Genomic DNA, 288,358 nt, shown 5'->3' on the forward strand with positions numbered 1-288,358 from the left:
TGAGAAGTGGAAAGGAAGGAGCTTAATGTGACAAATGTTGACTGTTGAAAGACAATTGGTTAGTGATTGGAAAATGATATATATAAAAAAATAAAAGCCGTGCTTGTTTGTTCCAAAGAAACTAATCAAAGATGTCAAGCAGAAAACCTCTCCACCCAGATGGCCGCCTTCAGGGTCCCTCTGCCCCCTTGCCAGTAGAAGAGGTCTCTCGCGGACCACTTGCTGCGGTGCTCCAAAACTGCTCTCTTCCTTTGGATTTTCCTGGCAACTTGTAGCTCATTTGGGACTCCCTTCACAACTCCTTCCCAGCTTAAAATGTCAGTCAGTAGATGGAGTTAATTGAGAATGCAAGGATGATGATGAAGAGGAGTTCTCTTTACCTAAAGCAGGCAGAAAGGCTGGTCCTGAATGGAGCATGTTCTGAGCTATTCTGCATGTTTAGGGCAACGAACCCTTTCATAACATGCACTCAAAGGAAACTCCAGTCAGAGACCTTGGAGTCAAGAATAAGCTGAGGCAATTTAGTTTTCAAAGCTTCAGTCTCACTTGGGGTTCCCAGTGCAGGGCCAGCGCGGTTTAGGACCAGTGGGATTCCTCCTCTTTGCTGCAATATGCCAGAGCACTCCTGCATCGTTATTTTCATCTGAATTGGCCTCCGGCCTGTAGAAAATGTTTGCCTTGCATATGAGGAAATTTTATCACTTTTTTGTACACTGGCTAAGTTAGCATTAGTTCCAAGAAAACTGCTGTACCTAAGTTTATTTTCTACTGGAATAACCAGCTTTATTGTTGTACTCGTCCCTATGTATGCTCTCTCGCATCAGTCTGGTGACGTCAGTACACAGGGCTAATGCTGTTCTATGTGTTTGTGGAGGGGCCTTTGCTCTGTAAACAAAACATGCTGGAAGTAGAAACACTGCGGTGGCACTGCCTTGAAATCAGGTGTGTCCGCAGAGGTCACTTAGATGCAGTGACAGTACAAGGGTTTGTGTCCTGACAGAACCTCGGTGACCTGCAAAGACAAATCCAGGAATCTCAGGAGCCAGAGCTTTGAAAATCAGAAATACCGTATTCAGAGTTCTTTCACAGGGACAACGAGAGCTTTTTGTCTGAAAAAAAAGTCAAACATAGTAACTGGGTAAAATCACTTTAATACTCTTCCTTTTGTTTTCAGCAGAAACTAATTCATTCCCCTCTTCAGAAGCAAGAACATTGCGTGGCCTTTTCTCCCCCCAGCAGTTCCCGTCCTTTCTCACTGCTTCTCGCTCCCATCCCCTTCCCTACTTTCCACTCTAACCCCACTTTGCTATACTTTTCAACTTTTGGTTTTCTCCCCTTTTCCCATTTTTCAGCCCTTCCCCCCCCCCCCCCATTTTTTCCTCTGCTCTTCCCACTGCTTTTCCCTGCTTTCGTCTGCTGCTTTTCCAGTCTTTCTGCTTTTTATTTTCACTGTATTTCTTTCCTTTTCCTGCTTGTTCTCTTCCTGTCTTTTCACAGCTTTTCCTGTCTTGTCCTTGCTTGTCTTCCCTGCTTTTGTTTTCCTGCCTGTTCTTCCTGCCAAGCTTTCCCTGTTTGCCGTGCTCCCCCCCACCTTTTCAATTCTTTTCAGGTCTTTCACCCCCCTCCCCTGCTTTTCCCTGCCTCTCCCTGCTTGTTGCTCTTTTGGCTTCCTCCCAAGTCTTTCAGGATCCCCCTTCTTTTTGGTGCTTTCCATTCTCCTATTTCCCCTGCTTTGACCTTTTTTTCCTTGACTGCTTTTCCATTCTTTATTCAAGGTTTTCAGGTTTTTTCTGCTCTCTCTTCCCCGCCCCCCCGCTCTTCACTATGTTGACTTCATTTCCTATCTTTCCTGCTTCTTTTTTTCCTGCCTGTCTTACCCACTTCCTTTTCCACCATTGCTTTGCATTGCTTTCCCCCTCTTTGCCTTCCCTTCACTGATTTTCACTACTTTTCTTCCTAATGTTTTTCAGGTCTTTCCTCCCTTCTTTTCAATGCTTTCTCTGTCTTCCCATTCTTTTCAATGCTTTTCAGGTGTTTTCTTTGCTTCCTTTCCTCACTTCAATGCCTTTCAGGTTTCTTCCCCTTTCCTTCTCCACTCTGTTTCAAATGCTTTTCAGCTGTATTTCTTCCTCCTGCTCATTTTCCCATCCCCTCCCTACTTTTCCTTGTTTTGATTTCTTTTCTTTCCCAGTCTTTTCCCATCTCTTCCATGCTTTTGGGTGATTTTATTTCCCCTCCACTTCTCTGTTCCCTGCTTTTGACTGCTTGGAGTTCTTTTCGCTATTTGTTTCTGCACACACGCATGTCCCCCTTATATTATTTTCATTGCTTTTCACGTCTCTTCTTTTTTCCCCATCTTCTGTTTTCCCTACTTAGTCCTGCTTTGACATCCTCTCCTATCTTTTCCCTCTTTTGACTTGTTTTTGCTGCTTTTGTAGTCTTCTTTCACCTTTTCCCTGCTTTTCAGGTCTCTCCCGTGCTTGGCACTGCTTTGTCTTTTACCTGTCTCTCCTCATCTTTTCCCCACTTCTCCCTCCATGTCTTTTCCCTGCTTTTCAGGGTTTTTCATCTTCCCCCTCCACCCCCCTTTTCCTTTCTCTTCACTGTTTTGATACTTTTTTTCACCATTTTCCCCAGCTTTTTTCCCCCCACTGCTTTGACCTCCTTTCCCCCGCTTTTCAGATGCGTTTTCTCTGCTTTTCATTAGCTTGACTTTTTGCCTCTGCTTTTCCCTCCTTGTCTTCTCCTTGCTTTTCTGTCCTCATTTTTCCCTTCCTTTTCATGCTTTTGTTCCCACCTCCTCTCTGCTTTTCAGTACTTACAGACTTATCTCTACTTTCCAGGTCTCTTCCTTGCTTTTCCCTTCTTCTCTTTTACATACTTTTCCCTTCCTTCCCCACTGCCCCTGCTTGCCACTGCTTTGACTTTGTTTTCACTGATTTTCAGGTCTTTTCTCTCTTTTTCCTCTCCTCCTTGGTTATTGCTTCTTGATCTTTCCCTGCTTTTCTTGCTTTTACTTCCTACCCCCTCCCATCTTTTTCCTTCTTTTCACTGCTTTGACTTTTTTCCTGCTTTTCAGGTCTCTTCTTTTTCTCTCTCCCTACCTGCCCCCCCCCCCCCTTCCCTGTTTTCCCCTCCTCTTCAGTTGTCTATTTTTTTACTGCTTTGATGATTTTTCAGTGCCTTTCAGATCTTTTAACTTCTTTTCCCTTCCTTTCCCTGCTAGTCACTGCTTTGACTTATGTTCCCTGTTCTTCTGGTCTTTTATCTCCTCTCTGCTTTTCTATTTTCTTTTCCCTGCCTTTCATTGCTTTAACTTTTCCCAGCTTTTTGCTGCTGTTCTTTTCCCTGTTTTGGCATCTTTTGCTGCTTTTCACTGGCTTGACTTCTTTGCCTGCTTTTTCATGTTTTGACTTCTTTTCCCAGCTTTTCCCTGTTTTACTTTTCCCCCTTCTCCCTGCTTTAAACTGCTTTGACTTCTCCTGCTTTTTAGGTCTTTTTCCTTCTTTTCCCTTCTCTCCTTTCCTTGCTTGTCACTGTTCTGCTTCTTTTTGCTGCTTGTCAGTGCTTCGACAGCTTTTTGCTGCTCTTCAGTGCTTTGACTTCTTGTCACTGGTTTTCAGGTCTTTTCCTGCTTCCCACCCCGCCACCCCCTGGCTTTTGCCTTCCCGTTTCCCGCTGTTCACTGCTTTGACTTTTTCCCCCTGCTAGTAACTTGTTTGATTTCTTTTCATTGCTGTTCAAGTCTCTCCCCCTCCCCTTCTTTTCCCTGTCTATCACTGCTTTGACTTCCTTTGGCTGCTTTTCTGGTCTGCTCCCTGCTTTTCTCCTTCTTTTCCCTGCTTTCCACTGCTTTTTAGTTTGGTGGCTTGGTGGGGTTTTGGGTTTTTTTTTGTTTGTTTGTTTTGTTCCCCCTGCCCCCTTCCCTCTGTTTTCCCTCCTCTTCTTTCCCCTGTTTTTCAGCCTCTTCACTGCTTTGACTTTTTTCAAGTGCTTGTCTGGTCTTTTCCTTTCTTTTCATTACTTGCTACTGCTTTGACTTCTTTCCACTGGCCGTTCCCCTCTTTCTTTACTTCCCTTCCCTGTTTTTCACTGCTTCTCCCTGCTTTTGCCTGCCTTTGGCTGCTTTTTCCTGCTTTCACTTTATGCATTCCTTTTTGCTCCTTTACAGATAGGTTTTGGTTTTTTCCCCTCTCCCTTCCCTGTTTTTCCCTTTCCTGCTTTTCACAGCTTTAACTTTAGGCTGCTCTTCTGGTCTCTGGTTTTCCCTGCTTGTCACTGCTTTGACTGCTTGTCCTTGCTTTTCATGTCTTGTGAGGTTTTTTCCTCCCCCATCTCCCTTTTTCTCTGTTTTCCCCCCTGCTTTGACTGCTTTTTCTTCTTACATGCTTTACACTATTTTGAATGCTTTCCCCCCTCCACTCCTCCTTTTCTCTTCCCTGTTTTTCTTTCCCTCTTCCCCTGTTCCCTATCCCCCTTTGTCTTAGTCTTTCTCCATCTCCCTCTTCCTCCTCCTTCCACTTCCCCTTTCCCTCCTTGCTTTTCCCTGCTTTGACTTCATGTTGCCAATTCTCGCATCTTGTCTTTTCCCCTCCGGTTTTCCCTTGCATGCTTCTTCCTATTCTCCCCTGCTTTTCAAGGCTTTGACTTCCTTTCACTGCTACTTGGCTTCTTTCACCCCTTCTTTTCCTTTCCTGCTTTTCCCTTCCCTTCTACTCCCCACTTCTCCCAGCCTTTTTGCTGCTTTCCTCCCCTTTTCCATACTTGTCCAAGATATGAACTGCTTTCATGTCTTTTCGCTGCCTCTCAGCTCTCCTCTCCTCTTTCCTGCTCATCACTGCTTTGGCTTCTCTGTTCCGTTCAATCTCTGTTTCTCTGTTTTCCCTTTTCAGTTCTATTTTTTTAATTTATTTCTTTTTTTTCTCTTTTCCTTTTGTAGTTCTGTCTTCTTTCACTCCTTATCACTTCTTTTTCTTTTCATGTCTTTTCTTTGTTTTCACTTTTCAAACGTTTGGGTCTTTCAGGGGTTTTTTCATTCTCTTCTTCCATGTCTCATTTTCTCACCTTGACTTCTGTATCTTCTTTAACTTCTTTTCTTCCACTTTTTTACCACTTTTCACTATTCACTGTAACTTCTTTTCACTTTTTCACTACTTTTTTTTTCCTTTTCATGTCTCTTCCTTTCTTTTTGCTTCTTTCCTCTCTTTCCCCTTATCACCTTTTCTCTCTCCTTCCTTTTTTCCTTTCTTCTTTCCTCCTTTTTCACATCTCTCCTGTCCTCATCAGCATTCCAGTCAACATTTCTTGTTGGCTTCAGTACGTGGAAAAGGACATAAAATGCATACATAAAATAGGCAAAAATAAAGTGCTGATAATTGTGAAAACTTCCAATCTTACTTTGTCACTTGATACCTCAAAGCTATTGCCGTATTTTTTTTTTCTTCAGTTAAATCCATTCCAATATCTTGACTGTAGTAAGGAGTTGGTTCTTGCAGAACTCGGAATGCATACTGTAGTTTGCTGATACAATATAATGGTAATGTTTATCCTTACAGACCTGCAGACAGGCACAGGGAGAGAAAAGGTCTGATGTAACAACTGAACTTTTCATCCTTCAATAAAGCATTTGGCTGAGATTTAAAGGATGTGGAATTCTAATCTTGCCTGTCCCTAGGGGTTCAAACACATATTCCCGTACCACCATAGAGGTATCACTTCTTTCATGTGATTTCAGCATAGAAGAGAAGGTGAAAGAAAAGGAAGAAGAGACACTGTGCACCCCACCTCTTAAAATTACCTTATTGGGTGCTAAGGGTTCAAGGTTCATTGGCAGGCAGAGAATCCAAAAGTAGTCGTGTGTAGCCTTGTGGCTTTGAAGCATTGCCTGGAAAAGGAGAGGGATTAGGAGTAAGACCATTTGTACAAAAGTGATGTGAAATGGGTGTCAAGTACGTTCAATTAAGCTGAAAACAACAGAAAGGTAGCACAAGGGCAGGGAAAGCAGAGAGATAAAACTCAAGTGGGGAGTTCATGCAGGGGTCTAGGTCATTGGGAAGGGAGGGAAAATGCCCAGGTATTCTCTACAGTAGCACTTCATGCTTTCAAACGTCTAGGTCACAGGCAAAATTGTGCAGATGGCTGGAGGCAGCTCTGCAGAGTTTATGTGCGTCTTGCAGATGCATCTCCATGGGGACTATGGACATATACCGGTTTTACATCAGTGAGAGTCATTTCATGAAGCTTTACCAGCAACTTTCATTTTCGCTGCTTTTTCTATAAATGCAGAAGGCATACAAGGTATGAGTTAAAGAATAAAATAATACAATGGTAATAAAAAAATCCTTTCAGACATGCTGAAAAATTAATCTCATGCTATTTGGCTATCATCACAATATCATCATGAACTATCTGATTGCTGGCTTTTTGTAGGGACTGTGTCGCTACGAAAACATCACGCTATTTAAATACACCTAGTGTCGTGTTCTCAGATTTATGGTTTCTCTGGGGGAAAGGAAGGAGAAAGACATTAACCCAAGGCTTCTAGGTATATTTTACAATAAATTGCAAAAACTAGCAGCAATGAAAGAGCCAGAAGACACATTGGCTTCTACTTTTTAAAAAATATATTTTATTAGGAATTAAAGGATCACTATAAACATGATCTAGGCCTTAAATGATATTAGTTACAGTTTGAAAGCAAACACTTGAACATACACCATATAGTTAAAGGAAGAAGAGAGAGCTAGAAAACCAAAGGTAGTACAAAGAATTAAAGAAGCAACATCAAATGAATAAAAATTATAGCATAACTTGCTTGATAGAAAACACTATTGCGGAAGGAAGAAGTCTCACACAGCACTACAACAAAATGAAAATTTGAGCCAGGATGCAGCACAAAAGAAGGCAAAGACTTTCAAAGAAGAGTAATTATGTACAAAGGAACATTAATGGTAAAGTACAAGGGAGAATGACTCTGAGAGGACCTGTTTCCACCTTAATTCCTGAGGCTCATTGATTTTTTTTTTTTTTACTTATTAATTTAGTCTTTAAAAAAGTGGCAAAGAAAAAAAGGGAAAGGGTAGAAGAGTTTTGACTTTATTCAATCGTCTACCATTTCTCTTATTATCTGTTTTATCACTTAAAGAAAGGCAAAAGGAGTGAGAGAGGCTTGTCAATAAGGCTGATGTGTTTAAAATAGAAGATTTTCAACCCGTGGATGCCTGGGAACGGAACTATTTGAAAGTCTGTAAAGTTAACCATAGGAAGCAAGTCTATTGTCAGTAGGTTGAAATTTGCTTTTTCTAGGCTGCAGAAAGTACCAGGAACTAGAGCAAAGCTTGATAGGAGACAGTAACAACAAAAACGTGAATTCAGGACCCCGTCACTGTGACTTTTGGAATATGAGATGGAAATATGAAATTAATTTGAGAACTTCAATGTTAATTCTTGAAATAAAATCATTTGTTGAGGACGTTTCATTGTATTGGGTTTAAGCAGAAGTTTGCACTACTAAGTGGTGGTTGAATAGCTTTCTGCCCTTAAATTCAGATTTATAATCTGAATTACTAGTAAATTATGCTGGAGGACCCTGTCATATTTCCTGTCAACATTTATCTATAATACAATACTATCCTGCATTTTTTTTCTTATAGCATATCTACCAATGAAGCATAATTGGAAAGAAATTCTTTACTGTTAGAGTGGTGAGGCACTGGAACAGGTTGCCCAGAGAAGCTGTGGAGGCCCCATCCCTGGAAGTGTTCAAGGCCAGGCTGGATGGGGCTTTGGGTGACCTGGTCTAGTGGAGGGTGTCCCTGCCCATGGCAGGGGGGTTGGAACTAGATGGTCTTTGAGGTCCCTTCCAACCCAAACCATTCTATGATTCTATTATAAAGACCCTTAGAAAAAACATTATTTCGGTAGATTTTAAGATTATTTTAAAGGTATTTTTCATGTGTATATTATGATTTGACAGTGCAAGACAGTATTTGTTCCAATTGTGGTTTATGGTATGCGTCTGATTAGTACTCTCTGCCTTCCAGCATCCTCCCTTGCTACCAGTCTTTCAATGATAAGTGCAGCTTCTAGTAAAACATACAGCACATATAAGGGAGATACAGAGATCGTGTAGAATTTTGTGGCCCATAACCAGTGTAGAGAAGTCATCGCAACTGACTTAACCTTGAAGACCCGTGGCAGCCTATGAATTAATGAGATTTAAAGCAGAGTCAGTCCTCCCCATGCCTTTCTTCTCTACCCCTGCGATGCAGCACAGAATTTCAGTCTTCGTCTCTACTTGAAGTGCTCGAAGACTTCGGTCCTGCCTCTGCAATGATATCTCATCCCTGAGGGTGAGGTATTTTCCGTGCACAAGTTGTGCAAATGGTTGAGCATATATCTATGAAACTTGCTTTCCAGGAGCACGTTTGGAATGAAGTTTGATTGCTTGGATGTTCAAGAGCAGCGGACATGAACTCATCTGAAACAAATTTTTTGCTGTGATCTAACAAGTCATTGTTGAAAAGGCTCTTTGGCATTTACATAGTTCTAATTATTCTGATATTTTGTATGCACTGTATCTCTCATCAAGGGCTTTTGGCATCTAAGGTAAATCCATTTTGTTTTATCTTTCTCTCATCTTTCTGAGCCCTCAGGTGAACATATCTAGTCTTTGCCTTTCTGAAAAGGAGTCTGCCTGTTCACTATTTCTTCCTGTTGATGTTTTTAATAATAAAAAGTTTTAGTAGTTTTTCTTCGTAATGGTGAAAGGCTTGTCATGCCAAGGTTCTTACTCTAGCGGCTTTATACCACCTGCAAATCAGCTGTAAAACCAAAGTATCCAGTAATGAAATCATCTAGTTTTAGAGATTAACCTCTGGAAGACATATTACTCTCATCCAAGTACCAGTTGCATGGGCCACGTCTGTAGCAAGTTTAACTTTGTCCCCTCCCTTTCTGGGCAGATTTTCCTTGGTTTTTTGGCCTGCAGAAGGTAAAGCCTTCTGTTTGCTCAAATCTCTGGCAGTTTGACATGAGTTTCCCTTGATAAAAGAAGTGATGTTGTGATTTTTATGCCTTCCTCTTCATTGCCTATTTCACAAAGTACAGCACGGGCAATTTAATTTCAGTAAGGGTTTTTCCTGGTTCAAATGTCAGAATGTTTCCTGTTCAAAAATTTTTTGGCTCTGGACTTTTTGGCTGTATGAGTGTTTTAAAATTTATGCAAAGCATATCCTTAAAGAAAATGTTTTTCTCATAGTGGAAAACATTGAGATTTTAGTAATTCTCAGTAGAAATTATGTAAGTAGTTTAGTTGCTAAATGTAGTAGTTATCAATAATTTGAATAAACGACTGAAAATAGGAACTCAGGATAGAGGTAATTTATGTAGCCTTATCTATAATTATCCATCTTGCCATAAAATGAAATAATACTTATGGCATCTTGTTTTCTGTTTTATTTAGTCACTTTTTCTCTGATCAAATATTATAATTAAATTCAGAAAGATACAAAAATGTTTCTGTAAACAGAAATCATTGACTTAGAACACGACCAAGAATGATGTGGGTTTTAGTGCAAACTGATAATACAATTGCAGCTCGTAACTGTGTGTTCACAATATACCTCTCAACACTTGAAGATATTTAAACAAGCTTGCTTTTTTCTGATAGCTACTGTAATATTCTCATATGTGCCATCTAGAGGTTGCTGTGGTGGAACAGTCTAAAATACCTTGCAGAGGTAATGTAACAATTTCCATGAGCAGAAGTAGTAATTTGATTCTTTCCTCCTTTGAGCTGTACAATGAAAAACATGGTTGAGAAACAAGAAAATACATACATTTTTTGCTTTAACTATGATGCAAAGTTTATGCCCTCATGTAGCTGCTTATAATCACTGATGCTTCTTATGGATTAAGAATGGTAACAAAGAGAAGAAACACAGAGAAGAAAATGTAATTAACTGTGTCATGATCACCATCAGAAGAACTGTCCTCTACTTGGATCATATCATAGAATCCTAGAATGGTTTGGGTTGAAAGGGACCTCAACGATCATCCAGTTCTAAGTACGCTGCCACGGGCAGGGACACCCTCCGCTAGACCAGATGTGATGATGCAGTCCCCAGGCCGCTCTGAGGTCTCAGGATAAGCCCCGTTGTGCTGCTCTGTTGGACACAAGTGCAGTGACTTGGATGTCAGGCACCCCCTGCCCACACCTGGGCCATCTGCTGCCTGAATTGTCTACCAGAATGACTCAGCACGAATTGCGGCCAGAATGGACAATACCGACCAAAGCCAACCATCTTGAGGTCCTATAAACAGCAATCCAAAAGTGAGACCTTCAGAGCTCTCCGTTACCGCAGCGGGCTGTGTGACCCAGGATCTTCCCTGTGCTGGGACGCCTCTCAGGGTAGACGTTGCAAGGATTGAAAGATGACCCGTTGATGATTTCACAAGGACTCAAAGGCCTGATTTTGCAAGGTTCAACAACTGTCAGTTGATGAATGCTGGCACATAAAAGTAATTCATGAAACTCACAAAAAGGGAAATTTTAATCATAGGTTAACCTCTGTGTGTGTGTGTGCAGTTTGGTTCAGAACTATTTGCCTCTCTGTGTGTGTATGTGTAATTTGATTCAGAATTGTTTGTCTGCTTGTCTGTACGTGCGATTTGATTTAACCTCCATCTGTGTGGGCAACCCTGCTGTAAGTTTCAGGCAACCCTTGCCATTCTTGAACCTTTAACTAAGTCACTATTTTGATTGTAACAAATTCCATTGAATCACTCTTTTAAATTGGCTGATGATTAACTGCTATTAATAATTATACAACCTAAACCTATCATCTATCTAAAAAATATTAATAAATCCTAAATTGCAGCTAAACAAAAGCCATGTAGCAAAATGTTATTTGTGACACCTGGTTGCCCGAAGCCCCATCCAACCTGGCCTTAAACACTTCCAGGGAGGGGGCATCCACAGCTTCTCTGGGCAACCTGTTCCAGTGCCTCACCACCCTCACAGTAAAGAATTTCTTCCTAATATCTAATCTAAATCAACCCTCCTTCAGCTTAAAGCCATTACCCCTTGTCCTATCACTCCATGCCCTTGTAAACAGTCCCTCTCCAGCTTTTCTGTAGGCCCCTTCAGGTACTGGAAGGCTGCTATAAGGTCTCCCCGGAGCCTTCTCTTCTCCAAGCTGAACAAGCCCAACTCTGTCAGCCTGTCCTCATAGGAGAGGTGCTCCAGCCCTCTGATCAACTTTGTGGCCCTCCTCTGGACTCGATCCAACAGCTCCACATCCTTCTAACATTGGGGGCCCTAGAGCTGGATGCAGTACTCCACGTGGGGTCTCACAAGAGCGGAGTAGAAGGGGAGAATCACCTCCCTTGATCTGCTGGTCGTGCTTCTTTTGATGCAGCCCAGGACACAGTTGGCTTTCTGGGCTGCAAGCGCACACTGCTGGCTCATGCTGAGCTTCTCATCAACCAACACCCCCAAGTCCTTCTCCTCAGGGCTGCTTTCAATCCATTGCCCACCCAGCCTGTAGTTGTGCTTGGGATTGTGCCAACCCATGTGCAGGACCTTGCACTTGGCCTTGTTGAACTTCATGAGGTTTGCACAGATCCACCTCTCAAGCCTGTTGTCCCTCTGGATGGCAGTCCTTCCCTCTGGTGTGTTGACTGCACCACACAGCTTGGTGTCGTCAGCAAACTTGCTGAGGGTGCACTCAATCCCACTGTCCACGTCACTGACAAAGATGTTAAACAGCGCCGCTCCCAGTACCGACCCCTGAGGAACGCCACTCCTCACTGATCTCCACTTGGACATCAAACCGTTGACCACAACTCTTTGAGTGTGACCATCCAGCCAGTTCCTTGTCTACTGAGTGGTCCATCCGTCAAATCCATGTCTCTCCAATTTAGACACAAGAATGTCGTGCGGGACAGCGTCAAATGCTTTGCACAAGTCCAGGTAGATGATTTCAGTTGCTCTTCCCTTATCCACCAACGCCGTAATCCTGCCATAGAAGGCCACCAAATTTGTCAGGCACAATTTGCCCTTAGTGAAGCCGTGTTGGCTGATCACAGAGGTGAGACTGACTGGCCTGTAGTTCCCTGTGTCTTCCTTTTTTTCCTTTTTTAAAAATGAGGGGGTTTATTTCCCCTTTTCCAGTCAGTGGAAACTTCGCCAGACCTCAGGATCTGTAGATGCATCCCATCGGGTACCATGGACTTGTGCACCTTCGGGTTCCTTAGATGGTCTTGAACCTGATCTTCTCCTACAGTGGGCAGTTCTTCATTCTCCCAGTCCCTGCCTTTGCCTTCTGCTACTTGCACGGTGTGGTTTGAGCACTTGCTGGTGAAGACTGAGGCAAAGAAGTCCTTGAGTACCTCAGCCTTCTCCATATCCTGGGTAACCAGGTTTCCTGTTTCCTTCCGGAGAGGGCCCACATTTTCCCTCATCTTCCTTTTATCACTGATGTACCTACAGAAGCTTTTCTTGTTGCCCTTGATGTCCCTGGGCAGATTTAATTCTATCAGGGCTTTAGTTTTCCTGACCTGATCCCTGGCTGCTCGGACAATTTCTCTGTATTCCTCCCAGGCTACCTGCCCTTACTTCCACCCTCTGTAGGCTTCCTTTTTGTGTTTGAGTTTGTCCAGGAGCTCCTTCTTCATCCATGCAGGCCTCCTGGCATTTTTGCCCAACTTCCTCTTTGTTGGGGTGCATCACTCCTGAGCTTGGAGGAGGTGACCCTTGAATATTAGCCAGCTGTCTTGGGCCCCTCTTCCCTCCAGGGCTTTATCCCATGGTATTCTACCAAGCAGGTCCCTGAAGAGGCCAAAGTCTTCTCTCCTGAAGTCCAGGGTAGCAAGCTTGCTGCGTGCCCTCCTCGCTGCCCTGAGGATCTTGAACTCCACCATTTCATGGTCACTGCGGCCAAGGCTGCCCTTGAGCTTCACACCCCCTACCAACTCCTTGTGGTGAGAACAAGGTCCGGCATGGCAACTCTCCTCCTTGGCTCCTCTGTCACCTGGAGAAGGAAGTTATCATGAATGCATTCCAGGCACCTCCTGGATTGCTTATGTCTTGCTGTGTTGTCCCTCCAACAGATATCAGGGTTGTTGAAGTCCCCAATGAAGACCAGGGCTTGTGAACGTGACGCTGCTCCAATCTGTCTATAGAGGGCCTCATCTGCTTGGTCTTCCTGGTCGGGTGGCCTGTAGCAGATCCCTGCTATAGTGTCACCTGTCCCTGCCCTCCCTTTAATCCTGACCCATAAGCTCTTGGTTAACTCCTCATCCATATTTCTGCATCCATATTTCCGCATTCACATCTTCTTCCTCATTACTATAACCTTAAAAGTCTTTCTGCACTGTCTGCCCACTGCTTTGTTCCCTTTCCACAAAGGATTCCTCTTCTCAGAATTTTCTAGTTCTGGCAGAAGACAAGAAATGGGGGGACACAATGAATCTACTTACTGGAGTGCTCCATTTTTGTTTTCAAGAAGGAATCATCACACAACCCAAGTTCTGAGGAGCTAAAGAGGAAAGCAGGAGCAGAGGAAAGGAGGAAGAAATCAAGCAGTTACTAATTAATTACATTGATGTTTATCTGTCTACCTGCCTGCCGTGGTACTGTGTTTGTGTCACATGATTTGTGTCCATGATTACGAAGTCATTGTGGTAGAAATTGTGAAGGCAGTGACTGATGCACCTGCAGACGATGATTACAGAAGGGGAAAAGGTAGGTCAGGTAGCCGACCACCCAATGTCTCAGAGAATCTCTGCAGTCCCCTGGACTGTAACTTTACCTGTTTTATTGCCAAGAGGTCAATAGAGCACTTGGAAACTTTTTACCTCGGTAAGGCTCTTTTGAGACTCCCCGTTGTGTTTCTTACAGCACTAAGCACTCATTTGGCAGACTAGCAAAGAGGTTTCTTCAGCATGTGGAATTAAATGTTATAGTGTGCGGATGAGCAGTGTGTGAAAACCTAGGAGCTCTGATGAAAGTCTGCTAATGAGTCTTGTAGCAGTTGTTATACCATCTTTAGATGGTACCTCCGCAGAATATGCCAGATGTTGGCTGCTCCTGGACCAGAACAGGGCAAAGGGGAGACTTCCAGAGCGAACCCTGGCCCTGTGCTCACACCACTAATGCAGTCATGTCTAAATGAAGGTGCTGGGCAGTAAACTGTGACGGAGGTGTAGGCACACACTGCCTTCTGCCATGCCTGCTTTGGCAGCGTTGTGACTGACAGCTGCAACAAAGGTGCTTAGCTGTTGGTGTGAAATTCTCCAGAGATTATCCATTGAAGCTAATAGATCTGTATGGGAGCAGCATGTCCAGAATAACTGTATTGTATAGTTAGCCTTTTTTTTTTTCCTCCTAATTTTTTAGTGAGCTATTTAGAAATATGTCAGGAATCACTGTAAATGGAGAAACAGCTTTCAAGCTAGTCTTTCTGGCTTTATAAATGTGAAGTCCAGAACAGCTCACTGTGTTGCTGTGACCATACTTAGATGGGAATCTCAAGTAAGAAGTGATAAAATAGTTTCTTTCATGCTGTAAGATACAGGTGACAGTTGGAGCCATTAAGTATCTTTGTAAAGCTATTTATTTTGAAGAGTAAAAGACCTCTTTACGTTTTAAAAACAATTAATTTACATTTCTTAGAGTGGTCTTTCTTGTGGATGACACCAACAATAACTTTGCTTTTTGACAAGATCATTGATAGCAACTATAATAAAATAAGAATTCTGGGATAAATGTTGAATCTTACAAACGGTACAAAATACTTCCAACCAATCAGTCTTTAGAAAAATTGGATTGTCAAGTAAAACAAATGCTTTCTTTTTAAACTTATTCATAGTTTCCAAGCATAAGTACAACCACTGAACTGTCTTTTAAGATTATTAAAAAGAGGGGGAGAGGACAGACTGAGAAATAGGAGAACAAAAGGCACAAGTATATAATTCGTCGGTGTTTAAATTTAGAAAACTAGACAAGAATGTAATCCAAAATATCATTTATTATCACTTCTGTTGAGGTAGGATTTTATTTTGGTAAGTAAAGAAAAAAATCATGGTGGCAATTGTCCTATAAGGTACATAATTTCTTTTTTTCTTGTGATAGTCACAAGCAGATGTGACAAGTACACCAGGGAGTCTGGCTGGGAAGCCTCCTTGCCTTGCTCAGTTTGTATTTTGCTGGTTGCTACTTTTCTGAATGTTTCTTCTGAATGTTTCTGAAAAAGAAATTCAAGCCTCCAGGCTGGAGTTTGGATGAAGGTGTGTATTAAAACTATATGCCTTGTGATTCGGCACAAAAAGCTGCCCAAGTAGCCTGTGAAGAGTCAGTGAGTCGGGTTACACCATGCGTCTTCAGCCTGTTGCACGCTGCTGTGCACGTCGGGTTTGCTGCGGTTGTACAGGTCGATTTGTTTTCGTATGTTGTGCTGTTACTTCTGCACGTGCAGGAAAGCTGGGGGCATCCAGAATGCCTCAGACTGGCAAAGAGTGACTTGAGCAAAGACTGATGATATTGCACGCGCTCTGTGTGTGTTATTGCAGTTGTGCACTGGCTTGCCTGCGCATACATATCTACTCATTGTATGCGTGTGCCGTTTCTGTAAGGCTTCTAGAAATTCTGTAGATTGCTATTAAAAGTGGTTGCTTGTCACTCAAAGCTGTAGACTTAGAAGATAAGCAAAAGCATAAGTAATTTCTGGAAGGTAATGTCTGGATTGATAACAATCACCCCATTTCGTCACAGTCAGAAATAAAAATAATTATTAACAGCTTACATACTGATCTTTTATGATGAAACTTTGAAGATTACTATACAAAAAATCTTGTTTCTGTGGAAATAGTAATGAGATCTATCCCAAACCCATTTCCTTAACTCTCACTTCTTCTGAGGAAGGAGGGAACATCCTCTTTTATGGGTGAGTGCTTATGCTGCCCTGAGCTCGTTCCTCTTTTTGGCCATGTCCGTCTGTTTTCTGCTCTGAAAATAAAAATTTTCAAAAATATGAACAAGTAGCTCATGACGTCTGTAGCTGGCTGTAATTTGAACAAGGACAACTAATAGAGTAAGTATTGGAAGACCCAAAGGACCTAGTTTCCTTCCCCTGAGGGAGGAATGGTTAAACAATCAGGCAGCATCCTCAGTTTAAGGCATTGGGCTTATGCTACAACAAACTTTCCACGCTTTTGTTTCCCCTGTGAAGTGGAGGTAGTTTCACTCTCCTGTCTGACAGGGTGTTATGTGAAAGCAGATCTAGAAAGATGTCTTAGCTATAGAAGAACGTAATTCTGCTGCTGGGTGATTGGGAGTAGTGAGACTCCAGCCCTCCACGTGTTATCGATTTTGCCAATGCAGGCACGTTTCAGGTCTGTTTCTGAGCACTGTAAATGCTTCGTTAATACTTTTTAGTTATCTTTCAAATATTTCCCTGTTTTCCATTCAGTTTTGGTTTTATAGCATTTTGGTTTACAGGTGTGAAAAAGGCTGAGAGAACTTTGTTCTCAGAGAACTGATATGGAACTTCCCTGAGCAAAAGGCCAGTGTTGCCCAGGGAAAACCAAGGGAGACACAATCCATTGAGGTCCAAAGTAGAGCTGTTTGTAGTTGTCTAACCTAGGACGTGCTGAAGTCCAGACTTTTCTCATTTTTCTGTGACTCTTCTTAATTTAAATATATTTATGCCCAAGGCAAAAAAAAAAAAAAAAGGTATATCCTCAGTGCTGATGGCTGGTCTTGTAATTACTGACTTGGATCCAACGAATTTCCATTGTGAGCTGACCAATTTTCATCTGTGGTGTAAGTAGGTTTTGAGCTTCTTGCTCAAAAAAGTTCTTGGTTCCTGCCTTTAGGTAATAAGTGGTACCTTCTCTGTGACACGATGCAAATGCTTGTTGAAGATTAATATAAGCCTGTTTAAACTCATTTAGTATGTGGCCCAATCAGTGTGTACCATGGAAAAGGAAAGGACGATTAAAGCTGTAAATCATTTTACCAGACAGTTGCTCTGTAAATTCAGACCAGAAAACCTAAGCCCTTGTTTGTTTGGGTCAGCTTGCTTCAAGAGCTATCAAAAGCTTGACTTGTCCTCTCGACTTCCTTAGTAAAGGTGCAGTTGGTTGGGGAAAGAAACCAGAGTGTGGTACAAGTTTAAAAAAACAACACCCAAACTGATGCTGAGGAGATAAATGGCAAGTCAAATGTCTGATAATAGAAAAAATAATAATAAAAGTGCTCTAAACTTCTCCAACTAATAGAAAGTTGAGCCGTAATCACCGTATTTTTTATTTGAATGAAAACCAAGCAAACATTATTCTTGACAGAGAAGTGTAGGTCTTTTACTCTGCTCCATCATCTGGAAAGCAAAGCAAACAGGATGATTTCTACCCTGTACGCATAGCTCTGGCTGTGTACAGAAGGCTCAAAGCGACCTGCATAAATGGTTTCTGCTCTTGAGAAGGTGCTCCATGGGAGCCTGGGGGCAGGGAGGCGCAGCAGGACTCTGTTTTAGAGGGTGGAAGATACCACAATGCAAATGAAAGCAACAACAATATTTGAAGTGACAAGCAAAAGGTCCTGGATTAGGACCTGTATCCTTACTAGACATTTGGAAAGAGGGTGAGGAACACAATGGCAAATCCCGTAAATGACATGGGGTGGTAAACTTGAGCAAAGTTCATGAAAGCTGTGAGAAACTTGAGAGGCACCTCAGCAAGCTGGGGAATTCACTAAACGGCACGCTGCCTGCACTTGGATATCTGCAGCTCAGTGAAAAGGTCCAGGGGGAAGGACTCGGCGAGGAGCAAGGAGAAGGGATGAAGGGAATGGAAAAGCTCTCATGGAGGGAGACTGAAAAGATTCAGGCTGTTTATATAATGAGAAGGGACAAAAAGCACGTAGAGGAACTTAAAAATATACCCTGGTATAGCATAGTGAAACCTTCTACTCACCTTTTTATACGTGAGGTGAAATATTGTGAAATTGTTTTGCTTGAAAAATTGAAATTGAATTGAAGTTGAAAGTGACAAAGTCAAAGCTTTTCTACGCTTTGCTCTGCTAAGCCAATGTAACACATTCCCATAACTCTCATTGGAACCAAGGACTGAAAAAAAAGCATTAGAGAGTGTATGGATAACGCTTAATCAAAATGAATAACAGATAGCAAGGAGAACAAGCACTCTCAATGTTAGGGGCATTAATCAGTTCTCATTATTGAAAGTTAGGAGAAAACTTCCTTGCTGCTTCTTGGTAGAAAAAGCTGCCCGTGCTGCTCTCTACTGTAGATACTCCCTTTGAAACCTGGGTGCTTGCTGTAGTTGAGGAGAAGATACTGAAGATCTTTTCTCTGACCATGTAAGGGCTTTGTCAAAGCCTGCCTGTCCTGCAGCCTTCTTCATCGCCGAATCCACGTTCAGCTTCAGCTGTATTACATAAAAAGTTCCTTGTCCCTGTTTTTGAACGTTGGCCAAACTCACACAGCTGTGAGTTCAAGAAGGCATGTTTTAAAATCCGAACGAGTGAGAGAAGGATTTAGGAGGGGTAATAGGAGAACCAGGAAAAAGTAGATCTAAGCATGCACATTTCTACCGACTTGTTTTTCCTCTAGTTTGGAAAGAAAACCATGACAAGGTAACTCTTCATCATTATCTGAAATAGATTTCAGTCCAACTCAGTAGAAAAGTATACTTGGAAAACCTTAAGAAATATTTGAATTAAAGTGGGTTCTCAACACATCTGACATGGTTTGTTCATGTCTAATTTTAGCTACCGCTCTGTGTGTGCGTTTGATTTTTGCAGCGCGGCTGGAGTAGCTGTTTCGCTTGGCAGCGTGTGCGCTGGCCTGCCACCCCTCTCCTCGTTCACTGAATTCTGACACTATGTTTAGAAGCACCAGCCATCCAAATTATAATGGGCCTCATACTTTGCATTTAGACTGCAGAAGTTAAAGCCAATTAAAACAAGTGCCTCAGCATTTGATTCTTTTTTTTTTTTTTAAACTTCATTTCAAGATGTTCTCTTAAGGGAAATTTTTAATGAAATCTATTTTGGTATGGTGCGCTGAAGATGCATTTATTAGAGAGACCTATTTATTTTTTTTAATCCAGTACACTTTTTGTGCATTTGATGCGATTTCCCCTCAAGTATTAGTTTAGAAGAAGGAGAGATTATTTCTTAAATGTGGGTCTGAAGAGGAGGGAAGGAAATGTCTTCAGACATTTACCCTCTTCATCCTCACAGTGACAGTGGCTGGAGCAGTACCTGTCTCCAGGCATGAGAGGGGAGAATAAATTTGTGTGTGCAACCCCCTTTCCCTCTGCGCTGAGGCGGTGTTGACCCCTTGTTACTTGGTGTGTGTGTGGGATGAGGGTTAAGGCACTCAGCTGATTCTTGAAAACCAGGCTCTATACCCACTCTCCTCCAGATTTTCAGTGTAGCTTTAGACAAGCTACTTCACTACTTCTGTCTCTGACTTAAGAACCCTGCAAAAATCAGTAACAATGGAGCTTTTTATAAAAGATTGTTTCAGTCTTGCATCTTTTCTTGGTTATGATTTCTTTATGAAGTTTGAACAATTTCTTTTATGGGCACAAACTGACATAGCAAATACGGCAAAATGTTATACTTCTCCTGAATGGGTATCTCTGTTCGTTCACTCTGGAAACGGAGGAAAAGCACTGCATAGTTTGCGACTGGTCTCAAGTAAAGACACAAGGCAAAGGCTTACAATACTCTGCTGAAGAAATAAGAAAACCAGTGAAAGTACGCTTGAGCCCAGCAGTTCCAGACTTTGCCTAGGTATATCATGAGCAAAAAACCCTCACGAGGCTGAATTCCTCAACTTGGGAAAACTAAGAGGATATTTTAACATTCATTAAGGAGTTTAGAAAGCCATTTGCTACGAAGTAATGAAGGCGGAATTTGTGCTGTATTTCTGGGGGCAGAAAGACAAAAGTGCTAACTCAGTCTTCAGTGCTTCAGGGGAACATAATTCAAGAAAGGGAAGACATACGCGGTAGATTAGATAAAGTGCAGAGGCTGCAACTGTCAACACAGAAATAACTGAAAGTGAATTTGAGGTAAGAGATATGAAGGATGAACAGCTATTAATAATAATGAGACATTGAAAAAATCCCACAGCCGTCGATGGAAGAAATCTGAGAACGTAATTCTATTAGAAGGATTTGTAAAAATAGTAAGATATGTTTGCAGGGGATGTTTCTCAGTCATGTTGGTGGAGTAATGGAATATAAAATGCAAGTTTCTAGAGCTGGTGCATCGCAGGTCCATAAGCAAGTTAGATTTTTGGAGCTAACCAAAATCCATGCCAGAGGAAAAAACCTTACAGAAATAGCTGAACTGCTGTATCAGATGACCGCAGCGAGACTACATTTGATATAGCATGGAAAGCAGAAACACTTGTACACATCAGTCAAGATTGGAACGTGACGGGAAGAAAGTGGAGTGGATAAAGCTCAAAGAAAGTAAAGAATTTAAGCTAGCCAAAAAAAAAAAAAAAGTAAAAAAGAAAAAGAAGAAGGAAGAAATAAAACCTCTATGAAATCCATCTACTCTTCTGATGCAATTATAAATTTCAATGGGCAGGAACCATTTTTTTCCAGTCATTGAGTCTGGAAAAGAATATGGAGGAAAAAGAAAAACAGTGCAGGCTCAGCAGGAAAGGTACTGTGCCGGCTGGCTTGAGTGATAACAGGGTTCTTTTTCCATGAAGTACAACTGAAGGAAGAGCTGTCTGGCTGATAGCTCCCTCTTTTCTTCATAGTGAAAGTTAAATAAATCTGTTTGCATGCATTTAAGGAGCTCTGACCTGATTTTTAGTTTATAGGAGAAACATTTACCAAAAAAAAAAAAAAATCATTCCTCTCCTTTTCAGTATTAATATGAAAATGCAGAATGTTATTATGGTACATTGTTAACCAGCAATAGCATGACCATTTGGCATAGACTACCAAGTGGCATAGAGGCCTTCCTGCATGTCCTTTGGACCTACAGCTTCTAAGTAACCTGAGTCTTAAGATATTTAAAGAAAAGCATCAATTTTTATGGATCATGACAAGACTAAGGCAAAATAAAAATCCCCCCTATGAAATGGATTAATTCACATAAATACTCCTTGTATTTGCTTCTGTTCACTGAGAACCAGGAGAGCCTTACCAAACCAGCAAGATTTTTTTTTCCCTTGGTTTTCCAAATGAAGTAAATTTGCCTAGAAAGATTTCAGCCAGCTCTGCTGATGCCTACTGGTTATTGCATAAGAGCATCCCTCGATGCTCTTATGGGATGGGAGATGTGCCTCCCCTCGCTGAGCTCTTGAACAGCAAACAGCCACACGCAGGGAGCAGGTTGAGCACGTCTCTGGAATTAGACTGGTAACTTGCACGCCCTGGTTATTATTGTTCTATGAGGAGTAAATATAACAGCTTTGCATCCCACCGTGTTAGATGGAATTCAATGATGTGTCATTTATAAAACCAAATGGTTTTAAGATGATCCTGCAATGTGCTGAGTAGCTCTTACAACGTTCGTAGACTCTAATTTGGGAAAGGTATTTGTGCACACCCATGACCTTAAATGCACAGCTCCGTTCCTGTGCTTAAAGATAAGATTTCCTAAAATGGTGTCACAATATCACTAATTCTCATTGAAAAATCGACAGAATTAAAATGAAAATGTTGATGAAAATGCCACTGTCTCGGTCTTTTCCCAGCACATTTTAGCAAAACACAAACAGTGCTATTGCTGCATGTTACACTAATAAAAATGCATGTTGTTTGGGGGCTGCAGGCTCGTGGCTAGTTTGTATAACGACAACTCTTTTCTTGGGTTTGTACGACATAATTTGCTCTGAAGAGTTAGCTATTTTTTTGCTATCCTCGGTCCTTTTACAGAAGTTATCCAACATGATGTAAAATTTGGCATGAAGGGACTAATGATCTATCAACATCTTATAGAACTATATCTGAGTATACTCAGTTTTTAAATACCAGCAGGGAACTGAATTATGATTAATGCTCTTTGTCCTCTTCTTTATTTCCATAACAAAATAAAATCATAGAAACAGATTTTCAGTTATTTACCAACTTAAGAAAAAAATGTATATTAGAAGTTAGGTGTGGGAGTTGGTATGCATTTTAATGATTCCTTTTCCCAGTATTATTGTTGTTTTTTCTTTTTTCTTTTTTTTTCCCTTCTCCTCCATTCATTTTGGTACATTGAATTTGCTTAAATTCTTGCCTACTTTTCATGATTTTTATAAAAAAATAGTTTGAATCCAGTCATTCAATCTGAATATTCAGTTTAGAGGGGATATGATGCTATCAAGTCATTTGAAGTCCACTCTCCTGTCATATGGAAAGGAAAAAGTGAACCAAATATTTGCAAAAAGTGAAAATCAGCTAGAACTTTGGGGAATAGAAGAAACAGCTTATAGAAAGGTAGAAAGACCTTTGCTTTTCTTCTCTTCCTTCCCTTGTTCATGAAAGGGCTCATGTGTCTGATCTCTCAGATATGTTTTTATTCCATCTTCCCGTTTTTCTTCCTAACTTTTTTTTCTTGTTAGATTTTATCACAGCACGAGTGCTCTTGCTCATCTTCCTCTTTCTGTTTATCTCCAGACTCACTGAGTGCGCTGTTTGTAGTCACTGGTGTCTTTTCTTTCCATGCTGTCCCTCGTCCCACTCTTGCCCTTGTGTAGAAGCACCCTCACAGGGACGTGGGGAGGTTGCTCTGCAAGCAAATCTCAGAAGGGTGCTCCATCTGCCTCCAGCCTTCGCATCGGAGGCACGTTGTGGCCTTTGAAACCCCAAACCACCATCGCCTTGAATTCTTCCTTCTGTTAACTTTCTTCTGTGCGGTCTCCTAGAGATCAGCTCTCTAGAGTTGCTTCATCAGCATTTCTACAGAGGTGTACCTCAATTCCTCCAGAACTTGCTGTGGGAGTTTAGTGGGTCTCAGTCCTTGGACCTCTTCTCTTCTCCCTGTCTGTCCCCATGTCTGTCCCATCCCATCCTTTGACAAAAAAATCAGCAGCCATCTGCATGGAAAACTCTGTAATCTACCTCTCTGTTCCAGTCCTGCCTTGACTGTCCTTAGGGTTGACTTCACTAAAACTCAGATTTATTGCCCAACAATTTAAACTTATATTTAAATGCAAATTTCCATGTTATAAATGTAAGGGTAAATTATCAAGAGTCTTGTCATCTTCCTTGTGCTTCTCTTTTGCATTTGAGAATAGGTGTCCATAAATAGTAACACAATAGTTTTATGTATACCTTTAATTCTCCTCCTTGTAGCTTCTATTTTTTTGTGACAGTTACAAAAAACCTTAATACTGGGTAGTCCACATGTTCGCTGATACTGAAGTCTTACCCAACTTAACAATGATGCTGCATCACTTCCTTTTCTCTTCGTATTTATCTGTCATCTCTAGTTTTATAACTGAGACTTGTATGCCCAGGAAGTTAATCTAAATTAGTTAATGGTATAATTCGAAGTGGATTAGTTTGATTGCACTGAATCAGTTTATGGCACTTACTCAAAATTTAAATGGCTTTAATTTAATTCAGTTTATTCCACTCTCCAAATAATGATCAAATAAAGTTGAGTAAGAGTTACTTCTTATCGGCTCTTCAGAAAAAGCAAATAATAAAGAACTTGAGCAACGAGAAGCAGAGATTTACCTTGGAATGTGATGCAATGGGAGGCCAGAATTTGGTATAGCAAAATTGATTGATGAGGCAAGGGACAGGGTAGGGAATAGAAAGCTCAGTTGTCACTGAGAAAACTGAATTCTGGTGAATTAAAATTTGCTTAACTATAAAGCACATTTAAAGAAATATCTGTTGATTTGAAATCCAATTATACTATGTTATGTGATAATCTAGTGTTGTAATATTTATAGAAAGTATAAAGGAAAAAATACTTTGCTAGAATGTGAGAAAGTGCCACATGAAACTGAAACTGTTGAAAACTGTGTAGAAAAGCAGTTTCAAAATATCTCGGAGACCCAGACCATTACCCACAAACCCCTTAATTTAAAATTCTATATTTGCAGTGTATTAGCTGTTTTCCCCACATAAATCAAAGCAGAACTCTGCAAAGGTATGGGCTGTAGAAAGTATCTTCATTTTATTGTCCTATAACCCAATGAAACATTGTTAAATTTCAAATATCCTAGTAGCAGTAATAACTTTTTACCTTTTTAAACACTGGAGTTTGTAATGCTGGATAATTGAAAAAGTACATTTTAGAGGTTGTATTTCATCTACTAGAAGGTTACTTAAGTGTTAGAGGGAGAGTGGTGGGGGTTTTTTTCTCCCTTTCTTTCTCCCTTGCTTCTTTTCTTTCAACAAATTATCAATGTTTATGTGAAACGATATGACCCCCCAATGGCTAACAATGAAGAAGTGCATTTATAGAAGAGATGTGATCTGGAACCACAACACACAAACCTTATCAGTTTTGACCACACGTAGATTCCTGACAGATAATTTCTGTGACTGAGTATCCTCCATTTCCAGGCTAATGTTGGTACCTGCTCCTGTAGTGGCACAAAAGCAGTGACTGATGTAAGCCTCCGTGTGTTGCACCAGCTTTGAACGCTCTAGTTCAAGTCCCCCCACCAGAACAGACCCTCGGAGACCTCCGGAGCCGTGCAGCCTGCGTTTAAGCCATGTGCACTGCTAGCATTTGTGGGCCAAATGACAGTAAGTTTGCAGGCAAACCGGACGCATTTACTCAGATAGCATTTTGCTAATCTTCCGATGAAATGGTTGCCAAATCAACCAAGAGCGAAACGCAATGTACTGACAAGGAACGTAGCTTGCCTTTGGCTGAGGTGGGTGGAACGTGAGTCAATGAAAGCATCCGGACGTGGTTCACCTCCAGACCTGAAGCCACAACGAGGTCTTTGTTTACCCACACCTGCAGCGACGTCCATGTTTTCTCAAGATGTGGAGCCTTGTAGGTACACCATATGCAGGTGAACCGAAGATGCAAAAAAGGAGCCTGAACTCGAGGCTATGGACTAAGCAAAGCAAATCATAGAATAGAATCATAGAATCATAGAATGGTTTGGGTTGGAAGGGACCTTAAAGATTGTCTAGTTCCAACCCCCCTGCTGCGGGCAGGGACACCCTCCACTAGACCACGTTGCCCAAAGCCCCATCCAACCTGGCCTTGAACACTTCCAGGGATGGGGCCTCCACAACCTCTCTGGGCAACCTGTTCCAGCGCCTCACCACCCTCACAGTAAAGAATTTCTTTCTAACATCTAATCTAAATTGACCCTCCTTCAGCTTAAACCCATTACCCCTCATCCTGTCACTACACTCCCTGACAAACAGTCCCTCCCCAGCTTTCCTGTAGGCCCCTTCAGGTACTGGTAAGCCACGAAACAGATCTTCACTCTCAGCTCTTGCCGATAGCTGTCCCTTCTGTTAACAGCACACTGGTATTTCAGTGAATTGCATGCAAGCAAATTAAATCAAGACAGTGTCCGAAGCTGTTTATTGTTCCAGAGGAAAGAATTTATTAACTTATTTATTTATTACTATCCCTTTTTTTAAAATGGGTAAACAATTTTCCTAGAACAGCAGTTTCTTATATGTTTTATTAAAAAAATTAATTAGTTGTCTAAATACATTATTTTCTTGTGCTTTCTTAATAAATATGCTTTCATCATTACCCATTCACAGGTGTATCGGAGTTGTTTCTAGGGAAAGACAAAAGCATGCAAAGGCAGGTTAATAGCCAAACTATTACTTTTGCATACCTATCTCATATCTTCTCTTAGCTGATAGAACAATGATACAGACACTGCTAAGACAGCAAGGAGGTAACTGCACCTTCCACAGAAGGTTTTTTTTCTGATTCCTCCTTACTTACTGACTAAGATGATGTGTGCATATGCATGTGCAGTTTTACTAATTTATTCATAAACTTCTGTGTAAGTATTTTAGGGTAGATACAATTTCCTAATTTCCTAACCAGTTGTGTTAACGTTCAACTTCTGAGATTTATGCAGAAACGAAGGCAAAATGTATTTGATATATGAATAAAAAGAGAAGGGACTGTACCTTGAAGTGGTTTAGAAAAAAGGTCTTTGCCTGCGTGTTTTGCTTATCAGTGAAAAGCTTCTGAAGGTTACAAACATGTCTCAGAATGAAGAGGTGTGGGAAAGGTTTCACTTTTGACTGAATAAAGTTTCCACCAACACCATAAAACTGAAGTTCTGATTAGATTAGTATTTCTTACTCTACTGGGAATGATATAGCAGACTTTGGGCTTTGAAAAATTTTGAATTTGTGACTATCGATTAAGTAGTTTCTAAACTAAATAGAAATCTGCAATCATGTTTATCTAAAGTAGTCACTTTAATTTCTGTTTGTCCATTTGCTGGATTAAATGGAAGAAAAGATGGCAGTAATTGCCTTTCAGGCTCTGACTCTAGCCTTTGGTGATACTAAAATGCAACATTACTTACAGGAAACTTTAAAATACTGTCGCAGACTTGTAAAATACTGTGATTTGGTGGTTTGATCAGCAGTTAAGTTACCATTTGGATATTCAAAATTAACTTTCATAGTTAATTTTTGTGAAATGACCATACTAAACAACAGAAAATGATTTTAGGTGGTTTTTGTGTGTCAAGTGGAGGTTGTTGATCCATACCATGAAGATTTTTGGGCACATCATTTTGAAGATGTTTGCCTTTATCCTTCCTGTACCCACGTGAGGTTCAGTCTGTGCCACGCAGAAAATGTTGAGAGGAAGGCAACATCGAGGGCTTGTTACCGGCTGGCTGCCTGCGGCACAGGTTACCGAAGGGCCAGCAAGCCGAGAGGAAAATGTTCCCCGTTATGAGGGCTCTACCCAGGGCTTCCAGGAAAAGCACCAATTATTTGCTACTACTTAGTTGAATCATCAAGAAAAAACCTTGATAACACGTTTTTACTGATTATTGCTGAAGGTACTCGAAGGTCACAACGTTCACCGTCGGACAGGTGCTTGATCCTTAGGAAAAGCGAGCCTCTCTTCTCGCTGCGTTTATCGAGAGCAACAAGTACACTGCTATCAGGCTGAGGTGGTAAAAAAACCCCACCCACCCAACCAAAAAAACCCCACAACAAATAAAATCCAAAACGTACAAGTTGGTGAGATTCTCATTTGAAGAAGTGGGACCAAGCCTTTTTTCCCCCTTTTTTTCCCGTTTGCCCCTTTTTTTCCTTTTCCCCCCTTTTTCCTTTTTTTTTTCCCCCCTTTTTCTTTTTCCCCTTTTTCCTTTTTTCTTTCCCCCCTTTTTCCTTTTGCCCCTTCTTCTTTTTAAACTTTTTTCCTTTTCCCCATTTCCCCTCTTTTTTGCTCCCCCCCCTTTTGTTCCTTTTTTCCCTTTTCCTCCTTTCCCTCCTTTTCCTCCTTTTTCTCCTTTTGTTTCTTTTATCCTTTTTTATTCCCCCCCTTTTACCCCCTTCCCCCCCCCTTTTTTTTCCTCCTTTTTTCTCTTTCTTTCCCTTTTTTTGTCCCAAAATGGAAATTTTCCATCATGGGACAACCACAACGCAGAAAAAAAGGAGTCAGTGCTTCCTCGGTGTTTCAGATGTGACTGGGAGGGGCCATTGCTGGAACACGCCGGCATTTCCATCCCTGTGCTCGTGTTACCCTCCCCTCTTTCTCCTGCTGCTCACAGGCTGCCAGCTACGATCATTTTTTAGTCATTCATTTCTTAGGTGGCTACCCACTTGTTCCAGGTAGACCAGGATCAAGTATTGCCTTTCAGCCTTTAGAGCTCCAGAGCTCCAGTTTCAGCCAGTGATTAGAGAAAGTCTTTGTCTCTCTCTCTACCTTTGTGAATTTTATGGTAGATCTGCTCAGAATTTTTCAACTTAGTCCAAATCTATCTTTCTTTCTTTCTTTCTTTCTTTCTTTCTTTCTTTCTTTCTTTCTTTCTTTCTTTCTTTCTTGATAGCTCTTCAGAGATTGCAACAGATTGACTGATAATTTGTAACCTGATGGGTAGAAACTGCCAGGGGAGGAAGGAGATCTGGCTTGAGCTTCTACAACTCTGTGTTTAACATAATCTAAGATTAAAAATTTCTGTCTGAGTCAGTTACAGCAGGAAGTTGAGCCCACACTTCCCAAATCCCAGGTGGGCCCTTGACATTTTGGCCCAAACTCTTCACAAGCCCATTTTTGTGAAAATGCACAGAATGTCATACTAGGAATAGTTTAATTTTAGCTGTAATCAGAGTCAGGGCAATGACTGACTCATATTCTAAGGGTGAACTTGGTGACAGATTTTTTCACTGCTAGATATCTCCAGCAGTGTATTTTATTAAAAAAAATTATTAATACCTATTCATTTCTACAGTAGGTAAACTGACATTAATTTGATGGTGTGAATTTGTTCCTCCTCTGCAAAGATGAGCAAAAATGGATTTTCCAACCTACTTCAAAAAGTCTCCAGCTGAACAAAAACATTTTGTTCTAGTATCAAAACATTTCATTACTTTATTTTGGAAATGTGAGGGGAAAAAACTGTGAATGGAATATTGCCTTCTGATTTGTAAAGTGATGTATTTTAATTTTTGTGAATGTCTTCTCTGAAGAAGTTCACTATATTGATCTTATTCTAAGTATCAGTACTAATCCACAGATTACTCAATAAATAATAAAGACACAAAATAAATTATTTCTTTACAAAACTAGAATTACTTTTCAAAGGTCCTATTTTTATGGCCATGGAAATTTTAGCAAATAAATCAGAGTGTTGACACAAAGAGAGAACAAACACTGTCATAGAAAAAGAAAATTGTTATTTAAATTTATGAAATAAAGCCACATTTTTTCAGGAAAATTTCTATGTAGTTTTCTTTTTCCATTTCTGTTCTGCTGTTTCTTCATTGGGAAATGAGGCTAAAGAGAAGTTTAATTCCTTTTGCAAGTATTAGTTATCATATTAGGTGAGCTTGCTGTGATTTTTCAAGTTCATTTTGAAATTGTGCCGTTCAAGGGATGAAGATTTTCTACAGTCAGTACTGTAGGTATTAACTAGCATACAGCTAATTTTTTCCTTGTCATGTAGATGGTGGCAAAAGACCCTAAAGATGGGGGGTTTGTGCACTGAACATTTTTCCTCTTTCATTTGAATTCAGTAAGTTTAAAAAACAATGACATCTCTTGTTGGTTTTACTTAAATGCGTTTCACAGCGGGTGAATGTGGGTTTAAGTGAAGTGCTGAATGGGGTTTAAGTGAAGAATTCTCTCCCTTCTCTTCTTGTTATATAGATTTCTTTTTGATGATTTGGCTAGCCAACTGTTTTAAGCAATAGTTTTGGTCATGCTTTACCACATTTATTAATAGTAATGTTGTGCATGTCAAAGAAAAGATACTTGTGTATAAAAAGTGAAAAAATGGCCAGTAGCATGGCTTAGCTTTGAACTCTTGAGTCCAGTGGCCCTGCCCTTTGGCCAAGACTTTTGTTGGGCTTCATCTGTAGACTTTAAAGTTATTTGTAATCCTTCCTTTCCCTTTCCATGGATCTTTTGTATTTGCTATGAATCATTTTACCTGTTGATTAGAAAGTGCATTATCTTGTTTTCCCATGCTTTAAGTATTGAGCTTATTTGAAATGAGGATTGCTGATTTCTCTGCCAAGTGATGGCTTCCATATTTTCCTTCAGAAGCTACAGCACAAGTGCAAGCTGTGCAGCTTCCTCTTCTTGCCCCACTGCTATACCTTAACACAATTTCAATAAAACGCCTTTAAGAGAGTCAAGTCATTCTTCGCTCTTGTTTGGTAGTGTCTTTAGCACATTTGACAGTGCCGTTAGTGATCCTTAGGGTGCCTAAAAATGTGTGCCTAAAGCCTACTGCAACATGTGTGGGTTCTTTAGGACTGTGGCATGGATTTGACGCGGATGGCATTTCAAGTGAGGTGGAGACCTCTCCTGACTCCATCATCTCCCAGGGAGCCTAAAAGCAGGAGCAAAAGGCTCACCAAGTTCTTACATTGTCATCTGAACAGATGGTCTCTCTCTTCACAGAAATGCCTCCTAGTTCCTACGGATCTTGGTAAGAGCTGGTGAACATTCAGCATTTCTGAAAATCACAAGCAGAGATTTAGGAGGTTAGCTCTATCATCCCATCCATCTAAACCGAAAATGTTGCTGTGAAAAGGAAATAACTTCTATCGCTGTCTGAACAGGATTCATTATAATGACTTCAAAGTGTAACAGTTTGGCTTCCCCACCCCCAGTCTTACTGATCTTTTCAGATTAGAGATTTCTCATTAAGATATCATAATCTTTTTTAGAAAAGGTCCTTTTTAGTTTGAGTTTAATTTGATTAGAATTACAGTCTTGGGAAGATATCTTAGGTGTTTAAAGAGCTCTGCTTAGCGTTGTTATGCTCCAGCTCCATTTCCTCAACTCAGCAGAAGGCTGAGTATGACGTGCTCTGCGCGTGAAGTGGATCGAACACTGTACATTGCATCGCCATCCTTTCTGAAATGGAACGGTGCCATCTCAAGCACCACATCACACATCCTCTAGTATGGATATTTCAGCGAGGAATTTGGGTCCTCCTGGTCATGATGATGGGGAAGCAGCCAGGGAGGGTGGCTGTGAGGATTTGTGCTTGTGTGCCAAGCATTCTCCTTTCCTGAGCTGGAAATAGTCCAGAGGGCTCCAGTCCAACAGATTGTGAAAAGCATGGGGAGGAAAGTGTGATGGGGCAACAGTTCTCCACCAGTTCTTCCAGTTTAAACCTTCCAGAAAAGTTAATGCAAGTGACTGCATGTAATCATTTGAGGGGAAACAGCTCTGTGGCTTGGAAGAGTGGCTGATACAGACTTCAAAGCAAGCTGGTAGCAGGATGGTGCCCATAGCTTCCGGAGGACTGCCCATGAGCTGCAGCTGTGAGTTTGGAGCTGCCATCTTTGATTTAAAACAAGAAAAAAAAAAAAAAAAGTGGGGAGAGCTCTCCCCAGTCCTGCCCTCCGAGAAAAAACCTCAAAGCAGCTGGTATTTGAAACTCTTAAGTTTTTATTCTGCATGGATGACACACAAGTTAGGGAGGATGAGGGAAGAACTGTGGTTTATGCTTGTGAATTTGCTTAGAATAGAAAACAGATTTCACACTTGAGATGAAATAGCGAGATATTCCGGTCTCTTTAGAACACTATCTTTGGATATGATGTCTGTGTGCTATCTGTGTGAAACTATTAGAGCATCAGTATACAGACAATCAATGGAAGAATGGCAAGTGGTAAAATAAGTACGCCGTTACACTGAAGTTGCCAGTAGATTATAATTTCTGGAAATCCAGAGGATCTGAAAAAATGGAAACCAGTAGAAGTAAGCTTGAACTAAATGCACAAAATGAAGCATGCCCTGGAATGTCTAACACCACCCATCCTCTCCAAAAAGCCAACTCCTAGAAGTTTAAAATTCACTCAGGAAGCATAAAAGAGCATCATTTAATATGAATAATAAGTAACAGCTTTCAGGTCTTGTATTTAAGAATTATTTACAGCACAAAGCCCAAATTTATGCCTGCTTTCCAAGCCTGTTTCCAAACAGCATATTTACGAGCTGAAGAAAGAGTAGAAGAGAAGCCAACTTTTGTTCTTGTTTTATTGGGTCTGATTTATAGTTTAAAAAGTGTCTGAGCGAGGTAATGTGTCTGTTAAGGAGGCTGATATTCTGAAAAGAAAGATATTTTGATGGACAGAGAGTACCACAACAGTAAAAAGATTATGTTTGACAGTCAGAAGCTCTGGTGGTAGCTGCTAAGAAATGTCCTACCCAAGGTACCCAACCCTGCCATTGTCATATAGACAAATCACATTTTCAGTGTTAGGCCTCTAATTCACATCCACATTAAATAACTGGAGGAAGTGGTATAAATTCACCGCTTGTTTAAATTGAGATCTGCAGAAGACAGGAGTCCCAGAATTCAAGAGCCAGTCAGCGCTTGGCATGGGGGCTGGGGCTCTGCCGTTGCTGTTACGGCAGGGTTAATTTCTTGGGAGAAGTGAGAAGCAGCTTTGAACATCCTGGGTGGAAGGGAGCTGACTCTAGGTTCCCCCCCTCAAGCAGCCCAATATTGTGCAGCTGAGTGAAATGGGAACTTCTGCCGTGTGGCTGAAAAGAGAAGAGGGATTTCTTCCCTGGTTTTGAAAGGCCTGAGTTTCCTCTTTAATGCCAGCAGAGGAACATGGGCAACCCCAGACCTGGACACCTCCATGCACCACAGTTAAATCCAAAGCCTGTCTTGAAGTTTACTTCAAACCATCCGTCAAAGCGTTTTCCTCTTGCATTTGCCAGCACCTTGTCCCACCTGGTTTGGCAGCTGCCAGCTGGGGACCCTCCTCTGGCACACCACCCCCTTCCTCCACCTTGCGAGGGATGCGCTGAGCTCTGACTCGGGGCTGTGCAATCCTCTCTACGGGCACGCGGGCAGCAAGGCCGTTTGTAGAAGCAGGCGTTAAACTCTGATCGCAGAAGTTACGTTTGTTGGGATGGCTCACATCGATGCCAATGACTATGGTTTTCTAGGGCAAAAATCTAGATCATAACAGCTACATATTGCTAAGAGAATGGTTTTTTTTGATGACTATTTTGAAATAATTTCTGAAATTTATTTTAATGCTGGTAAGATGGTGTATCTTGCTAAATAACAAGCCAGAGCTTCAAGTATTTGCTGAAGGTCACATTCTCGCCCAGTATAAATTTGTGTTGCTCCATTAAAAGCAGTATGTCTGTGTCTATTATCAACACCTGAAAGATCTGGTTTGGAAACTTGGGCATGGGAGAAACAATTAGTGTGTGATTAAAAAAAAAAAAAAGAAAACAAAAAGTGAGAAGGAGCCAGAGATGACTGTGCAATACTGTGCATGAAGTCTGTGCAAAGCACCTCTGCAGCATCTCTGTTCATTGCAAGAGGGAATTGAGAGCTGCAGTAGATTACTGAGAGCTCACATTTATCTCTGTAAATCCTTTTGCTCCTGGAAATCACAAGATATTCTGAGAAAAAGACATCAACATGTATTAGTGAAGTATATAGAGATGTAATAGGTCTTGATTAATTATCTAGTCAATTATATTAAAATGTTGCATTATTCAGGTTCCTTAAATGTGATTTGCCAAAAACATTCCCATAGGGCACTTAGACTTCATAGTATATTGTTTAGGATTAGGAGATGAACTGTCCAGGTTAAGTTATTTACTGTTAATGAAAACACCACTCAGTATATACGGCTTGAAAATCCATTGTTAATTAACAGCATTCAATTCTTAATTGTCTTTTTACCAGTTCAGTTGAAATCATTGACACAAAATACATTGTTAAACTGCTTAATCAATCATTGTAGAAAAATAGAGGTGTTTGATAGGGACATTCTAGTACAAAGTTTACGTGAAGCTTCCCCATTGAAAGCTTTGGAGGCTTCTGGTTTTTTTTTTTTTAAGCTTATGTTACAAAAAAGAGATTTCATAAACTTTACAGTCCATACTACATTAATACCAAAGACGATAGAATACGGGGGAGAGAGAGAGAAAGAGACGCACACACACACCTTAAGCTTTAAGTGCCCTATTCACAAAAATATAGCTTACACATGCGCATGCCCCAGTGGCGGAAAGTCTATTTTTTTGTGCTAAAGGACACAAAAAAGGCTAAATTAGGGCCCTGAGCTGCTGTTCTAATTAACGCAAATTTTGTTAAACTGCAGCGATGAATTATAGAGTGGCCCAGTAAATTACAAGAGCAAAAAGCAGGTTTATCCTCAGAGGAATGGTTTGCTTTCAGCTCGTGCATCTTTCGCTAGGACCGACGCACACGGACGGCTCATCGCTACCGACGCCGTGCTCCCCCCGGCTCCTCTGCTACAAGGCTTCTGTCTTTCAGTGGAGCTGTGGAGCCACCCTTCCTTCAAAACGCTCAGTACCTCTCACGGGTACCCATCCTTACGGGTGGGCTGCGATGGATGAACCGGAGCACTCGGCAGCTGCCGATGCTGGGGCAGAAGAACGAGTTTTGAAAGGTCTGTAGCAAAACGAGTGTTATTTCACAAAAGGTAAGTGTAAGTAACCTTTACCGAGTTGGCAGAATCAGCCATCCCGGGTGGAGGGAACAAAAATCCATATTCTGCACCGTTCCTTACATCATGCTGTTTTGTGAAAGCCTTCTAGGGAAAACGTTCGGAGCTGAAACACAAACCTCTTTCCATCCAGCCTGACCCGCCAGTCCCTGGCGTGCAACTCTTTCCCCGCACCCTACGCTGCCCACCTCAGCACGAAGCTCAGCTAGAGGACCTGCAGAAACCCCACTGATTAGCCACACACTGTGAAAACTAGCAAGGGGCAGTTGTTTCAGAAAAAAAATTGAAAATAGGTGTGAAATTCATGTGAAAGCTATATCACAGTGCAAAATTTCCACCTGCCCACTAAGTTTCTCCTGAGGTTATTTTTTTTTTTTCTCTTCTATTTTAATGTAAATGCTTCTGTACAAAAATGCTTCAGATTCTCTTCAGTGTATTCTTCCTTTCCGGAGTAGGCAGGTACAAAAAAACCAAAATTAAGGCTGCAGCTTCTCCTTCACTGACAGAAATGCCGTTCTTGATGGGCCTGAGCCAGAGCCCACCGAAAGCAATGCAATCTTTTTTTCAACAGGTAGTATTTTATGCACGCTGGGCCAGACTGAGAGGTCCTTAGCCCTGGGCAATGCCGCACCGTCTGAGCCGCCCCTTACGGAGCATGTCTGTGAAACTGCGACCGTACACATCAGGTCCCCCACTCGCCCGAGCGTTGCCGTGTGAGCTATGCAAATTGTCACTGCCCCGTTAATTTTAACGTTTTCAGGTCGGAACGTACAGGATTTACACTGATTTACAACAGCCAAGGAGCTAACCTAAGACGGAGAAAGTTGTTAGGGAACCACTCTCCTGAACCTGGGTGGCAGGAACCGTGCGTTTGGCTGAGAAACCCTGTCGAAGCTTTAACCCAGGGGCGTCGCACCATCCGTGAATCCGCAGGACCGGCCAAGCACCAGCACTGTCAACAAATGAATTTCATTGATAACGGCTTCAGATGAAATTCAGCTGTTTCTTTCCCAGCTGAACAGCTAAAATCTACTTGCTAAGGTGCAACGTTTGGTTTTCAATGGCTTCTGCTGTCTGTAGTAGCAAACTACTCCGCTGAAATCCCACGGATTGGGCGGGGAGAGGGAAGAAGTTTGCCTAGGTATTGCACGTAAAGGATAATGCCGCCGTATGAAACATGCTTGCTATATTAAGAGTCTACAGGAAATTCTGGTTTGCCATGAGTTTGCCACAGCCTAAATTTTAGGTTGAACTGCCAAAAAAAATTAAGCAGGAACGGTCTGCATTATTTGTAAACATTTTCACAGTATATCAGTAATTATGTTACAATTTCTCTACCCTGCCCTCTCCCAGACTTATGGCTTTTTAGAGTCAGTAAAACGATCTGTTTGGCAAACAGTGAGGTACTCTAAATAGCTGCCAGTCTGGTACACTGAAGAAAATGTCATGCACTAGAAGAGCCATAGATATAGGGGAAAAAAAATCAGTATTAAAATCCAAATATTAGAAGAGAAATGCCTACTCAATGGGTAGTTAATTTTTGCATCCCAATATTTCTAGAACTCTGTTTCTAAGCCTACATTAATTACACATCTATGTACATTATTTAGAAGTTCTTTACTACAGTACTTTTGTACATGCGGTGTTTATTACTAAATGTAAAGAGAAAGTAATTACATAAGGCATATGTACAGTATCGTGTGGGATTGCAGATCCCTCTGCTCACCTTCATCTTAAAGCTGCAAGGCCCATTTCATAGAGGCTTACTGCCCAGGGTGTGAAACTGTTCTGACATACGTAAAAACTGGAGCCAAGGCCCAGTACTTCGATGAGCATTGGTTAGTCTTTCCTTTTAAATCCCTTGTATATATTCCTTTTGCTTTTGGGTTTGGTTTTTTTTAAAAATTTTTTTTTGTTTTGTTTTGTTTTGTTTTTGTTGATATGAATAAACCTGGAGGTCTGAACTCAGAGAGGTGCCGAGGAAGCCGGCAGTCATTACCGGGGTGGGGATTGAGATTCCACCATTGATAATGGGTATTGCAGCTTTAACCCATGCCTTTGCTCAGTCTGTGAATCTCTTGAGTTTAAATTGGGCAGGTAGATATTTCGCTTCTTAAGTATTTATTTTCCCAGAATTAAGAATAACAAGGAAGAAAAAAAAAAAAAAGAAGTTGTGTCAGAGAAAGAAAAGGGGAGCAAAGAGGGAGAAGATAAAGGAGGTGGTGTGGCCCTTACGCCTCCAGTGGTTCTACACTTTGGACTCATTCTCCAAGTTGGCCACATCACCGTTTCTTTCATTTTGGTCTTCTTGATTCTTTTCTTCCTCTTCAGTTTCCAGCTCAGCATGCTGGTCCAGCTTGCTGGAAACAGACCACGTCAGGGGCAGTTCTGCTCGGCTGGCCATCTCTGCCAGCTCTTTGGCACTGTAAACTGGTGTGTTGGTCTCATACGTTTCATGAAAACTGTTGTAGTCAACCTCATAAAATCCATCCTCCAGAGTGAGGACAGGGGTAAAACGGTAACCCCACAGGATCTCACTTGTAATGTATGAACTTCGAGCTTGGCAGGTCATTCCTGTAACAGAGAAGGAAGAAGTACTATAATAAGGAACCACTGCTTTCCCGAATCCTTATTTATTCATATACGTGAGAAATGTTTGTAAAAAGGCATGTGCCAGAAAACAAATAGGTTTGACATCGTATGAGGTTGAGCTTAGAAAGCAATTTTACACTGTGTAACCTATTTGATGCCCTTTCCTTCGGTCCGTGTATATAGTAACAAGTGGCGAGTCTGTCAACAAAAATTAACATTTCTTTACTAAATGCAGTTCTTCCTCCTGTATTTCATCAACAAGTAACTCACCTGCTGACGATGGCTTATTGAGAGCGTACGTGACTTGCACCGTGCCATCCTTTGGTTCCCTGGCATGTAACGAACCCACGCTGCCGTGTCCGGCAGTTGCCCGGGCTAACTGAGGAACTTGAGCAAAACCTTTCCTCTGCTGGAGCTAATCCCTGAGCCTCTGATCCATGGGTTGACTTGGTTCCCCTAAAGGTTGGAGTCGCCTTTTAGTTACGCAGCTTTGAGGTTTGGGCTGGTGGTCAATGCACAAACATCAGCAAATGTCTGAAGGACATTGTGAGAGCGTGTGGGGTTGAATTCAGATAACTGGAACTAGCTTCTTTGTTACCTTCTCTTCACAGCTCTGCTGAACCTCACTCTGGGAGCTGCTATAGGGCAAAAAAATCTGTAAGATACTTTATATTGTTAAGAGGCATCGAGAGAAGTGGCTGTTCCAAGCTCAAGGTGTAGTCCAGAGCGTCCTCTGGGTGAATAAAAACCTGGCCATGGCAGAGACCTGTGACTTGGAGAACCTGCCCCATCTCAGGCAGACAACTCAGGGTAACACTACGATGAAATATTAATGCTCGGTACTGGAAAGGGAAACCCAGCTGATCAGGAAAAGGGTTAGGAGAAGTGAATTTAAGAGGCAAAACCATGCTGCCAACAAAATGGGAGTACATGGAGAGAATGTGATGGTTTTCCTTTAATCATTTGCAACTTATTAACTACATATTACTAAGCAAACGTCAGCTAAACAGTACATGCCAAATGCTTAGCAAATAATGATACATAACCCCTGGACAAACCTGCCACACATCAGTTATTTAGAAGGTTATCATAAGCATTTAAAATTGTTTAATTTGGGGGACACAAATGGCAGTCTATAGAAATGCATAACATTTCTCTGCGCTGCTGGCATCATATAAAGACACTTGGAAAGTCTCAGGAAGAGCAAACACCGGTAGTTTAATGTCTCTGATCTTTTTCAGGGCTGTGCTCTAGGTAATTCAGTCCTTATTCTCTCGAGCCTCCTCTCCAAGCTCGGATAATTTTCTTCCAATGGGTGAAAATTGCTGTTCCTTGGTACTGATAGCATTATGTTTAGAAGGACATTTATCAGCTGTTACCGCACTGTGGTACTTCAGTGCTTCTCCGTCGTTTCCCTCTACTTACTGGAGCGCCTCAGACCTTGCGAAGGGGTGACTGTCGGGGAAATCTTTAGCGTGAAAACTGCTGCATTGTACCTACCTGCTACAGCCAGGCAGGAGCGGGACTGTACTTCTACCGTGCTTACTGATTTAATTTCTCTTTCCTTTTGCCTGACAGAAGCCTTTGGTATTCTTTGTTTTGCAGGACAAGGGAGGTTTGCATTTCAATTCGCAAGTAATGCACAAATGGAAATAATGATCTTACCATTTTTTCTGCTCATTTCACAGATAGGAAGGGCTGAAGAACACAAAACCATACCACAAAATCATCCCTTGTGAGATTTCCTGTGCGATTTTTAGTCTAAAGGAGATCTTCTTTCCCACAAAATGACGGAGGGAGAGGAACTTGGCAGCTCACAGAGCATTATACATATGAGAAATGCACTACTTGTGCTGTAGCTTCCCCAAAGGGTCATTTGGTTTTTTTGCAGTGCTCTTCTGGACAGACCCAGAAGCGTGGGTGCAGTATTTGACAGGATCTCCCTGCCCCGGGAGGGAGGCATCAGCGGGCCGGGGGCAGAGGGGGCTGGCAGCACCTAGCGCTGTCGTGGTGTCTTCCCTCCTGTCTCAGGCACCCTCTGGGCTGGTCTCCTACCAGCCCCTTTGCTGCTCCTTGGTGGCACGCCGAGACCAGTGACCCCTGGATGGGTTTCCCCAAAGGACTGTGCCATTCCTAAGACTCATGTGTTTCTAATCCCTTTCTGAGCTGCTGAAGTTTAACTTTGAAGTGAGTGGGAAATTTGGAGTTTTCATTACAAGGGCAATGAGATTAAAAAAAATAAAAATTTAAAAAAAACAATTTAAGTCCCTTTGAGACAGTATTAACTTCCTGTGCTTGGACCAAGTACTCAGTGATCCTGCTGCTTTAGTTGGAAAAATTCATTTGACTGGTGGAAAAGAGGGGGGAAATTTTCTGCAGAAATCAAGAAGATTAATGGAATTACGTTAGAGTTACAGCTCATTAAAAATAAACCCTCATCTGAAATTTTGACCTGTCTCAGTTTTTAATTTAGTCTCCCAATCAACAATGATTTAATACCTGTTTCTTTTCCACAGCTAGACAAAATACTTTCTGAGCTAGAGTAAAAGAGCTAGGATTTTTCAAGCAAGCAAGTTGAAATCAAGAAAATGACCTTATCTAGTGAGGGATGTGTGTATGACAGAGACCTTATTATGCTCTCTAAAGGTTTGAGAAAGCTAATACAGGAAAAATTTCTAAGTGGATCACAAGGATTCCAGATTAAAAGGTGCCACAGTTGTGGAGACCCTTGAAGTGATTGCCAGTGTGCCTGCGTGGCTCTGGAAACAGAACAGAGAGATTTCTGCAGTTCTGCGTGGTGCGGCTTTACCAGCCTCTGCCTGTGCTGGCCTACAGGACCTTCAGCTCCACCATCAGCAGAGCTTCCGAACTGTCTTTTCTGCACTTAAGTCCTTATCATGTATTATGGTCTAACTTACACGTTTCATTATACTCCGTGGTTTTAATTGCCCTGTAAAAGGAAATGTGGCTTTTATTGTTTGCTGTAAGTTCCGAACATGCTCTTGGTTGACATGGGAGGCTGCATCTTGAGTGAGGGTGTTTTAGGCTTCAGGTTTCCAAATATTCATAGAATCATAGAATGGTTTGGGTTGGAAGGGAACTTAAAGATCATCTAGTTCCAACCCCCCTGCCATGGGCAGGGACACCCTCCACTAGACCAGGTTGCCCAAAGCCCCATCCAACCTGGTCTTGAACACTTCCAGGGATGGGGCATCCACAGCTTCTCTGGGCAACCTGTTCCAGTGCCTCACTGCCCTCATCATAAAAAATGTCTTCTTTTTGCATGATTTATTCCGTAATTGTGTGGTTTATATGTAGCCATAGGTCTGTTGCACAATGGCTTTAAAAATGATTGTGGTTTGACATTGTGACTAGTGTCTCATTTTAACTGGATCCCTTCGAGGTAGATGACAGCTGGAGAGCCTTTGGAGCTACTTAGTTCAGCATTAGTTGGACTTTTTCAAAATAAGCCGGGAAATTAAGAGACTCAAATAATTAATTCTAAATTAATTAAAACTATAACTGGAAGGAACGGTCTGTTTGAGAAGGAGCGACAGAGGCCAACAAAAACCTTGAGTCTGGACTCAGGCCACGCTGTGACGGGCATCAAGTGAAGCCGGGTCAGCGGGCGGTGACGGAGCAGCATTCCCGCTGGGCTGGGCAGCCGCTTGCCCCTGCACGTCCCGGCGCAGCGGCTCCGCAGCTCCCCGCACCATCTGTCCCTGCTGCCTGGCACGGGAGGAAGGCAGCGGCAGGATTAGTTTGCCCTGCAGTGGGCTTGCGCTTGCACCTGTTCACCTCGCTGCATACTGTATTTTAAATACGCCCTGAGCTGATGAGACCTCTGACGGTTGCCCTTAACTGCTGTCTCACTCCTTTAAACTTGAAGCATTTTCAATGAGCCGTAATGGACCTTTGTATATGTTGCAGCTTTCTGTTAGGTCTTAATTGACAGCGTTTTGGTCTGTTTGTCTTATGTTTGCACGGGCTAGGGAATCACGACCGAGTGTTGTGCAAATACTTGATTGCTAGGCAAGTTACCTAAGTAGTAAAATTAATTGCCATCTTCTTACTTCATTGTGGGGCTTTTTATTATCTTTAATGTTCAGTTGGAGCTTTGTGGGCTGTAATCAGCAACATATGAGTTGCCACTTCTCTGTGAAAGACACAAACCACGGTGGATACCCTGTCGCTCCCCTGTCCATGTTTCTGGGTCAGAACTATGCAAGGAGAGTTGCAAGCTGAATTTTTGTCCTTGTTATATCAGGGCAGGCAAACTAAATTATGGAGATTGGGTGAAAGACACTTTTTTTTTTTTTTGGCAACCAAGCTAACATGGCAACATTTTTATTGTTTTGCATTCAAACGGGAACAAAAAGGGTCCTGCTGACAGTGCTGGGGTTAGCTCCATGTATCTGAAACCAGCAACTAGATACGACTTTGTCTTGTTACCAGACAACCAGTGTCATTAAAACTTTAATTTATCCTCTAAATGCTTATTATTCCCATTCAACAGGTGAGGAGCTGAACCGCACAGACTTGAGCAACGCTGCAGAGCGAAGAGCGACTTGTGAGCAGGAGCCAGCCCGCTAAGCTGCTTTTTGTCCGCATTGAATTTGACAGACAGCTGGGCTCCGGCCGCAAGGTACCTGTGCTGGGATGCGGATGCCATAGAGGGCTTGGTGATATCTGTGACATTACATCCTGTTTGCTTCAACAAGCTGTTGGGACCATGCTCTGGCTCCTGACAACGTGTGGGCTGTTCCTCTCCAGAGCACAGGCAGCAGCGGCTCCCTCTGCCTCACTGGGAGCATGGACACTATTTCAGTGTACCTCATCAGCAATTTTCCTTGCAGCTAGAATGAAAGGTTTTATCAAGCTTAATGTTTGCACCATGCAGTCTAAGAAAATGACAGAATAATTCCCCTGAGCTGTTGCCGATATGCGGGTAAGGTTACAACCCCACCTTTGACTGATTAGAATGAATAACAAAGTCGATGCCACCTCCAGATTCATTACTCTTGAAAAGTTGCCCTGTGCAGTTATTTTGAGATTACAGCTTGTTCACGCTGTCTACAGCTATTTAGGCTTATGCTTTGCCCTGTCTTAAAGCGCTACAAGGGTTTGGTGTGGTGACCCAGAGTGACTTGATGCATTTCCTCACAGCACACTTAATTTAAGATTTCATGGTAGCTTACACAATAATATGTTGTGTCATGCACTCTTATCATATATTATTTCACTCTGTGATGGGAGTCATCAAAAATAAAATGTTATTAAAAAGTCAGTGGAGAAAGGGTACTTCAGAATCATGGAATCAAATACATGTTTGGGCCGAAATATAGTGCTTTTCAGCTCTAGATACTGCAGATAACACATAGTGACAGCCTGACTCAGCTTTTGTTTTACTTGAGGCGGTCTTTATTATAACAGGACTTTTTATTTTCAAATTCCACTCCTGTGATTAAAAAAGGACTCTAAACGAAATGAAAGGGCAAGAACTACGCCCCATTGCTGACTGCATCTTTTTGGCTGACAGCCACCATGTCAAGCCGATTTCGAGGTTCAGCCATTTCCTGCTGGCACGTAGCAGAACAAGGCAGACTTTCTGCTGCGCAAAATTGAATGGGATACCCCATAAGAACGACCTGTTTCCAATGATTGCACAGGAAGTTTGCTTCACAGTTCAGCCTGGAGTAAGACCTCAGCAGCAGAGGACTCAAGCGTGCACCAAAAACAAGGGTGTCCCTGTTTCCGGGGTGAGTGGAATTTCACTCATGTACAGGAGTATGGAATTTGGTCTGGGGTCTCCAGCTGGGAGCTGAGACTCCCATGGGCAATGCTCCTATTATATTGCGTTCACACTGTCTTTATTCATAACATCCTTTGCTGAGGTGTCACTGTAGAGGTTGTGACCTACTTTGTGAAAAGGTTCATTTGTATCATAAGAACCTTTTAAAAACAAAAACCAAACATGTAGGAAATTCTCTGCCCCTTGAGATTAATTCCTACAGTCTCTGTGTCAGTGCTCATGATGAAACTATTTTGCTGTAGGAATTAAGAAGAAGGGGAGGTGCTGACCCATAGCGTTAGAGCTGACTCTTGCACCTTGCCTGGAGCAAGAGTGAGAAGATGGGCGAATTTTACTTAAACACTGTGATAATGGCACTAATATTGAGGCAATTAGATCAACGTGCACCTAGTGTCTGAAACTCCAGTATGGTGCTCAGAAAAGCTACAGTAACTTTCTAGGTTGGTGCCTGAGCATTGCTCCTGTGTTTGTTAAGTATCACCAAGCAGCGCGCTACAAGGCAGAGAGATGGTCTCTGCCCGGATGACCTTTTGGTCTCAAGTATATTTGGTGCAAGATTTGTCAGTCTGCTATTTTTAGATGTTAAGGAAAAAGAGAAAGCAATGCGTGCTATTAAAAACAAGCAAAAGGCTAGGAGTCAAGAACTCCTGATTGATACCTTGGTTCTCCTGCAGACATTGTGTGGGCTTTGGCAAATTACCTAGCTTTGCTGGGCCTGTTTTATTGGTGTGCCGCAAGGGACATGCTGAGATTTAAGGGCAGTAGATGTACTTGCAGTATATTGTCTTCCTCATCTAGACTTTCACTGTCAATTTTGTTCTAAACAATTCTCCCTGGTGTGAAAATGATTGCCTCAAAACAGAACAGAAATTTAGAATAAAATTTCCATAGTGCCACCAAGTTATTGTCCAAAACATTCCGTATTAGTTAAATTGTTCTCTTAAGCTAAAAAAAGAAGGAAAAAAAAAAGTCACGTTGTACCCTGAATTCACCATTTTTTATAAAGCCTGAAGCATCGGCTGTCAGTGCTGGAAAATGTTGCAAATACCATGCTGTGTTAAGACATTTCCCCCCTCCTTTTTGTGTTTGTGTACATCTGGCAAGAAATCAGTGGGTTTTTCTCAGTTTTGAGGAAAAAAAAAAATATATATATATATAAGCTCTCATTCAGAGCTAGCAATGGGAAATTCCCAGGGGTTCTGATAACTTGAGTCAGAACACACCTGGAAACTGGATGCTTATCTCATCCTGAGCAATGTCTAAAGCTCTTGAAAGGAGTAAAAACTGTGAGCAGCGTGTCGGTGAGCATTTCAATGTATCCGTGTTTCAGCATGCCTGGGAATCTGTGCACAGCATCCTCGTGTCATGGGTTATGAACGGTGTGCGTGGCTACTCCGTGTCCCAGCTACATCGCAGCGTGGCCACTCCGCGCTCTGGTGCAGCGACTGGAGAGAGGAGTGTGTGTGCGAGCAGGAGAGGAAGGGAGAGGGGACATGGTTTTTCCTATAAGAATATAAGGAATTAACTTTCATTAGCTTGTTTGTTTGTTTGTTTTCTTTTTCCTTTTTTAACCTGGTGCTTCTTTTTCTGTAAATGATTTGAGTAATTTGGGATTTCTATTTTCATATTTCTTACTTAATCAGACCAAGAAGCTGATCACTATATTTGAAATTTTATGGCTTTGATCTAATGCCATCTGTTAATTCTGATCAGAGGTCTTTGTGGTAGCTGCTGTCTTCATCTCACAGCTGGTGACAGGACCAGGGACAAGCTCCCCATCAGAAAATGCAAGTTGCCATGGAGTGGGCTGGAGCGGCTGGCCTGACCACCCAGAAAGTGGAATTAAGTTAAATTCTAAACAAAGTCTAACTCAGATCAGTCAAAACATTCTGTTTTCATTCTGACTTCTCCAAATGTGATATATTGTATAATGCAGCATCTAATTTAGAAAAAGTTGGCCATGTTTTAGTCTTTTTAAAAATATAAAAAATATGCACATTTTTTCCCGCTAGTAGGAGATTTCAATGCCAGTGAAATGATGTTTTCCAATGGAAAAATGCAGAGTTAGGAATGTTGATCTCCTTGGTTAATATTTCTCCTATAAGGAATTAAATATACTTCACCGAATACTTTGTGTCTAATTTCTTCCTTTCTAACTGCATCTAGCTTAGACTGAGAAATGGTACATGCATAAGGCAGAAAAGCTTGTCTGATTCAACCTCAAATGCGCTGCCACTTTTAGCTAACAGAACCATATACGTTCTCAATAAACAGCTTCTCAAAGAGACAGTACAATCACTATTCAGCCAATATTTAACCTTCATTTAGCCTTATATTCAGGCCGTGCCCAGCAAATCAAGCTGCCTGATGTGTATGAATTTTAATAATTTTTTCAGCTGTGCTTTTTTAAATGGATGATGATTACATTTTTCTGTCGACTAAATCTGTGGAAATTTAATATATCAAATAACGCAGTGTCTGACCAGAGAGAGAAGCTTGTTCCAGAATTGGCACTCAGAGTCCTTGGAAACGGGAAGCTCAATTTGGTGGAGCTGGAACATGAAGTACCAGGATTTTGTACCCTACTCTGTGTTTGACTGTTGGGATACATTTATAGATTCGGTGGTTTCTCAGACATCGAATCAGCACCACGCAAGTGCTTTATTTCTCCTAGCAGATACCCGCAGAGGAGGATATAGGGGAATTTTGTTTCAAGGAAGCAGCAGTACACGGTTGTATCTTCAGTGGCTCTGCTTTCAAAACGCGAAGTGCTGAGCAAACGGAAGACCTGTCCTGACCTTTTAAAAATGCATTGCTATTAATCCACAGGCTTCCTCCCAAATTCTGGCCCGCAGATGGGATGCTCTCCTTCTGCGCGGTGCGCTGGCAGCCTGCTCCGCAATTCCCTGACAAAGAGCCGGGCGCAGGCAGCAAAGGCACCAGGCTCCAGCTGAGCCACCCGCTTGCTGCCTCGCCGGAGAAGGGTCTTGGCAGGATTTTCTGCTAAGCAGCGCAAGCTGACCCGCCATGGCGGAGGTACGGCATGGAGCAGAGAGGATCCTAGGTGGCAGGTGATGTGGAGAAGACCCCTAGCAGTACCTTAATGCTAATAGTTCTGTTTATGGTTTTGGACCTATCCAACTGTCTAGCTAGGTTGGTTCCATAACCGAGAGGATGACCAGTCAGCAAGAATCACAGCCTTTGCGTGAGTTCCTGTTGGCTTCCTATTTCTTTTCCACAGTCATAAGCAACATCTTTAATTCTTATTCCAGAGAACCTCAGGAAATATATAATTCACACAATTATTCCAGTTTGGTTACCTTGGCATTTGAAAGCACTTTGGGTTCAGTCTGTTTTATGGTCTCTCTCCAGTCACTGAATTCACTGATGCTGGGGAAAAACATCTCATAAAAGCGCCAGGAGAGGAGAGGATGGGGGACACCCAGCTGCACACGAGTGTGCAGTGATGCTGTGCCACAGCTGGCTTCCTGCAGCATGGTCTCAGGCTGAGGAATGCTAAAGGGAGTCCCTTTTCCTCCATGGGCTCAGTCCCATGCCCTTTCTGTCACCTTTTATGAAGCGGTGGAAGGCCACAGGTGTTGGATAAAAGACGGGTGAAGAAGGAGCTGTCTGAGCTGCTGCATTACTCTTCTTGGGGAAGAAAGCAGTAGAACAGCTCCTGTTCTTCTCTGTTCTGCATAAACCCAAGGGCTAAATGAGATCAGCACCTCAAAAGCAGGTTCCTCTCTCTCCGCTCCTTGCCGAGGCGGCAGAAGATGGGAATGGGGTAGATATAAATGCCAGGTAGGAAGTGAAGAAAAGAAAAATGCATCCTCTAACACTTCTCAACTTCATGAGTTTGATAAAACCCTGTGTCTTTTTGAAACTCCATCTTTGATGGGAACTGCTTCTTCTCTAAAATGTTCAGGCTAACACTGCAAGATGCGATCGCTCAGAGACATCTGCAGCAAGCCTGCCTGGGCAATGCCCATGGACAGCACTAGCAGAGCTGGATGCTCCGCAAGTTTCCTGCTTAACTGCTGAGAATATAGACCCTAAAAGCATTTGGCCTTGGACAGGGGTAGAAGTGTTGCTTATGTGAGAGCTCTTCCAAGGTGGCCAATCCTTTGTGGAAAAATATCACTGACTGCTATACTGGCTCTATGCTACATAGCAATATACATTGCACATGCTACGTAGCAATATTCATTGCACATGCAACCCTCTTGAGGAACCTGTATTTAGCACACAGTAGTAACTGGGACTGAGACGAGAACAAGGCATGTCTGGGCATTGCTGAAATCCCACATGAGCATTAATGCCAGGGGATGGCTGGGAGAAAAACCCCTTTAGCTGGAGTGGTGCTTGCTGTGAAAGAAGGATTTTCTGTAACGTCTTGTAGCTGCTGCACGCTTGCACTGTCATGATTGTGAGATAAATGTTTAATTAAAATATACGTGTGATCTTTTTCACCTCTTGCTGTGCAGACTTCTTAAACACATAATTTGAGTCTGCATGTTTGGATGGCTTTTGTTTCTCTTCTTAAAATGCTACTTACAAAGAGAACAGAACATCCAAGGTTTGCTCTATCCTGAACTTTACCGACTTAGAGCTTTTTATAAAAATGTCACATTTTACTGTGGAAATGTTTGTGAACCCAGGATTAAAGACAAAACAGTGTGAACACACAGCTTGGCATACTGTAAAATTCAGGAAATAAGGAAGATCACTAGCTTTTTGACAACAAAATCTGTGAATCACCCACAAAGTATTCTGGTGGTTGTTTCTAGGTTTGTGGCTAATGGCATTGCTGAAGCCTGGTTTAGCTGTTGTGAAATCAGAGGAGGAGATGAAAGAGAGTTCAGGATAAAGCACTCTTTTCTGCCAGACAGAAGTGATGTTTGGAACTGCAGCATAAATAGAGAGAAATTATGTTCTATCCAAAATCATTTGGATTTTTGGTAAGCAACAAAACATTTCAGTGGGGTTGCCTGGGCAGTTTCATAACAGTGCATCCTTTTAGGTGGGCTGGAAAACAAGCTAAACGTGGGTAGGTGGTACTTGCTTTTACAACAGCCAACTTGAAGAAATCAGTTTTTCTGAAGATATCTTAGTTTCAGAGATGATATTTTTGATTTATATTTCACCTGAAAGAGTCTCGAAAGGGCTGGTGTAGAGGTGCTCTGTGGTTTTCAGAAGCAAGTTGTAAATACTGACAGCATTGCTGAAACCATCACAGCTCCCATGGTGAGAAGGCCAGCTATTGTCACACGTCAGCCTACAAAAAGCAGCTGGCCAGGGGGATGTGTGACATCGGTCCGGCTCTGTAGCACTGGCTAATAACAACAGCACAGCTGCTTTCCGGTTCTTTCACCAAGCAAACAAGCAACCTGGGCATTTTCTGCATTTAGAATCATAGAATCATAGAATGGTTTGGGTTGGAAGGGACCTCAAAAGACCATCTAGTTCCAACCCCCCTGCCATGGGCAGGGACACCCTCCACTAGACCATGTTGCCCAAAGCCTCATCCAACCTGGCCTTGAACACTTCCAGGGATGGGGCATCCACAGCTTCTCTGGGCAACCTGTTCCAGTGCCTCACCACTCTATTTCAAGCATTCTCTGGGCATTTTGGACGAAGCTCATCTCCTTGAAGGTGTTGCCCTTTGGTGACGGTGGTTAGACCTATGCTTAATTCATCTGGCAGCTCCTCCTCTCTTCTCTCTGGTGGCTTAAGCACGGACCTTCCTCCTGCCCCGTTCCTGTTCCTACGCCCTGTTGGCAGTATAGCCCTTGGCAGGTGGAGAAACTCTGCTCAGATACTTTGAAGCATGTCCCTGGTTTTACAGGTCTTCAGTGTAAGAGCTGAAAGGGCTCGGTGCTGCGGGTCTCTCTGAAGGACCCCCGTACTGTACATGGCCCAGAGCTGACTTACCTGCTCTGGGAGGAGGAATATCTGGGCTAGTTTTGTTAGTATTTCAAATGATGGGTTTTGATAGTAGACCTTATACCCTTTCATTTTCTTAATGGGAGAGAGTTTAAGCAACCAAACATTTATTCATGTTGTTATTTAGTGTGATTGGTCAAGCCCTTTATGAAAATATTCTTAAGGGAAACTGCATAATAACTAAGCTAAATAATAACGTAATTAAAATATTTTAAACACACAAAGATTATAAAGTCATCTGTCATAACAATAACCTTTAATTAAAATTTAAATTAGGTTTATTGATTCAGCTATTGTTATCTTTATCATAACAAAAGAATCAGCCAGTCCCAGACTTCATGCAGCTCTGATTTTTGATGAACTTTTGCAGGCCTTCTAGCAGTTATGCAAAGAAAATCATCTGTGCTGTTAAAATCCTCCCACTGAATAGCAAGTGGGTTTTGATTTGTTTTTCTTTTTTTTTCAGTTCATAGGATGAGACTTATTAAGTTGATGCTTTCAGCTTAATAATATTGGCTATCATCTGACAACTTTAGCAGAGTATTTTTGAAATGCAGGACTGAGCAAAAACTGGCTGCCTCAGGGAATGAGATGCTAAATCTTTCACTTCTGAAACACTATTTAATATTCAAATTATGTAAAAATTTGTATCCATACTTTAGCTGCTTAGCATCCTGTCTGATAATAGGTGCTATTAATATACCTGCTAGTAGATCAATGGCCATTTTAGAAAAATTAGTATTTCACTCGGTTTTAATTGACTTTGGATTTATTTGAGGTAACAGAAGCAGCTGATTCCGATCTTTAATTACTGCCTAGCATTTAGTGATGAGTCCAATAAAGGAGAACAGCAGCAGCAGAGATGAGATTTTTAGGAAAGCTTCAGTACTACTCTCCTGATATTTTTATTCTGGGAAAACATAGGAACAACACATTTCAAGCTCTAGGCTTTTCAATCTAGCACTTTCCTCAATGCCTGAATTCATTTAAAAGCAAAAAACAAAACAAAACAAAACAAAACGAAGCAAACCGGCAACAAGTTATTCTGCTCTATTCCTATTCCTTGTTTGTGTGTTGCAAATATTTAAACTAACTGGTTCTGGGAGGCACATAGACAAATCAATCCATGAGAAAACGCTGTGTCTGATTTTGCTGTGAACATTTCCAACAGGTGATGGAGCAGAAAAATCCTGAGTTTTTTTGAAATGTGCATCTCATTTATGGAAGAAACAAAGAGTCATTAGGGCTTTTTAGGATGCAAAAATTCTCCTTAGTTTAACAATATTTATTTCAGTGGATGAGAAAAATGAGTTGTTTCAGTAAGGAAAAAATCATGAACTTGAGAAGAGGTGGCTAGGTATGTGGAAAGCTGTCAGAGGAAGCAAGGAAAAGAGGGTGCTCACACTCAGAATTGTGCAGTTCCCAGAGGAGAGGTACCTAAGGTACTGCAGAGGAGTCTGAAACAAAATGACTGGGCTTTTGAAGTAAGAAGCACCTTGTATAAAGACCTGCATCATGTTGTCTCTTTCTCCCGAGTAATTCATTTCAGTTCAACACCGAGAAAGGGCTCTGGTTCAGGAAAGATGCTAAGGTTTTTTTTTTTTTTTTCCCCGGAACAATGACCACAAAGCACTTGTTTGGCAAAGGAGTGTTCGTCTCGGGGTGTTGTGGTGCTGGGTGGGTACACAGGGCACGGGCTGTTCCCGTCCTCCCTGGCCGTGGGCACTTGAGCGCTTTCAGCTTTTTACGGCTGTGAGTGGTTTCATTCCTCTACATCAGTCATGAGGTGGCACTCTTCTACCAGAAGAGATAGCTTACAAAGATTTCGAAGCGTGCATCTATATAAACTAAGAAAAACGAAGGAATGCCAAGAAAATATTGTTAAGAGATTATTGCAAAAGTTGCTTTTGAAATGTCTGGGCAGGCAGGCAGATGAGACATCACCAGGGTGCTGTACGTTTGTGGCAGGAAGGCAGTACTTGAAGGAGACACCTTGCTGAACTGCCTTTGAGCTAGAGGTCAGTAGCTTACTTGATTTTCTTCTGACTCCCATACAGATTTGAGGCATTTCTGTACACCAGCTGCGGACTATATTCTTCTTCGTGACAAGCACAATTACACAGTCTCTTTCTTGCAGCTTTTATTACTGCTGCCAGACCACTGCTAATTTGGAGCACTTCATTGATACATGCTTTGTACAATGAGCACTTGGCTGAAACTGGACATCCCTCACTGTGACAATATCCTGCCTCTCAGAGAATAAACTAGACCAGGCTCCCAGTTTCAGAGGTAAACAGGGTGGGGGAAAAAAACCAACACAGGCATTGCTGGCTGAAGATATCTTTCTCTAACATTGCGTACGAGTGTTTAACATGAGGTTTTAAAAAATGTATGCCATAGCAAATGGAAAGCACAGCGCCAGATTCTGGTCTCAGTCAGCAGCAGTTCAAACCAGGAGCATCTTCCATCAGGATATAGCTGTTCCAGTCTGCGGACCTGACTCACATCTCCACAGCTTTACACCTCCATGGGATCCTTGCTAAGTCTCCAGCAATCTAGCAGATGTCTGCTTGTGAGGCAGCATCCTCTGGCTCCTGCTGTGTTCCTAAGGCATGCTTAACCTCCAGGATGGGAAAGAGAAATAAAATTTGGCATGCTGTCTGTGAAAGCATGCTGATCCCTTCTCTCTTTCATGCTTGCAGTGAACCAGGCCTGGGTAGTAGGGGAGCTCAGGAATGGCTTTAAGGCTAGCTGTGTTTCCTTCAAACAGTGTCAATCATAAAGCCTGGGAGGAATAAGAGTTTGGAGACAAGGCAGGCTAAAGAAGAGGATGTGAGTTTGGGACGAGTTCAAGAAGGCATCAGAAGAATCCTGAATCCAACCAGCTCTGTGCCACGCAGTGAGCCCTTCTCTCTCCTCCCACCGTGACATAAGTTTTCGCTGGCTGCCACATGAAATACACCGCCACTGCCTTCACTTTGTACTTTTTGTATTTTTTTAACCAGAGAGATAAAAGAAACAAAAACTGTGCACAAGACACTTTATTATCTAACTAAACCTGGGAGGTGCTCCTAAGACAGATGACAGATCGATAGGGCCACCTTGGCTTCTTCTCCTTGCTTCTCCTCGAAGTACAGCTGAGGATCTGGGCCCTGATGTGAGCAAGTGTTCATCACCCCCCGCTCCCCCCCACTGCCAAGGCTGAACGCCTGCCTGGCTAATCTGAGATCAGCACGGGCAGAGCTGTCTCAAAGAATGAAGACTTTTTTCTTTTTAATCACATGTTTCTAAAGAGAAAAGGGAGAAAAAACTGCGATCGCTTATTCCTAGCATGGATGTGAGTACTGGAAATGAATTGAAAAATGTAGCTGCACCCCAAAAAGCCCAAACCCTGACATTACGCATTGCTTTAAGAAGCAACTACAGAACTGGCACATGCTGGCCTTATGTGCATAGAACATTAGCTGCTACTCATTTGGTACAACCCGGATTATTTGCTTCTTGTGTTTCCTATCAATTTCTAAATTACATTTATTCTGATTTTGCTGGATATGAAGGTCAACGCAAATACAAGAACACAAGCACAGAATGTATTATGCCAATAAGTTTACATCAGATTCCAGAAGCACAGCGGGGAACAAATTACTGAGGCTCAGAAAGGATAGTACTAGTAATATTTGGCTTTCATTTCCCATCACCTTTTGTCTGAAAGTCTCAAAGGAGGGGAAATATTATTTTTGTTTTACCTATGGGGAAATTGAGGCAGAGAACAGTGACTTGCCCTGAGGCATCATAGAAGGTGTGTCACAAAGAAATGCTCCTGTGGTAAGGATACATACATTTTGATGGTCATTTGAGGGCATGCTGGCTATCTGCTGTCCTTTTGATGTGAGCCAGAAGGATTTTTTGGCCTAAAGCACTGCTGCAGTTTTCATGGAGAGCTAGTGTTTTGGAAAAGCATTTTTTTCAGATCCTGTTATTTCAATACAAGGCAAGCTTCTGCTTGTTACCAGGGTCTCAGCAGAGCTCAAAATCTTTCCTAAGACCATTTCTCTCCTTTGCTTTAAGCAGAGCTGAGTATGGATGACAAAACTGTTTTGGGAACAGAAGGCAGATGAGATGGATCACGTCATGGAAAGTGAATGTGTTTTCCTGGGGTTGCAATTGTGCTTCCTCAGCCTTTTCCTGTTCTCTGCGCAGTGGAGCTCTCCCCTTCTTTTAATCACAAATGAAAAATTTCTGCTGTCAGAATAATGGAGATTTTGCCTGCGGGTGCTGTGATAACATGAGGCTGTGGCACGTGCATACGCACGTACACACATACAGATATACATAGATGTACAGTGATGCCGAGGTCAGTGATTTTCCAGTTGTCCTATACCCCAAATAGCAAATCCTTGATGTGTGAGCCTTGGAAATCCTCAGTTCCTTCCAATGCTTAATGAGATGATAGGTTGATTATCATCAAATGAACATTACTTCTGTCGTATGAGGGGAGGAGAAGAGAATTTAAGTGTCAGCAGTGAGAAGACAATTAACAGACTTCAGAGAGGCACTGGGACAGTTAAGATGTTGTTACAAGAAAATAACTGGGAAATGATGGATAGATCAGGCTATTATAAGCATATGATGAAACTGAACAACAAATCACCACAAAATACTGTGGTGTGATGGGATTAAATCAACCAACACAATGAATGAAGCTCTGTTGCACCAGTGTAGAAATGGTTGGGGTTTACATTTTTGGAAAAGTTTTATGGCATTTCCTCCCTCTCCCCACACACAAAAATATTTGTAGTGCAGAAAGCTTCTCTTGATTTCTAATTTGGGAAAATATTGTACCAAAACTCATAATTCTTTTTCTGCACAGTTTACCAGGGTAGTATTACATATTTTGGCTCCGAAAAAGCCCTATAATAAATGATAGCTCTTTCAGCCTGTTGGCAGTATATGGTCCAGCCATCAATCTTGTAAATGTTCCCATAACCATTGAAAAGTTGAAATAATTTGGAACTGTGACTTAACACATTATTAATCACAAAGAAAAGGGTTTGCTCTGATTTCACCGAGCATATTAATGTAAAAAAACCTATGATCCTCTCAGACGCCAGCACAGGGATAAAAGCACAGCTAATCATACGCCGCTCCCATGATTGAATACAGGCTTCAAGCCCAGAATTTCAGGGAACATTCCTCAAAGTTTGGTCAAGTATGAAGGCTTTCATTTAACAAATCCCTTTGTGGACTTGGCCAGATTATTTGTGTGTTGATGTGTATGTGTGTCTGTGAGGGAAGGAGAAGCTGATTAATATTTCATTTACCTTCCTGATTGATAATGAGAAAGAGAAATATGATAAGGTCCCCTCGTGAACTGACTGCTCTAGCTGTGATGTCTGTCTTTTGGGCTAAGCAGTGATCCCGTTTCTATAGGCTGTCAACCAGCCAGCCGATGTGTCCAAAACCCGTGACAAGGTAATGGCCCAATCCAAGCTTCAAAAAAAGTCAAAAGCATCTTCTGGCTGTATTTCTTGGCTTTTGGAAGGGAGTGGTTTAAGTCTGGATGGGAGTGGATTGCAAAAGTCTCTACAGGAATGGGGCTGCTTTTCAGGATCCCTTACCTTTGGGGAATTTCTCCAGTTTTTCATGTGACTGCTGATTTATGTTAATGTTTGTGAATCCAAGTGTGGGAATACATACGGAGTTTCAACAAAAGAACTCATCCAAAGGAAATCAGCCCAAGGTAATGAGGATGTCATGACTTGGGTTATTCATATCTAAAATGTATAATTCAGCTTCACAAACTCTGCAATACCGAGCAACAGTACCACAACAGCTTTCCACCACAGACAGTGCCATGTTCAAGCCAGATCAGGCTGGCCTGCTGCACTTTGGGTTATTGTTGTACCTTGAACTAAATTGCTGTGAACAAATATCTCAAAAGAAGGAGCACAATCAGAGCCCTGACACTGCAAAACTCCTGAATAATGCTGTAGCTTGCAGCTCTGTTGCTAACAGGAGAAAGATGGAGATGAAGATGGCAGCTGCAGAAGAAAATTCACTTTGCAGCCTTTTTACACTGTCATATTTAAGAGATAAAGCTATAAGTATAACTGATGAGATATGATGTTTTAGAGGAGGACAGCTTGGATTTGCAAGAAGCTTTGAATGTCTTGTTTTCCCACAAGAACTTCCATCTCCCTTGGTAAGCTAATTTTAGAAGTTAATGGACTAGATCATTCGATGTGTTAATGCTGCATTGTGCTGCTTCAGTGGTGTGAAAGAGCACTAAAGCAGTCTCCTTCTCTTGCTGGAGATTTCCCTCCGTCCCAGGGAACTGCCCGACAATATGGGTCAGACAGAAGGGATCTTCCATGAGCCCTGATACCTCTGGAGCAAACGCTTCTGTGGAAGAACTGGGACAAAAGAAGTAACCGTACACCTCGATTTTGAGTGACGACTGCCTTGGGCTGTAGACAGACAGAAAAATAATTTCACAAGCTGCTGATAGAGCAAACAGACCCAAGACTAGAAGAGCATGGAAAGACTGAGTGGTGTTTTGCCTTGCCACTGCTCCTCCACCCAATCACTAGATGTGGGTCCATGCCACTTTTGACTGCATACTTGGAAGAAGGATTGAAACACAGTGAGGGATAAATGATTCCCTGCAACTCATTTCTTCAGGTGTGCTGACAAAACAACCAGTTCCCTTTTTTTGTGTGAGCTATGCCTACTGGCACGTGGCTGTGGTCAGTGCACGCTCTGCTGAGTTAGACACCAGCTGCTGTGGGACCTGAGAAGGGCTGCTGACCCAGCGGGGCACCGACACGTCCGCTGTGCAGTCACAGGGGAGTCTAGACTAAAGCCTAGTGCTGTGGGCTGCACCATCTCCCCAAATCCTGCAATGCACCCACTTACTAACTCCATGTTTACGCGATCCAAACCAGGGGTTTTTGGAAGGTTTTTCTAGATACCCTGGAAAATGACAGGGTGCAGCAGCAATGGTGTCCATTAAAACAGCACCAGCTGTGATAACATTTGTCAGAAAGAAGAGGAGGCTAGCAGGGAGCAGTGACAACTTTAGCTGGCCAGTTTTAATCTGCTGTCTCAAGTCAGTCTGACTTCAAGCCAGGGAGAGACACTGAAAGAGGGACTGACTGCACAGAGAGAGCCCCGAGCCCCACTCTCTTGTTTCCCTCACCCTTCTGATGAGAATACCAGCCCACGGTAAACCAGCATGAGCAGGGCATCTAAAAAAGGAAACAGAAGTGAATAGACAATCAGACTGGTCACTGTTACAACTTGGTGCCATCACATAGCAGTAGTTTAAACTTCCTGCTGCTTAATTCTGTCATCATCCAAGAGACTACACAAACTCCCAGCTCTTCCAATCCTGACCGGTTGTTTTCCACACAAGAGCTTAAGGTTATTGTTGCTGTTTTTTCTTGAAAGAACGATCTCATTGGAATTAGTCTGAAGCCAGAGATGTGGACAGGTCTTAAGCACAGCTGATGGTTCTCCTCCATTTCAGGTAAATGGACTGACTTTGGGCCTTCTTCATCTCCTATCTGGGCAATGCAATGTAGTTTAGCAGGGCATAAAACCATGGGTACGATTTATGCTGAATGCTGAAGCACTTCCAGAGACACATCTTAACTGTCATTTCATCTCTACAGCAAAAATAAAAACCTATGCTTTTTCAAGGTGTTCATTACCTGAGACCAGAATAACTGTGGACTGTTTCCGTCTCAGTTAAGGGTGGTCAAAATGGAACTTTTCTGTTTTTACAGAGGCAAGAGACTGAGGAATAAACTCCAATGACAACTAAAACTTGTTAATTTTCATCTGAAGTGCCAGACAGACACTTTTGACCTTGTCTTTTTAATATAAACACAGAATAGCATGGATCAAAGATAAAAATGAAACAACCATCACGTCTGACACACACTTCTCCTGATGCAGGGAGGCTATGGACCACTTCTGATCCATTTCAGTTGTGCTGCATAAAGTCTTTAGACACTGCAGCAGCAGGAATCTGTCTGAGAATGGGACAAAAAGGAGCTCCCTGGGTAGACAGTAATGAGACCAACAGGGAACATTTCTTCCTGGGAAAAGTGTCATTTACAAAAGGAGTCTTCTTTCTTGCAAAGTCAGGAAGGGGCTGTGGGAAAGGACACAGCACTGAGAAATCTGAAGGACAGAATAGCAACCTGAGTGGTCAAGAGCAACTTTCCTTTTTCCCCAGGGTACATGAGCTGCTGGGGACAAGATGAAAGGGCAGGTCTGAATTTTCCTTTTCTGTTCCTATTGGGCCAAGTGTGAAGAAGCAGAGGGTCAATCAGCTGGTCCACCCATGAGAGGAGTGGATGGCTCAGTGGGACAAGCTCTCAGGGGTCATGACCATCTAAGCAGGTGGGGTTGAGGACTAAGTCTTTGTTTTGCATTAAGCTTTGATACTGTAGGGGGGACAAAATCTCTAGGCTAACCCAAAGACTGCTGCTAACCCACTCCCATGCTGCACTTCCCAGAAGGACTGCCATGCAGGAGCAGCACAGATAGCATCCAGGCTGAGCAAAAATGCTGTGTGATGGAAAACTGAGGCTGTAGAGAAACGGCTGGCATAGGGGCAGACACGCCCCTTCTGCCTTACAGGTTAGTACACCTTCACAACATGTCACGGAGAACTTGAGAAAGACATTTTGATTCCAGAACAAGTTAGTCCTAAATCTCAGTGTTTCATGGCAACATGGAGAGCTGTAACTCTCAGAGTGTACCTGTAGGTTGTCTGCACCAGAACACAGCCTAGAATGTGAATAACAATAGCTGGAGAAGTTTGAACTGTGCACATCAATGTGAGCTACAAGAGCAGAGCAAGTTTCACATATTCAGGAAGGATGTGCATGCATTTTCTGTGTTCTGAGCCATCCTGGTCCTAGGGTTGGTAACACTTCTGCTACCAGTTGTGCAATTCAGCATTCTGAGGTGATCAACTCAGGTAAATCTGAGTTGAATGTAAATCTGGCCTCTGTGTGGCAGATCTGCCTTAAGGGAGGGCAGTGGGAAAGATAAGAAAACTTTCTTTACATTTTCCCTTTGTCAATTCTTTTCTCTTTCTCTCCTTGTCAGAGAATGACAGATGCCTGTATGTCAAACTAACACACCGTCAGGTATAATCTTGAGCAGAATGAAGGCTGTAATTTGATTAAAGGGCTCTGACAGGTTTTGAAACAATGGCAGTGTTTTAAGACTGAACCTGGAGGATTTCATTCATTAATAGTCTAGGTGCTGCATAATACAGTTTTCATAAACTTTTCCTACTGTAGCAGCTGGAACATCCCTCCATCTACTCATCGTGCTGAATTCAGAGGGACTGAATAGAGCCGAAAGAGCTTGTGAAAGGGGCAGCTAATGAAGTGAAACTCCAGGGAGGTTGGATTCAGCAAATGAAGACCTGCAGTGATTTGACAGCCACTGAGAGATCTGTGTGGAAAATAAGATGAAACTCTCATAAAACACAGAATTGGTTTGAGATTAATTTCTCAGCTCTCAGTTCAGATCAGTGTCACAAAATTAATAAACTGGTATCACTTGACAAAGCCCATACTTACACATGGGAGCTGGTATAAAATTAGTTGAAACTCAGTAAAGTTGATTAAAATCCACGATGCTGTTAGCACAGATACAGAGCTTGAGGTGAAAAGCCGTAGGTCAGAACTGAAGAGATTTTTTTCACTTGCGCTTTCTCAGAAAGTAGTCCAAAATTGTTCTCCCGTGTCCTGTATGAGGGCCTTAGCAGCGGAGTGGGAATCAGACATGTGGGTCAGACCTAATTGCTCTTAGCTTTAATGGATCAGGTTCACTTGGACTCTGGTTTGCAGATAGGTAGATGGGATGGCCTCATGGAGCCTCCAGGAGAAAGCTGGGTTTGTAAACTGCCCATCATCTTTAATGAAAGACTTTGGATGTAAGCAAGCTAGTTAAAATAACCGAGTATTTTTCTGTTCATCCAGCACCATGAAGGTCACTCAGAGGAAAGGTCTCCAGTTCTTTCTTATGGAGCCAGGGTTAGATCACTGTGCAGACAGTGGGTCATGGGCTTCTCTTCTTCGGAGAGAGCCAAAACATCATAATAACATCTGGCTCCAGAGAGAGAGAAGACCCAGTCCTCCGTTAGAAGGAAGGGAATCTCTTTATCATTCCTGAGAGTCTACTTCAGTAGCACCCACACACTGTTCCTTGTATTGGAAACTTAATAACTTCACTCGAAAATCATGCCTTTTTGATGGCAGTGGAAATAACTTGACTTTTAAACAAGTAGAGGAGACTGCCATTGAAGTTGAGCCAGTTACGTGGGAGTCAGATGATTAAGGTAGATATGATGTAGGAGGGAAGAAATACTATCATTTGGAAAAAATACTGTATTTTGAACAGGTTTAATGTTCTCTTCCAGGAAAGTGGGGTTGTTATTATTAAGTGCATTACCAACATTAGATGCAGTGCTTGATTCTCTGTTGATGTGCCTTCTCTGTAATTGTTCACATCCATGCAAATTGCCTATAAAATGAGTCTAAGTTGTTACAGAGTTGTACAGTTGAAGTCTAGGGGAACTGTGTGCTCACTTTTTCAGATGTAGAAACAAAGAGGCAGAGGGTGAGGTAGGAGGGAATTTGAGTCTCATCCGGGTCACGCCAGTGTCTGCCTGTCTGTCTGTAATGCAGCAGCCCGGGGATCTATTTTCTGATCCATTCATAAGGTCTGTTTCACTCTTGTTGGCCCGACCTGAGCCCTAGCTCAAGGCTGCGTGACGCTGTTCCCAGTTGTTCAGGGGGACAGTGCTGCTCCAGCACAGATAACTTGCCCCTTCCAGGGCTCTTGGGCTTTGGGTCACGTGGGGGTCTCAAACTGCCCTCTGAGGCTGCAGCCCAGCAAGCTTAGAGAGGCTGTTGTGTTGGTGTGTGCAATCAGCCCCTTAATTGGTGCCTTGGCTGAAGGCACGTGCTCAGCAGGTGCCCCAAGCTGGCATCAGCGCCGTCAGCCCGGTGCGGCCAGAGCGGCTGGAGGGCAGAGGCAGCACGGCTGGGCGAGCGGGGCGCTGCGCGTGAGCTGCAGCAGCTGGGCACCCGCCTGATGCTCAAAGGTTTATTCTTGCTCTGAAGCAGGTTTCACCTCTGAAGCTTCAGGCCCTATACTACTCTCTTCGCTGCCCACTGAAGATGTCTTGCTTTTGGAGCGTGGCTTCTTTACTGGGCCCGTTCCTGGTTTCTCTCTGTGGGATCAATCCAAAACCAAAAGACTTGGATCTGAGCAATTTTTTCCAATGTGGCAGCAAAGAACATTGTGCACATTTTGGGATTTCAAATTTAGAGCCTGAAGTATTCATATTTAGGCTTGATGTATTGCTCACAATGGTACTTTTTTTTTTCCTAATCAAATGGTCTTGCTTTCAATTACTCTAATCTGAGAAAGACGGGAGGAAGTAGAAAGCCTGCACCAAAAACCTCGTAATTTTAGCATCTGAGATAGATTTAGTGCAATATCTTATGGTCTGGATGCAATAAAATCTCAGTGTAGTGATCATGCAAATGTAATAAGCCCTGGTGACGATGTAGTTAGACCTAACTCAATGCAACAGGAATCTTTCTGTTGATTTCAGTGAACTCAGGGTGTTCTCACACACACTGGCAACTACCTCACGTTAGGGTCTCAGCTTTTTAATATAAACAAGTGCCCTCCGGGTAGCAGCCCATAGCAATACTGTTCAAAACGCTGTATTTTACTATCAAAATGGTTTTGTGCTGTAAACAAAACTTCTCCACAAGCAAATTTCCTTTTCTCCTCCTTGACAAACCTGTAGAACTTTCTAACTGGTAGAAGAATAAGATAAAACATAATCTGTGCTCAAAATACTTTATGCCAGGTTGTAGAAAGCAGCTATTTTCTTTCTTAGTACAATTACTGGTCTGTGAGTTTGCAGTAGAGGAGCTAATTGACCCTGAACTATAACCAGGATGACAACGACTGCTGCGTAACTCAGCCTCTGAGCCGACAAGATGTTCTGTGTTAGCAAGTATATTTTGATTTGTATCAGTTCCTCCACGTTTCTCTAGCCTTTCTTCCCACATGTGTAAGTACCATATCCACAAAATGAGTTAGAGGACCCCATTACTCATTTGTCACTTTGCCTGGGATTTGAGTGACCATGTATATTTGAGTGGCCTCTGCCCGAACACTTTCCCTAGTATTTATTGTGATCTTATAAACTCAGTGTTTTTTAACAATCTGTGGTTAAAAATTCATTGAGAAAATTATGTTTCTTCCTTGGCAGATGACAACTGTTTCCAGGGTCCCTTTAGCACCAAGCCTTCAGACTCACAATAATGCAAGTTCAAGATGTTACAGTCTGGAGAACAGAAGGGTATTGCCCCAATACAAATATTGCTTTTACAAGATTTTCTAGACTGAGCTTACTCTAATTACACAATGTATATGGAAAATACAGTTGCTGTATGTTATCACCACCTGCCTGGAATATCCTCTTTATATCAACACGACTTCATCATTCAGTCGTAGTGTGATGCTACAGGGTCTCATGATACAGACATTATAACACATATTATAAATGTCCGTAAGGATTTATGAGCCAGCCTTCATTGTTTTGCTTTCACAGCACCAATTGTACAGTGAGTGTTAGTCTTCTGCCAGTACACCTGTTCCTGCTTAGTTCTATTTTCTGCTTTTGTTTAAGCAACCTGCAGGTATACTATGTATTTTGTCCCTTTAAGTAAGTTATGTCCATGCTCAAATTAAATATTAAATTGCTTTAAAATTGATTTTTCCTTATCTTCTCAAGTCCTGCGTAGCTGGAATAGTGGAGATAAGGCATTCTGTACTGTATTGTGCTGTTTTTACCCGGAAGGTGTCTAGCCTAAGTGTACTTCTCTCCCAGTGGCCAGTGATAGCCCTGTGCTGGCTTTTTTGGGGAAATGAGGCCAAAGGATGCTGCTCAAGGGCAGACTCCAGCTGCCTCAGGACTGCCTAGACCTCCACCGCATCCCACAGGTGTGATATCTCCTGCATCCCTGCAGGACAGTGCACATATTTTTGGAGTCCTCACATCCTCCTGGGTGCCTGGGTGGAAACACAGTGTGCTGCCAAGGGTCCAGGCTGTGGGGAGGGACAGAAGTGCCTGGCTGCCTGACATAGAAAGTATCCATAAAAATTGGGTAGCGTCACTCTCAGTACTTGTTGAATAGACTGCTGAGGTGCAAACCAGACCTAGAAAGCTTGCCTTGGAGAGGACGACAATTTGAGCTTTTATTCTCCTGTTGGGACTGCTGCATTCTGCCTTGCTCAGCTCCCCAGGCTCCCTCCTCTCAGGTCTCAAGCCATCGGCTTTTGTGTGGCCACAGTGCAGCAAGGAAAGAGCTGTCCTGTGAGCTGGGTGTTGCGGTACCACTGCGCTGAACAACCTCTCACATTTCCATCGCACACTCAAAACAGTGGGTCATTTTTGGCACAAAGAGCATTGGATATTTATTAATTTGGGTTTTAGATGTTACTTTTTGCTCTGTCTTCATTTTTCCAAAGTTCAGGGGCTCTGAGGAAGGCTTACAATAAATAATTGCCGAGATGATAGCAAAAGAAATAACTCATACCAGAAGACAGTTTAGCTGAGCAGCTCTCTCACATCTTCAGGGATAGATGCCATGGCTTAACTTAAATATTTTGTATATATTTTCATCCAGCTGTTTTATACACACACGAACACAGATAGATATATATATATATATACACTTTACCCATGCCAATGTAGAAGATGTGGTATTGCCGTAGTAAGTTAAAGACATCACTCCTACCCTAAACCTAAATGCCTCTCAAGTGCCATAAGCCATCCCTCCACTTTGTTGCAATTCCTCATACCAGTCTTCCTCAGTCACACAAATCCCCTTTCAGCCTAGTGCAAATCAGCCTATAACTTTTCACTTCTAGCTTGGCTAGTGATATTACATCACTGGAGATTTACATGACTGTTTTGGCCCCTGAAAGATGAATGTTCCCTCCACATGGATTTCTATGTCACAGTGGGGCATCACATGAAGCTGGAAATCAAAACTGAAGAATGTGGGAATGGGAGACCCACAGCACTAATCTATCATGCCCTGGCTGTTCTGCAGTCCTCTGGTGGAAGATGCTGTATGAGTTGCTGGATGGAAATTACTATGATAATTTATTGCTTCCTGTGCATTTTATTTTGGTTGCTTTGTAGACATCAGTAAAACTTGGCTGCTGTCCTTTCAGCATCACAGGTTGGGCTGTTGGGCTCTTCAGAAGACTACTTTGAAATATTAAGATTGTCTGCCTATTGGGTCCTCCTAAAAAGAAGTGAGAATATGAAAAAATAAGGAGGAGGGGAGCATGGCAATGTGAGGCAACAGTGGTGTCCAGACTTCATATTATAAACAGGTTTTCATGTTCAAGAAACCTCCTTGCTTCTGAAGGGAGAAGGGTTTAATCTGGAAAAAAATTTGGGAACTCCTGGAGATATTTTCAGTTTTTTGCTCTCAGTGTTCTGGTCTGCTTGATGTGATACTTACATAGCATAATGAAAAGAGTTTCGAGCGAGATCTGATCTCCGTCTTGGCTGCCATAAAGGGGATCAGCCTCGAGATCTGTGTGTGTTTACAAGAGTCCCTAGCTCTCTGCTCTAGTTCTGTTATCTTTTAAATGAAATCATTAGCACATATTTGTAATGAACCTGCTATACCTGGTGAAATTTTGGCTCTTGGTACCTTTCTTTGTAACAGATTATGCACTAAACCACATATGACAGATGGAAAGCGTGGTAGGAGGCGGTGAATTGAATACATAAGAAAAGGAGATAGAGTAAGGTGTGTTTTCATGGACTGAGCATTTTCATATATAGCAGTGTTTGTATTTGCCGTGAACAGTTTGTATGATGAAATATTCAAGATTTGTTGGGGCTGTCTTTGCGGAACAGCTTGTTCCATCCGTACGCAGAAGGAACAGTGGCTGCAGAGAACAGAACAACTGCGGGACTGCTGCAATACGGTGTGCTCAAGGGAGAGACACTCTGCCTGGTACCACCCTTCCTCCCAGAGGTATGGAGTCTACTCAAATGTCATGAAGTCCCCTTTTAATACACAAAGTTTCCAGTATGGGTACTTTATCTAGATTATAAACATTTATCTGCTTCTAATCTTCCATTTGCCTTTTAATTAGAATCTTAATTGCTTCTTCTCTGAGGCCATTAGGGAGCTGACGGGCATTGCACAGCTCAATATATTCCTTTAGGGTCCTAATTCAAAAGCCACCAGAGACTGAGACCTACTCCACAGGTTTGGGAGAGCTTTGGATCAGGCTCAAAGTTGTACGTTAAACATTTGATACACATTTGTAGGGGGTGTTTCTGGACTGGATTTCTATCACTGATGGCTTTTGAATACTTGAACAGTATTTTATATCCCTTCGGAGGGTAAAGGAAGACAGATGTAGCAAGGTTAAGATTCATGTTTTGTGTCTTAAACCCTGGATCTTGACTAATGTAACAGGGTTTTAAAACCCTGTTGTAGTTGCGTTCAAGCCTGAGGGGAGAGTCTTCAAGAGGAGTTTGAACACAGTTACAGAATAAGCTGTTCTGGAGCACAGACAGGCAACTTTCATTCAACTGTGTCTAATTCATCTGTAAGTTAAAAAATGAGTACTGAATCTATTTTGAAAGATTTGTCTTTCAAAAGGAGTTAGATCTTTGCCTCATTATTCTTTGCTATAGAAAGAAAAAGAAAAAGCAATGTAATTGTAAAATCGGAAAGGGGAACATACCAGTTGCTCTTCAGGGGAATAGCTGGAGGAGGCCAGCTATGAAGAGTGGCCTTGTGTTCATTCTGCACTGGCTGCTGCGATGCCTCCCTTGAGCTGATGTCAACCCCTCTCTCTTGGAGTCAGCTCCGCTTCCTGCCCTGCCCCACACTGCAGATCGTGGTGGAAGTGCTGCAAGCGACGGCTTTGCTGTGGTCTTGACGCACAACTGTAACGGTACTTACAGACTGTATTTCTAAAAATGAATACTCTGCAAAAATGCTCTGGAAAGGGCTGAGCTGCTGTAACAAGAGCGCACAATACGAGGCCAGATCAATCACTCATAAAGCACCAAACTTGATTAGTCAGGTGCTGGCAAACTGTGGGGCAGTTGTGTTGTAAAAGCTGCTGCTGGCCTCTGTCTTCCCGAGAGAGCCTGCCCTTGGCTCGTGGTAGGAGAAGGACATTTTCTTCAGACTGCAAAGCTAAACCTCTTCCACTTCACAGACATGGCTACTGCCTTTGAAGCAGATTTTTGGCCAGAAAAGAATCCTTGACTGACTCGAAACCTTTGGCTTAGGACTCTTCTACACTTTTTCATGACATCTGTCATGGCCCTATTGGCAGTTAGAAACTCATTGCTGTACTTATTATCTGAAAAAGTAGCTCATTTGTTGTCTTCTCACTGTAAAAAGAGACTGATGGAAAAAGAATCTGAAAATTATGAAAAGAGAAGGGGGATTTTCCCATCTTGGAGATCTAAGTGTAATAAATTAATACTTCTTATGCAAGGGTGAAAAAAATTGAACCTAATGGCTGGTTAAAAAAAGTGTCAGCGCAATTTAATTGGACTGGCTGAGTCATAAATCTTTTTTGTTATGGCGATGCCTGGCAGCTCTGCCATAGTCAGATTGATTTTTCTCCTTTAGCGGTAACCCCCTGCCTCTTCAGTTCACATTAGTCTGCATCAGTCAGAAATGTGGAATAAAAGTCGTTAACCCCGACGTGCCTTAGGGCTCTCTCCAAAGACAAATCTTAAACTTCTTGACTCTGTTGCTAGATATAAGGCTACCAGTTGTGGCGATGATGATGACGACAACGATGATGATAATAACAATAATGATAATTGAGCAACTGCTTGTAGTTGGATTTTGTGTTGGCAGCTCGAATCACACAATGCCTGTGCAATGGAGAGGGAAGCAGGCAATCACAGCAATGTTGGATGCCCATCTCAACCTGATCTAGACTGTCTAGAGGGGCAGAAAAATGCAGGAGTGTGACCTTGGCCAGGGGAATGGGACAAAATCCAGGATGAGTAAGGAATGCTGTGAGTTAGTGCAATCTTTGGATCACTCTTCAAAGACAAATTGTCTGACAGAGCACAGCCTTACAAGTTTAAGATTTCCTCTTCCATCGGACATCCTGGAGCAAAGCTTGGTTGCACAGGCTGCCTGCCTGCCCACAGCAATGAACTCACGCTCCTTACCCAGTTCTGCCTCCCCTCTCTGAGGCACAACTGTCTCCAGTTCAATGGTGGCCACAGAACAGCTTTCAAGTATATAAAACACAATTTCTTAAATGGTGACATGGGAGAACAATGCAAGCTGTTAGCTGGGCTATTCATTTTTCAAAGCCATTCAGTTTTTAACAGCTATAAAATACTGGGAGGGACTGGTTTTGAGTTATAATCACAGATTAATTTAGGCTAGAAGGGATCTATGAAGTCATCTGGCCCTACCCACTGCACAAAGCACAGCCAAATAGCTTGTGTTGCTCAGGGCTTATGCAGTCAAGTTATGGATATCTCCAGGGATGGTAATTCCCCTATCCCCCTGGGCCCCTGTTTCAGGGTCTTCCTAGCTTTATGGTAAAAAAAACCTCAACAGTTTTCCCTATTGTCTAATCAGAATTACCTACATTGCAACTTGCACGTGTTGCCTCTTGACCTGTCACCCTGCCCCTCTGAGATGTGTCTGCCTCCATCTTCTCTGTAATCTCCCATTGGTGGCTTCAGACAGCGATAAGATCTCCCTGTACTGTCTCTTCAGGATGAACAGTCCCAGCTCCATCCGCCTCTCCTTGTGTGTGTCCTGTGCTCCAGCCCCTGACCATCTTGGTGGCCCTGCTGGACTTGGTCCAGTAAGTCCATGTGTGTCTTGAACTGGGAAGCCTTGAACTGGACACAGCACACAGGAGGTGGCCTCACAAGCGGTAAATAGAGAGGAACAGTCACTTTCCTCAAGCTTGATGGGTATACTTTTACTAACGCAGCCCAGCATGCTGTTGGCCTTACCAAAAGGACTTATTTTGGTGTGTATCATTCACTTGCTTAATAGCTTGTGCTAAGAGTTGTAGTTTAATGCCTGTACCTAAGGGCAGAGGTAGGCAGTGGTTCTTGCCAGCTTCCTTCTTCATCTTGTCTTTTTCCTCTTTTATTCTCACTGTCACTTTGGTGACATCAGGGACATGCTGGTCTCTTCGAACTCCGTTTAGTAACAGCTGTGAATTCAATGGCAAATCCCTGGGGCTTTGGCTCCCCTTTTAGCCTTGGCCAGTGCCATGAACTGGCCTGAAGCAGACGTCTTGACTGCCCTTTCCCCTTCTCTTGCTGCGATAGTGGCCTGCATTCACACTGACGTAACTATGACATGCCCTCCTCTAGTGCCCAGGGTGTGAGGTCAACTCCTGATCAGTTCTGTCTGGGGAAGCTATTTGTACAGTTCATGGGTCTGTAAAATTAAACTGCTGGGAGGGGCCTGGGAGCCTACAACCTGGCGTCCTTTGCAGGGCAGGGAATCCCCTAGAGTGTGTGTTACCTTTCCCACTATTTATCTCTGAGATGTCAGTGGAGCTGATGCAAATATTCCTTCTGAACTGGTCTTCTAAATAAAATTTTGTCATTCCTCAGAAATCTCAAACAGGTTTCTGATAACCATTGCAAATCTGTTTTTGTTGATTTCTTTCATTTTTGCTTTGTTTTCACGTTTTGAGTGTTTCTTTAAATTGAATTTCTTTGTTTGGATAAGTTGTAAGGATGGAATATCTCAAATTCAACAATCCTATATTTATTAAAATCCCATTTTTTAAACAAAAGGTTTATTCCATTCCACAGAAATCCCAACAAACGAAAATTGTCAAAACCAGGAAGAACAGAAATCTTGGAAAGCTTCGTGACTCAATTTTTTCTCTGACTCCCTTGGGAATGGCAGGAGCGAAGGTGAGAGAGTGAGCGAGCAAGAGCACAAGGCTGATCACACGAGCTCTTTGTGCCTTTCACATTTGTTGTCAGAGTGGCTGCCTCATCATTCCCAGAAGATCCTCTCTCTTTCCATCTCTTCTGCCAATACATCAGGTTTGGAGAAGTGGGGAGTGGAGTACAACCAGAAAAAGGAGATATGAGTTGCTTGGCAGTTATACAGGTTGTTTCAGGTGGAAATGTTTTTTTTTTTTTAATATCAAAATCAACTTTGTAACACTCAACTATAGAAGTTCAGGGTCACTTACGGGGGCATTAGCACCTAACATTAAATAACTTGTTAAAGTAATCTGACTTGCAAACTGAGAGCATGCTGCATTGGATATGGCTATTTGGTAGCGTATTCTCACGTCGAAGCTCTGGATTCTCCTCCTCACTCAGTGATAAAAGCAGGCCAGCCTCCTTCCAGCACAGATTGATGCTGCAAGCAATTGCAGGTGGGAGTCCCGAGAAATGTGTGGCTGCTGAGTATAAGCAGTCCATGTGTGTGTGTGTTATCGGTGCCTACGCTGCTGCTTGGGCTCGGGCTCAGCCTCACCAGCCTGGTGTTAGTTTGCTCCTCTTCAGTGACACAAATGAGCAGCTCTCTGAATCCCCTTTGCCTGCACGGATAAACTGGAGCTCAGCTGCTTTGTAGTGTCAGGGTGGTGAAAAACAGGCAGAGCACATCAGCGAATCCGAACCTGTGTTTGATTTTCCTTGAAATGACGTGGTTGAGACCACTGAGACCAATGCAATTCCGTGTGATTTGTTTTTGCTGGAACCCCTTGAGGACGTTTTTGTAGTGGCCTTAGGAAACCTAGAGGCTATGCCATAATGTGAGTTTTTAGTGCTGGCAGCAGCTTTCCAGGATAGCAAGCATATACTCCTAAGTCTTCTCTGTCTTTTTCATGTACTTTATGTAGCCAGCAGAGTTAGCTGCTGTCCATAGCCTTGTTCTTTTTAATCTGTCAAATGCTGATTTTGAATTTCTGGTTTACTTAACAGCTTCGCTTGCTCATTCTTTAATTTTTTAGGTCACTTTTAATTTTACTTTTATTGCTATATTCAATTTTGTGAAAACTGTCTGCTTACATTCATTAGAAACCGATGTAAGTATTTGTAACTTGAGAGAGGTCTTACTGTAATCAAGGAGTGTAGTGTAACATGTTTATCCTTCATTACAATTCAGTGAGACAAAACAGGAGGAAACAATATTATACATCCGGAAGCAAGTAAGCACTAAAGGGAGAAGTGAAAAGGTCTTTTAGAAATGTGGGCAAGAACATAGTTTGCCAAAAATATTTCCGAATGTTTTGAACTGCAGGCTAGTTAAGTATGCTTCATATCAGGAGATCAAACACGAATGAACATTCTTTCAACATGAAAGAGTTTGTTTCGGCAAAAGTTCCAGGGGTGAGACACTGCCCTGACTCAAACCAGTGTGTGCCTGGAATTTCATTGCAGGTGCTCAGCAGCTTTTGTCTCCAGGTTGGTAACAACCTCAGATGACCAAAAGCAAAAGTCTACAATTAGAAATGATAGCTGTATTTTTCCATTTCCAAAGCAGCTGTTTCAGTGCTGATCCTTCATTTACGCCTTTCCAAGACCAAGTGGACAAACTGAGCATGCTCAGGTTAATAGCAGTTGTCTTTAAAAGTGCTCAGAAATGTAAAAGGCACTTCATTGTCCTGAAGCACTTCTCAGTAGGGCTCAGAAATCATGTGTCTGCTCTGTAAGCAGGTGAAAAATGGTCAGCGAGCTAATTCTGCCTGGGGAACCCTTTGACCTGGATAATGCTGCTGTGCCCTTTGCAGAGGATCATCCCTTTGGTTTTGCAAAGTGGAGATCTTTGTGATGGAGACTGTGTGGGCACAGGGAACAAAATCACTGCTCAGTGCAGCTCAACCTCTACTTTCCTGGTCCATGCAGTAATACGCAGTCATTCCTTGGTGTCTGAGCTGGGTCTGGAGCCCCAAGGACTCCACAGTATCACCTTCACAGGTGCTTTGCTTTTGTGCTAAAACTGATGGAAAATAGAGTTGCTTGAAGCTGTGCTGGAGGCAGCGGTGTTTCTTAAACCTCTGGCACCGCAAGGTTTTAGGGGGAGTCTGCTGGTGGTGGCCGGTGAGGTCTGGGCTGGTTAAGGAGGAGGGTGCCAGCACAGCTTCCCGCTGTGCCCTTCTGCTAGGGAAACAGCAGCAGGGCCAGTGTTAAAGCACAGCTTTGTGATGCTGTCGTTCCTCTGGCCGTGGAGATCATGAATGCCGCAAGGGATAGATAATGTGTGTAGGCTCACGAGTGAGGAGTGGTGAGCAAAGACCATCTAACGTGTGTAGGCTTACGAGTGAGAAGGAGTGGTGAGCAAAGACCATCTCTCTCTACTTGCCACTGCGCTAGGAAAGGAGCAACGCTGACAACGGAGGTCTACGGGAGCGTGCAAAGAACTGGAAACTGCCCTTTCTTTCGGCCCAGAATGACCTAATACAGTTTGCAAGGACATGATGCGCAAAATGAAGATCTTCTTCTGCAAGTTTGTGTTCAGACTAGAATTATTTAGTAATATCTAATTAGCTATAAGGAAGAGTTTTCTAACACAGAGAGGTCTCAAACCTGGTTTTTAGGGATCTTACTTTTTAACATATGAGTTACTGCCTGAATCCGAGTATTATATCTGAACATTTACAGTTGAGGGAGCAGCTGTGGTTGTGAGGAGTTGAGCAACTAATTGGTGAGAAAGGCATGAAAGATAGACAATAGGCTGTTATCAAACACTCGGTAACATGTTTGTATAGTACAGCACTGTTCAGAGAATGAAGCTGTTAAACAAAATGTATAATCCCTTTTCCCTGTCTTCTCTGAAAGTGATACAGATTCTCTCACCAAAATTTTGGTTTAAATACTTATAATCAGCATATCTCTTTTCTTATGAACTTTGCTCCCTGACTTCTTGCCATTTTGCATAGTGTTTTGACTATTGTGAAGTTATAATTGCTTCATTTTAGCCTTATAATCTCCTTCGCCAAATAGACTAATCTTATCTACCTGTAGAGAAAGCTTTCTGAAAGAAACATCACAAGGAAATTGGAGTCCCTTTCTTTGCCGGTATTCAGAATTCCAGCTCATGACTGCAATCACTCGTGCTAACATCCCTAATTTTCTGTGTTAGAATTAATAACTATGAAACATTTTGTTAGAATTAACAGAATGAAAATGTGAGCAAGGAGCATAAGTGAAAGGGATAGCTGGCAAGCACTAGAGAAATGGGGATATATGAAGGTGAACCTGGATGTCTAAGTCTAGCACCTAGCATCAAGAGATGGTAAAACTCTTAAAACAGAAAGAAAAACCAAAGACTGAAGAGCCATTCTGACCATTCCTGAAATGGTGGTGATCCAGCTTACGGCAGAAGCCGTTTATTATTAACCCTGTTTAAAGTGCATTTCAGTCATTGTACGTTGGTCACATCCCAGAGCACAACAATCAGATCTACTTTCACCAGTTGCCTTGCAGAAACACCTGGGTGTGAGAAATCCTGGTTCCTTTCTTCTTTTCATCTACATTCCCTTAAGAAGAAATTTGAGAACATAAACATCTCTTCTTTGAAGAGCAGTAAAAAATTCTAGTGAAAAATTGTAACCTGAGCAATGCTTATTTGGAGAGAGAGCAAAGTCTGCTGAGATGTTTTGAAAGGTTGGAACTGCTAACATATGTATCAAAGGGAGATATTTGTTACGATTCAGCAAGGGTAGGGGTAAATATGGCAATTAATCAGGGAGAAATAAAAAAGACAATAAATCAGTCTGTCAAAGGGGCTGTAGTGAAGAGTGGGAACAGCTTTATACAATGTTTGTCTAGTCGATAGCATTATTTACTATATAAATAACCATCTACGTGAACTTTTTCTTGCTTTCCACACACATTTTCCACAGCTGGCAAGTGTGTTTGTTTACGTATCTATAAACCATTCTGCAAATACTGCTTTCAAGCAGCCCATGTGTCAGAATTATAAATGCACCCTATTACAAGTTTATTTGTAAAATTATCCATACGAACCTAAAGTTATCTGTCTAGCTTTGTTGCTTACTTTTTGACAGTTATAAATGTGTAGGTAATTTTTTTTTCTCAGTACTGTTTTGGTTTTCATGGGGGTTTTCTGGGGTTTTTTTTTGGTTGGTTGGTGGTTTGGTTGGTGGTTTTTTTTTTTTCTGGTGGCAGAGGGAATAGCCAGAGTGTCATCTAGTGCACCCTACTGGCCAGATACAGCTTCACCGAGTCTGAGGTGAGGGTCTTGCTGGCTTACCACTTCAATATTCTTTTCCTGTGTTAGAAAATGCTGTTTTCATGCAGGTTTAGAGGAAGGATTTGAACCACGCTGCTTATGATTCAGGAACCGCATTACCAACAAGGCGATGGGCTGTTCAGGATACTCCTCTTTCTCTCTGTCCTTTTTTTTTTAGTAAATCCCTCTCTCCGAGTTTCTCAGTTTTTCTCTCTCTGTTTCTCTAGCCATTGTAACATACCTCACTTTCCCACTTCACCTCCCCAAATTTAAAAGACTTTCCTGTTCTTGTTCTTGGTTTATTTCCCATATTAGAGTTATATATTTGGGAATCTTGTTTAATTTTTTTAAATGACTAGTTTGCTTATGATTATAAGACCTCCCTTAAAAATAGATTTCACGAAAAAGGCCTAAAAAATTCAAATCTATTGTTAGGAAGAGGCTATTAAATTATCATAAAAATTCTTAATTGTAGATTTATTTGAATTTAAAACAAAGAAATAAGTTCTTCAAATCCAAGTTTTTGTGGCTGCTGTTCAGGGGAGACAGGGTTCAGAATCTCTGAGCCTAAGTTTTTTTGTTGGTCCAAGGGGAAAAAAAAAAAAATTCTCAAATTCCATTGCTATAAATGTGCACACTCTAACAAATTTCTTAAGCGGTCTCCAGAAAATAATATGAAAGCAGTGATGGCACTTTAATATAAACCAACTATTTTGAATGGCAAATGTCAAATACTGCTAAACTGAGATCAGTGTGTTAGTCATGTTCTCTCCAGTTAGATCATTTGCATTTAGTGTTACAGCTCTCCCATAAAGAGCGGAGGGATGCCAGGATCGTGCTTTTTTTAGTGTGGGACCAGAGCCTTTGCTGGTATGGGGCTAGTCTGTCAGTGTTATAGCGGTAGCCTAACACTGAGAGAAGCGTAAGTGGCTCAGAAACAACTTCTCCATTAAAGGTGGATGTTACTTTAGGTTTTGCAGTTAGCATCAATCCTTGCATCGCACCGGCACTCCTACCTGCTGTTTGCATAGTGGGAAATGGAACAGGGGCTGCAGAAGGTGAAAATAACAGATGTGTCCTTTGGCTGTGGTGATGCTTGGTTGGACTTTTGCCCTCTGGTCTTGAAGGCTTGTCTGTTGCTTCATGGCAGCCTAACGTACTTCACAGCATGACTGGTTTTTTTGGACACTTGAGATATGTGCATCAGTATCAAGAAAACCACAGAAGTAAATCTTTGCAAGAGTGTTATCCTTTGAACCAAAAGGGATGTTTATGAATGTCATAAATAAATAAGGAAAATTGCATATTGGAAGGATCCATAACAAACATTTAAAAAAAAGTCTTATTTTGAGTTTTTGCTGATGCTGTATGAAGTAGTCAGACTGACTTTGTGTCTTGTGAAAGTGCCTTGTTGAAGATTCTGGCCTCAAAGTAATCTTCATGGTAGAATGAATGTAAACAGTCAAAGTGTAATGATAATTCCTAAGCTGATATTTTGGTATCTGCCTTGGTAAAGACATACCTACTTCTTTTTTACATCTCAGAAAGATACAGTGATGCTCCCAAGGTGGATTAGGGAGTCCTTGATTTGATCTTTCTGCTGAATTTTACTTTGGTTAATTATTTCAATTTCATTTAATAAGATGCATTACTCTTCATTTCCTGCCCTAACATGCAATGAAGAGTTCACATGACACTGCGTAAACAGTTGTCTTTCACACTACAGGTAGATGTGTTTTTCGAGCCCTTAAAGTGGAAAGTATTATATATGTATTAAATGATATCACCTGCTCAATAAAACTTAAACCAGAATAATATCAATAATTAATAAAACTAGTAGCAAATGTTTATACTTAGCATTTTCCACTGTGTTACTTCTCATTAAAGGGATAAATGTTAGAGTGAGGAAGCTCTGCAAATAGAGAAAGGATTGTTTCCACTGGTCAAACTTGGGAGTGGCTTTTCTGATGAATAACATAAGCTAATGATCTCAATCTGGTTTTAATCCATGAGCAACAATACTGAATGATGATGTTGCTATAGCTGAGGTCACAGTTTCTCAGCTTCAGGTTGAATGTTTTTATATCCCGTGACTTTGACCAATGTTGGCAGGTATGATGGGTAAGGTGTTGCTTGTTCTCCAGGGCTGGAGATGAACTTATAAGCAACTTCTTTTGCTGTTCTCACTCTACATTGGGAGTAAGAAGGAAAAGTGAATGTATGATGGCCTAAATTTGCTTTCAGTGTTTGCCAGGATGTAACTGAAAAATATTTGTAAATTAAAAAAGGGAAAATGTCTAGTTTTGGTGGAAAGTTAGCCTGATTGCACCTTCAACAAAAATAACCTAATACATGTGGGCAAAGCACAGAACATGTGGCTACTTCTGCACAAATATATTTTAGAAGTTGTGCTAGTAATTACAATGTCAATCTTTCTGATGCCATAGTTAAGCAACTTTATTCGATGCCCTCCCCTCATATCTCATGCAGCTGTGTGCTAGAGGGCCGACCCAAACAGAACAAAATGGCACAACTTAAAATGGTAAATGTAGCTACCTATCCAGTGCCAGGGTAACACCTTAATCCTGGATGGCTTCAGTGGGTTTTCAAATCACTGCATCCAGGTTTTTTTGTTAATATGGACTCTTCCAGCATTTTAACTTAGAATTTGCCAGCCCAAGCAGTCTGAGAGGTAGCCCCCTCCGGCGAAGGCTGATAATGGCTGGATGGAAGCTGTGGTCAGTATCAGAGCAGCAAAGGAGGGCCCAGAGAGCCGTGCGAGCGTGCAGAGGTGAAGATGAGGTAAGGGAGGGAGGGTTAAACAATGAAGAGTGACAAGGCTTAAGACAACAAAGCTACATTTGATGCACTGCAGAAGTATACCGTCTTTTGATCTTATAGGCATTTTCAGTGAGATTTTTTTTATATTTCTACTACTTGCCAATCATTTTTCTGGAAAACATGGTGTTCAGTAAACCTGAAAATATCCACTACTCTTTGGGATGTCAAGTTCATTTAGTTGCAATTCAGAAATTTCAAAATGGTTTCAGCTTACAAACAGCAATTTCCTCATCATCTCACATGAAGGTGATGCAGATGTTTGAAACCTCTGTGCCTACTGCACGTATCAGAAACACTAAACATTTCATCTTGATTTCTCTTCAGTACCACCTACTTCCTGGAAAATTTGGAAGCCTTGCATTTACCACTTCAAATTCTCTGCCAAGTTTCTTTCAATTTTTATTTTTTTTTTGCTCCATTTTTGTCTCACACGTTTATTATATGGTGACAAATGCAGTTTTCTTCTGACACCACATAATAGATGTGTGAAACACACACACATGTTCTAGTAAGAGACTGCTCTTTATTTCCTGGCTCCAGTTGCAAAACATGAGTCAGGGTTAGAAAGGTTTTACCTCTGTCAGAGATGTGTAATCCACATCCTCAAACTTTCCTGGCTTTTGCTACAGGAGTGGGGAAAAATGGCAAGTCTGGTTCTTCTATTTCTATACGCAGTGTTTCCTCCTCCCCAAGCACATCTTTTCTTCATTTTATAATCGCCATTCCCTTGTACTGATTATATTTACTCACTTCAGAGATCGGTGCTATCATTAACAGGAAAAAAAATCCCTTCAGCTCCTAAAACAAGTATACCAGCACTCTGACTGCAGGAGGTACAGCGGTTTTAGAGAAAGCGTCCTTCTACTATTCTGGCTTTAATGCAAAGAAGAAACATTACTAGTCCTTTTGCTGTGAATTCCAAGCACTATTTTCTCCACGTCAAGTGATATTTGATGTTCTGCTGTATAGTTGTAGGTAATGACCAAACAGCCTCTCAGCAAGACTCCAGTGACATAACACGCCTTATTTATGTGCACCAGCTTTAAGTGTTCTGTACACTTCTGCAGTGTGTAGGGGGCCTCAGTGAAATACAAAATCAGACAGATCTTTTGTGAACTAAAGTAGAACAAGCCCCACGTTACAAGTTAAAAGAAAAACAAGCAAACAAGCAAGCAAAAAGAGAAAACTGAACACATTATCACGTCCTATGGATCCAAACAGGCTAGGAATTTCACGTGTGAGGCAGTTATTCTGCAGTTACCCATGTATGACTGAAAGCAGCAGGAACTATGGTGTTTCCATGTTAATCATAAACAGAGTTTTGTATTGAATTTTTTTTCTAAATCATTTTATCCCACAAGGTCCTAGTGGTTGAGTTGCTCCTGCAATAGAATCACAAATAACTGGGTGACATGCTGTGAAAAATTTAGAAAATGAGAAATGCGATCCCATTTTCCAAACAGAGCAGAAACAACACTAATTCCATTAGGCAAGATGGAACAGACAATTAAACTGGGCATGCTTTTAATTTTGAAGCTAACCAGATAACTGACGCCTTTTTCGAATGTAATGACTATTGAAGTGATTCCTTTAATGTGAAGCAAACCCACTGATTTTCCTTTCTAAAATTAAAGCATTTACCTTATACAAAGTATAAGAAATGTTACCTGTTGCCTCCACCATTCCTTCTAGGATTACAACAATTTCTAGCTCCTCTTTGGGCAACTGGGCTTTGGAAATCTCCCAGAAAGGACTCTGCTGGTTAATTTCATGGCTGATGATCAGTGGTGAAACCAAAAAGAGACGATCATCCCCTGTGTAATAACCTACGTTGATATCTGTCTGGTTGAGTGGTATAAATTCCCCCTCCTTTGTCTGTTTGGATTTGATCAACTTGGCTCGTATTGATGCCTCTACAATGTGTGAATTCCTAAGGTCTCCTACTCGGAACATCAGACACAGCTTTCCATCCCGCATGGAAATAACTGCGTTTGTAGAAAAAACCAAGGTTTCTGCCCTCTTCTTGGGTTGGGATATTTTCACAAACATGCAGCCAACCATGAAAGCGTTGACGATAGAACCTAAAACAGACTGCACTAAAAGCAGAATAATTCCCTCGGGACACTTGTCCGTGATGACCCGGTAACCATACCCAATGGTGGTTTCTGTCTCGATTGAGAATAAAAAGGCTGAGACAAACCCATTGAGGTTGCTGACGCATGGGGTCCACGTGCTGTCCCCTATATGATCCATATCTCCTCGCATGTAGGCAATTAGCCACCAGATCATTCCAAAGAAGAGCCAGGTCACAGTGTAAACCATGACAAAAATCAACAGGTTGAACCTCCACTTGAGATCGACTAAGGTAGTGAAGATGTCAGTCAAGTAACGGTAAGTCTCTCTGACATTCCCATGGTGGACGTTGCATTTCCCATCTTTCCTAACATACCTCTGGATTTTTCTCTTGGCAAATTCTTTGTTTATATTTTTTGGCAGATCCTCTCTAGCTTGTTTGGGCAACTTTGGCTGATGAATAGTGACAGGGCTCTCTATGTCCTGCTCCATTGAGTCTTCTTCCAGTACGTTAGCTGCCATTAAAAACAAACAAACAAGAAAAAGGCAGGCATTATTTTTCTTATTATTTCTCTAAGTCAACACACAAATTCTTCCTGTATTACTGGCATGAAATCGCTGTCAATCAATAAAATTATCATCCTTGTTCTTTGCTCACCTATTAGACGCACAACACAAAAGTCAAACGATGCCAAGCATCCTCAATTTATTGCTAAATAGAAATACTTTGAAGGAAAATTGTCTTTCTCATTTCCTATCTATCAGGTCTTCCTATCTACAGCCATATTTAAATTCTGCAAGATGTGTTCAAGCAGATCTTTCTTCCCCCCACCCTCCTTTACAGTTTAACAAATTAGGTTTCTTATGCACCAAGAAAGATCTTCTGGGAGATAGCAGATACAAATGAGGAAACGGATTCGCTTGGGGGTTTCAGTCAACAAGATGAGCACAGAAAATGAGCAATTGTGAGCTACTTTTTCTATCAATTGCATTGCTGTGGGGAAAGTATTAAATAAATATAAGGAGTTTAAAAAAAACCCAATATTTTTTAGAAAGAACCAATCCTACTCTTGTTGAAGGAAAGCAGGGCTTTACTGTAATATATACCAAGAGCAATTCAAGCACACTTCCACAGAAAATCAATGTCTCGCTGATAGTGAGACGGGGAATTGTACGTCCTTCTCCCAGTAACATAAAACATACAGTACTTCAGAACATGATTTCATTTTAATTCAGTATGCCTGTGGCCTTTAATTCAAGTGTGCCTTTTTCTCTAACTGTATGGGCCTACACAAAGTTCCCCCGCAAGGGTCTTAGAAGAATTTAAAACCCAGAAATGACAGTAACTGCCTTTTTTTTTTTTTTGTCTTCCCAGCCTTCTGAGATAAATAGCTTCATTATGTTTATGTGCAAAAAAGAAGAGTTTACTGAGGAGGAGAGTGGTTTAATCAAGTGGGTTTTGCATGATGCTGAGGACCTGGGGTAACTTTTGTCTTTTTACTGGAAACCCTTCTGCGCTCTGGGGCTTGTGCCTGCAGGAATTTCAGCTCTTGAACTCCTAATTTTCTCCCTTCTGGCTAACTGCTATCGTTCTGCCGCCAAGCTGTGAAGGGAAAAGGCTTCTGCTGTCTCTGCCTAGATGCTTGGCTCTGAATATAGTAGCACTGATGTGATGTTGTACCATCACTTTACAGAGATGCTCTTCCTGAACAGTCAGGGCATTGACCTGCGTGTTGTTGGTGCACCCTGCAATGGCCACAGTTTACATTAATGTTCTGCAGTAACTTTTGTGCAGGCTCAGGTGTGGGCTGCCCAGTCCTGCTATGGATGGTGACATTCAAGCAGAGAGCTGGGAGCAAGCAGCTTGGGTTGGGAAGCACTTAATTTCCCTGAGCTCCAGTTGCTGCTGAGTACCTCTTGCGTGGCTGGGAAATGGGGGCATAAAGCCATCAAAGCTCCTGCTTGACACAGCAGTCCCGTCTCTGGCACCCCATGGGCAGGGGTGCCTCTGCCTGGCACTGCCCTGGGCAGCAGACCCAAACCCTTTCACATGGAGGAGTTACCAGGGAAGTCTGGGCTCTTGTCCAGAGAGAGGGTTGCACAAGGGGCTGCTCTTGGTGGGTCAGTAACGGCTCGAAGACCGTTTTAGTCACTCTCTCTTAGAAACATGTGCTACACAGCAGAATATCTGTGGAGTCTCACAGCACCTGTAGCTTTTTCAAGATGTGCAGACTCATACCTGTGGAGAAAGATCACAGACCCTTGTGAAGTTTTAGGGGTGACCAGGGGAAAAAAAAAAAGGGTTGGATACTGGTTGTCTCTCCTTCTGGCCAGGTCCACTGCTGGCCAAGCCTCTGTTCAGCCCCATAGCCTTTTCTGTGTTAAAAGAAAGGCTCAAAGGCTGGCAGTAGCATGGAAACCTGAGAGCGGGTCTGTGTTTAAAGACTGTGCGTTCCATCCTGTGTCACTTTTTCAGTTTGCTGCTGCGTGGAAAGAGAGCATTATTCAGGCTGATGGTAGCGGCACCACTGGAAGTCGTGTCACAAGGCAGTCAGTTCTGAATGAACTTACCCCAGTTGGTGACAGTTTGCCTACTTGCATTATCATTAGTGCTATGTAATGTATGACGAAATAAACACAATAAAAAGGCATTGCAGGACCTTTGTGAGGCAGACTTAAGCCAAAGCCAGAAAATTTGAAGTTGAGGCTTCACACTTTATGCTTAACTCTCTATTGTGCCTAAGGAAATTTCAGTCCACAGGAGCTATCACATCACTGCAGTAACAGACCCCTCAAATACTCACAAACAGCCTACGAAGGCTCTGGCTTTTGAGGCTTTAATGCAATGTATGTTAGACTAGTAATGCTGGTTTAGTATGGTTCATTATCTTTAAGGCATTATGAATATTTTGCTTTCCCCTCCCAGTTAGACCCTGGCATGAACACAGAGACAGGGTGCAGGTGCCCCCTGTTGCCTTTGAGAACATACCTTACTTTTGCCCTTGCTATTAAAGGCAACCATGTCCTAGACCTCCCTGCCTAAGCATCTGTTACCAGAAATGGCAAAGTGTGCTAAAAACCATAACAGGTCTGGGAGGGGGGGACAGGTGCTGATTTTATTAGCGACATCAGGAGAAATCTGAAGGGACGTCCCCATCCAGGGATGCCTACCAGTCGTACCCTGCGCCCAGCTAGCCTGCTTTGCATACCGTGTTTATTTCCTATAGAAGTACTTGCTAGCAACAAAGCACCTTTTATTCTTACAACAAATTGTAGTGATGCTTTCAAAATGCTTTGTGTTGATTAAGCCCTTGTGCATCATAACCAGACTTTCCTGTCTGTTATGGTACATGAGCTGACCCACGAAGAGAATTAAGTGCCACAATTTCTCAAGCGGCCACAGGTTTTGTAGCTGGAGCAAGGAGCTGCTGTGCTCCCCAGCGCATGGTGGTGGGCTGTCACTGTGAGTGGGCTTCAGACACCTGCCCCTTCCAACATGGAAGAATTTTTCTCAGCCGTGAGACGTCGCAGCAGAGCTGACTCCCATCTGGACATGTAAGAGGGCAGCTTTGGACAGCCAGGCGCAGTGACTGCATTTAACCCGTCTCTCTCAGTATAGCGTCTTGCTAACACTCTTGCGGACATTTTAATCTCCCTGGGGGCATCTGGCCATTTTGTAAACTCTTCGGGCTCTTTCCAGTGCTGTCATTTCTCAAATATCAGGCAGTCTCTGAGAGGAAAAATTAAGGTCAAGTTTTTAGCCTTTTTCTCTTTAAGCAAGATGCTCTTTTACTATTTCTCTTACCCAATTTGTATTGTGAGACCCAACAAATACCTGTATGGGGAGGTTTCTAGATGAGAGTCACAGCCCGTCACCCTCTCCTGGCCTGAGTTCTCACTCCAGAGTGAACCTTGGGAGCAGCAATTCCTGAAATAAGTGATCCAAGGATTGTGCATCTGTGTGTTTCCATGGAAATGCTTGATGAATAAGTTTCAAACACATGGCAGGATCCCTGTTCACCACTAAGGCTGAGGAACAGCCACATATTGTCAGTGCCTTTGCCACAAAACACTTTGACTAATTATATTTTTACTTGATATCAACCCAATTAGCTTATGCTGTTTATTTCATTTAATTTTCCTTTTGGTTATATAATGGCTGTCATGGTTCCAGGAACAGAGGAGCGAATAGCATCTATCTCGCTTGAGAGCTATTTTTACTCTCTCCGCTTTTCTTCAAGACAAAAATATATACATATTATTAATCTGCACTGAAAAAAAAAAAAAAAATGTATTTCTTTTGAATGCTTCCCCCTCTCCCAGTAAACATTATGTTTGTTTGAACACAACGGCCAGGTAGCAATACCGTGCCAATTTAGGGCAATTTAGAGCATTCTGTTCAAAGTATTTGTTTCAGTGAGTCCTTTAGGCAAACGCATACAACACATATGAGATTTCTGCGACTTGTTTCATTTTCCAGCAAATAACAAGGAGTTCTCCTAAATAAGTCCCTGAATAGTTCACTGATGTTTCATCATAGCAGTATGTACTATACCAGTAAATTAAATGTGCCCAGGCCTATTCTTTAGCATGGAGGCTAAATGGAGCGGTACAGCCTACACTTGAATTATTGAACTCCTGTTGTTTTCAAAACAGGGTAGTCTCATACAATCTGCTTATTAGGAATAGTCTGTGTCCCATGCTAACACCTGAAATGTCGCCAGGAATTGTGTGTACTCAGTTCTGCACTGGTCAAAACCATGCCAGGGGCTTTTCTAGGAATTTTACCATAAAAGGAATTGGGTACCAGTGCTTGGGAACATTTTATTTTCTAGCAAAGATGCAACCAGTGTTGGTGTCCTGGTCTTGTCTATTCCAGAACAGTATTTGCAAGGCATAATCCAGTGTTTCCAAGCACATATTTTTATTTAGAGTCTGTAGAATAACATGAATCCAGTGTCAACAACAAACTATGAGCTGTATAGGAGATGCTCTCCCGACCTTCGTGGCTGCGAATGTGACATATTACTATAATCACTAAGGAATCATTTTATCATTAGCAATGTGATTTTTTTTAGACTTTGGTAGTGCTTCAAAGATCTTGTCCTGGTACTGTACAAATACAAACCAAAAGGAAGCATGTGAAGGACATACTTGTCTAATTTAAATACTCATGGCCTATTCTGATCATATACTGTATCAGAGCTGTAGGATGACCTGCCAAGTAATAAGGATTTTCAACAGAGAGTATTACAAATTATATCTGATCTTTTTGTAACAGAAAATGATATAGAGAGGTTAGTGAATGTTTCACTGTAATTTAGTAGACTAATTTTCTCTTTTGTAACATAGTTGTGAATGGTTTGCATGCAAATTTTTTAAAATTATAAATGACTTTTTGAAAATAATGAATTTTCGTAGAAACTATGATTCTATGATTCTATGAAAATTCATTATTTTCAAAAAAGTCATTTATAATCTACAAATTGTTCTCATGGGCTTTATTGCACACATACAAAAGTCGAGCAGGCATCATTTTGACTGTGATTTCTCTCTGCACGCAGGTCATTCCCCACTTTCCTGATAGGATAAGGGCAACTTTTAAGTTAAGCAGGTGTTTGCATTTGTAAGGTCCAAGCTTGTCTTTTGTGAACATTTTTCAGTATTCAGCTCTCATTTTGCTGTGATCACAAGCCTCCCTGACACTGAACTCATCTCCGGAATATTTGGCAGTACCAGGTGGGTATTTCTGTTCCCCACTGCCTCTGCGAGGTTGTTAGGCTTTGACATCAGGAGAAGGCGGCGTAGCACTGCACAGCGGAAGACATTTTCTGCAATGTTCAATACTCTGCTTTAAGTTTGGGTTCTTTCTGTTTCTTTTCTTGCCTGCGATGCAAGAAGAAGTCGTCAAAGAGAGGAAGCAGACGGGGAGCTTTTGAAATGCTTTGCCTGATCTCTGGCTGGTTTCAGTCACTGTTTCAGAGCTTTGTAAAATCTCAGGTCTGATGAGCACCGAGGGCACAGGAACAGATCTTTTCAGAATAGAGGGGGATTTGCCTATCTGATGAACTCAGTCTGTATCGCTCTCAGTGAGACCAGGTAATCCGTACTGCGAGACACTGTACATTACCACCAGATATGAGGAGAAAGAGTCTTGTTTACAGAAAAAAAAAAAAAAAAAGGAGCTTTTTATGATCAGCTAACAATTGTAAGCAGTCATTATCACAAAATGCAGATTTTCTTCTGAAAAAAGAAAGGAATTAGGAACTGCTCCTGTGCTGTCGAAATCAACGCAAGATTGTCTATTCACTTGGCTGGGAACATTGTCTAGTCCTCGTTTTGAAATGTTGAAACACTGACTTGGCAAATTTCTTCAAGAACCAAATTACTTATTTGCACGCATAGAATCATAAATATAATTTCAGAGAGAGCATGCATGTGATTTAAATTTATTTCAGCAGCAGTTTTCACTAAAAGAAATGCAAATTGAAGTATATTTATTATTAGAAAGAGGTTGGAAGGATGATACCTTGTTTTTTTCACACTACCTGCTTCATCATTGACTTCTAATCCAACTTGATAAAAATAACATTTTACTATTATCATTTCTTTTAAGCCTGTACAGCTGCAAAAAATCAGCCTGAGTAACACTTTGCCTCTATGCAGTACAAACATTTCCATTCATTTCTGATTCTTGGCCTTTTTATTATGGAGGACAGAAAATGAAGCTGATATGTGAATTTAAAAAAACATGACTCCATTTTTGGTAGTCATTTAACCTTGTAGGTTTTATCTTGGATTCTAACCAATTTTGTTACAGAATTTACAACTAAAGGTTACAGAATGCTGTTTTTACATCTGCTTTGCTAAATGTAGCTTCACGTGAAGCACAGGGAAGCCAAACAGCCTCAGCTTTGTAACGTATCTGGAGCAGTGTAAAAAGGCTGCATATTCTGAACCTGCAAAGATGTGTGGAGAAGAGAGTTGATTATCAACATCTTCTGCCTTTCGTTAGGCTGGGGATCCCAAATTGGATTATGAAACTTGTTTACTACCTGAAGTCTGAGTGCTTGGAGCCAGTGTTAATTCAGAGCCTTCTCCAGTGCAAATGCTTGGCATTGAAAATAGATTTCTGGAATGGAATTTGCTGTTACATCTCTCTGCTCCTGTCTGATTAGTCTAGTTATACATGATTTTTACCAGACTTTTGGCTTCCAGAAAAGCTTGAGCTAGAGGTTCAGAGCAGGTAAGGGTTCTCCTGAAAGCCTGTGAATCTACACAAATTAACCTATTGTTTTTGATGTCAGCATACATGCTGGCCATTGACCCCCTTATGGATGTGGTGACTGGAACCAATGTCCAGAGTTTTTCTGGGGGGCCCAGTTCAGTGCAGTCTAGATGCTATTCTTCTGAGCAGACTCAACATATGTATGGGCTATTGCTGATATCGAACATATGCTCTGGCTTGTGCCATGCTCTTATTCATTGTTATTTCCCTCAATGGTACGAGCAATCTCTGTCACAAGCTATATGTTAAATTATCAACTACTTACCCTTTATGGCAGATGGTCTATCACCCTTGTCTAGTGCTCACTACCTCCTCATGCTCAACCTCCCAACTTTTGTTCTCTTGCTCTCATCAGAAAGGCAAAAGCAAATATGTTTTCACCTTAAGCAGGTAATGAATAAGAAAGTCTGAGAATGACAAACCTGTAGAGCTACAAAAGGGAGACAAATAGGTGTCCCATGCAATTTCAGAGAATATTGAACAATGGAGACTAAGCTCAAGATGATGGGGGGAGCAGTAGTTAGTCTGAAAATCATGGCCTACCAATGGAAGACTAGACAACGGAGGACTACCAGTAAGGCAGAATGAAGATTCCTGGCCATGATAAGTGTGCAAGACTGGCATTAAAATCAGAGTGTCTTGCATGCAGTTGCTCATAGCAATGCACAAGGAAGTCGGAGAGGTACTCCATCTCTTTTGAAAAAAATCAGACCTCACTCTCCTTTGCTATAGTGTTCTTGTCCTATCCACAACCAAAGCAGAAAACAGCCTCCTCAGAAGCAGTATTTCTTCTGAGGTGAGAAAGTTAGAAAGGATGCATTTTTTGCACATGGAAAATGCATACTGTTGTCACTGCTGCTGCAAGCAGTGGAGCAAGATCAGTGGCAGAGACAGCCCAGATGTCCCACCCTGAGTCGTGCCACCTGGCAACATCTGACCTTGGCTCATGTCTAGTGCTTCCATGTGGGAAAACTACTGACAACTGCTGTAGTAGGGATAATAGAGATCATTAATGATTCACAATTCTGACAGGCCTTAATAGCTGCAAATACTGGCCACATGTTTTCTTTCTGATGCCTCTGCATCAGATGTATATCTTCCCGAGTTGCTGTAACATGTCATTGTCTGATGTGCCCCCTGAGAGATTTCTTTTTGCAGTTGCTCAACTCCGGCTATTTCTGCCAGTTACTATCATGTGTACTAATGACAAAATTTTTACTTGTCAGTTGCACTATTTATTCAGAGATTTACTAAGAACTCAACTTTTCATCTCTGTGGGGTGTACCAGGAAAAGGAGAAAGCATGTAGGGAGTACACTGACCTGAGTGTTATCAGTTTTAGACTGTTTGTGTTTACAAGCTCTAACTGCTAGAAATAAAAATAAATAAATAAATTTAAAACCTGTTCAAAATCATAGAATATTTTGGGTCAGAAGTGACCTCTAAAGATCTCTTGACCAAGCCCCTGATCAACACAGGACCAACTTCAAAGTTAAATGACGTTTCTCAGGGCCAAGGATGGGAGTTTCCACAGCCTCTCTTGGCCCTGTCCCAGTGCTGCACCTCTTGCATTTGGGACTTTTTTCTTTTTTTTTTCTTCTTTATATCCTATTGGAATTTCCCTCACTGCAGCTTGTGCCTATTGTTCCTTGTTTTTCCCTGTGCACTTCTGAGAAGAATATGACTTTATCTTCTCTGCAGCTTCTCTTTTGCATCTCAGCTATTGATTTACAGCTCACCCTTCCAGGGAATTTGTGTGAGGACTGGTTAAATCCTGGTTTCTCCACATATTTTCCTTACCGATTACATAGAAAAAGAGTATTCTTAAATTTTGTGAGAAGAGATAGGGACAATCAGTTCCTTCTTCTCATTATTTTTTCCCATTAAAATTTTCCCAGCTGAAAACTCTGGAAACAATAATTAGCTATCAGCTGAACATTTCGTATAGATAATCCTGACTCATTTCATTCTGCACCTGTAATGTCAGTGGTATCTGGGGAGTGCTCCTGGTTGTTTCTGGAAGCTGAAGTGTAAATTGGAGCTTGGCTGCCCTGTCCAATGCTGATTATCTGTACTACTAACTGTTAGCAAGCTACCTCTCTTGGCTTTGGCCCATGCAATATATGGAAATGGTTTGGGAGACAGTATGTGCCAGGGACTGCTCCCATTAGACAGCATGGATGAGTTTGCATCAGGTTTGGCTCCTTTCACTCTCATCTACCAACACCGTCCCAGCAGGCTTTGCTCCCTCAGACATGTCCACAGGCCCTCATGCCACCTGTGCGTCAAGCAACGTATGACCTTGGTCTGCAACACAGACCTCATGTTATTTCAGACAATTTGATGTGGGAAAAAAAAAAAAGAAAATCACTGTCAATATACTAATTATGCCTTAAACCCAAGATGCGTAAAGTCCACACAAGACTCAGGACCAAGTGCTCTGCAGCATGGGATGGACATCCTGTACCACTTGCTCTCAAGGTGGTGCAACAATTCCTGGCCTGGTTTTATTTAGCATTGTAGATGTAGTCAGATTGGTGATGGGCCTGGTGCATATTCCAGTATGTGAAAAGCGTAGAAATGAAGGCAGGCAGCTGTTGCCCTTGTCAAAATCTATCTGTCCAATTAGGTCACTAGAGAGGTGAGAAATAGACCCTCACAGGAGTTGATACCAACCAGTTTTCCCACTTTCATGTTGGCAGGAGAAGCCATTCCTTCTCTCTCCTTGATGTTTTCTATCCCAACTCTATTCCTGTCCTTTTTACCTCCCCTTCCTGAAGTAAGGGTGGCTTTACATGAATCTTCGTCCTTGAGATAGCCAAATACAATTTTTGCCTGCGTTGCTGAATAACCTTGAGACAGCTTTGTGCCTGACTATTCATAGAGCTCCTTGGGCAGGTGTTGGAACCATCTTGACTGCTGCACAGACACACTCTGACAGCTTGCTTTACTTTGATCAATGAACTATCATAAATATAAGGCTTTGGAAGAATGGAGGAGAATATTTTTGTCAGAAAGGAGGGACTTGATTCGATCAATATGCTGTACCAGTCGACTGGAGCCAATAACTTATGTAATGAATTAAGCCTGCAGACCAAGCACAAGAACTTCTAGTACTTTCCTACAGAAATGGGCAGAAGACACTATATATTGATATGGATCTTGCACATGATCAGTTTAGGGTTAGGGGATCTGAGATGACTTTGAGAGTGTTTACTTTTTTCTTTCAAAATATCACCTACACTAAGTAAACTTTCCCTAGGTTGAGATGATCGTTCACTGGTGAAATCACCTGGCCTTGGTGCTGAGTAGCGTGTGTGTGTGCTACGATGCGAAGTAGCACACGGACATACACGCACACAACCGACTGCTACGTTGCAGCTGATTGTGCCCACCAGCAGCTTCTTAGTGAAGTAAGGCTTTGGGAGAACAGCTTGAATGCCATTGGTAAAGAAGAGGTGTTTGAGCTAGAAAGAACTGTCACTTGCTATGTCCACTTTTTCAAGAAATACGGGCTACAGAGAACAGAGCGACTTTGAAGTACAGATATCTGATTCCTCCTACCTCCCAATTCTTGAAAGAAGAATGAAAAAATGTCACAAACTTCCTTCCTTAAATTTTATTTCTCCCCCTCACCCAGTTTACATCCAGCTGCACCCCAAACAGGCTGTCCCCAGGTCACAGACATTGCCTAAGAATATTGGTTTTCCTTCTGCTATCATAGTTGCATAAAGTTACAGAAGGGGCCAGAAAGACTGGGAAAATTGATATAACCAAGAAGTTTCCTTTTTTTTTTTTTTTTTAATCTGGTAATGGGGATTTCTTTCTTGATAACTTCTTTGCAGTCAAAGGATTTTGGTGGCTTTTTCTTCTAGGCAATGCATTTCAGAAAAGCAAGATGCTCCTCCCTTACAAAAAACAGGTAGTATTTTAACTTTTTTGCACACTTGAGAAGAAAAATTACTCATTTTTTTTCTCATAGCTGCTGGTGAAATAACATTTCTGTACTTGCTGCTGTCTCTTGTGGTGGTGGCTTAGTGGACGTATATCTGTGAGTGACATTGTTCATTTGGCCTAACATACAAAACCGAACTCTTGCATCAAAACATTGCCTCACAAATAACATTGTCTCAGAGACCACGCAGTTACGCCTCTTACAATTACTTAGTTTATCTGAACAGCTGCCGCGTTCTTTCCATCCCCCTCCTCTTCCATTTCTTACTGCAGTTGATACCAGGATTCTGGAGGCTTTCTTTAAGCTAAATAATTAGGCTATCACTAGCTTCATCCCCTTTCCCCGCCAAAAGAAGTCACAGTGAAATAGAAAGACCTAGTTTCTTGCTACTGACTTCCCATTTCTACTTTGTGCAGTTTATAGACTACAGAGAAAAAAAAAATAAATGAGAAATAAGGCTGGAAATGACATTTAAAAAGACATTAAGAAAAAGAAATTTTTAAAAAAACTCCATGATTTCAGCTGGGTCAATGTCTTGTTTCAGGTTGTGGTATTTTGGTAACCTCGAAATGGAAAGTGCAGAATAGTACTATAGCCATGTTTCCTAAGGAAATGAGCCTTATCCATCACTCTGTCTGGCCTCCCCCCAATTACTTTTGAAACTTTGGCTGGTATTTAGGCTTAGATTTCTTTCAGATCTTCAGTTAGATTCTGAAAGGTAGGCGTAGCAGCATTTGACAGTGTGTGGAGGTCTCAGAAATACTAAATTCCTACCAGTGTCATGAAAACAGACTGAGTTAACCACACTATCAGATGCCAAGGAATCTACATAAGAGGGAGCTACAAGAAATGTTTCTTTTTCATGAGTGCTGCTGCTCCCAAAGCTACAGTCAAATATTTTTTCAAATAGGTATTCCACTCAATGTCTCTGTGAAGTATCTAAAAAAAAAAAAAATTGCTCCTGCTTTGTGTGGAGCCTGAAGGGTTGTGTGCTTTTATTTTCAGGCAGTGAGAGTGCAGCCACAGGCTGGATCTGCCTGATGCTCATATTCGATAGAAGGACTTCCACATTCAACAACAGGTTTTTTCAGGTCAGAGTTTCTGGCTTTGTCTACAAAGTGAATTAAGTACGAGAAAATAAAACTAACTTTTTTTTTTTTTTAATAAATTGTTTAGCTGAATCAGAACAAAAGATTGAATGAACATATGTTTGGTTTCAATCCAGATTTTTTTCTTACCTTTGTTTAATGTAAATGAAAATCATATACCCTTTCTGGAATAAGCATCAGCTATACAGGATTTTATGCCCATCTACATGTGAATTTCTTAAAAGATGTATTCAGGCAGGTACAATGTCAGACCCAACATGACTGAAAATATAAGTCAAAACTACAAAAAATGTTTCCATGTCAACAAATAGCAACTTTTTGTCTTGAAATAAACAATTAAATGGTGTCTAAACTACCATTTACTATGTTATTTGAGTTAAGCTACAGAATAAAGTAAATAGGTCTATAAACTTGTTTGAAAAAAAGAATCAAAGGAGTTGCTGTGAAATTGCTATAATTGCTTTAATTGCTATTATCCTTTCCTATAGGGAAATAGGTAGCAAAAAAGAATTGTAAGCACTAAAACATTTTGTAAATTGGATTCAATTTGACCAACAGGATTTTCCAAAATATTTTATGAAGGAGAGACATTTAATTTCAGACTTTCAAAAATGTGGTATTTTGTCCATGAAATACTGAAGTCTAGGAGCTTTTAGCACCAGTTTCAGAATTCAAATTTTCACTCCTTTTTCACAGTAAAATTTTACCCAGGTTTAGGAAACAGCATTGTTCAAAAGGATTAAATAACCTCAAAGTGGAGGGATTATATGAAAGACTTTGTAATGCCTATTTTGAGTGAGGTGAGGGTTTTCTGTTTCTTACTTTGTTAAAAAGTATCTAAACATCTTTTTTCTTTGCTCTTAATTTTTCCTATATTTTTTTCCTTCTCTGACTGAAAATAACCCATCATTCACCAGGATTGTCCCATGCATGAGTCACTAGACCACCAGTTTCTTCTCTAAAAATAAGGTACTTTGAGAGGTAACTGGAATCCTTCAGAAAGAGTAGAAAGACTTGATGGTGCTGGGCTCATGTTATCCCAACTGGCTAGATTGCAACATCCAGTTTCTGCAAATCTGTTAAGGAGTCTTGATGGCATTTGATACTGGGTGGCTGAATGTAGAGTTTAATACAAAAATAAAATACTAATATGGATTTTTTTTTTTTTCCCTACAGTATGTATGGAACTTACCACAACAGGCTGAACTGGTATCATGTATTTTGAATAATTGACTTTTTAGATGGTACATTAGTCTTCAGCTAGCAAAGCCCATCTATCTTTATTGGAGCTAGCAAAGCTCAGCATGAGCACAAATAATTCAAAGCTTTCATAGCCTTTAGATGTCTTGAGAGAAAAGAGTAGTTCTGCTTTTCACATATCTCCTGATTTGTATAGGGAGAAGATCTACCTCTGAAATGTATGAGCTGTCTTTCAGGGATTTGCTCATAGACATCAGAAACACAGATTGCTCTTGTTAGAGCTACTATGTGAAACAATAAATATGCTGGAACAAAATGTGAATTCTATGTCTTTTTCAGTCAGGTACATGTAGTTGGACTCACTTAAAGAAATAGTTGATAAAGGAGCTGACCTTTTAAAGAGAAAACAGCTCCTGTGCAGTAAACAAAAGTATTGAGCCCACAAGGAGAGCTTTTGATAAATGAATAGGCTGGTAACAAGAACACACTTCTTGTGCATCCAAAAGCAAAATTAAATGGAAAACTGAGACGGTAAAAATAGAGCTTGGCAGCTTCAAAGAGGCTTTCTGTGCATGAAGTAAGAGTGGAGCATTTGCAAACAAATTAGCTTGTGTATTGGGTAGGTTTCTGGTTTTCTTCTGTTTAAAACTAACTCAAAGCCCGTTTATGAGGCTGAGGCCAGTGACAGAAGGGTAACGCTTTGCCAGGAATGATGCAGAATTTCAGCTGCCCACCCTGGTGCCTGAGTCCCCCCAGCACCTCAAGCACTATGGGACCACCTGGCTGGTCTAAAGGACGTGACTAGTGGCTTTGTAGATGCCCAGGCTTTCTCAATAGGGACAGCAGTTGCAAGAGAGGGTTTCCAGATCAGAGCATGTCAAGTGGCAGAAATGCACACGGATTCATTTTTAATGAAATGACAAAAGCTTTAAAGGGCCTTCCCTAGAGGTCTGGTTGTGCTGTCCTGGTGCACGTGTCAAAGTGGGAGCATCAGAAGACATGGGTGTGTGGGAAAGAAACAAGGATCCTGGGATCCTGGATGCCTCAGGACTTGGAGGTACCAGCTATCGGGATAGAGTACCTGCACAGCTCCCCTGGCATCCCATGGATGGCCAAGATGAATCTTAATACTCCTTATTTCCCAGCAGAGACCTGAGGCCCAAGGGCTGCTTGGCTTCCAAAAAGAAAAAATAAAAAGAAAAAGATGGTAATCACAGCTCCATTTGTTTTCAGGGCCAGGAGCCACCTTCTAAAACCAGGTAACGTTGTATTGTACTGTGTGCATGCATGGTCCTTCAGGAGGCCATGGAAGAACTGGAGAAGGTAATGGAGATTGGGAGCCAAAGGGGTGGAGGGGTCCCAGCACCTGCCACTCAAAGAGATTGGTAAGAAATGCCTGGACTCTTCAGTCTGAAGAGGGTGAAGGCCGAGAGGGATGTCATGGAGATGGAGAATTCTGCAGTACCCTGGATCTCACACAACTAGTAGGAGATTAGTTTTAAAACAGTTACAAGAAAGTATTCCTTTAACAGCAGGTAGTAGCTTCAGAAGCTTGCCATCCCTTGGAGGCTGTGGAGCGGGACAATATCAGGAAGTTTGAAAGGCGTTTGGCAAGCCCATAGGCAAGACGTCTTTGAATAGACAGTGAAAGGATGGGGCAGGGATGTTCCCTCTAAGAGGGCTAATGCAGGAGGTAGGGTTGCAGAACATGGAAATGGACTTATGGGCTCCCTCTTTCATGATATGGTAGAGCACTTTTCTTCTTATATTCTTCCAGCTGTATAATATACGTTTCTCTTTTTGAAATCATCGACACGTCCTCTGAGATAAATGGGGGGTTCATAAGAAGTGGACAGATGCTAAGAAAGATATTCTATATCTATTCTTATAGGATAACTTTGTTGTTCATGCAAATACTGTGATCAGTTGACATCAGAGGTGATTGGGCCTTACTTCACTGCTATAAAATGATTTCTGAGTTCAAATATAGAGTCTTAGACTTATTATTTTTCCTAGCCTTGCTAGTTTCCAAGGAGATCTAACCATGTAGATTATCTGCAAAGGTGGTAATTAGCCAGCAATGAACAAGATGGACACAAAGAACTTCTTGGCAAAAATCAAAATTTCAGAGCAGTTCTCTCTTTTAATGGCTAGTAGGCAGAAGCAATCCGATCAGTTCTTTTCAGATTTTGAAAAAGCATCCTCATTTGCCTTCACAGTATGGTTTTGTAAACAACTGCCTTTCAAATTGGTGGCTGAACAGAAAAATGAAAAAAGTCCTCAGATTGATTTGGATGGGATTCTTTTCAGAATATCTGGCAATTAAAAATAGGATTCAACAAATTGTTCTGACTGCTTAAAAATAGTAATAATTTGGATTTATAATGCACTGTGCAGAAAAATGATAGAGTCATAAGGCAGGGAGGAGCAAAGGCATGTGCCATTCATAAAATGTGTTCCTCTTTTTATGCTACACAGACTTGGCTGTTACATGGGGTGAGGAGTCTTGGATTTACCTTTGAGTAAGGCAAAGACAGGATTTGAACTTGGGCTGTCCTTTATGCCTCATACCTACCATGGGTGTTGGGAGTGAGGAAGGGTGTAAGAGAGGTAAGAAGGGTATTAACTCTTATTAACTCTCTTGGGAATGCCACCTGTATTTCTTCATTAATCTAACCCACAAATATAATACTGTTTCTGTACATGACAGCTATATTTTGCCCCTTAGCAAAAAGTTAAAAAACATTATTTGAAAAACATTGACCTAGTTTGACCCAAAAGTACAGATTTAAAGCTAGGATATTTAAAGCTTGATTTGTTCAGTAAATAAGTTATTTGTCATTAAAATGCCTCATAGCTTATGTCGCAATGTAACTTTCAGGCACATCTAGGATGATGCTAAAATAGAAGCTTTAGAAAAGAAGTACTTTGCAGTATTAATTGTGGAAGGGTCAGTGTGGCTGAGAGTGACCCAGACACAACCTGTGGGTAGAAAAGTGGAAAATCTGCCAGTTTACTCTGGCCTTGTCACTTTGGGAAGCTTTATCATCATTATTTCAATTTTTATAAGGACAGGATTAAGATTTTGAGTTTGCCTCTGACTTTCACACTTCCTATATATCCAAATATGGACCTTATTTGTGTTAACAAATGCATATTTTTTCCCATCTACACAGAATATGTGGGAGTCGTGTGAAATGAATAATGAGGACCTGAGATACATGTAATACAAAACAAAGAGTATGTGTTCAGGAAGAGTGGGGGAGACACACAGGAACCTCTTTCTTATCTGTATACAAACACTTTTTTTTTTTTCCTTCCCATTGGATACTGAGCTCTGAAATGTTGACTAAACCCTTTATTTTGGGGCTGTTACTCCTCCAGCTTGTGCGACTGGTATTTCATTCTGGAAGGCCAGTACATGAAGCTGCATCAGACATTTTTATCTGACGCTTCCTCAAGCAGGCAACAGGGAGCAGTAGCAGAGCAAGCATTTCCTTCTGCCTGACGTGTTTGGCTGCTGGAGATAGTCCCGGACCTACTGTTTTCCTCTGAAACCCAAGAGAGCAGTGAGTTTGTAAATCAGCTTTCCTGGAGGAATCTGAAATGCTCAGCAGCGCTAAAACGAAGTGGAAAAAGCCCTGCTTTCTCTAGTCACAGACTGCCTCTCTCAGCGGAGGGCGAGTAGGATTTACCTGCTCACGTACACAACACTGGGAAGGTGGCCTGGAGAAGGGTGTTATAGTAATGCAACAAGACATTCACTCTCTTCTTGACACTTCTCTTAATGCTGGAATAAAAAAGGTAATGGCATAAGTACTTTCTGTGGACTGCTGTGTAATAGGAGGTAGTGGTCTCCCCACATTTCTCATTTTTTTGTGTGTATCTATAGGGACCCTACAGAGAGCTTTATCTGAGGGTCCCAGACAAGCTTCTTTGAGGCTTGGCAAATGGGGGATTGGGAACAAAAAGACTTGCTGTTGTACTGTCATCTAAGGCTTTCAGAGACTCAGTCATCACCTCTAAAATAGAGAGAATCTCATTTATACACCTTAATAAAGAGCAAGGAGACACATAATGACCCACACTAGATATTACTTGTGCAGGTACCAGAGAAGCTGCAACCTCATTTCTTAGTTAATCTTCAGTTTGAGCTCAGATCTGTACAAGAAGCTAATGGCCTGGACTGCCTCCCATGCACAACGTGACAGGCACCACACCTTCGTTGTGTCAATGTATTTGTTATCATTGTCTTCTTACACAGATTAAGGTCTGCTGGCAACATCTGGCAAGCCATTAATGACAGCTGACCGTGATAAATGTTTGTTAGTTACAACTGATTTCAGCATTTCGTGGCTGACCTGAGCACAGGCAATAAGACCGTAATGCTATTCACATGTAAATTAAGTACAAGTTCCTATCGCAAGGATGCTGTGGCTAAATGGGCAAACTCTCGCTTTTCACCTGTGATCAATTTTAACAAATAGCCTGACTTGCTTGCTTTCACCTTCACTCTTTTGCAATTACCTTGATTATTTGTTCTTATATTTAGCATTAGTATGCCTTGTCTGTGGTAGAGCCTCTCTGTCAAATCAATAAGGAGCAGTGCTTCCTTGCTCATCCTGCCCATTCTCTCAGTACTATTTAAGCATGCTGATGTTATTGGGTCCAGACAAAATTAATAATAGGAGCTAAAAAATGCAGCTGGGCACACGGGTAAGTATGTTTGTAGGAGGCAGCAGCGTATTATGTTATCTCCACATTGGCAGGGGAAAAGCAGTGCTCAGTGCTGTTCACAAAATGCTCCCTTTCTTTGGCAGGCTGAACGCATTTAATCTTCTGTGGTGTTATCCTAGGAACATTAATGCAAATAAGGGTGGCTTGGAATCTCCTCTAAGAGAAGTCATAGCTTAGGAATTGCAGGGTGAAATTTCAGGGGCCGTACTATGCTAGGCATCAGATTTAGTGATTTTAAAGGACCTTTTTGACCTTTTGATTAAAAAGACTCCCAGCATTTGTTCTACTCCACCTCCTCATAAAGCTGTCACTTTTTTCAGTCCTTCTGTTCTGTTCTCTTCCTACTTAAAATAAAATGAAACTGTTGGCCTCTGGTCAAGTGACTCTGAGCTGGAGAACAAGCCCATATCCATAGGAGGGAACACCTACACTCTGTTTTCCTACCTAAAGCCAGGACCAGCAGATAAAGTAGGGGACTGGCAATTACGCAGCACGGGATCTCTGACCTGCCAAGGAACTTAAGACTGGACCCAGTACTGGCCTCGAATCCTGTTTTACTTGACTAAATGCTCAAATTCTTGTCAGATCCAAAAGCACAGGATGAACCTGCCCCAGACACTTTGTACTCCTGACACCTACATGCTTTTGTCCAAGTGGCTGTTGCTGAAATGGGCCTGTTGCTTTCACAGGGGGCTACAGAGAAGACACACTGCCGTAATGCGTGGGGTTTGGTGCTGACAGCTGGTAGCCAGCATTTGTCAGAAAGGGGTAGCCAGCTCTGAGCTGTAAGAGTCCTGGTTTGGGATATATTATTTTTTTTTTTTCTTCCCTTTTACAAGACGCAACTACAGAGGAGAAAGAATGTAAAAGTGGCATCTGTACTGCAGTAAACCCCGGGACAGATTGTTTCCTATGACCAAGGGTCTGCCAAGCTCCCTGCTGTGCTGGTGAGGACTGGTGGGCTCCCTGTGCCTTCCAGCTTCAAGCAGCGCATGCACAGGGCAGAGAGGGCTGCCAGGCAGGAGGTGTGGGAAGCTGCTTCGCCAGCTGCTTGCCCGCAGGAGTAATGCATACCGGGAGTTTACATGGAGGGGGGACTCAGGGACACTTAGTTTTCCATTAGTACCTGGATGCTGAAAAGGAAAATCTGCTCGTAATGCACAAGGGGAGAATGGTAAGTAGGAAAGAACGATCACCTTCATGAAAGGATCTTGGGTTTATCCGGTTACCCCTGTGAGTCTGTTCAGAGTCATATGTGCAGATGGGAGGACAGGGGAAAGGCAGCTCACACAGCTCTTCCCACTGACAGTGCAGCCCAGCCTGCTTACGGGGTGACTCGTCTTCATTTTTGTAGGCCTTTGCCTGCAAGTGTTTTATAGCTCCAAACCCAACCCACATTGGACAAGTAAAACAAAAGAAGGAAACCGTATGCAAATCTGTTGTTAAATAGTGAGAGTAACTTTTCTCTATCCAGTTAGCTTGTTTACAAATGAGGACAATCGAGAAGGACAGGGACCTGGGGTCCTCTACGACAGTCAGCACCTGAAACCTCTCTGCCCTTTGGCTTTAATATGAGAACCTACATGTGGGTGCCTGCTTTGGATTTACACTTGCTAATATACTTCCTGAGTTTACTGGCTAGTCTGCTTGGCTTCTCTGTGAAGGGCTTGCTGATTCCTGACAGCCTGGTGTACCTCAGCTCTCCTGGAGCTGGTGGGCTCTGAAGGAGGCGTCTGATGGGAGTTCAGAGGTGGGTATAGCCTTCCCTGTCCTTGATAGCATTAGACTAATAGGTAGCTGGGTCCTCCTATTAGAAGAAACTCCTGCACTGAGCTGGGGCTTGGCTGCAAATGTTCCCATGCCTGGGTATGAAAGGCTGTGCTCTCAGACATTTGTAGCACACGTATCACTCACAAAGCCCTTCAGAGCTGTTATATAGACTCAGAAGCATCCATGTCTCTGTTTTCTGCTCATTGTCTCTCTTCAGGAACTTCCAATCATTTTCATGGTGCAAAACCAAAGGGAAATGCAATCGAGGAAGGATAGCATTCTGATGATGTAAATATTCTAATATTCTAAGGACAATAAGAATTTACAACATCCTATTCCTACTATGGACACAAGTAGAAAGACCCTGTTACTGATTCCCCTAAGACCATCACTGTGTCCTGGTTCTCCAGGGTCTCAGTTTCCTATTGCAGTGGTGCTCCAGCAGGAACCGAATTGAGTAGTGTTTGCTCATGTGTGAAAGATTTTGCAGAGTTAGACTGTTGGAGGGTATCTTCCTGCTTGGCATTTCTAGAATCCTGAGCAATTTTTAAAAACTATATAAAAGTAACCGATTCGCTAATTTTAATGGACATGCTGATATTTAACTTTAATAGATCCACTTTGATGAGGACAATCAGACTTCCTGCTAGTTGCAAATTCTAAAGAAACTTCTTCTATGGAAAGGAATATTAGATGTATTGAAAGCATTTCATTTTTATCCTGACCCTTGAAAACATCAGTATGAGAGAAGTGTGCTGAGCACTCTGTTGACAAGGAATATTATTAGCGTTTGCTTACACTTCATAGTTTCTGCTCTGTATGAAGTGGTGGATGTACAGTAACTTTGGAATGGAAAAGTGAGATGCTCTGAAAATGGAGACAATATGTTGTTAGAAATGAAGGGATTCAAAGAGGGAAAAACCATAAGTAGAGTTTAATAGATGTGGGAGACAAGAATATGTTAGTTGCAATGGAATAAAGCAGCAAAGAAGGCTTAGGCAGGTTGTGTGCTGGGATTTGTTTATTTCTTTTCACAAGGCTTTTCATCTTCAGTAACTTTTCTGTCTAAAATAGAAGAGGAACACAATTGATTTCCAAGTTGCACCGGGATGTCTCTGAATGTAAAAGTCAATTTGGATGTTCTGCTTTTCTTTTCCCTTGTCATTTTGCTTTGCATTTTTGTAGCTCCTTCTGATTTTTAGAGCTTTGTAGCACAGATTCTGGTTGCAAAAATGGTGGAAATCAATACCATTTTAATATCTTGTGTTCTCATGTCTTTTTTGAATTGTGCTCTGTTCTCATATGTTTTCAAAGGACTTGTCAAGGTGCTAGTCTGGCTAACGTAATTTATCAGTGCAAGCACCCTGAACACTTCATGTTATCAGATGTTAAACTCTCCTCACCAAACAGGCTAAATAACCCAGCAACTGTCGGGCTTCATACTTGTGGGTAGAAGAGCAGAGCTTTGAAAGAGTCTTAAATCTCTGAGTTGTAGACAGTGTTAATCATGGAGGAAAAATGAGTAGCAGCCAATAAGAAGTCAGGGAAGCCACAGCTGAGATGTTGGTCTGCCTCTTCAAATACAGTTTACTTCCCAGACTCTGTCTAAACAATGTCCTTCAGCATTCAGTACCTAGCATTGAAGCAATTATTCGCACCAAGGTGGTTGTTAAGACAATCAGTATTACCTCTACTTTCTATTGTGGAATCTGTCAGCCTGCTATAGCATTTCAGATGAGGCAGTTGGCAGCTTTACGTTGAGCACTAGCCTAGTGTGCACACACACACACACTATAAATCCAGTCACCTCCTCCCAGGAGTACTCCTCTAATTCATTCTTTTTCAGTTAAAAAGAATTATCCTTTCCCTCATACAAGCTTTATTTTCTGTTTTTTTCACCCTAAATGATAGGTTTTAGACTGACCTCTCCCCACAAAAGCTCCAACAGTAAGGATGCCCTTTGGACTTTTAAACAGGACACTGTACTCAAGTGGACGTGCAATGGTACATTTCAGGCTGGGGTGGGTACCAAGGGAGAAGAAGAGGTCTGAAAGCAAAACTGCCAGGAATGAAAAACCTGAAAATTTCACTGAAGAAATGGAAAGCTGAAACACCCAGATTTTTGGTTTTGTTGAGATTGCATTCTGTAGTAAATGGTTCGATGCAATGGAGAACTTGCGACATATTTTGCAGTCCTGAAGCCTACTGTACAGAAAGAGGAGATTTAAGAAAACTCAAATAGCTGTCTCCAAAGAAGCTGCTAAGAAGGGAAACAAGTGACTTGTGCCATGCAAAGGGTATGAGTTCAGCTGCTTCATCTGTGGACAGAGAGCATTTTCAAAATTGCAGTTGGCTGTGTAGCTGCTGTTTGGACATTGTCTGGCAAGAGTGGCATTTGTGAAGAGCAATGTTTTGGGGGGCAAGGGAGGAAGTCTTGTGATCTGAAAAATTTCACCCTAAACTGAAGGTTCACTCAAGAGTTACTGATTTTTCCTTTAAATCTCTGATGTTTCCTCCTTCTCAGAATGGATTTTACATTTTTTGAGCTTTGTCTCCTACTGTGAAATTAAGGAGTTAAATGTTTTCACGTTGCTACAGTTTTATTAACTGTGACCATTTGTACTTCAATTTCGTATTACTACATTTTCCAGAATTTTCCTTAAAGTTTTGTGTTTTCAAGCACATCCAGTGCTCTTCTTCTGCTACAACTTCCAGCACGACCAGACCTAGTTAGTTGCGTATGTCTGTAAACACATTCACTGCAGAAGGCAGAATGTGAGCTGCAATTTTCATGGCAATGGTAAGATTATTCTTGGGAATAAATGTATGTTTTTGTTGTTAAACCAAAACATCATCCTATCACTTTGTATTCATTTCTTTTATTGCTTGAATTGGAGGGAAGTACTTGGGAGAAGGAGGCAGCTCAATTACAGTTTCTGTTGTCTTCTGAGGAAAATGCAGAGCTTCCTCCACCTAGAAAATTGAGTTTTAGTGTGAATTTAATTATCACACTCTGCTCCCAGGAGCATTCTGTCTGCAGAACAGCAAGGCAGGCCTTTTTCTTTCTTTTTTTCCTTTGAAAAAAAAAAACCAAAAACAAAACACACAAAAAACCGAACAAAAAAACCAAAACCAAGAGTCCTTATGCTTCCTTGGCTTGCACATTTGAAAGTTAAAACTGCATCACTGAGGACAGTCTGAAGGTTGTGTGCGGGTGCTTACTTTTCAAGTAGAGCATTTCTATATATGGTCTCTGTGTTTTCCCTTCTTCCCTTCTAAGAGCTCTTATATAAACAGTTTCATTAGAACGGGTTACATACATGCCGTACTGCTTCTGCCCGTTTATTCATGTATTGCTCTAGCTGAGGGTCTCCTGTCCCCTCTAGTGGCTGGACAGTGAAAAAACCCACCCTACCCGTGATCCATGTTCTCAATGCTTCTTTTCCAGCTTTTGGAGTGAACTTCTTATGTTGGATCTTTGCTTGGGCTCTTTACCCATTTGTGGACTTCTTACAACTGGGAAGGAAAGTCCCGAGCGAAAATGAATATGCGGCTGAACAAGAGATGATATGTCATATGGAGTGCTTTTTATTCAGCAAGGAGCTAGAGTTCCTCCAAAACTGCATCAGAGAGAGAGCAGACGATATTTTCTGGAGCAGAATTTGATCATTTTCCCTTCATTTTCTATTCACAAACATCACATGATTTCCTGGCACTCATGTTGGAAAGCGTTTGATGAATATTTCTGGGACTTTCTTCCCTTTCTGCTTTCCCTTGATGAACTGGTCCTAGAGAGTTTGCTGCAAATATTCAATATGTTGCTTTTGAAATCTGGGCTCAGTTCTCCAGCTGGGACTAGCCATGTAAATCCCATGACATTGTTGCCGTTCCCTAGTTGGACGGGTTGGAGAACACGTGGAAGCTCTGAATTTGTCACTGGCGCCGTCAGTGCGGCTGAGAGCCGTGAGCTCGTGCGTTTGTGCATTGTAAGGGCAGCACCCTGCTGCGTGGGGACACCAGCCCAGCTCCTGAGTGAGCTGCTGGCGTACTAGTGCAGTGCCGTGCCTGAACTCCTAACCCAGGGAGGCCACCTCCTGCTCGTGGAAACCTTGCCTTACACCTGCACGTCTCCAGCTGTGCAACGCTCTGTGCCTGGGCATCTCCTGAGGGCGCGTGGGAGCACAGGTCTCCATGGGGGCGAACCTGCCTCTGGCCTTGAAGCTGCCAGAAAGGTTGTCTGCTGGCACAAATGTGCCTATGAGAAATAGCACAGTCAGAAGGAGAAAGGCAAAGAGGGATTTTTGTTAAAAAGCTTTGTTTCTGAGCGTTGGCATTGTTCTGAGAGAGACTGGGTTATTGCAAGATGCTCATGCTACTGCAGGGTTAGGCTTACTCTCCTTGCGTGTGCCATTTTGTTAGGAAGGATGAGGTCTCACCCTCTATGAGCTCTCACCCTCTAGGAAGGGTTTTGAGAATACTCTCTCACAGCTGTGGTGAGCCAATACAGCTCACCCAATACAGCTTTCCTGGCAGGGATATTCAAGTCATTTGACGCTTATTGAAGCCCATTCTGACAAGGGTCTGCTGTGTATTTTTATTTCAAGAATTATTTCATTTGCTCTTAACATACTTTAGCCTGAGGATGCTGTTTAGAGAGAGAAAAAAAAATCTTACTAAAATGATACCAGAAGCTAATGCTTACAGGCTGTTAAAAGGAACAACAAACCAGACATTAAATGGTGGTAACCAGTGATTAAGAAAAGCTTGCAAGTGGATTATTCAGTGCTCAGTCATACCTTGCTGCATTTCTGTGCTTCCTAATCTTGGGAAGATACATTGTGTTAAATAAATTACATGAAAGGTTTTTTGTCTAGCTGTTGCAAATTTTATGAGATGAAAAGAAGGATGCTGTGCATTAGCTTTATAAATAATAGCACCTGACTATGTTCTGTAGACCTGCATTCACCTCTGCAGTGCTTGAGGACCATGTCGTCTACCTCCCCAGACTGTGGGTTGAATATTGCAGGTGAAATCTAACAAGTGAATTCAAAGATTAATTCAAACAATATTACCTTTTGGTTGCAGAACTTTATCAAAGCATAGTAACAATGGATTTTTTTCCTAGCATATAAAAATCTGGAAACATAAAGGGACATAAATTAGAAAGATAACGGAAATTAAGTTGATTTGCTCTGTTACTATAGATTTCTAAAAAGTTTTTAATTTTTTTTTCTGTTAATGATTTAGCAAATAATGAGGTTGGATCTTTTCGAACACTGGAGAAACATCAACATAATTTTCCACTTTGATTAAGTTTAAATGGAAAAAGGCATTATATTTAAGTTTTTCTCGTCTTTGCATTTTGGTTTTTGAACCTTTAGGTTGCCTCTGCAATCATGACAAAGAAACTCCCCTTTCGTATTGAAATTCTCACATAACACATGATTCCAGAAGGTGAAAGACACCCATAGTGTTCAAAGACCTGTAGGCAGTATGGTGAAAATAACTATTCAGGAGTATTTTGCTTGCTTTCACTGCCTGCTCAGGCTCCCAGTCTGGACTGAGTCATAGAAACTTGAATATATCCCTGCCTGATGTCGCCCTCTAGACTTTAATTTTCATTCATTCTGTAATATGCATTAGGTGGATGATTGCAAAAAATTAGTAGAGATGTTTCATAATGTTTTGTTTCTAAGCACAGTTGACTTGCATCTGAAATGAGTACTTAAGAGGTATCTAGTCACCACCAAAATGCATGTTTAAATTTTAGTGTGAGCTCAATATAAAACATGGTAGCAGGACTTTGAAATTGCTAATCTACAAAAGCGAGATTAAATGCTTTTAATCGCATCTTTGGTTTTTCTACCCAGTTGCCTACAAAATCCAGGAAACCTTCTTTGTAGTATGTTTATGCATTGGAACTTGGCAGGCAGGTATAATTCACTTATGACTGCTATCAACATACACATTTAAAATAAGTTGATTGCTTTCAAAGCAAACTTAATGTGCTTAACAAAGCTAGAAGCCACAGATTCCATGGAAACCCAAACCACCTGAGTCAACAGAGATGTAAAGTCAAATCCAGATTTCTTCTTTTTGATTGTCCCTTGCAAGTAATTGTACACTTGACAAGGTTTAAGAAACAAAGCAAAACACCCCAAACAACCTCCAAGAGAGTGAGACTTTAAAAAAAAAAAAAAAAGTTTTAACACTGAAAACAGTTGAAACTATCGTTTCAGCTCTGTGTCTGTCCTCCCAACATGGAAATGATTTCCTGATCATGACTATAGTATTTATTAGCAGGATTTGTAGCTGTTCATCTGCTACCTGCCAACATATGAATCACTAAATATGTTGCTTTTCCTTATCGCAGGGGTACATTCCTGCAATCCAGCACTGCACTACAGCTGCAGTGGGAGTTACATGCCTTGCTCTGATTTGTTATGGGTTAAGCACTCTTCCATGGTGGGTCAGAAAGACTCTGAAAACCACCTGGCTTTCCCAGAAAGTGCTTTAATTTCAGATTTCCCTAGAGAAGTAGTCTAGATCTAGATGTATTAGATGTATCATATGAAATCTCAATGTGCAAGACACTTGCTGACTTTTGTGCACCTTTGCAAACTTAAACTTCAACCCATGGCTGTTTAAAGACTTGCAGGTAAAGCTGGCCATGGAACAATTTGTGTTTCCTGACAGCTTATGTAGTTTTTGTGACAGTTTCTGAGGTTGTGAAGTTTTTCTTCTGCACTGAAGGAAAACCATATCCTTAAGAATGCTTTTTATGTAATGGTTATGTGGAAAACATCCCTTTTTGTCTTGGCAGGATCAGATTTTTCAACCTGGCTTCCTTTTTGCAGTCACTCCGACCTATAGCCCAGTTCAAAGCCTTAGAAATCCCCTCCTGATGATTTTCTTGAAATTGGAACCCACTTTGCTAAGCATTTTGGCTTTCAAAGAAAAACATTTTTCAAGAAAATTTTTTATCACAATCGTTCCAATAGGTTTGACTTCCTGGGATGCCTGGCTCCTGCTCCCTTATCAAGTTATGTGTGGAGACATCTGGGAGGTAAGGAGGAGCAAGACGCATGCTTGATTGAGAGAAGTGCAAAATGTTTCCACAGCTTTAGTGTTCCTATGCCTTTCCTATCACATATTTCATCAAGCTGTTACTAACATCAAGCTGTTTTGTCTTTTCACGTGAGCAGTAGCATATTATAGTGTAGTTTTGAGAAATAGCCAAGGTCTATATGAGACAGAGCAGTGCTTGGAACATTGTCTTCCATCCAGGAACTGCCAGCTGTTGTGCCCTACATCAAGACTAAACTAACCACTGGGGAGCAAGGGACTGAAGGAAGAAATTTTCTGGGACGAGCAGGCTAATCAGTCAGAGAGTTGAGGTTTTCTGGGTTATCTCTGATATGAGACGGCACTAGTGTGACTATTAAGCACTGAGCAGCCTTTGATCTGTGAGTCAGTCATTCAGTATTCTTGGCCCTTTGAGGGCACATCTGCTCCTCTTTGATCCTCAGGGCAGACTTTGGTCTGATGATCTGCTTTCCCCAGGGGTGCGTGACTGGTTGCAATCTGTTAAGTGGACACAAGATAGTTGCCTTAGCAAAGACTGGGAATTTCTTAAAATCCTGGAAGTTTATTGACAACAGATGTGTTTGTCAATCTAATTTGCTGTCGAGGCTACCCAGACAGCTATGGTGTGTGCAGCACATCAGGCATGATGTAAAGCAGAAAATTTTGCTGTTGGATGACACATGAAGTACAGATCAGTCTCTTTTCTGTTTTAGCTGGGGCACTACCACTTCCCCTTTGTCACATCATTTCTTTCAATCCATTCAGTCCAGGACCTGCTGGCATCTGTCACCTCATCCCTGATGACAACATTCAGATGGGTTGACCTGTTCTCTCCTGGCAGATACCCAAATGGGCATGATCCCACTGTGCTCTGCTGCCTCCTCCATCTCTCCTAGTCCTGTTCACCTTTCTTCTCCCCAAAATAGCCCCTTTTCTTTGCTCCTAGGGAAAATATAGCAGTTGTGCTAAATAAAGCCTATCCAAATTTGTTCTGTTTGGTCCTACCCTTCTGTGAAGAGGGGATGAATTAAGGGTTGTTTATACCCTGAAATAAAACAGAAGTATTTACTGATTTTTATTGCTTGTACTGCAATGACTCAATGTATTAGGACAAAATGCTATTTAGAGTAATGAAAGGAATGGATACTTCAGTGACAGCATTGATTTTGATCTAACGCAGACTAATATCTGATGCTGGCACAATGCAAATCACAGCCAAATGAGTTTTTCACTCGCTGCAACAGAAAATTATTAAAAACCAGTGCTCAATAAATGTATTAACATATGGTGATGACTGTGATTCTGTCTGCACTCCACAGGGCTCATGGAAAATGTGTTAAACTCTCCCCTCCCCCAGCTCCTTAAGCAGACATTTCCTATGTAGAGAAGAGCAAGTAAATAAAGACCAGAGCTCCTGTTTCCAATTTTTGTGTTAAATACCCATTCTGACTCTGAGTTCAGTTGCCCAAGGCCAAAAATGGATCTATCTTTCACATTTAGCCTGGAGAAGAGAAGGCTCCAGGGAGACCTTATTGCAGCCTTCTAATATATAAAGGTGACTTATAGGAAAGACAGAGAGAGACTTTTTACCAAGGTCTGTAGTGACAGGATAAGGCACAATGGTTTTAAACTGAAAGAGGGTAGATTTAGATTGGACATAAGGAAGAAATTTTTTACGGTGAGGGTGGTGAGACACTGGAACAGGTTTCCCAGAGAAGTTGTGGGTGCCCATCATTGGAAGCGTGCAATATTAGGGTGGCTTTGAGCAGCTAGATCTAGTGAGAGATGTCCCTGTCCATGGCAGGGGGGGTTGGACTAGATGATCTTTGAAGGTCTGTTCCAACCCAAACTATTCTATGATTTATTTTTCTTTCATTTGGATGCTGCTTAGCAACATTTTACTTAGCCAAACCTCACTAGCCATCCATGGTTAACACAGTGTGTTTGCAGAACTGAATAAAGATCCTCCACAGGTCCACAGGAAAGACTAACCTAAAGGTAATTTCAGTTCACTGCCACATTTGTATATGCAATTCATGTGCTGCTGAGATCCAAGGCAGTCAGAACTGTATTCTGTGATTCCCAGAAGGAATTAAAAAGGCATAACCGGGAGAGCAATAACCATATAACCAGTGTAGTCCTGACTCTTGACTTCCAGTCTCATATTCCAGGTATAAATCATAGAATCATAGAACAGTTTGGGTTGGAAGGGACCTTTAAAGGTCATCTAGTCCAAACTCCCTGCAATGAGCAGGAATGTCTTCAACTAGGTCAGGTTGCTCAGAGCCCCATCCAGCCTGACCTTCAGTGTTTCCAGGGATGGCGCATCTACCACCTCTCTGGCAACCTGCTCCAGTGTCTCACCCCTCTTGTTGTAAAAATTTCTTCCTTATATCTAGTCTAAATCTACCCTCTTTTAGTTTAAAACAATAACCCCTTGTCCTGTCGCAACAGGCCCTACTAAAAAGTTTGTCCCCATCTTTCTTAAAAGCCCCCTTTAAGTACTGAAAGGCAGCAATAAGGTCTCCCCAGAGTCTTTTCTTCCCCAGGTTGAACCACCCTAACTCTCTCAGCCTGTCCTCATAGGAGAGGTGCTCCAGCCCTCTGATCATTTTTGTGGCCCTCCTCTGGACTCGCTCCAACAGCTCCATGTCTCTCCTGTACTGAGGCCCCCAGAGCTGGACGCAGTACTCCAGGTGGAGTCTTATGAGAGCCGAGTAGAAGGGCAGGAACACCTCCCTCGACCTGCTGGTCACACTGCTTTTGATGCAGCCCAAGTTATGGTTAGCTTTCTGGACTGCGAGCGCACATTGCTGGCTCATGCCTAAGCTTTTCATCCACCAGTATCCCCAAGTTCTTCTCTGCAGGGCTGCTCTCAGTCCCTTCATCCCCCAGCCTGTACTGATCCTGGGGGTTGCCCCGACCCAGGTACAGGACCTTCCACTTGGCCTTGTTGAACCTTGTGAGGTTCACATGTCCCACTTCTTGAGCTTGTCCAGGTCCCTCTGGATGGCAAATAAGACTCCTAAATAAGACTCATAAATAAGATTCCTCTTCTGATTAAGACCATGCATAACAATAATGCAGTTGGTGAAAGAGATTTTCAATTTTTGGCTTCTGTAGCGAGAAGTAGGTATCATTCTGAACACTAGTACTATAATCATGTGTAACAGTAATTCAGGCTCTTAGTAACAGGCTCACAGAAACACACAAGAAAAAAAGCCCCAGAAGAAAGTAGGACAATAAAAGAAAACTATTCTGAGAGTCAGGAGAGTAGAGAAATTAAGTAGATGTTTTCTTTCTTCCTGAAGGTCCAATCTTAGGGCTTCCTAGAGGAAATACAAATAAAAGAACGTACCTCCTTCATTTGTAGCAAAACCAGCCTGCATCCTAATCTACTGGGGTTTCCAACAGACTCCTCAGCTTTTAAAAAAGCCTTTTTGAAAACACAAATTAACTTCTATCATGCTGTATCGCGAGACAGATATTTTAAAGTTTTAGGTCTCCCAGCCATTGCGTGCTTTTTAGGGGAAATTGCTCTTGTGCATACCGGTAGTTCATTGCACAGCTGGAGCGCTTTTGGCAAATGAAAGGGTTGTAATGACTCTGCTGGAGTTGTGCTTTTCCTATGTCTCTGTAAGCACTGGCACAAAGCAGCTCTTAGCAGTCTCCTGCTGCAGGACGATTTGCAAACTGCTGGAGAACGGGGAACCCCAGATAGACAGCTGAGAGTGAGGAAAACTGATGTGAGTGGAGGCACCCAGCTCCTGCAGCTGGCAGCTCCCTTAGGAGAAAAGTTGGTAAGGGTCTAATTGCAGGTCCTTTACTTCCACACATGGACACTGCTGAGAGCAAACTCATGGCTGTCCTTGTTGCTGAAGGTGCATATGGGGTACCACCATCTGAGGGAGTGTTAGAGGTGTCCTGCCCTGCTGCTGAGGCTCAGAGGACCACGACTGTGGTGCAAGACCTACGTGGCTGAGGGTGCGCTCCATAGCCTGGAGGGTACAAACTGTGTGAGCTGCCAGGTGTGGGTTATCCTCACACAGATCTGTTGTATGCACTGCATTAAAGGCCTCCTCTTCACCGTGCTTAGAGCATCGCGCAATGAATGCAAACCCCTATGTCATCATGAAAATGTGACAATAACACACCAAACTTTCAACCACTGGGCCTCAGTTAGTTATGGAGTAAGACGTAAGTAACTCCTTCTGGGTGAGAAAGTGTGCGTTAAGGTGAGGTAAGCATGCATCAAAGAATAACATCATGCATGTTATTCTTAAAAGACCTGAGAAAATGAAATAGCATAAGGAATGAATCTCTGGCTGGTAGATATTGTCTTCACTGGCGCCCTGTTGATTTATGTTAGCTAGAGATCTCATGCAAGGTGTGTTGCTAAGAGTCCTGTGGGAAGAAGAAAATCAGATTTCAAGTGAGGAGAGCGCTCTGTGTTTTTAATTTAAATAATCAACTGCACATGCTTTTACTAATCCTATTTTTTTCTGATTCTTAAAGTTGGCTAGATCAAAATTCCTTGTGGCTCATCAGCATAATAGCCTCAAATAAAGCTGGGAAAAAAGTCTACGGTCATAATAGAAAGTCAGAGAATAAGATGATTACAGAATCATTAAGGTCCGTGCCAGACAATCAGAAGCTATTTCCATTGAATATCAATTGACATTGGGACCAGAAACTTGCTGAAATGCCCTGCTCTTTCCCACTTAAGTGTGTGCAAGTTCACGCACTGTCAGATTTGCTGCCTTTGTTGAGCAGCAGGTTGCTGAGGTAAAAGTGTCTTCTTACTGCAATTGAAAAAAATAGACATCAGATTGAAAAACTGGCTCCTTTTAGGTACTCTCTGGCATGCACCTTTGTTTGCCTTTCCAAATCTATTAGCACCAGCTTTAAATATTGCCTGGATTAGAACATCTATCTATCTATCTATCTATCTATCTTTTTTTTTTCCTGTTTGATAAAGGAAGATAAAGCAATATTTCCCTGCAAAAGTGGTATTTTGGGTGTCCTAAGGCCAACATGATAAAGAAATCACCTTGTCTTCAAAGAAGCTGACAAAACAATTCAGTTCATGGCATGAGCAAGGTTTCTAGCAAAAACAAATGTGGTAGTCATTTGTAATTCTGCACCTGCCAGATGCTATCATGAAATAGGCACTTTGTTTAATTGAGAAAGGATGTTGCATTGTTTGAAAAAGTAGCTTGATTTTGTTGGAAGCTGGTCTGTGTTTTGGAAATGATCAAGAAGAACCTGCTTTTTATCACAAATGAGCAGATCCTTACGTATCTCACCTCAGCAAAAGATCTAATATCTGTATGTCAGAAGAAACTCCCCTGAAATCTTTTCATGGATTTTTTACCTCTCAGTGGTGCCAAGATTGAAAAGAAAATTAAAATAAAATTCGCATATTCTATGATGATAGCTTCCAGGTATTAGCCACTGCTATTATGATACTCAAGAGCACAACAGAACAAAAGCATCTTGAATGTGCTTTCTTTAATTTCAGCAAGAATGGTTACAAAGAACTTGTCTCCAGACGTAAAAGTCAACCATTGCAAGGTACTTCTTTGCGGTCTGCATGTTGCTTGCTTGGTGATATCAGGGGAGTTTTGAATTGTGGCAAAAAGTGACTCTCTTTCACCAGCTGTTCTGAGTCTCCCTCGCTGAGGTGCTGACTCAGCCTCTTGTTGCCGCCTGATATCCTGATTTCTGTAACGTGCCTCTGATCCCTCTCTGCCTTGGGCCTGGGCTGCACTGCAGTTTCCACAGAGAAAGTCACCCATCACAGACTGCATGCATTCGTGCACACATTTGATGTAAGATGGCCACACTTGGCTTGTTTGCCACTGAACGCTACCTCCTTCTCCAGCTGCACAAGCCTGCAGGTAGCAGATACCTACCAGCAAAATGCTTTCCAGCTGGGTAGCCAAGTCAGCAGCTGCAAACCAAAACATTGGCTCAATGGATCTAACTAGCGCAGATACGCCTCTCATGGTTTTCAGCTGCTTTATGCAAGTGGAGAGAGGGCTGAACAAGGTTTGGGTTCTGTGTTCTGCAGGGCCAGGGCAGCACCGGGTGGATGAGAGAGGGAGGGCTTCTCTGCCCCAGCAGGGTAGCATTATATGGGGCTGGGATGCTGTACCACACAGTGCGGCGGTGAGGAGTGGAATCCCCCTCCATAAGCCAGTGCCTGAATACCTTTCTGGGTTTTCTTGCTTTTGTTTTTCTCCTTGTGCTAACTGTCTGACCTGAGAAGCAGGCTTCCCTCTTAATGTGGAGAACTGCTTGCTGAATAACACAACTCCATCCTTTGCTTGCTGGCTGCCTGCTCACTTCCCCCACGTCTTTTCCTATGAAAGATATATTCTCTTCTTTTGTGCCCAGATCTGCATGCATACTCTTTGATTGCCAAAACTTTCCTGCATTCAATGGTTTGATCAGTTCCCAGATGTTTATTTGCATGTATGTGTACATCCCAGCACTCCTCCCCCCACTTTTGTAAAAACATATAAATATTTGAAACAGAAAACCATGAATGTAATTTCCCCACTTTTGTTATTTTTAAGAAGTACTTCAAATATTGCAGCGTGGGGGAAAAACAAAATCCAGCAGAACCCACACAAGCTGTAGCCTTATTACTTGTGCATTAATACAAAAGGATTGTACTACTTCTAACTTTAGTGTTATGTTCCTTCAGCATATGGAGGGTTTGTTTGATACTGACTTGATTAGGATTCTCTTGGGATCTATTCCACATCCTGCCCATTTGTTTCCTTAGACAGATATTGTACATGATCCCCCTCCCTCCCCACTGGAAATGGCTCATTGCCCTCTGCCTGAACTGCTTTACAAGGACGGTTGTAGGGAGTGTGTGGTAATGATGACAAAGCCTGCGGTGCGTGCCAAGCAGTGGATGGTTCCTATAGGGGAAAATGCAGTCTGCAGACACCCTGACTCCAAGTCTGACATCAGAGGCAGCTTTTCCCCTTATGTCCCGGCACTTACAAATATGCTGTTAGGCATATCTTTTGCGTGAAGTGCTGGGTTTGAAAGCTGAGACAGGTGCAAGGAAGGATGAGATGCATGGGCAATTTAGGAGCTATGGTACACGTGGGTACAAAAAGAAACAGTTCAGCAAAAGAGCTGGCTTTCTATTCTGGGGTTTTGTGGCTTTTTTGTGTCTCCTTCATTCTGAGATAGTACTCAGATGTATTTCTTCTTTGTTCGTAATACTGGCACCTTTCTTCTCGGCTTGCATAGAAATCTGAAACAGGAAGAAATTATGGGACTGGCAAGGCCGGGAGCCATAAAAGAGACCTAAACAAGAAAGGAGTGACTTATTTTTAACAGGGTAGGAAATTGTCCCTGAAGTTACTCTCACATGGGAGGTAAGGTGACTCCACATTGCCTGTGGAAGGTAATTATGTCTTCTAATAGGTCAACTCATATAATTGGGGACGAAAACAAACAAACATGCTTTTAGGCAGAAGGGTGTGGGTTTTTTTGGTCTGGAAATGGAGTGTAGGAGGAATGCATTACCAAAGTAATAACCCCTCTACGGGGGTAACTGGATGAAATATTCTTGCGTTATACAGAACTTTTTGTCTCTTCCGGCCTTAAAAGCAGTAGAGAAAGTAGGAAAAAAAATCCACTTTCCAGCACACAAGAGTTTGTATTCCTTGCTGATGTGAAGGTATGGATTTATTGAGACACAGAGCTGTAGCATGACCTGTGCAGCACATGTACTTTCAAGCTGGTCTCGTTGCACAAGAAGATCCCCCTCTCTTTACCCTTGACTCCACTGGGGCTGCCCACAGACCCTATTGAATGTGCTTGAATGATGCAGATCTGTAAAATTACACAATTCTCTTTGTTTTCTGTAGCCAGTTTTTCTTTGTTTTGCTTCTTCCAGGATTGTTGGGGATTTTCCTTTAATGGAAGGAGGTGGGTGTCTCTGAAATTGTTTTATTTTACTTATGTGGTGTGAGTCACATGAAGCCTTCTAACTCTGTTCTGTTCTTTGCTGTCCTTTTTACCAGTGCTCACTCATCTGCTTAAAGTGCTATAGCGCAAGTAAAACTTTGCATGGGTCTGTAAGATGCAAGAAACCAGTCTGTGAAAATTGTCTTATGGGGAAAGAGGAGAGGAACTGCGGTGACTTCTCCAGGCTCTTCATGTGTTATGACTCTTGTTTTCAGGAAAAGAGCTACAGTTGTTCAAGCCTTAGTTTAGGCTTATTCCTTCACCATATGCTTGATCAAGGAGGAGATGTCTACACTTTGGTGTGGTTTTACCATGTGATTTTTCTCATATGAATTGCTGGCCATCTGATGACACATGGCATCCTCCTGGTGCTTCATGTGACATATTTGATATGAAAATAATGCATGCTGGCTGAAGAACCAGGATGTGCAGAGCACAGTCATGGCCAAATGCACCCTGACTGGATTTGGAACATGATTTCAGACTGTCCATGTCTACAGTGCAGAAATACATGTCAGCATAAGTATATCTTTGCCTTTCCACTTGTCTTGACTACTGCTTGCTTGAATGTTGCCTAAGTATGGATAACACAGCTAATATTTCTAATCAGGCTGGATGGATGGGCTGAGGCCAACTGTATGAGGTTCAACAACGCCAAGTGCCAGGTCCTGCACTTGGGTCACAACAACCCCATGCAACACCACAGGCTTGGGGAAGAGTGGCTGGAAAGATGCCTAGCAGAAAAGGACCTGGGAGTGTTTGTCAAAAGTCAGCTGAACATGAGCCAGCAGTGTGCCCAGGTGGCCAAGAAGGCCAACGGCATCCTGGCTTGTGTCAGACATATAGTGTGGCCAGCAGGAGTAGGGAAGTGAGCGTGCCCCTGTACTCAACGCTGGTGAGGCCGCACCTCGAGTCCTGTGTTCACTTTTGGGCCCCCCACTGGAAGAAAGACATTGAGGTGTTGGAGCGTGTCCAAAGAAGGGCAGTGAAGCTGGTGAAGGGTCTGGAGCACAAGTCTTATGAGGCGCAGCTGAGGGATCTGGGGGTGTTTAGCCTGGAGAAAAGGTGGCTGAGGGGAGCCTCCTTATCGCTCTCTACAGATACCTGAACGGAGGTTGTAGCCAGGTGGGTGTTGGTCTCTTTTTCCAGGTGACAAGTGATAGGATGAGAGGAAATGGCCTCGGGTTGCACCAGGGGAGATTTTGTTTGGATATTAGAAAACATTTCTTCACTGAAAGGGTTATCAATCACTGGAACAAGCTGCCTGGGAAGTAGTTGAGTCACCATCCCTGGAGGTATTTAAAAGATGTGTAGACGTCATGCTTAGGGACATGGTTTAGTGGTGGACTTGGTAGTGTTAGGTTTATAGTTGGACTTGATGATCTTAAAGGTCTTTTCCAACCTAAATGATTCTATGAATCTATGACTAGACTTCAATGTCAACAAGTCATTTATATGGTCAAAGGAGAGAGTTCAGCACCATCTGGGGATGATTTAGCCCATATGTCTGGATAATTTTTCAATGTGCTGTCTCCTTTCTTTTGTGTACGAAAGATGGCCATGCTTCTAACACATCCCTCTCTGGTAGCTCCTTAAAGCTATGTATGATGAAAAGAGATCTAAGCTCTGGTTTTAAATCTACACTGCATAAATAGTGATCTCCCTTCCTTCCACTCTATCTTGCCTTTTTGAATTCAGCAGGGGTTGACGTGGATGCAGGGACCAACATGAACAGAAGAAGTTGCAAGGTCACCACCCAAATTATTTTTGATATAGGGAGGAAAAAGATATTATGAGGGAGGAGGCAAGATGATGCAAAAAATACATAGTTTCAGTGTAATGTAACCAATTATTTTATAATATAATTGAACCATTAATTGGACCTGAGTGTGAAATGAGAGAAGGATATTCTTTGGTAATATAAAGTAATTATCTACTGCCTTTTCTCTTTTTGCTGCCATGCTTTCAAGCCTAGCTCAATTATCTGTTATTCCACAAAGTCTATTACTAAGGTCAGACTCTGCAACACACTGCAAATTCCTGTTGGTTTTCTTTTGTCTTACTGTGGCTCTGTAGCAAAGCACATGAGGAAGTTAGTAATTCTGTCTGCTGAGCTGTGGGTAAATGGTCTGCAAGAAAGAGAGTGTAAAGCCACATCGAATAACAAGAATAACACAAAATACTGAATATCTTCCAGTCAAGTGAGCGCTATGCATAGTTATGCACTGAATGAGACAGGACCAATGGAAACAAGAGATAGTGGTGGTGTGTAATTAAATGCTCTTCCAAGCAGGTGGGAACGTGACGTTTGCCTGGATCTTCTGAATAAGCACGTTTCTTAATTTCTCTTTTCTTTCTGCAGTAAAATGCTTTGACTGAAGTTGAACCTCAGCACGGAAAATTTCAGCCCAATCAGTTATTCTGATGGAAGTTAAAACAAGCTGAAAATGTTGCCATAATGGGAATTATAAGGCACCTTTAACAATAGGTGATACAGATGGGAACTTCAATTAGGTTAATTTAGCCACATTTAAATCCACTGTGAAGCTGAATAGATGTCCGTAACTCCTTGTGTTTGCCTGGATGCTAGATTAGGGCTTAGAACGGGGAGCCGCAATATTTGCTTGCCCCTGGACAAGCAGCAACATCACATTTTCTCCCTCTTTTAGCCTGAAGGAATGTGTAAGAGCAGAGGGCAAAATATCAGGCTGTAAACAGAACTGCTGAATCTTTTGGCCAGTATGTTATCTGTGAGCTACAAGTTAGGAAATGCAGCATGAAAATTTTAGCTGTCACAGCATCCTGAGCTGCCCGTCAACCTGCTGGCCTGGAGTAGCCTCTGAGCAGAAAGAAAACTGCAAACAAGAGGTTACTGCAGATTAACAGAGGAGGTGCTGATGACTGAAAGTGGAGAATCCTGACGTAAGCACTGTTCAAAGGGGTGAGGCAGTTCAGGCTCAGTCCTCCTGCTCCACTGGAATTTCACCTAAATTATATGCTAGCATTAATTAAAGCCCAAATGCTAATAACTAGGATCCCTTCTAGTATCTTCATAGATTTTAAAACTCAACTATTTCAAAGTGTGAACAAATCACCAGGTTAGAGTGGAAAATCCAAGTACCATGTCTATGCTGTGCTCCAAGATCAACTGATCCCAAACTTTCCTCCATGATCCATGGAGCTGCCTTTGACAGGGAGTAGCTGAGAGTGGATTCTTGTAACCAGGCCTTCTGGAAATGTGGTGAGCTCTCCTTCAGTGAGGAAAGGCATTGTCGGCACAGCTGACTTTCTTAACAACACTTGCGGGGGTGTTTTATTATTCAGTTTATTCAGAGCAGGATTAACATTCTAAAAACTGTTGTTCTAAACAATAATGAGTTCAATCTAGACAATGTGCAAAAGCCAGAATTCAAATCTTCAAAGATATAACCCACAAAGAGTATTCGAATGAATAGTCACACTGCATTTATCCTCAAGATGCCTACTGAAAACAAAGCTAGCAGATTAATAGGCAAGTTTGCTGTTAGCTTTGCATTTCATTCTATTTATTTGTATATTAATTGCTTTTGTCTGATATGAATTAATTTGAAGGAAGAAAATAATTTTTTGATGTGCAAGGTGTGATTGATATGTAAATACAGCTAATATGCAGGAAGCACAGGGAGAAGGATGAAGTGAACTTCATGTGATGGGAGATTTAGTTAGAATACAAGTTGCCATGAGATGTGAGCTTTCTTTTCTCCTGTAGGAATGGGAGATGAAGATAATAAAGCTATTGTTATGCGTGCTGAATGCATTTAATATTTTTAATTAGCATGAATGGGCAGATGCTAGAAAATTCTTGATGGTGCTGCATATTGCTCCTTGTCATTTTCCTATCAAAATAACTCTGTTTAGTATGAGAGAATCACTGCGGATTTATTTGCCTTGCTGACTTCCTTTGCTCCTTTGGGCTTCCCTGAGCTCCTTTTTTTCCTGTCATTTTGAGACATTAAACAGTATTTAATCAATGCATGATAATACCCAAGGCTTCATTAGTGTCGCTTGGCTCTCTTAAAGGTTGTCCTTTAATAATGAAGCAGCTCAAATTATATCACCTCTTCAAAATGGGCAAAGGATCTAGGCCACTCCTGCGCTTCCAGGCTTCCCACAGTGCTGTCAGCCAGGGAGTATGGTCTCATGATTGCGTGCTGGTGAGATCTTTGCATTGTCCTTTTTTGCTTTTGGGGTTGCTGACAGGCCAAATGAAACGTAGGTGGGAGAAAATGAAAATGAAAGCATGCTAATCTAAACTGCCAAGATGCAGAGTGATTTGCTTTTCTTAGAAAAAGTGACTCTTCCCTATTTAACAAAGAAAAAAGGGAGAAAGGAGGCTGCATCTTCTTTTTTCAGGGAAGATGAACTCAGAGCATCCTTGTTCTAGGCCAGTTATTACTGAATATGGAGGGGGGTGTAGTTCTTGCTCTCCCTTTTAAATTCACCCTGCTCAAATGGAGTATAGCACAAGTATCAGTTAACGTGCATAGAGTAAAGAGTATCACATTGTGTCCTGCAGGTACCCTTCCCTTCTCAATCTACCCTGCAGTAAAGTATGAGAAGGGGCAAGGCAAGACCTTTTCCCCCTGCTTAGAAACTGCAGGTTGATGGAAATCTGTGGTAGTGCAAGAGGAAATGAAGCTGAGTCAAGCAATAATTTGCTTGCCTGCAGGTCTTTCTGGTACCTGGGTTGAAGACTGTCCAAAGAATTGGGAAGGATGAAGGAAGAAAAACTGGAAGGCGTTGGGAAGAAGGTGGTGGGCAGAAGATTCAGACTGAAAAATGTCCTGCTGTTAGGGAAATGGGATTTTGATGCACTCCACTTTTGATAAAACAGTATTTGGAAGTTTTATAGATGTGTGAATGTTCCTGGTCAGGCATTTAATATGAATCTGAATTTTCTATTTTTGAAGTACATTCATGGTTGTGGCAGAAGACACCTTGCCATTACCGGTTAATTTAACAGAGGATATGAGCACCATTCCAAGCATGAGAATGAATCTTGCATACTTTCAGGAGTATTTTAAAGGTTTTTGCTGAATTGTCCTTACAGGGCTTTATAGGGACCTAACTGCATGGAAAGGAATATGCTCAGCATGACTGTGCTGGGGAAGAGAGGAAGCATTGCTGTGGATTTCACACTTGCTGTATGTCAAGCATGATCTGATTTCCTCAGAAAGCTTCCTGGTGCCTCTTCTGCCACATCATGCCTGGCAGAAATGTCGCTCTGCTCACCTGATGATTCTACCACCCATGAGCAGTTGTCACTGATGGATCCTATTTCTTTAATAAGATTTTGTTTTGTGTTATTTTGACAGCTCATCATCATCTTGCTGGATTATATAGGAATTTGGATATTAGTTTTTCTTGTTTCTCAGGACAGAAATACTATTGCAAGAGTTTTGTTCTCAGGTTGGCTTGAGAAGTTTTTCTGTCAATGTGATTTACCAGTTTCTCATCTGCAGTGACAACTGTTGAAATATATTTTTGGTTAACAACCAAAATAACCACTTTTGTTAACAATAATAATGACAACAAAGCTTCTACGTGTAATGAAAACCCCTGCTGGTAGCACAAGCAACAGGCTCTGGTGTACCATGTTTTCCTGTGAAAATGTTTATTGTATATATGTAGCTAGGACACATTTGACTTACTTCCTTTGATGGTCAAGTGAAAGGAGCTGAGGATGTGATGTGCAGGTAGCTTGACGGGCTCTGAGTGGACTTATTGGATAGACTTACTGGATGGTCATAAGAGATGCTGTGAAGGGAGAAATTTGTGAGGCCTAGGGGACTTTAGCTCTACATTGGGAAAAAGTAATCTCTGGTCTTATGAAGACTTTCACAGCTACGACAGAGCGCTGTCAGAAATGTGCAGCGTTGCAGCACCCAACGCACCCATGTGGTCTATTTATCAGTCAGTCAAGTCTCTGGAGCAGCTTAGATCACATTGCAGCAGTCATTTTCATGCTGCTCAGATATACGAGATCATGACTGATATCTGCAGAACATAAAAAAATTTGCTTGATATTCCATGACATGAACAACAGCTTAGCGTTTGATCACTTGGAGGAAAATGAGGAGGGAGAAAGGAGGGAGCAAGGGGAGAATGTGAATAATTAAAGCCATTTGACTGATGTCTTCCTGTAGTTCCAAACTGCTAGGTCTGATATAGCTGTTTAATATCAAAGGCAACTGAACTAAGTTTCCTATTTGTAGAGCAGAGCTTGGAACCAACAAGACAACAGCATGCAAGAGCAAAATGACTGATTTTCTCCCAGGTCAGCACTTAGCACTCTCAGAGTTAAACATTTTCTGTAGATTATGCTTTTAAATCATTTACAGTCTCAATTCACTAGTAATCCTGAAACAGAAGAAATGGAAGCCCTTTCATTGCACTAAACATTTTAGACTCATGACCCTTGGGGGAAAAGAAGGGTTTCTTTCTGCAAGAAGGCAGAATCTGCATAAGAGAGCTGTGTGTAGGTCATGACAGAGCACATACCACTTTGGACTGATTTTTTATCCACACTCACAGTCTTGGGTCAGAATTTACTTCTTCTCCAGTCATGGGACTAGGGATGGCAAAGGAGGGAACAATACTTTAAAAGATCTTCTGTCCCTTCCCCGGAGCCCAGACCCTGGGTTTTAACTCCTGGTCTGTACTATTTCTTTCTGCTCTTCAGTGGTCCCATTACTTAGGACATAGAAATTTTACAGAATTCTAGAATCATAGAATTGTTTTGGTTGGAAAAGACCTTTAAGATCATCAAGTCCAACTATAAACCTAACACTACCAAGTCCACCACTAAACCATGTCCCTAAGCATGACGTCTACACATCTTTTAAATACCTCCAGGGATGGTGACTCAACTACTTCCCAGGCAGCTTGTTCCAGTGATTGATAACCCTTTCAGTGAAGAAATGTTTTCTAATATCCAAACAAAATCTCCCCTGGTGCAACCCGAGGCCATTTCCTCTCATCCTACCACTTGTCACCTGGAAAAAGAGACCGACACCCACCTGGCTACAACCTCCATTCAGGTATCTGTAGAGAGCGATAAGGAGGCTCCCCTCAGCCACCTTTTCTCCAGGCTAAACACCCCCAGATCCCTCAGCTGCGCCTCATAAGACTTGTGCTCCAGACCCTTCACCAGCTTCACTGCCCTTCTTTGGACACGCTCCAACACCTCAATGTCTTTCTTCCAGTGGGGGGCCCAAAAGTGAACACAGGACTCGAGGTGCGGCCTCACCAGCGCTGAGTACAGGGGCACGCTCACTTCCCTACTCCTGCTGGCCACACTATATGTCTGACACAAGCCAGGATGCCGTTGGCCTTCTTGGCCACCTGGGCACACTGCTGGCTCATGTTCAGCTGACTTTTGACAAACACTCCCAGGTCCTTTTCTGCTAGGCAGCTTTCCAGCCACTCTTCCCCAAGCCTGTGGTGTTGCATGGGGTTGTTGTGACCCAAGTGCAGGACCTGGCACTTGGCCTTGTTGAACCTCATACAGTTGGCCTCAGCCCATCCATCCAGCCTGTCCACATCCCTCTGTAGAGCCTTCCTACCCCCAAGCAGATACAACACTCCTGCCCAGTTTGGTGTCGTTTGTGAACTTACTGAGGGTGCACTTGATAAACTGAGGGATGTGCATGGATACATGTGACTGAGTGAAGGTAAAAAGAAAAACAAAAAAAAGCCTTGGGAACAGATGTCAGTCTTCTTCCCTCTGCAGCTCTTGCCAGGCTGTAACATGTAAATCAAAATTGGAAATATATATCAAAAAAACCTGCTTCAAGGTAGTCCAGCAGCTGGTTGGTTCCAGAGACTGTAAACGTCCCTGTTCCCACAGGTTCCCCTTGGACAGCAGAACAGTAACTTAAATGGGCAGAAGATTCTTTCACTGTGCTGATAAGACAAACAAATTTGTCTGGTGTAACTCAATGGACAATCCTGTCTACTTTTCAGTCAGCTTGCAAAATTGATTATATCCTCCTGGCTTTAGCTCTTGGGTTTGCTCGTGCTCCCTGAAGGATTCGTGAGACTCAGCAAGCTGCCGTGGTTTGTCACTGATACGACTAGTGCAAAGAATGGGCCAACCATCTTCTCCAAGTTTAAGAATCCTCTTCTAGATCCTCTTAAACTTGGAGAATCCAGAAAAGAGTGATTCTCTTCTGGTAGTAAATGTTGTAAGGATGTAGGGGATGGGCTTAACTTCCATCTTTTATTTGTGATTAGTGAATGGAGGAGGAGGCCTGTTAGACTCAAGGTAGCTCCAGCCTGAGAGCATGGCTGATGGCACAGGATTGGGACCATACCATTTCCCAATGGAAAGGTTTAACTTTCCTTAAACAAGAGCATCAGTTCCCAAACAGCTGACCAGCCCAGAAATCAGCACCTTTTTCTTTTGCCCAGCCCTTTGGTTTGCCTCATTGAACAAACCTTCCTTCAGGCTTGAACACTAAAGGAAATACTTTGCTGCAACTCATGTTCTGCCTACTTACCCAGCTACCACATGGACTTCAGGCTAAGCTCATGTGCACAGAAATTAGACATTTAACCTTTCACTCATTAAATGTGCCTCTTGCATGGAAGAAACAGCTTTAGCATAAAGTGGCTGGGTCACAAACATGAAGGAGGGGACTCTGTTCTGAAATCAAAGTAACAGCAATATGATGATAGCTGCAAAATACACTTATCTTCTTGTGTGTCAAAAGGGGAAGACGATTTGGGGAATCAATGTTGCCCCTCAGTTCTGTGTCTTCTCCCTTTACTCTGAGAACTCTGCATCAAGCTGTGATGCAACCTGTGTTATTAAAATTGAATCCCTAGCTATATGAGTCAGGACAGCTATGTCCTGATTCAATGTATGTCACCCGAAGAATGTCACATTGCATTCTCCTCCCTGAAACAGTTAGACTTATAAAGAAGTTCTGATGTGTTTTCACATGAAAGAAGCCAATCCTAATGACTGATGAAGGATTCAGCCATCAGGCTGCAAAACTCTTAAAAGCCTTTTTAAAAGGCTCTTCAGAAAAAGTCTGCTAGGAAAATGACACACAGGGGTCTTCCCTGGTTTATGGTTTTGGAGTCGCAGCAGCTGGTATATCCCCCTCTGTATTATTTAGGCAAGCTTTCACCACAAATCCTTCCTCATGAGTCTCTTCCTTTATGCAGAGGGGGATGCTGTATATTAATTGGAACAGAAATACTTCTTATCTCACTATGGATGAAGACACAGCATATAGTATGTGGTGCATTGCCTTTACAAAACATTATGTGTACTGGTTTTAGCTGGGATAAAGTTAGTTGTCTTCATAGGTGCTCATATGGTGTGTTTTGGATTTGTGATTAAAGCAGTGTTGATAACACAGGGACGTTTTAGCTATTGCTGAGCAGTGCTTGCACAGCGTCAAGGACTTTTCTGTTTCACATGCTACCCCGCCAGTGACTAGGCTGGGGGTGCCCATGAAGTTGGGAGGGGACACAGCTGGGACAGCTGACCCCACCCCAACTGACCAAAGGGATATCCCATACCGTATGATGTCATGCGCAGCAATAAAACCTGGTGGAAGACCAATGGAAAGGTCTAAACACATTTATCAAGAATTAAAAGCCTATATGGTGGGCTTCTAAGCCAATAGGGCAAGCCTATAAGAGTCATTTGGTAGAGCACACAGTTGTTATTATTCTATTAAAATAAACTGTATTTTCAATACTTACTAAGGCCATAGAAGTAAACTTAATACTTACGTTTTTTGGAGGTAATTTAGTAAAGGAACTTCATTGCCCTCAGCAATATATTGGATGTAACTACTTGTTTTCTTTCTTTCATCTTCCCACACGCAGCTTCTTTTTCTATCACAACAAATGGGTGACTGGACAATGAAAGCATGTAGACATGCCTCTAAATGTCCTACCTAGGAAGGTGTAAACTATAGGAGGTGGGGGTTTTTTGTTTGCCCACAGTTTTCAAAATTTGCTGGTTTTGATTTGGAAGGATAAGATGATTTTTAAAAGCTTTTATTTTTACCTGTAAGGGTGACAGAGGCAAAAGCAAACCAACACAAAGATCACTCTTTATTTTAGTAAATTAATTTTTTCCTTCACAAATAGTCATCTGAAGCATGTTCGTTTGTAAGAATTATGCATGCTGAGTTGAAGGTTATTGGCTTGGGTTTGTAATGTGAATATGGAAACTTAGTTGAAATGAATACATGTAGCCCTAGGCTCCATTAGCTTGGATGTTGATCTCCCCAGATTCTTTCTGTAGACAGTGGAGAGAGAGGATCTCCTCCAGAGCTCCCTAATTCAGAGTATCTAAAATAGGCACTTAAATTAACCTTTGCAGAAGCCTTGGAAGAGAAGCTTTCTGACACAGCACTGGAAGTTAGATGGTGTCACTGGTTATTCTGAAGTTTCATAAAATGCCTCCTGAATTATGTCAGGTAAAGCAAAACAGCTTGCAAGCTTCAAGAAAAGGATAAAACTAAATTGCTTGGTAAGAAAAATGGGTGGGGTGGATTTTCCAACCAGTCAGTGTTTGACGATGCTACAGTAAAGTTCCCTGTTTGGCCATATTTCACGGAGGCAGGAAAGTGGGGAGAATTGATTCTTGTAAAGGAATGATGGGCCTAAGGGACTACAGATTCAACTGTCATTTGCTGGCTCCTGTATCACGCTGGGTAAGAGTTAGCTAATTTCATGAAGCAATTCCTGATGACTGATGTCCAGTCTGAGCTCCAGTGTTCCTACTGCAGTAGTTGGTAAGAGAGTATGAGAAGCTTTCAGACCAAGCTATAGCCTACAAGACCATAAGGCATATAAGTGGAAGGAAGAAGGAATATATGTACAAGCATGCTTAATTCTAAAATGCAAATTAATAAAAGTGCCTTCTTGATGACACAATCCAAATGACATTTAATGAAAGATGGTGTATTTTGATGTGGCAGGCTTAAAAAGAATTTCAGTGATAGTAATGAAAACAAGACACCAAAAAACCCTGCAAATTACTGATCTGAATATGAGTATCATATGCCACTAAAATAGGTGAAGATAATCTACCTCCCAGAAGCAGCAATTGTATTTTGGAAGGTGAACAAAGGAAGAAAGAAATCTAGTGATTATATGACACAGTTGGGTTTGGTTTGGGGTTTTTTTGTTTTTTTAACCAGCAGACAAAGAGCTGAAAGTGTCACAAAAATGACACACCAAAAAACCCCCTCACAAAACGTGATGGTTGCATTTTGTTTCTAAGGACCTTTTCTGAGTGCCTGAATAATTCTTAGTGCCTCAGTACTAACCATCAGATAAGACTCCCAGGTGTCTGAGGTCCTTTTAATATCTCTTGTCGGAGAAATTTGGGAGTGCCAGGCTCTTTCTGGCTATTCTTTCATAGGGAGCAGGTTTCAGGCATTTGGTTTCTGTTTCTAGCTCTGTGCTAACTAGCTGGGGAGACTTCACACGTATCTGTCCATGTATATCTATACTTGTATCTATTTGTTCGTGTGCATATATGTATTAGTTTTTCCTAGTAAAAACAGGTACATGATGTTGTTAATTCAGCAGTTTGGAATACTGAAATAAAATAAAATGGCATGTATTAATATTACTACTACTGATACGCCCAAGCATATGCTATATTTAATGTCCACTTTATTGGAATCAGCAGATTCTTTGGTATATTTGGTCCTGCAGTTTAGACTTCAGTTTTATTTGCATTCGATGGCCACCAATTCCACTGCTGGAACTGGTCTGCCAAACATCATAAGGTGCTGTAGGGCAAAGTTTGATTTGGATCTCTTCTTGTCTATACCTTAGTGCTGGTGTGGTACTTCAAGAGACCGGTATCTCTGCTTGTATGAGTGACACATTTCACCCAGCTGCCAAGCACACAGTTCCATCTAGAATTAAAAAAACCCCTGTTTTCCTTCAGAAATATTTCTTGCTATGAGCTGGCAGTAACAGACAATCGTGGGCTCTTAAAATACTGCGTTGTTCTTCTAGCACTGCAGAGTAAGGGTGGTTAGGCTTTTTGTGTGCGCATGCCTGAGGGAGAGAGAGAGAAATTCTGTATCCTCCCGACATATCATCTACTTGTCAGAGTGACTGCCAGCTGACATGGAGCTGTATTGTCTGCATCCTGAGACTTTGTGCTATTTCTGAGTTGCCTTCAAAATAGTTACTCTCCGCAAAGGAATTCACAGCACACTAAAAAATCCTCCCTGTACCTAAGCAGTCTTTGGGAATTCAATGAAAGAATCACTCCGGGGCATTTCCGACTGAAGGCAGTAAGAGCAGCTACTCCGTATTTGCTGCTCACTGATTAGTTAATGGCAGTTTGGCACATCCCTGAGGGCCTTTTCTAGCACAAATACGGAGTTCTGCATCTCTGGCCCGAGGGGACCTGCCAGGGCTGTAAGGTGCCTTGACTCTTTCTCTCCGTGTTAGGAAGCCTGTTAAGGTATTTCGTGCTGGGGAACTGTGGTTCCTCTTTGCCTTTACCCTTCTGTTTGAGATCTGCCTCTGTTGCAAATATGCATAGAAATCTACCCGCTTGGAATATTTGTTTGAACTGAGCACGCACACAAACAAGGCAACAGTTGGTGTGCATGCAGTAATCATGAAAAGTAAAATTAAGCTTCTGAACTCTGTGTTTACTGGAGTTTTTCATTCCCAGCTTAGAGGTCAAATGGACACCAGGCTGCTTGCAATTCAACGGAGAGGTGATCACACCCAGAGTCCAAACGGTATGTGAACTACAGCACCTGGTGAAAGCGGACTTCGTAAAAGAAAAGCAGTTTTGCTTGTCAACCTGAAAAAATGTATTTGCCACCGGGTAATACAGACGGAGAAGGTACTATTTTCGTAGGCATAATTCAATTCTGCCAGCTCCCTATTCCTACTCCATCTTTCCAAATGAGACGAAACATAGCTGTTGATGAAGGTAAAACATGGCAGCGCCTTTCTTACTTGTGAGCTGAATAACAGGATTAGGTTCAAGTGATTAATGCTGTATTGGTTTCCTGTGCAGAGTGTGTATCTGAGGCTAGATTTCCTCTCAGGCTAACTGGCATATTTACATTATTTGGGGAGCTAGCAATGAGCATTCGAGGTGGCCTGAGGTATTTCTGTTAACAATCTTAGTTACATTTATGTTGTGATGTGTCCCAGAAGAAGACTGTACTTGTGCCCAAGGCACAGAACCCAGGAAATCTGTTCCCCGCATTTCCATAGACATCCTTTGGGATCTCTAGCAAGTCTTATCAACAGATTTTTTTTTTTTTCCTGGCACATGTTCATTGAAAGTGGGGACTTTGGATTTTGTTGCCCCCTTCAAACACACACATTTCTGCTGCAGTGCACCACAGCTCAGCTCAGACTTTTTGAAAATAACAGCCTATATTTGCACCTCAGGGAGCAATACTGCCTCACCCTGCAGTTCTATGGAAAGGTAAAACTAAAGTTTCTGAGGAGCTCAAATAATATGTCAGTGCCTTTAAATAACAACAAAATTAAATTCTCATTGCCAAACATTTTTAGTAAATTGGCTATTTTGTTTTTGCCTTCAAACAGCTAAAGATATATTATTAAACCTAAGCAAATACAAATGCTAAGTAATATGAAAAGCTTGACTCAGACCCAGAATTAAAGCTGGAAATAATTCTGTCCTTAATCCACTCTGTAGTGCCCTGTGGTAACATCGGTTGTCATGCCAGAAGTTTAATAGACTGCTTGCATCCTCCTTGGATAGCAGAACAAACTGGCCATGGTACATTTTCACTGCAACATGCATTGAGCTTCTCATTGGGCTCCTAGCTGGCATTTAAAAGAGCATTTACAAATGTAATTATTGTTACCTGATTATTGCAAGACATTTCATTGCTGTATAAATGATAAATGGAAATGCAAGTTCCGGTTGCTTATGGAATACACAAAATAATTATTTTACTCTTGCATAGTTAAGTAAAGCTTGAGGTGTTATCAGAAGGTTCAAACTGTAGTGTTTCTAGTCTTTTGTTTCTGTATTTGCATCTTTTTTTGGCCTTAACCACTGAATTCCTTGGCTTGGGGAACTTTCACATGTAGCAATACCTAGAAACTATGCACACAATACAATGATATAGAGTTGGATTGATTTTCAGATACATGGAAGGCATTTCGTCATTGAACTTCTCTTTAAATATTTGTAAATATTCTTCTTGAAAATGCATCTATAATATATAATGTGTGTAGTAAAGCTCTTTAAACACAATTAGTGTTGCTACCCTTCCTTATACCTGTGGAAATGGAGTCATTGGGAGAGATTGGGAGGCACTGGCAATGATATTACTTAAAAGTGGCAGATATCAAGTTCAGACTCCCCATGAGATCTTGTGATTTTTTTCAGCATTGATAACACAGATGAAAATAATCTGTATGCCCTGGGACTGCTGCAATGCTTAATTGATTGACCTCTCCATATTTGGATAGCAGCTGGTATATAAAATGTTGCTATTGCTAGTCAATACCTGGGAGATCTGTAGATAGTTGCTGCTGTCCATAGTTATACTGCCTATCCTTTCATTTTATGCTAGTAATTGGTGAAACTGGCTTGTGACCAGCTGGAGCATCAGTTAATGGAACAAGTAGGTTAGATGCCTCTGACTCATTCTCGAAGCAGATATGAATTTCTCCCAGGTTAGCTGACTCTTTTCTTACTGTAGTCCCGCTTACAATTTTTCAGTTGATAGGAATGAAATAGTTTCCCTGGATCTGTAACTTCAGTGTAAATTAGGCAGAAAATCTGGAATGTCTGCAAGAAGTGAATTAATAATCAATAAATAGTATAAGAAATAAAGCTCCAATACTTCACTGCTAAATTGTCTCTTGCTGAGTTGCATAAGTGGTTTTAGTTTCTCTGATCCTGTGCCCCAGGGCAGGGACTGTATTTTCAATTTTTGTAGAGTGTACAGAACATCATGCTTCTTATCAGACAGCTTTACAAACAAGTTATATTGCTGCTTGTGATTCTGTCAAAGCTGTGAGAATATGAACTTTTCAGAATGGTGAGTTTACTTCAGACATTGCACTTAAAAATTTGTATATGTTCCTTGAGCCACATTTGAGATGACTTTCCTAAGACTTCTGGTGCAACTGTGAGGGTATTTCTAACCCTGGTCTGGTACAGCATTAAGTCAGGCAGATAGTCCCTGGAAAGGGACCTGAAGGATCTGGAAGAGGTGCTCAGAGCCCCAGTGGGCAAGTGAAGAGAGCAATGTACCTGCACAGGAGGATCCACAAAACTCCACATGCTGAGCTGCCTTTACTGCCGCTGAAAGGGAAAGGAGCTGACACTGCTTAGCCCAGGTTAACCACCTGAGTAATTATTCAGTTCTTTAATTGATGACTGAGCTTGAAATGTCATGAAGACTGCTGATTATTTGCCTTAAAATGCCATGCTGTGAACTGCAGTGATTGGAGAGCTGCCTGCCGAGCAGCTCGGAGCTCTGGGCAGAGGCCCTTAGGCTGACCTCCATAGCAATGTCTGGGAGCACTCTTAGTTTCCCCAGGAAAAGCCTTTACCACCCTCTGCCAGATCTGTCACTTTAGCAGGCAGATTTTGTGCCTGGTGTGAACTTCCAGGCTGTCGCTTTTTTACTGCGAGCCAGGCCTAAAACAGCTGGTTTAAAACCAGCAGGGAATACTTGCATGAGTTACGGCCACAGCAGGGACCGCACTGTAGATATATCCTGAGGCTCCAGTTCAGTAACAATGGTCCACTGTATTGGGTTTGTGTGGCAAGGTTTTGGTAGTGGGAGGACTACAGGGGTGGCTTCTGTGAGAAGCTGCTAGAAGCTTCCGCTGTGTCTGACAGAGCCAATGCCAGCTGGCTCCAAGATGGACCCGCTGCTGGCCAAGGCCGAGCCCATCAGCGACGGTGGTGGCACCTCTGGGATAACAGAGTTAAGAAGGGAAAAATAAACACCAGGAGCTATTGCAGCCAGAGAGAGGAGTGAGAATATATGAGAGAAACAACTCTGCAGACACCAAGGTCAGAAGGAGGCAGAGGAGGTACTCCAGGCACTGGAGCAGAGATTCCCCTGCAGCCCATGGAGAAGACCCTGGTGAGGCAGGTTGTCCCCCTGCAGCCAGCGGGAAGCCCTCACTGGAGCAGGGTCCTGGCAGGACCTGTGGCCCCGTGGAGAGAGAAGCCCAGGCTGGAGCAGGTTTGCTGGCAGGACTTGTGACTCTGTGAGGGACCCACGCTGGAGCAGTTTGCTCCTGAAGGTCTGTACCCCACGGAAGGGACCCATGCTGGAGCAGTTGGTGAAGAACGGTAGCCCATGGGAATGACTCACATTAGAAAAGTTCATGGAGGACTGTGTCCCATGGAAGGGACCCCAGGCTGGAGCAGGGGAAGACTGTGATGAGTCCTCCCCCTGAGGATGAAGGAGTGGCAGAGACAACGTGTGATGAACTGACTGCAACTCCCATTCCTCATCCCCTTTGTGTTGCTGGGGGAGGAAGAGGTAAAGAAAATCAGAAGTAAAGTTAAGCCTGTAAGCCCAGTGTCCTGGTTTCAGCAGGGACAGAGTTAATTTTGTTTCTAGCAGCGGATGTAGTGCTGTGTTTTGGATTTAGGAGGAGAATAATGTCGATAACCCACTGGTGTTTTCAGTTGTCGCCAAGCAGTCAAGAACTTTTCAGCTTCTTGTACTGCCCTGCCAACGAGAAGGCAGGGGACACCCAGAAAGCTGGGAGGGGACAAAACCAGGACAGCTCACCCAAACTGGCCAAAGGGATATTCCATACCGTTTGATGTCATGCTCTGCATATAATGGGGGGGTGGGCTGGGAGGAAGGTCACCTAGGGTCTGACGGAGCATTGACTTCGGCTGCAGAGAGATTGTGTTGTTCATCACTTGTTTTGTATTATTATTATCATCATCATCATTGTCATTGTCATCATCATCATTCTTTCTTTGGTCCTAATAAATTGTCTTATCTCAACCCACGAAGTTTTTTTTTCTTTTCCATTTTCAATTCTCTCCCCCATCCCACTGTGAGGAGGGGGTGAGTGAACAGCTCTGTGGTTGTTTTAGCTGCCAGCTGGGTTAAACCACAATACCCAGGAAGACAGGAGGGTGGGGGAGAAGGTGTTTTTTAAGATTTAGTTTTATTTCTCATGACTCAACTCTGATTTGATTGGTGATAAATTAAATTAATTTTCCTGAGTTGAGTCTGTTTTGCCCATGACGGTGATTGGTGAGTGATCTCTCCCTGTCCTTATCTCGACCCATGAGCCTTTCGTTATATTTTCTCTCCCCTGTCCAGCTGAGGAGGTGAACTGATAGAGCAGTTTTGGTGGACACCTGGCATCCACACCATTTAAGCCTGTTGCATGATTACGACCTTAAAGTCTATCCTGGAATACTGGAAACAGTAAATGCCTATAATGGCTAATTAGACAAAAATTGTATTGATGCCTTCTTGGCTAATTTCTGATAAACAGAACTGTGATCTTGCATGACCTTAATTTCTCCAGACAGGAGTCTCTTCTATCCAGGAGGACTACATTTCAGATGAAAGAAATGTAATTATGTGAACAATTACAAATAGAGGAGGGGTATATAAGAGTATGGGTAAAGAGGGGCAAGGGTAAATAGCCTTAATAGGATGGTGTGTTCCTTCACATGGGCAACATTTGTCTCACTTCCTTCCATCCACTTCTGCAACAACTGATGATTTATTTTATTTCTAAGGGCACAGTCAGGTTTCAAATACTATTAATAGAATCATAGAATAACCCAGGTTGGAAGGGACCTCAAAGGTCATGTGGTCCAACCTTTTGTGGAGAAGGGAGCCTGATGAGATTATCTAGCACCCTGTACAATTGCATCTGGAAAAATCTACAGCAATGGGGACTCTGCCACATCCCTGGGGAGGTTGTTCCAGTGAATGATTCTTCTTACTGTAAAAAAAAGTCTTTCTTTCTGTTGAAATGATATTGAGATTTTCAATTCTACTTCTGTTTTCAACAATCCAATGCAACAAGAAACTCAAGAGTCTATTGCACCAGGAAAGTGAACATTTATCAGTTTGGCTAGAAGGGCTATTAGTTCTAAACCTCTGTATTAGACTGTTTCATTAGGAATTACGAAGATGATCAGAGGGCTGGAGCAGCTCTTCTATGAAGACAGGTTGAGAGAGTTGGGGTTGTTCAGCCTGGAAAAGAGAAGGCTCTGGGGAGATCTTATAGCAGCCTTCCAGTACCTACAGGGGCCTACAGGAAGGCTGGTGAGGGACTGGTTACAAGGGCATGGAGTGATAGGACAAGGGGTAATGGCTTTAAACTGAAAGAGGGTAGATTTAGATATCAGAAAGAAATTTTTTACTTTGAGGGTAGTGAGACACTGGAACAGGTTGCAGATGCCCCCTCCCTGGAAGTGTTCAAGGCCAGGTTGGATGGGGCTTTAGGCAACCTGGTCTAGTGGTGGGTGTCCCTGCCCATGGCAGGGGGGTTGGAACTAGGTGGTCTTTAAGGTCCTTTCCAACCCAAACTGTTCTAGGATTCTATGATTCTATGAATGTAGCAATTAGTTTAGGCAACTACTGACCAGTTTAAAGCAACAACAAAACTATGACTGATGAAATATCACTAAGCATCTCATAAACAGGTGAATTTATGCTATGGCCTTTTCCCAAGGGTTTATTAGAACTTAGACATGAAAGCTGGAATACCAAAATCCAGCCTGCAGTTGACTATTTTAGCCTAGGGGAAAATACAAATACATTTTCAAAGCAAAACATCAGGCTACCCAGAGCCATTACAATTGTAATGTGAAATAGTACTCAGTTCGTGCATGTTGTTTGTTTGCACAAACATCGTGATATGTTTCAATTTACTTTATTCTTGTTTATATAATGAATTGTTAGAAACATTCCTTTTTCTCTTTTCTTGCTGCTTTCTACTCACTATGTGTAGTATGTGCAAGTACTGTTTAACCATAAGACTTGCCTTGAACTTACTTGTTTTATAGGCTAGATTGAAGCGGTGTCTGGCCAGGGTCAATAGGCAAAGATGCCCATCTGCATCAACCTCTGTTGCACCCAGGAAGCATCACTGCTCCAAATAGTTGTCAGTGTTGCAGATGGCACAGTGTTGGAGGCACAGTGTTTTTTTCCTTGCAGGGGAAATTTTGGCTTTCTAGACCTAGGCATATGACGTGTAGCTCTACTGAGAGATACTGGATCCAGGGGAACCATTCAAATGATAATGTGCTCTGATTTTTTTTTTTTTTTTTTTACTTATACATAATTTTATTTTCTGTCTGTTAATTAATTCATAGATTATAGCTCTGACCTTGTAATATAAAGTATCAAAGATTCTGATGTGTTGTTGCACTGACTTCGGCATCAGTGACTGCCAATGCTGGCACCAGAAACCTGCTTATGCCTTCATAGGTGTGAGTTCTGAAACCAAGCTCCCTGTGGGAAGAGTGGGACCAAAGAGGTTTTTGATAGACCTGTAGCTCTTTATTTATAGACCTTGCAACAGCTACTGAAGAACCTTTGATTTAAGAAGCACCTTTTATCTGTGATGTAACTTTAGCTGAAGTGAACGCTTATTTTTTCAGTTTCGTCTGGGGTTTATTTTCAGGCAGGTTTTTTTGGAAGAACTCTAGGTTTTTGCTTACTACTGACGTCAATAGTGCTGTCACCAGAATCTTCTGTTTTCTTTGGAAAACCTGATATCCTTGCGGTGGGGGAATAGAGTATTCTCCTGGCCCTTTCATCTCCAATCTCGTCTGTGGTATGGTAGGGAGCTCTCAGCCAGTGAACCAAGGACAAGACACAGGAAAGCGGTGGTTCTCCGCAGAGGCTGAGACGTTCATGCCAAGTTCTGAGTGGTGGTGGGAAATGTGACCACCTCCTGTGTGGAAAGTACTGAAAGAGGAAAAAGGTGATGATTCAGTTTGCATGTTCCCAGCTGAGGGCAAAATGCATCATAAGCCAACTGTAATTTCTGCACTTGTCGTTAGAAAATAGTGTGGGCACGTAATATAACTCCGTGGGCTCCCTCGGTGCAGAAGCCAGTGAGGGAACACAGACAGATGGAAAACTATCAGGGAGGACTTGTTTTTCCTTAGGAATCTCAGTTGTTAAAGCATTGGTGCCATACTTCCCAGCTACCCTGTGATATGAGTAATGCTACCCTGGGAGCAGAACAAGGCAGGGAGACGTGGTGGGAAGGCAGGCACTTGTTCACCTTGTTTGTCTCCATAAAGTATCGTGATGGGCTTTTTAGGCTGAGCAATGAATATGCGCACAAAACTTTCTATGAATGCACACTGAGATAAGATGAAGCTCCTTGGTGGTTCTCTCATTTACAGCTGTTGGCTCTGAGAACCACAAACTCTGCTTGCCGCCACGCTGCTTATGTTCTGCTTGGTTGCACTACTGGGAAATAGTGACAGCCCGTAAATGCTGAAATTAATCTTGCAGGGGAGCTTGCGAGGGGACCTGCGTAGATGCGAAGCTGGAGTAGTCAACTGCTCTTTACCGCGTGTTTGAGAGAACCAGGACCTGCAGGACCAGGAGGGATACGGGAGCATGAGGATGAGGTGCACTGGCAAACTTGTCAGGGGAAGCTTGCAAGGCATCTTTCTCAACTGCTCCTGGCTTTATCCATTGCATTTGCATTCGCATAAGCACTAAATCAGAACAGAAGTTCAAAATCTCTCAGACAGCAGCTATTTGAAGTACTGCCTATACAATTTTACTGAAATATGCATGAAATGAATTTCACCTAATACATTATTAATTTTGGTAATGCCATGTCTTTAGTAACCTCAGATATATGGAGTAATGAATGTGAATATTTAGAAAGTTTGTCTTGTGTGTGTGTATGTGTATGCTCCTATGTGTGTGTCACATGAATGTGACTGGGTTTTTGTAGCACTGCTTAAGATTCAATCTTGATGCACATTGGAGATAAAAAGACGGTATCAATTTTTCCTTTTAACTGTTTAGTTCCTATTTAGTGACCTTTTGTTCCTGATGAATTAAGGGAATGGAAAGGAATGCTTTCATTAGCTGTTTATAGGAAAAGGCTTTAAAATAATATTTAAGAGGAGTTTTTATTTATATTATAAAGCTGGAATAAACAATCTCATGAGATACAGAGCAGTAATTCCTACTTGTCATGTTTTTACAGTCTTCATAATATTTATTGCTTTTAAAAACTGGAGTGATAACTTTTCTGTACTGCTTTCCATCAAAACTAGTTAGAATATATCTTTAAATGACAATTCATTAGGGTGTTGCCAATGTAGCTGCAGAGCTTTCTATCATTTTCTGAACTGTATTGCTTATATAATGAAGCTAGTAGCAAATAATAATCTTTGGTAACATACGTTTCTGCTCTTGGGATGCATTTAGTGAGGTGAATATAAAATTATGTAAAGTAATGATTACAGGAAGAAAGAACAAGGAGTTACCCCATCATTCTTCTACACTATTACAGATTAAATGACTGCTACAGCAAAATAATACTATGTTAGCTTTGTCACTTTATTCTCAAGATGGTGCTAAAGGACTGTAATACATGTAAATACTTTCAATTTTTTGGGGGGGAAACTACAAAAAAATAAAGATTTTGCTTTGTATGAATTGACACTATGGAAGAACTGATTGATTCCTTTTTATTTTAAAACCTGTATATGTATGTGTGCTTGGAGTGACCCCAGATCTATTGACACTTTCCTTACATTGAAATCCAACTTCCAAACAGATAGATTTCTTAGTCCATTGTGTGACCATATTTCAAGATCCTTTTAAGATGAAATTATTATTGCTCTCTTCATAATATATAGGGAAGTCTGCTCCATTAAGTCAAGTCCAAGATGAAATAAATCAATATGCTAGATTTTTAGATGGAAACACAGTACAAAGTCATAGTCTTTGAATAATTTCTGGATTTTACCATGAATGCTGTGGGAATTGGCGGTGCTGAGACCTTGTAATCTAAAGACAGGGTCTTCCTTCCACACCACCCTTGGGAGAACCCACATAGAGTTCTCAGCTCTTCTTGAAACTCATTTACTGGATTTGAGGGAATTTACGTCTGTTTCTCCCAATGAAATAGTAAACTGGTTTACTGCTGATAGGTTTTTTGGAAGTGAATATTAAATACTTGATAAATCGTGTCCCTTTTCTGCAGGTAATTATCTCAGGTGTTGTGCTAATGCTTGTTGTCACACATGGCTGTAACTGGTGTTGCTCACCTTGATGTGAGAGGACTGGGTGATGTATTATCTGTCTTGTAGGCAGTGAGAGATGAAAAATTAAAGTGCTTCTCCGCTGTATCTGTGAGAACGTATTCCCAGTGATTCTCTCAGATGACTTTTCATATGATGTGCGAAGGCAAACACATTGTCAGTTCACCTTTCTCTGTTGTTAAATCTCCAACAGGCATTTTAACAACAACCACTTGCCACATGGATTTATTTCAGTTTATGAAGAGTAGTTTCTGTATTCTTATAGGACTAATGGGCAGAAGTAGCCCAGAAATTTTACCAAAAAATGAAAGAGAAGACCCTGGATCTTCTCTAAATATGACTGTAGTGCAGTGAACATCCGTCACCATAGAAGGTGCAGAGGGGTCCAACAGCCTTCTGCACCCCTACAGCAGGTGCATGTATCTGTCATGCTGAGGTAGCTTCATGTTCTCTATTGTTTCCTTTTAAATTCCCCCCCCCCCTTTTTTGGTGGAGGTATTTCTTTGATAAGTTATACTATCTGCAACTTTTTTTACAAAGACATTTATGTTTGACTGGAGGCCTGGAGTGCCTTGTTCTGGCTGATGTCAATCTCCCTAGCGTTGCCTCAGTAAAGGACTTCTGGATGCCACTTTCTGCCTATGGCTTATGCCACACAAAAAGGTAACATTCCTCCAAATCCATCAGTAGTTTATAGCAGTCAGTACATTGCTCCAGCACCTTACTTCTTTTAAAACAGTGGCTGAACAGTTTGATGAGAAACAGCTACGGTGGGGATGTCTGGTCATGACTACCATGTTTTCTTCTGTCAGAAAATATTTAGCCAAAAAGGAACTGCATTCTTCAGGAGTCTGGCATTAGAAGTTTTTTACCAGCAAGGGCTCTTTATTAATGAAAGCTGGGCCTTGTCTTTCCTGGGATAGGGCAGAGCTGGCAGCAGAATCAGATCACGGGTTCAGCAGCATTTCTGCCCATCAAACCCACTGGTACTGCATTTCAGAGCAAACTGTGCCTCTTTCCTCTGGAGTATCCTGACTGCGGAGCACAGCTACTGGTGCACCAGTAACAACACACCTACTGCTATTTCAGTGTACTTTAGTTCTCTAGTGCCTGGTTCAAGCAGGATGAGAGCTGCCTTCTGCCACTTAAGCAGTTATTTTTGTGCTGCGGGATGGGGGAGGGAGTCTGCTGCACTAGTGTGGGATCTGTATTTTAATCTGCTGCTGATGGAACATACACATGTATCCCATCTGTATCCCATCACTGTATGATGACAGGTAGCTTCCTCTTCCTTTTAAAAAGAAGAGCTGGTATGCTAAAATAACTGTATTAAAAAAAATCTTTTTAAAGCCACAACATTATCCAACTTAGGTTGTGAGTACTTATAATATGGTCTATAATTGTGTTTTGCTTTTTCTTTTGGAGATCTCCATCTGCAGAAGGAGTGAAGTCTAGTGTGTCAATCAGGCACATGCAGTAAAAAAGGTGGCTGGTTGTACATCTAATTTCTCCTTCACTCATAAAACTCACAGGCATATAAATAATGACCTTGTAATTAGATGACCATTTAGTTCTTGGTCCCTAACTCTCTTTTAGTTGTCCTTTTTGAAAGCTTACAGAAATATTTAATTAAAGTTGTGGTTGGCTGTCATTAGAACCACATGCTCTTAATTTCCTGGGTGCTCAGCACCTTTGGCAGAAGGCCAACGGGGATGCAAACGGACTGGGGCTTGCTTGGGACATCTTTACTTGTAGCCCTCATCTCTGGTTCTTCTAGAGGAACCTTTGGCAGGTAAGTCTGAGCTCCCATCGCTGTTTCTGTCTGCAAGGTGGACGCAGCGATAACTTCCTTTATTGTCTGCAAAGTACTTGGACACCACGTCAAAAGCCCCATGGGACAACCCAGGAGGAAACGTATGAGCAAGTGGCGTGACCTGGTCATGTTAGTACTGGCACTGCCAAGCTTGACGGTGCTCTGAAACCACAGCTGCTTCGAGCCTTTCACTGCAGGCTGATGGGCACAGAAAATGTATAGACAAAACTGCTTTTTCCCTGCTGCTCTCATACGTCACTGTCTTTTACAGATCAGCTGTACATAGTTTCTTTTCTATGTTACTGGCAGCGTAAGGTTTAAAGCCAAAACAAATTCTCACCCAAGAAGTCAGTCCATCACCACCTCCTCCAACCTAAACAATCTAATCAAAGGTCGTGTAAGATAAATATACATTCGTATATACACAAATCTGTGCATACATGTGTGTATATATATCCATTTAAGATATTTAAGAAATAGTTTGTGCACATGAAAATTAATTTACTTTAAATGAAAAAATTCAGATCTTTAATCCCTAGTACATCAAGTATTACCTCTAGTTAAGTGGGAAGAGAGCTGAGGAGGATATTAAAGCCTGAAATTACTGAGCTGTTTGCAGAAGCAGATAGTGAACGTGGGCAATAACCTGTTGTTTAAAAAGCAAAATCCCCAAAGATTTTGAGTCCATGTGTTCAGTGTGCATGCATGGCATGTCTATCCAATAGATCAATATTTCACAGACCAAGAACAATTTACATGACAGACTGTAAATTATAATGGCTCCAAAACCAGCCAGTATAAATGGATTCTAAGCAGCGTGAATCAATAACAGACGCTTCTCTAATAGCTTCGGCATTGCTGGTGGGAGACAAAAGCTAAAACACCACATCTGTTCTTCTGTTACCACCTTGGGAATGCCTGATACTACATATCCCATCCAGATCTTTGTTCTGGTCGATTTCTTTATGTTTTCCATTGAAAATCTTGGCAGGGTAACCTACAGCCCTGTGTGGAAACTTAAGATCCTCACTGCTTGTGCCTAAGGAAATCAGACTTCTCGTATATACAGTGTACGGCTGCCATTTATTTAAGCACAGTGTCCCATTGGCTTCATAGCCAGGTGTCAGGAATGGGAAAGTACGGTTTTGTAGGTCACATGGTTTTGTCCCCAGTGGTAAGTCTCAGCAACATAATGATGATTAGGTAGTTAATACTTCTGAAATGCTAAGTGTTGATCATGGAGAGACACACTGTGGCTGTGGAGTCCCAAAGGGACACCTCAGACAACCCTAATTCTCCATTTTCTTCTGTCACACCTATAAAGTGTTCACTTGAGGTACTCCTCTGAAACTACTCCTGCTCAGGTTGCTAATAGCCTCTTCTATTTGTTTGTTCTAGTAAAAGAGTTCATCAATCCCTTCTATACTTTTCTAGATCTGTAATGAATTTTCTGTACTCTTTCTGACTCTCTTAGGTCCCTTGCTCTTTCTCCTTGGATCTCTGCCATTTTTGAGTTCCTTTAATTTTCTTCCTTTTTTTTTCATTCCTGTTGATTCTACTATGCCTCCTTCCATGACATGCTGCATTTTTTTTTTAATTTATCGTGCAACGGTTATAGATAAAGAAAAAACCTTCCCCTCAGGGAAAAACAAAACAAAACAAAACAAACCCAACAAAAAACCCAAAGAGAACTCCTCCTTCCCCAGCAAACTCTGATTCAACAACTGTGTGGCTACATACATCTGCTGGTGATAGGGGTGAAAGCTTACCTCTGCCCCTGCCGTCATTGCTCACTTAGCCCCACTCCCATTAGCCTGATCCCTCTGTCCCAACAGTCCCTCCACTTCTGATCCCAGTTCATTGTCCCTCACTCCTCTGCGTGGTGGTTTTGAACTGTGAGTTATGTGAGGACGCGTCTTCTAGTACCTGTACTTTCAGAAAGGTGTGGTATTTATGAGATTATACAGGTGCAAATAGGATATTATGATTCTCTCCTTTCTCTTTTCCCCTCTCAACTTTTTTCTGTTTCTGTTGAATGTGACTATTATTCCGATTTCTAGTTTAATTTTTTAAGGTCTGTCTAACTGCTGAATCTTAATGTGTCTAAGAAAAGATTTCTTACTCTCTTTCTCCCTTCCAAAACACCTCTCTTGTCTTCATTCCAGTTCTAGTTATTGGTGTGAACAGAGGGCTCTGTTATTTCTGGCTCCATAGTATTTCATCATTTCAGTACCATCTTTAATTCCTCTGCTTTTCCCTCACTTCTTCACTACCTGGTTAAGTGTTTTTATAATGATCTTGTATGTCTTTTCTATCTAATCACATCACTAATACTGCTGTAATACACACTCTGTATAATATACATAGGATGAAACACAGTCTGTAAAGCTGCTGCTAAGACTTCTTCTTCCTCCCCTCTGCGCACACATACTCTCACATCCCCCTCCACTGTTCACTGTTGCAATTGTGTTCCCAGTTTCTTCTGTCTCTCTGCTAGCACTTTTTCTTTTTATTATTAAATTGAAGCTTTGCCTTTCAGAAAGCATAAGAAATCAGATCCTTATTATAAATCAGCTTTTCTCTCCTCTGTCTATTCACTCTGCATCTTTTAAAAGTGCACTTCCTCAGGATGTCCCATGGACATGAAATCACCAGTCACTTGTGGTTACTGAAGTACATATTCCTCATTGCACTCTTCTTTCTTGTAAGTGTGAACTCTCTGGTGCAAGGGCTATATTAATGATTTGCCACAGATTGTATTTTGTACAGGTCAATGCGCATGTCTGATACTTTAAAAATTAAAAAAATGTAATGGATGATTGGCATGAAAAGGAGGAAGAAAAAGTGGATAGGGGTATGGCAAGTGAATTAGCACTGACGACAGTTAGAGCTGCCTGGTCAGTCTTACTGGAATAGTGTCTTTCTAAGCCTCAGGGTAAGTATTATAGATTGCTCGGTGCATTTCTGCATATAAAAGGGATAGGAGTGGAAAAGAGGAAGAAACAAACCAGTCTTTTTTCCCCTCTGCAGTAATCCATAGATGCTTGGCTGAGATGGGCTAATATTAAAATGAAAGCACATTGTCACACTCTTCCCACACCTCCGAGCAACAGACTGAACTATACATAAGAGACAGTACTCCCTAACATCTGACTGAAGCACATTTGCTTTCACTGTGCCAAGAGGAGGATGGAAATGGTATCAACACCTTGCTTTAAAAATTCTGTGAGCGAAGATTTAAAAAAACCCAAAACAACACAGAACAGAAGAAGGCAGCTTATATTTGGAGCTCAAATTGTGATTTACACTGACAATTTCAGTGGTAAGCAATTCCTCCCCCCCCCCCCTCCCCTGGCCCCAGTTTAGAGGTTTTTACCTCTTAGCTCTCCCTGAAGCTATAAAGCACCTCAAGCATAGTAAACCGACAGCAGCTGTAGCTGTCTCTTAGGCAGCACTACCTGTTCTCCTTTGCTGGCCTCTCTGCCCCTAAAAACAAGATATACTATGAATGTATGATATAAGCATCTTTCCCTCCCTTCCTTCCTTCCTTCCTTCCTTCCTTCCCTCCTTCCCTCCTTCCCTCCTTCCCTCCTTCCCTCCTTCCCTCCTTCCCTCCTTCCCTCCTTCCTTCCCTCCTTCCCTCCTTCCCTCCTTCCCTCTCCATCCCTCCCCCTTTCTCTCTTTCCCTGTTTCAGCAGCCCCCCTCACTCCCCACAGATATGCGGTCTATTGTGATTCCTTAAGACTTATAAATGTCAGTCCTTTCCCCAGCCTCCCCTCACCAGATTCTGCTGTTTCAGTTCTCCAACATCTCTTGCTATATATAGCCAATTTGTCTAACTGAGTAGAAAAAAAAAAATCCTCTACTTTCTGTAGGGAATACCAGCAAAGCTGCAAATATTGTCATGGCAACAAGCCTCTCAATCCATCAGACTCCCGCAGTATCTAATACATAATCTGTAAGGTGGAGACTAGTGTTGAAAAATGAACATGACATATTGTCACTTCAGGATTTAATATTCCTTCCCCATGACCTTAATTAGCTCAGCTTATTCTGCGTAATTGTTCAATTTCTGATAGAAACTTCTATTTTATTTTGCTTTACTGAGGAAGCTAATGTGTGATCTGCCTTCATTAAAATGCAACTTTTGACTTTTTCCCCACAAACATGCCACAAAATGGGAGTTTCTATAGTAACACACAATGCAGGTTTAATTTGAAATTATAATCTCTTGATAAAGATGAAATTTCCCCAGCCCCCTTCTCAGTGTATTTTCTTTAAACAAAAAAAAAAAAAAAAAAGGTTTTGCCACAATGGTATACCTCTCTTCTGTTCCAAAGGAAGTTTGAAAAGAGTTTCTTAAAATTAAAACCCGTCATTTAACAGCACTGCTAAAGTTAAAAATACACATTCTCAGCAGTAATTTTCCTAGTACATTATAAATTTTGCATAATTTGGTTGCTTTTTGGCCTCCTCTTATTCTTAAATTATTAAATTCTTTTGCTATGACTGTTTGTTCAATGCCATGGAAAAACGATAACTGCATTTAAACCAACAACACCTGCAACGGTTACTGGAAAGGTCTTTATTGAGTTTAATGACAGGCCTTGGATTTTTGCCCTAATTTTCTAAGACATATACTATTATGGAGTCTGTTTATTGTTCATTTGATGTGACAACTTTAAAAAAAAAAATTCCAGTGACCAATTTCAACAGCATTTAAGAAGCATTTCCAGGCTTTCTGCTGTTGGGAGTGAAGATCTGCAAGATCTTTTGTCAAGGATTTGGAAGTGGACGAGGGAGGGCGGGAGAAGAGAAGGGTTTGATTACAATTGGGGTGTCCAAAATAGGAGCATGCAGGAGTGAAATGTTTCATGGAGAACTGAACTTTGCTAGTGAGGCAGAGGGAGTCAACCAGCTGCTCCTAAACACTGGGGTATTTGGGGATGGAACTGACACTTACTGGAAATGATCCACGTGTAAATGGTTTGACGTGCCAACTCTCATTAAATCACTTCCACAGAATGAAGCCTAAATCCCACTGTTAATCCCTCCCACCAACAATGTTTCTCCAGGGCTTCAAATCAGGCTCCTCACGGCCAGGAGTTTTACCATTTGGACTTATCCATTCAAGCTGTGAAAGTGGTGATAGAGATCACTGCCTCCTTCTCCTTGCAGCTCTGCATTTCAGAGAGAGGGGCTCTCGGTTATGGACCCCTGACTCTTCTTCACAGGCATTTGCATAAAGCTCTACAGATGTTTGTGAGCAGCGAACAGAGTTGTGCCAACAGCCTGACCCAAGCTTTGCTACCAATTCACCTATTTGCCAGCAGGTTTCTGCGTGGTTGTTTCCGATCTACCCCAAAAGAGAAGAAAGGGTAAACTGTACTGATTTGAAGAAAGGTACTTTAAAGCTAGACCATTTCAAGCTGCTTTGAAATGTGGTCATTTTAAATGTTGCCCTTACACCTGCAAAGCAGCAGCCTTTGGGAGTTCTGTAAACATCAGTCAACTGCGTGGCAAAACCCAGAGCAGAATCTCTTGCAGTAGGGGCACAGAATGAACTGAGACAACACTGGGTTTTAAAAAACTATCACATGCTCAAGACATGGCAACACAACAATATTTAAGATGTTGACACTGGCGGTCCTTCCATTGCGAGGACAGTTCTACCTGAGTAGCAGTCGGTGAGGTCATACCTTAATGCAGGGGTCTACCCATTCAAACTTACTGACATAAAGAAACCATTTAAATAAGTTCATGAGTCCCCCTCCTTCCTTCTCATGTTAACATCATGGGCACCTTATAAAATTAGGGAGGCAGAAAAACAGTAGGAGTTTTTCTGTTCACTTTAATGGGTTTTGTATCATGCTTTTCACAAATTCATTTTTAAACATTATAGCCCAGAACATATGATTGAATGGATACTAAAAATATGCAGCATTCACCCACAAATTAGTACAACAGCATGAGTTACTTGCGCCTTAAATAGTAATACTCCCCTAAATAATAATGTTATCACCAAAAAGACGCTCAACCACATGCAAGAGCAATATGCCATAGGAAACAAACTGACTTAGCAGGAGGTCTGTAGATAGTTGTTTTCTGCCTTATTAAAACAAACGAACAAAAAAAAGAAAAGATAAGAAAGCATGCACCAATACACCATCGTATGTTTCAGTAGGTTTCAGAGGAAATTATTCTTTGCCTATTACGAAAATAACTATTCAAACAATACTAGAAAACAGAGCAGAACAAGATATTTAAACTGCCTCCCAAATCTGTCAAGGGAAAGTATAGGTTTTCTAAGCGCAACAAAAATGTGCCACTTTTATGGACAAGTAATCATGCTATTTGTTGTCCTTTTGATTCGCAGCTAGGTTAGCAAACGCTTCATGACACGTGACATGACTCCATTGTGTAAGTTCCTAGGAGCAACAGAGGAAACCTGCGATGTAGAGATAGCAGACTCAGCTTGACAATGATAAATATGTCAGACGATGACAATCATTCTGTGAATTTAGTTCCTGTGAATGAATGAAAATGGTAATTTAAAGTGTCATGATTTGGAAGCATAATCATCTCTGTATCAGTCATTCACAATCAGTTGTAGTAGAATGGAGCCTGATATTGTGCCATGCATAAAGTGTGAGCTGTGTGAAGACATATGGATACAGATTTGGAGTCAGACAGGAGCATCAGATCTGACCTCCCAGATAAAACAACCAATTAAATTTCACCCAAGGACTGAGCCCAATCACTCACATACCACTAAAATTTGACTGAGCTGATGGAGATGAGGCAGAAAGTATGTGTTTATACAAGCCAAATATATTGCAGGTTTTGTCTCTGGTCTCTTTGGCCACGCCGTGCTCAGTCCTCATACTGGCTGGGTCAGGAAGGACTCAGCTGGGGAAGGATGGGGCTCAGTGCAAGCCCTTGTAACAGTGGCCAGTGACTCTTCTCAGCTTCTGAAATGTCATGGGATTTCTGTCTCTTTGTAAGCTGCTACCTTGCCTTTGGGAATTCAATAGGATCTCTGAAGTCTTGGGACCAAACTGGAATAGTTTTCTAGCCATGCTTAGAGGTCTTACTACTGCTCAGGTGGACACAGGTGGCCCATACTGACAATGCATTAAAGGGTCCCCAGCCTTAAAACTATATGAAGACAGGGAAAGTTATCTTATAACTGCTGAGTGATACTCCTAATGTGAGGCTGGTGGTGGTGAATGCTAATAGGTGCTGTTATTAGGTGATGAAGAGGGAGATAGAAACCTATCTCTCAAGCAAACTGATGTGAAGTTCTTCTGTGGAACCATCCGCAGAATAACTTTTTGCCTAGCCTTTACTGGTTTGTGGATCATTTCCTTCTAACTTTCCTCCTAGTGCATCATCTCCTTCTAACTCCTTGTATTTTAATGTCTGAGTTACTAAACCACATGTTTGTAGCCCACCAGCCCATCTCTACCAGGTTTCTTTAAACTCTTGGTCTGCTCTACAGTACTTTGTGGCAAAATGTTTCATAGGTTGCATGCTCTATTAAAAGTATTTCCTCAGATGTGGTGGCATTAAGGTTTTGTGATAACTGTCTTTTGCCATCTCCCCTCTCCACAAGTTGGTGCTGTGAGGAAGGGTAAAGAGAAATGCATTTATCTAAGGTACTCTTCCATCAGTTTGGCTGAAATTACCTGTGTCTTTCCTGAGGAAACACAGGCTTTTATTTTGGATGAATATTGATTTTGATGAGTTAACTAAACAATGTCAGTCATAGCAGCTTACTTCTTTTGTTTTCCCTTTCCCTTTCCCTTTCCCTTTCCCTTTCCCCTTCCCTTCCCCTTCCCCTTCCCCCCCCCCCTCCCCCCCCCTCCCCTTTCCCTTTCCCCTTCCCTTCCCCTTCCCCTTCCCCCTCCCCCTCTTCTTTCTCCCTTCTCGCTCTCCATCCTCCCTCTCCCTCTCCCTCTCTTTGCTTTTTTAAAGATGTAAGTCATTAAGCCAAAGTAAGAACAGAAAATGAAGTTTGAGCTCTGACTCCAATATCCAGTGGAAGACTTCCAGATGAAAGGGGATATGCCAATGCAAGAGCTGGGCTTCTCAAAGTAACTTTGCTGCTGCTCCTCCTGTGTTGAGAGTGAAAGGAACACCACATTTCTTAAGCATTCCTTTTAATTAGTAGAGTAAGAGCTGCATGCCTGCTTTTGCTGCTACCAGTATTCTTTTCTTTTGTGCAAGCCTTTCTGTTTTCCATTTTTTGCTTATAGGTATGTGGATTAAGAAATGTGCATATGAAGTATGATGATGACAAAGCGGAGGGAGTTCAGCAAAGAACAACCAGGACTGGAGGCCCTGAATCCTGAAGTAGACTATAAAATCTAACTCTGCAGTTTAATTAGGAAGTGATTAGAGAGGGGTTCTGCAAGCTGGCAAAGATTTGAAGAGAGGAGATAGGGCAATTATTTACAGGAGGGATGATAATAGGAAGAAGGAGCAATCTCTCATTTCATGCGGCGCACAGTGCTAACAGTGAGGGTCAGCAGATGCGCACAACTGTGTCCTCCCTTTCCTGCAGAGAGATATGCCTGTGCAACATGCTTGGGCTGAGACAGCAAAGGGAGCGATGCTGAAGTCTGCGATAAACTGATGTTGGGGCGCAGAAGAGCCCTATTACACAATCACTGCTATCTCTGCGTCTGAAAACAGTGTTGCACTGATTCAAAGGAGAACAGATCTTACAGGTCTCTTCCTTCTTGTTGGTTTATATTTTAACAGCTCTTTTACTGTTGGCAATGACTCTCACTGGAGTCTTTTTGGTTTTCTCCTCCATGTAGTTCAAGATATTTTATGGTAAAAGGAATAGTGGTACATAAAGTTAGAAGAGCCTGAGCTACAAGTGCAGCAATGGTTCAGAAATAATACACTTTGAGTTAATGTGTTCTGTGCACATGAGAGGGTTTGACTTGTAGGCATTATTTTGCCTGTAACGAGGTTAATATGGTCCCTGTTATCCCCTGTCAAATGTCTGAAGAGCAATGGAGGCAGGTGAAAAATACAGGGAGAATATAGTCTAGATTTAGGGATTAATGTAATACCCAGTTATAAGGCTTTTAAAAGTCATCTGTCAAAAATACCATGATAAGATCTTTCTCTCATTGTTTATATTAAATAATGCAACGAGGCCTTTTCATAATGAAGTGGGATACTTCTCTTTCACATGAAATAGTTTATCCTACCATGTTCTATGATATTTGCCATCATTCTGGATGTCTTTGCAACTCATTTTCAAAGTCTAAGGGTTTCAAAACCCCATACGTTTATGGTACTACCTGTTTAACAGCTGCTCTTGTACATCTCAGAAGCCATTTTTTTTCTGGATTGTTTTTCACTTAATTATTGACCAGCATTCTTTGCTATTCATCATGCTATGCTTATTTCCTAGAACTAAAATCCATTATGGTCTCTTATCTGCTTGATAGCTCAATAAGCCTGATCCAGGTCAGACAGTTTTCTACAGCTTTCAGAACCATTGATCCTGTTTTTCACCATTTAATTCAGCTCATCTGCTCTCTGTGAAGACAATTGATTAGACATTTTTGATGACTTCTTTATCCTGAGTGAATATGAACATCCTGCTCTTTATGTACACAGTGTGGGCTATTCTTTCAGCACTGCACACTGCTCACTACTCCGACTAAAGTTCATTGTTGGTTAGCACCATTGTTGATTATTGGATGATTTAAGTGCATGTTAAATAAATACGGAAAAAGCTTTGCATTAGAGGAGAATTAAAATTGTGAAGCCAAGTCCCAAATAGCTGGAAATAGTCAAGGGTGCAATGCCAACTGCCCAGATGTGAACATAGCCATAATATTCAAGGTATCATGAGAAAATGTTGTCTCAAAGGCTTTAGCCACCCAACTGACATTTTTGGCAACTCAGTCCCATACTGAGGTCCTCAAAAACTGGTACTTAAAATCTGAAGTGACTTCTGCTTTCAGTATTGAATTTCCGCACATGCTTAAACTAATTCTGATCATGCCCAGAAACACTGGGCATGTATTTCTCCTCTAAAGACCACCTTACACCTAAATGTGTCTCATACCAAATCTCGTATGGATTCACGATTTTACCCTACTGCTGATCAGAAGATGTTATTGCAATACGACTGCGGATTGGGTTCTGTAGAAAGCAGTGCTGTGGGAAGCTGTGAAGGTGTTTTATCTAACAGCTTTGTGTCTAGACCACTTAGATTTAGTACAGAGGATGAGCGTTTGCTCTGGGAAGCACGTGACTGAAAAACCCAGCTTTGCTGTGCCATGGACCATAGCAATGCAAAGGAAAGGCACCGGGAATTACTAAATAGTGTCAGACTGACTGTAGCCTCTGTTTCAGAAATGGGTGATCCTGAGCTAATAAAAGTAAGGGAATTATTGAAACACACATCTACCATGGAAAATGACCACCTCAATAGAATAAATGCTGTTAAAGGTGTAAGTACGAAGAAATACTGTGTTTCAATAAGAAGCAGTACAATGTAGCCTATATGTAATCACTGTTCCTAAGTAGAAAACCAGAAAATTTTAACTCATTCATAATTCAGCTCTTGGTTATCTCATCCCTGATATTTTGAGTTTAATTTTCACAAAGATTATAGCTTAGCAAAGTAATATTAGCAGCGCTATCAAAATTTAATATGGTTTTGAAAAATCTAAGCTTCTAGAATCATATGACTCTATGAGAGTCTTGGTTTTCATTTGGGAAAAAAATATTTCTGTCCTTCACACTTGCAGAGACAAGTTAAAGACAAGACCTTTAAAGGCTCAGAGAATGCAAAGCAAATACTCTTCACATTGTTGTATACCGAGGACTGGAACTACTGTCAATCAGCTTCCTGATTCAGATAGGTTTCTTTTGTTTCTTATTGCATATATAAGTTCACAGTTCTTCTAAACCCCTGCTAGTGCATCACTGAAACAATAGAACTTCTTGCTTTCTTGCATAATGAACCCCTGTTTTAGAATTTCATTCTCCTCTCAAACCTGACCTTTACCATGAAGAATAGACTATATTTTCATTTGATTATAATAGCATTGTTCTTTCTGTTCTTTTCATTATATGCATCAGCTGAATTCTGCTGAAATAACAACAACAATGATAATAACAATAATGATAATAATAATACACATTCTGGTTACTTTTAATTTAAATTTGACCAAAGATTTAGGGAGTTAATTTTGAAATAAATGTTATCAACCTATATATACAGTATCAAATCAATTGTAATTAGATGTTCCACTTAATAAAACATTTGTCTTTATGGCTTAATATTTGCTACAAAACTACTCCTCCAGAAATAACTATCACAACAGAACTCTTTTCTTACTGAAAAGTAAGAGATGATGAAAATACATGTTGTGGGAAAACCACCTTCCTATTCTACTCTTGGCATGCCCTCATAGAAATGCTCACCATAAAAGGATAATTGGGTCTCTTGAAAATAAATGAATCTAACTTCCTTGAGCATGTGCAAATGTCTTTCTTGAATGAGTTTTCTGAATGCTTTGCAGTTTTTGCACTTGAATTTTGCACTGTGAGAATCCGCTCTTTCTAACAAATTGATGGTACTCGATATCAGTGGAAAAAGTTGAACTGGGTATTTGTACTTAGAAATGCTTTCAAAGACTGAAGAATCAAAATTCTAGATTGGTGAGATGCAAACTCAGGCTTTAAGGTCAGTTCTTCTAAGTCTTGATTCTGTGTATGCACACCTGGTGGTGTGTTCGCGCAATATAGCATTTATGCATGCACCACCAACTCATAATGTGATAGTAAAAAGGTTAGGTTTCTGAAAAAAAGGCAAAGATAAAAGGTGTGTACTGAAAAAAAAAAAAAGTTGAAGTAGAAAGGTCACAATGTCCTACAGCAAGAGAGAGTGTATTGGGTATGTATTTACTGTAATATACCATATGTTTTTCTTCCATGTCATAAAAAATAATAAAAATAATTAGAACTGCTCAAAAAAAAATCCAGACTACCCTGGCAGATGTAAATCTGAAAATACTTTTAACTAACTCAAAGCACAGATTTTTTCCTCTTTATAAACCCTCTCTACAAGTATGAGAGAACAAAAGGGACACTAGATTCAGACACTGGAGACAAGAAAAAGAAAGCTTTTGGGAAGAGCACTCCATCACAAACCAGATCTCTCCTAGGGTTTGTCTGCTCCTGAAATTCTTTCAGGTTAGATTGATTTCTTTTTAAATTTTTTTTTACCCCCCTGGGTAAAATTCATGACAGCCATAATTCAGAAGGTTTTATCTGGAGTCATCTGAGGTCTCAGTATTCATTATTTCACTGTCTTTGGAAGTAAATTTACAGACATTTGGAGTACACATTTTTCTAACAAATGAAGGAACATCCTTATTTTAAACCAACTCTTCTGCCTCTGGCTGTCCTTATGCAGGTGTATCCTGTGGCTTAACTGGGTAACAGAACAAACATGACTGTTTACTGATGTGCCCCTACTGCCAGAGAACATCTTAATTGGATGTCACTTCTCTGTTTAAATGCTTTAAGGCAGCCAACCATGCCCATTTTCGATTCTAGCCTGTAGCAAGTTCACACTGCTCATGTCACACATTGATTATGGTGCAGCCATCATATGGCACACTAGATCCATGCTTCTGCGTAATTCGGAGCCGAGACCTTGGACTTCCTCATTACCTTAGGGAGAAGAGTTTGTACAAACTCATCTGTACGACAGTGACCTGGAGGCCTCAGAGCTCGGTCTGGATGAGAGAGAAGGGGCACATTCATATTCTCACTTGGTCTTCAGCAAAGAGTACATCTCTGGCAGGGCTTTTAGAAATATCAGAACCCTGAGGAGAGCTTTGCAGGTGCTATCCAAGCCGGCAAGCCATCATGTTGCAAAAGAAGCAACCAGCTAGCCCCTGACTTAAGGCAGACATCCCACAGATGCCAGTTAGGGGTTGTGATGTAGACAGCTTGCTTTCATCCAAGGCAACTCAGGAACATGCTGCACACCTTGACTAGCTGGATAGCAGGAGGAGAAACTGATGGAACTAGAGAGGAAATTACTTTCAATATCATAACACTGGACTGTAAAAGGACTTTTCTAAGGTACTATCAAGGCATCACCATATTTGTCTACTCACTAAATATCTTGTAATAATTCTCATTCCCCAAAGAATTCAAAATTGTGATCATTCCTGAGGACTGACTAGTTCTGTACAGGATGTTTCTCTATCTGATTTTTCATATTGGCCAAATACATCAGGCTGAACATCTGATACCTTCCAGTAGTGCTTAATATTTGCTCTCCTGCATTGCTTGCTGTGCTTTAGCTATTCACAGACAAGATGATGGCATCTTTTGGGTTGAAAAAGACCACCAGTGCATGGGAAGCATGAGAACAAGAGGAACAGAGGAAAACAAAAACTGTAGGGAAAATAATTTGGTTCCTGGCTTCATTTATATGCTCAGCTTTTAAGTATTCTGAGATTATATGAGGTAAATTGCCCAACTCAGACTATAAAGAAATTTCAAAATGCATACAGATTTTAAGGCATTATAAAGGAATTCTTGGACAGCTCCCTGGGGCTCAATGTAATTATGGTGGCGTTCTATTAATTCTGTGCAAGTGTTGTAAAATAATAACTTGGGGCAAAGAGTGGTCTTATTTGGCATGCGTCTCTGCTTCTATATCAGCTCTAAGGGACTATCCCCCAAAAATTAGCACTGCATTTCTTTCTGGTTTGCACTTCAACTGTTGTATTAAAATTATTTTCCCTCTCATTTTTTTTTTTAAAAAAACTTTCAAGGCAGACAGTTCTCTCAACACACACAAGTACAGGGCTCTAGCATGATACCTCATATATTTCCATGATCATAAAATTGCTATAGAAATAGGACAGAAAGTATTAAACCATTTTTTTCCCCCCTTACCAATATTCCCTACAAAGTGACAGATCCTCTGAGAATGGAAATATAAAATGTGACAAAAATACAGACTGTTTTCCCTGCTGGTGAAGATAACAGACTTGAAACAACTACTGCATCAGTGTTCTCTCAGTCTTCCTCTTAGCATGCAATGTGACGTGAATCTCAGGTACGGGGCTTTTCTTACTGCAGAAACATCCAGAGAATCTTTATGGAGAAGAAGGGGCAGAGAGCAGTGCTTGGTAACTTCAACAGAACGTTTTGATAGAAAGAAAAAAGATAGAGCAGTGGAGGGAAGGTGATTGATTTTTTCTGGAACTGTGCAAAGATGTGAACAGAGGAAAGAGACAAGAAGCACAGCTCTTGGGTGAAACTGAAAGGCAAATAATAATTTTGTTATATTGGTACCTTGATCAAGCCATTTCTTGAGGTCTTTGAAACCCTCTGAGGCCTCAGAGGCCTTTCTTTATTTTCTCAGTTCCAAGAAGAATGCCCTGCATTGCAAACCGGAGGCCCACCCTATGCCAGCTTGTTGCTTCCCCATTCCATTTATTTCCTTTTAATCTGCATTAGCTTTAAAATGAGCACTGTGGTATGTTCACTAAGAATTTTCTGTCCAGCTTGTAATGCAGTTTATGATTTATTAAAAATATTTTAAAATGTCATGAAATCATATGAAAATTTCATAAAAGGCTTGCATGAAGTATGAACAAATCCTTATACAAAGCAGTAGTAAATCCTTTTAAGAAGCATGCTGTCTTAAAGAAGCCAAATAAAAGTAATTTGCAAGACAAACGTGAATCCTAAAGGAACTGCACAGTGCATTTTTGAGATCGTGTTCCCCATCAGTTATAAAGATTTGTGGAGGTCGCTTCTCTGACTCTTCAGACCATTAAGAAAGTGTGCTTACTTTCCGCTAGCACTTTTTGGTAAGATTCCTTCACCTTCTTTCAGAAAGGTTGTGCAAAGCCCAGCATCGGGCGGATACTGCTTATCTGCTTCCCCCTTTGATAACAGGTTCCTCCACTGTTCCATTCATCTCCCACCCATCCATCAAGACATAATTATACAGCTATCCAGCATCCAGTAATACCAGAGAAGTGATGGGGTCGCAGATGTTTCTGAGAATGACTCTGTGCATCCACAGAGATTAATGGAGCAAGAGTGCCATTCCTCATATCAGCGAGTTTCTCTAGGGTCTGGTGTTATTGTCCTTTTGGGCCTTGCTAAACTGTAATGTTGACCTTTCCGCTATTACCACCTCGACTTTGCTGCACCATGGAGAAATATTTCTTTCTACTTATGAATACTGCAGAAAGTATAGGAATGTGGATCCTGTTGATAGCTCAAAAAATTGAAAATCTCATCTATGATTCTCCATTAGAAACTTTTGCCAGATCTCTTCAGATGCAGACAGTGGGGGAGAGGAAGAAGCGGACAGAGCAGCGTTCAGATAACAACGCGCACCTCCACGGCAAGAACTCCATCAAGTGCTTTGATGAGAGTTTAACTACCGGTCAGTAGGTTGCCATAGATCTTATGCCATTACCTGTAGTCTGCTACCGGTTAGCAACGTCTCCCCATGGGGAGAGGAGCTCTCAGGCTGACCTCTGCATCCTCTATTTGTGTTTTAGGAACAGGGCCTTTGCTACATGGATGTTCTGCTGCGTCTATTGCATCTCCCAGGTCTGCAACACCTTTTTGTGGGATAGGTTGTTTCTGATACTGAAATAATTTTTTATAGCTAGTAGTGGTGACTCTGCCCTGCAATGACATATGTAAGGAGATACAGAGAGGGAAGCAAAGTGAACTGCGAGAGCAAAAAGGCAGGGAAGTGCTGCCCTAGGAACAGACCTTCTGTACACAAACAGAAAAAATTAACCGGAAATAACTTTCTAATGTAAATGAGTCTTATGGATGTCTGCGTTTCTGTCTTTCTATAGTCTCTGGTTAAGCTGAGTAAAATATTTCTGCCTTTTAAAGTCAATTTATTTAAGTTTGCATAGGCTGTGGAGCTAGAGAAATTTTGGGAAAGAGGCAGTGGTTTGCTAGGATTTCATCCTAAATTGTCTCCAAATTTTGTCCAGAAATAGATTATCCAGTGTGAGTCTCTCAGCTACAAGTGTTTATAGGCACTACTCCATTATCTAGATCCCATATTGTGAGAGAAGTACAAACTGCCTCTTGTCTGTTACATATTTAAGACAATGCACACCTCTTGGAAACCAATGAAATCAATGGAAACCTTTCCACATATATGTCTGGGCGTAATTCCTGTTGGATGAATCTGGCACAGGTGACAATCCTGAATAATTACACTGGATTTAGTGCGACCTTTTATAAGCTTGTGAAGGAAAGTATGCACTAACCTGGATCAAGTAAATTAGGCACTCATTAAATCCACAAGAATCCAAATTCTATTTAAGTAAAACTCAGGCTCATAAAGTCAAACACGTAGTAGCTACTTTGCTGGATTTAGGTCCAAATACAGGTGATTTAAACAGCTCATGAAGAAAATAGCAGTACTTATTTTGGGGGTTCCCTTTTTTTTTTAAAAAAAAAAAAAAGGAGTGGAATGATTTATGATGAAGTTAGGAGTGGAGATATAGTGTTTGAATGAGATCCCTGAATGCAAGCACTGTTTTCCGGTTTTGTGGCATTATGTAAGGGAGAGGGATAGATGGAAAAAGAAAGTGGTTGAACTTCCTATTTGTACTCACTCATCGACTCTGTCAATTTGGCCATCTCTGTTTCTCTTTTGGGCTTCTCCTGGGGGAACAGACAAAATAAAAAACAAATATATATATATAAAATATATATATAAATATAAATACACTTGAGTGCAAGTGGCAATGTGAGGGAAGAAGATTAATCCTTTATATATTTCTATAATATTTAGGGATTTAACTTTACTCCTAAATAGCCTGCACCTCTGTTTTTTGGGGGTTTTTTTGTTGTATTTTTTTTTTCTTGTAGTCTCTGGATTGTGTCAACTACAAAGTATGAAACTTGTATTTATTTATACACCTGTGTGTGTGTGTATCTAGTTGGAGTAATTGAAGTTATTCAATAAAAGTGATAATGGAAGAGGAAACCCTCCTCTGTTTTGTGCTCTGCACTAAAATTTGCAAGTGTGTTAGGACTTCCTGACAAAAGATATGGCAATGACCATCCCACAAAACAGATATACTGAAGGAAAGAAAACACTTATTTATAAATAAATAAATTTCAGACAGAAGCTGGAGTTCTATGGTATTTAGTCTGACACTGAAATGAGCTGACTGAAGTACTGCTTCATTTATTTCCTTGATCCATGAGGGACTCCCAATCAAACCTGCTTGTCTTTGTCAGTTGCTTTTTAAAATCTAATTTTGTTTTCCTGTTTCAGACACTTCTTGTAGCTGTTGTAACTAAGCCTGTTTCGACAGAAGGCTTGGCCAATCAAGAGCCCTTGGATTTGGTGGACTTCCCCTTAACAGGGACCGATGTCCCAAAGCTTGTCCCAGCCAAAGCAATGGAGGCTGGGTCCAGTCTCCTGATTTCACAGCCAGAGTTCGGGCTGAATTAAAACATTCAGCCTTTCCAAGCCCTGTAGACTCTAATTAGCTGGTTTTGAGAAGATTGCTCTAAAAGATGACTTTAATGAGCAGCAACCCCAAACGGATGCCCCCTGCCCCCTATCTCAGGCCTGGGACAAGGTGCAGGCTTCTGGGCGGGGTGGCCTGCAGTAGCTGCTGAAATGGCTGGGGACAGGACTCAGCGCAGCGGCATTTCTCTGTGGCTGGGTCTATACCAACAAACAGCACTGTGGAAAGCCATGGGCTGAGAAAGGCGTGAGAACGGTCCTGCCAGGAGTTATTTGACAGTATAGACGTAGTATTCCAATGCCACTTGGCTATGACACGAGCAGACCCCGCTGCAGAGGTGCCATGCTGTCACAAGAGCTATCCCTCCTGCTGTATGTGAAAGAGTAGGATCATCTCATGACGTGAGAGGAGGCGAGGTCTGTCCATCTCTGTCTTATCCCAAAACTGGCTTCCATCTGGTGCAAAAGATCTAAAATAAATATTTTCTATACCTAATATGCTACTACTTGCACTTTGGAAAGCTAGACTTCTGCTAACAAAAAGCTCCCATTTCATAGTAATAGGAAACATTGGAAGGCATGAAACAAGCAGATAATGCTTCACAACTGTACGCATACCCCTTAGTGCATTTCATATTAAGAGAAAGGTTTAAGGTTATGTCCTGAATCTGCAGTGAGGTTAATGCCATAAGCCATGTTGATAATGTTGCATGCAGCATCAGATTCATGCATTACGATGAAAGAAAATAAGGAGGAAGAAAGAAAGAGCACAAGAGTGCCAGTTAAAAAAGAGAGGTCCTGTATGGCAATTTCTTGCATGGTATTAATCATCGAAGGAAAGCACAGCACTGTGAAAATCATCGGTAATTTGTGTCCATGTTGCTTTATAATGTGACCTTAAAACACCTCCTGCCACTAGAGAACTTATAGTTTATCAGGAATGAACAGTTGGGGAAGATCAATGTTGAGCCCTGAAGATGGAAGGCTGGATTTATTAGACTAATAACAAGCTGTGATTTTAAATATTAATACTTTGCTCTTGCATGTTATTAAATAATTTTTACTAATGATGAGGTCTATCATAAGGGCATAGGAGACTAGAATGTCATTTCCTTTGAAAGTAAAAGTATTAAATGTAATATATAAGGAGAAAGTTATAAGTTTTTGAGCCTCTGAGTTCTGCTAATAATCAAATATTTGTTTTCAAGAAGCTGGTAAAGGCAAGCACTAAAAGAATGTACTTTTTCCTCCAGAAATGGCCTGAGACCACTGACAGGTAAGCACAGAAACATTTACATGTAAAGAGACAGCATATTGTCACTGCAGCAGTTTGGGTATAGTGTGTTAAAGAAGAAAGCTAAGGTCCTCAGGCTTATGATACTGTCACCTGTGGGAATTTCCTTATTTGAGAGACAACATGAAATGGCAGACAAGATTCAACTAATTGCTGCATTTGAAAATATTGAAAGAGTTTGGTTTACTTTTCCTAAGAGAAATGACCAGGACTACTGAAGATCTGATTTTCCTTCTTTAGAAGATAAAGATACTCTTGTATGAATGTCATTTCTCAGTAGAACAGGTTAAAAAATGACATCCCACTTTCCAAGTATTTTATTGAAAAAATTAATCTTTTTTACTGTTATCCCTGAAGTTTAGAATCTGCATGAAATTATTCTCTCAAGTTTTGCATTTTCCCCTTTCTCTAACGATCACTAGTGTGTGCACACATACACACTATGAAGTTCTTCTGAAAACTCTAAGCAAATTTTTCCACTCATCAGTTTTATCAAAATGGCATATCTTACGAAAATTTGAACACCTCTAAGAAATTTGGATTTCTTAGCTAAAGAAGGAAGTCCATCCTTTCTGACAGAATGAGTTCTAACAGATTAAGTGGGGAGGAAAAAACCCGTTAAAACATACTTTTGTTCCTGACTTCAGCCTATGTGATTATGAATACAGACTGACAGCAGAATAAGACTCGCCTTCTTTAAAAAAACAATAAACAAACAAGCAAACAAACAACACTTTCTTTTCAGGACAGAACTCCTCTTTAAGGGCAAACTGTGGTAGCATTTCCTCTTGAAATTACTGAGTAAAGAAGAATTGCTACTTCAGAAAGCACATCAAGAAAAGCGGCCCTTATTTTTCATCTGTCCTAACAGAGTGAAGCTCGTATCTTTTTTTTTGTAGCTATGCAGACAGCATGGAGTGATTTCTGCAGGGGTTTGAATCCATGGGCTGTTGCTGACAGTGCAACTGTTCTGGGGCCAAGAGCCCGTATCTTCCACAACTTCAGGGAAGCAGCAAAGACAGACTCTGCTCTTGTGAGAGACTGGATCGGGTGCAGATGTGTGCTACCCTTGCATACCTGGGTGAGATGGCTACCGTCTTCCTGGGTGCATAAAAAGCAAGAAATTCTGCTCTTCATATTTTAAGTGATATGCATGTAAAGTGCAAGTGATGACATTGTTTTGATGCAAGACGGGATATGTGAAATGTAAATTGGTATGTGAAACATGCTAACTTCCACTAGTAAAAATGGCTATTTAAAATGCTTCTTTATACTTTTTTGCACTGTTGCTGAGGTTGGTCTTTCAGCTGAGGGTGTATGAAAGAAGCTGCAAACTCTCCTTTTTTAGTGGAGCACTTTTTCTTTTCTTTTCTTTTCTTTTCTTTTCTTTTCTTTTCTCTTCTTTTCTTTTCTTTTCTTTTCTTTTCTTTTCTTTTCTTTTCTTTTCTTTTCTTTTCTTTTCTTTTCTTTTCTTTTCTTTTCTTTTCTTTTCTTTTCTTTTCTTTTCTTTTCTTTTCTTTTCTTTTCTTTTCTTTTCTTTTCTTTTCTTTTCTTTTCTTCTCTTCTCTTCTCTTCTCTTCTCTTCTCTTTTCTTCTCTTCTCTTTTCTTTTCTCTTTTCTTTTCTCTTTCCTTTCCTTTCCTTTCTTTTCCTCTCTTCTCTTCTCTTCTCTTCTCTTCTCTTCTCTTCTCTTCTCTTCGCCTGGCCTTAGTTTATTTTGAAGCGTTTGTTTGACAGTGCTGTGAAATTTAGAAATTATTATCAGTTCCTGGTGCCTTTTCTCTCTGAATAATCAGATAAAAGATATTTCATTTATATAAACCTCCTTAAGGCAAATGAACAGTAAACCAACCCTACAGTGTCTTGAGACTGTGGCGTCCTGTCTTGCACTGAATTTAATCTCAAATCATTATCATGCTGTTGTAACATTCATGGGCTTAATGTGATGCTCTAAGTGCCAACACAGAAAGTGTGGCCTTCACATCACACTTTCACCACTCAGCAAAGAAAATCAGGCACCTTTGTATAAAGCTCTCCTTGCCCGACTTCCCATGCTGCACGGTCTGCCATAGGTTCTGTCAGAGGGTGCACAAGAAGATGTCAATAGTGCCAACAAGGCGGTGCTGACAACATATTCAGCATCATACATGAGCAGAGAGTGAGGATTGCATCAAATTCCAGATGAGAATCAAAACACGGAGTACCTAGGTCACTTGTCATAAGGAAAAATTCCTGGGCAAGAGAGTGCATGATCTTCCTGCAGTTTTTCTGATAGAAGGGCACGGGCACATCCTGTAACTTCCTCTTCTTCCATGGCTGTTAGCTTCAGCTGGCACAAACCGATGAGATCATTATCTTTCTTTGTTCGTTTACCGCATGGCTGAAACTTCTCTTGTACTTTTGCCAGTTCACAAGTCCAGAGGTGTGCCGACATGCTAGGAATCTACTGAAGTAATCTAGAACTTTGGCTAAAATTTCTGATGCTATTTCGTCAGTCCTGTACTGGCTGAACCATGGATCAGAACTCAAATATGTTATAATCATTACAGATACTTTTTGTGAAGCTTTGTTACTTTTGAAAGTAATTCAGTGGCAAATCCCTAGTAATTTCATTGATATATCCTTTAAGGCAATAGCTATTCAATCACTAAATGCGAATTCGATGAGCAAAAAGCAAAGAAGAACCTTTTCTGAAATTTTAGCTTAGAGTAATCTGTCTTGGGATATCTTAAATTACTTTTCAAACTACATGGAAATGGTGTTATGTTTGAAACACTATTAAATGAGAATAATAGAATTTCATTTTATATAGTGTCTTTCATACTCGTGACATTCTCAAATGCTTTACCGTAATGAATTAGGTACTGGTTGTTAGGCAATGGTGTGTAGGCAAATGCAGCACTCATTATGTGTTATTCATTTTAGCAATAGCCTACACTCAGCTCTCAAAAGCATAGCTTATTTTAGGTGGAGAGGGATAGTTGGAAGGAGTTGGAGTTCTTCCTTCTGAAAAACACCGTAGGAACTTCCATTTCTATCTGGACACATATCTAACAAAGGAAAAAACTAGTTTAATAGCCCATCTTTAGGATCTCTAAAAATGAGATGCGCTGTGTTATTGCATTATTTTACTATTACTAAAATTCAAGCCGTATGTAAGACCTGCCTAGATTTATGTGAGCTGCTTTTTTTTTTTTTATGGCTCACTGTCTCAGAACTAAAAAATAGTGTATATCTTGTTTATTTTTATTAATCTATCTTGCCCATCCCAAGAAAGCTGGTTGGTCCCGAATGCCTGTTTTATCTTGTCTTCTAGAATTACTTCTTGTGGTAGGGACTGTAATGACTATATTTGTGCAAGACCTGGCACAGTGTGATCTCAAGCAAATTGGCTTTAAAGGTGAGGATACTAGCAAGTAATCTGCACCCCCTTGCAATGATCCCAGTGTTTGAATGGCTAAGAATACATTTTAGAGGACTATCCTGTGCTTGGTACAAGAGGTGATTTCAATTTGCATCAGTTGGAATGAGCTTAAAATACAGTATTTGAATAGATGGAATGAATAGAGTTCACTGAGGGTATATCTTAGCTGGGTTCACTGGAGTTATCAAGCAGTAGAGGTGAATATGGCTTATTAATGTGTTCAGATGTCATAAAGCACTCTCAGTAGCTCTAATATAAGATGCTTTACATGGAGGAAATTTGCATTAACAGCAGGAGGAGCTGAATTTATTTCTCTGGGTTCTAGAATATAGTTTTTACATTTCTTATAGTTTTTAGTTAACTTACTCATCATTCACACTTTGTCTGTGAAATATGTATGGAAAAATCTCTGGTTTTTTCCAGGCAGAAAATGAAGCAGCAATTCTTGAGAAGCTTGTCAGTTCCCCTCAGACTCAAGATACAAAGCTCACAGAGTCGTGTATTAAATCCATTGCAAATACATTGTCATTCTCTAACTAGGAGGAACAAATATTCACATGTTAAACAGTGGGGATGGCGTGTGGTGGTTCTGAGGGTAGAAAATCTTTCTAGGAACAGAAGCAGCATAAATAAATGTTACTGACTGCTGTTGAATATTTGTGAACATTTTTTAATGTACTTGCATCTCCAGAACACAAATAAATAAAAAATTGTTTGAACAAGACAAAGAGAAAAAATAATCTGAAAGTTTGCAGGAGAGAGAATACTCATATCTATGAAACAAACAAAAAAAAAAAAAAAGGAAAAGGAGAGAGAGAAAGACTTTATGTTTTGGCATTTTAAGTAAGATCTAAGCTGTAGTAAGTCTCAGGTTTCCAGTTTTTCTTGAATAACCTAAAGAACTTTACATCTTTAAACTATTAAAATTGATTGCTGAGAACATGGATCTAAAAAAAATATGATATCCTGCCTTTGGCAGCAAACCTCAGAACTATGGGCATTTAAGTATCCTTAATTTATTGTCGTAATGGTGCCAGAAGATGCAGATTATTTTATGAACAATTACATTTTTATGCTGTTAAATACTTGTTGCTTCTGCTGTCAACTGTAGAAGAGTCACTTAAGTATTAATATGAAATGGCCATTAAGGAACTAATGAGAACATTACACAGTGGTAAGTTAATAAAGAAATATTTTGGGTATCTAAAAAACCAAAGGTGGGAGTTAAGTAATGTGGTATTATTACGTGATTAATGGTAGGTATATTTTCTTATTTTCTTTGCTCTAAGAGGGTGAAGTATGTCAGCTTAATTGTCATCTCCCATTACAAAGACCCAACAGAATGCCTGAGGATTTATTTGATTCCCTCAGATCTCAGTAAAAATACATTCCTCCTGAGACAATGGGTTGGATTGACTAAACACTAAGAGACCTTCCACTTCTGTACTGACAGCCAATGAACTATATGTACTGCTTGCTTTTGAGAAGCTCAGCTTGGGTGTTCTAACGAATTATGTGTGAAGGTAATTGCAATGGAATATTTAAGTCTTACATACAACATTTCTAGCCTATATTGTGAAACTAAGCAAGTGTAAGTATAAGCTGAAAACAGAGACAAATATCCTGGCAACCAAGTGATGTAGTGCTGCTCTACTAAAAAGGTTGGAAAGCTTTTTACTTAGGGCTGTTAAAACTACATTGGACCAACCAGCATAAATTACATCTCAGCAAATGGTCTTCAAGACAGAGTGGATAATCTTACATATGCTTGGTCATCTAAATCTCCAGACCGCAGGTAGGGTGTCTGTGCACAATTAATGCTTGGCAAAAAGCTGTATAATCAGTGGAAATGTTCTTACCAATTCAAAGACCTTTGGATCAAACTCTTAAGAAACTGCTGTTTTCCTTTTTAGGGCATAATTCATGAATATATTCTGAATCATAATAGAAGAAATGTAAGTTACCTTGAGGTAACAGCAGCTACCTTATTTTAAAAAGTTGGTAGAAACTCAAAAGAGGAGATTCACGATAGAAAAGAGACTTAAAATGCTTATCCAATCTTTTCAGCTGTTAATAATGCGTATGTTTAGGTTTTTTTATGAACTCATTGCTTCTGTGCATCCCCTCCCCCCCACAAAGGGAAAACTTCAACTCATTATCTGTATACTTATAGCATTAAATTCCAGATTTCAATAAGAATCACTTAAAGAATATTTATAGACTGGGGATTTCACATGAAAAATTATAGGTAGAAACATGCCTGAACTAATCTAGAAATCATTATTTAGACTATTTAAGAGAATAATGATCTAATAAAGTATGCTTTGTTTATTACTTGCCTTGATGCATTGTAAAAAAAATAACTCATAACTGAATAGAACAGATCAACCATTTCAAAACTGAACCTATTTCCTCAGGTACCTTGTGAGACTTAAATGATGAACATACAACTAGGAGAACTGACATTTTTCTTTTGTGCTATGATCATGTTCATTCAATGAAAGTTGTTAAACAAGAACTGTCTTCAGTGTCAGATTTGGCTCCAATTGAATAATACCAAAGCATCTCACACAGTTTCCAATTTTAGCAGCCTTTTGTTGTTAAATCTATTTAAAAAAATTCTTCAAAAGTAGATATGTTGAAAAAGAACAAGTAATGTGTCAGATGATGCAAAAATGCTAATAATGAAAACACCTCCCCATCCTACTGAGAAATACCCAAAAATGCCTCCCATTTACTATTCCCTGAGAGAGAACTGAACTTTTGGTTGCTTATGTTGATATTCAGGCTGGTTTACACAGATCTCTTTGAGCAGAAGTGTAAAAGCATTAAAAAAGAGAAATGCTGAGGTAAACCAGCCTTTCTGAATTTAAGAACTGAGAATTCCTTCTCAAGTCGGTGTCTTCCAAACAAAAAATCAGAAAATGAGAGTGTTGCACTTTCCATATGATTACTTTGTTACCAGTGACCTTCCCACCTTAGGGTGCAACTCCATCTTTCCCCAAACGCACAAAGTCACAACCCTGGCCTTCGATCTGCCGACTTTTCAGAGCTAATGAAGATAATAATAGGAGCTGCAGCAGAAACAGTCAAATGCGGACCTTTGGACATATGGCTGGGGGTTCATGTCACCTAAGTTCAGCTCAGTAGAAATTTGGATATACAGTCTAAGCAAGTTATTTAGACTCCCTGTAGCATCAGCAGAGGGGAACCAACATCTCCAAAGGCAACTTGACCAGGTGTCTCAAGTAGATGAATCGCTGGTGGAAGTGCTCAGATCATTAGAAATACAGCTGACATGACTAAAACAAACTAAATACTTATTTGTTATATGGCTAAGTGCAGGGGAGGGATATGAAGCCCCCTCTCTGAAATTGCCGTGGTATTGACTGTCATCTTTGTGCTGTGCTAAAGGTTTGCTCCTACCCTTCATCTCCCATTCTCCTCACCCCCACATACTGTTTCTTACTCTTCTCTCTTGTCTTATCCAGCCCATCACCTTTCCTAAAATGCTCTCTCCCTTCCATTTTCTCTCCATCTACCTTTATAACTAACCTTTCTTCTCCCTCTCTTCACACTCTCCCACACTTCCAAAAAGAACGGTTGTGAAACTAGCACGCTGTTTGTTGCTATCACACTGCACACGCCTCCCTCTCTACCCCTCAAACCCACACGTACTATCTTATCTAAATAGACTGTGCATCTCTGAGGCAGGGGATGTCTACTGCTTGAACTGCACAGGCTCAATCATAACATCACCTCAAGTTTTTAGATTTGTGGAGATATTTTTATTTTAATAACTTGTCCAATATATTATATTCTACATGATCATAAATGAGAAGCATAAAATGTTCATTAACAAAAGTGCAAAACAGGGTGAAAATCATTGCACTGTTGTTCTTGCCATTGTCCTGGTACTTAGACCAAGCTGACAAAGGGTTCTGACTGCTCTCGGAGACTCACACTCACTGCCAGCCGAGGCTAGCGATAGCACTCACGTTTATTGTTTCAAACTGAAACCAAAGCCTCTTTTCTGTAAGGCAGTGCCACCTCGGCACAGTGCAATGCTGCCTAGAGGTCCCCAAGCAGCCTCTGAAAGAACAATACCTGTCAACAAGTAAAATGGTCTGCAAGAGCCTTGCACTAACACATATAACTGTGCCGCTAGTACGTGAGTTAGCTTTTTACCTAGACATGTTTTGTACTGTGCCATGTAAAGATCCATTTTGTTTCTTGGGGATTTGAATACGTTTTAACCGGAATATCTGGACAAACTCTGTGTGAATCAGACTAAAGACTTACAAGTCAGACACAGCAAATCTATGTGTTCCTCGCATAGTACAGCTGGTTGTGTTTTATATACAGTGTACTTTATATACAGTGCCATATAATGGAGAAGTTTCAAAATGTATTAGCTTGGGTTTTCTCTAAGTTTAACCACCCCCAAAATAATATATATGATGCTAGTGATAAAAGGTCAGCTATTTCTGTTGCTTTTAATCTAATTAAGTGTTAATAGTAATAAAATATTAATAGCTGGTAGCTTCTAAAGGGAAAAATATGTGGTCTAATAGAGATGGGATGGGATAAAGCATTTTATTCCATTACAAAGATATCAAAATGCAACGATATTACTACTAGCAGATATATTTTCTAGGCTCCTCTGCTGTACCTCGATGTCTCTAAGAAGGCTGTCCATCACTTTCCTACATGATTGCTCTTCTCCGAGCCCTCTAAGCTCCTGTATCGTACACCCTTCCCTCACCATCACTCCAAAGGCGTCCCTGCTCCTTCAACGTTACAAAGCTCTGCCTTTTTTGATTGTTTTAACCACTCTTTCCTCTTGTCTGAGATGCCTCCATGCATAAAGTAGAAGCCGCAGTATGGTAAAGAGCAACCTCTGTCGCTCCTCTGTGAAGGAGCATTGCTCCTCCAATGTCCTGAGTGACGGCTGAAGGCTCCTGGTGTGGATGGACACTCGTACAACGGTACAGAGAGAGCAGAGAGTAGGAGTTCGCTTAGGCCCAGTCCGTGTATGACAGTGAGGTGCTCACCTTGCCCCAGAGCTGCTCTAGCACAGCCAGCACTCACAGAGGGCGATGCCAGGCAGCAAAGGCTCACAAGACCATCAGAGATTTATTGCACATCGAGCACAAATTGATTATCAGCTGAGAATCTTTCTTGGTCTCTATCACCTTGAGTGCATTTACTTGTAAACTCAGGACAAGTCTCCTCGGCACACCGGCCACAGTGCAGAGATCTCCTGTCTGCTGCTGATGTGAGCTAATACAGCCGCGCGCCTGCCGAGGGGCGAGGCTGGGAAGCTGCATCACCGTAACGCTGTGGGTGGAGCTCATCAGCTTGGCCCTGGGACGCACTGACATCACTGCGGTGTCTCCACTTTAAGAGGTAGGACAGTTTCTGATAAGCTGGATATGCTGCACTGAATACTATAGAAGTCAGAAGTCTCTAAGGTGGTTTTGTGAATTTTCTGGTTATATTATTCCAATCTTGGGTTTTCTTGGTCTTATTCTTTATTTATTTGTGGTTAACAATGGTTACCATTTTGAGAAAAAAAAAACCAAACCATTACAGTTATCTTTTTTAACTCCATTGCCTTCTGCATTTTAAAATTATGAGGAAGTTCATTATTACTCAGAATTATAAATATATTTCCTAAGAGCTGTTTTGTGAAATTTTAATCAAGAATAAATCTAGTCAGAAGAAGTATTTAAATATTTTTCTCCAGTTTTTCAAACATCCTTATTTCCTTTTCTAATGGTGTCTTTTCTCCTCCTCAAATTCTAGATTATGCCCAACATTCTTTCAGTTACGTGCAAACGTGGTTAAATAAAAAGATAAGCATGTGACTGTTCCTATACTGTCCTATTAACATAAGCTTTCTACAGCTGTGCAAAATAGATGAGATACCTCTGAGTTTTGCAGCTTGATTTGATTTTAATGTCTGCTGTATAATTCTTAAATGCTTAGCACTTCAGAAAACTCTAGGTAATTTAAAGCTAAATTAATCTTTACTTACAGAAAATGGGAACAAGATTTAGGTAAGAAGTTTTGATGTTTCTTGATATCTTTTAGGTTTTTTGGGGGGTTTTTTGGTGTTTTTTTTTTCTTTTTTAAATAAAGCTCCACTTGTAGTCATTTGTACTACAATACGTTCCAAGCTTTCCTAACCATTCAATGGAACAGCCCATTCTGCTTTGCAAAACCTTGATGTGCACCTTTATGGACTATTTTTCATCTCTTTCTGTTTTTCTTTCCAGAGCAATTTCAGCTTCAGAAGCCTGGAGAATGCTATCCAGCATAGGCATATATGCCCTGATTGTAAAATTAAGTGCAGGCATATCTGTTATATGTCTTCATGAAGCTCTGCTGGATGTGGTCAGACCACAGGTAGGCTCAGTCTAGACAGAAGTGTCCCAGTGCCGAGTCAGGACTTAAGGCTCTAACTTTTCAGGCTCTTCTGTGGTATTTGAAAAGTCCAAAGTTAAAGTGACTGCCTTCGTTTGAATTCTATTGGAGAGAAATCAATTCTTGTTTTCTTTTTCTGAGTATACAGTAGTAACACGATATCTTCATTTTTCTGTCCACCCTCTGAAATCAACCCTGATGATGCAATTCCTCAGATCAGAATGATTTTCACTTTGCTAAATTGATTGCTATGTAATTACTAATTTGATGCAAGCTGGTATGAATCATGGCTACAAAGGGTTTCATATAAAGCAAGTTAAAAGAACATGATGTTTACCATAGTGATTATAATCACAATTGGAAAATTTAAAGCAGGCACTCCAAACACTTACATGAGGGGGAAATGACTTGTTTGGGCTTTATGAGATGATGTATAAATGTTTCTGGTCAGATAAATCAGGTTTATGGAACATCACCGGAAGGCCTCAGATCTTCCCAGGTTACAGCTGTCAGTCTTTTTCACAGACAGGCCCGCAGTATTTTGGAGCCCAGTGTTACAGCCTCGGGGACCAGCCTCTGTGAAAGGCTTCATCCAATACTTCTGAGGGCCCAGTTAAATCACACTTGCCTTTTCTGTATCATTCTGTACTTGCATACAATATATCCTTGTGAAAAATGTAATTTACCCTCAACTTTTATAGAAACATTATAATTCAGTTTTAATGTACTATTTGAATTTGTGTTTCTGCTACTGAAGGAGGTTGCTGATGTATGCAATTCCCAGGACCAACACTTATTACTGATTTTTTTTTCTTCGTGTGAAATAATAGAAAAACAAAACATTTTGCCTCTCACACTTCTGTCTTCCTTATTTTTATGAAACCTGTTCTTTCAAAGTTTGGTGTTGCTTTTCATTGTGTCGACAGTCACTGCTACTTTGTGGCTTTCTCATAATTCCTGCTTGGCAGTTTTTGCAATGATATGATGAGGGTCCAAATTTTCCAAAGTATCAAAAAAGTTTTCTGATCCCATTAAAGGTGTGAGTGATGAATACCTTTGGAAATTAGGCCTAGAGTGTTTTAGTAGAGTCATTATCCCTGTATGTTGTCACAACAACCAGACCCTTTCAGTGATTCAGACCCAAATGGAAAATCACATCCCAAATTACAATAAATGTGGGTACATGCAATTATCATCACAGAAGGCACTTCAGTTTCCATGCTCATTTAGTCATGTTTTTCTCAGCTGAGCCTGCCAACAAGGATACTAATTAATGTTTTTTCTAATGTGGACACCTGCCCATTAGGAGCTACCAATTCTTTCTATATAGAGAAAGCTGTCAGATGGTAATTACCTTTTGTTTTCTGCTACTCAGGTCTCCGAAGGAGAAGTTTTTCTCACATTATCAGACAGGCATGAGACCTCTAGCACCTTTGGATAATGTTTAATTTTCTGCTTAGGAGGGGTTCCTTTGGTTGTTGGGGTTTTTGGGGGGAGTTTATTTTTTTTGTTTGTTTATTCGACCTTATCCACAAGGTCACATCATTTCCAAAATCACTTATTTTGAGATTTTAGGAGAATTTTAGATTCAAGGAGAAAAAAAATTATTACTATATTATTAAACTGGTCCAGAAAATTACTTTGGCAAACCCAAACACATAATTAACAGTAGTCAAGAACTACTGAATTTATCATATGATAGCTCCACTTCCAGAAAATGTGTACAGAATATTTAACCCTGCAGTTTATAATTACCTTATACTTCCTTATTTGAAAAGAGAAACACCCCACTACAACCCTTTAGTGAATAAAATCTGCCCTACTACTTTGAGACCCCTGGGCTGTATTCTTCGGCACAGCTTCTATTCTTATGATTTTAAATCCTTTCTTCATTCTGCCTAGCACAATACAGTACATTCTTTATGACAGAAGTTATACGCAGCATCTCCATTAGTGAAAGTTGTGATAGCAATCTGAACTAGATTAGAGAAATTGAAAAGAGCCATAAACCGTCTCCCCACTCCCCGCCCCATCTCCTCTCTTGCCTCTTTCTTGGCAGATGCACAGCCAAAGATGGCACTCTCCATGTCTTGGTTGTATATTTTGTTGAAATGCACCATGATTTAAACCTGATTTCCTTGGTGTTCTCTGAATTTGAAGATCTCCGATCTACAGAATGCTTTGTATTTGTAATATACAGCTTTTCCCTGTCCACCCTTTTCCTTCTTGTTGTTGCTGCTGCTGCTGATTTTAGTGAGCTAAAATCTTGAATTCCTTCTTCAGGCCTGTTCTACCAAGCATATCCACATTGAGTGGTACTTTACTCCTCAAGGGATTAGCATGGCTGCTTTTTGTGGGAAGAAACATCAGAATTTGGCTTTCTGTATTTAGACCTAAGGAAATCACCTGCCTTCAGCAGATCCAGCTCATGCCGCGTGAGCAAGGGAGAGGGGGACAACGGGAGGGATAGTGCCAGATAGGGGAGAGGAAATACCGTGTTGGGGTAGAAATGCTTGAGGAAGCTCAAAGGCATGGAAAGGCAGGAGAAACCCACGTGAGTTATGCAAAGAGGCGAGGGTTGTACAGTAGAGCACAGCTCCGGTTTGGAGACCGGAGGCAGAACGCCTGTGTCAGCATGGCAGGATCTCCTAGAGGAGGCAGTCGGCCTGCTGAGAGGCAGAGCTTATCAGCTGGGGCGTAGCGCGGTGTTAACATGGCTGTACTGTGTTCGGGTCGGGAAAAACCGCTTGTGTAAGACGCGCGGTGTGAGGGGTACCAGCCTATTCAGATCTAGCTCAGGAGGCTGGACACTGATGGATTAGTGCGTGATGTTGGAGGAAAAGGTGAGAGAACGGAACTTTTGGAGTTTAGCTTTAGACCTTGAAGGTCCAAGATGCTTCCTTCCAGTTGTTTGACGGAAGAGTATGAAAACACCTTAATACAGAGGAGACCTGAATAAAATCACTCCAGAAATGAGACAATGTTCAGTTTCAAATAGATTATGTGGACATATGTGTCCAAGTAATTTTTTTAAATTATTATTATTTTTTATTTTCCAAGCCAAAACAATAGCAGTTAGATGAATGAATCACTGGTCTTTTGTGGCAGTGCTGAAGGAAAATTTAAACTGGTGACTTCTTTGCATTTTAATGGAGACACTACAGCAAAGATTGGTATTTGATGTGACTGAAAATAATGCCTAATTTCTTCTGTTTGGAGACATTGATGTTAATACCTTTTTCTATGCCCACTTCAGCATTGTTGTTTTGGGGTTTTTTATTTTTAATTCAGCCATTTTAAAATAAAATGTATTTGTAAATGACCCCAAAGCTGTCATTCTTTTTTGTTCTGATTTTCTACTGAAACAAGTCTGTTGTGACTATGATGTCTTTTTTTCCCCTCTTCTAACAACATTTCAACAGTTTTGAGATCAGTTTCAACCACATTTGTCAGAGCTGTTAGAGGTTTCAATCACATTAATTTATTGGAAGTTTTTTTGAAAATTGGCAGCTGAGGAGCCATTGCTTGGACTGAACTTACTTCTAGGCAGTGGAGAATTCATATGGGACAGTTCCACAGGAATTTGTGCCTTCTGCTGCTCAAAGAATTACCCACAGATGGTGCAGACTATGCACCTTCAAGGGCTCAGACAGTGACAATTCTGAGATTCATTAAACTTAAGTAGCTTCCCTGAAGGCCTTGCTAAACCACAGCAGTCACTATTTTCACCCCTGGGGCACAATTTCAGCTCTGGAATAATACTTGTCTTTGGTGTATTTGGTTAAATTACAACTTTCTATGTATGGGATAAAAAATTTAATCAGGGAACAATTTATATTTAAATGCAATGCACAGAGACTTGTTTGCACAACATTCTGTTCCTGTGCAACTCTTCGTATTTCTCATTTTGCTACAGCCCTCTGTCTTCTGAAATGAGTATAAGTTATGTCCTCCTTACTCTGGATATGATAGGACTTGGAGAATAACTCACTGTTTAACCCTCCTGACTAGAATGGATTTTCTTTTTTTTTTTTTTAATGGATGTCTCTTAGATTTTATGTTACCCATGAAAAATGTTTGCTTTCTCATTTTATCCATACCCAAGTAAAGTTGTTCAGTGGTAGAACAAGAGTACCAGTTTAATGTAAAATATTCATTAATTAATCCCTTTTTAGAAATTAATTTAACATTGTTTTCTCCCTCCTTCTGCAATAGGATAAGTTCCTTTGTTCCAGTACTTCCCGAGACGACCTGCTGCTGACTGTACAAAGTACACCTAGTGCTGTAGTATTTTTGGCTAAGCTGAAAATTATCGGTGATCTAGAATCCTTGACAAAGTCTATTCATCTGCTTGCCAGCCTTCATTATGGGTTACGGTAGTAATACTGCAAAAGCTCTCTAGTCAGGAAAGCAATTGCATACCTGTTTAAGCAGATGGTTAAATGCCGCTGAAGTTGTTTTGTGGTGGTATAATGGAGAAGGGCATGAGGACTTGTATTGATAGAATACTTCCATTATGGATAGATGTTCCTGAAATGACAAGCCTCCACGAAGTTATTAAGAGCAGGTGCAGGTGGATGAAAGAATGGAAGAGGAGAGGTGAGGAACAGATACCTCCGTGGTGTTCTCCCACGGTGTGACTATCAGTACAGAAAGACCAGGCCAGCTGATTCTGGATAAGAATTAACTAAAGGGTGATTATTTTTTTTACATCACAGTTTGGACTTTTTCTGCTCATTGGCACAGCTCAAGACAGATTGTGTGATGGCAATCTTATGTGTGGTGTTTGAATATATAATAGGAATAAGATCCAGCAGCATGTGTATACATGGTGCAGAACAAAATGTTCTGTAAACCTTGACGGAAAAGTGTATGTCCTTGCCAGAAATACATACCCTTGAAAGACATAGAAAGCTGTTAATATGTGTACAGTCTATCAGGAGTGGAAATTGAAAGGGGGAGGTGAGACAGGGGAGATTTTGTGGCCTCTGTTGCCATTTATCACTTTCTTCAAATAGACTGTAACCCATGAATATACCCAATCTCCTTTTAGGAGTACCCCAGATTGAATTGCGGAGCTCCCTGCAGGGAATTCATTCATCTGTCTGCCAGTCCTTGTGAATTATTTAACTCCTTCGGGGCTGCTCAGAAGGGTATTACTTTGGTTTAACCTTGCAGGCTGCACTGACCGGAAAAGGCATCTTCTCTTTCCTTCTATTTGTGGTCCCTTTTCACTGTTCTTTCACACCCCGCCGGCCTGGGAAGCGCTATGTCAAATTACAGAAAACATTCATCTGTCCAGAGCACGTACAGAGACTGGTGGAAATTTCAGGAGCATCTAGGCAGGTGCTGACGCTGAGAAATGAGTGGGAGTAGATGTCCGGCCAGTTCTGAAGGTACTTTGTGGGACACATCTACTTATTTTGGAATCTAAACACCTTTAAAAATCGGCCGTCTTTTTTCATTTTTCTAGACAGCAAAGACACGTAGGTTAAACTATTCCAATGAGAACGTATAAGTAACATGCAAGGGTTGCATTGCTACTTTTGTTGGTATTGCAATATTAATTCTTCAAAACAGGGACTGTAATCTACGCTGCAGTAACACCAAGTGTGTACTGGCAGTGTTGAAATATGGTTTTGAAATATATTTTGAGACTTTTTTAGGATGTTGTTGCACTGTATGCGTTAGGTATTTTATTCTAATGACTACATTTACATGAGGATTTCTTTACTGCTATGAGATTACTTCCACTTTTTAGCGGAAAACAGCGTCTGGAATTGTAAGAGGTATCATCTCCGTGACAACTTCATGTGTCCCAAGTGAAATGAGGTATCATACTGCAGAACTGTACTCTTGCTAGAGCGGATGTGTCTGTCCCAGGATATCCTGTCAGGACAGCTCTGTCAACAAATTGTCACATCTCTAACCAGTGCTTTCCCGGTAGGAATCTGTAGTGTAAAAATAGACAATAAAAATGATGATACAGTCTCGACAAATGTTGTTTGCTGTTATTCTTTGGTGTGTATTAGCAAAATTGCATCCTGAATTCCTGTGTTTATCATTCCTTATCAATTGCCTGACAGCATGTTCTGTGTTTTTCTTGCTCGTTGAAAAATCATTAGGTTAAAACATTGACTTTTTTCAAGTTGGACAAATTAAAATTTAATAGTAGCAAATGCCAGCAATACTTCCTACTAAGCAAAGATTTCAGGAGTAAAATGCACCTTTGAAATATCTATTTTCTTTTTGTCCAGAAGTAATCTCTTTAGGCTCTGAGCCAAATATCTGAACCAGCTAGAATAGAAACCAATCCGTACAGCTTTTCCATGAGTACACTAAGGTGTTAATTATGTCTAAAAATAAATGGATTGATTTTGATTATGGACAAATCATTCAATTTGGATAAAATAGGGATCTTCCCTTTCCCGAATCTTTGGGTTTTTATGAACACTAGTCCAAAACCAATTGCACTGAGACGTGTCTTCTATCCCAAAATACTTCTATCAGTCTTCTCATCAGAAAAATGGAAAACAATGGTACGAGAGACACTATTTCTTTTATCTTTTTTGGATGCAGTCAGAAGCTTAGTGCTGGAACTCATCTAGAGAAGTTTGGAGTTTTTTTATTTAGTTTTAGACAAATAGTTTACACAAGCATCTGAAGAGAATATGAAAAACTACCTGTTTGCAGTTTTTCTATCTTTGATTTAGGGAGACATCTTTTGTAAATGAACCTGATTTTTAAGAACTTTTGGTGCTTTATGAACATTTTTTGAAAAGTCATGAACATTTTTTCTCATGTTTTTGAAGGCAGGAATTTTCATGTCACTGTGAAGAATTGCTCTGTGTCTTTCTGTGGAAACAACACTTTAAAAATCCAGCTTTCAATGTTTTCTTGTTAGCATCTCTTCTCTTCCTTAGTTGCTAGCTACCTTGTGATAGCAAGGTAATGGTGACATCATGTTTCAGAGTGTTTTTCATGCAGATTGTTTAAGCTTATGAGAGTAAATCAAGTGAGATACATATTTTCCTTTGGTCAACAGTATGATGTATCACTTCAGAACACAAATTTCTTCTTGTCTGCAAAGGGAAAAATCTCTTCCTTTTTGTTCTAGAGACTTTTGCTGTTCTTTTCTTTTTAAAAGATTAAAAAGTATTTTTAAAAGATTTTTTTACTCTTTCTGACTTTTATTGATTTTGCATCTTTTTTTCCCCCATGTTTACTTCTTTCTTTTTCAGGAAAAAAAGATTGATTGTCAGAATTAGTTATCAATAGATCATTGATTAAAAAGAAAATATATGTAAAATAGTACCTAAGGAGTTACTGTGAATGAGTTTAAGGCAATGCTCTGAGTTAACCTGGAGGACACAACCACAAAATCAATGGCAATCAGGTGAAATCAGGTATTTCCTCTACTTTGATCCTGTTCTGTAAAGATCAGCTATTATTAGTCGTATCTATTCTCCTGTCATGATCAGTTTAGCCTTCTGCACATACTGTATGTTTATAAGACAGGTTTTGGATTCAGCCATACCATTCATTAATCAATTGGTAGATTAAAGAATAGGGAGAAAAAAAAAGGGGGGGGGGAGGGGATACAGATTGATTCCTGGTTCTCTTTTTCATTTTTTATTGGCCATTGGGAAGAATGATTTTTTTCCCCAGCTTGCATAATGTGTGCTCTTGTGTGTTTGCCCATGTTTTTGTTTTCTGCCTGGAACTGAGGATATGCTTTTATTTTGATTAGAACTAGAGAACAGAGGATTACATCTGACTTGCCTGGCATGTGGAGTTCCAACATTTCAGATGTTTAAAATATTTGCCATTGCACCAGAGCCTACCAATTTAACTTCCTTCTTCTATTAGACTGAAGAGGGTGTTAAAAGGTGGTGAGTCCATGACTTTAAACTGATTCATGTAATAATGGGACTGACTTGATAAATTATTTTGACAAATTCTTGTTCTCTGCCTATTAATCCCCTTTTTGTGGGAAATGAACATGCATTTTACAGCTTTGAATTACTATAGTAATGGAAAGAAGACATATTTTTTTAGCCTGGATAGTTTCTCATGTAGCAGTTTTCTTGCTGATTGCAGAATTAAGACCAGAATGAACTGTATTCTGGGTTTTTTTGCTTATGGAATAGTGAGGTTCCCCCCCCACCCCGGATGTTAACATATTACATTACGTTTCTTCTCTAAGTCTAATCTACTGACTCAGAATACAAGGGAGTAAGCAGATGTTGCACAGGTAGGCTTTTATTTATGTATGTTTTGGGGTAGGGAAAAGAACTTACACTTTGAACAAAATGTAAAAAGAGGAGTAACACACCACAGAGCACTGGAAATCAAAGCATTGGTTCTCCACAGTCCTATGTGGACTGCAAATAGCCTTTCAAAATCCCCCCCCCCCCCCCCCCCCCCCCCCCCCCCCCCCCCCCCCCCCCGTGATATTGATGCATCAGCTTTTGTAGACCCACCCTTTAGAGAGTGACCTCAGGAACAGGCATATGAAAACTGTGCTGTAGGCCAGCTCACACTAGGAAACCAGGAAGAATATTTGCTCACTAGGAACTAAGCTAATGTATTATAAATGATCAAAGAATTGAAAAGAAGCATTTGTGGAATTGAGGACTAATATATAATGCAATTACAGATTTTCCATTCTCTACAAACAGTTTAGCACCAAACTAGTCAGGACTCTGAGTTAAAAGAAATTATAAAATAAGTGCCATTCCCTTACAGAGTCACTAGCTTTCAGTTCTTACAAATCAACAAGTAAGTGTGGTTGAAAGATCACTGTCATTGGTGAGAACAGGATTGGCTTTGTGCACAGGAAAAGTAGGCAACAGACTACTAGGAATTTCAAAATCACTATTGTCTTGCAGTTTGGTCTAGCCAGAGCTCTGGAAATTCTGTCTGCTGAGTTGAGATGGGCATGCCTGAGGAGATGGGGACAAATTCACAGAATCACAGAATGGTTGAGGCTGGAAGGCATCTCTGGAGGTCAGCTGGTCCAACTCCCTGCTGGAGCAGGGCCACCTAGACCTGGTTGCCCAGGACCATGTCCAGATGGCTTTTGAATATCTCCAAGGATGGGCGACTCCACAACTTCACTGGACAACCTGTGCCAGTACTCAGTCAACCTCACAATAAAAAAGTGTTTCCTGATATTCAGACAAAGCATCCTGTGTTTCAGTTTAAGCACCACTGAAAGAGCCTGGCACCATGATCTTCGCACCCTCTCTTCACATATTTATATATGTCAAGATGCCCCCTGAGCCTTCTCCAGGCTAAACAGACCCAGCTCTCCCAGCCTTTCCTCACAGAAGAGATGCACCAGTCCCTTAATCATCTTTGTGGCCCTTTGCTGGACTTTCTCCAGTATGTCCACATCTCTCTTGTACTGAGGAGCCCAGAACTGGACACTATACTGCATGTGTGGTCTCACCACTGCTTAGTAGAGGGAAATTCTTGCAGAAGTACTCATTTCTTGTCTTTCATTCACCCAGTGGCAGGAGCAGCAGCAAGCTTGGCTCACCACGCCTTTCCCCAAGGCGTCTCTCTACCAGCTCTGCCCATTTACCCTTCTCAGATCAAGAGTGGCTTTGCTCAAGCTCTCCATTTTGGAGTAGTAACCTTTGACCCTGAGATGCTCCTGAGAAGCTTTCAGCCAGCCCTGGATGCGGCACAGCATAATGCAGCCAGTCCCAATTCAAAGCAGACATTGGCTCATTGTGTTTTTAATGCAGTCATATTTACCTGCCACGCACTTAAAGCTGATCCAAGACCCATTGAAATCAGTGGGAGGCTTTCACTTGGCTTCAATGGGCCCTTGATCAGGCCCTTAATTAGTTATACTTCCATTATTGCTCAGCAGGAGTCTGAAGGCAGAACCTTGTACATTCCTGTCTTTTTTTCTTGAGAATACTCCTGTTATTGAAACACGATGTGACGAACCTCCCTAAGGTACAGTAAAAAGGGTTTTGTTTTTTTTCCCCCTTCGTGGTTACACAGAAATCTATGGCTCCTTTTGTTTTTCTTTTGTTTGTTCCCTCCCACAGTAAGCACACTAATTACCTGCTCCTTAAGCCTTTCTACTTTCAGTTACAGTAACCTTACTGGAAAGGACTGATAATGAGAGAGACTTTAGGATCTAGACTTAAGCTAAAAGCAGTTTAATATATAAAAGCATGCAAGTGATATAGGTTCCGTTATCCCACTTTGAAAAGTTACATTGAGACTTATGAGCCTAAAATTTCTAGTGCAATTCTGTGGGAGTTTGGAGTGCAACTCAGGCTAGAAAGTTCCAGCAGAGTACAATCTGCATCATTGCAATCCCACACAACTCTGCAAAGCTAGCTCCAGGAGTAAGGATTATTTTTGAAAAAAGCTTGGAAAGGCAGAGATGAAGACATCCTAAACTGCACTGAAACAACATTAATAATCCAGATATACACATCATAATATAGGGGCTGACAGGGTTTTTCCTCTTTTTTTCTTCTTCTTCTCATCTGTTGGACTCCCAAAGGGTCTGATTGTGCTTGCTTAAACTAGACTGGTGTTTATGGGGAATTTACTGCGTGGTATGCTGGGGCAAGGGGCAAGCATTTATAGGAGGCTTGCTGTCCTGCACTAACGCACTCTGTGAACAGGATCAGGACAGCATTCACCTCACCTCATTTCAGCCACCCGCAAGTGAAGCATCTACTTCTATGGGTCAAACTGTCTGTAACTACAGGCAATTGGGAAGAAAAGGCACTGCTTTACTCCCTCCTAAAGATGGCACAGGGAATTGGGCTCTGGTGGTGTCTGCCTCCCTCAATTGGTTAGAAAGGGTACCCAGACAAGGGGCTGAACCTAGAAGTTTAACTTCTTGCCAGGTGCAGTGAGGTACAAAAGTCCTCCTCTCTTTCACTGGGTGCAGTAAATGTTCTCCCTGAGCCCTAAGTACGTAGTCTTCTCAGCTCTGTTTGACGTGGCGTGTTCACACTGAAGGAACGACTCAGGATGGGCAAGTGTATTGCAGGCTGTCTGGGGTAAACGTAAGGACAAAACTAGAGATAAGAGACACCTTTGTCAATGAAGTGTAAACCTGTCATCTCAATGCATGGAAAACTCCCAGTCTATCTATGGCGTTATCAATACCAAACGGTTTGTGTGCAATGACTAGGTGTGTATTTCACCCAGAAGGAAAATCACCTCACACACCAAATACATATGCATCATGGTATTTGAGGCATAACCCGCGGAAGCAGAGAGAAATCCGTCTGATCCACCATTTATGGGCACTGCATCTTTACTGTCACTTTTAAAAAAGTTACGTTAACACCCACCTCCAGGCTAAGTCTTTGCGTATGCAGCTCTGTTCTAAAAACATTCCCTTTCTCAGCTGGAGAACCTGCTCCTGTTTTCCCCATCTCTCTAGCTATTCTTTCATGTTGCTGGTGCAGAACAAGAAACTGAAAACGGCTGCATAATATGTATGTGTAAGTCTTTGGGGAAGGTGAGGAGAGGCAGCTGCTGCCTTTGTAGGATGCAGAAGTGCTTTAGTTTTTATGACACTGTCTGAATATGAGTGACCACTACTTGAAATTAAAACCTAAAGTCAAACTTACACAAAAAGGTATCTTCTGATAATTGTATACAAATTACCTAACAGACACACTGAAGTATTTTTTATGTGTGACATACAATACATTTTCAAAGCTCAGACTTAATCTGGCACTTCATCTACCACCCTTCATGTCAGTTGCTTTCACTGATTACATATTGTTTGCTTTCCATAAGTAATACACTGCTCTTTTCTAACTGACAAAGGACAGTAGTTCTTCAAAAAGGATTTTCTTGCTTCTCCTTATTTGGTAACATCACTCAGGAATCTTAGATAGAAAGAAATAACTTTTCCTACTGTGTTAAGCCTTAACAATTTGCAGGTAATTCTACTGCAATAAATTCTACCGTGTGAAGTTGTTGTACCTGAAAAATAGACATCTACCTGCACTGCTAGGTTGCAAGTTGCAGTTTGAGCTGTGCTAATTGTTTCTTATTACAATGTATGAGCAGGCATGGGAGACTAAGGACAGAAAACAGGCTGGAAGTATTTCCCCGATTCACATTAAATTTTCTATGTTGTCAGTGGACTTCAGAAAATTTCCCTGATCTTTGAGGCATATGGTTCTTTCCTCTCCAACTATACAAAAAGTCAAACACTAGTTGTTGAATAAGATAAGTCACAGAAGGTGAGCTCTGATAACTGGTAAAGCTAATCAGGTCATACTCTGAGCGAAAAATGAAGAATCTTAATTGGAAACACATGCTGGGGCTTGGCATCTTCTACATTTCCATTATAATGCACATTCGATGGCAGCAGTGCACAACAAGGGTTGCACATCCTACAAGAACAAAACACGCTGTCTTTTTAAAAGCAGAAAAAATCTTAGTCATCAACTGGGCTTATTCAATTTTCTTTAACTCAGTTAGATTTCTGAAAATTCAAAGATTTTGCAATATTTGTGCCTCAGAGGTGCATTGCTTGCTTTTTAATTGAGGAGGTAGGAGGATGATCTGTTTAGGAGAACATGGTGGCAACATTCCCTCCCCTCAAATTTACTGTAATTGCTCCAAGGAGTGAGAAATCAATCAGGGCAGTGAAATTCTGAATCTAGCAGTCAGCTGTGGTGGAGGAATCCTGTGAGACTTTGAGTCACGAAGGATATTTTTTCTCTCTTTTAGCTGTGTATCTCACGTTATTGCCCTGTCTTCTAGGTGCACACTGGTGATGGACTAGTTCATGTTTATGAAGCATGCATGTTAGAACTGTATCATGACCATTGTCATGACCAGACACACATGGGCTAATTTTCTTTTCAAGAATGCTAGGTGGATGACCTGTTCTGCTGCCAATATCTGAGCTGCTATTTCCAGGACCTGCTTGAGCATCTTTGCATATCTCTGTGCTGTGCTATCACCTCTTCACATAGGCAGATCATACACAAATCTAGCAACTGGCTGTCACAAGAAAGGTGACTGTTGCAAATTCATTTACAGTTAAGCTACTGAATTAGCTGTCCCTTTGAATTTATACACGCTAGTCCACGAATGTACAGACATAGCTCTGTGTGTGCTCATGTACACAATCGTGTGGGCACAAATGCACATACTGTCTGTGCATCGTTTAATTGGCATTTAAATTTTACTACATTTATTTTCCTTGTTACTCCTGCCAGTAATCTTCCCTCCTTATTGATTCCTGAATTCCCTTCATGGCAAATGAATAGAAAAGGCAACACATGCAAAATGAATTTGAGGAAAATCCTTCTCTCCAGACAATGTATATTTCTGATGCGTGCTATACATTTTACTCATGAGTGTGGTACATCCAGTGAGCTTGCAAGGAATGTTGTGCTGACAGAACCAGTGGAGAATATAAGAGTGATTCACAGTGAAAATTGGTGAGGAAAATTTGCTATTTACAGTCAAACAAAGTCCTCCACAGACTTCTGACTACATAACCTTTAATATAGAAAAGCAGTTAATAACAGTGGCTCGTAGATTTTTGGTGTTGAAGCAGAGGCATGGAACTGCATATATAATGGAATTGGGAAGCTTTCATCATTTTCAGACCTGACAAAAATAGTGGATATTTAAATATTTCATCTTGGCTTATTATGAGTTGGCATTTCCCTGTACTTATTAATAACTGAATGTATTGTGGCTTAAAAAGGCTTCAATGCAGCCTGCCTGAAGGTGGATACAGTCAGCTAGGAAACACTGGAGGCAACGGGAGATTGTTACAAAGGGCACATGCCTGGATATGGACTAAAAGGTATTGCGGGTTGGAAGAAGTGATAACACGTTTTTCTTTTAAGTCTGTAGTTTATACTGAGCTTAAGCCAGTGTGTCCTGGAAGTCATTGCCATGTTTTGTCTTAATGGGATTATTTGACAATTTAATTCCAGTTCTGTAATTAATCACAGTTCAGTTAGTACTGTAGATATTTCTGATGCAGTGGAGGAAGGTGTGTGCAATGAGAAACAACAGCGGGAAGTTAAAGCCTGACAAATACAAACAAAAAGCGAGGCACAGATGTTTAGTAATGTTCGTACAATAACCTGTGTGTCCAGCTGCCAGGTACGATATGGATTCACCACTTCTTGAGTTCTCATGGCAAGACCTGGACATAGCCTGGAAAATTTGCTTTTCCTAAAGACAAGCTACTAGACTAGGGTTATGTGGTACGGTCTGCTTTTTACAGGAGTAAGAGCAAATGAACTAATGGTGACCCCCACTCTTAAAAACAACAGAATAAGGTATCTGTGAGTCATGTTCTTCCCTTGGTTTACAGGCTCTTCCCTCAGAAAAGCAGAATTTTAGCTAAAGGCTTAACAGACGTGGGAATAAAGCATGGTCTGATATTAATGCATGGGGTTTGACTGCACATATTGATGGGAAACCGAGGACTTGTATCATCGGGTGTCCTAGGGACTTCAGTCCTCTCTGCCAACAGTTAAGCATCTTTACATATATCCACAGAAGGGACAGGGAATCTAAATAAACTACTTAAGTTGCCTTTGAATCACCTTATTTTAATGAGAGTGTTCTAAAATGTATAAGTGTAGGAATGCTTAATGCAATGACAGCTCTCTCTTCATTAGATAGCAGTCCCTTCTGTGTCCCTGGATGACACACTGTTGTTTTTTCAACTAGTTAATCACCTCTTTTGTTAAGTAAAGATATATTTTTACATTTGTACTCATTGAATGTCAAGTTCTTTGGTTTAGTATTGAATTTTCTATTGGAATGGTCTCCAGCTTCTGGGGGCTTGAAATAATGTAGTTACTCATTTTAATTTTGGATTAAATTTAGATTCAAGTCACGTGAAATCATGCAGTAATCTAAAAATATATCCTGCAGAGTTTTGTCTATGGTTCCCAAAGTGACATAAACAGCATATACAGATCTATGATAAATCTAGCATAGTTTTTCTATATTTATTGAAAGAATACTCAGTTTTGGTATCTATGTTCAATAGTTATTCTCCATCCTACATATGTGCAGTGAAATCTGAAAAAAGAGTTAGTTACAGCATATCCTCATATCAGGACCATTTTACTTCAAGTTCATTCCATCAAGCACAATGCTGCCTGAAAATCTTAGGAGTAGTATAGGCAGACATTGCACAAATTATTCATGAGGCTACCTTGAAAGTATTTCCCCAAACTGTTTTTTAAGAACTGTTTTACCACATCATTCTCCCTTTAAAATACCCACTCCTTCCAAATGTAGAAGATTGCCTCTGCCAGCAAGATCAAAGGCTAAAAGCCAGGAACTCCTCAATTCTCCTGGAAAGGTGATGGAGCAGCTCATTCTCAATGTCAACTCTAAGCATGTGGAGGAAAAGAAGGTTATCAGGAGTGGTCAACATGGATTCACCAGGGGAAATCATGCTTGACCAATTTGATAACCTTCTATGATGGCATGACTGGCTGGGTAGATGAGGGCAGAGCAGTGGATGTTGCCTAACTTGACTTCAAGCAAGGATTTTGACAGTGTCTCCCATAACATCTTCACAGGTAAGCTTAGGAAGTGTGGGTTAGATGGGTGGACAGTGAGGTGGATTGAGAATTGGCTGATCAGCAGAGCTCAGAGAGTTGTGATAAGGGGTACAGAGTCTAGCTGGAGGCCTGGAGCTAGTGGTGTGCCCAGGGGTCAGTACTGGGTCTAGTCTTGTTCAACATATTTATCAATGACCTGGACAAGGGGACAGAGTGTACCCTCAGCAAGTTTGCTGATGACACAAAACTGGGAGGAGCGGCCAATTCAACAGAAGGCTGCGCTGCCATTCAGTGAGACCTGGACAGGCTCGAGAGTTGGGCAGAGAGGAACCTAATGAAATTCAACATGGGCAAGTGTAGGGTCCTGCACCTAGGGAGGAATAACCCCATGCACCAGTACAGGCTAGGGGTTGACCTGCTGGGAAACAGCTCTGCAGAGAAGGACCTGGGAGTCCTGGTGGACAACAAGCTCTCCATGAGCCAGCAGTGTGCCCTTGTGGCCAAGAAGGCCAATGGTGTCCTGGGGTGCATTCAGAAGAGTGTGGCCAGCAGGTCAAGGGAGGTTATCCTCCCCCTCTGCTCTGCCCTGGTGAGGCCACATCTGGAGTGCTGTGTCCAGTTCTGGGCTCTCCAGTTCAAGACAGACAGGGAAGTGCTGGAAAGAGACCAGCAGAGGGCTATGAGGATGGTTAGGGGGCTGCAACATCTCTCTTATGAAGAAAGGATGAGAGAGCTGGGTCTATTTAGCCTGGAGAAGAGAGGGAGATCTCATCAATGCTTTTAAATATCTAAAGGGCGGGTGTCAAGAGGACGGGACCAGAATCTTTTCAGTGGTGCCCAGTGACAGGACAAGGGGCAATGGGCACAAGCTGGAACACAGGAAATTCCATCTCAACATGAGGAAAAACTTCTTCACTGTGAGGGTGACCGAGCACTGGGACAGGCTGCCCAGAGAGGTTGTGGAGTCTCCTTCTCTGGAGAGATTCAAAACCCTCCTGGACGTGATCCTGTGCAACCTGCTGTAGGTGATCCTGCTTTAGCAGGGGGGTTGGACTAGACGATCTCCAGAGGTCCCTTCCAACCCCTACCATTCTGTGATTCTATGATTCCAGTAGCAACTTGCTCTGTCCCTTTAGTAACAGGTCTCTTTCTTTTCAAGATGATGCACCAAATTAAACTTTCAGTGGAATTTTCCATGCAACCACATTTCCTATAGATATTATATTCACCAAGCCTGCATAAGCTAGAGAAATCTTAGGTGGAAAATGTAGAATTCATTTCACCTACTTTTTCCTTCTGAAGTGATGATGCCATTTTTGCTCCTTCTCTAGTCAATGGAGGCAAAGACAAGCAGGCTAAAGCAGGCACTTCCAGAGATCATTTTATCCCACTGAAAACAGTATTTGCAATAGGAAATATTTATTTTCTCTTTATTGACTGACTGCAGAGGGAGCAGTCCAGCTTAGTCTGAATGCCTAAGTTTTTGACAGCTAGCATGACTGAAATGGCTGATTGTTATTAAGATATACTGGAAATTATGACAATTTTTGACCATTGCATTATGCATTCTTGATGAAATAGTAGCACAGAGCAGTTGTGTTATCCTTTCCAGAGTCAAAGAGGAATAGCTGGCATAATATAAATCAAGATGCTGCTTACATGTTCTCTGTCCTCCAAGGCCCTGTCTATACGAGTAAGTAAAAAAGTGTGCATGAATGTTGTGGCCACTGGAACTCAGTTGTCTGTAATTCTGAACTGTTAGAGTGCTCAAGAGCGTAGTTTTGGCTTAGGCCAACTGGCAGTCTTGCACTCGCAGGTGTCATTTGGGAGTTAGTATGGGCCAAAGCCCATTCCTGGCAAGCAATTTGCACATAACCATATTTTTGGAGACTGGGACGGCTTGGTCCTACTGCCTCTGTGTCAGAGGACGGTCCCAGGCACTAGTTCATGGTCACAGTGGCTTACTTAGCTGTGCTCTCCTCTTATCTTTATGATACTTTTAGCATTAGTAAAGCCTTTCTGTTGGGCTTTATCACAGCAACTCTACATGTCCTGTAGGCACTAGGGGGTCGGGTTGTGTTTAGATTCCACGTCACATAAAATTGCTTTTAATGTATTGCAGGTATCCTATTGGTTCTGGCAAGCTAGTAGTATTAAATCTATCTAATTGGAAACTGAGTTCATTTAAGATTCTTTTAAAATGGTTTATTTCACTCAGCTTTTTATTTGATGAGGGAAAATAAAATGTCTACAGTGCTGGCTATATAAGGGGTCATTTAGTTGAAAAGTATCAATTTATTTCTCAACTTCACAAAACAGCACTTTTAAGAGGTAACATTTGAACAAACATGGTCTTTCTTTCTACAAACATTATGGTAAAAAACATTAAAATATTCAAAGAGTGTTGAAACACTGTTCCATTTAGCTTTTCCCCTTCTCCCTTGAATCATGATTCTCTTTTCTAGTTACTAAGTATATCTCCCATTTTACTGCTGGAACACCCACCCATAGGATTTACATTATATAGCACTGTATAGTATTTTATTGTGTCATCTTACAACTAGGAGTGTAGACTGCAGAAGTGATAAGCTGCAGATTGCTTACTTTTGGAGTATTTTTTTCTTTCCTAATGACAATTAACTAAAACAGAGGCAAAGTTATGTCTGATGTCTAACCAGGTGTATAGTATTTCTACCTCTTTATATCAGTGACAAATTCCTAATGTTGTACACTTGACCCATAAATAGATAATTTTTGTTTGATTTTTTTTTTATTTTTTCCCAGAAGACATCAGATATAGTTCCTAGAAAAAGAACTGTGATCTATAAGAAATAATTTTTCTTATTCCACCTATCAATGCTGGAATTAACAGTAGTCATTCTTCAAATGATTTTTTTGCCAATGACTGTCATTATTACTTTTAAATTGTATGTCTAATGTCAGAAGTATTCAACGTTTTATAAAAAATTATGTACTTATATTAGACATCCAGGTGAAACATATGACACAGTACTGAAGTCTGTTTATTCTGCTTTACTGATGAAGCTTGAATTCAAAAAGACACTAAGAAATTAAACGGCAAAGATAACCCTGAAAATGTCCTTCCTTCTGCAGTGGAAGTTAAACGGGTGTCGTAGATGTCATGGATTTTACATCTATTTTTCATCAAAGCTTATGGTGTAATAAAGATACATGCTAGACTCTGTAAGGATTTGGGAATACCATATTTGAACAGGGGGAGTAGAAGAGAAGACTGCCAAAACATGGATTACAAAGCAACAAAATCTTAGGCTCAGAGGTTATCCAGAATGCTATTGTGTAAGTAAAGGAAGCAGCTCTGCTGCCCAGCTGCTCCAAAGATGCCAACAGTTGTTTTAATCTTGCCAGGGGGCTAGATGCCAGTGACAAAAATTAACATAGTGTAACATCTGTTTTTTGTGGTTGCTGCCCAAAAATGAGAAAGGAACATTCACTTGCTTCAATATGCACGACTGAAAAGGACATAGATTTGTTAGCATCCTCTTTATCAGAATATGCTTTTGTGCACGGATGCTTTTCCCAACCTGTTCTCCTATGCAGCCCACAGGTTGTATGGACTTGAAGACAATGACATTTCAGGACTGACATCAAGGCTTCTCCCCAGTCATAGCTGTTCATGGGGTCCCAAGTCCAGGGTGACTCAGTTGGTGTTCTGGAGCCTTTCTCAGTAAAGGCCTCCCCTCCCCTCCTCCTCTGCCAAATGTCTCAGTGAGGCAGCCAAGCATGCTTAATCCTTTCTCAACATCCGCTCACAGGGCAGGATGCTTCTGGCAGACACAAACAGTCTGTTGTAATTTACAGGCAATGTGATAAAACAGCTGTCCTACATTTCTGAAGTGCTGAACACCTTGAAGAAACATTTGGCGAAAAGCAACGTAAAACAACTTTGAAGCCGTTTAAAGCAGAGGCTCTGTGATAGTAAAGTATAAGAAAGAATGTAAAAAGTCACCAGGCATGATCAAACCTAGCTTGCTCTCAGGAGCAGGATGCATTGCTTGTGCCTAATTCCCTAGGGTAAGAGAGAATCAGATGTTTCAGGATGGAATATGTGAGATCTAGCATGTTTGGGAAAGGTATATTGTTCCCTGGTTGTTTCCAGTCCTTTGTTTTTTGTAGCCAATTATTCTTGCTTTAGGGGAATAGCCTATGTGGCTATTGAATTCAAATCTAGTCTTTCAGACCTTTTCTTCACTTTGTCAAGACAATTTTCAATGCTAATCTTATCCTCTAAAATACTTACATACTTTATAAGCGGAGTTAATGCTATCATTCAGAGCATCAATGCATCATAAGACAGAACTGGACAGTACAGACCCAAGTTGACACATCCTTCCATACTGGCAGTGGACCACTGATAACTCTTCCCTGGCACACTTTTACAACTGGTTTTGTAACCATGACTAGGTAACTTCTTGTAGACCAAGTTTCACTGCTTTCTTATTAGAATACTGTGGCAGATGGTGTAATGTCTTAATAAAATCAAAATATATGACCTTCTCAGCTTCCTTCTTAGCCTGTGTTGATCTACTGTGGAATGAAATTAGACTGGCTTGATGCAATGTGCTGTTGATAAAACCATTTTGGCGGCTCTCAGCATATATTTTCTGGTGCCTAAAGCAGTTTTTATTTTTTAAAGAGCTTAAGTTAAGGTGAGTGGTCCATAATTCACCAGTTTCTCTTCCTTTTTTCTGCCTTCTTGTTAAAGATGGGCACCACACTTACTCTTTCCAGTCTGCTAGAATTTCCCTCATTCTCCATGAATTCTCAGGTAGCTTTGATGTTGTCTCAGACAGTCCTTTAATGTATTCTTCAGTTTTAATTGATTTGAAAACATCTAGCTTTATATAGACTGTGGCCTGTACCTTCCCAGTTATAGGGTAAGATCTTCTTTCTTGGTTTGAACAGTACAAGTCCCTTGCTCACCACAAGCCTTTCCAGTGAAAGCTGATGCAAAAAACATATAAAATATTCTTTATCCTACTGAGTATCATCTGTAGCTTTCCTTCCTGTTGAGAAGTGGGCCAAGACTCTCCCAGCACTTCCTCTTGTAAGGTCAATGTGAAATTCACAAGTTAGCTCAGCTGATCTCCTACTACATTTCTTAAACTTCATCTCAATTTGTGTGTGTGTGCGGGCACCTGTGTGGGTGTGTGCCCTTTCTCTGAAGGAGGGCTTTCCTTAAATGCTGTTTTCTATAAAAATCCCCCAAATTGCTATGATCAACAGCTCCTGCAATCTAATCTAATTACCCACAAAAGAGTTCATCTACTGATCCTTCTAGTTCAGTGACCTATTTTAAATCCCCAGTGTATTAGCACCTTGTTTCTTTCCTCTTCTATCATTAGCTGGACACTTGGATCTAGTCCCTCCCTATATGTAATATGGTTGGATAGGCACTGGACAAACCTACTGTGTCAACCACCTCTTAAAGCCTCTGTTGCACCAATTAACTTGTTATCTTGATCACCTAGTAAGATGTCTGTGCTAATGCAAGAAAGACAAGAAATAAAAGGGAAATAATTGGACTTGTTCAATAGACTGACTCACTTATTCACTTCATCCCTTTTATGACCCTTTCATAAATAGCCCTGTGCATGCCTTTGATTTTACGTCCTTGCCAAAGTCACTGGTGTTTACACATACCTGGAATCATAGAATCACAGAATCATTTAGGTTAGAAAAGACCCTTAAGATCATCAAGTCCAACCGTTAACCTAGCCATGTCCCTAAGCACCATGGCTAAATACCTCCAGGGATGGTGACTCAACCACTTCCCTGGCCCAGCCTGTTCCAATGACTGACAATCCTTTTGGTTAAGAAATTTTTCCTGAAAGTTTCTGTCATCCTTCCCTTCAGGGGCAGTTAAAATTCTCCTCCAGGAGGAAGTTTGTAAGCAAAGGTGGTCTTTTTTTTTGTCTTTGTCAGGAGGTGGCACTCCTCCTATCGCTAGCTCACAGAATACCATTCTGTGGTCAAAGAAGCCACACTCTGTCCCAGTTATACCATGTGAGCAGGGGGGCCTGAACCCTAGTTCTTATCCCTTCATGAGCTTGGCCCTTCACTAAATGAACTGGCCAAGATCATGTTCTGATGCTGATGTTCCCTGTGTTTCCCTAAGTGCTTTGCTCCATTTCTCTGAGATTCCTAATTAATTTTGATTTGTTCATTCAAGGTAGTATCAGTGTTTGGAGTAAGACGTGTGGTTAGTGGTACAGGTAAGCCTGAATAATTTTTCATTTAGTTCAGACTCAGGCTGCTTGGCAGTAATACATCCTCTGAATTCTTGAGTTCTTTCATAATAGATTTGGAATAGATTTTTTCTGCCTACCAGGACGATGTGTCTGTTCCTGATCTCAGCAGATGATTACTCAGGAGCTGGAAACTGTCTGTCTCCAAAGATGTTCATAGCCAACTTTATTCCTCCTCTCCCTCCTATTCTGTTACTTGTACCGTTGCAAAACCTATACAATCATCTACTGTGTCTGTCTTTGAGGTTTCCTGTGTTAAAATGTTTGTGATCATGGTTTCATCTGATGGCCCAGTCTCACAACTTTCCTTCATGGGTCTTCTGAAATTCTATTAAGTGGCACGTCCAATGCTGAATATCTTTCCCCTCTTGACCTTCATGGAAAGGGAAATACAGCCCTTGCAAATGTAGTCCAAGGCTTGGGATGAAGCATTGACCTCATCTGTCACTGTTAGTGATACAGCTTGACAAATACTTGAAAGACAAGTTACTTCTTGTAGAATTGCCTGTGTTCATCACTCTCTGTTATGTGTATTGTGATACTTGTTAACATCTTATTAACGTCTTTGATAGGACAAGGGGTAATGGGTTTAAGCTAAAAAAGGATAGATTTAGATTGGATGTTGGAAAGAAATTCTTCACTGTGAGGGTGGTGAGGCACTGGAACAGGTTGCCCAGAGAGGTTGTGAATGCCCCCTCCCTGGAAGTATTTAAGGCCAGGTTGGATGGGGCTTTGGGCAACCTAGTCTAGTGGAGGGTGTCCCTGCCCATGGCAGGGGGGTTGGAACTAGATGATCTTTGAGGTCCCTTCCAATCCAAACCATTCTATGATTCTATGATTCTATGATCTTATATTTAAAACTCCATCCCAAAACCTGTATTTAATAGCTCTTGAGAACTGCTGGGCTGGTGGCTTACTGGCTTGTTGGCCTAGATGAACTCTGCTGCTTTGTTCTAAAGGAGATACTAAATCCTGTGGTGAATTAATGGTGGGACATTTTGTTGTACAGAATTGTTAACTTGGGTTCTAAAAGTTGTATAGCAGTGTTAGCAGGAGAGTGTGCCCGTATCTGATGAAGTCCTGCCTCTTGGTAGGAATAATTTTCCAAGGAGCAGCACTACATTGAGCTTTTGGATCTGAAAGAAGCTCAGCCACACTTCAGTCTCTGCGCTGCATTTTGTGGCATGCTTTATACGCCCAGAATGGAGCTCAAGGTCTTATGTGCATCTTGAATAGTGGGATTTTAATAAGTAATCAGTATTGCTACTTATGATATTTGACCTTTATGCTTTCTTTTAACCTCTGTCTAGGCATACTGGGAGAAATTCACACCCTTGCTGCAGGAAAGACTAAAACTCCTTCACTGAAATGTTAGCAAGTTTACAAGGTAATATGTCCTCTTGGACTCTGCTGTTAAAACATCATTCTCTGCTCTCTCCATCCCACCACTCCTCTTTTTCATTGTAATTTTACTATCTTTTATCAACAGCAGACCTGATTCTCCAGTGCATCATGCAAATGTGCAAATGTCGCACATTCAAATGTCGCACCTTGGGGAATTAGTCTGACTGAGATGGAGGATTTACTTTACCTCATGCTAATGCCAATATGCTGTTTTGGAGACCTGCTCTAGTGTTTCTGCATGCTGTTCACACACCTGCAAAGTGGTTGTCAAATTTTCCCATCCTGATTTTCACAGGTACGTATGTGACTCTCTGGAGTTCAAGGCAGGGGAGAACAGCACTTAGGACACTTGAACACTGTTACTTTGTAATGGGAACTGGTCAACTGAGAGTCTGTACCTTCCTCCAAATGAATAACTGAATGTGGCTGTGCTGTGTTAAGGTTGGATCTTAAGCTGGGTTTGCATCCAGGTTTTGTACGTGGCTGGTTATATAATACTGCAGCAGCATGGAAAGACAAGAATTACTTGATGAGGAAAGTGACAGTGTAACAGAGCACTGAATTTCATTATAAAGGTGAACAACTTCAGTTTGTGACAGCTAAGAAAATGAAGTTTTTTAACAGGGATTATTTGGATTAGAGGATAATTGTACCAGGCAAAATGTCCATCTCTGTGTGTCTGTAATAAACTGCTGTAGCCCATGGATTTAACTCAGTGACCTGATAAAAAGCATGCATAGTTGCATACTTAATACTAGATTCCTGTGGCCCTGGTTTGGTGCAAAGAGTTGACCATCTGCAATAGCTGACCATGGTATTCTTCTGATATTCAGAAATCCCTAAGTGAGTGTAGCTGTATGATCTTCAGTAGCATGTGGAGATCACGCTGGAAGCTTTTGGAGTCTGATGTTCTCCATTCATGGGACTAGACTGAAGGCCAGTATAGTACAGAGCAGCTATATCATCTCTGTCAGGAAAGAACATGACTGAGACTGGGAAAACTCTCTATTTCCTCTGTGGGTCAGCTTCCCATACTTGTGCCCACCCATGCTGAGGAACTAGCTCTGTAGGGATACAATTTCTGCCTGGTATATGATTGTATTCAGCAAGTCTTTGAATTTCTGTCCTCTGGTCTATACAACACCAGTGAGAAAGCATGGTGTGCAAATCAGGAGTTACTTTGGCCTGCATCTCTTTTTGTCATATCTTCTTTTTATGGTGCTGCCAATAATGTAGAGCTGTAAGATGCTGTGTGCTGCATCTACTGTAGTGATGCTAAGCTTGAAATGTTCTTCTTTCTGTGGGAGTGGTTAGAGGCAGGAGAGCTTCACTTTGAGATGCTACTTAAAAGTTCAAAGTGCTAGTAATTAGGAGAAACCATTATTTGACTTTAAACCGAATGTGTCATCTGAAATCTCAGACTCTTTGATGAGTCTGAGAGAGAATAAACAGAGCCATGCAACATTGCTCTCTCAGTCATCGTCCTGCTTTGCTTCCTAAACTGAAACTCTGCTTTGTGTTTTTTTCAGTAAGGACTGTGTTCTTTGGTCTTGTCCCATTGCCTGTAGAAGGGGTATAGGTTAATAAGGGCTATAATTGCTTTTTTTTTTTTTTTTTTAAGAAAATGAAGCACTCTCTCTGCCCGTGGTTAGTGCTCTGAAGTGTTTCTTAGCATTTCTTAGCACTTCACCCCTGCATGCTCTTGGGGACAAAACATGTCATTCCAGTAAGAGACAGAATATATCATTCCAGTGGGGAAATGAAAACCATTTCAGTATAGGTGAGGGCACGTACTGGAGGATGGAATTTACTATCTTTAATCTGGGAAAATTAGAATTTGCTTACTCCTCACACCATGATAATTGGTCTATTTTTTAATATACCTTTATACCCCTGAGCTTTCTCATTAATACACATTGAGGAAAAGAGAAGAACACCTTCAGGAGGGATGTGAGAAGTCCCTCCAAGTGTGGAGGGCAACCATGGCACATTTTCAGAGGCCTAGTGGGGATCAAAGGTTTTGTTCAGCAGCCTTGACAAACTGAATGAAGAAAAAACCCGCTTTTTGCTACAGGTATAAGGAGGAGGAGAAAGAGCAAGGGGAAAAGAAGGCAAGGGAAAGATCAGCCACTTGAGGGGGAATAAATAACGAGTGCTTAGTTTATTTCAGTACCTGAAACAGCTGTGGTAGCCTAGGGTATAGTCTAGAGACACTCGTATTAATGGAGCTGAGAAAGAAGCTGGAGGAAACAGTTTGATCAAAAGCAAAGCAGAGCAGGGGTATACTTTTTTCAGAATTCCTTGTAATGCTCTTGCTGTGCTTTTATTAGCAGACTGAAATGGCAATAGTTTAATTCAAGTCACTATTGTAGCAGTATAAGTCAATCAGCAATTTGACTGTCTTAGAAGAAAAACCCTGCTTATGTGATAGTTAATGCAGTTAATTCACATTTTCAAATCTCATCCCACAAGGATATGTCTATGAGGAAAATACCACTATGCTAAAGTTCTTCCGTGAAGTTTGATATAGGTGACAAAATTTAATTAAGGGTTTAAATTTATTTCCATTGAAATGAGAAGGAAAACTCTCATTCATTTCAAAGGCAGCAGCTACCCTTCACGTATGACTAGTATAAAAACCACACAGCTGAAAATATCAGAAGAAAACAAGCTCATGTTAAGGGCTCAGAAGTAACCAAACCAAAACTCCTATACTCCTATGTGTAACTGTATGTGCCCAGAGAGCTCTATGGACTTCAGTAGTGCAGAGTTACTCAAACAAGAAGCATTTGCCAAGCAAATGAAACATTTTTAACATTTACCTTTTTTTTTTAACAATTACCTTGTTTTGCTGGAAATGAGTTAAAAGTTTCTCCAAATTAAGTAGCTTCCTATTCCAGAACACGGGCACACATGTAGCTAAAGTATTTGGTGAAGGCAGGAATTTTATAGGTAACATTTTATAAAGGAAAATTCCAAATCCATTTCTGGGCTGGGATGCTGTACACCTACTTTCTGCAGGAGATAGCTTTACAAATAAATTATAACCCTTCTGGAAATATGACATAAATTTGGAAACAATTGCCAAGTAATCACTCAATGATAGACTATTCACACAGAAAATCAAGTTATACCGTGAGAATCAGCCAAGTTAGCAGCAAGAGACAAGGATACTCAAAAGTGGAAGGAATTATGAAATTTAAAAATGAGAATAATGAACACGAGAATACTAAAAAATCAAAATATACAAGGGGTTCCACCATGACTATAAACAGGAAAATTATATGCCTTCCTTTTAAGAAAGACAAGAAGGTAGATTTAGGGAACTACAGGCTGATTAGCCTTTCTTCAGACCTTGGGAAAATTATGGAGGAAATTCTCAAAAAAAGCTATTTCTAGACACATGAAAGGCAAAAACATGACCAGGAAGAGTCAGCTTGGATTTATCCCTTGGCAAATCATGCTTGACCAATCTGACAGCCTCCTACAATGAAATGATTTGGCCTGTGGATGTGGAAGAGTAGCAAGTCTTTAGCAAGACTTTTGACACTATCCCATACCTTCTGCTAGCCAAACAAGGACAAATGGACTGGACGGGTAGACTGTAAGGAGGGGTGGAAAATTGGCTGGATCTTTGAACTTGAAGGGTCTATAGTTCCAAGTCTAACAGTATTCCTTGGGGGTTGATACCTACTGGGGCCAGTGCTAATGCCTTCATCAGTGACCTGGACAACAGGACGGAAGGCATCTCAGCCAACCTCCAGGTGACACCAAACTGGACGGAGCGGTTGATGCACAGGCAGGGTAAGGATGTTACTCAGAGGGATCTAGACAAGCAAGAGGAATGGGCTATCACGAACTTCATGAAGTTGAACAAGGAAAAATTCAAAGTCCTGCACCTGGGGAAAAGCAAGTATACAGGCTGGGGAGCAACTTGCTAGGTAGCAACACTGCAGAATAGGACCTGTGGGTTCTACGGACAGCAAGTTGCACACGGATCAGCTGTGCACCCTTACGGCAAATAAGGCTGAATACATACTAGGATGTATTTGTAACAAACTAACAAGCACATTGAGGGAAGGGATTATTCCCTTCTGCTTGGCTTTGGTAAGGTTTGACTAGAGACCTCCAGAGGTCCCTTCTAAACTATTTTTTCTATAAATCTGTGAAATGATTTAATAGTTTTTATATTCAGTAATGTTCATTAGGTTTTGTTCTGAGTTCATCAGAGGTCCGTGATAGGGGTTCAGTTAGAGCAATAACTATATATACACTGAACAAGAGTCTTTTCACATGGACCAAAATCCTGAAAGTTGGTAGGACATACAAGATTAGGTCCTTGATTATTGGCACAGAGGAAATATTCACAGGCAATATAAAGGTAAAGCATTTTATTTTCCAGATACTTATTTGTGGGGAGAAGCTTTTTAAAAATGTCTTTTAAATTTTAGTTCTAATAGTTCTAATTTTGACCTCTGTACTAATCGTTAATACATGTTTATCTGGCTGCATCAGAACTACACTGTTCTCCTCCTCTTTGCCTCCCACGCCGGTGTGTAGGATTAAGTAGAAGTGCTAATTCTAGGTTATTGAGTATGGCTTTGATGATTACAGTTATAACTGGAGAGTAAGGTTTGAAGTTCAGCTTTGGGATTTGGGGTTGGGTTTTTCCCTTTGTTTGTTTTGGTGTGGAGTTTTTTGTGTTTTGGTTTGGTTTGGGGGGTGTGTGTGTTTGGTTTTTTGGTTTGTTGTTGTTTTATGTTTTTTTTTTTTTTTTCTGATGGCACATATTTACCAATGAAGCTCAACTGAATATGAAGCCAACCGACAAAATTCAAACTTTAGACTGTGACTATGCTGAACTGTGGAACATATGCTTTGGGTCCAGCCTCACTCAACTTTAGATTTCACTGAAATGAAAAGCTAGCCTGAAGGCAGAAATCTAATTGTTGTAGAAAGTGAAAGTTCTTCATCTTTGTAACTTGCAAAAAGTGAAGCTTGATTTTTCTCCCTCTTCTGCTCATAAGAGGGGTGCCTGAGGCCTTGTTTTCAAGAACAAAATTAAGATTTCTTGTCATTTCAGTTGCCAGTGTTTGCTCTCACCTTTCCCAGTTGCATAGCCCAGCTCCTTAGCTTGTCTTTTTCTTGAACCATACAGGGTAGCCCTGCCTACACACTTGATAGCTGCAACTTTATCTGGTATTTTAATGGGTCTGATGTTCAAGAAAACAATTTTTCATTAGGCTTGATCTAATGCTCATTTACTACTGAAAAGGTCCACTTTACACAGGATCTAGTCCAGCACGATTACGAGCCATGATATCTCCTTCAGGAATAATATAGTTTCCTCTCTCTCAGTTTCTCCTTCATCATAGTGATCTGTATAAACAGCTGATCTAAACTATTTTTGCTTTGCTCTTAAGCTGATGGAATGGTTAGACTTATTGCCATAAATTGATATTGGTCTGATTCTGCACTAGCTGTTTATGGAAAACTTAATTAAGAGAAAATAGCAATAGCATAAATCTGACTTTTTATTCAGAATTTTTAAAAAGAATTATGATATTTTATTGGTTGGTGTGAGGAAATATAACAGACAACATTTTTTTTTTGCCTCAGATTTGACCATTTCAGCTGTGCTCACCTTGTCCACTGTTGACTGACATTCCATGCAAGTTGCAACAGCCATTAATTTTAAAATAATCTGCTTTGAAATATATTTTCATATTTACTCCCAAATCCATGTTTTGGCCCTAAAGCAGGCTGATCTTTACTAAAGGTCAAGCTGAAATACTCAGGCTCCAACTCCTGGTAAATGTTCGGGTTGATACACTGCTATCCCTGTTGAAAATGTGCTACGTCTACTCCCGGGGAGCTGCAAAACTCCCATAGGAGTACCATGTGCTTGCACTATGGCCAAATGTGAGAAACTGCATCTTAAAATCATCATAAAGGAAAAGGATTTGGAATACTTGTAGACATTTCTAGAATATGTTAGTTGATCACTTTCCCTCTATCTGCTGGCTGCACACTTTTAGAATTACGTAGCACAAATAGGAACAAAGTTTAGGCTGGATTATACAAAGATTTCTGATGACAGTTTTAAGTGATGAAGTCATCCTGAGATGTACTAAGGGACCGTATGTCAGCCCTCTCTCCTCTCCTCTCCTCTCGCCTATTTAAAATAAATTTACATTTAAGGTCTGATATGAAACCCCTTAAAATTAATGGAAAGACTTTAATGCTCTTTGACTAAAATGCATACATAAGATCACGTATTTTCTGTGATTCTATTTCTGTAACAGCTTGGCAGGATTTACTATTCCTATACATTCCCAGTAAAGCTTCCTCCAGTTTCTTTTGTTATTATTATTTTTGCTCATGATATCATACATCTTTTCTCTTCTGCATCTCTAAGGGCCTACCTGAGTTTCCTACCAGCCAGCAGCTTAATTCTCTTCTAAGAGTGAGTTATGTGTGACTCCCCAAACCCACTTAGTCTGGCTTCTGAATGCAGCTGGAGTTAAAAGCCAAACAATAAACAAATCATGAGTTCTGTTCCTTGAAAACAGTCCAGGCCAGAACTTCTTCCTAATTATTTTTTTTTTCTTTTTTTCCCTTTAATTCTTTGACTTTATACAGCATGTCAGGTTAAATTCTGGTTGGAGATATATTGGCTTCATATCTGCTATTGTTACCTCCTTTCATGAAAAAGCAAAGCTATTTTCTGCAGCAAACACTGCTGGAATGCAGTGTGACAATAATAGACGTTTGCTGTTTATATACAGTGGGTACTATTTATTTCCTGGATGGCAGTTTAGAATACCTTTGCAATTATTTTTTATATATCCAGAAGTCTTTGGTAGCGTTAAGTTAGTGTATTAACTACTGTAGCTTCTCATGAAATGCATTTCTGAATCCTGTGATCTGGTAAGAGGTGGATTCGAATTAGACCCATAAATTTGCTAGTTGCAAGGGGCAGCAAGAAGGGAAATAGTGATCAGCAACATGCAGATGTTGCAAATAGGCCTACATTTTCAGTGAGACATCCCAGAACTGTGGAACGGATTTTTCTGAATATGGGAGTGTTTGCAATCCAGTTCTAGGGCTTTTTGCCTTTCTCTTTTTTGTATGTCTTTATTCTTTCTGTCTTGATCCTTTCTCCTTCCCACCTCTTCCAAATTTTGACCTTCTTAAATTTTTACGTAGCTTTGCAATCTCTGACTAGCAATGGAGAACTCAATCAAACCCAGAATTTGGCACTGGGATGCAGCAGAAGTTTGCAGTCACCTCTTAAAAGTTTAAGTCCAGTTGTAGAGAAAAAAGTAATGGTAGTGCATGTCTGGAGAACTGTTACATGAGAGCTGTCTTCTCACAAACTGCATAGCACTCACAAGTGCAAAGTCAACAATTACCACAAAATCATATTGTAAATATCCTACAGGCAATTATAGTCACCATCACTAGAACAATGCAGATATTGATGGAATATTTTCCTAATAAGTAGGATCTTCTGTTTGCTTGGTTTGCTTTCTGATTGTAAGAGTAACTTTGGTATATTTCTGGAAAGTAGATTAACCTTATTTTGTAATCCTGAAAGACTTCTGATGCACTTTATGCTTTAATGTAATTATGCCTAATAGATGGAATACAGCAGCTTCATAAAGATTGTTCACATCCCTGCTGGATGCTTGGCTGAGATAAACATGTATCTAGTTTATTTAACACGATTAACTACCTGAAGTATTAGAATTCTTATACAGCAATTCACAACGGCCAAGGATTGCAAGATTATTGGAGAGACACTGCATTTTATGAGACAGCCCCAGTTTGATGTACACACCACACTGGGTAGTGCTAATGGGCTGCGATCCAATAGTCTCCTCCTCCCCTGTAACAATGATGCTAGGTGAAGATCTGATAATCCCTAGTTCCCATTCAGTAGAGAATTAAATGAGGCATTTTATTTATTTCCCATCTAACTGATATGCCTTCCTGCATTTGCACCAGAGAAAGCCAGCAGCACACTGAGGAGAGTACAGCACTAGGGCTGTACCAAAGGTGGCACAGTTTCCTTTACTTCCCTTCCAGCTCACCCTCCTTTCCTCTCTGCATTGACACAGAGGCCCTGATTCAGAGCCCATTGCAATTCATGGCAATCCTGATATCCTTCAACAGCCATTGGTTTTAATTACTAAAAAAGGTTTCCTTCCATTTCCTTGCATAACTATGTGCTCCCTGCTCCTGCTGCTGGTTCCAGCTCTGATGGTCTAAGGCCACCTCTGAGACTAGGAAGCACTCAGCTACTTTGTGCTGCAGCTGGACAGTGCCAGAAACAATGGAAGAGAAAAAAAATAAGCCTGAGTTCTATGTATTACTGAGATTTTTGTAAGCCAGCCAGGAAGAAAGTGATGTAGGACCATGCAAATGAAGAAGTTCAGTGGGTACCATTCTGTATGGGAGTTCTGAAGACAGGGATTCATCACACCTTCTGCAACTGTAGATTGCCACATTGATTTAATTACTTGAGAAGTATCCCATGAAACTTGAGGCATCGAAATGTGGCATGTCTAGAGGCCTATTGAGATCTTTGTGGACTAAAGTTGCTCTTTAGACTTGCCCTTTAAAGTTGCCCAGCTCTTTTCACTGATGCTACAGGGAACCCAGGGAGGCTGTACTTCCAAAGCAGGCATTGCTATAGAAGCTTTTGCTGTATAAATCTGGACCCATGGAAATCAATGGGGAATTACCTCTCCATGTCCAGACAGCTATTGAGCTGGAAGAAGAAGGTTCTTAATTACAATCATTTAGCATAAATGCTTCTTTTCAAGAATCAGAAATTGATCTGACAAGCTGGTAGGAAATGCAGACTGTGTCTGTTAAGAGGAGAGTGGGGGAGAAAAAACAGGAAGGTGGGAAATGTCATTATTTTCTCATTCTTCAAATTAATATTTTGAGGAATAAATTGGCAATTGTTCATTGTTCTAATGAACCCCTGCTCTTGATTATGATAAATACTAAATTATACGATAATTTCTCCTTTGCTTTCACTGACAAAGTTGTCTGTATTGACAAGACACAATGAGATCTTTTTTTTTTAAATGGGAAGCAAAAAGCAGAGGATTTCCTGCAATGCTGCAAAGCGCTCTGAGCTGGTGAGCCTGATGCAGGGATGCTTATGATAAAGCACTGCAGAACACAGTTGATTAGAGCATTGAATTAACCATGCTCTCGTGCGCTTGCTCTCTCATCATCTTGTTCGTTCTTTCAGCCTTCTATTTCACCCTTTCAATCTGTACATTATTGTTTTCTTGTCCAGAAGTTTTTTTGAGAATTCAGCACAAATACCAGCACTTGGCTTTCATCAGAAAACAAGCCCCAGCGTTCTGCTCCAGTGAGTCCCAACAAATCCTGCTCATGGTGGCTTCTTCAGGTCAGGCTCCAACAGTCTATGTAGATTAAATGAATGTGGTATAATACAGAACAGCTGTATAAATCTATGATCTTTAGTGTTTATTTGCCTATGAAATGCTGTCACGGCTGTCACAGTAGCAATCAGACCTGGGACTTTTCTTTCTAAAGGCACAGTTGAACTTAAAGACCCAATATGGTCAGGTCAAAGGGTATGAAGTGAAATCAAAGTGAAGATTAAGGTTGTTCCTGCAGGCCTGTGATGGGATGTAGAACCATAACCAAGTGCGTGCTAAAGAACCTCTCCCCATCCATACCGTCTCCAACCACTGCCTTTAGCCATGAGGCACGAGAGGAGCATGTGGCACTGCCTCAAGGCCAAACAGCAAAGATCATGTTTACATTTGTGCCAGTGTCCTGAAGTCTCTGTGTTAGCATGAATCAGATACTTCCTCTGGTTTGGAGGCTCGGATGTCCACATGCATGTCAAAGTCTGAAGCTGAGCTCTCTCAGTATGAACCACTCACCGTGCACATGACAGAAAGGGTAGGTCGTTGGCAGAAAGGATTAATAGCAGGCTCTCTGGCATAAATATTTGAATGAGCCTTCACTGTCTGCGCTAACACATACAGTGCTGTTAATGCAAATGCTTTAAAAAACTTAAATCTCTGTGGAATCATAATTTACTCCTGTGAATTTCAAGCTATGCGTGAAAATGTTAGAGCTTTCTGACTGCAAGGCTAGTTCTGCCCTTGGATATACTACATCATTGTCCTACCAAAGTGAGACAAGAAAGTAAATGCTTCTTGGAAGTAAATAATATCAAACTGAAGAATAGTGCATATCATGAATATGCACTTCCAGCCATATACTTGCATTCATTTTGAGACCTGATAGAATAAGGTGTTTATTTTCTAATACTAAAGTGATATATACTATTGTAATAAGGCAATGTGTCTTCTGAGGGCATTTATGATCTTATTGTCAGTTAGACCTACAGTAATGGTATGACTCCTACTCTTGTGGATGCTTATGCCAGGATATCACACTGTACGTCATACCCAGATACCATTAAAGGGTGACCTGAAGTTGTAACTGGCAAATAGAAGCAGGGAATCAATGGGCTTTAAACTTTTAGCTATTTTTAATTCCAAACCTAATTAATAATTGAATTCAAAACTAATACTCCAGAGAAAACGTCTGTTAGAGGTTCTTCTCAGTTATCTTAGAGCTTCTTCTGCAATCTCTGGCATGAATTGGGGCTTCTGCCATCAGGACTGTGTACAGTCCTTGCACTTATGCAGATCTTCACTGATTTTACCGGACGTTGTGTGACTCTGAGGGTCCATTGACATGAACTGAAGGTAAAAATTGCATATCTTTTAAGAACTTTAAAATGTACTTTTTTTTTGGTCTTGTATCTGAAGACAGGATGTTCTGCTGGCCATATGTAAAGGCTCATGAATAGAATTCATGTTACTAGATAGCAAAAATCCATTTTAATAAACCTTTAAAATATAAACAAGATGTGTTTCCTTAGTTGTCAAATTCCCCTGACCCTGTAGAATATTCTACTAGGCAGACCATGGGCGATGAGTTAAATGAGGATGGTGCTCTGAGCCTCCTTGACATGATTCCTATCTGCAGCACAGTGCCTTTGCAGCTGCCATACTAATGTATATGATTGAAAAATTCCAGTCTCTGCACATGACTTTGGACCACAGAGGTTTTCCTCCTCCAGCCCCTGCAGGGACAGGACTGCTCCCATTCACCTCCTGCAGTACTGGGTTGGGGTGGCCTTGTGTGGGCTGTCCTTTTGACAGAGGCTCCACAACACTCTGTCATGAGGCTCTGTCAGAAGGCTTCAAGCTTCCATGACAGCCAGTGTCCTTGGGCATAATTAAAAATTGCATCAGTGTGTGAAAAAGTGGAGTTAGTAACCTCCTATTGTTCAATACTTTTATTCATAGCACACAAATATCATTCTAGTAAAGCAACCAATGCACTTTTTTTTTTTTTTTGGGGGGGGGAAAGCAAGAAAATCTTCAAGGAAGTCAATATCAAGCGGGAATGAGATTAAAACTCTTTTCTTGAGTTTAATGTTCAGTAAATTTAGCATTCATTGTTTAAGAAGCATCGGCCTCTTTCTGCATGATCAATATTTAAATACTGATAATATACTAGGAATGTTGTTTTCTAGTATCAAACTGCCTCCACTAGTAAAAATCGTATATCCTCATGAATGTAACAAACACATTAACCTAAACCATATCTCTTTTTAAAAACCACCAGTGTTTAATTGTCCCAATTAAAAAGCAACATTCTATAGTAAGCAGAAGATGAAAACACTGAACAGAACTCCCGAGCTTTTAACAACAATGAAAATAAAAGAAACAATAAAATAGAAATGTGTTCTCTACAACGCTTCAACCACTATTACTTAAGACATAGTTTAATTTATTTGGGAGAATGCTAATATGAATGCTTTTACTTCTTACTTTTATAGAAGCATATAAACAACTCCTGAATAAAAATCTATTTGTATACGTGAAAATACCATGAGAAGATCATGACAAACCCAGTAATCTTTCACCAACAGTGTCCAGAGTTCGTGATATTTTATAGGTGAAAGAAAGAACAACATAGACCTTACACCTGTGAAATACTTGAATAAATCCCTTGTGATGGATGTTTTATGAAAATATAAATGAAATTCTATCTCTTGCATTGTTTGAAGGAGACAACTTGTCTTTTTTTCCAAAATACCATGTTTCAATAAAATAAATATAAAACAAGGCTACATATACATGCTTATGAAAAACAAGTAAGTATTTTCTGCAGTGAAATTATGTATCTTGGGAAGCTCATATTGAACATCATGTAAATGCACTGGCAGAAATTCCACAAAGAATTCTGTCTCTTACTAAAGTGATTAAGGTTGTGGGATTTTCTGTTGATGTTCCTATAATAATTTTTTCTTCTTATGTTGCTTATAGGGCAAAATCATTTTGCAATTATCTGATAAAATTATTCTGACACTGCAGGAGTATTGCCTTACATAACAAAATCAATAGCTTGAAGTATTATAAACGATCTGGTAACTGCCCTGAAGAGCTGTATTCTGTTACTTCTCCTCATTTTCCCACAGGAAAGTAATGAGTTCCCAAGACCATACTTACAGTTCAGTCATTTATTTCCATACTCCCTATGAGATAGGTCTGAAAATATGAGGCCCATCATTAAGAAATTCAGATCTCTATTTCCACAAAGGCTTAACTCATTAGTTCACTTGGCTTGTCAAGCAGCGTAGTTAGGGCAAAATGTGGATCTACAGTTAAAAAGACTTTACTTCAACTTGTTATTCTTAGACATGAATTTGCTTGGAGCCCCTGCAAAAGTCCAAAGCCTGAATAACTCCCATGCATGAATAGGACTCACCTATGTGGTTGTCTCTGCTAGTCTAGGACTGATTTGAAACAGACAATTTATAACAAAGAAGGAACCCAGTAGCTGGTGTGATTTGACAGCTTGATTATAGTTAAAGCATAACCTCAAGAGGCTGGGGATTTGGATTCAAAACCAATAATTCTATGTGTGTCTATAGTTTACTGCCTATCAGGACCAAGACAAGATTAAATAAATCTTGTTTGCTTAATGAAAAAAGAACATCCTGACACAGTGAACAGCACAAAAGTGACTAACCCATCTCTGTCTTCCCCAGTGAATATTATTCATTATGCTGTTTGCTTTTCTAGAATATTTTTCATAGTCTAAAGCAATAATTGCATATGTAACTACTAGCATGAGATATGTATAGGAAAACTGAACCAATAATTTACAACCTATCAGTGCAATAAATATCTCTTGGCTTTTGTGAATTATCACTAACCTGAATACTTTCCCCCCTCACTTTGCGTATTTCTTTAAACTGCTCACCCAATGTCTGAGGACAACAGTTCTTGATCAGGAGGTGTTTTTCTGATTAGTTGATCATGTCTGTCTGACTGGCACAAAGTCCACCTGTGTAATCGTGCACCTCAGCAGTGGGATAGCTCCCTAAGCTAAAAGTGCAATTTCTTCAAGTGCAGTTTCTCAACAAGTTTTCTTAAGGAAAACAAGTTGAGAACACATATTTTTCACAATTTCTGCAGGACTCATTTTACGGATGTCGTGCGTGTGAATGGTCCTGCTGGGGAACTAGTTAGCCGTAACAAGTTAGAGAAAGCCACTGCAAAAGAGTCATAAGAAAGAACCTCTAGGAAGTTCGTTTAAAAGATGCCATTTGCTAACGTGTTTACTCTCAGCTCCTGCATGCATTTGCCTCAGGAAAGATTAGTGGCCCTCGGTGAGGTTTCCTCTGGCTCCTGGCACCCGGCGGGGAGCGGCACGGTGCTCGGGGCTGGCTCTAGCAGAGAACATCAGCCGGTTTTGTCGCGGGGACACCTGCGGGGGTTCCCCTGGTCCTCCCAGAGCGGGGGGTCGATCCAAAGCCCATGGCGGGCTCCCTGCCCGCCGCCGGCAGCCGCGCTCGCGCCGAGCTCCCGCCGCCCCGGCGCTGACCCTGGTGCTGCTGCCGCCGCTCCCGCCGCTGTCCGCGGTGCTGAAGCGGGACCGGGCCGGGCCTGCAGCCGGCGGCGAAGCGCCCGGGGGCTGGCGGTGCGCGGAGCGGTCGGGGAGCGGGGGAGAGGGCGGCTGGGGGGCATGGCTGGCACAGCAATAAGCAGCGTTTCGGAGCTCGCCCCGAAGCACCTTCTCCCTCCCGCCGTGGCCGGAGGAGAGGCTCCGGGCACGGCGACTCGGAGGCACCTCGCTGAGCCGTGCGGGGCGGCCCCTTCCCCACCGCGGTCCCCCGGCTCTTCGCTGCCCCCTTTTACCACAAGAGGAAAGTTTTGTCCGTGGTATCTTTCTCCCCACCTTTGGTACCGGACCTTTTGAGGCCGGGAAAGGGTGGCGGTGGGGGCCGGAGGAGGGGAAGGGGGGAGTTATCTCCTTCTTATTTATTTATTTAGCTCTTTCCTCCCTTAGGTCGCCATGGTGATACCGAGCTCGGTCTCCCTCCGATCAAGAGGAGACGGGCATCCCTTCGTAAGCAGCACCCCCTCCACTCTTCTCCTCACCCGTTGCTCCTCTCCCCCAGCTCAGGCTCTCCCTACCCTGCCCACCCAGCGGGGACGGGGCCGCGCCGCCCCCTCAACCTGGCTCCGGCTCCTTTCAGCCTGGCCCCGGCTGCCCTCAACGCTACCCCAGCTCCTCTCAGCCTCGCCCCGGCTACCCTCAGCGCTGCCCGCCTCAGCCCAGCGCGACCCCAGCTTCCCGCAGCGCGGCCGCCCCCCGCTGCCCTTCCAGAGGAGGAGTGAGAAGGGAGCAGCCAAAACAGCATCCCCCGCCCACCTCCCCCCCGCTTTTAAGTTCTTCCCGGCTTCGGCGCTGCCGCTGGAGCGCCGCTGGGGAGGGGGCGGCCGGGCGGGACGTCCCTGGCCGTCCGCGGGTGCCCGCTGTCGAGCCCGAGGCGAGGCCGGCGCAGCCCCGGCCCCGTCGCGGCGGCAGCGCTCTGCCCGAGGGCGCGGGGCCGCGGCTCCCACGCGGGAGGCTCCTGCGACGGCAGCTGGAAACAGGCCCCCCCCCGGCCAGCCTGGCCCCCCGCCGTGTCCCTCCTCCGCCGCGGCTTCCCCGCCGCCACCTCGCCGCTTGCCCAGCGGAAAGCGGCTGAGGTTGCTCGCCCCCCCGGTTACATAAGTAACGCACCCCGTATCCCCCGGCACTGCTGCTGTGGCTGCCGGGGGGCTTGAGGAAGGGCGTTTGTGGAGGGGGAGGCTGGAGAAACGTGGCGGCAACGAGCCCTAAGGGCACAGGCACCAAAACGCAAGCCCCGAGCCAGTACCTCCTCCGCCCCCCTTCGGGTAACGCTCCCCGCCTTACCTGGCGGCGGCACGCTGCTCTCACTCCATGCCGGCTCCCCGCGGGACGGGGCAGGGCGGCGCTGCCCGGCTCTGCACCGGCTCCGGCTCCGGTTCGGGTCTGGCTCCGAGCCGGTGGGTGCGTGTGCGTGTGTGAGCGCCGCTCGCTGTCACACGGCCCCGAGGATGCTGTCGGGCGTCTCCATTCCCCACGCCGCTCGCCCACCTCCGCGCCGCTCCACCGCCGCGCAGACGGGCACGCCGGGGCAGCGGCACCCGCGGGCTGCGGGGCTCCGCTCCGGGCCGCTTCGCGCCGCTCGCAGCGAGAGCTGGGGGCGACCGGACGGCCGTGGCGGCGCCGCGCGTATCTGCGTGTGTGTGGAAACGAGGGAGGCGGCGCGGCGCGGAGCGGAGCGGAGCGTGGCGGGCGGGCGGGCGGGGGAGGCGCGGCCCCGCGGAGGCAGCCGCGGGCGGGCCCAGGGGCTGCGGCCGGCGCCGGGGGGCTGCGCTAGCCCGGCCGGCGCGGCGGGTCGGAGCGCGGCTGCCGGCAGCGCCACCTGCGGGCAGCGCGGGGCGGCGGGGGCGGTGCGCTCCTTCCGCGGGGGCGGCCCTGCCCGCTGCCTGCACCGCCCCTCGGCCCCAGCGGGGCGGGCAGGCTGCCGCTGGGGAGGCCGAGGCGGGGAGCAGCCCGTAGCGGAGGTGTGACGGCGAGGAGGGGAGAGCGGCCCCCGCCGGAGAGCTCCGTCGCCTCCCGTGGGGGTGGCGGACACGGCGGGCGCGGAGGGGGCGAGGCTCCGTCTCTCTCCCCCCGGGAATGCGGGCAGCAGCTCCGGCAGCCTCTCGCCCCGCCGTCTGCCTCGGGACCGTCCCGCCTTCCCCGGCTGCGCCCTCCTCGGCGGGGCGTCCGAAGGAACCACAGGTGTATCCAGGTGACCTGCGGAGGCCCGAGCTTGTGTCCCGCAGGACTTCCCTGGTGCATAGTACGGGCTGATCTCGCACTGCAAACAGGTCTCCAGCATCTTCACCCACCCTCCGCGCTGATTTAGCCTGTGGGAAGGTAGTATCTTTAACACTACTTTCCCATTCTCAGGTTTGGTTGGAATTGGCCAACAAATACCATGTTCGTGGGAAGGAAGGGCAGCTGCCAAACAGGCAGGTGTACATGTTCAGACACTAACAGGCACCTTACTTAAGCCTCCTTTTCTTAGGAAACTTAGCTGAAAAGTAGAACTAAGAAGACATTTGCCAGATGTCACCCTGATCATTTTTTTTGTATGATGCATCCTTTCCAGACTACTCCACCTTACACTTCACCTTTTGTGTCTACATTGTGTTGAATTACTCATATTCCAAACTAATGCACCTATTCATCGGGAAGCAGAATGGGGCTGTGGCTTTACAGGTTGTTATTATTTATGTTACCTAAACTTTCACAAGTCATATCAGTTTCTCTGGGGTTTTTGTTGGGTTTTTTTGTTTGTTTTGTTTTTCTGAGATTAGCTGCAAGCCCAGCTCCCCAGCTCATCTGTGCTCTGTGACTATGATCACCAATGATATTTTTTTCTCCTTCTGAGACAAAAGTAGTATTTTAAAGCAGAACCACTTTAGCTTGCAAAATCTCCTTATTTGCATTTCCTTTCTCACCTCACCCTTCCTCTTCACACATTCCTACATTTCCTAATGTACTTTCTGGGAAACTTTTTTTTCCCTGTCTAATCTCATCTGAGTCCATGTGTTTGTGTTGTGGACGTATTATATCATGCTAGTCTGAAAAATGGCTGTGTTCTACTTTCTTAAGCTTTTTCCATAAAAGGGAACATCACTGAAAAGAGCAATATGAGGCCTCTTCTTCCTTGGAGATTTGCACGACTATTCATTTCTTCTGGCAAACTACTCTTTTTTAAATCTCTTCCCTTGTGCTAGGAGCATATCTACTGGAACAGTATCTGTCCTCCAAGCTGAAGTTGCTTTTCTAGGGCCTACTCTACTTGTTACTCATTTTTCATGCTTTCATTTGCCAACACAGTAGGAAAAATGAGCATATTCAAAATGGAGTAAGGATTTTTGTGGAACAAGGATGTGTATGAGCTTATCCCTCCCTACTTCACAATCCTGACACAATGTGATGTGTGATAGGGCCTTTTATCTCTATTAATTGTTAAATATTTCAGGACGAGCAGCATATGGATGGTTACATTGAGCTTGGAACCATAATAGCATCATTAAATTGCGCAAACCCTTGTGCTTTCTAAATGACACTTTTTCTCTTAGGGCACACAAACTAAAATGGCTCTTGAACAGGTGCACAAATAATTATTTTATACTTAGCCTGCTGTCCGCCTTCAATCTATTTGTCTCAGTTGCAGTTTTCTCTAAGCCAGCTCCATGAATCTCACTGTAGAACCTCTCGGAGTCTATTAATACTTATGCTAGCACACACAGAAAAGATGCCTGCTACTTTCTTAAGGTCCCAGGCAAATGCCTGACTGGTACATTGCTGAGATTTCTTTTCCCTTTACATTTCAGTTGAAGGCCAAAGCGGTACGTGAACTGGCAGTCTCTAAACCCATATTGCTTGTTCAGGGTGATTTCAGTTAATGGGCTTTGACTCAGAGATCTCTCCCGCTTCCCTTTGGATGGATAGTCCCAGAAACAACTTGACTTCACCAGACTTGTGCTTTGCCTGAGGGGACAGTTTATGTCCGAAACTGAAGTTTATATCAGCTTGAGGTTTTTGGAATAGGTTTTGGAGAGTACATTTTTTCAACAATAGGATAAGTAGAGGCATGGGTCAATATGAGGCAGAAGGAATTGGTACATCCTACTTTAGATGCCTAACCTTAGGGATTTACATTGGAGTCTGCTCTACTTAGGCCACTGAAGAAAGAGAGGACCTCACAGAGAGCTACTCAGTGCACCTAAAATAAACAATTCTGAATTGCCCTCTGGAGGTTTTTTTCTCCCTTGCCTTCTGTTAATTGTATAGGGATTGTGTAGAGGTTGTGGAGAGATTATATGGAGACTGCCTAATCTGGGATCTGACACGTGATCCCCCTCCAGTTTTCATTTTGCCAATGTAACATGGCATTTACACATGGAGAAATCACTTGCCAGCACCTCTCTAGGAGTGATTTTGATGTATGCTTGCCAACTGGAGAAACTTGTATTTTAGTGAAGTTACAGCTCCCAGTACAAAATGTGAATGCATGTGTTATTCCCACGACCTTATCCTGCGAACTCGTGACAATAGCTTCATGTTAGCATTATTTAATTCACGTCTGTAAGGGTATTCAATGCCATCAGCTTGCTACCTACACTATAGTTTCTGATACGCTGAATCTCCTATGCCAATCCTGCATGTATGGGTTTTCCTTTCTGTGTGCATTCTGCAAATGCAATCCCATGCATGACAAACAGCGTTGCATGTTTGAAGTCTGATGAAACTGAGTCAGAGCTCTCAGTTCTTCCCTTCAAATTCCAAAATGTTTACTTTTCTTGGTATATGTCCCTCCTTTCCTCTGGAAGGAGTGAGTAGATGAATCAAAAATGTGTCTGCAGAAAAATTTTGGCCACAGAATAGTGTTTCATGCATAAATTCTGAGTTTTAGCTATTTTAAAGACTCAGTGGTTTTTAATCTGTGTCATTAAAGGATTGCTGATTAGCTGTAAGACAGTTTGTCTGATGTTCTTCTCAAAATTACGACACTTACCTGTAGATATCAAAATCACTCCTGAATGCATCAGAAAGCACCTGGTTTTATGTCTAAGATGTACACCTCAATAGTCACATGGCTAGCCAATCCTGACTCTTAGACACCATCATAAACAAAAAGCACATGAACATCAGGCCTGGGGGATTTCTGATGTACAAGGGAACAAATCATCTGGCAGCTTTGGAGAAGTCTCCTTGCCTAGAGCTTCTTTTGCTCCTCCTCTTGTTAGTACACTTTTTCTCACTGGCCTAGAAAGTGTAAATCTAGATATTACTTCAGACCATATGGCGACACCGAGAGCTGTTTTGCACAACAGTAAGAAAAGCTTTAACATCAGCTAAACCAGTTTTGGTTCCCACAACCTGATAATATTGGCAATAGGTCAAAATTTGCTAATCTAACAGTAATTTTTAAATCCTCAGTAGGTTTTATGGCTTGTTGGAGTTGAGGAAATTTTTCAGAGCAAGCCATTGGAAACTGAAGGAGAGATAAGGAGAGACTAGTGGGTGGAAGCTGTCTGATTTTGTTTTCTGGCAGGAAGAATACCAGAGGGAATTCTCTTTCCCAGCCTACCACCCCCATTTTTTCCCTTATTTACACATCAATGCATGATTTTTTGGTGTCTAACATTTCCATAATGCAATCTGGTAAACCTAGCACAGCTGTTTTGAAAACCTCTCTGATATTTAAGATTGCTTTACTGTGCAAAAGCACCTATTTCACTTGCTAGCCTTCCCGTTTCTGGATGTCAAGATAGGGAATGGCTATAAATATGGAGTTAGGTGTCACAGTTGCCAAGATTTATTATGGAGAGGTTTGCAATAACCTTCTCCCCTTTGCCCTTTATCTATCTTCTATATTCCGCAGGGTAAAGTCTATCTTTCCTGATATTTTTGGATAGTACCTGACACAACAAAGCAACTTCCCTGTCTGCAATCAAGTACTTTTGTAACAGGGGAAAAAAACAAAACAAAACAAATAAGCCAACCTAAAGCTATTGATCTTCATGGAGCATTATAAAAGCTGCTTATGTAAAGCTGTTTTGCAACCATTGCAGAGACACAATGGCAAGCTTGGAATTTTGCTGCATGCAGAAGTAAAATCTTCCCATGTTTCCCATAGTATCACATTTGATGTGCAAACTGCCTTCCCTGATAATGTAGCTTCATGCTTGGACAACAAATATCTTTTTGAGTATTCTTCTTTCTTTGTAAACTGCAAGACACATACCAATCATATGAAGCTCCCCCCCCCCCCCCCCAGCAAATTTAATTAATCAAGGCTTGTTTAATTTTAATCCCCTTCTACTCCTTTTATGAGTAATTATTTCAGCTCTTTAAATCACAAGTGACTCCCTTCAGCTCTCTCGTTTGGCTGGGATTTCTTAATCAATTATGAATTTTCATTTTCAACAGGTAAATTTTTGTTATGAGGGGCAGAATAAATATTACATTTATGGCGTTCCTTATATAGATTACAGAACAGTCCATCACTGCTTCTCTGTCACTGCATCTTGTCTTTCCTCTCTGTTTCCTCTGCCTCCCGTTTCTACTTCAGCCTCCCATTTCCTGAAATTTGGTTCATAAAAACTTCTCAGCTCTGTTGTGCTGTTCTGGTTTAGGACTAAAGGTCTAGAAACAACGTGTAGGGTCATTGGGTCCTGTCTGCACTGTGCCGTACAGTTCCTTCCTTCCAGTGACTGCTGTTTACTGTAAAAAAATTTTTTATTTATTTTTTTTTAATTCCTGCTACAACTCCTGAAGCATTACTCATTCCTCTGACGGTTAGAAATTAACTTTGACATTGTGCTTTAAAATTTTGCTTATCTAGTTGAAATCTTTTTGTTCAAGTAGCAAATTTTCCACTAATTTAAAACCACACTTACTTCCTTCCCTCCCTCCCTCCCTTCCCTTCATCCAATCTAATATATTTATAGCAAAAACCTGAATCCTCTCAGTCTTTATTTTCCTAGGTTGAACTAGACCAATTCACGCTATTTTCCCCTTGTACCATGAGCTCTACATTCTCCTTATCAGCCTGTTGGTCCTCCTCTGTACAATATCAGTTTAAATTCATCTTACTGGTGCAGGAGGAACCAGAATTGTGACAGAATTACTGCAAAGGGCTCATCAGTGTCATGTACAACAGAAACAATATTTCCCTCTTCCTACAGGAAACGTCCTAGCTGATGGGATGTAGGATCACATTTACTTCTTTACAGTTATACTGCACTCATGGCTCTGTTATCCTCCGACTGAGGAGGGTACAGTCAATTCCTTCTCTTTCCTTGTCAGACCAATCATGTTTGTAACTGAGGGCAGGAATTTCTGTTTAATTCATGACTTCGCACTTTGCACTATTAAGTCTCATCCCATGCCTATTACTCTAGTTTTCAAGGTCATGCAAGTCACTGTGATATTCCCAGTCTTCCTGTCCTTTTACAGACAGTAGTGTCTCAATTTCGCATTTCACTGGTACTTTCCTACTTTGCAATATAAAATAGTTTTGGCTATGTGCCCCCTCCTCCTCTTGCTGAATTACTGCCTTCCCCAAATAGGAGAAAGGAAATAACTGACTTCAAAAGTCAAAAGCTAAAAAATCTGAGTCTCCTTATTCAAAGTCTAAAGTAGGGTATTAAAAATGATGGTGGCTCCTTCCTGCTGCAAAATTAGTGTGGTTTTGTGATACTGGCTCCGATTCTGCAGTCGTTTCATGGCAGGGCTGACTGATTGTGTCCACAAGACACTCCTCTGCCATGGGCCTCCCCATAGGTGCAATAATTCATTACTACGGACTCAAATAGCAAATTGGTGTTAGAGGGGAATAGGTTGCACATTGTGGGAAAAGGTGGCTGAAGGTAAAGGAAGGTCTGTGCTTGACTGTGGGTAAGAAACGATGCTAAGCACCCTGCCATTGCGACTGGAAAGCTGATTTGTTGCTTGGGGTTAATCCTGCCAGTCTTATGAAGGGTATCGAAACTGAAAGGGCAAAAAGGCTTAGCGAACATGATCACTTATAAAAGCAAAGAGGAAAACTCACTTTTCCAAAGTGATGATTATAAACTGCCCAATTAAGTAAACAAAGAAGTAGTTGAAAAACAAGCACTGACAGACATCAGAAAACAAAATTAATTTTAAACAGCAGCCAAAATGCAGCAAGTACGAACTAATCAAAATACTTAATTAGGCTTCACAGTAGCTACTTTTCTCCCTACCACTATTTATTACAATTTTATCTGGGGGCTGGTGTCTTTGGTAAGGCTCCAAAGTGTATAATAACTAGTTTAAAAGCCTTATGCTCCTACAAAATAATAATATTTTGAAACATGATACATTTCAGGCTGACTCAGCATGGTAAGCAAGGAGCCCCTTGCCCTAAATGGAGAGATTTGAAAGCTGATACTGCCACTATTTGTTCTGCACCTTTTGTGGTGTTAAAGGGGCTTGAGATACTTATCAATATGTTAATTCTTGGCCGGAGAGCTGCCATTTGTGTCATTGCAGGTATCTTCTCCAAACCCCACAGGTAAACTGACATCGAGTTTGAGGTTATGAAAGATCTGTATCAATAAAAGCAAATCTGTGTAGAGGAAACAAACTAAAGAAGCTAGTGTCAATTTAGAAAAAAAGGCTCCATAAATTGTAATGGATATATTGTCATCATGTGAGGTAAAAAGTAAAAAGAAAAAAAAAAAGGAAAAAAGAAAGTAAATCTTATTTCTTTAGATTTAGGCATGTAAGAAATGGCTACGATAGTTGGTTTGGTTGGGTTTTTTTTGGGGGTGGGCGGTTTTTTTTGGGGGGCCTGCCCTAGTTTTAGGGTAGAACGTGGTGGTGAGTTAAACTATTACAGACTGATCACATCAATCACAAAGAGATACCCTGACATTGAACGATATCCAAAGAGGAAAATTCTTCTGAGGGGCTTTTAAGGAAGATGGATTCCATCCACCCATCTTTTACAGACAATTCCCAGGAAGGCTAAACTCTGAAGTCAAAGTGTGCACATCCCCATTTGGAGGGCGTCCTTATATGAGCATAGGCCCCAAGTCTGGTGAAGTGAACAAAGAGGTATGTCTGACTACAGAAATCTACTGGTTCTAAAAGGGGTTTTATTTAAAGTGCATGATTTCTTTAAAGCAAGAACACAAATATGGATGGATTTCTGTTTAATTTAAAAAATTGGGCAAGTTGGGCTATTGTAAAAGGAATTTGTTGTTTCATGCTAGTCATAAACCATTGCTGCATAGCTCACTGCTGGCAATTGTAAACCCTGACAGTTTAGTAACAAACTGATACCATTCTTCCTACAGTTATAACTGCATTTTGATTTGTAAATTCTGAACTAAGCAAAATGGGCTTTGTACAGAAAGGAATTGGATTAATCTCTCAATTTTTTTGTCCAACTCTATGATATCAGAGACACACCAGCTGGGGTGTCGGTGTCTCTCTTTCTTGCCTCATGAGAAGTTAAATGTAATGGAAATACACATAGCGCTACCACTGCCTGTTTCATGAGGTTGTTCACAGTTCATGGATAATGCATTAAAACAGGAACAGGCAATTAGGTGATTGTCCCTTCTGAAGTCCAGCTAAAAGAACTGGCCCCAATCATAAGCTGCTGAAAAACTGGAGGTGAACTGGTTATTTGTAGTAGCAGGCCAGATTGTTAGATCCTTCCCTCTTTCAGCTTTATCATCTTGTGCAAAGTAGTATTGAAAGTCTTGGATGCACTCCTGGGATTCCTTGCCTGGCACATCTCCTGAGGGGTTTGCTCTAAATCTGGTCCAGAAGGACACACACTCCTGTGCCCATCCCCTCATGGTCTGGGAAAGAGGGGGGCATGTAGGAACAGGCTTAATATGTCATTTCTAGGCAAGATTTGGATTAGTGCTGAAGCTTATCAAGTTCAGTTCTGTGACTGTCATAACCTGACAAATCCACAAAACAATATCTATGCTCTAAGAGGCCTTTAAAATCTCTGAGACAGCACAGGATTGGGTTGGTGCAAAGGTGCTACATCTCTGCTGTCTTGCTCACTGGACTTCCAGCATCCAACAGTGAGATCTAGAGGATCAAAGACTTCAAAAAAATACACAGTGGCAGGCCATGTTATAAACCAAGGACAGAGTGTAATATATTTTCTTTTTTCTGTTGCCTATCTAGTAATTCTATTGCATGGTCAATGGTTTTCATGGTCAACAAATGGAAGGTGACAATACTGTTGATAAATTAAAGGTGTTCCTAAATTATCTGTGCTTTAAAATAGTTTTTAAAGAATCCAGGCCCAGATATTGTAAAATAGTTTATGCTCTAAACTCTCTTAGAAACCAGAAACCTTGTTTTTCCACTGCTCTCTTCATTGTACCAGCACTTCCATCCACAAAAAGTAGATATAGCTAAAGCTGTTATCCTTCCTGTCATGAGTAAGGTATTTTATGTACTTACTTTGCACTGGTATCTTTGGCCATTGGGTTAATGTTCATCTAAAATATAGGTGCACAATGAAATAGGCTTTCTCTGTGAACATTGGAGAAGGACAGCCATTCTGTTCTTCATGTCTTAGACATTTCCTAGTATGATAGAATATATTGGAGCTTTTTAATTATTTTTTTTTCCCCCTAGTAGTGTGGTGTGTTCCTCTAAGGAGACCGGATGAGGAGGAATCCTTTAAAGAACGGGAGATTGCTCCTTCTCAAGGGAAGCTGTAGGGCTTTCTCAGAGGAGAAGGTGCCAGAAACCACTGAGTAGGGGAAGCAGAAGAAGCAGGGAGAAATTCCCATTATGGTGCTCGGGGCTTGCTTTTCCATGAGAGCTTGAGAAACTGCTGGGAGAATCAGGAAGGACACGTGCCATGGTGGTGAGAGACAGCAGGAAGAGCGGTGCAGAAGCAGCAGGATAAGTGGCAATGTCTGCCACCACTCCCTGGGCTGGCTGAGGAGAGGAGCAGGGAGTAAGAGCCATGACTCAATCCTTTCTATTTCTGTTCTGTCTTTTCTTGTCACGTAACAGCTTTTACCACCTAAAAGTCCGTCAGCCTAGTTCATATTCAACTACATCCTTGCCTTTTGAAGTTTAAAAGCATCTCAGCTTTTTTGTGGAGTTTGCCATGAGGAATAGGTACGGGCACATAAACCTCAGCAACCTGGGCAGCTCAGGATCTGGTTGCAGTAATGATGAGATGAATTATCCTCTCCTGATACTTCCCTCCCTGGGAGCTCTCCAGGGGCTTTTACAACCAGCGTAGATTAGATGATACCTGCACCAGAACAGCTGGAATTGGCTGAAATGAATCCTGTCCTGGGATACAGTGAACTGTGAAGACTGAAAGATGACTGAGTGGCATGGCTTCTTGAGAAGCAGAAGGGCTGAGGGGCCAAACCTGGAAAAAGGGATCCATTTCCATTCAGTCAGAAGGGAGGTCACCAGAGTTGTGTGGCAGCAGAAGTTTGGCTATGTGAGAAAAACTGAGAAAAGTCAACGCAGGGATGGCACTCAGGCAGGAGAAATCTTAAGGCAAAACAGAAGAGGCTTCTGGTCAGGACAAGAAAAAATTATTACAGGGGATGTCTGTTCTAAAGCAATATTCTGTCTATTCAGGCATAAATGACAAAGAGAAATGTGAAGGTCTAAATTCAGAGCTTGTATTAAAAAAAGCTATCAGTTCTCTTTAATTGTTTCATACCCAGACACAACTTAAAGTGAAACTTAGCAGATGTTAAAACCCCAGTATTTTGGTTACCTGGAACAGTTTTCCAGTGGAGTTACTTATTGTACTTCCATGCGTGCCAAAGGATCTGTAGTCATTAGCGTCACCGGAGGATCTGCCTTTGCCAGAAAGTGCTTGGGCAAAAAACCTCAGACAGCTGAATTTCATAAAATTCGCAGATCTAGTTCCATGGAGATGTCAGAATAAGCAAATGGATGAGTTACAAATGATTATAGCACAAAATTTACATTCTTATTTTTTGCTTGAAAAACAACAAAAACCTACGTATGTCTTGCTTCTGGGAAAGTCAGAAATTACAGATACAAAATACTAAATGCTGCATTAGAAATAATGCATTCACAGCCAGTTTGCTTTTGTACGGTATCTACAGCTGAAACTTGCTAGCCAATGTTGCGAGGTTTATTTCCAACTGGGAAGGCCACTTAAAGCTCAGTAACTAATGTGATTTAATAAAACAGAATAATGCACTCCTACTTTCATTTTCCCAAATGAATATTAATCTCAGAAAACAACAAAAAAGCATGCAATCACTCAAGCGTGCTATTTTACAAATAAATTATATCTAAACCAAAACACATACTGGTTTTAGGAGATTCTTATTTGGCTTGTACAGGCAGTTTCAAAGGAAGTGAGAATCTTAGGAACATTTCCATAAGCTTTGATGATACAGCGGGTGCCACAGTCTCTGCATGTCAGTTAATAAGTAATCCCGATTCTCTGTGATAATGCAAGCCACACACATGCACATGCACAAATATAGAGAGTGAGATCCTGGCTTTATTGATGTCAACAGTAATTTTGCCCTTGCTTTCCACAGGGTTAAGATTTCACCCAGGAGGTTTATAGCCTCCAGCACTTTCCACTCCCAGGTGGTGATAAGGGCTTATAATTTAATTTCTGTCAAAGTAATAATGTCTGAGATACAGAAAAGCCACTTTCTTTCCCCTAGCACACTTTTTTATTACACAACAGGCTCATAAATAGAAACCTAAATAACCGCAGATCCAAAAGCTCTCCAAAACCAAGAGGTCTGTGCACGTCTCCTGAAGTGTGTGCAGCCTGTGCCATTGAGGCTGATTATGGTACGGCAGCATCCTGGAGGTGTACCGCCGGCGTGCGAAGAGCGGCGGGCAGGCAGCCAGACAAGCAGCCAGCCACCCACACATTGCTGCAGCACGCCTGCTGTACGACGTATGCTTTCAGCAACCTGCTCGGATGGTTTTAACTTTCAGCTTTCCGCTTCGTCTTTGATTCATTGACTTTCTGCGGACAGCAAAAGATGCCTGGATGAGAGCAGGCTGGATGATTTTAGGTACAAAGAAATCCCATGCCTTGAGTGGTTCTGGTGGAAATGGATGGGTTGGTGGGGCCAGACCGACAACTCTGTGTGGAGTAAGAAGTCACCTGGGTGGGGGCATAGTCACAGGTTGGCTGACGGGCAGCAGGGGCTGGGTAAAGGATGGATCCCTGCTGCTTTATCTAGGCCAGCCACAGAGCTGACCTGGTTCTGTAAATGGATCAATGTTATAACAAAACAAAAATACAGGCAGGGGGCTGACAGAGAATGGAGAAGGCATGATGTTTTTGATGAGTCTTCTCATTTTAATTCTGGCATGAACTGAGTTAAAACAAACAAAAAAAAAGGGTATGGAAATATTGCAGCATCAGTAGTAGGCAGTGTGAAATTGCCCTCTTACTGTAAAATGTAAACAGTAGGCATCCAAGTTTGCCAGTTCTATTTTGCATTACACAGCAAGGAGAAGGTTGTGTTGTGGTTTTTTTAATCAAGTCCTTCCCCAGGACTTAATGTAAGGTAATACATAATATATAATGTTAGCAAGGGAAAAAATAGCTGAAGGGAATAAGAAACAAGCTGGAAATATTTTTACTTTTAACTCGCTGGTTCAAATCCAGTCCATGTTGGTAGCGATCAAAAGTTGCTACCATCTGTTCTTTGGCGGCCTTTGTGGGTGAGCTGTATCGCTCTGGTCCCGTGGACAGGTGTTTCCATAATGACACCATTGCGACGCTTGGCAGTCGCTGGTAACCTTGCTGGTAGCCTCCAGAGAGAAGCCAAGGACTGCAATGAACTTAGGGAAATATCTTCTCGTTCCCCTGTGCCATGCCTAATTAGATTTGTGAAGTCACGTGTGGGCTGTTTTCGGTGCTATGACCTGTGTGGGGAGGCTCCTGTTGTACATAGCTTGGCCAGCCCGTGTCTGGTGCAGCCTTCTCTTCTCTTCTCTTCTCTTCTCTTCTCTTCTCTTCTCTTCTCTTCTCTTCTCTTCTCTTCTCTTCTCTTCTCTTCTCTTCTCTTCTCTTCTCTTCTCTTCTCTTCTCTTCTCTTCTCTTCTCTTCTCTCCTCTCCTCTCCTCTCCTCTCCTCTCCTCTCCTCTCCTCTCCTCTCCTCTCCTCTCCTCTCCTCTCCTCTCCTCTCCTCTCCTCTCCTCTCCTCTCCTCTCCTCTCCTCTCCTCTCTCACCCAGGAAGAAGCACTGCAGAAAGGACTTGGCCTCTGGGTATCTGTGGGCCTATACCCCAGGCATGCACTCACATAAAAGTCTGGGCAGGACTCCAGAGGCTGCCAGGGTTGCTGGTTATTTTTGGTATCCTCACTGCTTTTGCTCCCTGACTTCCCTCCTGCCCCTGCCTCTGCTGGCTGTTCTCTCTCCGATGCTAATCCGCATGACTTCCTGGCTTTGTCCTGCTTCCTTTACTCTTCAGAGGGAAGTCTGTAAGAGTGTCTTATGAAAAATAAATAGGATAGCTGCAAGTTGGCAACCCTTTGGTAGCCCTGCCCAAATGATGGGCAGCGGCCTGAAGCAGTCAAGGTTTCTCTAGTACTCTGCAGTTTAAGCTGCCAGTAATTTGGTGGATTTTTCCTGATTTGCCAGGGTCTAAATTACTTTCTGTCTACTGCATCTCAAGCACTGAAAATCAAACAGTTAGTTTGCAAGCAAAGAAGGAACTACTACTTGTGTGGCTTCTGCACTCCCCTCTGTCCATCAAAATGTTTAAAAAATTTAGCATGGGGTGAAATCCACTATATTGATCTAAACTATCAGGATTTCTGGGTGAATAGCAGAAGGGCAACTACTCTGTAATATGAGAGTATGAAGACCCATTTCACCAGAAATGCTCTTTAATCCACACTGGTTTTTTTAAAGGAATAAAATTTCCATCTTGCTGTGTGGGACCAAACAGAAAGCCAGCTGGTGCTAATAGAGAGTCTCATTGACTGGAAAGGTTTGGATCAGGTCCTTTGAGAGTACTGATGGTTTTAAGAGGGAATTCTGCACCCTTCTGCCTCAACAGCACGCCTTGTGTCTTTCACCATCTTGCTTTACTCATTCATAAGATTTTTTGAGGAGATGATATTTGTTCTGTGTAAAAGCTTTGTCTGAGAAGAGATGCATTTGTACCTCGTAGATGTTACAGTTTAGATGTCTCCTGTCACCTTTGTTCTGTGGGTGGGCGAATAGACCGCAATACTCATTCGCTGGTGCACCAGAGTTTTTTACTGAGCCCTTGTTGTACATCCTGGGTCTGTGGCATCCTTGGGAGGTTTCAGTGGCCCAACTCACAGTCCAGAACAGGGGCACAGAATATTGGAAAGGCTGCATTTTCATGACAAAATTTTCAAGTGCTTTTCCTTTATGGAAAAATGAAAACTTCTGTGGTCGTCAGCTTTTGAGAAAAACAGATTCTTTTCTGTTAGCAGCTCATAATTTTAATGAAATTTTGCTTAGCCAAACCTCAAATTTCCTGCTGTAAATCAGTATTGATTGAAAAATGTTCAGGTAGTCTTAGTTTACCTCCAGCTGACTAAGAAAATTAGCTTGGTCTGTGGACAGGCCAACTGTACAATTTGAGTTGAATTTTAATTGGGCCTAATGACTTTGTATAAGGTTCTCCGGTTGTGTAGGAAACCTTTCTGATTAGAGGCCCCTCTTCAGTCCTGACTCTGCGGGGAGATAGGTGTAAATTGGCTAGATTATAAATCCCCACTCCTGACCTCAGTGATCCACTGACTGAAGGTTAATGGCTGATATTAATTAGGGAATGTCTGGATACAATTGCATGACACGCTCTGTGGTGTCATTTGTATCACACAAGACAACTTTGCACTCAGTATGAAAACAAGACTGACTGTCAATTTATGGAGTTTATTTTTCAACCCGCATTTATTGTTAGAAACATATCAACTGTAGTCATTATTTGGGGATAAAAACCCTGTGTCACCTATTACAAGAGACCAGTTCTCGCTTTTCTCTGAGTCTTTTTCATTAACTGTCAGAATTTCCCCTCACCCCTTACATGGCTCTCTTTTATGGCTGATACCAATTCCTTTTACTTGTTGGCTATATTTAACTCTCTTTGAAAAAGTGTTTCTTCAATGGGGTTCAGGTGAGTTAAATATTAAGGATTTACCACCTTGCTCATTTTCTTACCTGTTTCTTAGAAGATTTATGTAGTATTTTATCATCTCTGAAGTGTTCTCGTGCTTCTTGTTGGGGGAAGCTTCTCAAGCCACCGGGCCTTGACTGCCCATAAAGTTTTTTTTCCCTCTAACCTAACAGTCATGATGCACTCTGCAGTAAAATGGGTTCAGAAGTTCATCTGTACTTTATGTTTCCATTCATGGTTAAGAAAGGAGGACCTGCTTAATATAGGGATGTCATGACAATATAGTACTATAGTACAATATGGTTTATGTACAAACACTAAATAACACTATTCATTAGATGTTAATATGTATAAAATTATAATTGCAGCATGTGTTTGCATGCGGATGTATAGATATATAAAATCCACCCTTCCTGTTTATATAAGTAGTTAGAGCTTTGATTCTCTATGAAACTGCAGGTTTAAAACAAGATCTGAACTCTGATTTACTGCTGCTGTAGCTTGCAGCATCATTTTTATTTCAGTGGAAGACATTTTGTCTTCTACATGGATTTTGGCTTTTGCACCCTGGAAATGCTGACTGTTTTCCATTTCAGACTTACTGCTGAGACTTGAGGTGTCCTAATAATGTTAAAAATGAAGCACTGACTTGGAAGATGAAGAGAGGAAGACAGCCTGAACTTGTGCACCTTCTGTGCTTGTGACTCCATGTCCACCCTGTGAGTAAATGACAGTAGCTTACTCAGCGCAACCAGCTCCCCATTTTCTCCCAGTTGTACCATTTTCTGGCAACCAGTCATTAAAATCAGCAGTGCTCTAATGATGTGCTGAACTGCTGAGGGTGCGGGGACAGAAGACGTGCAAATATTGAGGGAGTCTTAAGTAATCATTTCTCGGAGCGTCTGTTCGTTTAGAAATCAAAATCTTACTTACACTGAAAAGTGAAATACTGCTCCTTGTCAGCCAGATTCTCTCCCTGAAGGCTGACAGAGGCAGCCTCACCCTCCTGTTGTGGCTTTCTGTCTCTATTAGTTATAAATTAGGATACTTTGATCTGGGACTCCTGGATTCTGTTTCCAGCTCTGTCACTCATTTGATATGTGACCATGGGAAAAATCGTATCTTTTGCAAAGCAATTGCTAAGTCAGAAAAAAGTCTCTGTACACAGTGCTGCAGGCTAAAGCGCGGCTCTGTGCTCAGATGGCCGATGAACCCCCTCAGAAGCTGAACTACCAGCTTTGTCAGGCAGGTAGTCTGCGCAGGTTCAAGCTGTCGACAAATCCCATCTGCTCTGCCAGCAGGTGACTTTAGCGGCCACGCGGGAGGGACCCCAGCCCTCCCATTTGCCTGGTGTCAGGCTCGTGTGTGACGAAGTTGGGAGAGCAGATGGGATACGCTGCAGATAGCTGGGTTAAGCAAAGCACAGTGGAGCTCGTTTGCTCTGCAGGCAAGAGCAGATTTGGGTGCCCTGCCCCAGCGCTGGGCAGAGCTGGAGCTGACCTCTCAGCCTTCCTAGCTGGTTTGCACTTAACTTGTCCCTGAATATGTTTCTGAGGGCAAATGGTTTCTTTGTGGTTTACCAATTTGCCTTTCAGCTTAGCCCTGATGCCACTTTTAAGCAACCACAGAGATGGAGCCCTGCTGCTTTATGGAAATGCATCTTAAGCATTTGTATGAATAACTCCCACTGACAAAACAGGCAATACAATGAAAACTGCTTATATGTGTGCTTACAACATAATGCATATTTTCTAAGCACATTTTAAGCAGAGAATTTGAAAAAATATAACTTGTAAAACTTCATGATTTATATCCAACATTTTCAGGTGCAAAAGGTTAAAGAAAAAAACCATATTATTGTTTTCACCTTCACTGGACACGTTTGCAAACAATCACATATGTTTAAGGGATTTTCGTGCCAGCTGTAGTTATACCAAATGATACAATATTTCATAAATAAACTGTCACTTATTCAGCATCTTTATTTAGAGGTGCTAAACAAGAGACTTCTCCCTGCCTAGTGGGAACACACATGGAGAGAAAAATGTAAGCAATCTAACCCATGGAATAATTTCAGTTCTCAGGTGTAGTTACTAATAAAGTCACCTGTTCTTAGTGACTCCTAATGCCTTTAGAAGACGACCTGCATGAATATCTCAGAGCAGAACTCTGCCCTGACTATGGCTAATACTGGTTAAGCAGCAGCCGCCGGAGTGAGTCACTCGGAGGTCGGGCTTTAGTTCACTCTGTGATAGTACATCTGCTGAATATGACTTGGAGAAAACAAGACAAAATGATGCATTTGTTTTTAGAAACCCGTATGTAAATATAGGTGTATAATATGCAGTGGTATTTGTAGAGAATGTATCACAGCTGATATGAGTATTTAAAAGGTATTTGCAGAATCTATGCCCCATACTATTTTATATAACTACATAGAACAGGCTGCTTGGTATACGATTTTTAAAACATTTCAAAAAATAGTTTTAAAGAAACCGAATGATGAATGTGAGGAAAATAAACTGTATTAATTCTACTCAGCATTGAGCTTGGTATTTTCACAACTTGAATTATGGAAGATTTTATGTTCAGCCTGCTTTTTCTGTTAATTACTTTTTGCATATAACATGAGAGCTACTCATGAGTCAATTGCTCGCAGGGTTGCATTTAATATAAACAGAGCTCTAGCAATTGAATTGGGACACACTGCCACAACTTTTTACCCTTTCCTTCCATCTCCCCGGCCCTGAATTCCTCTTCTCACATGCATAAGGCCTTATAGAAATCTCCAAGTCCCTCTCGTGCTGTAAAACCTTTGCGTTCTGCATTGTGGATAGACAAAATGCTGCAATAGGGGTTGTTACATTAGAAAAGAGGTTTTCTTACTGTCGTTATTGTCAGAATTCTTGTGAATTACATTCACTGTAACAAGACTAGCTCCAGTCTGGGTTTAAAGCTGTAATTATCACCATTGCATGCTGTCTGAATGGAGTCCATCTTAAAATGCAGAATGTGAGAAAAGTGATGTTTTTCCTCATGTGGTGGCAAACAAGTGAAAGAAATAGCATTTACTCAAAAGGAAATTTCTCATGTAGTATCCACTCTGATCATTGATAATACTTTTTGGCAATGTTCTTTGTAATACAGAATCATTTTCTGTTTCAATGCCTGCTGAAGTTGCAAGTTGAGTTATTATGCGATCGCTCTGGACAGGATGCTAGAGTAACAAGTTTGTGTACCCTCAGAAGGGTTTGGAGCAGTGGATGGAAGAGGTACAAACACATGTTTGGTTATGAGCATTATTCATAATTAGAATATGTGACAAGAAAAATTAGAGAGTACACAGATGGAAAGTAAATGGTTCACTAGTTATATATGACACATATTAAAGATTTTTTCACTTGGGAATTCAGTATTTGGGTTTGATTTAGTTTGTGTTATTATCTCAGATATTTCTGAGATCGTATATCTCTTGGGTTGGACAGAATTAGAAATACCAGCTGTGATTTTGTGGTCATTTGCACATGCATAACCCACAGTGTTGTTCCTAGTGATCACAGCCTAATGGTGGTTTTATAGAAAATTATAGATCTGTTGGTGAGATAAGTCAACGTTTTTTATAGCTGTCATTTTTCCAGGATTAACAGCCAAATCCTCCAGTCCTTTGCTGTATTTAAAGAGTTAAGGGAAAATCCAAATTCCCATGAACACCCCAGCTTCAGTGGTGAATGACATTTGTAGTTAAGATTCAATTGATTTCACTGGAAGTGATTGTATGAATAATAACTGAAGGAGAAAAAGGCATAGACATTGTCCCTGATATTTTCTTTTGCTGAAAAAATGGATCTTAAAGATCAGAAAATAAAACCCCAATACTTTTGCTATCTGTGCTGTTATAGGGGAGCAAAAATAATTTATTTAGAAAGTAGCATCTCTGCCTTGATTTCTCTCTCTATAAGAGCATTACGTCAGTTACTTTTGGTCCATGAATACCACATTGAGATAACAAAGTTTAGAAAGATCACCCAAAAATCTAACATTGCATCCTTCAAAACTTTTATCAAAGAATTTTGCCCAGGGTTTGAATCTTTGATTAAAGCATATATTCCAAATAACCCCCCTCATCATCTTGTGAATGAAAAGCATCATGGTATTTTTCACACAGGATTAATCACACTTCTGTTAAAAATAAGTGTCTTAAATCTGGCGTGAATTTATTTATCTATCATTCATAAGACCCATTTACACTAGACCGAGGTTTCTTTTATTATAAATTATTTTCTCATCTTCAAGATATTTAGAAACAGTAGTTGGGTCACCATGCTACCTTGATGCATCAAACACAATATAACCAGACCGTCAAAAGAGGTGATTATCCCCCTGTATTCAGTGTCGGTGCAGCCTCACTTTAAGTACTGTGTGCAGTGCTGGGCCCCACAATAAGAAGGATGTGAAGGTCCTTGAATGCATCCAGAGGAGGGCAACAAAGCTGGTGGAAGGGCTGGAAGGAATGTCCTGTGAGGAGGGACTAAGGACTTTGGGCTTCTCTAGTTTGGAGAAAAGGAGGCTGAGGGGCTGAGACCTCCCTGCTCTCTGCAGCTTCCTGAGGAGGGGACATGGAGAGGGAGGTGCTGAGCTCTTCTCCCTGGGATCCAGTGATAGGCCGCATGGGAACTGTTCAAAGCTGCACCAGGGGAGGTTCAGACGGGGCATTGGGAAGCATTTCTTTACCGAGAGCACAGTCAAACCCTGGAACAGGCTTCCTGGAGAGGTGCCTCATGCCTGTCAGTGTTTAAGAGGCATTTGGACAATGCCTTAATAACAGGTTTTAACTTTTGGTCAGCCCTGAATTGGTCAGGCAGGCAGTTGGACTAGGTGATTGCTGTAGGTGCTTTCCAACTGAAATTATCCTATTCTATTCTATTCTATTCTATTCTATTCTATTCTATTCTATTCTATTCTATTCTACTCTACTCTACTCTACTCTACTCTACTCTACTCTACTCTACTCTATTCTACTCAATAACTGCCTCATTGGTCAAATCTCCGTCTCTCAAACTGTACAGTGACTTCTCCAGCCATTGAGCATATTTTTTCTTCATGTAGCACTCTCTCCCACTTTTCAGTTATTCCTTCCGGAATGTGGACCATGTTGCTGATCATAACAAATCCATATCACTCTTACCACTGCTGCTGTACAATCATCTTCTTGCTACTTCTCCCTGTGGAAACACAAACATCATGTTAACATGCCTTTATGTTGAGCTATGTGACTCCTGTGACTTTGAGACCGTTGCACAAAATCTGTCAGTCAAGAGTCTAGTGTCTATTCTCGAGGTCTTACAAGTTTTACTTGCTGAACATTAAAAGTTTTGCTCCTATAACTTTGCTTTTTTCACTCTTTACCTGCAGAATACTTCAACATGTTCAGCTTAACAAGCAATTTTGCTCAATCTTCAATATTATTTACCATTCATTGTGTCCTCCGCAAATTTCAGAAATAGTGAAAGCCTTCCATTCTTGCTACATTAGTGAGAGCTGAGCATGCAGAAAAGTATAGTCTCTGAAGGGCATTAATTGCAATTATTCATTTGTATGGTGTTACAACACTCCTTTGTTATTTCCCTCTGCTGATTTTCCATCTCTTACATTTCAGAGTTTTGTCCTGAAATCAGTAATGGAATGTAAAATGCATTTCACAAGCAAAGGTTGATTTTATTTCAGTCCAAATCCATCATTTATATATTCACTAAATTCTAGCAATACACCATCTGGTAAGGAGACAACAGGGGTGAATTACGCTTAATGCAATTATGGTGTGAAAACACAGCCGTTTCTGTTATTCATTAGATTGTACTGCTAAAATACTTAGTAAAGATTAGAATGTAAACTAATAATACTTTTCAATATGCGTATAAAAATATCTCTACAGATTTTACAGCATAGACATTTCCTTGCAATGTGATTCAATATTCATTGAAACCATAAAAGAGTGACCAAACCAGAAAGTCTTTTGAGCATCATGCCTGAAACATACCTTCCTAAGCTCCTTCCTTGCTTCCCTCCTATCCTCCTACGCTCCTTGCAGTTTTTAATTTTAATCCATTCATTTTAATGATGTATCGACTGAGTATCATCCCTGACACATGACAGTATGTCACTTCTGTATAAAATAATTCCATCTATGTTTTACAAAGTTTGAAGTTCATAACTGGAAAGAAGTTGTTTGAAGGTATTGATCAAAACATCTTGGGCTTCATAGTGCTTATGATGGGTGCTGTAATTGGCAGCATTGTATTCTACTTCATGTCCTTCAGTAATCAAATAATTAATGTATACAGATACTCATACAGTTTATGCTGGGTACACTTGTTATCTTGCTCTTTACACTTTAAAACCTGCCTTTTGAGATTTTTCTGTTGTTATTCTATACAGAATTTTCCCATGGCGTATCAGATTGGGATCTGGAAACCTGTATTTTCAAAGGATTTTCTTTAACTAGTCAGAATTTTGGACAGAAGTGTATTGAGCAGTTATGAATAGCTATATGCTTAATTTTCACTTACATATTTTTCTATGTTCTCATCAGAAACACAGTTCTGGTGTGCAACTCCACTATTATTCTTAAAGTCCATATATGTCAGTTTTTGTCACACACATCCTGTGTTTATCGTCAGCAAATACTTGCTGCAAGTCAACCAAAGCACAATCACTGTTGCTCAGTAGCATCTTCAACAGCGTCATTATGCAAACCATTCCAAGCATTTTGCCTGTCATGCTGACAGCGTGTAGATATTTACTAGTAACAGAGCAAAAGTGACTGACTGGGTCACCAAAGTGACCAAAATACGGAACATTGATGTATCTCCACATATTTATTTAATTTGAGCAGAGCTGTTTATGGATAAACACATGAAGATTATGTAAACATAAGATTAACAAAGAAGTTGATACATTAATGGATTTACTCATTTTTTTCCATGCATGCAAGTCTGTCTGTACAAGCTTACCTCCAGATAAATATGAAAGGGAAGTCCTACACTCCACTTTCCATATTTATTCAAACCTGTAATATAAATTGTATTTCTGAGATATATATATATAAAAATCCTTACCGTAAGTGTACATATGTTATTAGGCTAATGTGAAGTACTAAAAAGTTAAGTTTTATGAATTAGACCTCAACCATGCAGGGATTTTTTTCAGTGATAAATAACACAGCTCTAAGTATTTAGTAGAAGGAGTGATGGTTAATATCCATTTCAGTATTTTCATTTGCGAGGGACCAGATTTCCTTGCTAAAAGGGACTAGAGGAGTGCACAGCAGTTTACGCTTTCCTGTGTGAGGCTTACGAGTGAGATTCTGACAAAGAATCTGGTTTGTTTTCCTTGCTCCTGCCTGCTACTGAGAACAAAACCTTTTCCTACAGATCCAATTCATATCCTCAAAGGGAGGACATCTGCTTTGAAGCAGAGTAAAAGACAATTGCACTATGAATTCAAGAGTGGACAAAGTGGCTGTTGATTTTGGCCCTTCTGTACTAAAACCTGCAAATACCAGACCTCTGCAATTCTTTCAGAGTACACGGAGCAATGAGCAAGGAAGAACGGACCTGAATATATCCTGAAAGTTATAACTGCCCTTGTTAAGAAAATCTCAATATGTCATTGGATATGCTGAGAAAAACAAAAATGTTTGGTAATTTTTCTTCATATGATAGGGTATACAGACAATATAGAGACCTTTCTCAGAAATAAAAATAGATTGCTTCTACTAGTAAAAGAAGTCTTGGGATCCGTGACTGATTTTTTTCTTTCCTAAGAAGGGTGAAAGCCTAAGCAGAGTCTTTTCATACTGCAGTGGTAGTTTTTTCCTGCTTTAATGTGTTTTAATGGGTTCACAGAAGATACTAAGGTTAAAAAAAAAAAAGTACTTGAACTTAATGCTGTAGAATTCTTGACCTGAAAAGGGCAATGCTCTCTTCAGTAAGAAAAAGCTTGATTTTCCAAAAAAACAGATGTCTCATTCGAGTAGACTTTATCTGGCTACATCTCACAAGTATGAAATGGCTCTTGATTTGAAGGGATTACCTCTCTGAGCCACATGCTTAGGTCATTCAAACTGCCTTATGTCCATGCACTGAATTTTCAACAGCTGAGTAGTCAGCTCACTGAATCTGTTCTTGTTACTGTTGAGGTTAAATTATCAGAAAATAAAAATAGATTTAAAGCTTCACCCAGAAAAGTGTATGTTTGTTTAAATTCTGCTAAGGTTTTTTTAGTCATAAATACTGCTGGCCTCGCAAATGAGTTGTGTGGGAGTAGGATTTCTGTGTGTCCATATTGCCTGAAGAATAATTGAAGATATATTTTTTTAAACTTCATATCACCAAATGTAAATGAAAGATGCATAATAGAATTCATTATCTTGGCTACAGACAAGACTTTTCTTCTTCTTGGTGTTTTTCCTCAAGCTTGATGCAAAGGTGTAAATTAAAGGTTGGTATAGAAATTCTTGTCTGTTTTTCAGCTTCAGCTGGGAATGTCATAATTGTGAATCTGTTTGGGTGCATAAGTCGCAGATCTGGCCCCACCCCCCTACCCGCCTTTTTTTTGGTTTGTTTTTCATCTTCAGGGCACATAAAGCATTAAGAGCAAAAATCCAACCTCTCCCTGCTTCCCCGGCTGCTGTTACTCAGCGGGGCTATTTGTGTTTGACGGGGTAAGTCATTCACTACTTTGGCTTCAACCTTTTTCCCTCTTGCTAACTGCAGGCAGACCTGGCCGTTAATCTTAGAGCAGTGACCTGGGTGATGTGGAGGCCTTTTTCTACGACAGTTGAACCAAACCTGCCAACTTCCTTTATAGCATCATTCGAAGAACCGGCATTAACTTCAAGTCTCTGTCGGTCTGGGAACAATGCTGCACATTGCTGGCACAGCTGCAAAAGATTTTCATGCTGGTACCCTGACTCATCCTGTCCCTTTGCATTTTCAGGCATGCATTTTGCCTTCAGTTTTTGAGGGGTGATTTTTCACTCAGTCTTTCAGAAAATTACTTTACCTAGCAACAGTAAATAAGTCAGATGATGAACAAAGCCAAAGTTACTGCACAGGTTTCATCATTGCTTCCATGCCTCTTAACGGAGTTTGATGGGTAGAACTAAGAATATATTTACTTAATGTGAGCTGTAAGTCAATTCAGATATGAATGTTGAGATATTAAGCACAGCCTGATCCCTTATGAGCTGTGGAGTTTTGATAGCTGACTCAGGGTTTAGACTATTTTGCATCAGCAAAAGCCTAATATTTACAGCGGAGCTGACATGAAAAGACTCCAACCAGGGATTTCATCAGCTTGGTATTTAAATGTTTGGTACCCACAGGTACCAAGGTCTAAGGCAAGAAAAAGAATTAATCACAGTGTCAGTTTTAGAGCCCATTTCATATTCAGTCATGGTCTACATCATCATTTATGGAAAAATCAAGAGATTTTGAAAGATATATTCTGGGGTTTGGTAGAGGAAACTGTTAAAAATAACTGCAGTATGACCTACAGCATGTGAAAGAATGAAGAAAAAAAAGACACTTTTTGTTTAAGGAGGATCTCCTGTCCAAACTGTGACCAACTAGAAGAAAATGTTGGGTAACAAGTATTTTGGGCATCAGATTTCTCAAGTCTGTGGTTAGAGGCTAGCATTTTATAAGTTTGCAGTCCTGTTGTATTTAGACAGCGGTTGCTCAACATGGACTCTAATGGAGGGAGCAGAGACCAGCCAACCAGGCACATAAGTTAGTTTTCCTGTTTTTTAAAAGCTGTAAGGTGTGGCATAGTGCCAGAGGAGTTTGAAATCCAGAAAGCTCTGAAGCACTCAAAGGCTTTCTTGTAACCCATAGTTCCAAATGGTTATGGAAATAGGAGAGAAAAAGCAGGAGGTCAAGCAGAGATTGAGATGGGACAGAAGATTTAAGAAGCAGCCCAGGGAATAAGAGGTTGGAGGGTGTAAAAGGGATCATCTTGGAGAGGAAGGGAGCACCTTGGCAGAAGGGGAAGAGGACAGTGAGCTCTGTCGTGGAAACAAATTCTCATTGCAGAGAGATATCTGGGAGGATTTTACTCCTCTTGGAAACGTAACCAGTGAAGGAAGGGTGAGGGAACAGGAAACCTGCAGTCCCTAGCAACAGGTAAGGGTCAGAGGAGCTGCGATTTTATAGCATGGTGTAGATCATGATAATATAAATGAATACTGAAACTTTTCCAAATAATTGTGGCCCTTAGAGCTCTGCGTGACAATTGTTTCTTTGGTTTTGTAATTTCTTGTTAGAGAGTTCATGCAATTATTTTATCTAAAAGTCATGTAAGCCCTCAGGGTGGGATTTCCTTTACTTAACTTCAGACAAATCAAATATAGACATCTGCATCTGTACTATTCACCTGGGACTTTTTGTTGTCAGTGAAGATAGCTGCATATTTCCAGGAAGGGATAGTGCTGTTTTAAATCTATCTGAAATGTCTGCCTTAGGATGATGCCCTAGATATTTCCTGTCTAAATCCCACCTACACTGTTCACTGCATGCTGTTAAGTACTTCATGCATATTGATAATTGTTATTTGTCATTTCTCCTGCTTTAGTGCAAGCATTAAATTATTAGTCTCAGACACAGGGATTGTTCTTGAGATTTTTTTTTTCTATTTCCCCAGGTAGAAGTGTTTTCACAGCAGTTTGTACTGTCTTCAAGTTTGTGGAAGGCTAAGAGGACAGCATGAGTGAAGTAGATTAAATTAATTAGACTAGTAAACATATATATATATATATATATGTTGTGGTTTAACCTGGCAGTCAGCTAAAACAACCACACAGCCATTTGCTGTCTCCCCCCACCCTCACTGGGATGGAGGAGAGAATCAAAAAGAGAAAAGGTAAATTCACAGGTTCAGATAAAGACAGTTTAATAGGACAGAAAAGGAACATTAGTAATAATAATAATAAAATATAATATACAAACCAAGTGATGAACAGCACAATTGCTCACCAGCCAAAGTCAATGCTCAGCTAGTTCCTGAGCCATGCTTCCTCCTGGCCCACCCCCCCAGGTATATAGGGAGCATGATGTCATATGGTGTGGAATACCCTTTTCACTTTGGGTCAGCTGTCCTGGCTGTGTCCCCTCCCAGCTTCATGGGTGCCCCCCGCCTTCTCGTTGGCAGGGCAGTATGAGAAGCTGAAAAGTCCTTGACTGCTTGGCGACAGCTAAAAACACCGGTGTGTTATTGACATTATTCTCCTCCTAAATCCAAAACACAGCACTATACCCACTGCTAGGAAGAAACTTAACTCTATCCCAGCCAAAACCAGGACAATATGTTAAACGTTTCCTGTGGATAACAGTAATTTATTCACTTCAAAACTTTGGAGAGCTAATTCAAACAATAGCTTCCAGCAGAACTATTTTTTCCCAGAAGGTAGGAAAATCAGATTATTTCTAGGCAGGGAAGCAATTGCTTGGACTTGTAATTATATGAGATCCTTTGGCTGACAAGGAAAGACTGGCAAAGACAAGATGTGCTGTCACTACACAAGTTCTTCCACCTCTTCTTGGTTTGGTGACCAGAACTGATGGGCCCACAGCGTATGCTGCAGGTTTAGGTATTATGCCATCTGCTACATCTCTCAATCCAATATGTAAGCAAATTGGAAGCTCAGGATACCCTGCGCAGCTTCTTTTGGCTATTGAGGACGGAGATACAGATAACACGACACACATTTTAATCTCCCCTTTATACATAATCCATACTCTCACCACACCCATATATTAATTCCTTTGCCACCACAGAGACTGTAACTATCAAGGTATTAGGGTGCTGGTACAGGAGTTGATATTAAATGACAAGAGAAGAAATGTGCTATGGATGTGACATCCTTCTACAAAATACCTGGGGATGGGATGTACCAGACACAGATTGGAAAGCAATCACTTGCCAGAAAATAGCCTTTGTAAACAGTGAGCCCTTGGTCTAGGGTAGTTGCTTCCCACCTGGTTTCAGTTTTAATCCAGGCTTCTGGATAAACTATGGATCTGGCTGTAGCTCAACAAATGGCACGACAGGCTTTGAATGGAAAAAATGTGACTTGGGTGTTCTAAAATCTGTAACAAGAAAAAAAAAAAGGGGGGGGGAGGGGGCAAGAAAAGGGCCTTCCAAGACCTCAAGCCTCACAAGCACTAAAACATGGCATTTATTATATCCTCTTTTAGCAGTTAAGGAGAAGGAATAATACGACAATAAAAAGGACTGAAGATTAAATAACCTAAACAAGCTGGGTGAATCTCTGGTGCTACAGAAGTACTTTGAAAACTCTCTTAATAAAATAATTGCAAGATAAGAATTTAGACCCGTAAGAGAGGGGGTTTTTTGCATCATCCTCAGAATAACTATGTGAATGTTTGCACATAGACATTTTCAACACTTGGTCACTGTGGAAAGTACTGAGGTACAACTGGCATTTGTTTGCTTTAAGAATAAGATTGCAAAGCCTAGAGCAACCCTTTTTTCTTTAATGTTTGTGATCAAAGGTAGAAGCCCTATTTTATGAATGTGAACTGAAACCTAGTATTTTCCAAAGAACCAATTTAAATCTTCACTGTTTTTAATAATGCTGAAAGGCAGGTCAGACTAGCAAAAGGCAGAGCATGCAGTTTATGAGATGATAGGCGGAAAGATTAAGAAATTAATTCTTAAGAAAGAGAAAGACCTCTAGGTTGTGTGCAATGGGGCAATGTGAAAACCACAGAGAGAAACCAAATTATTTTTCAGTGTGTGATTTAAAAAACAAAACAAAACCCAAACTCAGACTCTTCAAAACGTCAGTAGCATAGCACATTTCCAAAGTATGCTACTGCAAATATGTATATGATAGGCCTCCTTGACCTAAAAACAGGCTGGGTTTTGGTTTTTAATGATTGCAAAGGCTCCTACCAGGTTTAACCTCTGGGCTCACCTATTCAGGTTTGAAAGGACAATATTATTCAGGAGATGATTTGGAGCAATTGGTTTTCCTATAACTCAGGTAGGGGAAAGAAGGAGAAAAGTTTTTAAAATGCAAGTGAAACATTGCCTTGTTATACATACATTTTGTGATGCTCAGCAAGAATCTGGTAGACTCTCTTATATCTCAGTAAAATATATGGGTGAGATGTAATGAAGTCTTATTATTTGGACTGTGGGATTTGGTACAAAATTTACTACACTTCATTTACCAGGACAATTCTGTGAATTATTAACATAAATAAGAGAACTTAAGGACAACTATCAACATTAATGAACAAAGTATATTATGTGAAGCTTTAGCCTTGCTTATTGCTTGTCTTTGATTATTCATCAGTTTGCAGTCTATGGTAATTCACAATTCATCTGCCAGCCATTAGTGTGAATTAGTGATATTCTGCTGCATCTATTATATCTCTTTACTGCACTTGCTTGCCATATGAAAGACAATATTGTACAGTCAATTGTCTGCTATGTGCCTCTACTATGCACATCACTAGAAAAAAGGATAAGCATAAAAGTTGCGAATGTACTTTAGCATCTGTCCTGAGCATTGTTTTTATTTTATGAGCCTTAAGGGAAAATCTGTTCAAGGGTTGCCTTTACATTTACTTTCACATCTAGAAGAAAGGAGATACAGAGAAAGTAATGAATTTCTTCTTGTACAACCCAACTATCAAAAGGGAAAACTTAGTAAAGCTCTGTGTTATAATTTCTTTACAACAATTAACTAATCTTTATAGGTGTTGAAAAAATGGCTGTCCACATAAGCCTCTGTCTCTAACTAGTCATTCATTTATTCAAATAACTAAGATTAGTATACATTAATCAATATACTGACTTTTGTAGTTGCGTATTTTATAGTTTGTAATTTTTAATCTGCTTTGTCAATAGTCTTGTAAATTTGTGCAAACTAGAGGAAACTATACTATAGTGCAGATTTCAAACTTCCTGTTAAGTTGCAGAGAGGTATTTTCTGTTTCCCTTAGACCCCATTGAGACTAATGGCATGCAACAATAAGCATTGCAACTCTAGTCCAGCACAGCACTTAAATTAGTGCTTATACTTAAGCATAAGAATAGTGCCATTGAACTGAAATTTTTTACCATCTTATGTGCTTTATTTAATTAAGGTTTAAAAGAATAAACTTCTATTCTACTAACTGTGCAAGCTACTTCTAGAGCCTGGGCATCATATACGTTTTATGGCATCATGTTGTACAGCAAGATGCTCCTCTCAGATTGGCAGTAACCGTCTTGATTATAAATAATCATGTGTATGTATTAAATAACAAATGCTGTAGTTGCTCCTGCTTAATTCAAGCTTACATGAAAGCTCCCAATATATATTGTTGTCAAGCATATGCTCACAGAGCCTCACAGCACAGGAAGAGCTGTTGTAATCTGGAATACAGGCTGCTCCCTTACAGCAGTGCACACAATGGAGTCTTTCTTGCTGTGAAGAGGTTTCATGGTACCCTGAGTACAAAATTATCTCGATGGGGATAGGCCTGCCTCCCCCTGTGGGAAGAAGCTCATGTCGATTTAGAATACTTTTTTTTTTTTTAATCGACTTCACTACATAACACCTGCTGAACATCCAGGGAGTGCAGAGGAAGAGACAGAAGGAAAATGTAGCCTTGCAATTTAGATCAAAAGGAAGGAAAGTTGTCTGTATCCATTGCACACTGACCAGTCAAAATATGTCACTACTTGTAATCAGTATGAACTGTGGCTCCAAAACTCTACTTAGTAACAGTTAGTAAAAGAGAGTAAAACACCCAGATGTGGAATTTTCCTATTCCTACACTACTGTACAATTTATTCTGCGTGAGTAGCTGATCTTATGCATTTCAAAATTGGTTTCATGTATTTTATTTAAAAATTATTGCATAATAAATTGTGCAACTCTTTGTCACAAAATTCATGAGACATTAGCAGGAATTTTCAAATGAAAATTACAGTCACAGCACTTTCAGGTAGGTCTTTTCATCACTTGGCCAGCTGTTCTGTCTGTTGATTCCAACAACAACGTACAGCCCAGTAAGAAGGAAATTAAATTTCAAATATTGAGTCCCTATAGAGAATGTGTCCTTGTAGCTCCCTTAATCAAAATATACTCCACTTCAGAGAGGAAATTTAATCCAGGTGGCCAACTTCCCTCCCCTCTCTCTCCCCCCCATGACTAAGCCAGCCAGAAGTGCATTGATTTATTGAGGAAAAGAGTGATTTCCAAGGGGTAAAAAGTGCATTTTGAACAAATGCACAGTGTACCCGTAAAGTAGAGCAGAAGACTATTTCTATTCCTGGACAGCTCAGCTGTAGTAGAAAGTCTCATTGCAATATTACCAAGGGTATTATCAATATCCCATGTGTAGGAAGATAAACAATCTCCTTTACAATGTGCTCCAGGACATGAGCCTGACCAGGTGAGCTAACACATATGGCAAGAAAGGTATGGATGGCTACATATTAAAGTATGTTTTCTGACACTTGTGGAACTCAGTGCATAAAATATAAGGTGCTTTGAATGCCTCTTGCCTTTGAGGGTAGCTTGGACAGTCAGCACCAGTTGAGAGAGGGTGATGTTAAGTCCTGCTCACAGGGAGGTCCCAGCATGGCTCATTCATGAGAAGACAGGAAGGCTGGGAATCAGCTGCCTGCTGACCCAAAGATAAACTAAATACCAGGGCTGACATCTATCCTGGTGGTATACATCCCTCCAAAAGTTTTACCTCAGGCTGATAACCACCAGCTGTGTATTCAGTTCTTGGGGTTTTTTTCCCCCTTCACCATTTTCAAGAGGAAACAGAGGAAAATCTCCATCGCTTGGAGAAATGTTTTCAACTAATTTTGTAAGAGAAAACTCAGATAGGAAAATGAAGTTCAGAAAACAAAAGGTTTTATTGGGTGCTTAATAGAAAGGCTTAGTGGGGGATGTTTAATGTCATATAATGGATTCAAGCACCCACCTTCTGCTCATTTTTTGTGGGACTTAGTCACTTAGTTGTCATCCGTGCCTCCAGAGTCCAGCCCTTAGCATTTTAATTTAAAATCCATTGTACAGTTAGAATAGCTCAAATTCAAGGTAGGTTATTATCCAACCTATTCCAAAAAGCTTAGTTTGAAAACTGTGGCACCTTTTGTCCAGGTTCTGCCCCAAAGCATCATTCAAACTAAATTTAGCAGTTTTTATTCCCCAGCTTCGGGTGGACACAGGAAAACAAGGAGATTTATGTCTGTGAATAAGATTAGAAGACTGGAGACAGGCTTTCTTTCAAAAATAACCAGCCCATGGTTCACTGGGAGCCCCGCTTTGTTTAGCTCATTCAGCAGAGTCTGAGCTGGAAGAAGGCAATGTGCAAACACTAGACAAACGTCTCACAATTAAAACACTACCTAATGAATCAACAATGAAACATATGTCTCCCTGTCAAAATAAAATCATTTACCAAACATTACCTTTAGGTAATGTGTGCTGTACTGTTGGTGACTCATAAAGTTGGTGATTCAATGACCTATATGGATCTTGCTATTGTTAGATTGCTAGCTCCAGTTTCTTTTAAGTGCCACTCTAACAATGTGACTGATTAGGAGAATGAAGACTTATCAAAATAAAGCTATAAAAGGACTACATTTTGCATGTAGTTTGTTTCAAAATGCAGGCTAAAGCCGAAATCTGGGGCTTAGCTCAGCATTGAGATGTCCAATCAACTGATGTTTTGCCCAGCAGCAACAAAGTGGTCTTTACCCTCACCATTGCATATTAGACATGCATCCACAAATGCTACAGAACTGAGGGCTGCACTTTGACAGTATTCTTTTCTAGAAGCAATTTAGGGATTAAAAAAAAAAAAAAAAAAGAGAAAAGGCATTTACCAGCTGTGTTTGTGAGATGACTGGAAAGAGTCTAATTTACTTCCCCACCCCCCATGCCACAAAGGAAAAAAACCCAACCTGTTCTGGGATTCTCCAAGCAGTTAAAATGAGGACAGGATGATGGGAGAGGGCAGATGTGTCTGTTACACTTGTGTATGTGCATATACACATATGTTTATCCTTCCCTCTCCTAGTCCTAACAGTAATTGCTAAATTATGAAATGGTCACTGCCAGTACAACAGAATCTCAAAGCTGCCATGTATTGCTGCCTGGTGGATCAGCTTTTCTACATGTTTCTGAAAAATGCTGTACTGGATTTCTTGGTTATTGGAAGAACTGTCTGCATCTTCAGTGAAGGTATATGTTGTCTTCAGGATTTTTTTGGGGGGTGGGTGTCGCTTTACGGTAAATTGACCTGATTGGATAAGACTATAGTCTCAATATATTAACTTACACTTCTATGCAGAGACAACTGTTTGGATACTTTTGTGTCAGGAAAGTTTTAATTACACTACTGTCAGCTGGCTCACCTATTCATCTTCAGTTCATGTCCATGTTTAGTCTATGCTGGTTTCCTGGCCCCACCTATCATCACTGAAGAGAGCTGAATTACATTTTGGAGACTCTTCTCAAACTTCTGTCTGAAAATGAAACTCATACAATTGCTTGACACTAAAGAGGTGCCTAAAGTATGTGAGATGAGTCTCATTCATAGAGGTAATCATACAAAAAGCAGGTTTTAGTATATGCTATCTTGCCAACTGGTTGTGGCATCTAAAGTGCTCCTAGTAGACCTGAGAGCATTGGTGGACAACCTGAATAGCTGCAGTAACAAGATTTCTTGTTGTATACTTTTCAAGAGAGTGGCTAGATGCTCTGAGACAGACTCACAAACTGAAAAAAAATCATATTGGTATTGGTAAGAGAAGTCTCTCAAATTGCTCCATGCTGGAACATTTTCAATGTTTTACTTTCTAGTGGGGATACTGAACAACAGGCACGGGTTTTCCATAAAGGACCACAAAGGTCATCTTTCTTTCATTGTTGTAAAATATAAAGATACACTTGCTACAATATCCTGTACGGCTGGTAGGTTGTGATTACTGCTTACAGACTAATCACAACTCCTCCAATCTTATCTTTATATTTTATGTAGGAATGCATTTTCTGTTTATAAAAACTAAGTGTATTTGAGCAGAGATGAAGGAGCCGAAGAGAGATTTTACAGCAAATTAAACTCAGATGTGCTATATTCACAGAGGACATAGCAAAACAGGTTATCACAGGGTAACAGATCTTCATACAACAGCTGATACATGATGACAATTCATGTGTGCTTTATACTTCCCCTGCAAAACAGGATGTGATTTATGCAAGCATAGCTGCTTCAATGAAAACTGGTTGAGTTAACTCAAATTACCTTTCCTTTTCTGCCTGCAATGTACATGTTAATGGAGAGTTACAGGAGATCAGCAGATGCATATTAAATTCTTATCCTATAGCAATGCTTGTGTATTTGAGCTCTTAATTGTTACTTGATATCCCAGGCAAGTCAATGTTTGCTTCTCTGGTAGGCCTGACTGGACTGTTTCTAAAATTGGCAGCTGTCATTGACTTGAATGGGTTTAAAATTCAAGCTAAAAATGTCTCTTTATGTAAATAAGCAACACATTTTATATTCTCAGGCAGTATCCTCTAGCAAAGTCTGCATGTGTTTGTGAACAACCCATCATTACATCTTAAAAAAAAATTCTGAACATTTGTTTGTTTATGTAACATTTGTTTTAACTCTGCGAATTGTTTATGCTTGGTGGAAAGTGATTGCAAAGTCTTAACGATTTTGGATTATTTTGAGGACATCTATAACAGTGCTGACTTTTGATTCCCCTTTACTCGCACACACGAGTCACTCTGCATTTCTGTCTTCCTTAGAACAGGGCTACAATTATTAATCTTGATCTGATATCTGATGCTTGTATTTGAAAGCAGCAGAATCTCCAGGGCTGTCATTATAGGCATATGAGTCATATCCCATCCTGAAGTTTTTGGTTTACCCCACTTGCTATGGGTAACATTTGCAGTAAGCTTTTCCATAGAATGATAATATTTGCATGGTGTTCTCCATGAGCAAAATATTGTACAAATATTAGCTAACTAACCCTTGCAGAACCTATGTACTGTGAGTAAACATGTTATAATCCTCAGAGGTGAAGGTAGGAGAGAGTGGGAGGAAAAGAACGTCTGTCCTCCCTTCCTCTGCAAAGGGCAAGGAAAGTTTTCCCTCCTCTTGCAGATTTATGTGAAATGTTTTCCTTGTTTCGTGGACTGTGCAATAAAGATCACTTTTTCTGTTTCCATTGACTTGGGCCTTGTCTTGTGCTTGTTTTACAGGGAAAACAACTGAGGGAAGAAGGGGATTGCACAGGCACTATGCAGTGACTCTGGCATGGCTGTGTTCAGACCAGGGGTACTCACCTCTGTGTCCATTGCACTCCGCCTTTCTACACCTATGTATGCAGCTCTGTTCCTGCCAAAATGCTTTTGCTCCAGATTACATGGGTTTAAGATGTTTCCTCAGGGCTTTACACCATTTTATAAGCAATACTTGTGAAGTAAACACTCATGGATCCAAATGTTGGAAGGAAAAATAATGAATTCACACTTGGCTGCTGAGACATCCATGATTACTTAAAAATAAATCTCATAACTTGTATGTAAAACTGTATCATGTCCCCTTCAGGTACAAGAAGTACTTTGGATATTGTATTGGGTTTGCGTGGCAAGGTTTTTGTAGTGGGGGGGTGGGGCTACAGAGGGTGGCTTCTGTGAGAAGCTGCTAGAAGCTTCCCCTGTGTCTGATAGAGCCAATGCCAGCCGGCTCCAAGATGTACCCACTGCTGGCCAAGGCCAAGCCCATCAGCAATGGTGATAACATATTTAAGAAAGGAAAAATAAACACCAGGAGCTATTGCAGCCAGAGAGAGGAGTGAGAAGATGTGAGAGGAACAACTCTGCAGACACCCAGGTCAGTGCAGAAGGAGGGGGAGGAGGTGCTTCAGGCACCGGAGCAGAGATTCCCCTGCAGTCCCTGGAGAAGACCCTGGTGAGGCAGGCTGTCCCCCTGCAGCACATGGAGGTTTGTGGTGGAGCAGATATCCACCTTCAGCCCATGGAGGATGATGGTGGAGCAGATATCCACCTGCAGCCCGTGGAGGACCCCATGCCAGAGCAGGTGGAGGCACCCAAAGGAGGCTGTGACGCTGTGGGAAGCCCACACTGGAGCAGGCTCCTGGCAGGACCTGTGGAGAGAGAAGCCCAGGCTGGAGCAGGTTTGCTGGCAGGACTTGTGACCCCGTGGGGGACCCATGCTGGAGCAGTTTGCTCCTGAAGGTCTGTACCTCGTGGAAGGGACCCATGCTGGAGCAGTTGGTGAAGGACTGTAGCCCGTGGGAAGGACTCATGTTGGAGAAGTTGGTGGAGGACTGCCTCCCGTGGGAGGGACCCCAGGCTGGAGCAGGGGAAGGGAGTGAGGAGTCCTCCCCCTGAGGATGAAGAAGCAGCAGAGACAAGGTGCAATGAACTGACCACAACCCCCATTCCCTGTCCCCCTGTGGGGGAGGAGGTAGAGAAATTGGGAGTGAAATTAAGCCCAGGAAGAAGGGAGGGGTGGGGGGAAGGTGTTTTTAAAATTTGGTCTTATTTCTCACTACTTGATTCTGATTTGATTGGTAATAAATTAAATTAATTTTCCTGAGTTGAGTCTGTTTTGCCCATGACGGTAATTGGTGAGTGATCTCTCCCTGTCCTTATCTCGACCCATGAGCCTTTCGTTATATTTTCTCTCCCCCAGCCAGCTGAGGAGGGCAGTGACAGAGCGGCTTTGGGGAGGTACCTGGCCTCCATCCAGGGTCAACCCACCACAGACATACAGTGTATTCTTCTGACTTTCAAAGATGAATTACTCTGTTCTGTAAATGCATCTTTTCTGCAGTAAAGGTGTCCTGCTCAGTGGGTAATCCCTGGCCCAGCACAACTGGAGGATAGATTTTATATTTTCTTCACAGGACTTGAAAGGCATTTATGTTCCTCATATCCTGGGTGGATGTGGGATTATGGAGAAAATTTCTAACTCTTCTCTCTCTCTGCAGCTTAAAGCCACTCCTACCAGCCAATGCAATATAAACACAGGGAAGGTAGGACATGTGAATAGATGCATTGAAATGAGTATCATTCATCATGTGCTTAAAGATAAGTGTGCTCTGATGGTCACAGTGCAATGGCTGAATTACAGGAAGGTCAGAGAGGGAGAACAGCATTTAATGTACATGTATTTCTCTGTTTTCTTGTTCTGAGTTTAATAGGCTGCAGTCTGCGGTGGCTGAAAATGAGCAAGGTGACTACTCCAAAAGGCAGAGATGTTGCGCCAGGGCTTGCTGTATCTATCTATGCCAAGCATAGAAAAATATCAAGGAGTTGTGTGATATATTTTAAGTGATCAACAGGACGGGTGCTGCAGTCACACAACTCCTACAAGTACTTACAATCAATCAGCTCTCCAACATGCAGGCATCTAATTACGATGGAAAGCACATGTAGATCAGCAAGGCTTGGTCAGATTTTCCAGACTTGTTAGACTTTCCATTCGACTTAGTCTATTTGTTCATTGCTGTGTGCTGGACCTTTGTTTGCTGTATCCTATCCTCTTCCCATTGAAATCAACCCAGTCATCGTTTTTCTGATATTGAGTGGGCTATTGAATGAGACCTAAGCTATAGCCTGAGTTGTTGTATTTTGCTTCCTTTGTTGCTGAAGCCTTTCCTGCTCTGTAAACACGTTTATACTATCATGGCCTATATGACTATCTTGATTCTAAAATAAACAAAACAAATATAACCTATCCACCACTTATTATTAGCCTAGAACTTTCATTCAAACATGAAGGTTAAAATTTCACGTGTTTTCCAATATTTTGCAGTGGGTCTGCTCCAGAAAGTGCCAGCTATGAGTGGCAACAGGAAAAAGTGACTCATTTTTGCTTGAAAAGAGTAATCTCAAAGGACTGTGTCACCTGACTATAGTCCTCATTTGAAATCAGGATTATGATAGCAAGGAATGTAGTGCTGAATTATTTTAAGGAGTATCTCTGCTGTTAGCTCATTAGTGTTTTGAGCCAAAGGGGTATAATATTTGCCTTCTTTCACTGAAATACAGAGAAGACTGTTAGTAAAAGAGAGTTCTGTTAACATCTGCTTTGAGCATTCAAGGCACATCAGCTAATGCCTATGGGATGACATTTGCTCGTGTGTAAAGTACAAGTACAATGTCTGCTCACCAGTGCCCCTCTAGGCTTACATGCTCTAAAAGGTACATACAATTTTTACAGAGAGTTGCACAATAGTGGATTTCAGCTAATAAGTAAATGATACTAACTGAAGACAGCATCTGTAAAGCTCTACCTGAATAAGTAAGTCATGATAATTACTTTTCCTCTGCAGAAATGCAAACACCAGACTTGTTTATCAACAAAATATTGCAAATACTGCCACAGGATTTGAAAGAATCTTCCCTCTTGCAAAGCCGTGCTCTCTGACAACAAGGCATAACCTTACCATTTGTTGTAGAGGTGGACATAAAGGTAGAGAACTGTCATCCTTGTCTTAGACATTGTGTGTGTGATCTGGGATGCCACATTTAGCTGCTCTCCCTCTTTCTCCTTCCCCTGCCCTTTGGTTGTGTGGGGCACAGGCAGCAGGTAGGCACCACCACAGCTGCTGCTAGTGACAATGCCACCATTAGTCCTCCCCGTGCAGTTGTTCCAGGGCCACCTCAGCGAGAGTTTGAAATGAATTTGTGACAGCAGCTAAGTGTCACGGTCCTCTAAACTACAAAATTAATTAAGTGGATTTAAAGCAGGTGGCTTAAATCCTTTACTGGAGACCATGATGAAAGGAAATGCCTTGGCAAATCTGTGGGGCTGTCCCGGTGATTGGCATGCTGAGGTACTACTGGTGCTGCAGCTTGCTAGGACCTGAAATTTCACATCTTAACATGTATTTGACTAATTTTAGAGTTCTGAGGGTTTGACAGTGAACACTATAAGCAGAGACAGTGAGAGAATCAGCTCCTAATCCACCAGTGATCCTGATCGTTGATGCTGGTGGATTGTAAAGGGCAGATAAGGGAGACACTTGTCTTGCTGCTGAAGTGGAGAGCTGCATGTTGAATGAGGATGGACACAGTTTAAAGAGAGACGTTTGTCTCTTGTGTAAAGGGTTGCATGCTGCCCAGGAGAGCTGCTGCTTCTCTCTATCTGCATCACAGAATCAGCACAATGATGCTGGTCAGATCAATAAATCTTACCTAATGTCAAGCTATTAAAAGTTATACTTGTCATATAGGCTCCCTCTCCAGTCAGTGGAGAGAGAAAAACCCCCTCCAGATAATTATTTGTTCCAGACGTCTAGGTGTAAAGCAAGAATTATACTGTGTTGGGTTTGCGTGGCAAGGTTTTGGTAGCGGGGGGGCTACAGGGGTGGCTTCTGTGAGAAGCTGCTAGAAGCTCCCCCTGTGTCTGATAGAGCCAATGCCAGCTGGCTCTAAGACGGGCCCGCCGCTGGCCAAGGCCAAGCCAATCAGTGCCTCTGTGATAACATATTTAAGAAGAAGAAAAACACTTAGAGAGAGAGAGCTTTTGCAGCCGGAGAGAGGAGTGAGAAGATGTAAGAAACTCTGCAGACACCAAGGTCAGTGCAGAAGGAGGGGCAGGAGGTGCTCCAGGCGCCGGAGCAGAGATCCCCCTGCAGCCCGTGGTGAAGACCATGGTGAAGCAGGCTGTCCCCCTGCAGCCCATGGAGGAAGGATGAGGGGGTGTAGAGGTTCCACCTGCAGCCCGTGGAGGACCCCACGCCGGAGCAGGTGGAGGCACCTGAAGGAGGCTGCGGCCCGTGGGAAGCCCACGCTGGAGCAAGTTCCAGGCCGGACCGGTGGACCCGTGAAGAGGGGAGCCCATGCCAGGGCAGGTTTGCTGGCAGGACTTGTGACCCCGTGGGGGACCCACGCTGGAGCAGTTTGCTCCTGAAGGTCTGCACCCCGTGAGAGGGACTCCATGCTGGAGCAGGGGAACGATGAGAGGAGTCCTCCCCCTGAGGAGGAAGAAGCGGCAGAAACAACATGTGATGAACTGACCGTAACCCCCATTCCCCGTCCCCCTGTGCCGCTGAGGGGGGGAAGGTTGAAGCCAGGAGTGAAGTTGAGCCAGGGAAGATGGGAGGGGTGGGGGGAAGTGTTTTAAGAGTTGATTTTATTTTCTCATTCCTCTACTCTGTTTTGCCTAGTAATAAATTAGATGAATTCCCTCTCTAAGTTTGGTCTGTTTTGCTCATGATGATAATTAGTGAGTGATCTCTCCCCATCCTTATCTCGACCCACAAGCATTTCGTTATGCCTTTTCTCCCCTGTCTAGTGAATGAGGGGAGTGAGAGAGCGGCTCTGGTGGGCACCTGGCCCCCAGCCAGGGTCAACCCACCACATATACTCACCTGATCTTACCGGAGTGCTCTGAAGACTGGTTTTTTCATGCTGGAGAGAGGCTTCCATACACCTGTCATGAGCTCCATACATAAATCAATAAGAGAGAGAACAACTTAGTTTTCAGTCCTGATTTTGCACGGTGGACCAGGCCACAAACTGAATTACAGCAGTAGAAAGAAATCATAGAGCAACCCTTTGGGTAGTTGTCATTCTTTTTGTACATGAAATGAAATAGGACTCCCATGAGGACAAAAGGGGTGTGTGACCAGGTACTTATCATCATGCATGCACAGAGAAAGGCTTAATTGGAATTAAACAGAAAACAACAGTTCTGTTATTTCCTTGCACATAAAGACTAATTTTACAACCTCAGCATTTCCCTCATCCCCCTTTTTAATGTGAATATGTTACTTTTTTTAACTGCCCATGTGTCTAGGAAGGCTTTAACATCAAGATCTACAGGCAGCAGTATGTGAGTTGTGACAACTGATTTAGTGGCTGACTTAGCCATGTCAAAGGTTGAAACTGATGTCATACTTTGAGTGTGGAAGTAAACACAGAAGAAAAAAAAGAGTGATTGAGAAATAGGCTTAAGTACCTGGAATAAAGTGTTCTACTAGAAAGTGACAAAAATTGCTAGTAGATATGTAAATCTGGAAGGCTGACAGGCAACAAACTTTGGAAATATGAGAGGCATCAGGAAAGCATCAAGTCTCTTATTAAGCCTAGTACTGATGAAGTTTTTCCCGTGCTACCAATTTAAGCTTTATGCAACAAAGCCAAAGTTACTTCATACCCTAGAAAAATTAATGTTCTAGGAAACCTGCTGTTGCTTTAGGATTTTCCTATTAAAGTGGCATAAAATGCTGTTACATCATTTTAACAAAATGAATGAATGTTGGCCCAATTTATTTTCAATATTTGTCACCAACTGTTTCTGCAAATTGTAGAAAAGGGAAATGATATTTTGTAAAACTATCTGATACAGTGAGAATCTGGCAACTGCATTTCTGAATTAACCCTGCCTTTCAGTTCCTGCGTGCGGGCATGAACAAGACAATTTGCATATGGACAAGCCTTGGAAATTCACTTTCTCCTCTCTAGGAAGGCCTGTGGCAAAAGAGGGGCACGTATTTACAGGCTTTTTGTTGTGTCCCTTTTGTGCATTGGTTTGAAGTGCCTGGAGGATTTAATCTTTCTACTGGATCTTTGCAGGAGAATTGGTGAGCTTGTGGGAGAAATGGTACTGGTGGCATCAGCAGGCTTCTGCACAAGTCTATTACCTGCTACAGAACTCAAATTAACCAGTGATTTGTCTTTGTCGTGAAAGGGTGGAATGCACCTCACTCAAAAGAGAGAAGCAGCAATATTTTTTTTTGAGGTAAAACAATAATTTGACAGAGTTCAATAAATTCAATGGACTTTAACAAAGTTCAGATCCCTTAAGGAACTACTGTCAAAGGTATCAGCAAAAGTGGTTTTAATATGATGCTGTAAAAGTGCGACTTAACAAATGGCAAGGTTCATGCTATTAATTACTGCATGGAAGAAACATACAAAGGAAAATTGAGTCAGAATTGAGTTAGAATGATTCACACAGAGACCAGAGATGCAAAAAGGTAAGGAAAACCATCCTGTTGAGTCATGAGGTTCAGAGTGGACCTCCTTGCTTTCTAAACTCCTGATGGATTTAGGTGCGGCTGAGTCCAATCTTCATCTCAGGCGTGGTCAACGGTTTATGCATAATGGAAGCAATACAAAGAGTAAGGAAGACCTTCCCTTTGAGTCACAAGGTTCAGAAAGGACCCCCTTGCTTTCTAAACTTCTCAGAGAGGAATGTAGGTGCAGCTGGATCCAGTCTTAGTCCCAGACTTGGTCAACGGTGTATGTCTAAGGTATTATATATGCAAAGTTTGTAACAATTAATATTGAGTAACTACATGGAGTAATAATGTTTCATTAGCATTAATTCAGCATGCTATCAGTCACTTACCAAAGATCTGCCATTGGTAAAAGGCTGCTCCTCGAGGCAGCTCAAGGGGAGATCACCGCCATGCAGCCACGCTGCCTACCAGGGAGAGCTCAGAGGCGGCTCACTCAGGCTGTCATATTTATGGAATAAAGTGGTTGGCTCGTAGTCAAATTACATGCGATGGGAAAGGTATGCATGAGACTCCTTGCACCCACAACTTTCTTTGTTCCTTGATAAATGAGTCTTGGAAAAGCCACCTGCTATTCATGTGTTAATCGCATGATCGGTGTTCCAAGCTCCTATGCCTCGATGCCCACTGTGCCACTATGCTCCTTCATGGGTTTTCAGAGAAGAGGAGTTCATTCTGGCACACTGGCTATTTCAGTATTTACAAATAGAGTGGGACAGCTTGCTTTGACAGTGATTCCCAGGATTTTCCTCTGGAGCCTTCAGTGATGAGAGAAAGGAGCCTGTTTGTCCTCACAGAGTTTACTACACCGTCTGGATGTACATACAGCCTAGCCTGAGCCTTCTTCTGTCAAATTGGTAGGGTCAGTCACGACAGAGCAAGCACATGTACTGCACGTACCGCATACACGTACTGGACCAGCATACTGGATTTTTAGCTTCTCTTTTGTTGTAGCATAACCATTTTATCTATTTACAACACTGTGATGTTTGTTTCCCTTGAACTCCACAGAATATTATTCACTACAATGTTTTTCAACCTCAATTCCACCATTGCTCAACAAGGTTCCCCCCTTAAAAGAGAAAAATGGATTTCAATAATAACAAGTACCTCAATGTGTATTTTCAAGAGGGGATGTCTGAGTTACAGTGTGAGCAAATGATCTTAAAAGTGAATGTACTTTAAAGCTACGACTAATACTGTTACTACTAAGCTCACTTGTCTTTTCCTTACTTGACATCGCTAGCTCTCACAGTGCATTATCTCCCCTTGAATTCATGTCTGCTGTAGGTCCTAACTTCTTGACCATGGAGGGAGCTTGTGTAAACCTTCTTCCATTGAAGATCTTCAGTGTCAGGTAAAAGGTAACCCTGACATCTTTTTTCATTTAAAATATACACAGAGTATTTCTATTTTGTGCGTAACAGTGAAATTCATCCATGCCCGGAAAGTGGTGATGTCATTCATGAATAATTTGCTTTCACAGTGACATCATTGCTTCTCCTCCCTGGGTCCCCACTGATCACTGCTGGCAGGCATGCTGGCTACGTGGTGCAGCTGAACAGGCGCTTCCTCTTCACTACTTCGAAAATGTAGCCTAGACTGTGCTGTACTGAGATGGTATCAGTCATTCTTGTTTTTACACAACATACGTATCAAATACCGGCTCAGCCTATATTTCAAATTGCTATGCTGTCATCCTGGGCCCTGATGCACAGTCAGTTATCTTCCCAGTGATCAAAACTGGGTTTAAATCAGGCTCATGTTGAATGGATTTTACAGGCTGTTGCACACTTCATTTATTTGATTGAAAAATCTGGCCCATGTTACTCTTAATTCTTCTGTGCTTGTAATTTTTACAAAGCAGTCTTGTAGTTTTAGCGTCGTCTGTCACAGATGCATTTTTCATGCAGTGATTCATCTAGACATGGTGTAATAGCTTTGTCCACCACCTACTTTCAGAATTTCTTCTTTGGTTTTCAGTTTTCTCCTTAAGACTCAGAGAATTCCAGAAATTGCTCTGTGCGATGCTTTTTGAGTCTCTCAAGTCCCTATACATTTGCCCCTTACTGCAGTTAAAATACTTGCTGTCATTTTTCTGCAGTTGCAATTTTATGAAGCCCAAAATATAATTTTAAAAAATTAGTCCAACCATCAAGACTTTTCATTTTTATTTAAATAAAGCCCCTCTTTATACCAAAAACAGCCATTTAAACACTTTTCTGGAGGCTGGTTTGGGGTTTTGGGGGGTTGGGGTTTAGGTTTTGGGGTTGGGTTTTTTTTTTAATTTGCTGGTCTAATGCACAATGATTTTCTAGGAACAAATAGGATACCTTTCAACCACTTCTAATCAGTCCCAACTGTATCTCCCATCTGCGTTGCCAAGTACTGTATTCCCTGCTGTACAGTGAAAAATCAGAAGCATGCACTGAAATTTTTATAACAACCACTTTTTAAACACTATGAAGTGATATCACATAACTGGTTCTGTTCTCTCCCAAACAACTCTTGCTAGAGCTGCTCTATTTACATCAGAAGAAGTGGTACTGCACAAGGTTGAGGTGCAACGGCTCATCTCTTCCTCTAAGCAGTTTTATTGAGCAAGAGCACATAAAGGCTCTGCATGGCTTCAGATCTGTCTATGCATTATAAAAAATGCATCTTTGCATTACTAAGCGGAAGAACCAGATAAATCTGGGAGCAAACTGAACATCTATCTATCAGTCCTCCAAATCAGCTCTGCCAGCATTCCAGCAATGAAAAGCAGATGCAAAACTTTACCAGACATTTACATTAGATTAATACCTCTGGAATATGCAACCCAGTGATTGCATACAATCGTTTTTGGCCCTAATCATGGAGAAACATGGAGACAGAAGCCAGCTGTATAAAGAGAATTTGGCCAATAGTTGGAAACATGTTCAAAACATTTGCCCCTGCCCACCACCCCCTTTCCCTTTTCAGGATCCCCAGACAGAGTACATTTTGGGCTTCGATTCATTTTCTGTGTATTTGACTTTCGCAAGCAATATTTTTTTTTTTTTTTAAGATTTGGACTCCTGATAATTTCTTTTAAAAATAGGACCTTACTTCTGTGCTTTTCATTGCCCAAATGCCACCTCTATTTTCAATAGACTGGAAAGTTTCATCTTTTTTTAATGTGAATTGAAGACTAGCTGTTCAGCTTTCACTATTGATTCAATCCTTTGGCTTTGTTCTGTATCACAACAAAGTTTCATGCTGAATCAAATTAGTTTTTATACTTGACAACTGATAAATAAAAATTCTAATTTAAAAAATTATTTCAAGGGAGATGAATTTGGAGAGAATGAAAAAACCAGTCTATTGAAAGACATCTTCTTGGAAATAAAACTAGGGGACAGATAAAATTTAGGTGAAACACAAATTATAAAGACAGCTTCTTTGCTAAATCAGGCAGGTGTCCAATTCACTGTTTCCATGAAACATGGTGCTGTGTTCACTTGTCACAGACAATTTGTAAATTCCAGCAGGTCTCCTGCTTAGTCCTACCATCGCTTGAGCAGATACTACGTATTGGCTGGTTTTTTTATATCACACTTAAAGAAATTAACACAGATTGCAGGCTGGCAGGAAAAAAAATCCCTGGGGAGCTGCAAGTTTGTACCCTTTTGAGCAGATGAATCAGATTGCACTACCTCTCCACTCCGGCACAGACTCTTGGAAGCAAAACCTTTAGCTCACACCTGCTCAATGGGACATCTCTGCTGTAAACCTCTTTCAAGAAATTAATATGGAGATGCAAGTAGGAAATAACAACTCATTTCACTAAGACAAGAGTCCACCAGTCACTTTAGCTCAGTAGCCACTGAGCTAACTATTTGCTGACAGATTGTGTAACAGTATATTTTGGGACCTTATGACAGTCCCATTTAGGTCTTTCACAGATCATCTTTTCTTGCAAAAGCTATTGACATGGTTTGTTCTGTTTGTGAATGTAGTCTGTAAAAAGCATGAGGATGGCAAAACTTAAGGCTAAACCACAAAATGCCTGCAATGAAGTCCGCAGTAACTATTCAGGCACATCAGAGCACCGGAAAATGACCTGCCATTCACCTTTTCCCCTCTTACGGATGTCATTATCATTTGCAGTATTTGATTGTTGCAACTCTGTGGTTAATAAGTTCATTGACATATTTATTCTTGTACTAGAAACACAGGTCTCAAGTATGTTCATTCAGGTCCTCACTCCTGAAATCGGGTCTGCTTCACTGCTCCAGGGAGCCAGCCATCCCTGACCCAGAGGCCAAATGTTGCAGAGCAGCTTCTGACCTTTCTGGAGTAGATTGGCCACTGTCTACCTCTTGGCCTGGGTGTCCTCTGGGACCCCTACAGAGCATATAAGAAGCAAATATTAAATTTCTTGTAATTTTTCAGCTCAAAGTGCCAGAAGTAATGTCAGGTTTGGGGGTTTTTTCCTAGCCTTCCAGAAAAGCGTTGCTGGTTATAGGATGCTATGCAGGTCGTATGCTGGCAACATATTGGTAGAGTACTGTGCAGGGGTGAGAGCTGACAAGAGTCTCTTTACACACTTGATGTGAAGTTTTGATGGTAGCAAAACTGTAGTCAAGCCTAACCTGATGAAACCCACCTCCCAAGAGGTACGTGTTACAAATGCCTCTAATTTCCTTCTCCTGCAGCTAGGGATACGGCGGTTGTCCTACCAGCACGGTTGCACAGTTTGGCTGCCCAGTGCTACCAAATATGGATGATCTCATGCGAAAGGTTCAAAAGTGATTGGAGGGAGGGAAGAGGCAGGCAGACAGACCATACAATTGCATAAACCTTGTTTTCCTAGAAAACTATGGGAAAACCCTAGCAGTTGTTAGCAAATGTTTTTCCCCATCAGTCATTTAACTTATTAATTTATTGACTTTACATGCAAAATATCCATAGGACCTTATCAAAACTGTACCCGTACATTGCAAAGAGTATTTAGCTCTGCTACAGACATGGGATACACCAAAAGATGTATCTTAGCTGGGCACTGATTTACCAGTAGATGCTTAAATGGCTCTGACTCTATCCCCTATTCCCGTTGTCATGTTGTCATGTATTTTCTCATATCAGGCTCCAATGTCAGAGCCACAGGATTTTGTTAACCTCCTGCACCCTATCTCTGACATGAAGTCTCGCACCCCTGCAAGAACTCCAAACATAAAAATGCTTTCTATTGCACCGGTGACAATTTTGAACGATGTTTAATGACCTGCTCCTTTCGCTTTCTGTTGCAAAGGCCTGAGGACACTTGCTGGCTCCTGGGGTTCAGAATTCCTCCTGCACCACCTTCAGCCTGCTGCAGTCAAGAAGGGAAGGAAAGCACCTACTTCTCTGCCACACAGCCATAAAGCAGAAAGCACAGCTTGTTTTTGAAACTACGTTTCCTGCTTATACAGGCTTTTCCTCTGTCTCCTTTGTCTTTTTCACACTTCGCATTTTACTTGAATTTTGTTTTCTACCCTTGTGCTTGTGTCCCCCATGCCCAGAGTCTCCTGGCCTGTGTGACTGCAATCTGACTGGAAATTGTGTATTCTCTCCCATGGGAAACATACAGACTTTCTTTTTTAAATCTGCCTTGTGCACAGCTGCAAAAATCTTCCATTGTCATTTCACATTCTAGGAAAGAATAGAGGAAGGAAGGAAGGAGTTTGCAGCCTTCACTCCCTGCTTGTTGCAAAGGGGCTAAGGGAATATTTTTGTCAGCCATCCACACTAGGTGGTATTTTTTTGCTGCAATGCTAGGCAAAGAACTTGTGAATTCATTTCTGTGTTCAATCATTAGAGACGTACTTCCACATTTCAGCTTGGGATTTGAGAGTGTGCTGGAACGCTGGATGCATTTTATTAAAATCAGATGCTTTGAAATGAGGCAGTGTACGTGTGATATTGCCTCGCGTTTTGACTGTCTCAGCCTGAAACAGCCATTCGAGCTCTGTGTGCTGGACAGTGCGCTAACTTGGCAGCCTCAATTTCAGCTGGGTCAGGTATGAGCAACAAAGTGCATTTCCTTAAATTACACTGAGCATATGATATGGATTTGTGCTAGATTCATCCTGGATCTGCGGTACGGATTATTTCTCATCTAGTATAAAGACTGCTGAGGCAAACATACTTTCCTGACATCTTTTTGAAAAAGTTTCAACTCAGAGTTATCTTCTACTGGCTTGGCTGTTTGTATCCTATATTTTTTGCATTTTTGGTCTGGTTCCTATATACCTCACAGTTCAACCGACCTCATGGAAATACGGTCCTCATAGAACGCTGTAGAAATAGGCAGGATTGATGTGATGTGATGCAGAACACCATCAGATGTTGTGCTTTGGATATCTTGAATAGAGCTTGTCAGCAATTCATCGAACATTTTTCATTTTTGTTTATTTTGGGTTTTTGGTTTTTTTTCCAGAAAACTCCAAACCCATTTAAAATCAGATATGGTGGCAATGAGTAGCCTGGCTGTAAATGTTTTGGAAAAACTTTCAGAATTGTCAGCACCATATTTGACTGTTTTGATCCAGAAAACTTCATTTTTGGGGATCATAGTGACTATTATGATTTTTTCGCCAAAAAAGTTTCAAGGACTAACTAAAAAAAGAAAAAAAGACAAAAAAAGACAATAAGATTAAGTGAAAGAACCTATTCTAATAACTCAGAAACTACACAGTGTGACTCAAGTTGACTTTTTTCATTTTTTGAGTTGGTTTTTATATTTCTACATTGAATCTTGACAAAGGACAGACAGAATTTTTGAAATCTCAAAAATTCTTGTGTTGCAGTGAAAACACTTTCAACTGGTCCCAAGCTTGCATATGATAGATTTCCTTAGAAAATATTTTATACTAAAATGTCCCTAAGAATATCTTCAAACCTATTCAGCTCCTCAGTTGCCCGCTTCAGAATTTTTGGTTGCCAAGAGCAAATGGAATGAATTATGAGCCTTGTGTATGTGTGCCTTTGAATAATTGTAGAATGATTCAACATTAGTCCTGGACTAAAATAGTGAAAATATCATCACAAAATCTCCTTGCACAATAAAAGCAATACTAGGAATTAAGACTAACCAAGGCTGGATGTGGAGCTGGTCGCGTTATGTAAACAAAAAGGGAAATTAGCAAACTCTTCTTTAAAAACCCAGCCTGTGAAATGAAGCCCAGGCTTGCTCAGGCATTAGAACCAGCCTCGCAGGCAGAAGACCATGAGCGTTGTGGGCATCACATAGTGCGAGCCGCACACGTCCTCCCCCGGCACGGTGCAGTCCTCTTCTGCACGTTGCTTCTTGCAGTGACAGAAGGGGTACTGCCCGTGGCCAGAGTTATATATTCACGTGCAGGAATTTAGCAGGAGTTTAGATAATGCCCTTTAATAATCTGTGCAGTAGATTTGGGGGCACTAACATGGGTTTATTGTTTCTGAGAGGTTCAAACTGCTCCAGAAATGGCCCGCTGAGGAATTCTACCCTCTCCTGTCCCGGTGCATGAGGGCTGCTGGAATGTGATGCAGAGAGAGAACTGAATGAGTGAAGCAGCAATTTACCTGGCAACCAATCTCGTGTTTGCTACGTATTAAGGGTAAGAAACCTACAGCTCTATGAGGGAAAAATACCCCATTAACTTTGCTGCCAGAGGAAATCAAATTTAAATTCAACCGTAGGTGCTTTTTAAATAAATCTGTAATTCTAACTTCAACAAGTGCAGCTGAGTACAGTAACCTCCACAGAATCTGCCCACTCTTTTCTAGGCTTTTTGATTCATCGGACATGTGGGAACATGCATGTGTGAGTGTAAGGGGACTGGAGGCCCATATGTGAGGAGATCCTCTTGGCAGCCAGCATCCTTCTTCGGGAAGGGATCCAAGACAAATTCTTGATGCACTCTTAGGGATTAATAAAACAGAGCAGACTGGGAAACCGTCAGATGGGATATAGATACAATGGACTGTTGCAAGTGATGAATTGCTGATTATCCCTGTAACTTGGCAGGCAACTGCAGAGAGACTTCTCTCGAAAGAATTTACAAATTGCAATGTGCTATGGAGCGACAGCAGTCACCTCCTGGCCACAGAGGTCACCACAAGCGGCACAGGCCAGCACGGAGGGCATCATTACCGTATTGCCTCAGCGCCTATCCAGGTGAGATAGCAAATGAAGATGTCTGAGGCGGAAAAAAAAGTTTTGTGTTCCAAGGTGGTGTACCATATTGCTGGTGTGTGGAGGAATCAGGAGTGACCTAAGGTCGGTCTGCACTTCAAGGGGCAGAACTGACAGCAATCTGTTTGTCTGATCCCACTGGTACACAACCAACTATTTTCTGTTAGAAATAAGAGTCTGCCCAACACCTGATTCAAGATGGGACTGAGAACGGGGGCCCTTTTTGGGGATACATGAAGGACTATGGAGGATTGCAGAGTTCATAGGCTAGGATAATTATTTTGCTTTGCCTCCCCTCATAGGATTTGGTTTGAATAAGAAATATTGCCTTGAGCCAGTGATGTAAAGAGCTTGAGCCAGACTTGCAGCCTCCTGTTCCCCCAACGTCTGGGAGGGAAGCGTGTGCATGGGCTTGCAGGATCACATTGTGGGCAAGCAACTGCTGAACGAGACTGTGGCAAGAGGACATCTTCTGGCAAGCGTGCCTTAGGCAAGGAATGCTGTCAGATGCACAAGCACCATAGCTGCATGCAGTTCGTTAGTTTTTCTCTTGCTTCGTGGCCATTGTGCTGGGCACAAGTGATCTGTGGATCACAAATCAAGGTATAGGGAGCTTGAGTGGGAGAGGAATCATGGAACTGCATGGCTTGTAGATCCAGGTGGCATGGTGGGGAAGTGTGTGGCATCTACCAGATGCCTCTTGCACAGTGGAAATTGTGGATAATGGAGACAGACTGGTTAGCCAGTGGAAAAGGTATGCAGAATTTTTCTGATTTTTCTTCTGTTTCAAATATACAAAATGCACTCCTTTTAATATTTTCTGGTTGTCAAATTGCTAAGGATTTCTACTGTTCCTTTTTTTTTCTCTAGCTTTCCCACAAATTAACCGACCTGTCAGGAATTTCATATTCCTGTTCGTCTAAAACAACCCCCTTATCCTGCATAAGGATCTTTTCTCATTAGAAAGTTATCATCCAAGGCTGTTAGCATTTCCAGATATTTGCCTTGTCATAAATGAAATATTGCAGGTGTCCTATTGACCTGGCAGAGAAGAGTGCTAGTCTAATTGAGACATAAATGCAGGTGGATTTAATAAGAAGGCACATTACTATTCTAGCCCTTCACTGAGACCACCTGATTTTTCTAGTCTGGGTATAGACTGTGGCTGTGTCTTGCCCTGCAACTACCCAGACTGTAGCTAAAGAGGCTCTGGTGGCATGTTCTGGGCATGGAAGTCACGTAACCCACATAGATGAAGGAGATATTTGCACCAAAGGACTGTTGGTTGTCCTATAGCTCGGACCCAACAACATATATCTTAGCATGTGACCAAACTGAGCTGAGGAGCCCCTTTGACTGACAACCTGAAGTAATCTGCTCTCATTTATTCTGCAACGTGACCAGGTCCTCAGCTGCACTGAAATAGAATAATTCCATCTGTGGTAAATGAGCTGGGGACTTGGTTTCACATTACATGCATTTTAATGACTGTGCCATAGCATGTCTTAGGCTTAAACCCACCAAGTCCTATACATCTGTGAAGGCAGGTGAGACATGCAGACCTTTGACATCAGACTTGCTCTTTTGTCACATGTTCATCATACACATGGCTGGTATTATATGCTCTTACATCTCCAGTCAAGGAGTGCCTTCAGCAGTCCACAGCTCATGTTCACATTTGCGGAGAGTGAAATGGTGGAATGGTTCACCTGTGAGAAAAGACTGCAATTTTTTCCCTGAGTCTATGCGTCATGTGAGTTACACTATCTCTTTCTTCATGGGTCATGTATAAAGGGCTTTGTTGCCACCTGGCAATCAGCACTGAGTTAGATGCTGCTCCACAGCTGTAACCACATCCCTGATCACAGGGATACAGCTACGGTTGAAGGGGCTGAGAGAGGCTGTGAATCTGCAGAGGCATTGCATAGAACTGACCATAACTATAATGTTATCAGGACACTCACACTCTTGAAGACGCTTGAATTGGTGAGTTTGGTGCCTTGAAATCAGTGCTCAAGGAAGGAGAAAGTTCTGTGTTTTTAAGCTCCTATAGCCGTGGGTGCACTACCTATCTGTTTCTTGACGCTGATTTATGCTGCTGGGGGCCAGACAATACTGCAGAATGCAATAATTGAGTTTGGTTTTGTTTACTGACTTTCACACTCTGAAGTGCTCTGAGTAACCTCCACAAATGGCAAGTTAAATGTTAACAGCTCGATGTGTTGCACAGTTCCTTGGGTAATTTAACCCCTGTAGTACTAAAGGCTTTCCACTTGCTATCTTGCAGCCTGCCTTCTGCTCGTGGCTCTGTACCCTTTCAGCTAAGCTTCACTTGCAGTTTTTTCCAGTACCTTGGTGGCAGTAACATTTCCCTTGCGGGTCTCATGCTGTTGCCCTCATGGTGTGATCCCCAGGCCTCTGCAAGCCCAGATACTGCTGTTGTGGTGGACCTTTTATGGGAAGTGATATATGCGATATGGGTTCTGCTAGAAAAGCTTTAAAGCGTAAACCTGTCTCAACATCGTGTGTGCGAGAAATTCCTAAGCAGACAAAATTCAGCAGCCGGTATGAACTCAGTAGATCATACCTAAATTTGTGCATTGCCAGTTGAATGGAGCACCTGCTGGGCCAGGGTATTAAAGATCACCAATCATTTTTACAAATCTTCCCTCTTCTCCCTGCTTTCCTTTGAACTTCTGCAAATACACAAATCAGATAGATTCCTAGTAATATATTCCATTACAAGCAAGTTGCATTTGTTTTTCTTGGTTTGGTTTCCAAAATAAATGATTCTGGTATGACCCATCTGTCAGTCAAACCTTCTCATATCTTTTAAATCTGTTGGGCAAGTTGATCTGCAAGTCATTAAGATAACTAAAAATTTGTAACTTTGGTGAAAATCAGTTTCAGTGTCTGTGTGAGACCCAAAGTATTGCCCCAGTGTGGCACGACTCAGCATTTCTGCACTGTTAATCAATTAGCTGCTAACAGATGTTCACGATAGGCAAAACATTTGTAACTAACTGACCGCATCTTAAACTGTGGCTTCTACTTGTACCATCCACACTTCTTCTGGCATCCCCACATTAGAGAAATGTCATACAAGAGCTAGGGAGTACAGAATGAGGGACTATGGCAATGAGCGGGGAAGAGAGACAAGTATCTCTAGGAAATGAGTTTGATTAGTTCTGCTTCACATGGAAAAAAATTAAAAAGTGGGATTCACCATAAGCTCCAAAAATGGTCTTTGAGTCTACTCTTATGAAACCTAGTTTGTTCCTAATTGCAGATTGTCTTAATGAGCTATCTCCCCTTATCTTCTGCTCCACCAGGGAAAAAAAATAGCTTTCAGGTGTGTAATTCTCATATCCATCTTACCTTTCTGACAACTTCACCAGTTCTCACTCATTTAAGCCTTTGGCAAGCTTTAAACACTAATTAATGTACCTTATTATCATAACTATGAAGTTGTTTTTGGCAATATTTGACAAGTTCTTATGTTTCTCCTTGCCAATCTTGTTGTTTTGGATTGCGTGATGAAATAATGTATGCTCAGATCAGGCTGTGACTGGGGAGTTATTGCTTGATAGAGCTAGTGACTTTCTTTTCCCGATTATTGCATTTTAAGCTATGTTTATGACAGACTGTCTGACATATTAGACATAATAAAGAGGCTAATAAACAGTATTATTGAAATCCATATAGAAGATAGGTCAAAACTCTGAGAAGAAGAAAACACTGTTAATTATAGATGGAAGGCTGGCTTCTGAAAGTGCTGGAGGGTCTGTTTTAAGGATGTTTATCTCCAGTAGTTTATGAAAAAGTCAAAAGAGCACATCCCTATCAACAAATATGTATGAATTAAATTTGGAAATAAATATCCGTTATATTCCTTTATCAAGTTATCAGGATAAATGAGATGCCAGAAACTAAACTTTTATCTTCGGTGACATGATGTTTTTCTGTTTTCTAGTTTTATTTCCTTCCTCAAGTTTTCTCCTCTCCTCCAAGCCAACATGATTTTTCCTTTCTTGTGCTCAGCTGAAAGTAAATGAGTCTTTAAATGGTTTCTCAATCCTTACTACTTCATAGTTTTCTAATCAAAAAAATCTCCTCTCAAGTGTAAAGGAACATAGTCTTCTAAAGAAACTCCACATGCTCACTTATCACATGCTCACATGTTATCTTTTTCTATAATTTGCTTTTTCTGACAGCTGTAAGATACACTAGAGCTTTAGGAATTCTTAATATGCTAAAAATGTTCTGCCTTTCACAGTTACTTAATGGTGAGTGATGATTTTGGCCTGTGGAGCTTAATTTTATTTTAATTGGCCTGGATCATCCCCAGGTACGTGATAGTGGGCATTTGTAGAAAAATAATTATTCCACATTTTAGAAGTAATTGCACTTCGGTATCTCTGCAACGAGAAGACTGACCTTTCCATCAGTGGGTAATTCAGAGGTATCTTCCTCTCAATGTAAGATGGCCTTGGCATTTTTCCATCAAGTTTGGGATTCTTGCAACCAAAACCCACCTATATATGTACACAATTCCATAGGGATCCTTGTTATGGTTCTCGTATATCATGTGCAGAAACAGGCATTGTCTGTAGAAATACCTGTAATGAACTGTAATGAATGAAGACATCCTAGAATTGGTTTTGGAATCAGTTTATGATGTCTTTGCAGGTCACAGAATCACAGAATGGTAAGGGTTGGAAGGGACCTCTGGAGATCATGTAGTCCACTCCCCCCTGCTAGAGCAGGGTCACCTAGAGCAGGTTGCACAGGATCACGTCCAGGAGGGTTTTGAATCTCTCCAGAGAAGGAGACTCCACAACCTCTCTGGGCAGCCTATCCCAGTGCTCGGTCACCCTCACAGTGAAGAAGTTTTTCCTCATGTTGAGATGGAACCTCCTGTGTTCCAGTTTGTGCCCATTGCCCCTTGTCCTGTCACTGGGCACCACTGAAAAGATTCCGATCCCGTTCTCTTGACACCCACCCTTTAGATATTTAAAAGCATTGATGAGATCTCCCTCTCTTCTCCAGGCTAAATAGACCCAGCTCTCTCATCCTTTCCTCATAAGAGAGATGTTGCAGCCCCCTAACCATCCTCATAGCCCTCTGCTGGTCTCTTTCCAGCACTTCCCTGTCTGTCTTGAACTGGAGAGCTCAGCACTGGACACAGCACTCCAGATGTGGCCTCACCAGGGCATAGAAGAGGGGGAGGATAACCTCCCTTGACCTGCTGGCCACACTCTTCTGAATGCACCCCAGGACACCATTGGCCTTCTTGGCCACAAGGGCACACTGCTGGCTCATGGAGAGCTTGTTGTCCACCAGGACTCCCAGGTCCTTCTCTGCAGAGCTGTTTCCCAGCAGGTCAACCCCTAACCTGTACTGGTGCTTGGGGTTGTTCCTCCCTAGATGCAGGACCCTACACTTGCCCATGTTGAATTTCATTAGGTTCCTCTCTGCCCAACTCTCGAGCCTGTCCAGGTCTCACTGAATGGCAGCGCAGCCTTCTGTTGAATTGGCCGCTCCTCCCAGTTTTGTGTCATCAGCAAACTTGCTGAGGGTACACTCTGTCCCCTTGTCCAGGTCATTGATAAATATGTTGAACAAGACTAGACCCAGTACTGACCCCTGGGCACACCGCTAGCTCCAGGCCTCCAGCTAGACTCTGTACCCCTTATCACAACTCTCTGAGCTCTGCTGATCAGCCAATTCTCAATCCACCTCACTGTCCACTCATCTAACCCACACTTCCTAAGCTTACCTGTGAAGATGTTATGGGAGACACTGTCAAAAGCCTTACTGAAGTCAAGGTAGACAAAATCTCTGCTCTACCCTCATCCAGCCAGCCAGTCATGCCATCATAGAAGGCTATCAGATTGGTAAGGCATGATTTCCCCTTGATGAATCCATGGTGACCACCCTCAAAAAACACCTTTTCCTCCACATGCTTAGCGATGACCCCCAGAATTAGCTGTTCCATCACCTTTCCCGGGATGGACGTGAGGCTGACTGCCCTGTAGTTTCCTGGGTCCTCCTTCTTGCCTTTTTTGAAGACCAGAGTGACATTGGCTTTTCTCCAGTCCTCGAGCACCTCTCCTGTTCCCTATGACCTTTCAAAGATGATAGAGAGTGGCTTAGCAATAAGATCTGCCAATTCCCTGAGCACTCATGAGTGCATCCCATCAGGGCCCATGGATTTGTGCATGTCAAGTTTGCCTGAATGTTCTCGAACCCTATCCTCCTAAACCAAGGGAAGATATTCCTTTCTCCAGACTTTCTATCCTACCTCCAGGGTCTGGGATTCCTGGGCGTCCTGTAAAACAGAAGAAAGCAGAGCTTTTCTTTATCTACTTGAGCCAGCTAAAAATAAAGTTGTGCAGAAACTAGTGCACTGTAGATTAGTGGCAATTACTGCCACTCATTGTAGCAGTAGTCTTCTGTACCTGCCAACAACTGTATGTGGTGTCTGGTGGTGGGAGCTGTATGGAGCAGACAGCTGGGCATGGCTCTCACCCCACTCCTGTTTTGTCCTGTTGATATGGTGAAAGTTGTAGATTCTCAGTCAGCTGGAATTCAAGGAATTGGACTTTTCTATGGCACTTCTTGCCTGATCTGTAACTCCCTTCTGCACTAAGGCTCCCAGATGGATTTTTTGCACCTTCTGCTATTCCTCCATACTGTGTAAATGTCGAACAGGTCTGTTAAGTCTCCTGTGGTGAATGCAAGATCCTTTAGCATCTGCCTCCTCACACTTGCCTACTGCCATGCCACATCTCCCTCATTAGTGCTGCTGCTGCTGCCTTTCCTTCCCTCAGGGCTCCCCTCCACAGTCTTGACTGACCACTCTGCAGTCTGTTCCCCAACTGTGCCTGCTGTACAAAAGCAGGAGGAGCTGTGGCACTGTGCTCTATACATCCCTAGGTGTAGGCTCTTCACCTCCCAGCAGCCAAACCCTATGGCCTTCCTTGCTTATGTACAAATACGCTAACCCATTATGTGACTGGACATCTCTCAGCCTGTGGCCCCATGTGAATCTCACGTTTTGGGATTGGACTGGCCTGAGGGGTCTGTAGAAGGAACAAGTGCACCTGTGGGAATAGTGGCATTAAGTGGCATTTGTAGCATCTAATCCTGAAAAGCCTTCAGGAGAGGACATCTGAGGATGCAAACAAATTCTGCTTATACTCTCCAGTCCCTTTCATAGTGTTTCACACACATTATTTAAGTATGGTAACACCCCCCATAAGGTGTTTTGTTTTGTTTACATCTTGAGGAGCAAAAAAGCAACCTGCCTTTCCCTCCTCCATTTAGCTTCTGTAGTTGAAGAGGGAACCAAAGAATGAAATAAATAGTTTTTTGAATAGCAGGGATTTATGTACACCAGAAAGTTGAAAACTGAGGAGTGACATCACTGGAGAATGGGATAGGGACTGAGCTGCTGGTGGGCTGAGACCACTGTTCATGGCTGGAGAGACCTCCCCTGCCCTTGACTTTCACAGAGGAGAGAGTAGGGATGCAGTTTCCAAAATCATTGACTATGTTCTGCTTGGGGAGCCAAGAGAGGCTGAACGGGCATCCCTGTGATGGAGAGGTGAAAGAGGTCAAGTATCTCCACAGATGTCTTGAGTTCCCCTTGAAGGATAGTAGCCAAACCAACCATAAAAAGATTCATTTATAGTTCCTTAGAACTGGGAGGCTGTTTAAACACTACATATGTTTGCATTGGTTGAGACTAGGGTCAGAGCACTTATTCTGCACTTTCCTTCATTCCTCTGAGATGTAAATACATTTCTCTATGTGCTGAGTGATTTACTTCAGTCTACAAAGGTATTTCCGAAAGGATTCAAACACTGAATTTAAGTACTCATTGAGTACTGTTTTTCATTTAGCCTTCTGAGTTATACTCCCAAAGAGAGGGGCCAGGATTCTTGAAAGGTATTTCTTTATCTAATGATGCCTTAGAAAAACATGCTACATGAAGCTACTGAGGTCATGCTGACTGTGAAGTATTGAAAAACTGTACTAATACACCTCTTGGGCTATGAATATTATGTATTCTTCATAATTATGTTTTGCTTGCAATTTATGGCATTTGTGTTTTTACCTTCGATTAGACTGCATAGGTATCTGCGAATTTGCAGTGGATGTACTTTGCGTTTTAAGCAATAACATCTCTCACCTTTTGATAGTGGTTTATTCTTGTATTCATTTATATAGCGTTGAGTTTTTTCACTGAAAGGCTAGGTAGCAATCACTTTTTTTTTTTTTCTATTAGGTGTTTGAGTTTAAGGAATTACTAAGTTCTTTGTTAGCTAATTTGTATTGCAATTTAATCTCACTGAGTGTATAAAAGGTGCTGTTACTTGTGAGACCATTTGTGTTACACATATATTTTTCAGCACTTCAGCAGAAAGTACCTTAAGTATAGGAGTTAACAAACTGTTAACACACATTGAGTATTAATTCACATTTTTCTTCTTAAATGGTTTTAAAGTAGCACATAATGATTGTTCTGTGCAGAAGTAGTAGGGACTGTGGCATTATGCTTCATTTTTGGATTCAAGTATACAGAACAATATTGATTCACAAAGGTAATATGGGTAGGCAATTTATGGAGACAGACTTTTTTTTTTTTTTTTTTGGTAAGCAAATTAAACATTCACACTTGTTTATCAGCCATTTCTTTGTTTGAAAAAATAGAGAACACAGCCTACTGATAAAAGCCTGACACTTCATATTGCTGGCAAACTGCCAGGGATAGTTTGGTTCTTCATGCAACAGAAAGAAAGTAAATTGGTGTTATTAGTGGAGAAAGAACCATTCCATGTTATTCAGGTTGTTTAATGCTTCCCACATAAGAGTGTGTATTTAATTCTTATCTGTGTACTGGACTTGAATTTCACTTGGATGAAACTTTTTCAGACAAGCGATATACCTTAGGTGGATATTTTTGAAGGGGAGAGGAGACCTTAACTCACATAATTCATTTATCTTCAACAAGATGCTCAAGGAAAAACCTGTGATTTTTCTCTCCAGTGAAACACTCGATAATCTTTTCTTGAAGTGAATCTTCACCCCATGTGCTTGGAACTTAAACGTGGCTTTTAGCAAGAGGTATCCTTTTGCAATTTCGTGGCCATGAGCATGTTCCAGCTGAGAGCTAAGCTGAGCAGGATCTTTCCTGTAACTACTACTTCAGACACCTTCAAGCTACTTGAGGTCCATGCTTCTTCAGGGACAGAAGGGAGATGTTCTTAGTGGCTCCGGTACTGAATCTAGAACCTAGCACCTATTTTCCACTGCTGAAAACAGATTAAAACACAGTGGGAAGAACAATAGAAATTGGAGAAAAACCCTGTGAAAGGAGCCTGGTGGATGATGCCAGGACTCAGAAGCCACAGAGGCTGCCGAGGCAAGTGTACTTGGACCGGAAGTGAGTGAGGGGAGATGATGGGATCCTTCATGGGACAAGTCATAGGACTGCAATGCCAACCATTAGCAGTATAGTAAATATACTGATATTTTCCAGGCATAGAGTTTCGTATGACATAAAATAAATGAAAACACTGCAAATTTTACTGTTGTGATGTAGAACATTGAACTATCTGAAGCTTTGTATGCAGGCTAAATTATCTCAGCTACCACTGAAGTTCATTGGCTGTCTAAATCATCTCACACTGCTCTGAAATCATTGTTTCTTGGTCACTAGATGCCTCTGTGTTGTTATTCAGTCTTTCCATATTGTAACGGCACATATCAAAATGTCCTGCGCAGCCTTTCCAAGAGATTAACTTTGTTTTTAACTCAATGATTTTGCCCTGACTTGAAAGTAGAGGTCCACTCTGTTGTCTGCAAATAGGTGAAATGAAAATTACAATAAGGCTCTTTGTTGTGGCTTAACCCCAGCCAGTAACTAAGCACCAGGCAGCCACTCGCTCACCCCTCCACCCTCAAGAGGATGGGGAGGAGAATGGAAAAAAACCCTCATGGGTTGAGATAAAGACAGTTTACTAGCATAACAAAGGAAGATGATAATGATAATAATAATAATAGTAAGAACAACAACAGCAACAACGAAAACAATAACGACAATAACAATAAAAATAACAACAACAACAACCATAATAATAATATAAAACAAGTGATGCACAATTCTTTACCACATGCAGAAAAAACCCAAAACCAGATGCCCAGTCTGTTTCTGAGCAGTGAACCTGCCTCCTGGCTCGCTTGCCCAGTTATATCCGGAGCATGACGTTCCGTGGCAGGGAACATCCCTTTGGCCAGGCTGGGCCAGCTGTCCTGGCTGTGCTCTCCCAGCTCCTTGTGCACCTGGCAGGGCACGGTGAGGAGCTGAAAAGTCCTTGACTTAGTGTAGGCACTGAAACTGCCTCCCAACAACTGAAAACATCAGTGTGTTATCAACATTATTCTCATACTGAAACCAAAACACAACACTATACCAGCTACTAGAAAGAAAATTAACTGACCAAAACCAGGATAATTTTAATTCCCTGCCCCTGCCAAATTCTTGTGAAAAGTGCTCCTTTTCCTGCGCTCTTCTAATGTTATATTTACTGAATACTGAGCCTCAGCAAGATTCATATCTTGCTACAGACTTGCATGGAAATAAATATGAACAAACCCAGTAAATTAGGTCTTCTCACAATGGTCTAGTCAGTATTAATTGTAGCAAATTAAAACTTTCCTGTTCACCATTTGCGTCTTGCTTTGTAATAGCGTCTTTATCTATGAACCTACATTTTTAGATACTTAATGTTTTTGTCTCAATTTTATTTAGTTCACATCATTTGACATAGGGATTCTGTGATGCTTGTAATTGATGTTTTTGTGAGTGTGTTCATTTACGTCAGGTAAACTATGGAGTAAGATAACAATATTATATGAAGATGCTGAAGACTTGTGACTCTATGATCCACTGTGAAGTACTTCTGTAATCCTTGCAGGAGTTAGCAATGTGTCAGGAGGAACTCTCCTTTCCTATGTGGACGTGCAAAGAGCTCATTTCAGAGTAAACAAGTTAGCCTCAGCCTATTCATTTTCATAATGTTTTTGAGAGGGTTGAAAGATGATTTCTGAAAAGAGAGGAAGATTATTGTCTCCTGTTACAGAGATCTGACTCCAGTACCATATATTACTTGTTTAAGAACCAGATTAAATCATCAAAGTCCAAACCAAATTTTAAATTTAAATTATATATCAACAAGAAAAAAAAAAAGCAGATTAGATTATTGAATTCTTAGAGCACTGCTACTCTGATAGAAATTAATGGAAAATGGAAAATCAAACAGGATGATTAAAACATGCTGATGGATCCACAAAACAGAAGCAAAGAATATTAAATTAGTTTCCTGAAATATTAAATTAAGCTAGTAAATTAAAAATACTCAGGTGAAAGGTAAGCTTATCTCTGTATTACATTATTGCCCTCTTTTAATGTTGATAAAGTATTTTATCTTGTCAACTGTATTAAATCCTGCCATGGGTAAAGAATTTCTCAGGATATACATAGAGTTTTATTTGTTGGTTCATTTTTTAAAGACTCTGTCACAGCTTGACCTTAAACTGGGAGGCACTAGGGGTAGGTGGATCCAGAGCTGGCTAGCAGGTCTAGAATTAGAGTCCCCCCTGCCACTGGAAATCTCATGCAGGGGCTCTGACAGTTAGGGTACACGCTAGAGAACATATATTAATGCCATTTACAGCCTTGATAACTTTTTGAGGGAAATTACCTCAATGAAACTTATGATGAAGACAGTTCTTAAAAGGATGGATGCCTGCATTCAAATTATTTTTACTCCTACTTTGTCTCCTTATCTGTTTAGATTTTGGGATGTCAAGGACAGGTACTTTTTCTTGAAACTAGCAGAACAAGTTTACTGTTTTGAACGGAAGTTTGTAGGCATTAGTACAAATAAACGATGACAACGAAAATTATGACTTCATTACCATAGCAACAAAAGCAGTGATGATGTCAGTCACGACCATGACAGTACCACTACCACTGCTTCTAATGGTAAGAAATTCAAGAGAAGTGAAGAGTTGCTGGAAGAAATGAAGGAGGAGACAACACAGTGGAGAGTTTGCTTATGAGATTGCCTACACCCAGGGAATGAGGAGAGGACAGGGAACAGAAACCCCAAGATCTGTTTGCAAAGTGTATTCATGCATGCTCAGCTGTATTGCTGGCCAGAATATTATGACAACCCCTATTGAAAACCAAATGTATCCTGGTAGTTCTGTCAATGGGGATGATGCAGAGTGGAAATAATTTGCATGTATCCATGTGTAATAGATTATGCCAAACATTAAATATGTGGCATCTAAGCAGAGGATGGTTCAGTTACCAAAGTATAGGCAGCTAGTGCAGCTTGAGACACTGTAGGATGTCTGAGGCTTCCACATGAGGCTGGTAGAACAGACATGGGAGCTGTAGGAGAGGCAGGGACCTTGTGGAGAGGCATTCAGGCAAGACATGACAGGCAATCTCAGCTGGCACACCTTTCACACTGCAGGGGCCTGGTGGAGTCCCACTACCTAGGCTACCCATGGAGACAGCTGCAGGTGGCAATTCAGCTGATCTGCCTGAAACACTTGTTTGAGTATGGGATGAGTTGCCTTATGGCAGTGCGTAGCTTTCTGCTGACTTTGGAGAGAATGTGAACAAATAGTCTAACATCTAGATATTAGACAAGTTGGACAATACCATCTTATAGAAGCTAGCCAGGCTTAGTCACAGAATAAGGCAGGGCGCTCTTGTTTGAGACTGTCAAGAAATCATTTGAGATGTTCCCCTGTGAAAAGTCATATCAAGGAGAAGATACTGAGAAGCTGTTCTGTAGTAACACTCTGTGTTTTTAATATACAGTTTTCAAACATGAATATACTTGAGGACTTACCCAGCTGGTCAGTCTTTAAAGGCAGTAAAGTGGGCTTAGAAAGAAATTTTTGCAGTCTATTCCACAGGGAAGTAGGAAAATGTTAGCCGTATAAACTAAAGAAATAGCATGACATGAACGGAATAAAAAAAAAATCATTTAGGGTCTTTGTCCCTTGTGCAAGTACGTTGAGAAGCCTGTGGTTACCTTTGAAGTGTATTTATTCAGGTAGATCCTTTGAGGCTAATTCAATTTGACAATAGTGAAGAATTGAGACCACCACACCCAGAAATGACTCACTGATTATGTTTTCTATAAGAATGCAAATATTTCTGTTCTAATAAGGTCTTTGGGATTGCAAAGGCTGCATAATTTCTCTACTGGTTTTGTGAAGGGAAAGCTTCCTCATGAAGAAACCACCTAAAGGCTATCAAAGATACTGTATCTTCTCTACAGCCTATTTTCTATGCACCCTTGTTGTGTAAGCATCTTAAATTAGAACAGTTTCTTTTATCAGCACAGATTGGATGTGTCATGAAATAGCTGAATCCCAGCTGAGTGGTCCCAGCATGGAGCATTTAGGCAGTTCTTTTAGAAGCAGGTGAGATTTGGATCGGCATGGACTCAATACCTGCCATGTCAGCATCCATTTTTGGAGAACAAGATTTCCTGGATCACAAGGAGTGCATTGCTGCTTCAAAACAGCTTAATGACAGTGATGTGATTAGCAGTGAGTCTAGTTCATCCTTTGGAGAGATCTGGTTACACTAGATATACACTTTTTCAATTAATGAAAATGGTTTTTATGAAAACCTACACACACAAAAATTGTATCATGTTGGAGCTTGCTTTGATAACGGGTATATTTTTATTTAGGCTGACTTAGTCTGGGTCCAGTACAGAGAAAATGCACCTAGAACAATGGAAAACATTTTAGCAAACTGTTCTTCCACTGCCTCATGTCAGGCATTTGGTAGAACCTCCATGCCTGTAAGTATACATTTGAAAACTCAGTTTCAATATATACAGCTAGGTTTTCAGTCATAATTGTAATTGGTGAATGTTTTTTGTCATTTATCTATTAGATTGGTAATAACTAGTAGAATTTCAGCTTTGGAATAAATTATTTACTGCTTAGTTTCATGCTTGCCATGAAAAGACAGTGAAGAGTAAAACATCCTTAAAAAAAAGAAGTTGATAAACATTGTCCATGTCATATCTGTGTCTGGTAGCATTTTCTAATAACTTTGTCAAGTCAAGAGAGCTAAGCAAAATGCGCTGCTTAATTAAGAAATATGTTCTGAATTTAGTGAGACTCTTAAAGCTGCCCAGTATTTTTGAAAATCACATGTATGCAAGCTTAGAAGGCTAATTTTAAATTTGTCATTTTGAAAATGATAGTCTGTGTGTATTAAAAAGTCTAGTCACTCTATTGCTCTATTGCAAGCCTAATCATTTCAGTTTTTCACAGTGACAGCTTCTGTGCTGCTAAAAAGATTTATTAGGAAAATAGATACTTTTTTTTGATTCACAGATTTCTTTATGATCTTAACTTTTAGTAAAGTAGTAGTGCACATGGGTAAAGCTATATGTTCCATTAAGTGTAGGCCCACAGCCTTAATTTTAATATTTTAAGTTTTGCCTGTAGTAGTACTGTGATATTACCACGCAAGATCTTGCTAGTAGTGGCATTAAAATATAAATACAGGTTTGTTACATAAACATCTTAGTCTAAAGTCACAACAGCCCAAATATTCCAATTACCCCTATAGGCTCTATGCGACCTAGGTGAGTGATGAAAACAGAACAGTAAACAAATTACTAAGTTGTTTTGCATTTCAAGATGATGGGACTACAAGAAAGGACTACAGCATGGCAAGCAAGGCACAATAGTCTCCTTTCTCCATCTTCCAGTGCTTCTTGGCAGTTCACCCTGCTTTGGGACTCGCTGTGAGTGTGAGCAGCACCTCCTTACTCTGGGCTGTGGACCGCAGAGACCTACAAACTGCCTGTCCTGGAGAGGGGCATGTGAATGTGCTGGAGACAATGAGGAAGCTTGAAAGAGCAAGTGGGCTGGAGAACAAGGAGAAGTAGCTGGTAAATTTATTCTGGGAGGTTCTGGAGACACAGAAGCTTTTGGTGCAGGTGGTTTTGGAAGGAACTCCCCAAATGCCTTGTTTTGTAAAGAGTTTTTATAGGATCTTTCTTCCCTTTTCAGTTTTCATTTTTGTTCTTGTTCTTGCAGCTTTTGTGTAAACCTCAAGGCAATATAATGCACACTTGAAGGAATTAGTTACTACAGATGTTGTACCCTAACTTCAGCCTGTTGCTACAAACATGATGCTGAACAACATAAAAGGAAGTGAGGAAAATGTCCTGGTGCTGCTGTGTTTCAAAATGTTATAATAGTCTAACTGGGAAAAAGAAACAAAAGGAGTCATTTGTCACAGCTTATAAATGGGTCATCTCAACTGTTCAAGGAAGGTGTGCAGCTCAGAGTTAGTATATTCCTAGTGTATAAAAGTCTGTCAGGGCACAGCAAGGGCTAGCTGCTCTGAAAGGGCTGGGGATCTGGGTGCCAAGGTGACCCCGGTGCCAGTAATGCCCCCACCGAAGGGCACTGTCCTGCAGGGTCTGAGCTCAGCGGTCAGAGCCGGGGGGGCATCGGAGTCCACTAACTGGTCTTAATGCAGTAAGGGGGTGAGCCAGGGCCACGGTCCATCCTGGGGGTGCAGTGAGGAGCTGGGGCCAGGGCCAAGGCAAGAGCTGGAGCCAAGGTAATGATGTGAGGCCCAAGTCCATCCAGGGGACAGGGTTAGAGATGGAGCAGGGGACAAGCTACAACGTTTGTCCCAGGCATCCATCCAGGAGATGAACTACCACAGCACAGGGCTGAGGTCCACCCAGGAGGCAGGGCCAGAGTCAAGGCTGGGGACCCCCTATGGCATTGCTAGGGCAGGAACTGATGTCTCCAGGCTGAGATGAAATGGGGCTCCTGGACCCGTGGGTGGGGGTCCTGGATGAGGTGGGCTGTCAGGCCCCCTGGGGTACTCAGGGCTGTGACAATGCCATGTGGGGAAGGCATCTGACAGTGTGGTTCTCTGCATAACTGGTGAGCTAATTTTATTTTTTCACTCTTTGTTCTTTTGTTGTTGAATTTTCTTGGCAGCTCTTTCACCCTCTGATTTGACTAAATTTGAATGTTGTTGATCTATGCTGCAAATGAGCGATTAGTGCTTAATGGTTGTCAGACATCACTTGGTACATTTATCAGACAATCTATTTAAAAATGAAAGAATCATTTGGAGACAAACAAGTAGAATTACCATGTAAAGAAAGTAGAGTTAATTAATCTCAAACATTTCCAGTGTATCAAGATAAGAATTTGCAACACCCAAAGATGTAAACAATGACTTTTTTTTCAAATTCCCTAGGACTGAACATGCCACAGAGCAAAGCCTTGTTGCTTGAGACAGAGTCTAAAGATGCTGGTGACCCTACAAATGAGATTTTTAAAATCGTCATTACTATAAAAATATATATTTGTATTAATTTTCATTCTGTTCCAAGCCTTGTGGTTACTCTTAAATACTTCTTGCAAATGTTATCATCCTCAGGATTGAGTGTGAGGAAAAGGAATGTTATTCCATCTGCCTGTCCATGTTCCAGACACAGTCAGTAGGAATCTCAGAAAAGGCTAGACTTGGCCTTGACATACTGAAATTAGGATACCACAGAATGCTCATGGTTTCTAAAAGCACTGAAATAAATCAGAGTGATGACATGGGCTACAATTTGAGAGTACTAAATAATGAATTTTGATGGGAATTCGTTTGACCTAACAGAGAGAAAGGAACTTGAACTGATATAAAGCTCAAAGGATGGTGGGACTGTTCTCTTGGGCATCCAATTAGATTAATGACAAGTCTGTGGGTGGTTCCAAAATGGAAAGACGGAGACATGCCTGTTTCTTCTTGCTTATTCACATGGAATACCCCTTTTTGATGTCAGTCTGGTAATGTTACCTTACTTTACAGAACATGATGGAAGCACCATCACAGAGGGCTGATCAGCTGGAACAAGAATACTGTCAACTCTTAAAAGATTGTAAGTACTGTTTATCTTGTTCAGTGCCAGCTGTATACAATTGGACTTTCTGATGATTTTAGTAAGAAGTGAAGAATGACCAAGATGATGAAAAAAAAAAAAATTGTCACTGTCTAGTGAAAAACATGTATGAGCAGGAAGTCTGACTAGGCTGCATGCTAGTGACTGAGCTAACTGCTGGTATTTCCACATAGACAGGATCAAACTGTTCATTCTGGATGAGGTAAGTAATTTTTCTCTTCACTGGCAAAAATCACAGAGGCATCCCCAAAATCTTTATCTGTGCTAGCTCCCTCTGTTTCCTCTCCTTCTTTCTTTCTGTGTTTCTCCCTGCAAGGAAATGATTTTTTTAAAAACTGAAGATAATCACAGTGACTGTGATCACAGTGATCTGCTTTCCCAGTTCAGAAATATGAGAAGCGTAGCAGCTTTTCCCCCTCCTCCTTGCTGATAGCAGTGCTATGAAGTGAAAGTTTGTCACCTTTCCCCAGTTCCCGGCTTTCACTAGCACTTATGTTCTGGGTTTCAGTTTGCTTTTTACCTCATTTGCCCCACACTTGATATAGTTATGGCTCAAATCCAGCAGTAGTTTCATTTTTGTTTCCTGCTCAGAACAAATGGACATAAACTGTGCCAATTCCAGTTGGATGAGCTCTAGAGAGCAACCCAATAGGCTAGAGGTGCAGAGTTAGCAAAATCCACACAAGCAGGGCTTTGACAACAGCCCAATACCTTAAATTGTATCAACTTATTAACTTGATGTCACAATTCTTCTTCATTTGTGTGATGCAGAATTGATGTTTAACATCATAATTTCTTTCTGAGTTTAGTTGTGTTTGCCTATGCATGAGAGGGGATTTCTGCTGTCATTTTTTTTCCCCCCCCTCCATTAGAACTCTCTTTCTTCAGCTGAGGAACTATGATGATGGAGGCTGGTAATAAATTTTTACTTTCTTGACTCCTCTTGACCTAAAATTGTGTTTTCAGATAAATCTTGATATTTTGCTCTATGGTGCACAAGAAAGAGTTACATCTTCTGCTTTACAATTCTCTTTCATTTTTCCCCCATCTCCTATAAATCATGTGCTCTATTTCTTCCTGGTTTATTTCTCAATTTACACAATTTGTTTATAAATACGTAAAAAGATAAATGTTTACTTGGAGTTTCAGATTTTGTCAGAATTTCTGTACTGTGTTTTGGCAGTTTTTATCACAGAACAAATCCATCCTGTTCCCCCTCACCTTCGGATCTGAAAATATGCATTCATATTCTTGTTAGGTTCTGCTGTACTGCATATAGGAATATTGGCAGGATGAGAGATACGTGTTTGAGGTTGTCAGTGAATCTGAAAACCTTTCCAAGGAAGCCTTGGGGGAAGGAGGCTTGCTCTTAAATTTGCAATTTCTGGTGAGTGGTTTAAAGTAGTTTTATTAATAACTGCAGACTTTTTAATAAGGTGACAGCTGGTAGAATAATTTAATGGACAATCTTGAAAGCTTTTTTTTTTCTTCTTCTTCTTCTTCCAGAAACAAACTGTTCAAACTGCAAATAAACACTAGTGGGTACAGAATCACACATTTCTGAGATGTTAATGTAGGTTTTTCAATTTGCATATTCAATTAGGAATGGTTAAGTAGGCATTTTAACCGTTGCAATTACACTCAGTGCTGTAGTCCTGAAATACCCTGGACAGCTCAGGATATCACACACCGCTTCCCACCGAACGGCCAGGAGTGTGGAGACAAACTGGCTCAGTTGAGGTCTGGGAAGGTTTCTCATTTCCAAAATTTCACTCCAGGTTAGAGTTTGGTGGTTTATTTACCCCTGAAGAAAATGGAAAGCTGCTGATTTCATAGATGGAGAAAGCTGAGTAGAGTCTGTAAAAAGGTTCAGGCTCAACTTCATGGACTAACTGAAAAAAATAAAACTGCATTCTGATATAATGAAGTAAAATAAATAGTGCTCTTCAAAGTGAATGGCCTGCTGTGCTTTATAATGAGAAAGTTCAGTAGAACCCACAATAGTTTAAAATCACATGCAATGAATGAACATGAGTCTTAATCCTCTTCCTCTCTGGGACACTAATTTAGCAAAGGATTTAAGCATGTGTTTATCTCCATTCCTGTTAGTTAAGCACTTGCAGCACTGGAGTTGATGGAATTGAACTTTGTTCACAAAGCTGAGCATAAGCCTTGATAAAGAGAGTTGGATAGCGTTACAGAGGCCCCGAGCATTCCAAAGCTGAGAATCTGTGCAGCAGGCAGGGCCTGGTAGTAATCAAAACTGGGTCAAAAAGTCATGATTTGAGTATAGCAGCCAAATAATTGTGTTTTCCTCAGACTGGTGTAAAAAATAGGAAAATTGGTTGAAGCTAAAGACAGAAAGGAAAGGGTGTATATCCACCAGAATTTGGCAGTGTTGGCAGACTCCTTGAGCGTGCTCCATGAAGTCAGTGGAAGGGAATCTAGGGCGGCTGGTGAGTGCAGACTTGGCCCTCAACCAGCAAGTGCAAAAGGCAGGTGAAATGCCTCTCGCAGGTGCAATGCCCTGGTCACCCAACCCCAAATATCCCATATAGCCAAGATGGATGTTCACTGAGTGCCCTAGCTGACAGATGGCATGACATTGGACCCCTACCACAAACAAAAAAAAAGAGGAGCAGCCAATGTCCTACCTGGAGAAAAACCCTCGTATGTCAGTGACAGTCCTGGACTCAGGCTGAGGGGGGCTGGCAGACCCAGTGTCCTCTTCTGGCAATTAAACTTTCTAATAGTATAACTCATAAAAGGCATCTGCTTCTTCCATGCGACAGGCCAAAAGAGAACTCAGCATTTTGGATTGCACGGCTTATTCTGTAGGGCCACTGAATCGTCTTACAAGAAAGTGCAGACTCTGCAATATCAATCTAGGTTTACTGAACTGCCCTCTAAAGGCTTATAGAAGCACCTGACTCTGTTTTTCTAAGATCACAGAAACATCTAATTTAGATAGTCTGAATCACCCTGGTGGGGTGAGAAGCCTAAATTTTAGGTACTGCAATGCTACACTTAGGTGTCTAAAAGGAGAAGTCTGAATATAGCTCTCGGTATCTAATGTGTGGGTTAGACACAAAGCACAATCAGGTTCTAAATGTGTGAAGTTAATTTCAGGCTCCCATCACTTCAGAATAATTAGTGCAAATTAAATTTCATCCTTGTGAACTGGGGAGAGTAGTGCAAAATATGCCAGTTTGGAATTTGTTCGAATACCTTTTCTACAAGGCATAGACTTGACTGTAGAGACTGCCCAGAATCTTTCCAAGTGCTACAGCAAGTGTATGAGGAGAGGAATGTGGCCTTGGCTTAACCTGAACTTCCTGATGTCTAAATATCCTCTGTGGCTCCTTGATTTGAATGACAATCATTTCCTTCTCATTCTGTGCAGGACTGGGACAGCCAGGGAGAGATCCTCAACTGATGTTCAGTGTCACCTCACAACAGTGGAAACTTGCAAATCTGTAATGTGATATGTCCCAGGATGTCCATGAGGGATCACTTGACTTCAGTGGAGCTGGGTAAGTTTTTTTTTCATTGGATTAAGTCACCAGCACATGTTTTAATCATTCAGTTTAACTGTACTCCCATGCATATATATAAAGACTGTAGTTACCCAGTGCATGTCCCTATCCCTTCAAGCAGCTAGAGTACTGCAAACCCTGAAATTGAAGTCAGTTATTTTATCCTTGCCTAGGGGACACTAGAGCTGGTTGTGACAAATATGATATCCAAAAGAAAAGTAAGTATACACAAAAGAAGCAGGAAACAGTCTCTAAGGTTGGACATTCCAGCTCTTTTGTGTTTGAGAGGAGGTTTTTTTGCTGGCAGCTATTTCCTCACATGAATGAAGAGACCATGCATGTGTTTATCATCTCAGTGAGACAAGCAGAGTACCAGAAATCCGTGAGAGATTGTGTCCAAACCTCAGAAAGCATATATGCACTTAGTGTGCTCAGGCAGAAGTGGTCCAAGAAGGGCTCAACTGTATCAGGTGGGCTGACTGAGAGTATCTCACAGAAGTTGTGTTAAGCAGAGCAGGAGTTGCTGTATTTGGAGATAGCAATGAAGTGTGATGGCTAAAAGGCTGAGCTGATGACAGATGTGCTGGGCAGTGAATGGTCTGGGGGATCTGTTAGGAACCCACCACCGATGATGATTTTGTCAATGTCCTGGTTTGAATTTCTCTTTTTGTCTCCACTGAATAAGCTGAGCAAAGTTCCCATCACTTCATGCACACATAGATAAGCCCATGGGGCAGGGTCTTCTGCTTTTTAGTCCCTGATGCAGGCATTTGTGGATACTTCTGGCATGCTGGGCGCCATGGGAGGCTGGGGGTTTGCACAGGGTGGCTGTAGATGTACACCACCCCCCCCCCCCCCGAGTATTTATAAATTCTCTTTTGCTTTATGTTAGTAATCATTGCTTTTATGGGCAGAATTGGGCAGTTCGCAAAGCAGTACAGAGGTCTGTGCTCATACAGTAGTTAATTGTATATTTTATAACAATATTTTATAAACCTCGGCATCTCTAATTGAAAAGTACAGAAAAAATTAGGACAGGAAATCGGGTCTGGGTATTAACTATTACTAGCACAAAAACACAGTGTGCCCTCGTGGCCAAGAAGGCCAATGGTGTCCTGGGGTGCATTAAAAAGAGTGTGGCCAGCAGGTCCAGGGAGGTTATCCTCCCCCTCTACTCTGCCCTACTCAGACCACATCTGGAGTGCTGTGTCCAGTTCTGGGCTCTCCAGTTCAAGACAGACAGGGAACTACGGGAGAAAGTCCAGCGGATCATATAAAGATGAGAATTTATGCCTGAAAATTGTGGGTTTTTTCTGATTATGTCTGCTGTCTAGTTAATAAAAATAACAATAATGACGGTGCTAATAATAATAATAATAATAATAATAACTTTCCCTGCAAACTGCACCTTGCTTTGAACAGGACAATGATTTTTAAGGTATTTTATTGCTAGTCTCTGCTTATCTTAAAAGCTGTAGGATGCAGCGTTGATGTGAAAATGTCATTGCATGTTATTAAGGGAAAACTGAATTATGGCGGTGACAATTAAGAGAGCCTGAAAATGTGTCTGTTAAACTCTGTGTTACACTTCACATTTGGGTGAACAGCTCTCAAGGGTTCTGTCTGAGCAAAGTAATTACATTTGTGTCTAACTTTAAGGTCATGCTTAAAGTTGTAAACCTAGAAGAAAGCATGTGTTCAACAGATTTGGTTTTTTTGCCATTCAGAAGAAGCTTTATTTGAGTTATTTGAACCTAAAGTTTCCCTTACTTGTTCTTAGTATATCCAGTTTTTTTTATTAGCCTACTCTGTTAAAGTCCTTACACCACCCCTCACTATCACAGTACTCGGATGCTTTCCTTGGTTCATTCCAATTTTGTGTAGTACTTTGGTAGCAAATTGTTAAACAAATGATTTTTGAAGGTCTGTGTTGCTGTCTGTACACAGTTGTGAATGAAAGGTAGAAGAAATGTGCCACATCTTTATCCATATGAAGGAAATGCCCTTGAGTTGGGGGACCAGAATTCCTTACTGAAACCTTCATCTGCACGTTACAGGCTAACTTAGAGATGCTGAATGCAGATGACCTATTACCCCTTTACAGAGGGGACCAAGATTTTTAATTTGACCAACATTTCAATGGGACGCCAGTGGAGAAAGCCCAGGGCAGATTAGATGAACCCAAAATAGCCTGTCAGGAGAGGATCTGCAGCATGCTGTGCTAGCAAGGGATGCACAAAAGCAGAAGGACTCTTGTTCAGGTGCTGGGGCAGTGGTACAAATGGACAGACACAAAGCCTCTGTCCCCAGGTAACACCATCATCTAGACAAGTGAGGTAAGGTCTGTTCACCAGTAGACTCTACTCAATGAGGAGCCTGGAAACAGTTCCTCATGGAAACGTGTCCTCATCCATCCTTTTTTTACTGCAAAATATAAGGAGCTCTTACTGGGCTGCATGATCCAGAGGGGTGTGTTGTAAGCAGTTGCCACAATAGTCATGGTTTTCTCACCATGCTTTCTATGCAGTGAAACCTGTCCTCAGAGCACTGGGGACTCTTTTTTCCCCCCATAAAGTGCTTTTATCTTCGAGGGAAAGTACTTCTCATTAGTACTTCGTTGTGGTAGTGAACATGCACATCACCAGGAAATACTACCTTCTATCATTTTATAATGCACTGGGAAATTGAGCTTCAGAGGAAGTTTAATGTGTTCATTCTTAGCATATTGTATTAAGTCCAAAAATAGACTGCCAACAGGAGTAATTCTATCACTTCATTTTACAATCATGGCAGCATTTTTGTAGCACTTAATGAAAAAATATGTCTAACATACTGGTTGTACGGTATTTCATTTTCAGGTTTTGCTTGCCTAGAAACCAGTGAGGAGGCAGTTCTATCCGGGTAGCTGGATGCCTCATGCCTTCTTGACTGCAGTCAGTTTGGACAGAGGCATGAGAATTTGCAGCACCGTGTATTTGTGTCATTAACACATGAACAAAGATGTGATTATTTCTTCTTCAGCCTAAGATTGTTCTGGTGATCTTTGCAATTATTGCCTTGAAAGTGGGTTCCTCTTTTGGCTTTATGGTGGGATCCCATGCCCCAGAGAGAGAGGACACCATCCCCAAGAATCACGAGTGTATGCGTCCTGTGGCCCCAAACCTGTTTTGCACAGAAGATGCGAAGAGGCTGTAATCAGGCTGGCAGTCATCAGAGTGCAGTGTTGGTACTCGAGGGGCTGTAAAACAACTTGGAGAGCTACTGAGTATGTTTCTTCCCTCTGTAATTCTTCCTAGGGTCCTACAAAAAAAATGACTTCCTATGAGGGACAGATTGCAGACTGAACTCTGAAGTGTACTCTCATTGCAATGTCTGCCTAACTAAAACTTACCAGAAGATTATTTTTCATCCTGTGTGTTTCTTGGCCACGAGCCTTTCAATAGCATGGTGTTGTGATGCATAATATGTTTGGGTGAGCATAATACAAAGGACAGGTTTTGTGATGTTTACTTTGAATTGAAAAGACAAAAGGTTTTTGGTCTTTTTTGTTCTGCTGTATTAATAAACCCATTAGGTTCTAAATCAAGTGTGTAACAATCAAGCTTAAAAGTTACAATTAAATGATCCCTTTATCTGTCTTTTCTGTTGCATGATCCATGAAAGCCTCTATCTGATAAACAGTACAGCTGTTAATAATGTAATGAATATAAATAGGAGCAAGAAGAATGACAGGATGATATGTTTGCTCGCATGCTAACGAACACGGACTGTGTGGGTAACTGGATTACTTTGGAGAGGGTGAAAGTGAAATGAAACCTTCTGTATACACATGACATCTAAACATTAAAATCTGCAAAGATATAAATGACAGCCACTTGCTCACCGGCTATGCCAATGGTCTGTGGATGATCGCGTGCTAGCAGAAGACACGCTGTCACAGCTGATTCATGTCTGCTTCTTCTGGCCAAGAGTCTATAATGCACATTATAAATCAGTATCTGGTAATGTGTTAGACTGATGAAAGAACTGTGCTTTCGAGTATATTTGGACAGAGCTGGATAGAAACACATAGAAAGCCAGAAACTGTTCTCGTGCAGAGGTATAAATGTGGAGTTATCTAAAACAGGAAATTGATGGAACAGCTCCAGTTTTACAGCAGAGCAGTTGGGAGCATAACATGTCCCAGAAGCATTTCGATTACTGGCTCGCCCTTTCTCATGGATGGGGGGAGATGGTAGTGGGGGCTGGGTGACAGTTAAAGAAATGCAAACAGCATTGCTTTGGCCTGCTTTCAGACTATATTTAGATTATTATGTGTATTGCTGGAAACATTTCCACCTGGGATAAACCCTTAAAATAACTGCGTTTTTCTAGACTCCCAGATGACAATGGCCAGACTTCTAATGTAGTGGAAAAGCTTGTTGGTAGGGAAAGGAAAGGGTGAAGACTGAATTTAAGTATATTAGTATCTTGGAAAAATCTAGGCTTTCATTTGGGTTCAAGCCTCTCACTTTTAAAAATCTCTTCTGGATTCTGGGGCCAGGATTGTTATGGTCAAAACATTAGAACATAAAGAATTTTTTAAGCTCTGCCAAACAAGTAAATGTAGCCACTGGGATCACTAACATGAATATCAGCCTACCTCCTCAGAAAATAAAGGGGATTAGCCTCAGAAGAGAAGGATATGTCCCAGGCTCAGAAATCCAGACTGGGAGTTCGCATTTCAACATCTGACTATCTAGGTAGTTACAGAGTTCCCACCATCGAGGAATCAAAGCACCTACAGACATTTTGGTTGATTGACAATGCTCTAAAATTAGGCTGTGCCCCAGTCATTAGGAGCTATTTAAAAGTCAGACTTTCTGAGTGTTCCTTACCTGGGCTCATAAGCTAAATTTGACACGACTGTTCCTTCAGGTTTTTTTTTTTTTTTTTTGGTGTGTTTTATAACAATAATAACATTATAATGAGAAATCTAAAAGTTGTTGCATCCGCAGCAATTGCCAAAGAGCCAAGAGCGGGCTGGTTGTCAGGGTAACAGTGAGAGCACGCTGAGCAGTACCCAAGGAAAGGCTTCTGCTGACTCTTGCTTTGCTTCTTTTTAATGGATAGTTGATGCTCAAGTTAATTTTCAGGGGCTATTTAAAACATCTTGCCAATCTAATTATCTAAAAATGTGAAAAGAGACATTAAAATTACATATGTTTTTCTTATATTACTTCCCTCCCCTTCACTGTATGAGTATGAAATTGCATTCTTTATTGTTTTCACTCTGTATCTCATCCTAAATATCAAAGAGGCTTTTTGCAAGTCTTCCTCTGGAGATCATTTCTTTCAGACAGTCCTGTAGACCTAGAGCTGGGCAAACTGAATGCCATCCCTACCAAGCTGTTAGTCCCTGGTGTTGGGCACCACAGCATTGCAGTGCTGCTGTGCGGGAGCTAGCCAGGGCTTTTGGTCCTGCCTGTTGTGAACAGAGGGGAAGGGGTGTGAAGAGGAGGAGGAGGAGGAAGATCTTCAGGGCAGAGGCATGCTGGCAGCAGAGGAGAGGGCAGCGGTTCATCCCTTCTCAGCCCCGCGCTCCCATGCAGCCCCGGAGAGCCCAGTCTGCATGTGGGGAACTTAAGTCACCTTCAGCATCATAAGTTATTGTGCATGTCAGGGTGGTGCAGTACTAGTGGCCGACCACAAAATTTGCCTCATTGTGACTAGAAAGGGCTTAAATGAATGCTTACAACTGAAATGACATTTATGCTAGGGATGGAAGCATGAAGCGGACTTTGGCTGTTGTACAGTAATGTGGATGGTAATGGGGATGCTGTGCCTTTGAAGGTAAACTTTTATTAAAGGTTGACATCCCACTCCAGGTGGTATTACCTGTTGACCTACTTTGCTCAGTATCTCGAGGCTCTGACTGCTAGCTTTGTAACATTGCATTGCAGTTTTGATATGCTGATATCAGCAAGAAATCATGCTATGCACTGCACCCACCTCCTTGTGTGGGACTTCAGTCTGAGAGGCAGCAAGAACCCCGGAGACAGTAACCAGACATCTCCTGTTACCAATGAGAAATACAGGAGATGATACTGCTTTTTAAGCTGTACGGCTGGTGCCATGACCCCAGAGCAGTTGTAACTAGTGTTGTCATCATGCCTGGCTGCTCACAGTGCAGAAGTGGTGCCTTATGAGGAGAAGTGCTCTTGGGTTCTTCCTCCTGGAGATCTCCTGGAAGACAAGCCACTCCCCCATGGTGAGCCTCCTGTTTTGCTCTGGACCCCTGTTTGGTTTTTTTTTTATTTAGTCACAGTGATCCCAATATCCATCCCCTTGTGGACCTTAGTGCTTTCAAGTGGGCATCCAGCAAGACAGAAGACCAATGTTTCCTCTTCTGCCCTGAAAAGAGTAGATCTGAATGGAGAACGCATACAAAGGAGAAAGCCATTATTAAAAGTGATATGCAAAGTATTTTTGAAAGATTTTGCTTTTTATGTCACCTTACCTTGTTTAAGAAATGTCTGGGCATGTTTTTAAAATATATTTTCTCCTCTCTTCCCTGGTTCTTCTCAAGAGCAGTGTGAGTAGGAGTGTTGAACGGATTTGATCTCACTTTAGGGGGAGAGTGTTATATCTTCAAAGAGGGCTGTTTTTCTCCAGAAAGGTTAATCAGTCATTGAAGTTAAACTAGCGCTAGTGAAAACCAAACTGTAAAGACTGACTGTAATTTTCATAAGGTGTATTAATAAATATGGTGGAAGAAATTGTAGTCACATTGCAATTTTGGTGCTAATATTTGTTCTGTGACATGTCTAGAAAGCTGAGTGAAATGCACAGTGGTTTCATGTCATCTGTAATTGTAGTTTTAAATAGAGGTGTGAGCAGCCATTGAAACAAGGGTTGGAAATAGCCTTACAATTATTTTTGCAGCAAACCTTTTGAACCAACCCCATGCCAAGCAACCTCAACTCTTGCAAAAAACTCTTCTTCAAAATCTTTCTCATGTCCTCATAGCTAGACTCTTAAATTGTGTTTAAGTGTACATGATGGAAGGGACTCCAAGTTTGTGCTTTGGGAAGTCTTCACCTGTTGAGAATAAAATCTTTCAAAAATCTATGACATTATCTTATGTAGCTTATAAATGCTAGAAATTGCTCTAGTAACCTTCCAACCTAGGTTTGATTCTTTGGTTTATTTTATTTCTACCCATGACTCATGAGTGCTTGCTGTGAGGTGGGAGTATGGAAGTACATTATTCTCCAAAGTTCATTTGTTCTAAAATAACTTACTGAGAAGAATCGCTCAGCTTGACTCTATCCTCTGCTTCCTTGTATGACTTCAGCAGCTCCAAGGGACACACATTCTGGTAAGGGTGACCATCTGGTGTTAGAAAGTCCATTTTAGGGGAATGAAGTGCCATTTCACATAGCCCTGACATGGTTCTATATTGCACCAGATTCAGACTAACTCATAGCATATAGCACTTTCCCTCCCCTCTCCTCTGCTGAGCGTGTGCTGATGGCAGCTCCACCAGAGGAGAATTGGCTAATTATTTACTAACAAAGTTAAAGCTAGCCTGAATAAAGCTTGTGTTAGAATATCTCTGGCCCAGTGTTTGTAAGAACCTGTCACAAAAGGCATTGTTTTCTCAAAGGGCTGGCTGTCACAAAAAGAAGAATGAGATGGCATGTGCAGTCTCTGTGACTCAGCTGTCAAAGTTTTATCTTTTGTGTGTACAAGAAATATTATTTGTTTAATGAAACTAATAAGCACATAGCAGAAAGGCTGTATTTCTCCCAGAGGTGAAGTAAAACAGTACGTGCAACATAGACCATGGACGGTGGCTTCTGTAAAAATCCATGCACAGTAGAAACATTTCTTCTATGAGAGCACACTGTACAGCAAAGGAAATGCCAACTGTGCTGGTTGTATCCAGGCCCTGAAGCCAGATCCAGCTGTACAGGAGCTGTACAAAAACCAGTTTATAGACCAAGGAAATGGACCTGGAGGCATTTACAAGGAGCAGTAAGAGTAATGTCCATCTCTACACCATTAAATAGCATGCTGCAGCTATTACTCTTCATCAATGGCATGTGTGACCCTCCCCGTCCCTGTTGCAGGTTGGACGTTTTTTACTAGCAAGAGCAGTGAAAGCAGGAAACTGCCATGCTTGCTGGGAAAAGGCACCGGCACTCAGACACTACCCCTGCGAAAGAAGAGTGGTGCTGGGGAATGTCAGAGCCCCTTGCTTTTGGCCACTCTTGCGGACTCCCTCAGTCTGGGAGAGGCTCCTTGCACTGCCAACGCAGAGAGGTGGGCAGGATGATGTTGGGGCTGCCACAGCACAGACCACTGACAACCCAAAGCAGTCAGTAACAAAAGCTTAGGAGAAAGTCGTGTCTCAAACATGGGTCATGGATGTCTCCACTGGCACAACTAAGAGATGCTTCTCTTCTGGCTCTGAAAGGTAAGTCCAAACGCTTCTTGTCTTGAGAACAAAGCAGAGCCATGACCATCCTTGGAAGTGACATTGAAGTGTGTAACGCCACTGCTCAGGGACAGGGAATGCAGCCAGGAGGCGGGAGCTGGTTTCATGTTTGCCGTACCCTCAGGGTTCAGACTTCCAGCCCCTCCCTTGGAGCCGTCCCAGGCCACAGGGCAGGTTAGGAAGAAAGAAATTCTTGCTTTGTTTGAAGCTCTTCCTCTTGGCAAAGGAGAACAACCAACACACTGAGTCAGGAAAACATGCCTTGGACCTGTGCCCTCCCTTTGGGCTGGGGAGAGCTGGGTTTCAGTGCGCACATCTAGTATCTGTTTGATGTGAGTACATAGCTACAGCCTTCACTGCCAGTGTCATTTCTGGTCTATTACTGTAATGCTCCACTATTGATGTGGTAATGACACTTTATCCCTGGTAATTAAAATATAAGCTGTGTTGCCCCTAATTTTATGTTCTTTTCCAACCCACTCACTTTTTTCTATTTAGGAAGTGCTCCATCAGTGGGTGTCCCTGTCTTTAAGAGCAAATAATTTTGTATTTTAATTCCTTTCTGTTTTAATTGTGTTCATCATCACAAGCAGAACACATAGATATGTGGGTTTATAGCTACCCACAGTGTTTGTTCTGTGCAGTAGTGCATGGCTTTGAACAATTTGGATAAAAACGTAAGGAACCAAGTGGTATTAGATTGTACCTCACTGCACAGATAACGCCAATGGAGTGACCTGGACTTCTTCATTATGTATTCAAGTACAAGACAAAATACTAGAATCTGGAACTTAAAATCAGGATATGATTTTAAATTTCACATCCCAGGCCACAAAAGGTCATAAATTTCACACGAGAGGTCCACAGAGAATTGAAAGTCAAACAATTTTGGAAAAGGTCTACCTCGGTTTGACTAGTATGAAATGTACCAAGACTTGTGGAAAGAGGGTAAGTGTCTGAAGAAGTATCTGTGGGCTGGCTGTGACTACACGAACTGACTATTTCTCTGCCCGTCAGCTTCTGAGAAACTCCTGTAAACATTTAAAAAGAATGGATTGATAGCATCTCTTCCCCATTCTGGCCCTCATTTGGCTTATCCTGCCCAACGAGACCCCCTTGTCACGCGTGGTGATCCAAGGGGCAAGCTAGTGTTAATCAGGCTGGTCTCCCGCAGCAGCGGGCAGTGAGTCAGCTTTGGGAATGGGGAGAGTGGGTGGAGGGGCAACAGGCTAACAGAGAAGAAAACTGTCTGACTCTAGAGTCATCTGTTGGTAAGTATAAAGAGGGACTGAACCTTTCTTATTTTTCATTCTCTCACTGCTGGCTCTAAAGTGAATACCTTATATATACCAAACAAAATACACGTATATGCACGTATGGGGGTGCAGATTGAAAAGTTTTTATTCCTGGGGATGGTGTTAATAACCTCACATAGAAGAGTCAAGTCATGTGAAAGAGCATATGTTATAGATGTGGGTAATTATAAGGCATATAGGTGGTATATATAGGATAGAAATAGGGTATATGTCTACATGAGGGAAGGACCAGCCCAAAGGGTTCATGGCCTTCTGCTGTGCGGCAGCAGAAGTGGGCGTGCAGAAAACTTAAGGAAAACGTATGCTGCATTTACACAGACTAGAGACAAAAAAGAGTAAATTGGTGGAAAGTAAGCTGTGGGAGGATGGAAAGAAACACCAAGGGTCAGCCTAACTGTCGTGTGTGCTAGTACCACGGGGGGGAAGGGAGCTCTCTTCTTACTGATCCAAAGCTGAGAACTAGCACAGCAAGGCAAGCAAAGTGTGACTCCCAGTACGAAGAGCGGCATAAAACTTGGAGAAAGGCAGCTTGTTTATTTGAACCCTTCTGTCTGAATGTACTGAACAGGCCTCACTGAATAATCCTAACGGTTTAGAACTGATACTTTTAATGAGCAAGTGTTCCCCAGCAGCTTGATTAGCTGTCTTATAGGAGTGCAGCGCGTCTAGTGTAGTAGAAATAATACACTTTCTGGTGATACAAATAATCATATGTTTCAAGGACTTAGAATTTGGTTGTATCAGTACATTTTGCTTTTCTAATTCCATGAAGTAGACCTGGGATTAAAAAAAATGCATGGTAGCCAGCATTTCATTCTGCTCAGAGTGTTTTTCAGGCTCGGTGCTCACTTATTTTGAAATAAACCAGCTGTGGTTTTGTTGCAAAGCGGAATCGCATTAAGGAAGACTAATTGATTCACCTTTTAATCAGGATGCATGGAAGATTATTGCTTATTGGTTCACTACCAGGAACTGGTTTGGCACCTTAATAAATCTACTGAGCATCTTGGATATGAGGTAGAGAGGTGTTTTTAGTTTATCTTCTTATGACATCAGAATAGCTTATACCTACTCCCTATGGAAAAATAGTGTAATGTTGTGGCCTCATTTTAGCCTTATCACTTGTGATTGTTCTGCTCATTTTAAATGACAGACTGATGACCTGTTAACATATTATACTAGTCCCATTCTAGTGATCAAAATCGCAGCAACCTTGCTCAGCATTTTCCATTAGTGATTACAGAAGTTAATTCACTTACAGTCTGCAGTACTATTCCTGCCACTTTAAAAGTAAAAATGAATGCACAGTCATAACCTCAGAAGAATCAAATATGATCGTGTGCCTCCACTCCCACTCATTTCATAAGCCTGTCTCTTCAAAATATTCTTTTACTCTCCATCAAAATGCTATTTATTGTCTCTCTCTGTAGACATGGTTATTAGACATTTTATATATAATGCCTCATACATTTTCCCACTCACAGGGGTTTAAGCTGTCAGCTAAGGGGTTTGAATAGCAAGTAGGAATAGATGAAGCTAATGACATTAACACTATACTGGCATAATAAAAATTGTATTAAATGTCTTGAGATGTAAAACTGTATAAAATACCTTAATGCGAGCTGAATAGACACAGTCATTATCTTTTAAAGCTATTGTTTTTATAAACCAAAATACCTCTTATTTAGTGAATTAGGCTCTACAATGATTAGCCATACCTGGTGATCTCTTGTATTTAGCAACATTCAAACATACTTGTTTCTCCCAATACAATTAAGTGAACTACCAGACTTCAGTTTCCTAGATGTGTTCAAATGACAAATATTAGGTACCTTACTTGGCCTAAATATTGGGTTGTTCACTACCTCTGAAAAGTAGGACATTCTGGCTTGAATATTTAAATATTGAAGTAAGAATTGAGCAGGTTGGAGTATTTCAGGTTTTGGAAGGTTTTTTTTTTTTTTTTGTCAAAAGCGTGAAAAACTGGGACATTTTCAGGCAGGCACTGCTTTCAGAAATCACACGTGTTCATCAGCCTACATATCTCCAGTCCAGAAAGGAATCTGGAGGATAGGAAACAAGAGGTAAAAGGAAGGATACAAAGAACAAGATACATCTCATTCTTCCAAAATATCCCAAAGGAAGGGCTCAGGCTTTCACCTGTGAAATGTAGTGTCTACTCCAGAGCACATACAGTAGAGAAGAAGGTCAACTTTGGTTATTCTGCATCCCACAGCCACTGATTAGCTGGCCCTTTTTAGAGGACCTGCTTCCTCTTCTCTTTCCCGAAAGACTTGAAGAAGTCTGGTTTTACTCTGCTACAGATTGATACTTGAACATACACACATTGCTCAAAGGAAGAATAAATATTTTCATGCCCAACTATAGTTCCGGGATATTGCTAGACACTCAGGTTTGAGAGCTTTCCCTGAAGTAAGTAAGCTGAACCAAAAAAGCAACAGGGCTTAGTTTTGGAAGTTGGTTGTCTTTTGGAAGCTGGTTGCCTTTTGAAAAGTGAGAGAGATTGTTTTGGGGGAGTAAGTCCAAGTCAAAACCTAACTTAGTCACTCTGAATCACCCTGGGAGGTGAAGCCTGTCTTTCTCCAGAAACTCCAGGCTGGCCTGAGAAGACCAGACAGGAAGGATAGGTGCCTATAATTAGGCACAATGAACACTCCCCAAAACACCTGCTTTTATTTCCCAGTGCACTAAAGGTGATATTTTAAGCTTCCCGGCAACATCAGCTACCGTACAGAAATCTGCAAAATACTTGCTATCAGTTTTGAGAGAGAACTTCATTTTAGTGAAGATCTCTCTTTATAAAAGGATAGTACCATATGGCCCAGCATATCAGATCTAAGCTATATAAACTTATATAAGCTTTGGCTGTTGATGAACGCCACACAGACTTAGTCTAACTAAGGAACAGGATTACTTTCTGAAAGAATTTGCCTAGATACCTCACTGACACTTATTTTCTCAGAAATTATGACAATGGTTAGTGAGTACTCCCATTTGTCAAGAACTTAGCTCATCTTTTAGTAAAAAGACTATCCTTGGTGTTCAGAAAACACCAAATGAACAAATCTAAACTCCTGGGGGTCCATTTTTCTGAATTTAACAGCAACCATTCCTCAACGGTTATGAATAAGTAAGGAGGAAATTATTAGTCTGTGAATTAAATTTGGGCATGGACCCCCATCTCCTAGGCAGAAATTGGTGTTTTGTTACACTGAATTGATAATGATCATCACTATATTTTATTACACATAGTAAGATCTATTTTCCTGACTAAAATGGGGATCCATTTTCTGACTTAATTCTGCCTTTTTGGTATTTTACAAAATAGCTAATTACATAAATACAAATAAATATAAAAATACAGCTAAAATAAAACAGGAAATTAATTTAAAGACTGCATGCCAAATAATCAAGCAGTGCCGGAGTGTTCCCTTGATCCTTTTCTCGTGCTGAGAGCTCTATAAAGTAATCTGTAGGAGAGAGGAATGATTTTACCCACCATTACCCCTGCTCCAGGAGCCAACAGCAAACACACTTGATACCCATGGTGAGTTTGTCCTGCTCCATTTGATCACTCCAATTGTTTAGCATGACACCAGCATACCTGGACATGCAGAGAGGGATGAGGTCTGATGGGTCACCCAGCACATGAATCACATCGGGGGTCTGTAGCCACTGGTGCCTGTGACTGTGAGCCGGGGGCGTGGGTGCAGGTTGCTGGAGGTGACCTGTGCAAGCCTGTACGAGCACTGAAGAACCTGGAGAAGCAGGGATCGAGAAGGGCACCTACCTACCCTCCCATCTATAGAAAATGAGGGCAAATACGGCCAACTCTGAAGGCTGTGCTGCTGCTGCCTGGACTAGCTGAGGGCGTACTGGGCAGAAAGAGTTGGATAGAGCCCATGGGGTAAGTAGCAGGGACAGGAAGGCTGGGCTGCAAGGGAAGAGGCAGCCCGCCAAGGTGGGCTGAGTGCTCAGGCTGGCTGCCACTGCGCTCTCTTTGCTTTCAAGCACAGCTGGCTCCCTTTGCTCTTTCTTCCTCTCTGCACATCTCATCCTAACATTTGACCTAACATTAGAAAGATGCTTAGAAATCATGATGACTAGCGTAGTACAGAAGTGCTGGCAATACATCCATACTACTCTGTGAATTAATTTTCCTTGAATGGTAGAGGACTGTAAAGTAGCAAAAGGTATGGGCTACTGACTGGTTTCCTTTGGAGCACCGTGTCTATGAATCAGAGAAATCCTATTTTGAACTTGGATATTAGTGTTGTGAATGTGGCTGCTACCTACTAATTCCCTACCTCCCTACCGTACTGTGCTTTGTCACAGTGGGACATTGCGTTAATCACTACTGTATTTCACCTGGAACCTCATTTAATAGGGTTTTGTTGAATAAGTCAGAAAGCAAAACCCAGGTAGCTTTCCAAATACAAAATGCCTAAATGACATGCATGCTAGCTTAGCCAGTGTGCACTTTCTTTCCTTTCTTCCCTCTTTTTTTTTTAGTGTGGCATTTGGGTTTTTCACAGCACTTAATTTGCCTTCATCAAGAGAGATGCTAATTGTCAATAATCGTTGCTTGTCCACATGAATGAACAAGAAGAACCACACTGTATGCCGCTGAGGAGCCTGTGGGCTTGGCAGAAAAATGCTAGGCATCCCTTACTGAGGAAAGAAGAGCTCATGGTGCTGCAATATTTGGTTTGCTTTCATTCCCTCATTTATCTGAAATGTTTACTGAGCATGGCTATTATCTGTCATGGAGGCTGGAACTAGTTCATTTTCAACTCTAAACTCTCTTGCAATTCTCTGTTGCTAGTTCTGTCTCATGTGTTACACCACCAGGAAAACAAAGTAGCGTTCACAGGTTCCATCAACCTTCAGATTTTATTTGGTTGCTTTCTCATGGCTGACTATCACAGTACAGACAGCAGGAATTTCATTGATCACAACAGACTATAGGTTTCCTCTGTAGTATTATTTGAAAGAAGTAGCAGATTTTGGGTAGCAAATACACTTCTCTCTGTCCTGGACAGCAATTCCTTCTGCGAGAAAGAGTTAATGGTGGAAAATGAGACTTGAAACTTTTCAGATGCAGAAATACTTTGGGAATTACAGGGCATTTGGGGTCAGAGTCTCTGCTGCAGCCAAAGTCTGCCGGGGCCGGGGTTGCCAGGAAGCCAATTATGAAGGATTTGTGTCTGGTTGCAGCAGCCTGGGGATTGCTCTAACCTGAGCTCAGCTGGCTCTGCTTCCCCAGGGAGAACATGCCCGCTCCGGATAGCGCCAACACACGTGTGCCAGCCATCCTTCTTCTCACCTAGCTGTTCACAGCTGTGCGGAGAGGCTTTAGAGAGACACAGAGAGAGAGGGAGTGACTCAGTTTGCCAGAACAAAGCGGTTTCTGGCTCTGTGTGTTTGCCACTGAGAGTCAGACTGATCTTTGACGTATGTCTTATGTAGTCCATTGGGACTGCACTTTGGGCAAGTTTGGGTTTAATTCCTGAGCCCTCTGTGACTCAAGACATCTACAATCACACTGTTTTTATGGGCTCAGCTGCAAGCCCTGC

General features: G+C 41.5%; 1 protein-coding gene across 2 annotated transcripts; it reads right to left on the reverse strand.

The window, feature by feature from the left end:
* Positions 1-33,237: 33,237 nt before the first annotated feature.
* On the reverse strand, positions 33,238-203,760 carry KCNJ6 (potassium inwardly rectifying channel subfamily J member 6). Of its 2 annotated transcripts, XM_054813406.1 has the most exons (4): positions 203,260-203,760; positions 152,667-152,715; positions 76,335-77,255; positions 33,238-36,720 (listed from the first exon to the last, which is right to left on the reverse strand). In XM_054813406.1, exons 2-4 carry the CDS (start codon positions 152,689-152,691, stop codon positions 36,395-36,397), a joined length of 1,272 nt encoding a protein of 423 aa, XP_054669381.1. In that variant the 5' UTR covers positions 152,692-152,715; positions 203,260-203,760; the 3' UTR covers positions 33,238-36,394. The 2 variants fall into 2 exon arrangements, with proteins under 2 accessions (XP_054669381.1, XP_054669382.1); XM_054813407.1 differs by lacking the exon at positions 152,667-152,715.
* Positions 203,761-288,358: the final 84,598 nt, after the last annotated feature.

The sequence above is a fragment of the Grus americana genome, chromosome 1 (assembly GCF_028858705.1).
Source record: "Grus americana isolate bGruAme1 chromosome 1, bGruAme1.mat, whole genome shotgun sequence".
NCBI classification, from domain to species: Eukaryota; Metazoa; Chordata; class Aves; order Gruiformes; family Gruidae; genus Grus; species Grus americana.

Coding starts and splice junctions, on each gene's coding strand:
- KCNJ6 (XM_054813406.1), bottom strand. CDS start 152,691: ATGGCCAAATTGACAGAGTCGATGA. Junction 77,256..152,666: donor CAAATTGACAGAGTCGATGA/GTGAGTACAAAT, acceptor TTTTAATGGCAG/CTAACGTACTGGAAGAAGAC. Junction 36,721..76,334: donor AGGAATGGTGGAGGCAACAG/GTAACATTTCTT, acceptor TCTCTGTTACAG/GAATGACCTGCCAAGCTCGA.